Below are 279,292 nucleotides of genomic sequence, written 5' to 3' on the forward strand. Positions count from 1 at the left end.
TTGCGTCATAATGAGGCGTTATTAATCTTTGAGTCCCTTCATTTCAATTCAATTCAATTCAATTCAATTTTATTTGTAGAGCGCTTTTTACAATTGACATTGTCACAAAGCAGCTTTACACAACCAAAGAACAGTACATGAACAGTGTATGTGTATGAGTCATAATAATGTGATTGTCCCTGATGAGCAAGCCCAGGGCGACAGTGGCAAGGAAAAACTCCCTGAGAAGGCAACAGGAAGAAACCTTGAGAGGAACCAGACTCAACAGGGAACCCATCCTCATATGGGTGATTACATGCTGTGTAGGCAGCAGTCCAGTATAACAGTTAAAGTATTTTAAGTTAATATGGAGTCCAGTTAGTTCTTGCAGGCAGACTAGTTCCATTCCTTGACTATCGAGCGTTGAGTCGAGACCTCCAAGAAACAGCTTCCGACGTCCGCCGAGGCCGGGACCGACATCATAGTAGCTTGTGACCAATCCAGTCTCCAAACGCATCCCAAAGGGCAAACGGTGGATCCAGGCGACGAGATCTCCAGCCAGAAGTTGGGCATCAGGACGAGTCAGACAGGTCCAGAGGGCAAAGGGTGGAATGACGTGTAGCTCGACAGAGAGACAGGAAGAGGGAAAAGAGAGAGGGAGAGGGAAAGAGAGAGATGAGGAGAGATTGCAGTTAGTTGTATTCACAGTCAGATAAAGTTTGAGGTGAATGTATATTTAGTGTAGTGCAGCAGGGACTCCGGCAGGACTAATTATGACAGCCTAACTAAAAGGGTGGGTTCAGAAGAAAACACAGACATGAGGGCGCACTGGGATGTAGAGCAACCAAACATTTCCTTCTGCACCACATGCTCCAACCACTCGCTGACTCTTAGCATGTTGTTCGTTCCAAACCACATGAACACACCAATCATCGGAGCCATCAGTAATGTTTTATGAGGCTGTTTCTAATGGTTGTGAATGTGTCTCACACACACTTATCAAGTTAGTCTGTACATTTGTGAAATCCAATAAACTGTACAAACATGTTTCTGTGTATGAAAGTCAAGGCCACAGAGTGTCCACACCCATTTTCCAAAACATATACATCATCATTTATTGAAGGCTAAGCAACATTTTTCCAATTGTAGGGAATAAACAACCACACAAACAAACGGATAATGGTGCAATCTTCATTTTACACTGTTTGATTAAAAAATACAGTCAATTCAACAGTATTTATCATATTCAGAAAACCCCAAAACCACATGTAAATTAAAATCTTCATAGCACTTTAAAATGGACAGCCATGCTAGGGCATGTTAGCCCCAACATAAGCACCTTTTACATACTAATTACCCTTCATTAAAGTGTCATCTACCTAAAATACAAAACAAACATTTTTCTCACTTGCTTCTACAGGTAAGAAAACATTTTTCTTATTGCTCAGGACTCACTTTTCTATAGAAACCAGCTCCAACACAAACTGTTCACACTGAGGTATCTGGATTATCTTGCACACTATGCTTTGTTTTTGAAAAGACATGTTGCTGATGAGTTTAAATGATGTATGTGTATATTTCTAAGTGCACCAAATATAAAATGGATATTAATTTATCCCAATTACTGTAATGACACTTCTGAGTGAGATACAGGAAAGAATCTATCTCTATCACCAACAATCAACTGGTCAAGGCACAAATTAACATTAATGCAGAAATAGTACTTGATAGACACTTTGGTGTTGACTAGGAGGTGTAGCAATGAAGCCAAGTAGCAGCCAATAACAAACCCCCCCTCCCAGAGCACTTGAGTCCCTACTCTCTCACCTGCAGTGACATTATTGGTTAATAACAAACAGGAGCAGTCTTAGAGTGATGATGAGCTGCTCTGCTTGGTGGCGTCACGTCTTTTTTTATGGCAGGTTGGAGATGCCACTGACTGAAACAACTGCTGTTTTTCCTCCAGCTTCTCCTCAAGGCACTGAATGAGAATGGGGTCCACTTTGGTGTCAAACTTATTAGCAAACCAGTGGCCATAGTTGAGTAACCAACGCAGTTCTGCTGCACCATAAATACAAACACTGCGGACGTGTGTTCCTGTGCACTGTGGGTACAGGTTCTCCTCCAGGTACGACCACTTCACCAGCCTGGCCTTACTCATCAGGTCAGTGATGTCAGGCTGAGATCTGGGCACCTCCCCAGGTACACCGGGCAGTCGGACAACGGTGGCCCAGAAGTGTTCATCTGGGGAGTAGGTGTCCTCTGACCAAGCTAGAAAATCCTTCACTACAGCTGAGGAGTTCATGTAAACCACAAAGTCCCGCGACAGGACAAAATAGGCATTACCGATGAACATCTCAATGCCATGAGGGGGTGGGGACTTTTTCTCCTTCGTTCTCACGGGAAGTTTTTGATATTCAAAGCTGGCATCTTTTAGCTCGTGGTGAAAAGCAAACCTCTCCTTCTTAAGCTTACTGGGTCGGCTTGTCTCCAGCATGTTAGAGCCATTCAGCTTCTTGAGTTCTGACACCAGCTCAATGTTGGACCTGAGGGGAAAATCTTGGCCACAGAGGTTGATGACATACTTCCACTTCACGTCTGACTGCAAAAGGTCAGACAGACAGTTCAAATCAGCTTTCAATCGACTGATGCTTGCATAAATGACAAACTCCCGCTTGGAGGCGATGAAGACGTTGGGCAAACAGCGCGCCAAACCCTCCATGGCTGAGATGAACTGAGCTGAAGACTTCTGATCATAGTGGATGCAGTAGATGTTGCTGGGTGAGTACGTCGCTTTGAGGAGTCTCTCCACCATCCATGCATATTTATGCACAACCAGGGAGTAAGCAAGAGGAAAGTTCTTCTCCTCCTCTGAGACACAAACATCATTATAACCTCTGGACTGGAGGAATACTGGACAGTTTGAGGTGAGGTTGATCAGATTGTCATCGTCGTCCTCCACAACCTGTTTCTGTCTGATGTGAAGAGCTTTACCTGCCTCCACTGGGTCCAGGTCATAAATGGCTGAACAGTTTATATTGTACTTGTAAACCGTCTGAACGCCGTGTGAAAGTGCTGAAGAAGGTAAAGTTTGAGAGATGTAGATTAACTTGGTGACCAGCAGCAGGGTACACAAGGTCAGCACCGACAGGAAGCAGGGGACGCACTGCTTTCTTCTTAGACGTATGAGCATTTTCTGTTCATTCTGGGATGAGGAAGAAAAGTCATTTAAAAAGAGGAAGCTGAAACAAAAACCAGCCAAACGGAGGAAGCAAACGTGCAATTCATTGGTGTTAAATACGCACTCACCTGGATTTATGTGAGTATGCGCCTGAGTTTCCAGGCGCCGGACGCCTTAAGAACCGTTTGATCCAGTCGGACTCTGAAAGTTTCAGAAGCAAAAGACACGTTCAGGTGCAGTTTGTAGGAAATGTTTGTCTCTAGCTGCTAAGACAATACCACAGTAATCGGTCTTCTCCTGGAGACATGAGCAACTTACCGAAGACAGAAGACATCATTAGAGTAGAGAATTATCTCAAGTCTGATTCCAGATGTGGAAATAACGTCTCTCCATCACTTCCTGTGCGGCTTTTATTTAACCACATGGTTTCCCACAGTGTGAAGTGTATGAACTAGTAGCGGTCCGATGTGTTGAGAGTCTGTAGGTCTGTAGGGAAGCTGGGAAACTACAGCTCAGAAACAACCCGGAAAGAGGGCGGGTTCATGGAGGCGTACATGTCCTGTGACAGATAAACGCTGCAAAGCGGGTTTATTCTAGGATCAAAATGAAATGTGACCTTTTGAAAAGGAAACAAAGAGCACGAATAAAGAAGGCTGTGAAGAAGACTGTGCGTCCTGTCTGTCTGCACACGGATGTCCTACTTTTACCTGCAGCTCACTAAAGAGGCTGAATGAAAACCCCGTGGCTGGAGTCATCTGAACTCCAAAGGATGAGGAGTTCACGGAAACTGTCACCCAGGGGCTTTTCAATACGGGCATTGTTTGTGATCCCAGTACCTAAACCTGGTCTTATCTCTGGGTGGGACAAAAGGAAACTAAACTCTTGTAGCTTTTAAACAGAAAACCTGTTCGCATTTAGGTCGGTGCCACAAAACGGGTTTGAATGCACCAACCCCGTGTTTTTCAGCACTTATTGTGACCCAGTAACACATCAAGCTGTGGGGACACAGCTCAGCTCAGGCTGCTCCTGTTCCTCAGTCCTCCAACCACGGAACATTTAGTTTAATATTAACCTGAAATGAAGAATTAGAGTGGCTGTGATCGAGCTCGTTAAAGGTGCAGCTCGCTTAGTTTGCACCCTGAGTGTCCACGGTCTGTGTGGACTTCGGCTCAGTAAATAAACTCCTTCAATTTGTATCTGCACGTCCTAAAGCAGTAAAATGTTTCTAACGCACAGGGAGCAGATATCGAGCGACGGGCTTATCGGGGCTGGGAGGCGCCTGTGAGCAGGTCACAGGTAGATATCAGTGCTCCATGCGACCAGGTGGGTGCAGTCACACCTGGTTCCTGCAGGTGCAGCAAAACCTCCAGTGCACGGTCTCGTTTCTGTTACTTTAACTGTCATTAACATGTTAGTGTCCAGTCATACATGCAGCAGAGGTGTAGTGTGTGGCTTTACACACCTGTACAGGTGTAACCTTAGCTTGATTGGAATATACTTTTACCTTCTTCTTCGTTGAATCTACTTAGTTTATATTTCTTCTCTACTACAGCTACAGCTCTGTAGAGCTGAATAATCTATCCTACCAGAAACTGTACTTTCACTTTCAGACACCTGTGAACTACCTAATGTCAAATTATTCATGCATAACATTAATAGTTATTTGCTTCTAAAGTGAAACTGCTGAAGGGAATGTAAAGATTGAATAGTTTATACTAAGACTTTCCTGTTACTTTTATATGTATATGACGTGTACTTCACAAAATAAACGGAGAGTGTACTTGCTAATTTCAATAATACACTAATAAAGACTTCTTCATAGGTGTGATAAGTGCTGTTAAGACTAAAGCACACACACTTTTACAGATGTTTGATTGTGAAATAATCATTTTAATTTTAGAGTTGAAAAGCGTCTACTTTAAAAGTGAGTATTAAATTGTAAACATTTAAAATATTTAAATTCAGCGGTTAATTCTTAATATCTCATCACTAATACTCAGAATAACTTCGAGTTAAGTTTTAACTTTCATTTTCTAGTAAAACTCCTCAGTGTGACTAAGAAGACAGCTCCAGTGCATGTAATGATGAATTAGGATTAAGAGATGTAGTGTCCCTGCTTCTAGAAATATTTTTATTCACAGTCAATGACTCAGTCTCTGACTCTGCTGATGACCTTCAGCTCACTTTCAGGAACAGCCCCTGCAGGCCTGGGAAGAAGCGCTGCCTGCAAGACAAACTCTGGGAATGAATGAGTCCAGTGTGCTGGATCCACAGGCTGCAGCTCACACACCACAAATATGAAGCAAGTAAAACCCATCCAGCCAGGAGGGTTGATCAACGGAGGAGGAACAAGTACTCAACCTCAGTCAAGGGCGAATATTTGCATATGGCTGAGGACGTGTGCACTTTTTTTGTACAGCAGACATGTCCCTTCCGGATCTTTGGACACATTTATCCCCAGACTATCGACACATTAAACACTACTCTTTGTTTAATATGTAACAGCGTTTGCTTTTGGATCACCACCTCCCTAATCCAGCACCATTGTGTCATGTTAACAGAGCAAATATCCTTTCACCACCCACCTGTGCCACCCTGGACGTAAAATAAACGCACCCTTCGTGCTGGTGCTACAAAACCGTAGGAGCAGATATGGCAAGATATGATTTAAAGACAAACCACAAAGTAGGAATTCAGTTGTGATTCTATTTACATAATGGGTTTTGGAACCAATCCAGCGATGAGCTGTGTGGATTTATGGTTTAATGAAGTCTAAAAGAAGGTTTGGCCTGATAAATCTGAGGTCTTTCATATTGGCTGAAGGAGGGATGAGTGGAGATGTCTCGGATCAGTTAGTTAAAAAGTAAAAAGATTAGGAACTCATTTTAAGGCTCAAACACTGAGTACATACATTTAGTGCACACGCCAAAAGATGCCACAAGGGGGCATAAATTGTGCACGAATGAGCTCAATCACAGACTGAAGGAGGCAAAGAAACCGGGGTCCTGGTTAAGTCTCATGCTTCTCTCCACACATGTTCATTGGGGTTTAAGGCTGAGCTCTCACTGGGCCACTGGAGGACAAGCAGAGACTTGTCTTGAAACCACTCCAGCCGTCTCTTGGCTGTATGTTCTGGATCACTGCCATACTGAAAGATTAACCATCACCCTGGTCTCAGGTTGCCTGCACTCTGGAGCAAGTTTTCCTCAAGGACTCGTCTGTATTTAGCTGAATTCATCCTCCCCTCACGTCTGATCAGTCTCCCTGTCTCTGCAGTTGAGAAGAGCCCTATAGCAGGTAGCCGCCACCGCCATGCTTCACTGTGGGAATGGTGCTTGGAGTTGAACTTTGTGTCCTCAGACTACAGAGTCTCTGTCTTCTGAGTCCTTTAAATGCTGTTTGACAAATTGGATCTCACCTTAAACGTTCTACTGAGAATTCCCTACCTTCAATTCATCTCGTGTTTTTGGTCCTGACATGCCATGTGAGTGAAGGTGTGTGTGTGTGTGTGTGTGTGTGTGTGTGCCTTTCTAAACTATGTCCAATCGGTTCAACAGGCCAGAGGTGGACTCCAGTCTGGTTCTAGACTGATCTAAAGACAAGAAATGCAAACAAGTGCTACAGCAACGGTTAGAGTACTTATTGAAATGAAAGGTTTCCGTTTTTGCTGATAATAGCCGTTGATGTAGGCTCAACTACATTAAAAAGAGAGTGTGCCCAACCCTGGTTTTTGTTCTGTGGACAACAACCTTTGTTGCTTATCCCAGACCTCAAACATTCAGCAGCTATTTCATCAAAGTACTAATGGATGAAGATCAGTAACAAAGTATTACCAGCGAGACAAATAACGATTTGGGGCCTTTAACTCAGACTGTTATTGTTGGTGCCCATTGCATAGTGGGAACTGGGTTAACTGAAGAACTGTACAGCAGTACCCCACTCTGAGATCAGACCTACCACCACTGTCATCTGCGAACTTGATTATGTCGTATGATCCACAAACATGGAACAGGAACGCAGTCGTGCATAAAGAGGGAGTTCAGAAGGGGGCTCGGTGCACAGACTTGTAACAGCATATGATGCTGTAACAAACTGAACAAGTTATCATTAACACTTCGAAAGACGCAGGTTCCCGTTCAATCCAGCGACTACCTGATGCAGAACAATCCTGCCTCCTCTCACCGTGTGTCATAGGTGTCCACTCTCACAGCTTTTTCTGTCAGATCATTCTCAGTGTGCAGCAGAGCAGCGTTCGAGAATCTGTCCTGGGCCACTGATCTTCTGAGCCAGTGTTGGATTCTCCTCAAAGCCGAGGAGCTTCTCTGATGTTGCAGAGCTAATGGGAAAAGTGAGTACCAGCTGCACAAGGTGAAAATGAATCTCACTGCACACCTCCTGCCTGAGTTTCCAGGGGGTGATTGATGATGTGAGCATGGCCTTTAAAAGCCCCAATTTTAAGTATATTTGCTGCTATTTTTGCACATTTACACCTTTGTATTGCTGCTACTTGCTTTCAGTATGTATGTTTATATAAATCCACTCTAAGATGTGTCAGTCCTTCCTGATTATATGTAGCTGCTAAAGTGTAAGATGAACTGTTTCTAATAAAAAGATGTGTCATGTTACTTTTTCCCTGTGGGCTGAAAACAAGCTCACATTGTATTCATATTATTACAATGACTCTGATTACTGAAATACCAACCAACGTTTCCATGGACGTCCCTCAACTGCAATTAATTTTAGTAAGTTCCTTATTCCAAACCCCATAAATACACCATACACCTTTAACTCCTTCAGTAATGGATTGGGACATTGCCCCACATGCACGTCTCAATTGGGTATCTGTACGTTTGTGAAATCCAGTAAACTGTACAAACAAGTTTCTTTGTATAAAAGTCTAGGCCACAGTGTCCACACCTATTTTCCAAAACATATGAGCCTACATCAAAGGCTACAAAGGCTACACTATGTTTTTCTATTTTAGGCGATACTCAACCACACACACGGATACACAATAAAATCCTTTTTTTTTACATTATGTTGTTGTTATTTAGAAAACCTTAACTTCCCAATAGAAAACTCAGTTTAAATAAATAAACATCATTAATGGATAACATGACCAATATGTTACAGTTATTATTACTTCTATAATAATAAGGTTATCAAAAGAACTGGAGTCAGTGAAGATGATAAAACAAATGAACCGCTCATAAATGTCTAGTCCTGAAAAGCACCAGACCAGTTCAGTCTCGTCTCGTCCAACACAAACAGCTTGCTCCTTGTTCAGGACTTCTTGTTCAATCCTGAACAAGCTATGTGAAAGTATATTTCTGTGTACAAATTTGGTTGCATGACACTGATGTGGAAGTCTGCCCTTACAGCCAGCTCATTATGATAATAACCGAGTAATTTAATATGCTTCAATTTGATTAAACTGAGCTGCAGATTTAAATGTTCCAAGAGCAGAAAGTAGCTTATCTTATTGACTGTCTGCAGCGATGCAAACAATATGGAAATTCCACCTGATGAGGTGACACAATAGTCACAACACTGAAAGTGTTGACTGGAGTCAGGATCTGTACAATAATATCTGAGAACTGTTACAAAATGTTTTCCAAAAATTAAAAATAACCTTTGCACAGAGCGCTAAGTTGTTGAAAGGGATCTAAATGTCATTGGCTTTACTGCCCCTCCTGTTGTGAACAGCTGGAATAATGCTACACCTCTAGATGGAGATGCTTCCTGTGAATATTGGTGCATATTGTGCATATATAATGTAGTAATAGTGCCGACCGTTCTTAAATGCAACTGTTAAGTTTCTTACGTTTCGGCTTCACCTGAATGAACTCTGGTGCCTCAGTCAAAGAAATATGCTGTTGATTTTATTTTATCATAGAACAAAGATAACTTTCTAGCCAGACGAACCTGTTCAGCAGAGGGTAGGAAAAAAACATGCTCTTGGAAAAACCTGCCACCCTTCCTCTCTGAATGTCTTGTCACATTAAGAACAACACGTCATAATTTGAGTTTCTCTGTTCTATTATACTATTATGATTCATTATTTCCTATGACTTGACAGCTTTGAGATCATTATGATGTATAGTAATAAAATTACGATGTTAATGAATTACAATCCAACACTTCACACAGTTCAATAAATGTATTTAATAAATATATGTATAATTATAATTTATATAAATAATTTTCCACAACACCGTGCCAGAAATGTGCTCACTTAAAGATTAGTGTAAGGGCCCATAAATGTAGTATGTCAGTGTAAATAATTTATACATACACATGTATATATTTCTCAATTTTCTGCTTTTACTTGAGTAAAAGAATCTGAATACTTCTTTCAGCACTAGCTGCTGACAGACGTGCTTTCAGTGTGTGTTGGTAGCATGTGAAGTATGTGAACAATGACATTGTATGATTGCATAGAGGTACTGTACACGTTCGTTATACAATAAAACACGACATGGTGTGCAGTGCTTGAGTTTCAGAGATCAGTCACGGTGTTGTGCAACTGCAGCAGCTGAAAAGAGGAATCTGGTCTGTCAACTGTCAGTTACCTCGTATACCTCCTAAGCACGAAGAAGCTTTATCACACAAGGTATGGGAGTCCCTTGTTTTTTTTTACACCAGATGCTTCAACCGCACTCACAGACATGAATGCTGTATGCTGCACAACTCTGCATGTCAAGAGAAACCAGCGTGAGACGCATTAGTTAAGAGTGCTGCCTTATTCTCTGAGGCACATGAGCAAATAAACTCATGTATTGCACGTCATATTTGTCATACAATGCAGATTAGTGTAATTTTAACACCTCTGTAGATTGAAAAGTTATGGATCTTTACAGAGCTTGCTTCTATAATTACTTTGTTAAAATAATTGAAATTGAAAAACAGAATCACAAACAGATTTCTTGAGGTTAAGTAGGTTTTCACCAAATGTGTCAACACCAAAAGAGGAAACAATAAAAAATAAATATACCCACACTTAAGGTTCACAGAAACAGTGATATGTCACCCAGTTACTTAGGTTATTAAAGTTGCATTTACCCAAAAGTACAACAAATGTTTTCCTTCTAATTGCTGATGACTATCAGTTTCAATGAAAGTTCACTACAAATGAAGCTCCTCTCTCCTCCACTGACCTAAAGGTTTTCTGAATTCATTAATTATTAGAAACAAAGATAATAACATCAAATGTTTCGGTTTGTCTGACCAACACTTCTAAATCCAAAATAAAAAGCCAATTCTCTCACTAGAAGCCCGAACAAGCAAAGCTTTGGCATTGGTGGCACCTCTATAGTAAAAACTTAACTTAACTTAACTTAACCGTTACGGCAGTCTAGGGATGATACTGATTGGAAAATAATTTTTCTTTCCTCCAGTTTCTCCTCAAGGCACTGAACAGCAATGGGGTCCACTTTGGTGTCGAACTTGTTAGCAAACCAGTGGCCATAGTTGAGCAACCAACGTATATCACCTACACCATAAACACAAACACTGCGGACATGTTTTCCTGTGCAATATGGATATAATCTGCCCTCCAGGTATGACCACTTCACCAGCCTGGCCTTACTCATCAGGTCAGTGATATCGGGGTGAGATCTCGGCACCTCGCCAGGTGCCCCGGGCAGTCGTGCTATTGTGGCCCAGAAGTGTTCATCTGGGGAGTAGGTGTCTTTTGTCCATTCCAAAAAGTCTTTCACAACAACGGAGGAGTTCATGTACTCAATAAAGTCCCGTGACAGGACAAAGTAGGCACTGCCACAGAACATCTCAATACCATGTGGTGGTGGTTTTTTCCTGGAGAACCTTAAACTCTTAATCCTACTGGGTCGGCTTGTCTCCAGCATGTTAGAGCCATTCAGCTTCTTGAGTTCTGACACCAGCTCAATGTTGGGCCTGAGGGGAAAATCTTGGCCACAGAGGTTGATGACATACTTCCACTTCACGTCTGACTGCAAAAGGTCAGACAGACAGTTCAAATCAGCTTTCAATCGAGTAAAGCCAGCATAAATGACATACTCCTGCTGGGAAACGATGAAGACGTTGGGCAAACAGCGCGCCAAACCCTCCATGGCTGAGATGAACTGAGCTGAAGACTTCTGATCATAGTGGATGCAGTAGATGTTGCTGGGTGAGTACGTCGCTTTGAGGAGTCTCTCCACCATCCATGCATATTTATGCACAACCAGGGAGTAAGCAAGAGGAAAGTTCTTCTCCTCCTCTGAGGCACAAACATCATTATAACCTCTGGCCTGGAGGAATACTGGACAGTTTGAGGTGAGGTTGATCAGATTTTCATCGTCGTCCTCCACAACCTGTTTCTGTCTGATGAGAAGAGCTTTACCTGCCTCCACTGGGTCCAGGTCATAAATGGCTGAACAGTTTATATTGTACTTGTGCACTGGGTGAATATCATGAACAGGTGCTAAAGGTTCAGTGATGTAGCTGAACATGAGACAGATAAGCAGCAGGAAACTGAAGGTGAGCATCGACAGGAAGACGCTAAAGAACTTTCTTCTCAGTCTCAGTGTTGAACATTTATAAGTCATTCTGTGATGAGAAGAAACAGAATGAGACAAAGGAAAAAACAAAACCAACTGTAAAATCTATTAAAACTAAATATTCAGATTTGACTAATACATGATTAATATTCAAATAATATTCAATACACACGTTTTGTCCGCACACATGCGCCGAACACTTCCCAAAGGGTTGATCAGGTCGGACTCTAAAGGTTGTAGTGGTTTTAGAAACGAGGATGCATCCAGATAAATACTGTACAGACAATTAAACAATAATTGACTTATGTCTTCTAAAGATATGATCAACTTACCGTTGTCAGACGACATTATAAGAATATCCTTCCTCCCATTCAACTATTACGCACAACTAGTTCCACATCTAACAGCAACAACTTAAAGTTGTGTCGGTGTCCAGGTCGTAATTAAAGTTACAAAGGCAGTTGCTAGGGCCAGAATGCCAGGGCTGGGTGCCGTACAGTAGCGCTTTGTATTGTTCAATGTTCACTTTCACAAGGTAACATCCCTTGTCATTGCGACTATTATTATGCACATGGCACCGTGCCAGAGCGCAGAAGCGTCTCCTTCAACATCACAGCGTCTGCGCTCACACACCTTGGTCTTGAACAGAGCTGCTTCCAGACTCAGTTTCACTGTGATCAAACTAATGCAGAATGTTTCTCGGACAGGGAAAGTGCGGAACGTGCATAGATGTGGTAACTTCATTCATTATTTTAATAGTTATGCATAGCAAACAGGTGAAGGAAGTTGTGGCTGCTTTTATTTACATCATGTGTTTAAATGTTGTTTTTTCTAGTGAATCTTCTTTTATTTATCTTCTATTTCTAACTGAATGCTAGATTTGGTGTATAACCTATACAGTAATTCACTGCAGTTGCCCCAGACCTTTAATGTCTATCTAGAACCTTTAAGGCTTTTTGTCTTGTATAGTTGGGATGTTATGTTGAGTACAGTAGTACTAAAGAATGTCATTAAATCACATGTAGGCTAAAAAATATTTTGTGCTTTGTAAAATTGTCAGAAAAACTTTGGTGATGGTTCAGTGGAGTGAAACCCAGTGGTCTCGCCGCAGGCCTCTGGAATATTAGGAAAATCTAGAAGAAGATCAGTCACCTCAGTAACATTTAATCAGGCCTTTATGGTAGAGTTGGTAGACGGATCGCATAGCCTGTCAACCAGCATGGTTGTATGACAGCATTTAACTGACTTTGACAGGAAGAATATTTTCTTGTCTTGTGTCACACAATTAAATTATAAATATATTTGACCACTAGTCTAAATATTGTGTTGGCATAAACCACGCACCGCACCTGCCAAAACCATCACTGTTGTCAAATCCAGGTATGAGCAGCTTGCATAAACTTAAACCAGAAGGCTTAATAACTTAAGCATGTCAATCTAAGGACACGTGAATGCGATGTTTCAGATTTTGTCATTATGGTTGATTCCATTTAGATTTGTGGCAAAATGTTGTTTTTCAATTTAATTTAATTTCAAATTAACTTGATTAAAAAAAGGTGCACATATCAAATCAATATCATGGTGTGTACCACACTCAACATGGACCACAGAACACTAAAGAGAGAGTTGTTGCAGGGGATTAGAAAAAAGATGTTAAAGGTAAAGGCATCTCCAAGCAGCTCGATGTTCCTGTGAACACAGTTACACATAATATTCAGAAGTTAAAGGTCCACAGGACTGTAGCCAACCTTCCTGAATGAGGCCACAAGAGGAAAATCGATGACATAGAGAGATAATACGTATGATAATCAAAGAGCCCAGAACAACTTCCAAATTAGAAGGGAAATCAAAGGTCGAGGTACATCGGAGTCAGATCACACCATCAGTCACTGTTTGAGTCAAAATGGACGACTAGAGGACTCCCCTGTAGCAAATCATAACAAAACGGGAGAATGCATATTAACAAACCACAAAGCTTCTGGGAGAACGTCCTTTGGACAGATGAGACAAGACTGGACGTTTTCGACAAGTCACATCTGCTCTAGGTTCACAGATATAAAGAAAAGATGCATCTAGCACAGGGTGTCTTAAACCTGCGTCATGGTCCTCCAACAGAATAATCATTAATGATTTAATGTCATTAAATTATGATTGTTGGGGAGTGGGCTTTAATTCACATGAATATGTCCTCAGAAGTATTCACTGAAATGTGTGGCGTGCAGGTAAAGCAGGGATCAGTCTGTGTGTTCGTTTTTGTAGAAAGAGCAGGGGATTGTGGCACTTGTGTGAATGTGGTCATAACTCAACGAAGATCAAACCTACTGCTTAAACTCTGCTGTGGGAGGGGTACAGGCTACATGTAGTGTATTTAAAGGGTGCCCAAATTCAGCTGTTTCCAGAACATTATCCAGATGTGTCTCGGCATATCTTCTAGTCATATCTTTGTCTATTTTTATGAAGAACTTCAGAGAAGAGAATTTGACGGATTTGGTCTAAGATAGAGGTTGAAACTGTGACGCCACAATAACCCAAAGAACAGTTAAAAACACCCAAGAATGGCTAAGAACAAATCATTGGACTGTTCTGAAGTGGCCTTCTGAGTCCTCATCTAAATCATTTTAAACATGTGTGGAAAGAGCTGAAACATGCAGTTTTGTAATTGGTGCAGGCTGTTGAGCCTGTATCAGAGGAAAAGAAATACTTTTGGGACTGAATAACGCCCTCCTTTACGAAACAGTTCATATATGTCACTCGGGCGTTTTCCTTCTCTGAATAATGGGTACCACAAATGGTATTTTGTGTGATACTGTTAAGAGACCGCACTTGGTGCCAGTTCAGTTGGGCAGGGTTTTAAATTGATTAAGCTAAACCAAGAAAGGCTTCATGAATGTTCCATGACCTGGACAAAATGCAGAAGTTTACTGACGTTGCACAGTGAAATTAAACAGTCATGGTTTGCATAATTATGAAATATGAAAAATTCTGCTAGCAGCAACATGACAATTGTGGTAGTAAGAAAATGAGACTACTGTTGAATATTGTAAAAATAACTTAGTGACAACTTACAGTACCCTAAAATCTTTGGTATGTGCTGGCTTGAATGTGCTTATCTCAGTTAAGGAAGTACATGTTGTTGGTTATATTATGTATTATTATCATACGTCTGCAAAAAGTAACCTGTACCTAAAGTTATGGTACATACATATTTCCCTCTGAATTCAGGTGTAAAAGTGGTAATACTCCAAGTAAAAATACTCCAGTACTGCATCTAAAAGATGTACTTAAATATTGTACTAGGTTAAATATACTCAGGTATATACAGTACCACTTTATCTGCTGGTAAGTGCAAAGATAAGGTAGTCACCTGTCATAACCAGGTTAACCTGTTGGGTGGGATGGATGGGAAAAAACATGCTCTAGATTATTCTCTTTAAGTTTCCATTGGATACAGCATCTTTCTTTAAACAGAACAGCTGATCATGTGAATAAGAATATTTAAAAAAAATCAAATATTAATATTTTGACACAGCAACCTCCTACGAGACAGGATCACATAATAATACAGGACTTGTCATAGTAGTGACAAAATGTATATGTTGAACTGAGTGTACTTTTGTAAACCTAAAAAAAATCGCCAGGTAAGGTGAGGTAAGACTTTATTGTTTGAAATTCCGGTGCATCAGTAAATTAAAGTAAAATTAAATTAAACATCAGAATATGCAATACAAGAAGACACAATAGATGAGTAAATGTAGAAATAAAAATAATGAAACGTGATTAGGAAGGTGAGATATAGTTGGGTAACAGCGACACCAAGATGACAGTTGGCTCATAAGCTCTGCAATCAGGCTGCAGTTATCCCAGTCACTAGAAGCTGAAGTCTGACAGGAGCAGAAACAAACGAGCTGCAGCAGAAACAAACGAGCTGCATCACGCACAGAGGAGCTGCAGCAGAAACAAACGAGCTGCATGACGCACAGAGGAGCTGCAGCAGAAACAAACGAGCTGCAGCAGAAACAAACGAGCTGCATCACGCACAGAGGAGCTGCAGCAGAAACAAACGAGCTGCAGCAGAAACAAACGAGCTGCATCACGCACAGAGGAGCTGCAGCAGCTGCAGTCCAACAGGCGCCTTCTGGAACGATTTATAATGAGGAAATAGTACAGCTGACACTCAACACACACAGAACCCCCACAGAAACATGCTAAAATGTGTCTAATAAAGCCTAAAAATGTTTCTAAAACCTTAAACATAATTATATTTAACCCTGAAATAGGTATTGGTACCGTGGCCACGCCCCGCCGACGTCCGTTACGTTACGTTTCTTACGTCAGGGCTTCCGTAACGCCATGTTGGTTTCTTTACGTCAGGATGAAGGAGCTAGCTTAGTGATATCTAGAAGCAGCCTTCTATGGACATGCCACTCTGACCACGGAGAAACTTACTCACAAAGTACGTTATTTTTTACATTTTGTAAATAGACAGAAGCTGTGAAATGTCTGTAACGCCGGGAGACCGTTTGACCTTGGTGACGCACTGTGTAAGTTAGTCTGGGTGTGGTAGCTAATGCAGCTAATGCTAATGATAGCGTCTGACTCCAGGGTTAAATGCACGTTAGCTAATGCTAATAATCAGCAACAACGGTAGCTGTCGCCATTAAGCTATGAAGTATCACCCATCTTATAAAACACAGAAATTTTACTTAACTTAACGTTAAAGAGAATACTGGCCGCAAAATTAGAACCACGAGTGTATATTTCACGACAGCCGGTCACCAAAAACAAGCTAAACATAACGGATCAGCTAACCCACGGCAGCTACATATACCTGACAACTGGCTTGCATTTGCCTCACGTATTGCAAATCATGCGACAAAAATTGCGTCATTCTCTGACACAGGTGAGACTTCGACTCTAGGTACCAGGAAGGCATCCTGAGACCATGTTGGCACGTCTGTTCAGGCTCCATGGACTGCTGGTGGCCTCCCACCCGTGGGAGGTAATAGTGGGCACCCTCGCTCTCACCGTCTGCCTGGTGTCCATGAACAGTCTGACAGCCGGCAGCCAGATGTGCAGCTGGAATGAGTGTCCCAAAGTCGAGGAGGTGGGTGTGGGAGGTCATCCTACTAAATAATAAGCAAGGGAAAAGTATTACTCAGGTGGTGTTTAGATGCTCATAGTACTACATCCCTGTGTTTGTTTAATTGCAGAAGATCCACAGCAGCGACACAATCATTCTAACAGTCACACGCTGCATGGCCATCGTTTACATCTATTTCCAGTTCAAGAATCTCAGACAACTGGGATCCAAATATATACTGGGTGAGTATGATGAGAATCTGTGGAATTGTTGTACGTACTGTTGTTACACTGCTTCATATTTATGTATATTTAAACTTGTTTATTATTTTTTTCTTCTACAGGTATTGCAGGGTTATTTACTGTTTTTTCCAGCTTCGTTTTCAGTACAGTAGTCATCCACTTCTTTGGGAAAGAACTGACAGGCCTCAAGTAAGTGTTTCATACTCCCAGACATGTTGGTGTGTAGTCAGTTCTTTGAATAATTCATATAGGTCAGAAGCTCTGCATTTTTTATAGATCAATTATGAATAATCACTAAATTGTTCCAATGGAAGTTGAGCCTTATGGAAAAGTTTGTTCTCTTCTCTGCAGTGAAGCCCTGCCTTTCTTTCTCCTGCTTATTGACCTCTCCAAAGCCTGTGCATTGGCCAAATTTGCCCTCAGCTCAAACTCGCAGGTATTATCATACACACACACACACACACACACACTAAATGGGACCAGTAACTGAACTAAAATCAGTTTGTTCATATGTAAAATGTAGCCGAGGTATCACTGAGTTGTGACAGTTTTTCTATGGTCCTGTGTCTTTTGTGTAGGAAGAGGTGAGGGAGAATATCTCCCAGGGCATGGCCATCCTGGGCCCCACATTCACCCTGGATGCTCTGGTTGAGTGTCTGGTGATTGGAATTGGCACCATGTCAGGTAAGAAATGCTAATGTTCCCTCACATTGAAAACAGTCACAGTTTAGTTCTACGTAGTCACAGTGATGGTAAAGTGAACGGAGAATTAAATTAAATCTGTCTTTTCCAGGTGTGCCTCAACTAGAGATAATGTGTTGTTTTGGCTGCATGTCTGTCCTGGCCAATTACTTTGTCTTCATGACTTTCTTCCCTGCATGTGTCTCCCTGGTCCTGGAGGTAAGAAACATGAGTATTAAGTAATTTAGGAGAACACTAGTCTACTGGATGTGGATGTGCTTTCTTGCATGTGACAATGAATTTCTCTGTGCACTCATGCATGTTTATATGCATAGCTGTCCAGAGAAAGTCGTGAAGGCCGTCCTATCTGGCAGCTGAGCCACTTTGCCCGGGTGCTGGCTGAAGAAGAGGACAACAAGCCAAATCCTGTGACCCAAAGGGTTAAAATCATCATGGTGAGAAACTTCATCTATGTTAGTGAGATATTAAAACATCATACAGAGTACAAAAAGCATTAGCTGTAAAAGCTGGTCCTGTGCTAAGGAAGGCAGTGTTCAGACTTACGAGGATGCTTGATGCTTTCTTGCAGTCTCTAGGCCTGGCCTTGGTTCATGCCCACACTCGACTAGCAGCTGAGCATCCAAATCAGAATCGCTCGGTGGAGGGGCCCATAGCAAAGAAACTGGACTTTGGTGGTACGATGTGGCCTATGAGGCTGACCAGGTAAAAGCAGAACAGCATTCTTTGCATAAATATATCTGCATGTCACTGATACCAGTGGAATAACCCACATGTTTGACTTTGTCTCTCATCATCTCCTCCCAGTATGGGCCTGGAACAAGTGATAACCCTCAGTCTAGCCCTGCTCCTGGCTGTAAAGTACGTCTTCTTTGAGCAAACAGAGACCGAATCCTCCTTCTCCCTTAAGAGTCCCATTATTAGCTCCTCTCCGACCCAGAAACCCAAGGTTTCAGGGGAGTACTGCAGGGGGGACCCTGTAGCCCCGAAACCCCAGAAGATCATGAATGGTATCTCAGTAAACAACCCTACCTCCCCATCTGTCTCTGAACTCTCCCCTGAGGCTGACAGGACATTTAGAAATAAAGGTAAGACTTATAATCGACCCTGATTAAATAAATCTAAAGCTCTGTTGCTGCTTTGTGATTAAGTTGAGTCTCTTACCTGATTACTCTATAACAGAAGCGATGCAGCCTCCAGCATCCTCATTGGAGACCAGCCCCTGTGTTTCATGTTCTGTGGAATCTGTTGCTCAGACAACCTGTGTACCTCATTGTAGTTCTAATTCAGAGCACAGAACCCTGGATGAATGTATGGCCATCCTCTCTGACCCTCAGGTAGGTTACTAAATCAGATGAAAAGCACAATATATGATAGGTTTAGTGTTTTCTCTTAAGGTTTATTACATCACTGGTTTATTCATTTCAGAGAGGTGCTCGTTTCCTCAGTGATGCAGAGGTGATGAACCTTGTAACCTCACGTAACATCCTGAACTATAAGCTAGAAACTGTCCTGGAGACTCCAGAGAGAGGCGTAGCCATTAGGAGGGAAATCTTATCACCCAAACTGCCTGTTCCCTCTGCCTTGGGATGTCTGCCTTATAAGGACTATGACTATTCTAAGGTACAGACAACATGCATACAGTATTTGTAAAATGTGGTGTCCCATTTTATTTTTTATAGCTTTGACCATTGATGAAGAAATGTTGTTCACTGTGCAACTACTAAAATGTTCATGTTGCAGTAGCTGCTTGGATTTTATTCAGAGTGTATTTATGTTCTTTCTCTACAGGTGATGGGTACTTGTTGTGAGAATGTCATTGGCTACATGCCGTTGCCAGTAGGAGTGGCTGGTCCCCTTCTGTTGGATGAGAAGCAGTTTTACATTCCACTGGCGACCACAGAGGGCTGCCTGGTAGCCAGCACAAACAGAGGATGCAGGGCACTTTCTGTAAGTACGGAATATCTGTGTGGAAGTGGCTGGTTGTGTGTTTGTGTGTGTGTGTGTGTGTGTGCGCGCGCTGACTGTCATTGTTCCCGTTCAGCTGAGTGGTGGCTGCCGGAGCAGGATCCTAGCTGACAGCATGACCAGGGGTCCTGTGGTGAGGCTGCCGTCAGCATGTCGGGCAGCAGAGGTTAAAGTCTGGCTCGAGACCTCGGACGGATTCAGGCTGATCAAAGACGCCTTTGACCAGACCAGCAGGTCCGTGAAATGTGAAGTTCATTGAATAAACCCAGAATCCACATTTTTGGTCATGTATATGAAATGTTTTCAGGGTGTTGAGATTATAGACAAATATTTGTATTTTCTAGGTTTGCTCGTTTGGAGAAACTGTTGGTAGGTTTAGCAGGAAGAAACCTGTACATTCGCTTCCAGTCTCAGACAGGAGATGCCATGGGCATGAACATGCTCTCAAAGGTGAGAACAGATCTTTCGTAGAAAGTGTAAAAATATCTCTGAGAAACACTTTACACAGTTAAAACGATATGTGTGCTGCTTTCTGCAGGGGACTGAGCAAGCTCTGCACAGGCTCCAGCAGCAGCATCCTGACATGGAGGTCCTATCACTCAGTGGGAACTACTGCACTGACAAGAAGTCTGCTGCTATAAACTGGATTCTGGGCCGGGGAAAGTCTGCAGTGTGTGAAGCCACCATCCCAGCTAATGTGGTAAAGGAGGTAAAGACAGCTAAAGCTCCTGGAAGCTTTGCATTTTCTTCAGCTGATACAATTACAGCTCTCATTGGAGTTCTCCTCACATAAACAACCTGTCAATGTATCTGCAGGTGTTGAAGAGCACTACAACTGCTCTGGTGGAGCTGAACATCAACAAGAACTTCGTGGGCTCGGCGATGGCTGGCAGTGTCGGGGGATTTAACGCTCATGCTGCTAACATTGTAGCAGCCATCTACATTGCCTGTGGACAGGTAAGGGGTGATTTACCTAATCAGTTTTTTAGAGAACGGTTTCATTTGCTGTCAAGTAAATTTGGAGTCAAAGTCACAGATGAGCCTTGAGGACTATTATTATTGTGGAATTGTGTTTTAGGATCCAGCTCAGACAGTAGGGAGCTCCAACTGCATCACTCAGATGGAACCTGCTGGTCCCCAAGGGGAGGACCTGTACATCAGCTGCACTATGCCCTCCATAGAGCTGGGAACTGTCGGAGGAGGCACCAACCTGCCACCACAGCAGGCCTGTCTACAGGTAACATCATCCTCATTTTAGTTTAGTGCTTATGTTTCAAGTTTCATCCCGTCAGATGACATTGTATCACTGATTGATCTCTCATCATGTGGAAGGATAGACTGTAGCATGGCACAGGAAAGGGATCAGAATTAATCTTTCTGAATTATTGTCCAGAAGTTTTATGGGATTATCCAGTTTTCTGATGTGTTTCTATTTTAAAACCCTCACAATAAGCAGCTGCTTCTACTTTCTCTAGATGCTCGGCGTTCAGGGTACCAGTCAGACTCATCCGGGGGAGAATGCCCGACAGCTTGCCCGCATAGTCTGTGCCACCGTTCTGGCAGGGGAGCTCTCTCTGATGGCTGCTCTAGCTGCTGGACACCTAGTCAAGAGCCACATGACACACAACAGGTGGTGTATTTCACTCCTTTTCTGTTTTGGCAGTAAATGCAACTATTTCCTAAGCGAGTCCTGACGTTGTTCCGTTTCTTGCACTTAGATCTACAACAAACCTTTCAGTAGCTGCTTCTTCAGAATCAGAGACAGCTGCGTGACAGAGCGTTGAAGGTCCGTCTTCAGATTGAGCCAGTGAACGAGTGCTCTAGCAGAAAACGTCACTGTGAAACCTGAGTCTCCTAATGACGTGGTTCTGAAGGGAATGTTGTGGAAAATGTGACATTAAAGACTTAACAGACTAATAACCAGAGCCAACATGTGCTGAAGACCACACCCAATGTGTGCTTGCTTTGTGTGTGTTGCACAACTGATTGCAAACGGCCTTTTTGGGATGTTGCATTGTGGTTTCTTCTTTGTGCCATACAGTATGTCTGCATCTTCATGTTGAAGCAGTGTTTGGAAAATAGACACCGTGCATCGTCATGGTGTATGAATTAGCAAGATCCACTATGCTGCACAGAGTCTTTAAAGACCACATGCATCTGAAGAGCTGTAAAGCTAAACGTTTGTACCTGATGCAGAGAAACAGGACTACCGGTAAATTAAATGCATGAAGCGAGCTCTTCAGATTTCAGCTGTTTTCTTCAGAGGAACTGATCTTTGCACTTGCCAAAAGCTTGAGACAGCGCCGCTACTATAATGTGACATTTGTTAACGTTTAAAATGCCAACTTCCTGCCTGAATGTATGCTGTACTGAATCAGTGTTGGAGCGCATCACTTGCACAACTCTGGGTGAATTGAGGTGCTATTGTACACTGAATGACTGTGGCTGTTGGACTTTCTAAATAGAAAAAGCAGCTGACGCTATAACTGTTGGAGGCAGGTTGTTCTTTTTGTGATTACACCAATGAGGAAAACTGGAAAAATCAAAGCCATATTCTTTAATTTAGAAATTCTTATGGTTACGAGTGCTAAGCTAATGGAGCGTTTATGTAATAAGGCATCACAGACTGGAGAGCTGCAGGTTTATTCCAGAAAGCAGCGAAGCTCAGAAGTGTCCTTATGCACTGTAATAGGGAAGTTGGCACACGCTAGTTAGAATATTAAATTTTAAGCTATTAATGTAAAAAAGTTGTACAATGTTTTATTTAAAAATAAATAACACTATGTTCTCTCTTCACAATGTTTCTATCATCTTTCAGCAGCAAGAAAAAAAAAAAAAAAAAGAGTCCAAACATGGAAAAGTGGAGGATAAACATATTTATTTCACTTTTAAAACAGGGCAGATGAAGTGCCGTGTTGTCACAGTACATTTGTAAGTTGATCCCACAGCATTAGTATGAACAAATCATTTACAAAAATGTATTTCTAATTACATTCAATTAACAACCTGGTTATAACTAAACTCATTAGAAACATAAGCTTTTAGTGAAAGAGCTTCAGCCATCGTGTCTCATCTATCATCACTGAATGGTTGAGACAAAACATGTTGTGCTGTCCACTGGTGGAAACTACTCAAATGTACTCAGAGCTACTCACATTACTTCATGTAATTACTTACTTACATGAAGTAATGTCAGGACAAGTGAGATAATAGAAACTAGAAGCCAAACTCTGCTCTGTTGTGGTTCCATTTTAGCATCAACAACAGTGCAGAGTCCAGAGTCGGGGTCTAGGACCCTGCTCCTATGAAAATCAACTCAAGTACTTAAACAGAGCTGACCCTTGATAAAATCTGGACTCAACAGCCACGTGGCCGTTCACTAGTGATTTTATAGGTGCACTAACAGCAGCTTTTATCCCGTCTGAAGCTACACTTCCTGCAACACTAAGGCATTTGGGCTCGACTCAGTCACTCAGCGTTTCTTGTTCAGAGATACGCTAGTGATGCTATTTACAATTCGCTCAACATTCAAAATGCAGTCGTGTGCTATGACACGACATTAACAATAATCCAAATATAAAGCCAAGCAAATAATGTACATTAACTCTGTTTGGTACATTAAATATATGAAAGGTCTTCTCGACTTGTTCCTCCATCAGCACCACCAAGAGGTGTTTTCATGAGAGACTCAGTCAAAAAGGTCAAGTCTTATATCATAGGGGTCATGAGTCGATGACAGCCCTCTGGACTTAATATAAATAAGTTTGTGATCAGATGTGTAACTAGCAAAAGTTAGCAGCTTAAAAAGAAAGCTGGGACTAGGAAAAATATGAAAACTCAACAGGAACTAGAAACTAAATATTTCAGTCTATTAGCAAAGATCTGTTTATTTTATCTTTTTTACAGAACGTACATTTATATATTAATATAATCCCCACTGGTCTTCTGCACAATGACAAATCTCAATGCAACCACCAGAGGGCGCCACTGTAAGCCTTCCTCCATCACTAGGTCTAAGTTGTAACCTGGGAGGGAAAACAATCCCTTAGAGGAATTTGACTGGTCATGGTTCAGAGCTGTCGGTTTGAAGACAGTGGCTTCTCAAAGCTTCACACTGAGCTCTGTGCTTGTGTCTGAACACTGGAAAAATGGAAAACCTTGATGTTGTCATCTTGCAGATTTATCTACTACATAAACATTTCTATGAAGTCCGATGTGTAACCTCTGTGATTTGTTACCTGAGCTTTAAAATAAGATGGGTTTGCCAGCAGTTTTTTCTTGGACATAGGAGGTGAAGCGCTTGAGGAACTTGGGGTACTCTCTCTTAGCCACGGCCCGGAGCACGGAGGCAGGAGCCCAGCCTCCTGGATTCACTGCAAACACACACAGAGGATACCAACTTCACTGAAAACATCACTTAATATTACAATCTACACTAGGAAAAAATATTTAGGAGGAAGTGAACTCTGAGTCTGAGACACACACCATTTGCAACATAGGTGATTTTACACAAGATGTTGTCTCTGCTGATTTCTTTATCTCCCTCTGGTGGGCTGACGAGGGTCTGACAGATCATGGCGATGTTGATTTTAGCACGGACACACCTGTTTGTCGGCTGTGGAAGGAAATATAAAATTAATTAAACCAAAATATTATAAGAAAATACTCGCTGTGTCTGAAACCTAAATTGGATCTAATGGACTAATGCTCACCTGTGCATCATCATGATCCACAGAGAAATTACAGACGAGCCAGGTGTCCGGGTCATTCTCATTGGTGGCCAAAACCTTCCTCATGGCCGACAGGTACAGCACATCCCTCTGAGAGGCAGGCCACACCCGCTGTAACACCAGTTATTATTTCAGTTTTAATAAGTCCTATACATGAGGAGACATCGATTTCACTGTTCAACGCTCACTTCTGCACTTGTAGCTCTTACCTTGTGTGTTTGATAGACAATTGCTGCATTTTCTGACAACGTCTCCACGACATTGAAGTTTTCAATGGTGGCTAAAGGAAGCAGAGAACATGGAGGATTAAGGTGAGCAACATTTGCGTTAATAGCATTTTAACTGTGAATCGTTTTAAAACTAGCTCTGATGCACAGACTTACTCTCCCAGTCGTTACGGTAGGTGGTGTCCCAAAAGTAGTGGCAGACCTCGTGACCAGTCACCCCCCTCACACTATGGGTCGCCTTAAGAGGGTCCAAAACAATCCCGTTTTCTTCCACCTCTCTCCTGTACACCTGCACACATCAACCAGATTTAGGTGAAAAAAATACATTTTCTATTGAAATACTCAAAATAAATCAAGTAGGTTTGGTTCATAGATGCCGTCAAACACATAATTCTTCTACTGGTTAAAATAACTTCATAATAATAGAAACTGTTCTGATATCCAGCTCTGTAAGCTTTAATTTTTAATGTCCTAATCATACCTTCATTTCTCCTTCTTCTACGACCAGCTGCCAGTTGGCATCTCCACCAACATCCTGCAGGGAGTAGGTCATGTGATTCTGCACCATCTCCTCCACCTACAACACAAGGCCAGGGACAGAAAGTGACAGAAAGGGAATGTGAGAGAGATTTTGAAAAGGTCCTCATTCATGCAGATCACCTGAAGGACCAGTGATATTTTCTACAGCAAACACTGTCAAAAACTATTGAGAACCTAAAACAACATTAAACCTGAACAAAACCTATGACGAAGGGTTTTTACTGTTCTTATCAATTGAAATGATGCTGCTTAAACAAACCTCCTCCTCAGCTACTATAGCTGCATCTTTTATCGAATCATGTCACGACTCTTCTGGTAATATTATACTGTTACTTTCAGCGAGTGAGCAGCTTTGCTCGGACAGAATTTGGATTTATGAGCAGAGTTTCTTTTTTGTATTACTGAAGCACAAAAAGGCTGAAATGTCTATTAAACTAACCAAAGGGACCAAAAAATATCAAATTAAATGCCAATAGTAATGCAGAGCTAACACAAAACGTTGAGTCACACACAGCTGACATGTTAGCAATTATGACCTCACACAGATATAACAGGAGCTCATGCTACATGCTGCTCAGTGAGTTAGAGGGTGTTCTGGTAAGTTCTTGAATGAACAGTTTCTGGGGATTCAACAGTCATGCAAACATGGTGTTTTGGGTGAAGCGCAGAGGAAGGGTGACTGGCTAAGTCTCGGCATTCAGTTACCTCAGCACTGAATCTGTGGACATCGTGAGGAGGGGCCCTGACTATCACAGCGGGGGACGACTGACTATGAGGCTACAGGGAAGATGAGATGGATGTTTGATTAAAAAATACAAAGTTAAACTAGAGGATGTGAGGTTTAAAATGAAAGAAATGAGAAACGTAGGTGGAACAGGAGAAATCATAAAGTAGGAAGGTTTTACAAACCTTGTCAGTGAATCTGTGAGAACCAGCGCAGGAATAAACATCTCCAGGAGGAACAGGGCTGGATCTCTGTATCCGTGTCTTCTCAGTTTGAGACTAGACACAAACAAACAAATGAACAAATAAACAATGCGTTTAACATTACCAGAGGACATAGAAATCTTTAGGTAAATACTGTATCTGATCTATTGTTTACCTGTTCTTCTATTTTGTCCTGTCTGTCAAGAGCAGCTTCAACAGCATCAAAAAATTCATCCTCGTTAATGAGGCTGTTGGGACCCTCCTGTAAAACAAACAGAAACAGGATGGTAAAGGTTCTTGCACCACCCAGATTCATGTTGTATTATGGAAGGACTTTTCAGTGACCTCACCTCGTAGTCTGGACCTCCAAAGTGAGACTTTTTCTTCAACTCGTTGAGGGCAGATTTATAGCTTTCCTCTATTCTTCGTCTCTTTTCCATCTCCTACACATATAGAAATCCATAATGAATTAACAACCACAATGGTGGAGAGGAATGTACAGTATCCTGATCTGACATCAAATCCGGCAATAGCTTTCTCTCCCGTTACTCAATTTATTTTATTTTATTTTTTTACAGTTGGCTGCTTCTCTTCTTCTATAAATACTCATGAGTTGTTTAAGGCACTAAATGATCCCTACTGTAAAATGTATGTAATACAGTTGAATAGATGACACACTGTGGAAAATGCAGTGACTTCAATGTGACACACCTTATCCAGTCTCTTTTGCCAGCTGTCTTCTCTCTTCACCATGAGGTCGATACAATGGGACAGGGTGGCTAGGATCCCGGCTGTGGTGGCTTTGAATGTAATGGCTTCCCCCTTAAAGTCTATGCCATTGATTCCTTTGGGACTCAAGGACTGGAACACTGAAAAGAAGAGGAGCACAAGGGCTAAAGCTAATGCACTTTGTAATAAACTTTAAATCTGCACGGACTAGTGACATGTGTGACTTGAAAGTCAGCATCAGCATCCCTCCTTACAAAGTTAAGATGGCCACAACAGTTTTAAAGGTCATGAAAACTCTAAACTAAAACTTTAAACTACATTTTCCCAAGATTTTTGCATCACTTACATTTTTCTTTGCTGCCATTGTTGTTATGCAGAAACTCTCCATCTGGCCGGGTGTTGGGGAAGTCATCTTCATCATCCTCCACAACTACAAAACAGAGAGAAACATTTTAAATAGAAATACAAACAAAAAAACACCAGACAGGTCAGTTTCTTGTACGACTCTGCTTAAAGTTGCCCAGGGTTCCAAGGCAGAGATGTGCCTTTGGCCCATTCATAATTCAAGCTACAGTACAGCAAACCATCAGACTGACAGAACTCTGCTGTTCTGGACAACATGACAATGGTCTGGTTTCATCTTCAGAATAGAGAGAGGAAGAGAGTGAGCGAGGAGCAGAGGGAGGGAGTTGAGGAGAACAAAAGCAGGGTTTCATTCGCTGTGGTCACCCACAGGCGTCCTAATGCATGTGCTAATGTTCAGCCAGCCAAGACGAGGTGAGGAAAAGGGGGCTTGTAGAATAATTGCTTTCTGAGTCACAACAAATTCCTTACATTCAGTGCATGTTTCTTCTAAACTCAAAATATTTTCATAATCTATATATAGTGCATGTGGGCTAAAGAAACTAGATTACCATATACAGTCACTGCTAATGATATCCAATACAACAACTCTACCATCAATTCTATGAGATATTTCTATGATATATTTATTATTGATGTCATAATGGGAGGTGGAGTCGTACTGGAGTGCACCACATTCATTTCAAATGTTTTGGCTGTGTTTTACAATCAGTTAATATTTAGTTATTGTCAAAAATCCACTGCCACTGTTTTGATTCTTACTTTTGTCTCTCTGTAGCTCATCTTTGGACACGGCGTCTGCACAGCTATCAAAGTATTTCTGAAGTGTGTCCACCTGTCTGCACAAGATATCTCGAAAGGTCTCCATCTCTGCCAGCTTCTCTCTCAGGCTGTGACCCTTCTAAGGAAACGATAGAGAACGCAGCACAGTGATTAGACTTGGGTTCAGTCCATCCTCATATTGTTCATATTGTCATAGAACACAATGCACTGATTCCAGTGGACTTATGGCAATAAAATAGCTTGTGTGTGGCTACAAATATCAACAAATCCCATACGTGTGCAAAGACAAATGTGAACCCAGTGCCTTACTCAGCTAAGAGTAAACTCACCTTGAAGGAAGATGTGGAGGTGGCAGAGTAGCCGCTGGTGGCTGATGTAAGGGACAGCATGGAGCCATGTCTCCGCAGACTAGACTCTGACCCATATCCAGAATCAGCCTGTACAAGGAAAAACAGACAGGGCAAAAAGAAAACAAATGAGTGATGTCACAAAACAGCCTAACTTAATAAGATGTAAACCAGACATCTAATCAAAACATAAAACTGCACATGACAAAATGGCAGACAATTTACAACTAACACCAACTAAGCAAACCCAATTACAAGAGCTTAACCAATCTGTCTTATGCAAAGTTTAAAAACGCATTCTAAACCGCAGATTTTGACAGGATGCACTGACGTCAACAACAGCACAGCGTGACACTGACACAGTCACTATGGAAACAACTGGGTTTTCAGTTGACATCCTGAAAACCCAACGGTTCCTGTTCTCTCTTACATAACAGCCCTGATAACAGATGGCTGATGACAGACGTTGACAGTAGAAAAGGGAAGCACGTATACACATCCCTTCAAGACACATTTCCAATTTCAACCACACGGTGGCATAAAATGTAAATACACCAGTGGCATGTGCAAGAGCCCGGGGTAACTGTAGGTCAACGACCAGGAGTAACTGTGCCTGTGTTCACGTGGATTTAAGTCACTGCTGTTTGCCCTTTAGCTAACATACTGCTACCCCACTGACCTCGTCAGCACAGACAGCGCTCTCTACTCAGGCTGCCTAATCTGCTGCAAAAGTTCTGTTTCAGAGGTAGGATTTCATCTGACTCACAAAATATCAGCTGCTGGGGCTCCTGTTTGTGGAATATTTATACACATAAACATGTTTGTAAGCTGCATGCAGCAGGGAAACATAACAGATTTATCTGGCAATAAAAAACCCATCGCACAATGCACACACACCACTGAGAAGTGATAAAGCCTGGTTCTAATCACCAAACTGTTTTTAGTAATAAGTAAATGCACTAAGATTACTGCACACCTTCAACAACAAACATGACTTACTTTGAGAGATACATCAGTGGGTTTCGCAGAAATAAGGGTTTCTTTTCAAATTGAGAGGCTTCACTAAAGGGAGGCTGAGGTGTTTGGTGTGTTGTGTCTCCTTGGAGACGCTGGGTTGCTGAGTGCTTGAGTAATGTGTGTCAGGAAGGGAAATGGGAGCTTCTAAGAAAAATTGTTTTCAGTGGTGACTCATTGTGGGAGGGTTGATGGCCGGGTGTGTGTATATGGACAAGCCCTCCTGCTCTGTATGAGTCATGGTGCCTCCCTGGCGCTAGGATTCGTGAGTGAGTAGAGGAGGGGCAAGAGGGGGATTTCCCAAACTAAGGACCATGTATTTTAACAGACTGAAGTTGTGGTGGATGTCTCCTCATCTATGTCACAACTAAACTCCACTCTGGATTATGTGAGCATTGGATTAAGACTTTAGAACATACAGCTCAGTGTATAAATGTTAATAGTGTGCACTCTGACACATTCTGTGTCCAGAACGTGCACTAAACTGCCAGATGCTACACTGGATACTAAACATGAGTTACACACATTATGGCTGATTGGTGTGAAGACAGTAGTATAGGCAGTATGGACGACAACTTGCTTTTGTTTGTCCTTTGTATTATATGCAGTGGGCACATGTGTTTAGTATTTGGTTATGTCAAGTAGAAATAGATGGAGAGGTGATTTAGATTAGTCCTACCAAATGTGCATGAAAAGATCTTCTTAGATTATATGTTCAGGGTCTCTGCTGCAGCAGAATCCTCACAACGTGGTGCATAAACAAAATTCAACCCTAAATTGAACACAGCATGACAATTGTCTGTATTTTTTCACACAGTCTTCACAGCAAGTCTTGCAACACCTTGCAGACTTACGCACATGTTAAAAATCTATGTGAAAAAGGATTATGATAACATCTGAGGCAACTGCCAGTCAAAGGTTGCAGTAACTGTCAGCATAGCGTGCCTGTGTTAGAGGCCTGTAGTCATGCACTAATCGAGAACTAGCTAAGATTAAGCTACCAACTCAGCCCTCATGCTTGTGACAAGAACAAATAACAATGCGTGTGTGCAGACTGTATATGGTCTTTTATGGACTAACTTAACAAGCTGCACAGATTAACAAAAACACACACTTGCCACTGCAGTTTACGATAGCTTAAGACAAGTGAAGCACTACGTCAGTCCTAGAGCTCTAAAGACAAACAACAAACGCACCAGTGGTGGAGGGATGATTATTGTCCCCTGGACTCCTCCCCTCTCTCTCCTCCCCTCTCTGATACTCTAATGGAAACACATACATACACACACATACATATACAATAAAAAACAAACAAATCCAAGTTTGTTTTGATGTAATACTATGTATTAGAAAGACAATGTGACTTTTTTGATACTAGCAGTTCACTGTCTGCTGTGTTCAAAGTGTATATTTGACTTACCCTGTGCAGCTCAACAGATTCAATCCACTGCTGCCGATGATCTGAGTCTTGTGCTCTCAGGTACCAGACACTGTCATTTACACTTATGTCAAGCCGGCACTCATCAAATTCATGAGGCTAAAAAATAAACAGAAAAAGGACACAGGGGAGAAAGTTAGTCAGTGTGCATTCAAAATACACTGCTACTGATCCTATAAATATCACTCATTACATCCAAATCCCCTCTAATCAGATATTCGTGGATTCTGTGACACAAGGCCAGTTATAAGAGCCCAGCTACCTTGAAAACTACGATAGGCTGGGATACATTGCTTAGCCTGCAATCCTTCTTTTTATAGCAAGAGGAAAAGCAAATCTCTTTCCTGCTCAAGACAGGCTGACACATACTACATGCCACTATCTGCACTTCCCTGCTCGGGATGTACAGAGGGGGACATATGTGAGAGGTTGCAGTCCATGTAAATAGCTATTTAAATGACACTGAACAAGCAAACTGCTAATCGCTCTCTCTTGTGTGCGTGACATGGTGGGCGACAATCTGTTCCTGAGTTGCATCAGTAACTGGAGACATCTCAATCCACCACAGTCACAATGATGGGAACTGCATGCCTTTAATGTAGCCCTATCTCAAAGGGATCGAAGACAAGAGTGTTCCAGCAACACAGCAGCATCCATTTTCACACAGTGTCCCATAGGAGGAGAAGTAGCAGATAACTGGCCTTTTAAGGCAACTTGCAGGCTGGAGCATATTTCTAATAGCCCTCCATGAAAACTGCTGTGCTAGCATGGCCACCAACTAGAAACTTTGAGTATGTGTGTGTGTTTGGTGGGAGAGGGCAGAGACTGTGACAGCAATGGCATTTAACTGTGTGTACCTGTATTTACAAAATGCATCAGACATTCTTGAAGGACACAGTGATGCTAAAAGATCACTCTCAATGTCTATTAGCATTAAAAAAAAAAAAAAAAGGCTGATATATGGCTTGTTCAAGTGTAGCTGGGGACACCGCTAGAGAGGGTCTAAGAATTAGAAAGATTAATTGAGCAGTTAAAGTACTGGCAAAAGAAAAACGGACACAGGAGAAGGACAAACTCAGGGATCCATGTCTTAGTGGGTTTGCAATAAACACACAATAAATGCAATTTTTCACTACGGACAGGCAACAGTCTGCAATATTGCAAGAACTACTGCTGTCACTGATTTCACAGAGAAAGAACAAGTAATAGAAAACAACTGAATGACTAATTCATCTGCTTAGACAGTAAATCAATAGTGCTTTGAGGTTAATTATTAGAATTAGAATGATTGTTCGTCTCTGCCAAGTCTATTTAATGCGGGATTACCACACACACACACACACACACACAAAATATTTATTGACACAAGCTGTAATAAAACAGGCACATTTTAAAATTACAAGCTTGAATTCAGTATCACACACTGAATGTGCATGCCCAGAGACAGCCTAAACCCAAACCAACACTAATAATTATGTTACTTCAGTGAGTTGACTGGGTAATTAATAGACCACTATGGTGTCTCTAAAGTGAGGAGTGTGATTTGGCTACATTGTCCAACACCTGGATGATGCTGAAGGCAGATGCTCATTGTAAAGACAAGGGACCAGTGTCAACACCATCATTCTAAGCATTAAACTAACTTCTAAATAAAATCTCAACAACCCACCCAACAAAAAAAAAAAGCATGCATTTTCTTTCCTTTAACACACTTCTTAAGTCAAAAATCTGACATTTAAGAAAAAACAATACCAGGATTATAAAGCTGCTTCAACTGTTCCTGTATCTTGTAGGACAGAAGATTTTAGTGTCATTCAGTTGCTAGGAAAGTGAGAAAATTGGTTCCTCTTGATCACTTCTAGACTGTGGGGTCATGGATATATTGACTGTTAAGTGGAGTTGTGAAATGGCACCTTGCACTGGGTTTGAGAAGGCTACTGGGATCCAAGGCTACAGTAAACAATGATCCATCACTGGAAGGTCATTTTAGCAGCCTTGCACTTTACAAGACGACATGACATGCTGATAATGATCTCAGCCTGGGTCCTGTTTGAAAGGAAAGCAGTCTAAAAAAAACTTCATGGTGTGTTTAGTATGTATCTGTCAACTTGTGTTGGTTGAACAATGCTCTTCCCACTGAATCCTGCTCCTGTGGCCGTGCACATGACAAGCACATATTAAGAAACAGATGCACGTTTTAGATATGACAGCTGCAAAACAACTTTTCAATATTTACATAATCCTGGTTGGTTTAAGGTGACAATTAAATAAGGAACAAAATCAAAATGATATGAATTTTATCATGCTTGGAAGGCTGTGACCCATACTGCTAATTCACAGCAAAAAAAGAAAAAAAAAAACCTGGGACAAGAAGTAAATTCAAAGGGGAGCATGCTAAGTGCACTGTGTTATCCAACGTGTTTAACAATATTAGAACCACACAGTCAAGTGCAACAGTGGGAATGGCACAAATAGAAGTTTTTCCTCAGTGAGATACCAAAGCAGACACACAACAGAACAGTTGGTCTTTTTCCTGATGTCTGTCAAATGCCTCCCTTTTTGTGGGGCCCAGCAGTAGCTCGACCATAATTATACTCCACAAAGCTCTCATCAGTGTCAGTCTTTGGTTCTAGGGAATCATTTTTGTGGGCCATGTTTGTTTTGAATAGTTTTCAACTGTGTGGTCTTGTAAGGGAGAATTTTAAGTGGGAGAACAGAACAGAAAGTGGAGAAACATTACGAATGCCAAAATCAAAATGATGAGACAAAACAGCTTCACTCTGTCTTTAATCTCTTCGAATATAAACTTCCTAAGCAGCTTCAAAAGGACTCCCCTTCTATCCACTCCCTTCCAACCCCCTTTGGGCTGGTGTACGTGTCTGTAGTCACAATCTACAAAACTGAATGGATGAAAGTTCTCATAAAAAAAATAAATAAAAAAATCTTTTCATTACTTAAAAACTAGAAAAAGACTTTAACCAAAGCAAATACTGACAAAAGAGACTACATTGCAGCAAACTGGCTTTCATTACTTATAATGTGCCAGTTTAAACATCGTGCTGTCTGGAGAGACAATTTAGACAAGTAGTGTCATCTTTTTGCAACTAGGCCTGAAACAGGAACACCAGGAAACCAAAACAGGATCCCCGTTTAGTGGTGGAAACACTGACTCACCGAGTGGTCAGAGTGAAAGACAGGGAAAGAGAAAGCTAAACCCAGGGTGACAGAGCAACTTTCTGACATTGAAACACAAACAGACTAACAGACTAGCCCCTGTGTTCTTGACCCTCTTCATGACCCCCAGTTAGAGGAAGTCACATGCTATGAGGAAGAGTCTCATTTCCTGACTGAAGACACTTTGCTATTTCCACAAAGCTTCAAACTTAAAACAACGCAACCCCAGTAAAAAAAAAAAAAAAAAAAAAACCTCAGGAGAGCAAGCTAGATCTGGAGTTAATGCATGCTAAAAGGAAATACAATAGTGCACAAAATATTCAACTGGCAGCTCTCTCATTTTCTAGGCAGTTTTAACACCATTGCATTTAGTGGTCAAAGTGACAAAAGTCATAACTGCTCAGGGAAAGATAAGTAGATAACTAGTTAACATTATTTATCAGACAAGTGTTACCCCTCAGTCTATTTATGACCAACTGAAGTTCAACTGTGACACCAAGTCTGTGAGTTATTAGTATCGAGTATTCACCCAACAACACGGCTTTTACTAAAGCTGTCTCTGCAGTCACCGAGGTTCAGGACAAAAGACCTGTTGTTGTGCAACAAGCTGCAGGAGCCATAATTTTAACAAAAAAAACAAACAAAAAAACTGGATGCTCAACATCTGTGTCAAATTGTACATATCAAAAGCTGATCCTGTCAAAACTATACAATGTATGAGAGGAATGAAATGGAAGGAAATTACTTCCTCAACTTGTGACCGAACTGAAATCTGTGATGACTCAACTTATACCACAAGCTTATATCTGATCATATCTGATCAAAGTACATACTCTATATGCACACGTGTACACACAAAGATGACATCAGGTTACCCTTATAAAGGGTCTCTTTTCAAATTCACAATTCTATTTTTTTAAATGGTATGGCGAGAACGAAGCTAAAGGTTTCTTTAAAAAAAACAAAAAAAAAAAACGAACTGTGTGGATGACCATCACAAGTATTTATATAAATATTTATAGATTCCTGAGACATATTTCCATTTAAATGAGAAATGAGTACAGTCAAGAACCACATGGAGGGGTTAATATTTACATAGGCTGGGAATGGATAAAGCTGAATAAATATGGCTAATAGCAAAGCTTGCTTCATGCAGCTTGGGAACAGTAACTTATTCATTTCCCTTGTGACTGTCTGGAGAGGGACACACACTGAGCTCCAGTCAATGACTGACCTGGCTTGAAACGTGATTAAAGATGAAACAGTAGGAACATCCAGCATTAGATACTCTTGACACATTTGGATTCATTTTGGTCTTTCGAATCTTTGGTTTGGTCTCAGGTTATTATCAAAGTTTGACAAGCAGGATAACCCCTGCATCAATATACTCTGCTCTCTAATAAACAATTTTGATAATTTAAAATGATTTCACAAAATGAATGCAAATGTATCTGTTCTGTCCTGTAGGGTGATAACATGAGAAGAAGCTAGGAAAAAAGGGGGGGGGGGGGGGACAAACAGACATGTTGAACGACAACAATAAGTGACCATGAAAAGAGTCAGACAGCATAAATCTTACACTATGTCGGTTGAAGAGTGTCACACTATTGATTCAAAAACAAATGATTGTTTAGAAACACAACAAACCTTTATGTAGAACTTGAAACTCAAGTTAAAAAGCTAACCTGTGGCAAACTGTGTTTACATTCAGTGTAAATCATCAATAATCAGTGGGTATGAAGGTTAATATTCAGATATTGAGTTATCACTCAGGCCTAGTGTTATGATGAAAAAGTGCCAGTAAAGTATTACCACATAGCAACGTGTTTAGAAACAGGACATGACAGGTGAGCTATCCCCAAGCATAAATTGGGACACAATGAGGAGTCATTTGTACAGAAAAAGAAGAGTCATCACCTGGAGTTGAACAGAGTCTGAGAAACTCCAGGGTAAAGTTTCTCATCTGATTAGAGTTGTCAACAGTGACTCAAGGCCTTGGTATACACAGGGCTCCAGGAAAGAGCCGTGCCCCTCCTTCATGAATTTAACAGAAACATATGGTGAATGTGTAACATCTGTGTCAAATCTTATATATATCGAAAGCCAAAACTATGTGAGAGGTTTAGAGAAGAAGAGAGGGGGTGGGTAGAATGGCCATGGAAGCAGAAACATAAAAGTTTATCTTTGCTCCTCAGATTTCTTCACAAGAATAGCGTTTTCATTTTTATTACATTTTGCAGAGCTAAATCAAATTAGTTAATATTAAAAGGTTAAGACAGTACTACACTAACAGTTTTGTTGCTGAAATGTCAAATGCTCACAAGTTGTTTCCTCAGGTAATGGAGATGAATACTCCTTTTAACAAAATAAATTTTCAGCTTCTTCCAAGGTCAAGATTCTGCAGAAATGTAGTTTTGCTCATCTGTGAGTCATTTTTATTTTATCCAAAAGCAATGCTCCACACCATTTATAGGAAGTATAACCACCGTGGTTATAATAACCATAAAACCAAACTGTGCACCACACCACCTGGCTGTTTCCTTTTGAATGGAGGGTCAAAATAGAGCGCCACATAGGTAGCACACAACCATGTGAAGCTGGAGGTGAAGTAAGACAAAAAGAGTATTTTAAAGCAGTTTAAACAAACATTTACAGTACACTCTCAGGTCTGGCATAGGAGTGCAGGTGCATCACAGAAAGGTTTATTATTTGGTATTTGGCTTAAATACTAAGAGGGATAGTTTGTCTTTCTTAGCAAATGTAGTCCTCTTACACAATCAACATTTGTAAGAACAACATGTTCATTCTTGTAAGACATTGTGAAAAAGCCAATATTGCCCAAATGGTAACAGAAAGAAAGATTACAACTTCTAGGAAAGCAGTACTTACAGTAATAACAGCTTTGCTGAGGCAGAGGGAACCCCGACAGCCATACTCTGTCTCATCCTGAGACTTGTAGTAGCTCAGTGTGTTGTTTTTCAGCACCACCCAACGGTCCTGCCAGCCGTGGATGTAGTTTGTCCACTGAAAAATAAAAGAATGTATCAATACCACTATATGCTGAGTGTCAAGACAAATACAAACACCAGTAGAGGGTATGATATCTTTGCAATAAACACCACCTTGCTTAAAAAATTCACCTGCCATTGACACTACTACTTCAGTTCTTTGGATTTTGAATCAAATGGTATGTTGATAGGCTGTACTTTGTGGTGTTGTTGTATTGAAAGGTGCCAACCTCATATTGCCCCTTTAATTTACATAACAAGCACCTAATCTGATATGCATGCATGTCGTAGAACAACTAAGTTAGGATACTTGACATTTTACATAAAGTTTAGACCGATTAATCCTCCCAAGACTCATGACGTGTGTATATAGCTTAGTATGATTAAACAGGTGATGCAGATCTGTTTAATCTCACAATATGCTTAGTTAGCAGGTCAGCATGCAATCTGTTCAGAGATAACGTACTGCGAGATTAATAACATCAGTTTGGCAGCAGCTCAACTATAAAAACTGTGGTCAATTTGACCAAAACAGCCTCATGCACAAGTGAGCAGATGCATATGGCAATTAGGTTTGTTTGCCAAGAACAGAGCACATGATCAATAAACAAAAGTGTCTATTTACGTTGTGCTCAGCTAACTAGCATGGTTTACTTGTATTAGTATCTTGTTTTCCTGTAACTTGGATACTGTTGTCAAAACCGTTTCTCCACAAACCTGTGGATGTGTCCATGACACTTACATCATTGCTCAACCTACCTACACTGTTAACAGGTCTGTTTTAACCTTTGAAATGAGAACATCGGTCGTCAGCCATAAACTCAGCACAAAGTTAGTGCAATAAGTGAATTAAGGACTATTTAAAGAGCCCATATCGCACCATTCAAGTTCTGTGGGGGTTTTGCTTTTGCCTCAGCGGGGATTACCTCTCTAACGCTGAGGAGCAGCAGTGTGGAAATGTCGGTAGATCCTGGACAACACCTCTCAAATCAGGCATGTCATGATTTGTCCTAACAGGCACCTGGCACCGACACTGGATTGTAAAATTCCGGGGATAATGTTTGTTAAAACGCGACTTACCTTACTGAGGACCCCGCTGAACCCGCCGAACTCGCAGATACCAACAGGGTGTCCAGGCTCCTCTCTGGGTTCAAAGTCTTCCTCGGAACCGGAGGAGTTCCAGCTCTGGTTGTCCGACATTCCCTTAAGGCTATTTGGCTAACACCTTCTAAACAATATGAAGTCGGGTTATTAAACTGGCTGCATGAGCGAAGCTGTGGATCAAGTAAACCAAGAGCAACAGTTCACAGTTAATAGCTCTGTTTACCCAAAGGGATGAGCCCTGGTCCGGATGGACAGCTCGTTAGCCCCCACAGCTACTTAGCTACTAGCTCAATAGGTTGGCGCTCATCCGTGGTCACACAGTCCAGGTACGTGTTCGCCGAGCCCGTGAACCGTTCGCTGTCAACACACCTCTACCGCCCCTTCTCGTCAGCGTTACGTTACGTCCAGTCCCAGAAGAAGAAATGCTGACAAGTGTAGTCAGGCGGGATTCGGCAGTGACAGGTGATCCGTCGATGCCTCTCAGAGAAATGCTGCGGCAGTAACAGTAGCTGTAGTTCTCCTCTGTGCCCCGCTGACAGCTCCGCACCTCGGCGCCATGTTCCTCCAACGTCCGAGCTTCTTCTTGCTGCCTGAGTGAGCGCGAGCTCGAACTTGTGTGCTGCGCAGCGTGCGCAGGGGCGCTGGCCGCCGTGACGTCACCGGACCCACTCCTAATTTGGAATAAGGCTCCGCCCCCCGTGTAACGCTCTGAAAATAGACTGGAGGAGTACTGCAAAATAAACAGAGTACTACAACAAAAGACTGAGGAGTACTGCAATATAAACAGAGTACTACAATATAAACTGAGGAGTACTGCAATATAAACTGAGGAGTACTGCAAAATAAACAGAGGAGTACTGCAATATAAACAGAGTACTACAATATAAACTGAGGAGTACTGCAAAATAAACAGAGTACTACAATATAAACTGAGGAGTACTGCAATATAAACTGAGGAGTACTGCAAAATAAACAGAGGAGTACTGCAATATAAACAGAGTACTACAACAAAAGACTGAGGAGTACTGCAAAATAGACAGAGGAGTACTGCAATATAAACAGAGTACTACAATATAAACTGAGGAGTACTGCAATATAAACAGAGTACTACAATATAAACTGAGGAGTACTGCAAAATAAACAGAGTACTACAATATAAACTGAGGAGTACTGCAATATAAACAGAGTACTACAATATAAACTGAGGAGTACTGCAATATAAACAGAGTACTACAATATAAACTGAGGAGTACTGCAAAATAAACAGAGTACTACAATATAAACTGAGGAGTACTGCAATATAAACTGAGGAGTACTGCAAAATAAACAGAGGAGTACTGCAATATAAACAGAGTACTACAATATAAACTGAGGAGTACTGCAAAATAAACAGAGTACTACAATATAAACTGAGGAGTACTGCAATATAAACTGAGGAGTACTGCAAAATAAACAGAGGAGTACTGCAATATAAACAGAGTACTACAACAAAAGACTGAGGAGTACTGCAAAATAGACAGAGGAGTACTGCAATATAAACAGAGTACTACAATATAAACTGAGGAGTACTGCAATATAAACAGAGTACTACAATATAAACTGAGAAGTACTGCAAAATAAACAGAGTACTACAATATAAACTGAGGAGTACTGCAATATAAACAGAGTACTACAATATAAACTGAGGAGTACTGCAATATAAACAGAGTACTACAATATAAACTGAGGAGTACTGCAAAATAAACAGAGTACTACAATATAAACTGAGGAGTACTGCAATATAAACTGAGGAGTACTGCAAAATAAACAGAGGAGTACTGCAATATAAACAGAGTACTACAACAAAAGACTGAGGAGTACTGCAAAATAGACAGAGGAGTACTGCAATATAAACAGAGTACTACAATATAAACTGAGGAGTACTGCAAAATAAACAGAGTACTACAATATAAACTGAGGAGTACTGCAATATAAACTGAGGAGTACTGCAAAATAAACAGAGGAGTACTGCAATATAAACAGAGTACTACAACAAAAGACTGAGGAGTACTGCAAAATAAACAGAGGAGTACTGCAAAATAAACAGAGTACTACAAAATAAACAGAGTACTGCAAAATAAACAGAGTACTGCAAAATAAACAGAGTACTACAAAATAAACAGAGTACTGCAAAATAAACAGAGTACTGCAAAATAAACAGAGTACTACAAAATAAACAGAGTACTGCAAAATAAACAGAGTACTACAAAATAAACAGAGTACTACAACAAAAGACTGAGGAGTACTGCAAAATAAACAGAGTACTACAAAAAAGACTGAGGAGTACTGCAAAATAAACAGAGGAGTACTGCAAAATAAACAGAGGAGTACTGCAATATAAACAGAGGAGTACTGCAAAATAAACAGAGGAGTACTACAAAATAAACAGAGTACTACAACAAAAGACTGAGGAGTACTGCAAAATAAACAGAGGAGTACTGCAAAATAAACAGAGTACTACAAAATAAACAGAGGAGTACTGCAAAATAAACAGAGTACTACAACAAAAGACTGAGGAGTACTGCAAAATAAACAGAGTACTACAAAATAAACAGAGTACTACAAAAAAGACAGAGGAGTACTGCAAAATAAACAGAGGAGTACTGCAAAATAAACAGAGGAGTACTGCAAAATAAACAGAGTACTACAAAATAAACAGAGTACTGCAAAATAAACAGAGTACTACAAAATAAACAGAGGAGTACTGCAATATAAACAGAGTACTACAACAAAAGACTGAGGAGTACTGCAAAATAAACAGAGGAGTACTGCAAAATAAACAGAGTACTGCAAAATAAACAGAGTACTGCAATATAAACAGAGTACTACAACAAAAGACTGAGGAGTACTGCAATATAAACTGAGGAGTACTGCAAAATAAACTGAGGAGTACTGCAATATAAACAGAGTACTACAAAATAAACAGAGGAGTACTGCAAAATAAACTGAGGAGTACTGCAAAATAAACAGAGGAGTACTGCAAAATAAACAGAGGAGTACTGCAAAATAAACAGAGTACTACAACAAAAGACTGAGGAGTACTGCAAAAAAAACAGAGGAGTACTGCAAAATAACCTGAGGAGTACTGCAAAATAAACAGAGGAGTACTGCAAAAGAAACAGAGGAGTACTGCAAAATAAACAGAGTACTACAAAATAAACAGAGGAGTACTGCAAAATAAACTGAGGAGTACTGCAAAATAAACAGAGGAGTACTGCAAAATAAACAGAGGAGTACTGCAAAATAAACAGAGTACTACAACAAAAGACTGAGGAGTACTGCAAAATAAACAGAGGAGTACTGCAAAATAAACAGAGGAGTACTGCAAAATAAACAGAGGAGTACTGCAAAATAAACAGAGGAGTACTGCAAAATAAACAGAGTACTACAAAATAAACAGAGGAGTACTGCAAAATAAACAGAGGAGTACTGCAAAATAAACAGAGTACTACAAAATAAACAGAGGAGTACTGCAAAATAAACAGAGTACTACAAAATAAACAGAGGAGTACTGCAAAATAAACAGAGTACTACAAAATAAACAGAGGAGTACTGCAAAATAAACAGAGGAGTACTGCAAAATAAACAGAGTACTGCAATATAAACAGAGGAGTACTGCAAAATAAACAGAGGAGTACTGCAAAATAAACAGAGTACTACAAAAAAGACTGAGGAGTACTGCAAAATAAACAGAGGAGTACTGCAAAATAAACAAAGGAGTACTGCAAAATAAACAGAGTACTACAAAAAAGACTGAGGAGTACTGCAAAATAAACAGAGTACTACAAAAAAAGACTGAGGAGTACTGCAAAATAAACAGAGTACTACAAAAAAAGACAGAGGAGTACTGCAAAATAAACAGAGGAGTACTGCAAAATAAACAGAGGAGTACTGCAAAATAAACAGAGTACTACAAAAAAGACTGAGGAGTACTGCAAAATAAACAGAGGAGTACTGCAAAATAAACAGAGGAGTACTGCAAAATAAACAGAGTACTACAAAATAAACAGAGGAGTACTGCAAAATAAACAAAGGAGTACTGCAAAATAAACAGAGTACTACAACAAAAGACTGAGGAGTACTGCAAAATAAACAGAGTACTACAAAAAAAGACAGAGGAGTACTGCAAAATAAACAGAGGAGTACTGCAAAATAAACAGAGGAGTACTGCAAAATAAACAGAGGAGTACTGCAAAATAAACGGAGGAGTACTGCAAAGAAAGACTGGGGAGTACTGCAAAATAAACAGAGGAGTACTGCAAAATAAACAGGAGTACTGCAAAATAAACAGAGTACTACAAAAAAAGACTGAGGAGTACTGCAAAATAAACAGAGGAGTACTGCAAAATAAACAGAGTACTACAAAAAAAGACTGAGGAGTACTGCAAAATAAACAGAGGAGTACTGCAAAATAAACAAAGGATTACTGCAAAATAAACAGAGTACTACAAAATAAACAGAGTACTGCAAAATAAACAGAGTACTACAAAATAAACAGAGTACTACAATATAAACAGAGTACTACAAAATAAACAGAGTACTACAAAATAAACAGAGTACTACAACAAAAGACTGAGGAGTACTGCAAAATAAACAGAGTACTACAAAAAAGACTGAGGAGTACTGCAAAATAAACAGAGGAGTACTGCAAAATAAACAGAGGAGTACTGCAATATAAACTGAGGAGTACTGCAAAATAAACAGAGGAGTACTGCAATATAAACAGAGTACTACAACAAAAGACTGAGGAGTACTGCAAAATAAACAGAGGAGTACTGCAAAATAAACAGAGTACTACAAAATAAACTGAGGAGTACTGCAAAATAAACAGAGTACTACAACAAAAGACTGAGGAGTACTGCAAAATAAACAGAGGAGTACTGCAAAATAAACAGAGTACTACAAAATAAACAGAGGAGTACTGCAAAATAAACAGAGTACTACAACAAAAGACTGAGGAGTACTGCAAAATAAACAGAGTACTACAAAATAAACAGAGTACTACAAAATAAACAGAGTACTACAAAAAAGACAGAGGAGTACTGCAATATAAACAGAGGAGTACTGCAAAATAAACAGAGTACTGCAAAATAAACAGAGTACGGCAAAATAAACAGAGTACTACAAAATAAACAGAGGAGTACTGCAATATAAACAGAGTACTACAACAAAAGACTGAGGAGTACTGCAAAATAAACAGAGGAGTACTGCAAAATAAACAGAGTACTGCAAAATAAACAGAGTACTGCAATATAAACAGAGTACTACAACAAAAGACTGAGGAGTACTGCAATATAAACTGAGGAGTACTGCAAAATAAACTGAGGAGTACTGCAATATAAACAGAGTACTACAAAATAAACAGAGGAGTACTGCAAAATAAACTGAGGAGTACTGCAAAATAAACAGAGGAGTACTGCAAAATAAACAGAGTACTACAACAAAAGACTGAGGAGTACTGCAAAATAAACAGAGGAGTACTGCAAAATAAACAGAGGAGTACTGCAAAATAAACAGAGGAGTACTGCAAAATAAACAGAGTACTACAAAATAAACAGAGGAGTACTGCAAAATAAACAGAGGAGTACTGCAAAATAAACAGAGTACTACAAAATAAACAGAGGAGTACTGCAAAATAAACAGAGTACTACAAAATAAACAGAGGAGTACTGCAAAATAAACAGAGTACTACAAAATAAACAGAGGAGTACTGCAAAATAAACAGAGGAGTACTGCAAAATAAACAGAGTACTGCAAAATAAACAGAGGAGTACTGCAAAATAAACAGAGGAGTACTGCAAAATAAACAGAGTACTACAAAAAAGACTGAGGAGTACTGCAAAATAAACAGAGGAGTACTGCAAAATAAACAGAGGAGTACTGCAAAATAAACAGAGTACTACAAAAAAGACTGAGGAGTACTGCAAAATAAACAGAGTACTACAAAAAACGACTGAGGAGAACTACAAAAAACACAAGAGAGTACTGCAAAATATACTGGGTAGTACTGCAAAATAAACAGAGGAGTACTGCAAAAAAGACAGAATAGTATTGTAACAAAGACAGGATTAAAGATATATACTATATATTATGACCAGACTGTCTTTAGTGCAGTGCTTTCATGTCAGAAGAAACATATCAGGTACAATAGTAAGACATTTTAGTTTTTTTAAATACAAACTTGTATTTGTTTGTGTATTTGTAATTGACCACATAAGGCATTAAATACAACACATGGTGTGTTACATTTATCACAGTATGTGTCACACTTAAAAGTGTTAAGACAGTTGTTCAAATGAAAATGTTATGTGTAGTCTGTACCTCAAAGTTGTAACTATCTGAAGGCACAAGCATTAAAACAGAGAAAACACATACAGTACTGCAGTTTAAGAAGATATCATCTTTTTAGATGTCCTTCACACTTGATTGAACATTTATTGTTAATTAAATGATGGTGATGCTCTCTTGTGAATGTCTTTTTATAATAAGGGCCTCTAGAGCTGCAGCAGCCTCCCTGGGAGTCTCCAGAGTCACTCTAACAACCAGAAAAGGCTGCAGTCAGCATCAGCGCTCAGCGCAGACATTTGTCAGGCTTCTCCACTGGAACATAATTTATGTGAGGTCATATTATCAGAGGGTCTCGTGTTTGATGATAGCTGTACTCTGGGGCTTTAATCTACTTTCTTACATTACTTCTGGAAAATCTCAATTGAAATGCTCTCACATTTTAGAAAGAATGAACACTTTGCTTTAGTCCCCACAAACTGTACAAACACAAATTACAATACGACGTGACAAAACACATTCAGTCAAGAAGAATGTTCTCTCAATCTGCCTCCCTAATTGACATAAGCCTTGACATAAGCCTGTACCAGACCAGCCCCGCACTTGTGTTAGCCGTGAGTCATGTGATATTCAAGCAGCAGAGCAGTTTAACACATACAGATAAACACAGGCTCTCACACGAACACACACGCCTTTATACACCAGTGTTTAATTGGTTGCAGCAGAGGACGAGACAGGAGAAAAGAGGGGAGAGGAGAGCTTGTCATGGGTTTTGTGAGTGTGCTGCAGTCCCATGAAATCATGAGACCTGGAAATGAAGAAACCACAAGACTTCTATTAGCTGAACAATCCAACTCTTCTCTTCCAATAAATGGGAAAGTCTGAGTGTCATGAAGCAGAGGTTTCAGATGTTGCTCTGTTAACAGGCTTTTAAAAGCCTCACTATGATATGATAAATACACTGCACTAGAGAAGGAGGTACAGTATATGGGGAAGAAAAAACAAGACAAGGCCCTTATCTCTCACATTTTACCAGTGAAATCATCTCTGGTTTAGCCCTGGAGCCAATCCCTTCAAGTCATATTAAGTCCCTGGAAATCCTGACAGTTACTCAGCAACGTGGTGGGACTGCTGGAAAGGATTTCAGCAGCTGATTTAATCACGGTGAATTACAAATTGTCCCTGACTTGGTGGCTATGTGATTCATTTGGAGGCCAGGAGTCAAAGACCATGACTCAGGCAGGGCTGATCCAGCAGTAATGTGATTAAATCACATCCCTGTTCGAGACTTGAATATTCCACATGGGTCAGCAGCTCCAAGTGGGGAAACAGGAAGGAAGCAGCAGCCCACTAGAACGAGTTCATTTACCTCATGTTGGTGTCATGCTCATCCTCATAGACACACATACAGCTGCTCCATACTCTCTCATTAAGTTGCATGGCTATTGGCACCTGATGCGGTTAATATAAGTGTCAGAAGAGTGACTGACTGGTGGCTTTTGAGCAGCAGGATTATGGAGGACCATCTCAGAAAAGCTGTTTCACTAGAAATCTCAGTAAAGATCAGACCAGTGGCCTCATACACTGGCTGTGCCCTCTGCTGGTGGGAAGAGCTGTGAGACACAGATTGCAGACAACAACAAGGATCTGTGTGTGTGCATATGTGTGTGTAGGTGGGTGTATACAGCCTGTGTGTGGTTTTATCTCGTCATGGTGCAACAGCTGTGACACTAATCCTAGCACCATGACACCCTGTACTTGACGACTTGGAAAGAGTCTCTAGGAAACCAGGAGGACGTATTAAAATGTTTACAGGATGCATGTGTCTGCAAATGTCATGTGCATGTGTGGCTTAATTAGATGGGACCAAATGAGACCCAGTGTGACCACAAACCTCCTGTGTTACCGCTACAGCTAATAATGCATTTTAACAAGACATTTATTTTTACTTTATTCCATTTTCTAGATATTGTTAATGTTGAATTGACTTGTTGTTTACTGTGAGATAGCATCAGCATGGGTTTGAATTACTACAGAAGTAGTCTGCTATTTCATAAGTGAGATTGGAATCAAAGACCTGGGAATAAATTACATAAATATAAATACACCTAACAGTACAATTAATAAAGTAAGTAAAACCCCAGAGGTTTGCTGAGGATGTCTTCTAAAATGTTCATCCCACACTGCAGTTGTGTTAAACTCATAGTTACAGAAGGTCGAGGTGATAGCACCCTCTGTTGGCCAAGCCCAATCAATACAAAGCAATTTTCTGCTGCAATAATAAACCCATCCCACACATCTCGTACATTTCTAACCTTTATTTGGTATAAAGTGTCTGCATTTATTTTGAAAACCTATTGAAAACCTATTGTATTGAAACTGCATGTCTGTGCAGTTCTAAAACATATTTTTATAGACTGAGTGTAAATTTAGAGGTACAGATACAAACCCAAGCACACATACATGCACCAGAAGCATATTTACTGTGTGTATTCTCTCTGGGATGTCTGTGGGTCACATACAGAATGGGCAGATAAACCGTGTGTTTCCAGTCTGATACATCAGTCTGTCTGACCAGTGGTCGTCCTCGCTGTTCTTATATTTACACAGATGAGAAATATTTATCTAGAGTGGCTCCAGTTTCCTCCTCAGCAGCAGAATGGAAGCACTGGTGAACATGGTGTCAGTTGCCGCAGGTCAAGCACATATACAGTCCCCTCCAAAAGTATTGGAACAGTGAGGCCAGTTACTTTACTTTTGCCGTAGACTGAAAACTTGGCTTTGACATCAAACAATGAATATGAGACAAAATATCCACATTTCAGCTTTTATATCCAGGTTTTTACGTCTGGATCCAATACACAACTTAGAAAATAGCAGCTTTTGTTTGGAGTGTATGCACCTGCTCAACAACTTAAACTGAAGTACTTTAGATACTAAGTACTTCACCATGACTGAGATATGCTTTTTACAAGTACGATTGAGTATTACTGCCTATACAAAGTTTAAGGACACTTTGGGATGTTGATGGGAAGTTAAACACTGGGTGTGATATTGATAAATAGGACAGTGGTGTGACCCCATGAGTTACATCATACTGTAGTCTCATTGGGAATACAACTACAGAGCAGAGTATCACCAGTAGGAGGCGCTGTGGGTTTTTGCTTATGCAGGTAAATTCTGTAAGTTTATGTTAAGCCAGCAATGCCAACAATCTAAGTCAAACAGTGATGATTGAAAGTTTGTGGACCCTATTTCTCTATGTTTGCATAAAAATGGCTTCAAACATCATCTGATTTTCACACAAGTCCTAAAACTAGATAAAAGAAACTACACAGTTTCAGTGTTTTCCGATCAGTGGAGAACATCTCTGTTCCCCTCCCCAGGAACCAACAAAGAAGACCAAAACATGAATTTATCCAAGAGGTCCTAAGAAACCCCAGATGTACATCTAGGAAACTAAAGGCCTCTCTTGCACTGGTTAATTTCAGTGTTTAGGAGCGTGCATGGAAGAGTTATAAGGAGGAAGCCACTACATTTCAAAAAGAACATTACAGGCTGTTCTTCATCTGAAGGATTGGTCTAAAATCAGAGCTGACAATAAGAGGTTTAGAAGTTATTGCTTCTAATGGGGAGCACACCAGTCACTGAAGAAATGGGTCCACATACAGATATTTAAGACTGGATACAATAGTCTATTTATCTAGTTTTACATCAGTAAACTAGATTAAACTCACAGACTTATAAATAAAACTTATAAACATTTGTATGTATCATCTGTTGCAAATTGTTTGCCTGCATGTCTAGTCTGTCAAAAGTGTCTGTTATTAATATTGATGCATCACTGAAGAGCATGGGCACACATACACTCAGTCCTTAACACCTGCAGCCCCCCCATTAAATTACTTTGTCATGCTACACTTGCTAAGCTATTTCCATAATTGATTTACAGAATCAAACGTGTCTCCTGAAAGAGGATACACCGAGCCACTGAACTGTGTGAAGCTTCATAATGGAGAAACCCTTTCATAGCTGCCATAATAAGCCTGGCAGCATCACAGTCTTAACACTGATTCACTGGAGGAGTATATGATGACTCAATGTGAGCAGGAGACGCTTTTACCTCCCGTCATTTACCACTGGCACATACTGCCAGCTGTTTCAGAGTAATTTACCGTCAAGTGGCGAGCGTGAGAAGGTGCTAAATTCAAAAGGCGAAACTATACAGACTATATGACATATTTCCAGTCACTGGGTAAAAACACTAATGAATGTCATTGTGTCATGTTCAAATATTTTGGTACTAAAAGGATTTTACAGATCGAATCTCTCTCTATACAACTAAATGGAAACAGACAATAGACCTAGTGCGTGTTCGTTGAACAGCCTGACATTTTGAAATGCACTTATTCATGTTCTTGCCAAGCATTAAATAAGAAAATGTGATACTACTTGCACAACATTAGTATAAATATAAAGCTAAAGCCAACAGATGATTAATTTAGTTCAGCTCTCAGACTGAAATATTCTTCAGATAAAAACAAATGTTGTAAACTACAACATACTACTGTACTTTAATAAATCTGTTTAATTACTGTAAAACTAAAACACATCATTTCATTGAATGATGCTTCTGGATCTGAGGTTTAATAGGACATACAGCAACGTCTGCATTTTAAAATGTCTCCATAAACTTTATACTATATATAGTATATTGTTGGAGTGGTGGATACTGGGAGAGAAGAAAAGAACAGTTTCATTTTGTATGCCTGTGTGTCCTCTCCTCCCTCAACCCCTGCTTTAAAGACAACAGAGCAAAACGGCAGCGAGCGCCAGCCTAAAATACAGCTCATTTGTCAGTGACACAGGAATGCTTTGACCTTCGCAAGACAGGAAGGCTTTGCCAACTCAGCGATTCTCTTTCTAGCCGAATTACAGTCGTCATCCGCATGAGTGAGAATGGCTCCCCTCATATACAGTATGCAGCCGAGAAGCACACAGCAGGCAGTAAAACAATGATGAGCTGAGGCAAAGCAGGAGGTCTACTGTCTACGGCTGCAGCTGAGAAACAGACCTGTGAAAGAGAACAAGACTGGTTCCAAATATTGACTTATACTCACCAAAATCTGGTGTCACTGTAGATTAGGGAGGACTGAGGTAGACTTACTGTGACATGAGACCACCTTCAGACACCTTCAGACTTCAGAACAGCTTCAGTTGTCTTGAAGTGAGAGTAACAGAACCACTGGACCATTTTACTGATCTGTAGAAATGTGCATAACCTGTACCTGGCTCTGTGAAGTGACTGCATATTAAGGCTGCTACAGCTTAGGTACGTTACATTACAGATTCACCACTGTGCGCTGAAATTAGTCACTGAGTTCTGACGTGGTGTTTGTGCAAATGTGCAAAGTGTAGCTGGACCGACTGAAAGCCAGGGTTGAATAAATAATAGATGGCAGATGTGCAAAGTATATTAACTTTCTGTATCAGTAAAAAAAAAAGTGCTGTAAATTTTGTCAGACTCACTCATAAAATAACAATCATAATAATCGTTCTATATTTATGTCTATGGACATTATACTAATCTTTATTGGCATTAATATTACTCAAACAAACTAGAAAGAAATGCATGTTTACATGTCTTTAACCTGCCCTACAAAGTCATGCAAAAGACACAGCGTGCACACTTTGCCAGGTCCCTGCAGCTGGCAAACATAGATAGAGGCTTTTTCCAATGTCACATGTGAAAATGTCTAGATTTAGAAATATTAACATGCAGTTGTAAGAACGACATTAAACTATGCATGAATACATATCTATCTATACTGTTTCACGAATATAAAACCATTAGTCAGCCATTTTGAGTTTAGGAAATATTGTCTGTATGCTTTGTAACCACAGCCAGCAGGTGGTTCAAAATAAACGTTCACAACAGTGTATATTTATAATATATAGGTGTCCCCTGTCCCAATGTATATTCTGGTAGAAGTCTACCAAAGATTTTCTCAGGAAAACAAAATTGCTGAGTGACACAGGCAGTGAAAATTAATGTGTCACAAAACGAGCAGACAGCAGCTCACTGGTCTCGAGGACATTTTTGATAAATGCTGACTCACTGAAAAGAGGAACTGTCTGAAATTTATTCTAACTGTGATCTAAGTTTTATGTGCTTTCATTAGTCTTTCCCATCGTCGTTCACTGAGTCGTTCACACAAGGGTGTGTGCTCAAGATGCCTCTTAACCTTCAGAAGACTCCTGACAATTTAGAAGAGTAGAGGAGGACTTCTGAGTTGAAGCTGCTGAAATTAGTCTGCATTTACAGATGAGTGGAGTTCAAGTGGAAGGAAAAAGGAACAATTCCATGTTTTCTAGAATAATGTTGTCTTTTTGGAGTTTAAGGTCTGGGTGATAGGTTAGTAATGGGCACAGCTACAGCCTGTCTGGAATCCCATGTGATAAAACAGTGCACGAGCTAATGGGACTAAGCTGTGTCATCTTCTTGCCTTGCACAAACTAATGACTGCTTGTTATGGAAGTAATTAAGAGAGGGGTATATTTAACCTGTTTTAACTTGTCAGACTGTGTCGAGGATGCACTGTAGCAACCAGATTCGCAGTGAATTCCCAGCTCATCTGAGGGTTTATTATTGCATGAAACATGCAGGGGGAGGGGGAGAGAAAACCACCTTGAAGGAATCACTGATTCCCTTTTGAGGAATCCTCACTGTAATGCAAATCAAAACACAAAACTAAGACATCTCCCAATATTTCCTTCCCATGCATCTTTCTTCTGTCCCTCCACTTATGTTGCTGTGCATTTCTGAGTCATGTACAAGCAGCTACCAGCTCTGATTTCGTGCCTTCTTCTTTTTCTGGTGTAGGCAAACCTACTTTCCTCTGCAAAACTCTGCTGCACTTTGAAAATTTGAAGAGGTTCATGCTGACATTGGAACTGAATAAGAGAAGCCGACCTTTCAAAGTACTCTATTTCACATGTATTACACATAAGTGCATTTAAATTGCATGTCATATTTGATGATTCGTTTTAATGAATGCAGTCACAATCATGTTCAACACATTCTGTTTTCAGGGCTCTGGTGTTAGCACAAGCATCAGATGTACAGACTCTACCTCCTGTCAGCCGAAGATTGGTCAGTGAGAGTAGCAAACTATCACTGAAGATTGCTTTTCGCCTCTTGTTCCTCAAAGCAGGGGCCACATGACATCATCAGACTGTGAGGTTGATGGAGGACGGCTTGAATAGCATCTTAACGGGATTATCCTTGTCATATAAAGGTTTTTGTGCAATAGCTCTGCACTGTCAGTGATCCCCTGTGCCTCTTTTAAAATGTAATGGCTCAGAGCCACCCCCCCCCTCCGATGTTATATATTGCTCTGTTTTCAGCCCCCACTTTGTTTACCACCCTGCCATTGATCCCTCACCCCACAGGTTCTTTTACATCTCCCTTGGATGATATATCAAACTTGAATCCTTGTGACAGGTGGTCAATAATCCTGCTGTCATTCCGCCCTCCATATTTCACCCTGAGGTGCGCAGCGTTCTTGATCCAGCATTCCTTAATGATATTTACCCATAAAATGGATTAAATTGAATAGCAGAACAGGCTATTTAATGCGGAGTATTCATTTGAACTGAAGCTTTTGCAGTGAAGGGAGTACAGATACAGAATAACGTGGAGTGAAAGTCAAACTGAAATCTAACTAATTAATGTGCTTTGTGGGTTAAAATCTGAACATGAAATGTTCACATTTCAAATGTTTTATGAAATGTGAATGTCGCTGGGTGAAGAAGGGAAAGTCAGCTCAGGTGTATGTCATCTTCCTAACCCCAGGAAAGTGGCAGGCACCTTTCTCTTTAGAGTCTTTTCAGTGGGTTTAGAATCAGAAAGGGCTCCGTGCTTGTATGGTTCATCCTTTTCCACAAGCTCATCTACAGATTTATTCACAGGTTCATTCACTTTGACGACTGATGATTTGTCTTTGGGGAGGCTCATCCAGTGCTGACTTGCTTCCTCTTTAAGTGAAAACTGAAATATTTGAACATCTAGTCTTCACTTTAAACAGCGAATTTCGACAGTAAGATGACGTGTACTTTGAATTTAATGCTTTAAAGTTAGCGTTGAAGTGCAATCAGGTGTGTCTTGAACTGGGAGACAGGAACAATATGTTCTCTAGAGATTCAGGAAACTCACGATCAGTAATGAGACAATGTGATTATTGTCTATTACAACTGAAAGGACAGGCACAAGAAAGGAGCAGAGAGTGAGAGTGAATGTGTAAAATAGAAGAAATAGAGGAAGAGAAATAAGGAAGAAAGTGTGATGCACACTGAAATAGTCTCTGCAAGTTCTTTCTTTCTTTCTTTCTTTCTTTCTTTCTTTCTTTCTTTCTTTCTTTCCTCCCCTCTTATCATCCAACCTCTGGCTGACAAGGAGGGGGAAAACCAATTAGCATCACTGTCACTATCCATCTATTATCCTCCACCCTAATGGGTGATGACAAATTATGGGGTATGGTCTGTGTACATGTGAGTGTGTGTGAGAGACTGAGGTGGAGAGAGAGAGGTGGAGAGAGAGAGGTGGAGAGAGCTGTTTCCTCCAATCACCCTGAAACTGTACGGTCTCCCCAAACTCTCTCTACACTCCCTATATGATGCACGTACACTCTGTAGTTCTCTGTAGAGAACAGCACTTTAAGATTTTGGACACTTGCTCATCATATTCATATTGTGTCATCACTTTTAACTATTTGAGCTGTACTATGGCAGTGTTCTTATATCTGAAATGCGGTAGATTTGGTAGCTCCGGCTGTCACCTAATCTTCACCTTTGTTCCTGCTGTAATAAAAATGTTACTCCAGGAATTGTTCTTTTAAAGGTTTCAGCAGCACACGCTTCCTCAAACCTCTTAACCGAGGCTCTTTCCATGTTGCTCCCTCCACTCGTGGTCCAGCCTTTGGGTTCTTAATCTCCACATGCTGACATCCATGACTGGATTGCACCAGAGGGATAAACCGAGTCATTTCCTGTCTAATAAAAAGTTCCTCTACTTTACCTTAGGCACAGTGCAGAGCACAATAGCTGTTTCTGATCATAGAGATCGTCGACCTCCAGGCCCCCACCTCCTTCTCTCTTTCAGTTTTCCCCATGACTGCTCTACACTCTCCCAGAGAGTTTTAGGAATTACTGTTTTGCGTGTTCAGATCTGATCTCACACTCTCAAACTCCTGCTAGATTAAATCAACGCCCTGACAGTGATTACACGTTGCAGTGAATGACTTTCCTCGTTACACTGCCACCCACACTTCCTTCATTCCATGAAGTTTCACATGACAGCGCTCACGCATGCACCTGGAGGCATCTATACATCCATCTATCCACCTCCCCCACACACGCATCACTTGTTGTCTCTATAATTAGTAGACATGCAACGAGCTTCACAGATGGTATTTTACTCTTTTACTAACCTTCCATTTGTTGCTGTGATGGAAAATGAAAGTGAGAGAAAAGAAGAAGCCCTGAAGCATTTTCCAGCATCATCAGGTTTGCTCACAAAATCGACCATTTCTTTGTGATGTCCCTGAATAGAGAGGTAAATTATCAGGTGAATGATCATGTTTAAATATTAAGGCAAGGTGATAGTTGAAGTTGATTCTCACACAAATGCTAATCGCACTGCTTTTTATTCACAGATTTTCAGCTCCTCTCTGCAATAAAACCACAATATCAAGGCAATTAAAGAGCCCAGTGTCATAACACATCAATACTCTGAGTTGTAGCTTAAAAGCTCAACATGAAAGATGCAAATCATATAATGCTGATTAACTGGTTTTAAATGAGACTGTTATATAAAAACAAAATATCAAACTCGTGTTTCTGAATAAGCTTTTGCGTCATTATTTTCTCCACGGAGTAAAATGACTTGACATTTTGGCATTTGCCGAAGGTTTCGTGGACAAAAGTATCTGGTCTCAGTGGAGTTCGGAGATGTGGCACAAAAATATCACAGGGTGAAGGCACATCAGACTGTTGTCATGGAATTTTCCATGTTATGGTAAAAATAGCATTTCCACCAGCTCATCGAGGGTCTTTATTTTATCCTCTGTCACGATCGGTGCAGCTCAGGTGTGACTGCTGATTGAAAGCTGCACAGAAACACAACAAGACTGCTATTAATAAAAGCACAGGGACACATTTCCAGTAGAGCCACTGACAACGTTTTATTGAGCAAGAGGTTGCAAATTACTTTCAACACAGAGGAACTGTGATAAAACCCAACAGCATCATTAACAATAATAACGACTAATAATCAGCTGCTCCTCTGCCTCTGAACAGATTCCCTTCCTCTCATCCTCCTGCAGTCTCGTCCTCGTCTGCAACCCTTCACCCGTGTGTGTAAAAAAATGTAATTAACCTTGCTTTAACCTGCTGTTCCAGGGGCCATTTGTCTCAGAGACAAACATGCAGTACATCAACCCTCACAAGCTCGTTTATGTAGCTTCATGAGGGCGTGGAAACAAAACAGGGATGAGTCCACTGTCGTGTGTCAGACTGATGCAGCAGTTACATTCAGCAGAGGTAAAATGTGAAATGTCATCTATTAGAAATTAAAAATATGTCTGATATAGCTGATTTTTGTGAAGTTTAGTTACGTTAAACAGTTTGCCTATTACTTTGTGTGAGTCCAGTAAAACAATACTTACCTGCATCTCAAAGGTATCTGTGTGTGTGTGTGTGTGTGTGTGTGTGCAAAATATGAGCAATAAGATGAGTGGAGTGTGTAATTACATGGAAAACAAAACAGTGCATCCTAATGTATTCTGAAGCAGACCTTGCTAACAGCCCCCTTTGTTTTTTACGCATTAAATTATGTGCCCACCAGGGTGTATAATTAGAAATCAATTAAACTCTGTATCACACATCCAGCTAAATTGCTCAAAAACAATTTTGCTCAATATTATCTAAGTGTACTCCACCAAAGGCTGTAATATCGAGAGGTTTGGAGAAGATTGTATGTCAACAGTAATTCAGAACTATTGAACAGGATGTGAGAGCAGTTATGTGCATTTATTAGTGATTATAAAAATACGAGTTTGTAAAGTGTCACTCTATGTTTACAGTGATAGTGTGAGTGTTGAGATTGGCAAGGACCAAAGAAAGGAATTGTGTTTATATTGAATGATTTGCAGGCTTGTTTAATAGTCTTGCATGAATTTTGTCATGTTCTTCTAATCTAAGAAACAAGTGCCTGAGTATGTGAGGTCTGCAGGACTGTAGGACACCAGCATCAATCATAATAACACAACACTGTGCTTTTGTTGTTGTTGAATATTTTACAGGATTCTGCAAAATAACCAACATTTGAATTGTTCCCTGATGATGAGCTTGACCTCAGACGCTTTATGCCTGTTAAAATTTAATTTTACTTGAATTTCAGTTTTAAAATAGGATTTATTTTGCTGTCCCTTAATCGCCTGAGGCGTGTCAAGAAAGTTTCAAAAGAGGGCGCCAGAGCGGGGCACACACTGAAAGAAGGGGGATTTGGAAAATGGTTAAAAAGGTCATTTGCATGAGCTGGTTTTGGAAATGGTAAACTGATTAAACCATGTCTAAAGTGCAAGAAATGTCAAAGACACATCTTTATTCTTTATATGAACTGATGTGAAAAACAATAAACAACAAGCGGTTTTCATTTATAATGTAAATATCAACCTGACTTTTTAAACAGAGTTTAGTTTTCACAGACAGATTAATGCTCTTTAAGACAAGTAAACTGATTAAAGCAGGTGTTTATGCAAACAAAGAGTGAAGCGGTTGAGTTGTGACACACTGAGGAGGTGTGGTGCTCAGGATTACAGGTATTTTTAGTTATTTGCACCAAATTAATTTTATTCGCAGTGAGAACAACAGGTCTCAGGTAATTCATCAGTTTGCATGTTCACAGCATGATGTCTTAGAGCTCATGTTTTTACCAAATTAGTGTGAGTTGAGTATTTGTTTGGTTCATGTGCAGGCATGACCTGACATGAATGATGTGTGTGTTTGCATTTATTCATTCCAACCTTCAAATTAAACAACAGCTGCTTGATAGAAATGCAAATGCATCTGCATTTTTATTTGACGGAGAAAGAGGGACGTCCTTCCACGCTTCCTTCCTCACTACTTGAGATTTCTCCCCTAATGGTTATTTCGGAGAGCGGAGGAGAGGAGTGCTCATTCACTGGAGTTCATAATGGCCCTTCTCTAGCCATGCAGAATAGGATGGGCTTTTGGGCATTGCTTGCTCTCTGTGCCCAGACATCTGCATTGAATTCTTATAGCCTGAAACTTTCTTGGGAGTCATCTGGTGCTGACTAGACCTTCAAAAAGCATAAACACAGGGTGCAGACATGTGAAGAACCACACATTCACCGTGTCTGTCTCTTTGGTTGATTGGTGACCAGCACCTCCTACATGTCTTATATTTCTTTTATATTATTGGAATCATATTTTCATTTCAATAAGGAGCTGGTGACACTGAAACTCAAGCTATTAAACTCTTTTATTAAAAGAATAATGTTTTTGTTTTATGCTTTTGTGCCAAACAGGCTGATTTGTGGGATGTTTTCTGATCTAATCTAAACTCATAAAACCTTATTATGACCCATTAAGGTGACAGCCTGCTGCACTGCTCTGTGGCATTTGGAATAAATTCAATTGGGTTTTTGGCAGCATCAGTACTTCAGTGGTTTGAAGTCAGTCCCTCAGTTAACTTCTTCCCAGGAGCCTCATTTCAGTCGTGTCTCAGTTCGTCTTCTTTGTTCTCACTCAGACTCAGCAGTCTGCAGCACGACTCACGGAGTCTCCTCCAGTTACTGTGGCACTGGCTTTTACGCAAACGCTCAGTGTTGCTCGTACGTAGGAAACGGGCCCACTATTGATTTCAGTCAGTCTATTACTCCAGCTCCCTCTCCCCACCCTCCCGCCTGTCCTCTCCTCCTCCTCCTCCACCCCCAGCACACTCACGCTTCCCACACCTCCCCTCAGCCTCTCTCGTCTTACTGGGACTGCAGCAGAGAAACCGCTGCATCGAAGAAGACAAGAAACAAGAAATCTGGGAGAGATGCCCACTACCTCTGCTGCTGTGTAGAGGAGGAAACCAGGGAACGGACACTTGAGGCTCACCGAGCTCCCTACGATGCGTCTGGACCTCTTCACACTGTAAGTATTTATTTGTTCTTTTAAAATATCCAACTGTAACTTCATCTTCTTCTGCAGTCAGCTGCTAGATGGTATCAGTCTCCACATTTGGATCATTTAATATTCAAAATGGAAACAGAAGGTGTCGGATTCACCTGCTGATCAGGAATCGTTCTTATTCTTGGCAGTAAATTGGGAATAAATCCACTGTGCGCATGATTGACGGGAAAGTTGAGGAACTTTGAGAGAGTTGTCCAACAGGAGCATCACTGACACACGAAATAAACTATTGTTGATCTCAATACGTTTTAATGCTTCTTAATCAAAGCCTGTGTATTTGAAACATAACATAATTCATATTCGTTTACTCTTTTGGCAAAGTTTTATAGAAATCCACAATAAGGGAGCTGGTGCACGATCTATCCAGATGTGTAATGACTTTTCGGATCTGGTGTGTGCATGGTGGGGGTGGTGGGGGGGTGTTTCCGTGCTGACGTGATCAGTAGTGATAGAAAGATGAGTTAATAGACACGCACGGCGGAGGCAACCCCGAGCTTTCCCGTCAGCCGAGCGCGCACATGAGGGCAGAGTGAATCTGCAGTGAGCTGCGTATAGTGAGGGAGGGAGGACGCATCCATCCATTACTGAGGAAGCAGAGCTCGATGCAGTGCGGGAACAGATATCTAACTGAACCGTGCAGCCGCCTCTCAGAGCAGGATTGATGCTCGGCCAGCAGGACGGCCCCAAATTTAATTATTGGACGTGGCTTGCGTCAAAAGACGCGCTGGTGATTGATGTTCCTTCCTGTTCGTGATCTGTGGGCTGTGCGGTGCAGCCTGCAGTAGGAAACGCTGCAAGTGGAACAAAGAGCAGGAGTTTGGTATAAAACTGCTTCAAGTGGAAGTTTGATTGGATCAAACGTGTTCAAATTGTGACCCGGAGGCAGGTGTTTGCTTCAAGGCAGCTCCAGTTATAATGAAATGATATTTGTCATTAATGTTTGCCTTAGGCCAGCATACATCAGTGTTTGCTTTAGCTCAGGAGATAACAATGCAGGCATCCATTCAGTCCATTTACCCATTTACCCCTATTCTACTGCATCCTATCTCATCCTCATGTGTATTTGAGAACTAAACATGACCAGGTTGAGCATGTAGTGATCTGCACTTCTCAACTAAACATGATTCAGTTTTTCAAACCACACGATGGCTAAATGTGAAAGTGCTGTGCAGAAAAATGAAAAACTTGTTAAGAATAGTGTCTACATGTAACTCCTAATAAATCACAGTGATTGATTTAACACTGATTTTATATGAATTAAACAAACAGAAACAGTATAATGTGTTTATGTGCAGGTGGCACGATACATAGTTAATGCTTTGCATGCAAAGTAAATGATGCACTGAGACACAGTCACCCAGGGCGATGCAAAACAGAGGTGCCTGGCTTGAAACAGCTGGAACTTTATAATGTGTGCTCATCCCTGGGCTTTGTGAATCTACTTTACAAACATGCAGACACGAGAAGAAAGAGGAAAATGATGGAAGTTAACTGTGTTTTCAGAGAGCAGTCAATAAACGTTCTCCTGCAGTCGGTGTTGTACAAGTTCCCACTTCATAAAAGTCTAGTTCAGTTCACACAGTTAGATTCATTGTACGGCCCCTGAACGCCACACATATGCTGGACTGTTAAGCACTTGTGGTGCAGTGGCCAAACTGCATTACTGCAACTTTTGCATTGATCATATGAAGTACACTGACCGACTGGCAGAGCCGTAGGATTATTTTATTTTATCCCCATTTATGAGAGGAGGTGCAAATATTGTATGTTTCCAGTTCTCCTAATACTATCCCGGTAGGGACACAGTGAACAAAGCCCAAGCAGCTCACGTTCACCCTGCGTGCGATGGATGCTCATGTTCTTTAGTTGCTGAATTATATGTTCGGTGTGTGTTCAGTGAAAGGTGCTATTTTAATGCTTTCATGCACAACACTGCCAAAAGTCACTTTGGTTGAGCACACTTTAAGAGGTGTGATTTGATTTTTATTTGTGAAATAGGTTTAATTATGTTTGGACAGACCCAGATTTACAGTTACCAATGAAATAAAGGCAGCTCCAAAACGTTGAACTGTTCCTTTAAGTCCAAAAAAAGGTTTTATTTTATCAGTATAATTAATAATTACACTTGTCACACACACACTGCTTCCATCGAATCACGATTCGGGCAGTCGCTCAGGGACCCCACATCCGTTGGCTAAGCTCCAACAGTCAGTAAACCCTCCCAGGCAGCTGTGTGTGTGTGTGTGTGTGTGTGTGTGTGTGTGTGTGTGTGGATGCTGTATTGGTTGTTCCCTTTGCAGCAGTGGAAAGGTTCAGTGGATCTTTTCAGGCAGCTGCGTGACTTCAACACACTTTTGAAGCTGCATATTTAAAGTGCTGGTTTCCCAGTTTAGTAAAGCAGTGTGAATATTTCCACTGACTTTAATTAATTCCAATCAAGCTTTTCATCATAGAAATTCACTGGACTTTACTTGCAGGTGTTTGGTTGTTTGTAAAAAATGTCACTGTGTAAGCTGTACAGTTACATAGTAGTTAGTGGGCATTTAACAAGCTAAATGTATCTTACCCACATAAATAATATTGATGTTGGCAAAATAAAATGGGTTATATTAGATACAGATACAGAAAGGGGAAGATAATTCATTTCATTTGGCGTACTATTTGACTCTGCTATTCCTAAGCATATTTATAAAAAATAAACTCATGTTAATGATAAAGAAACTTGTGTTCTTATTCTTTTAACTATATATAGTTCAAGTTGTGACTTGCTTTCTCAGCCCTGACCACATTTCCACAATAGGATCGAATTCATTCCATATTTAGCTGGAAAATTTCACGGGTAAATCCTGCATTATTTCTGTCCAATCCTAAACCTCACTTACAGTATGTAGCATCTGCAGAAGTTGGCGTGTGGTTTTGTTCACATGATATGCATTAGCAAATGCTCACTGCAGCCATCTGTGGGCACTGCACAAAGCCTGTAGGGCTGCACACACATGATTTGCATTTACATATTATTAACATCATACAGAAACAGAATCTAAGTTCTCCAAAATAAAAAACCTTTTCTCCATTTCACCCTGCAGAATACGTCTCCCAGCGTTTAAGAGTAGACACCTCAAGTATGGCTATGTGTGTCTGTGTGCATCGGCTGCATGTGTGAGTGTGTTTGTGCGCTTGTGCGAGTGATTAATGAACGTAGCTGGATGGCGTCAGCAGGCCATGACAGCACGACTGCGAGGAAATCATTTCTTCTGACTGCTGATTCAGAGCTCATAGAAATTTTTGCTGATTGCTCAGATTACATCATAAGGGTGCTGTTATAACAACCCCAATCACAGCATCTCAGCAGAAGGTGGGGAGAGTTGTCATCAAAGCCGTCATGAGCGATATTAGCTTTCTTAGTTACTGGGGGATAGGCCAAGGTGGTGGGTTGTCATGTGGCAGCTTCATGTATAACCATACAGTATGTGCTTTTACACAAGCCATATGTGTTGTGTGAAAACACCATGTGTTGCTTCAGAAAGGACTGGACATTTGACTTTAAAGAATTATCTCTGAAGCTCCAACTGCATTGAAAGATCCTGAAATGTCAACATTAATGACCATTTGCATCAGGAGAAGAACAGTTTGCCTATCATGAATAGAGAAAATGTCAACAGAGGAGTGATATCTTTCATATTCTTCATTGCCATCAGTACAAAGACTTTGAAATTCTTGGTGAACGCACATGACAGAAATGAAAAAATGGTGAAAGCAGGAACAAAGAAAAGAGGAATGAAAGAGATTTGCCATTTGTAGAAAGAGGAAACCACCGATCAGCCTGGAGGAGGTGAACTACGACCAGGGCTTATGCACAAACCAAGCTGTCTGTTAAGTCATTACTCATTCTTCCTCTGTTATAAAATATTCTCTCAGCATTTCAGTGCTGAGTATTTTCTTCTTGGCCATTTGGTGCAGAAACTCTCAGCGCACATCATGAGGTTTATTGCGGAGTTCAACCTTTAGTCTCAGATGTCAAGTGCTCAGTGGGACGAGCTGTGTTGTGGGAAATTAGTTTGGGGAAGTCTGTAAGAAACGAGTGGGCTTAGATCCTCTGGTTATACAGAGAATAAAGTATCTACAGCTGTAAATAGATAACCAGTACTGCTGTGCACACATGAAAGGGTTAATCCATTCTGCACCGTCTTTGTATAAGTACCTACTTAAATGATAAAATGTGTTTGTCTTGTTGCTATGAAGTGCTTACACTACACACATTTGTGTGAAACCTTTAGAGAGAGCCAGGCTAGCTGCTAAGTTAAGATAATTGGCACCTTGTTCAATTCTTAATGCACAGACTTTAGGATGGCATCGATCTTTTCATCCAACTCTTGGCACAGGAGCCAGTCACACGATGGCGAGGCTTTGCTGCTCGGCCCCGTGTTCAGATGAGTCCGTAGCCACAGGGTGTTCGTATCTCATCACCTAGACATGCACAAAGTTAGTTAGAACACTTCTCTTACTTTGTGTCATTGCTGCATTGCACCAAAATCTCTAGGGCTGCTTTACATCGCTGTGGAGCTTCTGCACTTATGTTCAAATGACAGATCCCAACTGATGCTTTATCTAATGCCGCAGAGCAAAGGTGAGCAGAAACACCATACATCAACCTGCCATGATCCATTTGGGCACTTAACCCAGTCTCAGCGCCTCAGTGTATGCTTTCCACTCCAGGGACTGCAGATGCAAATAGAATAGCATGTTATTTTTTATTTTTATTTGCTGTTAGGCACAGTCACAACTACATTCAGGTATTTTACCACTATTAACATTAAATATTACTATAATCTCTATATTCCAAGGCTCATTATAGGAATATGAATACGTATGTTTCCTCTTTTGCTTATTGAAACCGTAGAAATGTATCCTGAGGATGCTGAGAGAGTGAGTCTTCTGTGAATGATTCACATATAATATCATTGCTGTTTCAGGTTGTTGGCAGTGGTGTTACTGTTTCAGATTAACAGAAGCCACTGACTGCTGTTCACCTTCAGGTCAACTTGAGATACACGTTTTTTGTTGCTACAATCAACGTCTTCCTTTATATGGAGCATTTTACATTAGTTAATATATTGTATTAATGCTAGTTATTAAGCAAAGACGACATAGAGTCTATTAGATAACTGTGTTCAAGTCAAACTAAAAACTGGCCTTGATAGTTCATGTGTTGTGCATGTGCAGTATATTTGTATTTGTGCAGCTGGTAATTATCCTGTCCATAACTGTGTAGCTAAAGGGCTCTGAAGTGTCCAAAGTAACTGCCATCAGTCACTGTGACTTTCTTTCTTGCACAAGTCAGAGATGCTTCAGGCCAGAGAGGTGATCAGTGATACTGTATGGAGCAGTCCACTGTGCTCCTGTTAATGAGCAGCGGTGATGGTCACAAACAGGTTCCTTTGTCTGACTGACACGCTACACTTCAAGGTGTTTCATGTTTCCCCCGAGGCTGTGGTTCCCCACTGCTGTCGTCAGCAAACTAATCACATGTCTGACTGCTCACTGGACAACTGTATATCACAGTTTGTTTGTAATAATCTGAGTGCTGCAGTCCTGGAAGTACTCCAGAAATACTTCAAGGACATGATGTGTAATTAAATGGACTGTTCTTGGGTTGTAGTTGTTGGTTTACAAGCTTCTGGCAGCTAACAGACCTATCACACATCACAATTACAATACATTACATTACCTAATCACAGCTTTCTTATTTTCAGTTTAACTGGATCATTAACATGCTGATAATATTTAGCTTCTATTGACACTCGATGGACTGTCAAATATGTATTAATTCTAGCATGTGAGATTGTGGTAACTTATGAATTCCCTTGTCTTATATTCATACATGTCTATAATGCTTCGCCTGAACCTGTTTATATCAGTAAAAGCAGTATTGAAATGAAACACTAGTGCAGTTATTCTTTATTCTAATCACAGTTTTCACTGTTTGTTTACTACATTGCAGTTTTTATCGGTTTCTGTGAGAAGTTTGGCTGCGTCAGTGTCAAAATGTTCATTTTTAGGTTCTTTTCATTGCCGAGAAACACTGCGCTCAACTGCTTGTGACAGACAGCTTTTAATCAAGCTAAACTTGTCTTTCTCTGTCTGTGCCCACAGGCTGATGATCTCTTCGACTGAGCTCTGACAGAACTGAGGACCTTTCAAATTCAAAACCAGCTGTCCCCATTTTCAGCACTATCCCAGCCAATGGAATTAGACATCATAAATTAATCATTAGTGTCCTGGCAGCTGACTGATTTTTCAGCATTGATAAACTGCCTTAAGTCTTGCTCTGTCTCGGAATACAAGACCAGAAAGACAAAAATAAAATAGGACGATCACATTTGCTACTGCACCTGGTGGAGTAAAAGCTCAATAGAGTTCAGTTGAGACTTTCAGTGCCAACTATCACTGTGCCAAGATGGATGATACACAAAACAACAGGACTTCCTTGGTCAAAGGTGCCAAGGACATCGCCAAGGAAGCAAAGAAGCAAGCTGCCAAAAATATTAGCAAAGCTGTAGATCGTGCCTCCGATGAATACTCCACTCATCGCAGCTACAATCGTTTCCAGAATGACGATGAGGAAGAGAACAACTACAACACTTACAGACAGCAAGATGATCACTACACTAACAACGCAGACAATGACGAGGACGGGGCCTCGAGTGACGCCACAGAGGGCCACGACGATGAAGATGAGATCTATGAGGGGGAGTACCAGGGCGTGCCTGCCTACAATGATGGGAAACCACGGGACGGTCAGGTGGCTCTGGGCCAGCCGGTTTCTGACAGCTTAAAGAGCCGCAAGGAGCTGGAAAACGAGAGACAGGCGGATGAGGAGGAGCTGGCCCAACAGTATGAGCTCATCATGCAGGAGTGTGGCCATGGGAGATTCCAGTGGCAGCTGTTCTTTGTGCTCGGCCTGGCGCTAATGTCAGACGGGGTGGAGGTGTTTGTAGTGGGCTTTGTCCTGCCCAGTGCTGAGACAGACATGTGTGTCCCCAACTCTGGTGCTGGATGGCTTGGTAAGTGTGAACCTCTCAAAACCCCTGTCACAACATTAACACCACAAGCTGCTTTTAATAAGAAGCACCTATGTTTTAAATAAGGTTTTCAGCAGCTTTAAGCGAGCATCACATTTAAAAACCTCACGTTTACAGGAAAATACCCACTTTACTTGGATTACAAAGTGCGTAAACTGACAGCCAAACACAAGATGATGGAGAACAGCAGTGTGTGTGTTCAGTGATGGAAAGAGGAAGCAGGTCAGAGCTAGTTTGGGAATTGATTTACTGAGTGGAAGCTGCCTTCATCAAACATGCTCTGAATCTCTGTGTCACGAGTCTGCAATTAGATTTAGTTTCATTTCCAACGACTATCACACAGTTACAAAGATCCTGGTACTTTGGACAGGTACGCTGTGAAATTCAGTTATAGAATAAACAGATTAGTAGATGTATTTCATTGTTGATGGATTGGATTTAGTTTTCCTACTTGCTACCTGCTAATTACGAGTGCTGTTTATGACATGCGGGGTTGTGCATGGAGACCAGTCGTGGGTGACACTGTAATCTCGTTAGGAGTGCCAGCAGGTTGTCATGGCACCAGGTATTTGGGTCCATGAGTGGGAGTTGTGTTAAACTAGATGGATCTCTCCCACACTAGGGTAAAGTTGTGTGCTTGTGTGCGTCTGTATGTTTACATGTGCTCTGTGTGCGATTTATCCTCATTATTTATCTCGCTAATATAAAAAGCAAGGTTAGAGTTACTTTTATTGTCTTCTCCCCTCAGAAGAGATTACTAAAACATCTACCAACCACATCACTCTTAACATACACACACATACAACATCAGGGCCTTGGTTATCTCAGTATCGTCCACCTCTCTGTGTCTGTCATCAAGAAGCCGCTCATTAATTAAAACATAGCTGCCAAGCACAGGTCATCTTTCTCAATACACTTGGTTGATGATCAGTACTACATGAAAGCATTATTCCCTTACGAACATGACAAGATTCATTTTTTTGTCTCTTCACAATATGATTGTGTGGTTGTATAACCAAAAAGAGAATGCTTAGCTTGTTTGTTTGGTGGAGCAGGATGGTTTATTATTCACCCAGATTTCATGCATATTCTGACTCATCTCTCAGTGGGAGACAGGAAGAGAATAGAAAGAATGAGTCATTGTACCAACTCACTCACACATTGCATAAATAAAGGATGTGAGTATATGCTCGGTTGTGGATGTGCGTTGAAAGATAACCCATACATAATAACTGACTGGATTTTTACCGCTGTTTCTCTGCGAGGGTGAGTGACTCGTTAAGTGGTCAATAAACGCCTCTTCAGAGGACGTATGTCTAGAAGGAGAGATTTAAAATGACGAAGAGAAATGCAGACGCATGCAGAAGGTTATTAGCATCATAATTAAATTGATAATTATTTAAAAAAATCATTATATGTGCATAGAAACACAATTAGCTGCATAAAGAGTGGTGCATCTAAAGTAGAAGATTGGTTAAAAACAACTTGAGCAACAATAGTGAAATAACCCTTATACAGAACTCAGTGACATTGGTATAAAGCTGGACCTCTTTTAAGATCCGACTGCCCATTTATGCTGAACTAAAAAGGAGGTCACATTAAAGGCATTCAATTTCACACAGGTACCAACGCCCCAATGGCAGCATGGCATCTAATGCATGTTTATGCACATTGGATATCCAACATTTTAACATCGACGATGGTGATTCTGCCAGTTTTTTACATTTAAACTTGAAACAAAGTTGATGCATGTTCATTTCAACATGCCCACAAATGCTTATGGTGCTGCGGCAACATGTGTTGTAAGTAGCATGTAAATATGGCCGTAATGAACACTAGCACATAATAAATATAAGACTAATAAAATGAACAAGATAGCAAATTAGTTAGCCCTAAGGCCGATGATCTTGTGCTGCCCAAGGCTGCAAATGACATAACAAGGAAACATGGATGTGAAATCTTAAATGTCACTCAAGTATGAGTGTGAGGACCAATTAGCTGGATTTACTGTAAGCCTGCGGTACTGTATGAATGAAATGAATGAAATAGGGCGTGCAAAGTGTCATCCAACTGCAAATTAAAGGCAATATTGTTCATAACGGTTCAAAAGAGCAACACTCAAAGGCAAGGCAAAAAGCCTTCAGTCATAGAGAGGGGCAGGGCATGGTGGTTGTTCATATGTGCACACTGTGTATTTAGTGAGTAGTAGTGAATAATGAAAAACTACAGTATCAGAGAGAAATTCAAAACCTGCTTCTTTCTCCTCTCCTCACAGTCGTTCTGTGTCATCGTTGTTATTACTGGATTGTTTTGGTAATTCTCAGACGCAACCCCTATTTCCAACATCAGAAAGGTGTGCATCTGCCAAGCACTGCGTTTGAAGCATACTGATGCCTCTAGTCTGAAAATGTCATTTTGTATAAGTCAGTGAGAAAACAAACAAAATGCACACCATCTAAAGAAGAATAAAAGATTATACATCCAAGAAAAATGCAAAGTGGAAATGCTAATTTGCCTTTTCAGAATAAACACAGTGGATGGTTTTATCTAATATCAAGGACGTTCTTAACATCTTCATTGTTCTGTGAATCTGTGAAGTGGTCATTTATTTTAATTCTCTTATGGTAAATGGTAAATAATCACCTTTAACCTTAAGTTAATAACTACTAAACACTAATGACAGTTTAACATGTTACCTGCATGATACAAAATAAAATAGATCCGTATGTTTAAAGGTTCACTCATGACAATTAAGGGAACATTTTAAACATTTTAATTTCCTAAAAATTAAAGAATTAAAACTAATTCATTAGCATAGATTTAGCCTAAAGAAGCAGCATGTTTCTCTCCTAATCCAGTAATCCCTAAGGGGTTTTCACCTCAGGTCGCTTTCCCTGTAATATACAGTAAGAAAAGATGTGGCGGCATTCAGATGTGGGGTGTCCCAGTTTTTTCTCCCTGCTCTTGTCTGTCCTCTCTGTTACCCTCCTGCTGTAATCCTTCTCTTACACCCTCTCACAGCCTCTCTGTGTCTCGTAGCCATGCAGGCGATCTGAAGATATGGGCTGGAGTTAATCTCTGCAGCATTGTGCTTCACTGCAGTTTAGCTATGGTAGACTGGCTCACGTACCTCCCCAGAGAAGGCGAGGGAGAGCGCGCTGCCTTCATAGACTTCCTCATCAATGCCTTCCCCTCCCTTTTCTCTTCCACTACATATGGCTTTAGTTTGTCTGCAGGTGTTTTTCTGCACCACAGTTGCATTTTAAGGATATTCAGTAAAATGTGCTCAGATTTTTTGCTTTTATAGTTGCTTTAGATGTATTATCACAGTGACAGATTGACAGATGAAGTAAATCAATTCAGTGCCATCATAAACAGGCTTTCATACAGCCTAAGGCTAGCTAATAAAAAAATCCTAGACAACATTTGTTACCTCTTCTTCACTCCATGTCTTTCTACAACAAAGCATCTCCAAAGGGCCTATTCACACTGTTCACAGTCCAGATAAAGAAGTCACTAATCAATGGGACTTTGCCCTAAAACCTAAATGACGGAACCACTGTGTGTTTCCTGTAGCGTGCAGGATTGATGAGTCAGGGACATGAACAAGCAGCTGGATTCTGGTACAGTTAAAATATGAAACAATATCAAATAAAGGAAAAGACACAGCACTAATATTAGACTTAATAAAAAACCAGCTAATAATAAACAAAATTATTATTAACACTGTGGATGTTACTATAATCAAACAAGTATTATATAGTGTTGATACTGGGATCACTTAATAGCTTTGTAGAAACATAAAGAAGAAATGTTCACTATTAACATAAACGTTTAGTCATCAATGTGTTGATTAAGAACATTTCAATTAAAGTTGCAGTGTGTAAGATTTAGTGATATCCAGTGGCAACGCTGCAGTGATCATCTCAAAGCATTTTGTGTTAACAAATCACCAGGTGGTGATGTTCAGTAATTAACACCAGAGGAATGTGTTTTATTTCTGGGGGAGCTCTCTTTCCTCCCGCCCTGCCTTCCCTTCTTATGCTCTCATCCCCTGCTGTAACCCACCTGCCAATCACACACAGTCCTCTGGGAATCCCCTCAAACCCGATGCTTGCACTTAATGTTCTGAATGTTCCCACTGAGGAAAATTAGAGCTTAATTCTTCTGGCTGCTGTCTGTCTGCCAGTGCTCTCCTCTCATCCATGCCAGGACACTGCAAGGCGGCGAGGAGAGGAAAAAACAGAGCAGAAAGGTGTCAACAGAGAATTACACTCACACATAAGAGCTAATTACTAAAGGAAAAAAAGGCAGCTTGCACGGAGACTGATGATGACAACTCAAGTGCAGGCGGAAATAATCCCTCCGGACGCAGAGACGAGCTGCACAGTGTACCGTTAAAGAGCGTAGACGCTTCCTGCTGGGAGCTCTTGGTTAAGAAACAGATTAACACAGCAGCTCACGTGGACGAGTTCATGTTGTTCTTACTTTGGTCCAGACTGAAGTAACTCGACATCTGTTGGACCAGTTGTCATGAAATACTGTACATTAGATAGATTACATAGAAACATTTGGGTATTTACCCACCAGGAAACTCGCTGATGAGGCATTTTCACCCTGAAATTATCCATTATGTCTTTTTCAGGTGTGAAAAATGGTGAACCTGCCCTTTAAGTGTCTTGACAACCTTTGGTAATTGTACAATTTAGTGCAGACAACTCTGTCTCAGGATAACTTCTAATCTCTTTGATCCAAAATCTGCAAAACTAATACTCTTCTTTTCAATTGCAGATTTACATTGTAATTACTCCTTGTTAGCAGATGTTAGCATAGCATAAAAATAGTTGGAAATGATTTGGAAAACAATAATAAAAACAGTGAATATACCTGAATGCAGGTTAGGCTGTGTAATAACTTCACTTGTGCTTTTTGTGCATTGTTGAGAGCTGAGGATTGAATGCGTGTTGTAGTGCTGCTGAAATGTGGGACCATACAGCAGAACTGGAGACTGTGGCTGCGGCCGTGGTGCTCTCATTACACAGTCTCGTGCTGCTTGTTGCCTGATGCTATTCAGACTATTTAGTTTAAAGTTGATGGAAATAAAACCTTTCAATTCAAATTAAAGCAGTGGAGCTACTGGTCCTGAGCTCCACTGCTTTTAACTGACCAGCACGCATTAACATAAAAGCCCTGCAGTCCTAAAGCAAGTGGAGGTTGTGACTTCTGACCTTAGTTTGAACCCTGCAGGAAATCAAATATTCATTCTCAGAAAGATTCAACCCCCTCCCCCTTTGTTATGGATACAGACCCACTGTGAGAGGGGCCATAAAACAAATGAGCTGGTGCTTGCAGATAGCATCTTCAGTACATGTATTCAGGTGCATTGTTTGTGTGTAGCTACACTATTTAAAAGATGTCACTACTTTGTGCACAATGCAGCAATTTTGATTTTCAGTTTGATATTTTGAAGCTGGCGGCAGTGTTGAGCTGTTCATATCTTGCTGCCTTTAGCAGAGTTGTTCCTGCAGTAGCAGTGCATAGATAGGTCCAGTGGCTGTCACCTGTAACGAATCGCTCGCTCTCAGCATCGTGTCTGCGCAGCTTGATAAGACCCTCTACGTTTGGCGTATCTGTCCCATCACCTCAAACACGGCGGGGAGGGAGGGGGAAAGAAAGAACGAGGGGAAAAGAGAAGGCTTCCTTTGCTCTGCAGGAGTTCTCTCTGGCAGTGTCTCATCAAACAATTGCATCTCACCCTCCACACGCATTAGCATTTTTATTAGCACATAGAGAGTAAAGTGGATTATTTACTGGCCTGGCAACCTCCACCCTTCTCCACCACTAACCCGTTTCCTTTATACTGCATGTGCCAGGGGACACGAAGAGAAATAACCCCGAAGCAGCAGCAAAATACAAATGCCCAGGCTTTAAAACCAGTCAAAGGAACTATTCCTCTGTTTCCCCTGCAGCCACTTCAAGAAATATCCGTACCTCACAGAGCCATTTCAGTCAGAGAGAATTAAGTGGCGTCAAATCTTAATTATCTCCCATGAGATATTTGATTTACAGAGAGCGGCTACTAAAGTAATTTAAAATTTCCATATTAAATACCAATGGATAAATTAAATATAATCGCATCCCCCATGTAAAAGAAGCCTCTGCCGAGGCACAAAGTGAGATTTCACAGCTGCTGTTATAACTTAATCCTTTTATGCCTCAGTTTTATCTTGTAATATGTTATCAAAAGAGCTTGTAATGGGATACTGATTGTGTCTGCCATGGTCTGGATCGACTTTCATAATTAGCATAAGGAAAATGTGAACTACATCATTCCAGGCACGACACAGTCGAGCTGATCTACAGCGGCCTCACTGTTCTCCAAACTATCGATCTGTTGATGCTGTTTATATAGACTCACATTTTATGTGATCTCTCAGCGTTCTGTCGATAGCTCGGAAATAAAAGAACCAATTTGAATCTGAGCTCTGTTACTCAACTGATGCACTTGGAAAGCACCACTTAATGCTGCAGCTGATGTTCAGCCGTTGTGTGCAACTCCATAACAAACCACTGATGTCTACAGTGTCAGAGTAACAGCATAGTGTACTGTGTAGTAATCTGGTGCTGCAGCTGGTGCAAGTATGTGTGAATTTGCAGATTCAGAATCACCACAATAATAAAATATATTAATTATTATGTGTTAAATTCTTTATTGTACATATTAACCGTACTTGTGAATTGTAGCTTTTCACAGCGTTCATTAGTGTTAGACTCCAGATGATTGTGATTATTCATATCCTTCTACCCTTTCCTCTATCCAGGCAGCATTGTGTATCTGGGGATGATGTTTGGAGCCTTTTTTTGGGGCGGCCTCTCAGACAAGGTGGGCCGTAAACAGTGCCTGTTGATATCCATGTCTGTCAACGGCTTCTTCGCCTTCCTCTCCTCTTTTGTCCAAGGCTACAGTATGTTCCTCCTCTGCCGCATGGTGTCCGGCTTTGGGTGAGTTGATTTAACGCTTTTTTCTGCTTACTGTACTTTTCACACTGTCTGCGGGAGAAACCGAAGCCTCTCTGGGGTCTTGTCCTTCTCCAGCCTGATCTGTCCTCCCACTGGTTCCTCTGCCATCTCTTCCTCCTCCACACTGAAAACACATGACATGAGCGTATTCTAGCTGCCTGGCACCAGCCCATCCTCATCCATGAGTGGGGGCAGAAGGAACAAAATAAAACACAAACGTTTGCAGAAACGAGCTGAGCACAGTAAACGAACAGCTGTGGGTTTTAGTGCTGGCGTGGTCCGCTTGGCTGCCCACACCCTTGATAAACGACACACCCTCCCATCACAGCGAGATGACATCCCTTCTCATACGGCACATGACCAATAAAGGTCAACTCGAGTTCAGCGATCGTGCATCTTACTATAAACCATACAAACCAATGGCTTTCTACCAGTTTATTCATCATGTTGCTTGAGTTACACTCAACTCGCTTGTGTTTAATTACAGTAAAAGTCTCATTATACAGGAAAACAGCTTCTACCTTAATGACTTTCTTTTAAATGTTTAATTAGTAGCTTTAGCTTTTCTTTTAATCCCTGATCTGTACACAGATACAAGTTTATGATGATGTGAGCAGCAGTAAGCAGATCGATGCCATACGTTCAGCGCTGTGGTGCTGTTTGTAAAGTCAGGTTTCTTTTTGTTCCAACCTCTGTCTGGGAGAATTACGCTCCGACGCTGAGTGTTGTTGCCAGATTGACTCGATTCTGCTTGTTTCATTAAGATTTTCTTTACCTCATTAACTGTGCAACAGTGAGCGTCTCAGCAAACAGCAACAGAGACAAAGGAGATTCAGTGTCAAATCACACAGATAAAGTTTCTATTAGCTTTCAGAAACATTACACTCTCTGTTTCTCTTTTCCTTATCTATATGCTTAGATTATGTTTTTAGAAACTAGAGCGAATTGGAATGAGTGTGCTAATGTTTTAGTACTTTTATTTAAGTAATGCACGGGCTTTACGAAGAGGGTATGTCCACCGTGTGGTACTGAAAACAACAAAGAGGTGTTTTACTTTAAAAACACTTTCACATCACATCTTTGTCATTTGCCACGGCACAACACTGATTCGCTTTTGCTGAATTTGCTCACATAAACAGGGTGACACATCATCAAGTAATAGCATTAGTAGGGGTCAATTGTATATAATGTAAGATATTCTCACTATAATGAAAATCCCTAATGGAACAAGGAAGTTTGAGGAAACGGAAAAGAGAAATTCAATTAAATCACTTGTAATATCCTGTGAGCTGAACAGTGCTTTTTCATTTTCTTTGGTCAGTATATAACAGCAGGTTTTTTTTTTTCCTGGCACAATGATACAAATTTTATTTATGTGCCAGATGAAGAGAAATTCAACTTTTTTCTTTAGTCATAAATCAGTTGTGCATGCTCATTATTGTTTGGCACCACACACATTAACATAAAGTAAATGAGGATTGGCTGCTGAAGCATACATTACTAATTACAACAACCCGTATTTGCAGGATTGGAGGAGCGGTACCAATAGTATTCTCGTACTTTGCGGAGGTATTGGCTCGGGAGAAGAGAGGAGAGCATCTTAGCTGGCTGTGCATGTTCTGGATGATTGGAGGAATTTACGCCTCAGCCATGGCCTGGGCCATCATCCCACACTATGGTGAGTCACAGTTGTTTGGATCTGATGTTATGTACCAGTCATTACAAAGACACTCTGGTGAGTGTCAAATCGCACCATTGAGTCATTAGTGACTTTTTTCTTATTAGCATTAGTTATCTGGACGTCATCTCGTGTACGTGTACGGCACTGAATTTTGTTAATAATAATAATGATAACTTTATTAATACTGTATATAGACTCCAATTCTTTTCATCCACTACATGATTTCTTCTTCTTTTCTAACCTGTTGTTTTTGAGTCCACCCAATTTAACAAGGCATGAACCTGTAGACAAGCTGAATGAAACATGACTGCACTAGTGCAATCACCTGAGCATTAAACGACAACATTACAGGCTTCTAGTTCAATAATCTAGATGCACAGTGCACCTGGACTAGATGTTGGACTGTTGCTGTAATGATGCAGCCAGTGGAACCAAGTAGGAGGGTAATTATAAGGATCCCCTGCTTGGACTCATTCAATTGTGGAACATTTGTGGACATTGGTGCTCTGTGAATTGAGATAAAATTTTAAAAAGAGTGGCTGTGGAACCAGCTGAGGCTGAAATAATATTAATAATAACTTTTATTCACTAGTACAGTATGTATCAAACAAACATGCTGGAGCCTACGTGTCCCATGACGAAGATGATCTTCAACGGATTAGGATTGTTTTTCTACTTATGAAAGCTCCCTCCAGAGTCTCAGGAGACTTTGTACAAGTTTTCAAAGACTCAGCAATAGTTGTGCAAAATACCCTGAACTTCACAAGCATTTATTTTTACAACTGATAAAAAGCATTTGCCTGGTATAAGGATCAATAAATGTAAAAACACAGTATAAGAAACGCTCCACGGCCAAGAAAAGATGGAATAGAAGCAGAAATAGACAATATACAAAACTGAAATTGTGTTGTGGAAGGTACAAGAAGTATAAAGTGACTTAATGTACATTTGCTTTCAGCTCCAGTGACCCCGGCTCCAAACTGGAGAAAGTTCCCCACTGTCAAGAATCAATTGGATCACTAGTTTAAACATTACTGCAAACAGAGACGACAATAAAGTTTGAGTTGACGACGTGGTTCTATTCTTTATGATGCTCCCTGGTGTAGTGCAGCACATACATTGCGATGTGATATATAACACACAGGGAACACTGCAAATACTTCCCTAGTCATGGTGCTTAATTTGGAAATCAAGACCCATGGGGGTGCACACAAGCACAGAGCAGGTGGCAGTGTAGGTGGAGGCTCTGACAACAGCAGCAGCAGAAAGAGAAACAAAGCATATGTCAGCCTACACGCTGAATGTGCACATAAAGGCTTTTTAGCCTAAACACTGAGATCCACAGGGGTGTGGCAGGCGAACTGTCAGCTGGCACAGCAAAGGACGATGAAACGTTGAGCTAAAACTGTCCATTTTCAGCCACTTCTTCACACCACCAAAACCTAACAGGAGGATTATAGTGTAATCTCCACGAAACTGCAGTTCACAGCACATAATGTTGTATATCAATAATTTTATTATCAGTATTTTTTGTAATTTCATTGATTTGTTCTTTTTGTGACAGTGTTTGAGGCAGTAAAGAAATAACAGGTCTGCAGCTATAACAAATCTCATAACGTGTAGTGAGGGAGAGGTGGAGAATAAAAGAGAGGAGAGGAGCTGTGTGTCGGAGGATAAGAATAAAATGAGCGAAATGAAATCAATCTGGTGCGGAGGGGAAAGAGGAGCAGAGAAAGAGATTAGGAGGACAAGGGGACAAGGGGGAAGGAAAGGTGGAGAGTGCACTTGATTTATGTGGCCTGTGTCGCGGATAATCGAAAGGTGAGGGGATACAGCAGAGGGATAAAGGGAGGCGGAGAGAGAAAACAAAGAGAAAGAGACAGAGTGGAAGAGCATTAAAGCAAAGGGCAAAACAAGGGATGTGTGAGGAACAAGAGTGTCTTTGTCTGCAGTTTTCAGAGGCACGTTAATCACATATAATGAAGTTTGCTCTCAGACCATCTTAGCCATCAAGACACGAGAGTGTGTCACTCTATAATGCGTCTTACGTTTCATGTCTTTATAGTTCATGTTCAAAAGATACAAGATTCAGTCTTAAACCTCTTCATCACAAACTTTCTCTTTGTGAGTGAGCGAGTATGAGAGTGCGGACAGAAGCTAATAATTGAGGTCAATTGATTAGACGCCAGTGTTTTAACACGTTCTTTTCTCCAAGATGCAGTGGTGTGTGGTTAATAGGTTCCGCCGCAGTGCTCTTTACATTGACTGGTGGACGGCTGTTGACACAGTGCAGACCTCCGAGCCTGCAGCAGCAGCAGTGGCAGTGTAACAGTATTATAAAAGTCTACCTGGAGATCCACCTCAGATGGTCTGACAGGCTGTCCACGCTGGGCAAATATAGTTCAACAGCACATACGTTTCCCTCAAGACCAAGAAAGTCGTTATCTGCATTAATGCATTCATTCTGTGCTCAGCACAGGCTGAGACCAAAGCCCCGTCTTTGACAGGCAGACGTTGGTTTACATCGGTTTTAAAGTAAGATTCAGTTCAGTCAGTATAAAATCTATGGTAAGTAGGCAAGGCAAGGTGTGTGTGTGTGTGTGTGTGTGTGTGTGTTAGTGTGAGTGAATGCCGCAGTGTAAGATGTAAGCGTGGTTTCTTCTTCCTTTACATGTATACGTGTGTGTGTGGGTTCGAGTTACTACACAGTGTCACAGTGTTGAGCGATGGCCAAGGACAATGTGCATATGTGTTTGTGTGAGTGTATTCAGTGTGTGTCTCAGTCACTGTAGAGGAGGGACATAAATCTTGAGGAGTATCTGAATCAGTCAGCCATCCCCTCCAGTCCATTATAGCTATAATCCCCCTAATGAGGTTTGTACTGGTACAGGCTGGAGCAGCCCCTCAGGCCTCACGCCTTAACACACATACACATGCAGTCACACACACTGTCGACACAAACACACGCTCCTGATGCCGATTCTCTGATACAGACGTGGCTGTACGCAGGAAATTCAGACTGGGTTTCCTTTAAACATGTTGTGAGAACGTGTTGATATTTGATGCTATAATTTTTGTTGACTTGTTAAAATAATAATAATAATAATAGAACCACCTTTTTGGGAGTATAGTATTATTCCTTTCTTACACCTTATAGTGTATTTCTTTCTTTTTTTATTACATTAGAAACATTTAAAAGAAACTTTAAAGGTAAAAATGTACAATATTCAATATAATCAGTGAATCCTGCAGCAGATTTTCCCGACTGCTTCCGGGCAGGTTATCTGGGAGCTAATGGCTCTGAGCTAATGGTGCACTCTGTCGTACAGACCACGTACTCAGACATCTTCCTATTTTTTTTTGTTGCAGTAATTTTAGTAAAACAAACTGCTGTTCAGAATCTATCAGCTCCAGCTCCAACATGATCTGCTCAGGTTCAGTTGCTGTTGTTTGTACTACACCAAAAATACACTTGGCACAGTGGTGAAGCTCAGTATTAATGTGCTGTGCTGCTTTGTTTAGATTCAGTACAGTAGCTTCACTGCAGCTTTAAAGGGCATCAGAGAAACCACTTGAAGATGTCTAAAAATGTAGTGTAACTCAATGCACTATCCCAAATATATAGCACACCTACCGCATGAAAAGAAAAAAGACAAGTGAGAGAGACAGCTGGTGTGAGAAATGAAGGTTTATTATGTGTCTACATGCCAAAGACTGTGCAGTGTGCAGAAAGTGGTTGACCTCCAGGTTAATTAATTTCATTAGGTTGTGGCAGAGAAACACCGTGTATGTTTGGTCACGAGTTTAAGAGACGAACGAGTCCAATCTTGAGGAAAAGACAGAAAAAAGCAGCTCAGCAGACGTTTCTGTGTTTTTCATCCGTGTGATTTCAACTAGGACTTGTCGCCGTGCCTCATTATTTCTAACTGTTTGCGTGTCCTTCTGCAGGCTGGAGTTTCAGCATGGGTTCTGCCTACCAGTTCCACAGCTGGAGAGTGTTTGTGGTTGTGTGCGCGCTGCCGTGTGTCTCTGCAGTGGTAGCTCTCACTTTTATGCCTGAGAGCCCCCGGTTCTACCTGGAGGTAAGACAGAGAGAGAATACAGTGACAGTGGCAGCAGCTTCATTTCTTTTAATCACAGTTATAATGATTCTCACAGATATCGGGGAATATCAACACCTTTGTTTTGTTTGTTTTCTCCTTAAGCTGTTTTATAACTCACAGGTATCAGGTTTTTACTTAATTTAAACACAATCATTGATGATTCTGCACATCCATGGAGACATTGCATATAAGAACTGGTGCTAACTAATTCAGGAGGCTTTGAATGGTGCTATAGGCCCTAAATCGCTGTTCCTAGGTAACTGAATCCATTGCAAACTTACTCTTCCTGTTTATAAACCCTCTTGAAGAGCTGCTGAATGAGGAAATCCAGTGTATGCATCTGAAGGCATAACATGTTAAACTTACCTGTCCTAGATGGGTAAGCATGACGAAGCGTGGATGGTGCTCAAACACATCCACGACACCAACATGCGCGCTCGCGGAGAGCCCGAGAGAGTGTTCACTGTGAGTACACGCCGGCCTCCACACTTCCATCCTTCTTACTGCTGCAGTGCTGTCAGCAGATAACAGATCAGGGTCTCCCCCTGCAGGTGAACAGGATAAAAATCCCCAAGCAGCTGGACGAGCTGGTGGAACTACAGAATGAGTCAGCCAACCCAGCGCTCAAGGTCCTCTTCAAGATCAAGGCTGAGCTCAGAGGAGTACGATGCTGTTTTAACTTTGTCCTGGTTTATTTTATACTGAATCTTTATGGTTATGGATTTAAAGCAAGTAAATATCTTTCTCCCTTTACAATAGATCTGGTCGACTTTTATGAGATGCTTCACCTACCCAGTGAAAGACAACACACTGAAGCTGGCTGCAGTCTGGTTTTCTCTGTCCTTTGGGTAAGAGATTCACCTCCAGCTCCGTTATGTTAAATGTTGCTGCACGTTGCCCTGGATGAAGTTGTGGTGTCACTACTTTCCAGCTTTAGTGTCAGTGAAGTACTTAGCACTGACGCAGATGCTCTCTCATTTATGTCCTCTTGATGAATGTTGACAGGTGAGATTAGAAAGAGAGAACCTATTTGAGAGAAGGTGCCATTTGGCTTTTTTTTTTCCCGCTGGCTGCTTTAATGAATTACAGTATGTACGTGCTGGAAGTGTTCAGAGCCCAGAACACTTTATAATTTTAAAGGCACAAAAGCAGGTTTTATGTTTTTATTTTATCTTAAATAGGTTTTTCGTTTGTCCCACATGATCTTACCTGCATTGTTTGAGTCTTCTCTATCGGCCACTGTCACAGCTTCAGGTCTCTTCTTAATCAACTAGCTCCACCTTTAACACCCCTGTGTTCTCTGCACCTACACCACAGCCCATGACACACATCCCTGCCCCATGTATTCCTCTTACTTCTCAATTACATGGACATATACACAGAAACTGATGAGTAACAGTAATGTCTTTCTATTGGTCATTTTTTGCAGTGCATTTAAACACTGGCTGTTTGGCATGATTTGGTGTTTAGCACCAGATAATTCATATATGTGTACTTTAAACAGATTTATCATCAGTGTTTTAATGTTTTCAGAAGGTTTTACATACATAGACAATAATAATAAAAACACTTTTACCACTGTAACTTGTTTCAGTGACACTTTACCATGATGTGTTCAGGTACTACGGGCTGTCTGTGTGGTTCCCGGATGTCATCAAGCACCTTCAGGCCGATGAGTACGCCTCCAGAGTGAAGATTCACACGAACGAACGCATTGAAGACTTCACCTTCAACTTCACTCTGGAGAACCAGATCCACAGAAACGGGGTCTTTCTGAACGACAGGTAAAAAGAACAGAAAAGCCCCACTTCCCACACTGTTTGTCACATTATAGTGTAGCAGTACTATTTGTCATTCCCGCAAACAACACACTGCAGCCGGTAATATTAATCCTGCCTCCTTTATCTCCCTCACCACCAGGAAATTAAAAGGCTTATCTCTCTCTCTTTCCTCCTTTCTCTCTCTTCCTCTCTCTCTTACTCACACACACATCTGTTTTTTCTCACTTACATGTTCACAAAAGCCACAGAGAAGACCCATCGATATTCTGTTTTTGTTCTTCTCCATCCTCGAACGCACATTTATTAAGAGATTAAATCCAGACCAATATCATGATGCTGCGTACTGCAGCATGCAACAGATATATAACAGATCAATAACAGACATATTAAATGGGTTTATCATCCAGCATGCTAAAGGACACAACGTCTTAAAGACATAGTTGAAGTTGAAGTAGTTTTTTTAATAGTTGCATCGATCAGTTAATCAGTTAATGCACATAGTTCATTTCTACCACTATCATTAGCAGATACTATCTCACTCAGCACGCATACTTGGCTACAGTATATTTAACTAATCCCTGGTAATCCTTCCTTACTGGTCGATTGATTTGATCTTTATTACACTAATTTCCTCCTGTCCACTTTCTTCTCTTCTCAGGTTCATTAGCATGAAGTTCAAAGCTGTCACATTCATCGACTCGTCTTTCCTCAATTGTTATTTTGAAGATGTCTCCTCAGTCGGATCCTTCTTCAAGAACTGCACCTTCGTAGATTCCTTCTTTTACAACACAGGTGAGTCTCTACCTGTTAAAGTCGCTCACGTTCAGAGTATTCCTTTACTGCTCTGTATTTCTTTCCACCCAGAAAGTCCTATAACATTGCAGGTGCCTTACTCAGTCTCTGCGTCTTTCTGACAGTTAATTTAAGGTCTAATGTCCAAGAAGAAAGAATGCGTTTAGCATTTAAGACTTCTCTTCATGCCACCATTTACTGCTTAACCTTTGTGTACTCACACATATTGGTTTTCTGAACGCAGGTGAATGTGGTTAACAAAGAAACTGAGCCATGCCAGCGCTGCAGGGCTCACTGAAATAGCTATTTGCAGCAACTCAAAGACCCTTGGAGTGATGCTTTTTATTGAACTTGTTATTTAGACACTTACAAAATATAAAGACAGTGAGATACTTGAATAGGATTTTAAAAAGACGTCTGCATCGGCATCCAAAACATCACATCACACCTTTAATAAATCCTGGCTACGTTATGAAAGTGCAATCCTAACATTTTGTGACTTAGAAAAGCACCAGCAGGAACAAATTGGAAAGGAAAGGGAGGCATTTTAAATGTTCTGAGAGAGCTGGAGCTGAATCAGACCTTGTGGGAGCTCAGGGTGGAAAGAAACCGTTCCCTCCAGCTCTCAGGAAAGCGCTGAACATAGAAACAGTACAGGAACGTCAGGTTGCTGGTAATGCCCCGTGAGACAGGAAGTATCTTAGCCCCCAGCAGTGTGTCTCTAGAGAGCAGAGGATGAAGAGAAATGAGGAGAGGCAGTAGGAGAGTGGGAGGGAGGAGTGTTTCATGAGAGCAAGGAGCATTTTACCAATTGCTGCAAAATCGTATTAATTGACCGTGTCTGCAGAGTATAAATAGGGTTTATATTAAAATGACAGGCAGCTGAGAAGGATCATGTTTATGAATCAAATAAAAAGATGTAAATATAGTAAACAACTAGTGCAACATTTAACCAAACTAGAAAGTCTTACCGAGACTTAAGGGGCAGTTTACACTTATTTGCATTCTTGCAGAGAATTTGATGTGAATATTTGTATCTGTCAGGTCTGTACATACTGTAAATGTCTTTATGCTAAGCTTGAAGCTTACTGGAGTTATACACAGGCCTGTTTCTTATCTGTGAGTGATTATAAAGTTAGACTAACTACGTTTTGAGCCAGTATCCAGTGTTTTATGTGGAGCTGCCTCCTGGTTCCAACTTTATAGTTATTGCACAACCATGATAGTGCTACTGATCTTCTCATCTGTCAGCAACAAAAACTATTCCTTTGAATGATGTTGCAAGAGGGTCCCTTTTCCCAAGTCAACATGACAGCTTAATTAAACACCCAGAGACTACTATAAACTAAAATAAAGAGAGAGAGAGAGCCCTTGAAAGCCATGGCAATATGAGAAGCTAATAATACAAGATCTGTGCTAAATGACTCCCACACTCCCAAGCTCACATCACATGCAGTGATGTGACACGTCAATATCTTACAAAGCCCCCAAACATCAGCAGTCAGAAGACAGAAACAAGGGAAAGTATGATTTAAGATCACAGGCAGCCATCTTTTGTATTTTAAATTGAACTGTAGAAGGTTTCAGGCCCATGTGAAAATCCTTCTCTCATCTCTCTCATTTCCAGATATCGACGATGCCAAGCTCACAAACTCCAAGGTGATCAACAGCTCCTTCCACCACAACAAGACAGGTTGTCAGATGACATATGACGATGATTACAGCGCCTACTGGGTCTATTTCGTTAGCTTCCTGGGAACACTGGCTGTGCTGCCTGGGAACATCGTCTCTGCTCTCCTAATGGACAAAATAGGACGTCTCAGCATGTTAGGTATGACATAACATTTACTCTGGACTTTGGGGGCCTGCTCTGACTTTTTGCTCATGCTATGAATAGCAGCCCGTTCTCCTGCAAAATGTCTCGGTCTCCTGTGTTCGTGGCCTTTACATCTGCAGTGACCTCTAGTGACGTAAATGAGGCTATTTTGTATTTAAAAAGTGAAAAATGTGTCATGCTGTGTCCTGCAGGAGGCTCCATGGTGCTGTCCGGCATCAGCTGCTTCTTCCTTTGGTTTGGCACCAGTGAGTCAATGATGATATTTATGCTCTGTCTCTACAACGGCCTCAGCATCTCCGCCTGGAACTCCCTGGATGTAGTCACCACTGAGCTGTACCCAACAGACAGGAGGTGAGAGCAGCACATTCAGTAATAATAATAATACAGGAGATAGGAAAGGCACGTCTGTTCTTAATGTCCTCAAGTTTGGGCACAGTGACGATTTCAAGTCATCCAGATTCTATCCTGTGGCTCTCTTTGTTTCCAGGGGCACAGGCTTTGGCTTCTGTAACGCCATGTGTAAGCTGGCAGCCGTGCTGGGCAACCTGATCTTTGGCTCGCTGGTTGGGATCACCAAGGCTATCCCCATCCTGCTGGCATCGTCTGTGCTGGTTTGCGGCGGCCTGGTTGGGCTCCGACTGCCCGACACTCGCGCCAATGTCCTCATGTAAACCTCAACACAAAACCAGTTTGATGTTTACCAGGTGTTTACTCAGTTCACTGAATAACGATTCGTTTATTTAGTGGAACATGTTGTTTTAATGTCACTAACGTCATGTCAAACAAGCATTGCTGCCATCGTTGTATTTATAATTGTATAGATGCTGTTGACTGTCCACCAACTCAAACAGTGAATGATTGTTATTCTGTCATTTCTGAGTAAAAGACCTGGTACATTAGAAAAACTAAATGCAGCTTTGCTTAATAGAGCTACAGATATAAAGAGTTTAAGGAGTTGAAGGTTATAAATCAGTGGCTGGTTATCAACAGATGAAAAGGCAGAATTATTACCCATTCATCCATTTTCAGCCACTAATACAAAGTCGAGTTGTGGCGTTAGCAGGTTCAGTGAGAATTTTAATGGCTTTAAAATTCTTTATATCGGCAGCTCGATATCAACCATGGGCTGTTCCACACGTGCAACCTAAAAATGCATGTGTCATAGCTGCAAAAGACTTGGACTTCTAACAAGCGTCCTCAAGACCTGCTCAGTCCTGCTTTGATTAAAGGAATAGTTTGACATTTGGAGAAAATGATTTGCTCCTAAATTTATTTTTCTAAGATTAGTTACTGGTTACTTACTGATTCAGAATAATAACACAAATGTACGCAAACCAATAAATCACTGCATGTTCCTGAGGGCAACTTCACAAGCTTCACAGCAGTACACGAAACAATTAACACCACCTCCGTCTTTACCAGCTGCATTAAACAATATTAAAGTGATGCACACTTCATTGCATCAGTAATTATGCAAAAATGGGCATTATGCATAATGAATACTTTAACTTTGCATACTTTTACTTCATTAAACATTTTAATGCAGAATTAAACCATAAAACCATAAAAAAATAAAACACAGCATAAAGTTTTTACCTGTAATTTAACACAGATTAAACAAAGGAGATTAACGATGGTGTTATTAAGGTAGCATTAGAGTAGGTGGGTTTTGGACAGCCTTTATGCTAAGCTAAGCTAACCAACTAATGACTGTAGCTTTATTTAATAATTTAATTCATTTAATTTTACTCTCAGTAAGAAAGAAGCATGTCAAACTACTCCTTTAAGTACACATTCATTTGTAATTGCTGTGTATTTTGTGTGAATCATGTGCTTATTTATTTCGATATCTATTTATTTTCTAATTTATATTTGTTATTTATGGTTTCGTTCAGCCTAGAAACTGAATTCTTCACTAATGGTCAATGAAGTTCAAGCTTTTTGCTGCAATTTGCAAGAATGACAAGGCCATAGGAAAAAAAAAGTCAATACTAATATAGTAGTTTAGTCAAAACAGGCAACTTCAGCAGCTACATTTCTAAAATGAAAGGAAGTTTACATTTTCTGCTTTTTACAGTAACAGACTTTTGAGATTGGAAACTTTTTGTCCTGAATGCTTCCTCTCTCCCTCTCTCGTGTCTGTGTTGTGTTTGTCTCGTGGCGCTGAGTTCACCATGAAGGGCTTTGCTCTCCATCGGAATCTGATCTGTCAAGAAGAATTTCTGCTGTAGGAGCTCTCTGCTGTTATAAACTTCTGCTCCTGTCCTGTTTTCTTTTTTCTTCTCTGATTATCTGTTTCACCATCTCGGTTTCTTCATGGTGTCTCTCGCAGCGTCTTGTCGTCCTTTATCTCCTCCTGCCTTGCTGCTGCACCCTCCAAAACTCAAAGGCCTTTCTCAAATGTCGTGCCTCTCTCTCTTCTGTCTACATTGAGCCCGTCTCTCCTTCCAGACCTGGCTGGAAGCCGTCCTGCTCTTTCCTCTTAATCACTGCAGTGCGCACTGGATGTACTGTATGTATGTGTGTGTATGTGTGTGTGTATGAGTGTGTGTCCAGACAAATCATTATAGGATAAAGCATCTCATATGTACACAGTAAAGTTTTTCTGTTTTTCTCTACATAAAGGAAGGCTGCAGGATTTGAATCACACACAGTGGAATTAAAAGCCATGTTTAAACAGTCAATTCACCCCCTCCTAAAAAGTAACAGCATATTTCCAAAGAAGAAATTAGTTTTTAATGCTTCAAACTTCATCTGAACAAGACTGAGCCTCAATATGGGAAAAACACTTCCCTCTTACTCATTTCAGAGTTAAAAGCAATTTTAATGTACAGTTTAAGTTGGTATTAATATAAAATTAATGTGCACAAATGTACATAAATGTACAAATATGTCATGCATTTGTGCATTTGAGACGTATTCCTACTCTGCACCTGGCATGTTGCTATCAGGGGAACAAAACTAACGTCTTAAACACTGGACACTGTAATTTTTAAATATACTGACTTGATTCGAGTGAGACTGTTCAAGTGGCCGTCATTTCTTATATTAGTAGTTCCATCTGACATCCAGGCTGAAAACATTCATTTTCACTGTGTAAAGAAGCCAAGACATATTTAAACATAGATTTATGCACATTAATTTTGCATTAACCAACTTGAAAAGAGAGGAGCAAGAGAACGGTGCAGCCTGTCATGAGGCTCTGCAGATTTATGACAGCACAGCCTGATACCCACTGTGGGGCCAAGTGATGGGTCAAAACATAATTTATCATGAAAACATAGAAATGTTCCACCTCTCTGTACTATCTGGGCTATATCTGGATGCCATGAAAGTCTGCAGGAAATGACATGGCACAAAATTAGCAACAGCAACACTGTTAGTGACACTTCTGCATTTTTTAAATTACAGTGAATTCATCTACTGAGTTATTTTCAAATCAGCCTCATGGTTATAATATTATATACATCATTTCACACCCTGGAAATAAAATGTATGCAGTGCGTTTAAGGTCACATGCCACTGTTTCAACATATGAAATGAGTGTGTTTGATGCTTTATCTGTCTGCTTGTCTGCATCGTCCCTTCTCTCCGAACAAAAGAAATCCTGCATGTTTGTAACTGAAGTCCCTCTGTTGTATGTGTGTGTGTTTTTATTTCTATGTTTTTTCTGTTTCGTTGTCTTCGCTGTTCCTCTGCGGGAGGAAACAGACATGTGATTCCCGGGTCAAAAGTGAATGTACCATTCTCGTGTGTTGTCCGATTTGTTGTGGACAGGTGTTCATCATGCTGAGCTGACTTCTAGGTCATTGTGAAAGGGCATGCTAGTGGTGAGATGATCTGTGTTACAAGACGTTGTCCAACAGGGGTGGTCAAACCTGAAAAGATTTGAAACCCTCTGCTGCCAAACAAACTGTGCTGTGTAAAATCTATTACCTGTCCTTGATATGATTTATTTTGATAAGAAAAGGCTCAAGTGAAGCGCAGTGTAAAGGTGGATTCCTCTGGTGTCTACATACTGAATAAAGAGTTTCATTTGAACTGTGTTCGGTGTCTAAATGTGGCGGTACCCAGTTCCACCATCAGGTGGCACTATACAAATAATCCAGGAGGGGCCTTTGAATTTCTATTTAGACATTTGTCAGATGCTTTAATTCAAAGCGACTCACAGTTGAGGTACAAGGTAAGCAAAGTAAAGGAGAAGAAAGTAAAGTGCAGTTTGTTTAGTCTTCTTTTATAACTGAGCTTTGCTACAGCTTCCTGCTGCTGTTTGTTTTCATGCCTTTTAACAAGTGAGACATCAAAACTTGTTCTGCTTTGTTCTGTTTCTTTGCTTTTTTTCTCTTTCAGTGCTGGAAATTCAAGAATATTTTTATTATGTTCCTGTAGGCACATTGATAGGAAACTATTTCACGTTTTTCCTGTGCAGATGTGAAACTGTGCATTCTGTCACACGCTAAACAGGAAGGATCACTTGAGGGAGAGAGGACTGATGGAGTTCAGATGACAACACGACCAAAGATAGATTCAGAAACACTAGGGATTTATCTAATATGACACAAAAGCCCAAAATAGTTTAGACAGTTAAATAAAAGTTTTAATCAACAGACACATGGTTCCACATAGTATCACAGCGAGTGTGCAGGAATACATCAAGACTTATTCTCCAAAGTCAGCCTGTCACTTTATCTACAGGGTAATAATACGATGATTTCAAGTTTTATTTTAAGCTAAAATGACAGAATGAAAAATGTTTATTAACATATTTACATGTGGTCTGCTCAATTGTGTCTGTAACAGACGAAACATGACGTTGTACTGCAGGAACACTTTATCACATTATATCACATACAATAAATACATATACAGTGTTCTTATATATACAAGCGAACTTTTGCTTTCTCTTTGGATTCCAGCCACAGAGAACATTTGACTCTTCATCTGTAACAAAACTGAAACCAGTTTTTTGGGTAACGTGTAGGTCTCTCAGATGGATATACTCAGGTGCTTGCCTTTAAAGGGTTTGCAAAATCTGGAACCTGCAGACTTGGACATGATGACAAAGAGAAAGGGGTCCAGACAGGCATGGAGGCAGCACAAACACACGGCCACATTAAAGTGCACATACAAACTCTCTGTTCCATATGCAAACAGTTGCACGTAATGGAGGAAGTGCAGGACTCCAGCAGGGGAGAAACATACGAGGAAGATGAAGGACACCAGAGAGCAGGCCTTGATGTACATCGCCCAGTTGAGTTGGGATTTGTTGAGCTCCCAGACAATCCGGATGTAGCACACAATCGTTACCCCCAGCGGCACAAAGAGGCCGAAGATGGTCAGGAGCAGGTTGTAGTAGAGCAGGTATTTATGGGAGTCTTTGTCCAGAGGTAGCACGTCATGGCAGGTGATGCTGCCCAGCCCACGGAGCCGATAGCTCTGCTGGATGAGGAGCTCTGGGATGACAGCAGCGGTAAACACCACCCACACAGCTATGGTCACCCAGGCGCTGCACATCCTCTTCGGGAGACGTTTGTACAAGAACGGGTGCGCTACAGCCAAGTAGCGCTTGATGCTGATGCAGGCCAGAGTCTGGGCTGCGCAGTAGAGGTTGCCATAGAAACAGGCCGTGACCGCTCGGCAGGCCGGTTCTCCCAGAGCCCAGTGGTTTCCATAGAGATGGTAGTGAGCCTTGAAGAACAGGGAGAGGAGGAGGAGGAGGTCGGAGACTGCCAGGCTGCAGTAGAGAATGGCTGAGGACACCTTCCTAATTTGTGAAACCAGCGTAAACAGGATGGCAGCGTTGGCCGGGACCCCGACAGTAATCACCAGTAAATAAATAACGGGGATGACTCGGGTGCTCAGGGACCCACGGAGATACAGTGCTGTGCTGTTGCTTTGTAACTGCAGTTCTGGGGGGGAAACGGGAGCCTGAGTCCCATTTGGGACAACTGAGTCTGTCGAGGGCTGACTTGTAACTCTGATGCCGAAAAACGTTCTGGGTATAGGAACAACTTTACTTTTATCTGCAACTAAAACAAGAAAACACAAACGTGAATGAGTCATCATCACTACGCGTTTACTGACAAAACAAAAATCATTCTGATTGTTAGTCATTTTATTCTTATTCTCTAATTTCTAGATTACTGAATTAATCGCTATGTAAATAAAATGTGATTTCAGTGAAGGAATGCCTTCACTTACAGAAAGATAACTGAGGAGGGGAACATGAAGACACTTCAATTACTTTGAGTTCTCAATAAAATATATAATTATACATAATAAAAATCATTAATAGAGTTATACATATATTATATTATACAGTATAATCATTAAATTAACCGGGTCTAATCCAGATAATGAACTTTCATCTGTTTATTGTAGTGAATTTATTATACAAATCTCACAAGAAGAGTTTCTCAGTGAATTTGTTGTAAATTAATAAAAGATATCTCAACATAAAAGGCTCCTCTTCAACTGAAATTATTAAACATGCCTTACCTGCTTGCTGAAGTCTACAAGTTACACAGAGAACACAGAGGAGTAGGAAGATGCAAAGTTTCCCCATGTTTTCTTCTTGCGCCGCAGCACTCTGTGTTTCACTCACTATTCTGTGTTTCACTTTTCATTGCCTTTTAGTGACATGTGTGAATCTCTGTGGGTGGGAGCAAGTTGAAAACACCTCCCTACTGTGTGAATAAAGGAACAAGAAATTAGGATGTCTTCACCAGAAAACCGGACTGTGGTGTTGGTTTTATTGTGAATCTAGTGTACAAGTCTCTGACATAGACCCTGCCTGTCTGTCTATACTATCAGACTGATGTAATGTGGCGTAACATATGGAAACTTTAGGGTCCTTTCCCTAGAAATTTGATACCTATAGCAAAATGTGGCATGAGGTCATACGCAGAAAGAGGCCACTAACTGAAAAAGGAAAAGTCTGTCTGAAGATGATAAGCTTGTCCAAACATGAGAGGTTTTGTTTAGTCCTCACTTCCTCTATTTAAAAAAAGCATTTGCTTCAGATAGCAAGAAGCAATCTGATGCTACATGTGGCAAAACAATGTAAAAACAAAAATATCACACAGCATTATCCAGCTGAGCACAGATGTGACCTGACAGTTCACCAGAGATGTTGAAAGACATGTTTTTTAATAGCAGCAGCATCTGTTATGTATGGTCTCTGTTAGACCCTAGATTCAACTTAGACAAACCCCAGTGGGTATGTGGCATCCTCTTCCTTTCCATGACGCATGTCATCACAGCTAGAAACAGATGACTCAGACCGAGAAGAAGCAACACGCGTCTGAGAACATGAGAATCTTTTCATGTTTGACAAAAGGCAGATAGGTGGTGTGTGCTGTGAGCTGCTAAAAGACACATCCTGCATCCGTCATGTGGCCATTAAAGCTCATTTTTCACCAGTAACAAACTGTATTCAGTAAGAATCAAACTTCTATTTCAGGTCTTTCTGAGAAGAAGTGCAATGCATCTTCTTCCTTTTATTCAAAGAGCAGCGATGAATCTGCAGCACACATCTGTTTCCTGTACTTTCACATTTATCATCCAGCTATAGATGAACAGTTATACTGTTTTCTGTTTCATTTTATCTGAGCAACAAATAAATTGGACTCCTGTTTAATTTGGAAAATTAATTTCTGACATAGGCAGAGATGCACAGTCAGAAAGTTAGTTAGTTTTTTTTTTTTTAGGTGAGTACAGTGAAATACTAGATATATATATATGATGAACTATAGTTTATGTTCCTGTCTAAACTAATGATCTCTGTTATCTGTAAGATGTCAGAGCTGCCAGTTTTCCCCACAAGAGGGGGACATATTCCTTCATTCAGACTCTTCATTAAGAAAAACCTTTGCTTTTATATATATATTATGTGTAGAAGTCACATAATCTAGCCACAGGGGTTGCAAGCCAGTGATTTCTGTGCCGGTCCCAAGCCCGGATAAATAGAGAGGGTTGCGTCAGGAAGGGCATCCGGCGTAAAAATTGCCAAAATAACCATGCGAATCATCCACAAGACTTTCATACCGGATCGGTCGAGGCCCGGGTTAACAACGACCACCACCGATGCTGTTAACCTACAGGGTGTCGGTGGAAATTTGACTACTGTTGGTCAAAGAAAGAGGGGAGGCAGAAGAGTTCGTGGTCAGAGAGAGAAGGGAAAAGGCAGGAACATAGATTTGAGAATAGGGACTCTTAACGTTGGTACGATGACAGGGAAAGGCAGAGAGCTGGCAGACATGATGGAGAGAAGAAAGGTAGATGTTCTGTGTGTACAGGAGACAAGGTGGAAGGGCAGCAAGGCACGTAGTATTGGAGGAGGATACAAACTGTTCTACCATGGTGTTGATAGGAAGAGAAACGGGGTAGGAGTGGTCTTGAAGGGGGAGTTTGTAAACAATGTTCTAGAGGTGAAAAGAGTCTCAGACAGGGTGATGAGCATAAAGCTAGAAATTGAAGGGGTGATGGTGAATGTAGTCAGTGGGTATGCGCCACAGGTTGGCTGTGAGTTAGAAGAGAAGGAGAGATTCTGGAGTGAGTTTGATGAGGTCATAGAGAGTATCCCCAGAGGAGAGAGAGTTGTTGGAGCAGGCTTCAATGGGCATGTTGGTGAGGGCAACAGAGGTGATGAGGAGGTGATGGGCAGGTTTGGTGTGAAGGAAAGGAATCTGGAAGGACAGATGGTGGTGGACTTTGCTAAGAGGATGGAAATGGCTGTAGTCAACACTTACTTCCAGAAGTGAGAGGAACATAGAGTGACATACAGAAGTGGAGGTAGGAGTACACAGGTGGACTACATCCTATGTAGACGAGGTCATTTGAGAGAGGTTAGTGACTGCAAAGTGGTGGTAGGAGAGAGTGTAGCCAGACAGCACCGCATGGTGGTGTGTAAGATGACTCTGGAGGTCAGGAAGAAGAAAAGAGGGAAGTCAGAGAAGAAGACCAAGTGGTGGAAGCTAAAGAATGAAGAAACCTGTGAGGAATTCAGACAGAAGTTGAGACAGGTTCTGGGTGGTCAGGATGAGCTTCCAGATGACTGGGAAACTACAGCAGAGATTATCAGGGAAACAGGTAGGAAGGTGCTAGGTGTGTCATCTGGAAAGAGGAAAGAAGGTAAAGACACTTGGTGGTGGAATGAGGAAGTACAGGAATGCATCCAGAGGAAGAGGTTGGCTAGAAGGAAGTGGGATGTAGAAAGGACTGAGGAAAGTAGACAGGAGTACAAGGAAGCGCAGCGTAGAGTGAAGAGGGAGGTGGCAAAGGCCAAACAGAAAGCTTACGATGAGCTGTATGACAGGTTAGACAGAAAGGAAGGAGAGAAGGACTTGTACAGGCTAGCCAGACAGAGAGATAGAGATGGGAAGGATGTGCAACAGGTAAGGGTGATTAAGGACAGAGATGGAAAGGTGCTAACAACACAGGAGAGTGTGCAGAAAAGATGGAAGGAGTATTTTGAGGAGCTGATGAACGAGGAAAATGACAGGGAAAGAAGGGAGGAAGATGTTGATGTTGTGGAGCAGGAAATAGAAGAGATTGGAAAGGATGAGGTTAGGAAGGCTTTGAAAAGGATGAAGAGTGGAAAGGGTGTTGGTCCTGATGACGTACCTGTGGAGGTGTGGAAGTGCTTAGGAGAGGCAGCAGTGGAGTTTCTAACCAGTTTGTTCAATAGGATTCTAGAGAGTGAGAAGATGCCTGAGGAATGGAGGAGAAGCGTTCTGGTTCCGATCTTTAAGAACAAGGGTGACACGCAGAACTGCAGCAACTATAGAGGAATAAAGTTGATGAGCCACACAATGAAGCTGTGGGAAAGAGTAGTGGAAGCCAGGCTTAGGAAGAAGGTGGAGATTTGTGAGCAGCAGTATGGTTTCATGCCCCATAAGAGCACCACTGACGCCATTTTTGCTTTGAGAGAGACTACACCAAGGATCAGCTTTGAGTCCCTTCTTGTTTGCTATGCTGATGGACAGGCTGACAGATGAGGTCAGACAGGAATCACCCTGGACAATGATGTTTGCGGATGATATTGTGATTTGCAGTTAGAGTAGAGAGCAGGTAGAGGAACAGCTGGAGAGGTGGAGGTTTGCTCTGGAAAGAAGAGGCATGAAGGTCAGTCGTAGTAAGAAAGAATACATGTGTCTGAACGAGAGGGATCAAGGTAGAAATGTTAGGTTACAGGGGGCTGAGGTGAAGAAGGTGCAGGAGTTTAAGTACTTGGGGTCAACAGTTCAGTGTGATGGGGAGTGTGGAAAAGAGGTGAAGAGGCGAGTGCAGGCAGGTTGGAGCGGGTGGAGGAAAGTGTCAGGAGTGTTGTGACAGAAGAGTGTCAGCAAGACTCAAAGGAAAGGTGTACAAGACAGTGGTGAGACCAGCTCTGCTCTATGGGTTAGAGACGGTAGCAGTGAGAAAGAGACAAGAGGCTGAGATGGAGGTAGCAGAGATGAAGATGTGGAGGTTCTCCTTAGGAGTGACCAGGTTAGACAGAATAAGGAACGAGTACATCAGAGGGACGGCTCACGTTGCCTGTGTTAGCGACAAAGTCAGAGAGGCCAGACTGAGATGGTTTGGACATGTTCAGAGGAGGGATAGTGAGTATATTGGTAGAAGGATGTTGGAGATGGAGCTGCCAGGCAGGAGGACAAGAGGACGACCAAAGAGGAGATATATGGATGTCTTAACAGAGGACATGAGGTTGGCTAGTGTTAGGGTAGAAGATGTTCATGATAGATTTAGGTGGAAAAGGATGATTCGCTGTGGCGACCCCTGATGGGAAAAGCCGAAAGAAGAAGAATTATGTGTAGAAGTCACATAATCTAATCATCACTCGGTCTCCTTCTTGTTCTCTTGCTCACAGTTTCCAGTTCTAGACTGGTATGGGGAAAAATAACCCTAACCCTAAAAATCTCTGTGCTCCCTTCAGACACAGTTGTCAGGGTCATTTCTGGTAGTTAGAGATGATCCCGATAAGTGTCCACTTTGGATGGTTTCCTGTAAAGTGTTTTTAATGCTGTCTTTAGTAATTAGCTACATAAACACCATTAAACCATGTGTAAATATGTCTTGCTTCTTTTCTGAAGTCAGGAATATTAAATCTGATTTCTTTAGAGGGTCACAGTGGATCAGATGATGTTGTATTAGTCATAGCAAAAAAAAAAAAACATGAACAACATAGCAGAGAAAATATTTAGTAATTAAAAAATAAGGAACAAAGTTCTGTGTTTCCATATACACATATACACATATACATATATACTGACATACAGTAGCACTACATTATTTATTAGTTCACAATATTTAAGTGTTAAATGATCAAAAAGAACACATTATTAAAAATTATTTTCAGAATGAAAAGTTTCTCATTATAATAAAATAGGTAAAAAGATGTGTTTAGAAAATAACAATGACTGCACGTGTAGACATGAGCTTGAGCGCATGTTGCCTCCCTGACTTGTCTCCATTCATTAACCTCAGTAACGTTTGTAACGTCGTCTTCTTTCTATTCTTTCTGTGTAAAGACATAAAACACGTAGTGACTGTAAATGATTGTAAGACGGCTTCAGTGTAATTGTTTAATGACGGGAAATGTGGTAATGTGATGAGTCATGTGGTGTACTGATATATCTGTTTGGCAGCTTTAGAGGACTGTCAGCGTGTGAGATGTAGGTTTCCTTGGACTTGACTGGCATAGTTTATATATATTTGAATTTGTGACCAGCCAAAAAGGACACACGTCACTCCACTCTTCAGATCTCTGACCTGGCTTCCTGTAGCTCCTCAAACCCCTAACGCTAGCATGGTCAACTCAACAGTACCTGCCTAGCTGAACTCCCTCATCCAGGTCTACAATCCATCCACAGCAATCACCCATTATTATGTGATGAATACTAGAAAACATACATACATGGTTAAATAGGTCACTTTTAATAGTTTATTGGTTTCTCCATCATTAACAGACATAAATTCCTTTATACGTCATGACTGGAATGTACTGAACAGATGGAAACACTCAGACTAAGAACCTCAGACATCACAAAGACCTGGAGGAAGAGGAGGAAAGCCGTGATGTAGTGTTGTCGCTGTGCGTGATACTTCAAATTTAGACAACGTGTTTTTAAAAAAACGTTGGGACAGGTTAAAAACTAGTTACAATACTAGTTAAGCTTCCAGTTCAAAAAGATTATTTCACAACAAACATTGGCTCTTTAGGTCTCTCACCATCTCCAAACCAAACCATCATACTTAAATTGAGAAATATGGCCACATTAGTTATTAGCACTCATTCATCTCGATAGTGTGGTGATAAGGGTTAAAATGGCAGGAAATAAAAGACCTGCACACACCTGCTAAAAACCTCACTTGTTCGACTGTAATCACGTGGAGCGGCTCAGGCTGTGGTTCTCTCATGAATGTAAATACTCTGTGGGTAAACAAAGAAGCCAAACTGTGGTTAACCACATCACAGTACCCATGGAGAGCTCACAGTGCTCATTGGAAATCTGTCTAATAGTCAAACAGTGAAAAGTTTTTACATTCAGTCTGTCTCATGAACAGTTGTTGTACAACACACCTTTCACTTTATGATGAACTAAAACACATAAAGTTCTTCTTTCAGTAGTGTTTTAATTCCAACTTAAACATTGGACAAGTGTCCAAACATTTATCAAACCTGGATCCAACGTCTGCTTTTAATTCTCACAGTCGCACATCTGAATCATAGCAGATCAGAAAGTCTGTTAGTCTGTGTGGGAGTCTGCCCTGTCTGCGTCTCCGTCGGCATATCTGACTACACCAACCACCGAGGCTGGTGTCTATATGATCTGAAGAATGAGTTAAAACAAAGGACAGGGGGTGGTTTGTGTTTGTGCGACTGAAAACCAACACAAAATACATGTTTGTCTGGTGCTTTTTCCAACATTTTAACTGATGTGTTGGTCTCTCCGGACTGGACGATGTCAAACGAACAATAATGTGCAGAGCAACAGGAATTAAAGTCGTTAAACTTGGCCTGGAACTGTGCCAGGGACTTGACCCTTGGTCCTAATCTCCCACAGTCCGTATCCTGCCTCCTTCTATGAGCAGGAATGTTAGCGAGTAACACCCAAACAGTAGGATGCAAGAACAACATGGCTTCCACAGTGCATAACTTGTCCAGCTGCACTTTCTCTCATGACAACATTTGAAGCTACAGTGAGTATTTCTACATCAACAACCATTAAGTGTTTATGTGAACGGGACAGAGAACTATTACCCAACTCTAAGACTGACCTCGTGTTAATTAAACCAGCAAGTGTTAATTAGTGAACCTCTGGTCAGAGTCAGACTCATTGTTTCTCTTAGTTTTTAGTCTTTATGCTAATATAAGATCAAGATGGTCTCTGTCTGTAACACACATGAACAAACATCAGCGAATGAGGCTTCAGCACGAAAGGATATTATGTCAGAAATGAGGTTTGTTTTAAAAATAAGAAACACATGATTATGACAAATATTTTTGCAAGGAAACAGGTTCAGTCCGGCTGGGAGCTCAGATATTGAGTCTGTTTGTCTGAGGACGGATGAGTCAGCCTGCTCCCACCCAATCCTGTCCCCATCATCGCAAATCCTCAGTGTCAGGACCTGACATAGAGAAAGCAATGAGCACATTTCTCTTCCTCCTAAAAAACACACTTTCCATGTTTTTAGTCAAGTCTACTGTCCTCTGCCCTCATTTCACTGTTTTATAACTACAGACCTCCAAGAAGCAAACACAAGGAAAACACTCCCACGAGAGCTACTAGAAGCAGTGGGAACCATCTTGGCACAGACAACAGAAAATAAATACCCACGCGATCTCCTGGAAAGAAGCGCCATTAGATGCTGAACAGTCAGTTTACACAAGCAAGTAAACAAAGCTTCATAATCAGGCTGAACATAAGTGATCTCTCCGGTCATTTTGATGTGGTTATAGATCCTGCAAACAGAGGAAGTACTTAAACGTCTCAGGGGACGTGTCAGTAAAACAAAAAACATCCTACTGTCATGTTGAAGAGCAACACTGTCAGTTTCTCTACGGTTTATTTTAGTAATGACGGCTGATGAATGAAGTTAAAGACAAATCATTTTAATTTTAATAGAAAACTATTCAAACAAAGACAGTTGTTATTGTACCTGTAGCTTCCTGAACCAAGGAGCTGCAACAGTTTGACTGGATGCAGCTTCACTTCCATCAAAAATTAAAACACAGACTGTGAATTTCAATGTAACAGTAGTTCTTATATTTTGTTATGTAAGAACCTCCTGAACTCTGAGAAGTGTAATGAAGTGCAAAGTCTAGCGAGCGTGCCAAGTGCTTTGCCTTAAAAGGAAGAGAGATTCAGCATGACTGGCCTTAAACATGTGTTACCCATTATCAAGATCACCCAGATCAAAGGGGAAGTATTTCACCACTCACTTCTCTGATCTGATATTTAGGTTTTAGGTTATTTTGTGCACTTTTGTTAATGTGTTTATTGTAAAATCTTCTGTAATATGTGTTAAACATTTTAAATTTAACTTGATCAAATTGAACAACACAAAAATAAAGTGATGAATAACTGAATTAATTAAATAATTAAATAATAGTTTGTTTTTAGGTGCAGATGGTAATAAAAGTCATGTAGTTAAGAGTTTTTCCCCAGAAGGGTGCGTATTTATTGTAAAAGAAGTTGTTGTTTGGTGCAGTCGACTGATAAGATCTGGCTGCTGCTGTGGGACGGGAAGGTGACATCAGACGTCAGGAATGTCTCCCTGCGTGCACTTTATTGGAGGACGGGGGCGTTTCGGACCGAGGGGACACTAGGCGGAAACTAAACACACTCACATTCATTTCCTGGAGGATCAGCAGCAGGACGAACCGTGCGTAAAGTTGGGAGAAAAGCGAAGAAGCCAGACGCGTTCGATCCAGCGCAGTTTCCACCTTTTCTGTTCTTGTGATTTCATTTTTTGCCACTAAGATGTTTTCTAAGACTTTGCTGCTGGTTCCGGTTCTGGTTCTGGTTTGTGCCTGTTGGTCCTCGGGTGCAGAGAAGAACGGTAAGAAAAGCGCACGTCCTTTTAAATGTAGTCCACATTTACTTTTTTATTTTTATTTATATTTATTTATATTTATTTATATTAATTTACGTTTCTTACTACAAATATTTAACCTTCTTAAACATCTTCTGCGCCACAATTTACTGTTTATTTACTAAAACTTAAAAATATCAGTTGATTATTCGACATTCAGCAACTGTGATGATGATAAATGAGTTTTTTAGGTTGAACTCAGCTAAAGTGGAAAATTTAAACATTGTCTGATTTTGACCAGTTTTACTTTCTCTTTTATTATTTCTGCAACATTCATCAGAGACTCACTTTACTAGATCAAACCTGAATTTAAGAGAAAAGGGGGGTTTTAAAGTCTAGAACACCCATCAAATGTATTTCTTTAATACTGTAAAAAACAGCTCACTTCTGCTGAAATAACTTAAAATGTCCAATATTGAAAGTGATTTTCGTTGTTTTTTTTCTTTTACACAATTAAAACCTGATCATATTTAGGACCTTGTAAGCTGTGAGACTACTAACAATAACCGCAAAGTGTTGAAGGAAATAGATCATTTAAAATGAAATTAATATTAAGCTCCTGATTTTCACTGTTGCTTCAATATGTGATTATATAAAAATGAGAAAAACTAAATATTGTTGCAGTGAATGAGCAGAAACATGCCACATTTTAGTTTTTGCTGTTAAAATAATTTAAGAACAATGAACTGATTATTAAAATAGCTGCTGAATCAATGAATTTGTTGTATGATTTAACAGTTAACTCATGTTTCAGCTGCTTTATATCATTATTTAAGCTGCATCATCACAACATGAATAACAATTTATATTTTTCTGTCCTCAGGCTCTGGACTGGGGAGGACTTTTGTCCTTTTTGATAATTCAGTCACAGACGAACCAATAGACCCAGAGTATCTTGATCCAAACTTTGATTTTAACACCTTCCGTCATAGAAGTGCTTGGATCCGTAATGAAACCACCACCAAGAGCAGCAACAGGCCAAACCTCTCAGAAGAGGCAGTGCTGTTTCTCACTGGTCCTGTGTCCACCATGCTCATCCCTTCCTTCTACACCCTGGTCTGTGTCATCAGTGTGCCGATTAACATCTTTGCCGTGGTGGCCTTCGTTCTGAGGATCCGTCCCAAGAAGCCGGCGGTGATCTATATGCTGAACCTGGCCATCGCCGACCTGCTCTTTGCTCTGCTGCTCCCCTTCAAGATCGCCTATCACTTTCTGGGCAACAATTGGATATTCGGCCCGACCATGTGCCGTGTAGTCACTGCAGCCTTTTACTGGAACATGTATTGCTCCGTTCTGCTCGTAGCTTGCATCAGTGTGGACCGGCTTCTTGCTGTGGTCTACCCCATCAACTCTCTGGCTTGGAGGACGCCGCAGAAGGCCATCCTAGCTTGTGCAGCCATGTGGGTGCTATCCTTTGCTGGCTCGGTGCCACTTGTTGTCCCCAATCAGACAGTTACCCTGGAACAACTGAACATCACTACCTGCCATGATGTCCAGTTATATCGTGCAATCTGGAACTATAAAGTCTACTTCCTCACCCTGTGCTGCGTCCTCTTCTTCCTGCCTCTGCTCGTCACAGTGGCGTCCTACACTAAGGTGATCTGGTCGCTGAGCAAGGTCCCACTCAAGTTACCGGGACGTTCGCGCAGAAGAACGAGAGCGGTGGTGATGGCTTTAACAGTGCTGGTGATGTTCATGCTGTGCTTCGCGCCCACAAACTGCCTGCTGCTGACACACTACCTGCAATTCAACAAAGCCACCGACACCGCTGATGGCTCCTACTCAGCCTATCTGGTGTTTTTGTGTTTGGGAAGTCTGAACTGCCTCCTGGATCCCCTGGTCTACTACTTTGGATCATCCCAGTGCCAGAGACAACTATCCAGAGCCCTGGGCTGTAAGAAGATAACAGGGGGCAGTAGCATCAGTCATTCATCTGACTCGTGCAGATCCAGCACCAGAACAACGCTGACGTCCAGCTCCAAAATAAGCGCTCCAATTGCCAAAATGGACAGTTTCCAAGCAAACCTCAACAGCCAATACAAGAAGCTGCTGGTTTGATAAACCGTCACACTGAGCAGATCAAACTGACTCTTACCTGATATTAAAGTGATTAAACAGTAGAAATAAAAATAAAACATGTGGGGCCACGCATCTGTTTCACAGGGGTTAGCCGGCTTTCTACAACTAGAATAAAGAAAGGGCAGCAGAACGTATCAAACCAACAGAAACAGCCACACAGGGCAGGAAGCTGAGATAAGAATAAGTTTCTAGAACATTTCAGTCCAACATATAATACTGCGAAATGCTTTTATTTTTGCACTGTATGTATCAGAGCTTATGAGTTTGTAAGCTGCACATTTATCTGTAGATGTTACATTTGAAGGACAGAAACCACTTCTTATTATGTCTATTTTTTCTGTATATATATTTTATTCTATATTTTTTCTATATTATTTTCACAGCACTTATGTTTCATCTGTGAAAAGTGACATTTCTTTCCTTTATGCCTTTTAGATGATATATATGAATATGTTTTTTAATAAATATGTTGGTCTATCATTGTGAGTTTCACAGATGACCAACAGAAACCAGTCTTCAGTGTAGTTTGTGTCATGCTCCCTCCTGCTGGTGGAAAGTCTACATTACTAAATCCTGTTAAAACCTTTCTATTACACCACAGCTTGAAATGATTGGTGTGAGTTATTTTGTAAATGCTACAGGGGCTAAACAGAGCTGCAAATATGAAGCATTTTCTCAATTAAGTCGGGTTATGAGACGTCACATAATAAAGTGAAAAGCTGCTCATCAAACATGAATTTATTTAATAATTCTATACTGATTAGTGAATATTTTCATCAGTAGTTTTCTACATTTAAAGTTGTGTTTAGGGACCTGCAGAACTCTTGGTTTCTTTAATATTTATTTTCAAATGGTGATATTTGAAGTCCAATACAGAAAATCATGCATTTGTTCTAGTTCAGTACAGTTAAATAACAGAGATATGTTAAGATTTCATATGTTAAACAGATATCTGCGTTGAACGCAGCACTGCTGCTGCTATATTTTTAATAAATCTGTTCTCTTATATGTTTTTTTCAGAAGAATTTGAACCTTTCTGTGATCTAAACATGAATTAAATCACCGTGTAGGATAGCATACTGTATTGATCAGTTCTTTAGGAATGTGTGTCAAGCAGTATATTTATTTATTACCAGATATCGGAGCTCTTCAATGTCTCCTTACTGAGTTTTAATAAAGGGGATATATACAACAAAGATTTCTGAGCATTAGGCCTTTGACATCCTAAACACATGCCAGTGGAGAAAGTGAAACTACATAATAACTAAAATAAAATGCTGTGGTTATTCTATAAATATTCATATATAATGTTTCATAACACTCCACAGGCGTCACAGCTGTTGATTGGCATTCTTACATATTAATGTAATGTTGACTAAAGCCTGCACCAGTTGATTCCTGGCATCCCAACAACGTCCTTTGACAACACTGTGGGTCAGGACGTGGGAAGTGTCGTTTGGTTACGATCCTCAACTCCTCCATCCGTCCATAACCTGAGGGCGCTCACGGTAGGGTGTGTGCCATCACCTGACCGGGTGACATCACACAGGTGTAAAAACCAAAGGTGTCTAAAGAGGGAATTGCAGTTAAACCAGCGACGAGGAGCAGCTACCCGGAGCCGCACCCGTGGACACAGGTTTGGACTTTAACATCGACAGTCATGGATTTCAGGGCGCGTTGGTTCCAGCTGTTCCTGCTTCTGTGTTACGCGCGGATTTGCCTGTCGGTGCAGATAGGTGAGGTCCCACCTGTTCGTCTTTATTGTTTGTGTTCTCTAGTCGGGACAAAGCTCAGCTCAGTGAGAAGAGAGCCCTAAAAAAACTTTACTAAACTCCTTAAATCGAACAACTTGGTTCGTGTGTTTGTTACTGATTGTGTTGTTAGTCTGTCAGAAGTAGACTGACCCCAATCAGGCGTCGTTGTGATGTAAATGAGTCATGAACAGACGTAACTACTGTAGGAAAGAGGTCAGAGCCCGCAGCTAGAAGGAACTGAAAGCAGTTTGACTTTCAGATGTGGCCAACTTTTGCTATTTCCCTGCACATAAACCTCTTGAATCTCTGTTGTACTTCTGCTTTCTAAATGTTTTCATTCTGACTTCCTAGAGGGAAAAGGCTTCACTGGCACGGAGACCAGTGAGGGGGTGACGCTCAACTCCCAGGCCAGCGAAATCCTGAGCAGCCGTCTTACAACAGTCTTCCTCCCGGTCATCTACATCATTGTGTTTGTTGTGGGGTTGCCCACCAATGCCATGGCCATCTGGGTGTTCCTCTTCAGGACCAAGAAGAAGCACCCTTCGTCGATCTTCATGGCCAACCTGGCCCTGGCCGACCTCCTCTTCGTCATCTGGGTCCCCTTAAAGATAGCGTACCACTTCAATGGCAACAACTGGATCTACGGAGAGGGGCTGTGCAAAGTGCTGGTTGCTTTCTTCTATGGGAACATGTACTGCTCCATCGCCTTCATCGCTTGTATAAGTGTTCAGCGTTACTGGGCTGTGGTCCACCCGCTCTCCCAGCAGAAGAAGAGCAACTGTAAGGCTGTGTCCATCTCCGTTGCAGTCTGGGTGGTGGTCTGGCTCATCACCATCCCTCTGTACCTGTACGACCAACAGGTCCGTGTAACAAACCTCAACATCCAAACCTGCCATGACGTCACCAGGCCCAGTCAGAAGAAGACAGCAGCAGGCTACTTCCTGACAATGGGAACTCTGGGATTTATTGTACCAACCGTCGTGTGCGTCGTATCCTACATCCTCATGCTCAAGGCTCTCAGGAACAGCATGGAGGATCCATCCATCACCAGGAAGCGACGAAAGGCTGTGGTCTTGATCATCACCGTCCTGATAATGTTCGTAGTGTGCTTTACCCCCAGTAACATTATGTTGCTGGTGCACTACACCCTCCTGCTCCAAAATACTACCAACAACCTGTACGGATTTTACATCACCACCCTGTGCTTGGCGAGTCTCAACAGCTGCATTGACCCTTTTGTTTACTACTTTATCTCGGAGGACTTCAGGGATCACGTGAAGAACACGTTCCTGTGCAGGAGTGAGAGGACAGTGGAGAGAATGAGGGTCTCCTTCAGTGCCCTGAAGTTCTCGAAGAAGAGCAACACGTATACGTCTGAGTCGGGGAACACACAGAACACTGACTGCTAGCAGTCTTCTTAAAATAGATTTAGTTTTTAATTCAGAAGAGTCATAATTAAAAGTGACCTCCTCGAAAACTCAGCACTAAGTTACTACTGTTTTATGTTTTGTATTGTTTTTATATCTTTAATATTAGACATTATTTGATGCAGACCTCTGCCGTTTATTTAATATTAATGATTACAACATATTCTCTTTGTTGAAATTTTATTGAGATGAACTCTGTCAGCCTCTCGACTTTGAGACCCAGCTCAAACAGATGCAGACTGCATCCTGTTGCATCACATTTTTACCTCTTGTATGCTTTGAAGCTCAATAATAAAAGTAGCGACGTCTACTCCTTTTATTTAAACATTACAGCACTGAGTTTTTTTTCTCCGTTAAATGTTTTACAGGCCAAGTGGCATTTGCTGCGTTTAAAGGCCTCTATTAATAATTACACAGAAACCAAGAGAAGTTGAATGTTGCTGTGGTTTGATGTGAAACATGCTGTACAGACTGTGCCATTTCGTGGATTCCACCATTAGAAAACTGTGGTCATGTCATTGTTGCACTTGCTCATTACGAAGAGTTGTTTTTGAAGATTTAACTGATCGTACATGACAATGGCAGACGGCGATGGGCAGAGAGAGATCAGATGCCCTGTAAACAAGCAGAGGCGTGTTTTTCACATAACTGTTATTGCCTAACAGGTATCGACAGTCATAAAAACTCAAAGAACAGCATTTTTCAAACTACTAGTACAAAACAGAGGACATGCAGTCCAATGAAATCCATACGTAGGTCAAATTAAACCTTTTTTTTATTCACATCCAATCAATGCGAGTTTGGTAATAAAGTTAATGAACGTCAAAATGACATCTGACATAAGTTCATGGACAGAAGCACAATTGTTTAAATAATAATGTCAAACTTCAGCTCAGCAAATATGAAAATTCACAGATTTTATTTAGGAACCAAAAACGTCTCCCACGATTCAAGCCGATAAACAACATGACACAAAGTTGTTTCCACAGAACTGTACAAGACAAAAACAGAAGTGAAGTCAGGTTTCCTCTGCTAGTCCTCCCAAATAAACAGTGTCACGCATGTTAATTCAAATCCTTTTCACACTTCCTTGTTTGCTGAGTTTCATGAACTCTGTGGTTAAAGTTTTTTTATCATCAAGAATAAAAACTGCAGAAATGTGTGATTAATACAAAGATTTATTTTAGTCTCTGCTGCTGTGAACTTTCACCCTTGGTATTTATTGCGTGGGGTTTTGTGTCGCCATGGAAACCTCTGGAGGTGTCCTACCTGAGCGGACCGGTAATGACGTCAGCGGACCGACAGGTAGTCTCGGGGTGTGTCCCGTCGGAGGAAAACGACATTTGTGAGTGTTCGTTCACAGACTGCAGCTCAGAGACGGTCGACGGCGCTCAGACATGGATTTTACTCGGTTATTGTCGCTCCTGGTGATTTTCTGCTGCTTTTCTGTCTCTAATGTTTCAGGTAAGTTCGCAGGTTGATGTCAGATTCTTGTTTTCGACTCGGTCACCTGCTGACGACACACGTCCAGCTTCACCTCAGGAGAGGAGTTAGTAGAAGAATGAAGTGTTAAAATCTATGTTTTAAAACCTATAAGAAGGATTAGAGCGACGTCTGACCGACTTTATGTCAAACCAGGTTAACACAGGACTGTCGGGAAATGTAGGCCATATGAGAAATAAGTTAATATATTTTAATATATTTACTTAAGAGAAATAAGTTAATATATTTTTAATACTGAAGTTTTATACATGACCAATAACTTTTACAATAGACGGGAAATATTTCTATTTCTATTTCAGTAAACTGCAATAATGGTTGAATTAGGATTATTGAACGTATACAGTCACTTCTGTTCAATGATCAATCTTTTAGATTTGATTCCTTTAAAGTTCCTAAATATAAATAAAATTAGCACAACAGGACATTTTTCAAGTAACTTCCTCTGTCGGACCAGCAGTCAGAAACTCACAGGTACTTTTTTAGAAAAGCTGTAAAAGCATTTAACTAAAATAAATGATAATAATCAAATGATGTTCTGTCTTTAACCAGTTGTTGTTTCAGCACTAATTTGTACTTTTTTTGTCATTTATTTCGATTTAGCTCAACGGGATAAGGGACGGGGGTTCATCGTGGTTGAGGACCCTAAAGAGTCAGGAAAATATATTGTGGATCCAACGACATCAGACGCGTTGAAGAGCACCCTCACCACAGTCTTCCTCCCCATCATCTACATCATCGTGTTCGTGGTGGGACTTCCTACCAACGCCATGGCCCTCTGGGTGTTTCTCATAAGGACCAAGAAGAAGCACCCCTCGTCCATCTACATGGCCAACCTGGCCCTGGCCGACCTGCTTTTTGTCATCTGGACGCCTCTAAAAGTTGCCTATCACCTAAACGGGAACAACTGGACCTACGGAGAGCCGCTGTGCAAGGTCCTCGTGAGCTTCTTCTACGGGAACATGTACTGTTCTGTTCTGTTCATCGCCTGCCTCAGCGTGCAGAGGTACTGGGTCGTGGCTCATCCTCTGTCCCACCACAGGAAGAACAACAAACTGGCTATCGGTGTCTGCGTAGCTGTCTGGGCTTTCATCTGGCTCACATCCACTCCTCTGTACCTGTACGAGCACACAGCCAAGCTCAGTGAGCTCAACATAACCACCTGCCACGATGTCAGCATCATACAAAACGTCAAAGATCCATTTCCCTCTGTCAAACTCCCCTTCTACTACTTCAACTTCATGGCTTTGTTTGTGTTCCTCGTCCCCTGTATTGTGATCATCGTGGCTTACGTCCTGTTGCTCAGGGCTCTGGGGAACAACATGGAGGAGAGTACGGCAAAGCAGAACCGACATAAAGCCGTGGCGTTGATCGTCACCGTCCTGGTGACGTTCTTAGTGTGTTTCATTCCCAGTAACATCATGCTGGTGGTGCACTACTTCCTTCTGAAGCAAGGGGAGGTAAACAATGCTTACGCCTTGTACATCTCCACGTTATGTCTGGCGAGTCTCAACAGCTGCCTGGACCCGTTCATCTACTACTTTGTGTCGGAGGACTTCAGGGACCAGGTCAAGAACACGTTGCTGTGCAGGAGCAGCAGGACTGTGGAGAGAATGAGAGTGTCTTTCAGTTCGATGAAGTACTCCAAGAAGAGCAAGTCATATGTGTCGGACAGTGGGAACACACAGAGCAGCACCTGTTAGTCAGGTAAAGGAGGTATCGAATGCTCTGACGTGCTGTTAACACGGGATCGTACAGACTCTTGTGGCACTGGGACACAGTAGATAGATCTGCAATAATTAACACAGCCCTGTTATGTCACCATCAGATGAATTGTAAATGTGAAGATGGCTGTGCTGCGATGACATTTTAAGATGTGTGTGACTTCATTGTGAGCTGTTACTAGTGTTAAATGTGAAACATAAATATATATTGTTACTGTTATTATATATAAACAGAGAGAATTCCTTTTTAAAACTGCCATTCAGTCCTCTTGGCTGCACAAAATGTCCTTCCTGTTTTCTTCCCCAACCTTTGGCTGACTGGGGAATATGACATGTACAGAAAGTCTATGTAGAAAAGCTAAACTTAATATCCAACCCTGTTTTGTTTTGCTTTTAAGATGTTTTTTAAACTTTTAAGAAAGAGCTGTTGTTACATAGTTTCCTAATTAAACTATACAATCAGGATGTGGTTTCTGTGAAACTCATTTCCACCATCATGTAAGCAGGTCAAGTCGTGTCTGCCGAATCACGTGGCTTCATTTGTCACCATACAGTCGGAAATAGACACAACACTCATCATCATCATCATCAAGGATCAATCTCTGTGATTTGTTAAGAATCTGTGGAATGTGTCACGGTGCCAATAAGTGTACAGTTTGTTTGATTTTAACAAATACTTCATGTTAATGTTCTCTTAGTTGTTAATGATTCTGCTCTCAGAAGATGAGGTCACACAGGAAAAAGAGTCAGAGCGGAGTTTCAGTAAAGAATGTGTAAGAGCGTGATGGGGCTTGTCTTGAGGGTGATCTAAATAGGTCACCATACAACAGGTTTCACTTTAAGTTCACTTTGCATGTAACTAAGACAGAGATCATTTGTGTTTATAGTAACTCCGGTGAGTTGTCCTCTGTTTGACTTCACTTCCTGATTGATAGTTAAACTTGCAGCTCTACTTTCTGTCTACTACAATGTGCTTCCTTCTAAAAGACAATTTAGTGACAACAAGGGCAACTGAACTGAATGGTGCTGACTTTTTATCACTAGATAAGAAGTAGGTGAGCTGCTTTGTTTCAAGCAATAACCCAGTTGTAAGAGCCATTACCCTCCCCCAGGTACAAACTCCCTCACTCACTCCCACAGACTGTGAATGGTGACGGCTTCCTGTTTAATCACGTGTTGAAGCTCCAGGCGGTTTAATGAGACGGTGTCGTTTTACCTTTTGTCAGCTCTCTGTAGTGGAATACCTGGTACTCTGAGCCACTCCCGAGCCACTTACATTTACACAGCTCCTGTCAAACGGGGCTTATAAAAGTGTTACGTAACGTCTGAGATAAAAACTTAATAAAATACCATCAGGATTATATCGAGAGGATGTGGATTTAACTTAATTCAAAATGAGAAACCATAACTATGTAGTTATATAAAGTATCAGTTATTTTTAAAGCAGTCAACTGAGACTGTGAGAGTTGTGATTTGCAAAAGTTGAGAAATCTACTGTTGCTTGAGAAGTTGGATCGTGATTTATAGAGTGACATTTCCTGTAGCGGTGCTAATAAGTATGAATAAGCATGTAGCAACGAAGGGCAGATAACTTCGTATGTGCACATTTTACAAACATGGAACGTTTCCTACACAGTCGACATTATTCTGCTTAACTTTGCTTTGAGAACCATGAGACGCAGTGTTGAGATGGAAAGAATGTTTGCTCTCATGATGAGCTTATGTGCTTTTCCAAGTTCTGCACTTAATCCAGTCGCCATAAAAAACTCCTTTTCATTTTGAATGTGGATAGAACAAACAGAAAGTGCTAAGCTAAGCTAACCAGCTGCAGGCATTAGCTTCATATTCAGCATACAGAGATGAAAGCATCAATCTTCTTATCGTCCCGTCAGTGAGGAAGCGATTAAGTGTTTTTTTCCCCAAAATGCGGAAATATTCTCTTAAATCCCCGATTAAAATCTGTTGATCTTATTTAGCTTCAGCAATGTTTAATAATTCAGTGTTTTTAAAATGCACATGGCTGTCGAGTTGCTTCTGCAGCTTCTCACACATTAAATGCCCATGATGAAATATTTATGGGATATCTACCATCCGTACCACAACACTCATGTATGGTCAAGTATAAGAATATGAGAAAATACTAAATACGTTCTTGATATTCTGCACTTATTAGACCAAGTTATTAATAGAAACTCAATAGGATTAAAGTGATTATTGGCAAATTCCTCAATTAGAGCTCACTAGTCAGTCACTAATGGTAAAAATACATGCACACTAATGATCCATGTCATTACCAGACCTGTTTATTTAAAGCAGGCCTATGATCCCAGTGATCGACCAGTTTAAACAGGCAGTTGTACTGAGGTGTATGAAGTCAGTGTTTCTATAATAAACATGACATGTTGCAACAGTCAGTCTTCTCGTGAACCAGAAACATGCAAAACCAGTTCTTGCTGCAGGTTTTATTTCGCATTGAGGAAAAACAAAGAGAGTAGTCACAGACAGTGCCAGTGTAAAGCACTGATCGGTTATGACTCATTGCATTTATAGTGTGATATAATTACATATGCCAGTTTACAAAAGGAAAAGTGTGGATCAATTTATCTGCTAGGGGTTAATCTGCTAAAATAAGCAGCTTTCTCTGCAGGAGATGAAGTGTTTGTATCCTTTGATGTGTTTTAGGTAGAAAAGTGACCTCTGCTGGTTGATTTGTGGACGCTGAAGTAATATCATATGTCAGTGAAAACCCTGGAAATTACGTTCCTGCACAGCTGAACTGTAACTACAGATACACTCGCCCTGAGTCAAAGAATCTGTTGGTCGTCTCTACTGTTCCAAAACAGTGAAGCATTTCAGAGAAGACCTGCTGCAGATATCCTCAAGACATTTAATTTTAGTTTTTGCAGCTATAGAGTGCGCTTCACAGATATTCTCTTTTAGGGCCTTTAATTAAGAGCTCTTCCAGTAAGAGCATTTTGCCTCAAAGAGAAGATGATAGATTAGTATTGCGCCCACGCATCATACTGGGATGCAGCTAAAAGACTTCTATTCATGCATGTGAGTGAGAGTGCTGAGCAGGGAGAGGGGGAGAATGTACGTGCTAACGTGTGGGTAATCGCCCTGACAGATCACACCACCTACCGTCAGCAAATACTCAATGAGAGCTACTTAGTGAAATATAGCAAAACAAATCGGGTGTTTTTGCTTTTATTTTTTTCAAGATAGGTCAAAACTTGTTATACATGTATTGAAATTGACCTGAGAACAGCATGGAGACGTCATAATAATGCATCAAGACATAAATGTACATAGTACACCAGTACAGGATAATCTATGCTATCATTGCACAAGAAAGAAACATAATTCTTCGCAACAACTTACCAGACAGTCAAGAAATGTTAGAGTGGCAATCAGCTCGTGAAGTGTGAAGAATGTCCATGTTCTGTTAGAGAGCAGTGGAAGAGTGAGTGAGTATAATAATATCAAAGAGAGAGGAAAGGCAGAGAGACAGCAGAGCAGAGAGAAAGAACAAGAGTGCTGGAATGAGAGCAGGTACAAAAGAGGCAGTTTAAGTAAAAGAGAGGCAGAGTCAATGAGAGATTAATTCAAGCTCTCTAGTCTTTTCTCCCTTTCATCTCCTCTGGCTCTCCTGCAGCAGCGTGGCTGGAGGGATTTGGCACTGTGTGGGTGCCTGCCAGCCAGTCCAAGTGAGAGAAGAATGGAGCAAAGTTAGTGCCGGGCCGCTGGTGGTGAGCGTCATGCTTGGGTGCACCACCCCAGAGGCCAAAGGGCACCAGGTTATGCATGGACCAGGGGAAGTCGTAGCCGCAGTGATCCTCGGTGGAGACGTAGACGTTGAAAACCATGAAGCCCCACGTTGTGAGGCAGTGGCACTGGAGCAGAATGGGATCTACTGTAGCCCAGAATCCCACGCTGAACAACTCCCAGCCAGACTGGTACTGCGTGACCAAGCTGAAAGTCTGGTTGTACTGGTGGTGCACTGCATGGAAGGTGCGGTACAGCCAGGGAACTCGGTGATGTATCAAGTGCCAGAGGTAATACTGGAAGTCAAAGACCACCATGCAGCCCAGGATGCCCAGGAAGAAGCTCAAGAGGGTTGGTGCCTCATGGGGAAGAGGGGTCGGTGGCATCCACAACCACTGGGCGACTGAGGCAGGGAAGATGTAAAGCAGGTGGTTGTAGATGGTGACACCCAGGGTAGTCCAGATGTTAGGCCAGGTGATGGGTCTATCAGGATGGAGCCTGAAGCGGTTGATGCAGGGCCAGGTGGGAGCCAGCAGGTCCAGCACAGTGTACCCACCAACCAGGAAGAAGTAGGTGGTGACAGAAAGGGCCACAGGGAAGAGAGGGCTCCTCAGGAGGTCGTAGTGGTTCTGGAGGAGGTAGTCCCAGGCAGGCTGCAGGAGCAAGTCCTGAGACTGGCCCCCAGTCACGTTGTCCACATCCGACATCCAGGATAAAGCCTCAGTTCTGAGTAACCTGTCTGTGCTCATCACTAACGTGGCGTTTCTCTTCTAAAAGAGGGCTGATCCAAGAGGATTATTTTCTAACGAGCCCCAGGACAGGATAAAGAGGGTCTAAATGAATGGAAAGATCCAATCAGCGTCCTCGTATAGGTTAAGCAACAGCAAATTGTCTGGTGATGTTGTGCCAAATTGGACTGGCGGACTGTCTTAGCCTCTTATGTATATTCAAGCCCCACCTCCACCCCTCCACCCTCTGCATTTTAAAAGAAAGCGCTGTGTAAAGGCCCTTTTTATGGGGACAAGGACCGCAGCCAGGATTCAGGAGCCGGGCCACAGCAGCTCTCATTTTTGACCCAAATCATGGAGCTAGAGCTTCCGTTTACTGCTGAATTTGACTTTGTTGGAAAACACAAAGTGTCTTCTAGCTGTGTAATATTGACAGAATAAACACTAGGTATGCTACAGCAGGTTATGTAATCGCTGCTACATGTTGGTAATCAGCCTGTGAATGTGTCTGCCTCCCTCAGATCATCAGACACATGCAAAATGCACACACACACACCAACACACACACTCATGCATACACAAATCACGAGCTCAGAAGAGTAATTAATCATAGAGATGCTGTCAAATGAGACATGAATTCAAAAGCATTTCCTCTCTGATGCTGGATTGTTGTTGGCAGTTTGAGTTTGTTTACAGAGACGATTTCATTTTTAAAAGCTGAACTAGGGCAGCTACCACAGCTCCTGTTTCCATGGTGCCACATGGAAATGCAGTAGAGAGGTTTTGATGAATATCATATGATACCCTGTGTTACATACTGTAGTCAGACATGAGCTAATTCTGCCATGGTCTGCATATTTATTTATTAATCAAATGCACTAAAACTATGAGAAATATGTCAGTTTTTAGAGTTTAACTCTCACAAAGCTTATTGAATGAATATGCCTGCTGCAGCTGAATAAATACACACATGTAGGTTTATCAGAGACATATTCAAAAATAGGTGTATCTGTCAAATCTGTTTGTAAACAAATAAACGTCACTATGTTATAGAAATACTAATAATGTATTAACTAATTAGCGTAACTCATTTAAAACTACACTAACTAGCTGTAGATACATGTTAAACAGACAAGAATGAGAATGTCATCAATCTTCTAATTTAATGCTCAGTAAGAAAACAAGTAATCATATTTTATATGTTTCCGTCAAATCTTTCCTTCGAGACAAAGTTTGTACTGTGAGAATAAGAAATTGCATAACGGATGTTTGTGTGTGTAGCGATTTGCAAAATGCAAATTTGCTTTTACTGGTGAATTCATGCAAACAGATTCTTAAACTGAACAGTGAATAACACTGGCTGTCCTTACTTCACTTCCTGTTTAAGATAATAGTCGTTATTTTCACTAAATTAAGCCATAAAAGAATGAAACATATTTCCCAGTTCCCAGACTATGAGAGAATACTTAAAAAATACTCACTGTGGTGCTCACTATAACACTTGAGACATACATTATTCTATAATTTACTGATCTTTTTAAAGGCAAAACCAAATGTCGCCATGTACATCATAGTGACACGTGCAACTAAACCAGTGTGGCGACACAAACCATAGAACTCTATGTATAAACACACACATTTTGAAGATTAGAGTGAGATTAAAGTAGATTAAAGTGAACTGCATTACTCATTAAACAGAGAGCAGAACAGATTAGAATTTGCTAGATGGTCAGAATATGTTCTAATAGCACAGATGAGCCAGTAGAGGGCAGTAAAAATCCATTCTTCACAGAAAACACTGCAGTCCAGTTGTGAATGTAACTGGATTTTGCAGGGTGAGTAAAATTAATCTGATGTGTCATTGTTTCTATAAGGGTTTAACATCTATGACTTGGAAAAGAAAACAGTTTAAATTTAGTAATAGGGGAAGGACATGAATGAGTGGGTGACGAGCAACAAGAATGGAGTATTACATCAACACTACGGCTTATACTGTGTAGAATCCAGTTTCAACTAGTAACACTGTGTACTCCAATATTTATCCGCACGAGTGGCTCATTCATAAAATATGTTGAGAGCCAGTGATTCAAAATGAAACCAGTGTGTGTAAATCCAGAGGTTGGTGACTCATTGACAACATGCAGTGAAACTGTACTGTCTGGAAACTCTTATTACAGTGATTGTGGGCCTAGTGTTTCCTGCGGGACCTTAATGTCAACTCCTCCTCGGAGTGAAAACTGTGAAAGTCACAGCAGTCAAATAACTACTAGCTTGCAGTAGAAGATCAGGCCACTGATTGTCTGACCTGTCAGATCCAGAAGTATCGACCCTTACAGGAAATATACTACAGCTGTTGGCACATTGTCCAAACTGATAAGAAGCATTAGCTTTAGCAGCACATAGAGACAAGCACAAAGCATCATGGGATCTGTGATACAGAGACGTGTTGGTAAAATAAATGAGATGCTCAGTATTTCACCACCTCACTAATGTGCACCACTAGGTGTCTGAGGAGACGATGACAAGGTGTCCACACTGTCCCTCTGGACAAACAAATCCACACTGCACATATGACCCAACCCACTTGATGACACACAATGTTTTATTCATTTTACTGGATATATTTAAGCTTTGGACAGTGTCTCAATAAAGCACCTTGACCACAAGGCTCAAACAAACAAAAACAAGAAACACAATAAAACAAATCAGTATTAACACACAACCACATTTGTGGGTACACTAGATAACAAAGACCACTGTCAAATCCTCATTTCTGAAAGGAACTAACTTAGTCAAAGTCAGTCACTGAAATACAGACAGTGAGAAATCCTCCAGCGGCTATTTACATTGATGCTGACAGTGAGAGTCACAGCTAGGGTAACACATTGGTCCAGGGGTTGGACGTCTTCTTCCTGAGTACAGTCCGCTCTCCGTATCCTCGCTGCTGAAGGTGTGACAGGGTGTCCTAGCTCCACTGGAAGCAAAAAATGTTGGAGTTACAATATGATTAGATTAGATTTACTCGGTTCATTCATTAAAACTAAATGTAAATATTTTAATTTCACTGAGCCACTTTCTCTGTGTTTAAGAAATACGCGTGAATGCTAAGACGTGAACCATATAGAGGCATGATGTCCTATTGTTTTACCAGTGACCTTGAAGACAGTGCAGAGGACCTGAGGGAACGCAAGTGGATATAAAACAATACATCACCTGTCGTGTAGGCAGGAGATGAGGTTTCCACCACATAAAAAACATGAGCAGGGCGATAAAAAGCCTCCTAAAAGACACAAGAGTCCAGTGCAGCACAGAATCTGTGTTTCTATTTTTGTCTCAGGATGTTTTTACATTCATCTTTTACAGAATCTGGTTTTCCATGAAAATGTTTGTTGTTGAAAATTATGTGAGATGTGAAGATCGGGAGTTGTGTTTGTGACGGCACTTTTTACTTTTTGTGTGGACTTTTATTTGGCAGGAAGTCATCATTGTCTTGGCTCCTCCTCTGGGCATATAAGGTGGTGGACTCAGCCATTTTGTCTGTCTCTTCCTGGGCACATGGTTTGTGAAGTTTTGTTTCATTTCACTTAATTTTACACGCTTTCAGTATGACAGATTAGTCCTCTTCTATTTGTCCTTCCTTTGAGCCAGGCTGTGACATGTGTGCACAGAAACCAAATCCAATGCAGAGATCTTAGGACAACCCAATAAGTTTTAGTTTCAGTTGTATGAAAGTGATTTCACCTGTCTGATGTGGTGTCAGTCTGCTGTGGGGGTTTTATGGGTCACCTCCCTGCACATCAACTACTATTCTCAGCTATGAGAGGAACCGTTTCATCACAAAAGTTGCAGGCACACCTAACGACCAACATCCCACAGGTGCTGTCTTTGGGGGCTGGGGGCTGAATCGAGTGTTATTCTCTGTGAATTCAGGCTCAGAGACGGGACAGTGGTGTATGAGAAGGACAAGAAATGACAAAGGATGAATACTGCTGCCGCTAAAAATAAACCCTGCAGTGTGACCATAAGGTGAAACTGAGAAGATGGCGACATGTCGGCTAGAAAAATAATAAAATACACCTGAGATTGGATGAGACAGAGGGGTCCAGGGTCGTATGATCATTTCTACAAAAAGGATGAAGATGAAAACAGATTATTAAAAGATGCACGAAGAATTGAAAAGGAGTGAACTGGAGTGCAACAGGACAATTAAATGCAGCTGAGATTGGCTCCTGTAACTCAGTTAAGATAATGAATAGATGGTGTCCCCAGAATATTAGGAAATGATGGTGATTTAGTTGAATACTGAAAGAAAAGTCACTTTAATCACTGAAATCCTAATCTTTTTAAGAGAAAGAGCTGTTTTTGTATAAATATAAATCTACATGGTTGTAAATTGTATTCAGATTTTGGTCTTAATCTTTCACCATCGTACTGAAAAAAGAATATATTAACAAAACAATTCATTATTTAGTATCACAAAAATGTAGGTTATCATTATTCTTTTTCATCTTATCAACAGATATACAAATATCTCTAAATTAAAAAGTACAATATCTTATATACTACTACACCACTGTGGATGACATCAATGTTTTCTGTACTCTCAAGTAAAAAACAAAATAGTGGAAATTTGTAGTATCCCCTGAGTAAAGTTCACCGAATTATATTTTTCCCTCGTGCTGCTTCTAATTAAGCATCAGGACATGACTGCACTAAATTTCCGTGACAGACGTCATAAGGATCCAATGTGCCATAGAAACCGAATGATGTTTCACTCGTGTATTGATGGCGCCACAATGTTTTCACGGGTCGTGGACATATATTTAGACATTCAAGGACAAAAGAAGGTGCAAAATGTGTTTAGCGCTGTGATGAAAACATTAAACTATTCTGTTCTTCCTACTACTACTCTAACGAGTAGAATTACTCCTCTGTCTGCAGAGTGCAGGAGTCACTTCAGGGATGTATTAAATGATACAGACACACGTGTGAAGGCCTACGAATGGCGCAGGGGGTGATGAAACCCATGGGTGCTGCAGGGTCACACTGGTACATGTTTTTCACTTAACAGCATTGATTAAAACCTGGAAAGGAAGACAGTTGCCATGGGTGTCTCACCTGTGGAATTAATTATCGCCACAGAGATAGAGGCTGGCCCACTTAGCTTCTCCTAATTTCTTAATAAACAAGCTGTGCCGCGTCAGATCATCCCATTTGTGCAGGACTCTAACCAGGTAGGAGCTCCTCTTTCCAGCTGACAAATACCAACTTTGTGTCTGATTGTTTGTGACTGATGTGGGTTTGGTTTACTTTAAGGTTTTCTTCTTCTTCAACGAGCTGCGAGAGTTTTTCATCCTTCCAGCAGAATGCCGAGCCAGCTCGAGGGTGCGATGGATGCACTGATAGCTGTTTTCTACAACTACTCTGGAAATGATGGAGACAAACTCAAGCTCAACAAGGGCGAGTTGAAGCAGCTCTTGAACAGCGAGCTCACCAACTTCCTCACGGTAAAGTAGACTTTTATTTAGTTTCCATTCCACCTTTGAATAGAGAGAGCACTTCCCAGGAGGAAGCCTGTCCAACCTTACTGTCAGTAGATTATAACTATTGGGAATGTGTTTGTTCACTGTGTGACCTTTGCACCTCCATGGATTTCCTTAATTGATCCACAACGGTACGTTCTGTGGATTTTGCTCATGTCTCAGTCTCTTAAAAGTTAGATTCAATAATGGGTTTAATATGTTCAATAATATTATTTGAGAAAGAGCACTCTGACCTTGTTCAGGGAAATTGTTTTTTCATTGATTGCTTTTGTGCTGTCAAAGTGTAACTGCTGGTGGTTCTCCCATCGTAGCACTGTGGGGAATAAAGGATGCGGAGAAGGAGATAGATAAGGTCATTTGAGATAAGCCTCAGCCCCTGAGTGTGTGTGATAGCAGTGTGTACAAGCTTGTGATTTCAAATGAGGCAGACCAGCATGTCAACAAAACAGACGAGGCCCGAGACCTCTGATGCCTTCAGATATGCTTTTTTTTTCTTCTTTTCACTTTTTGTTCTCCCTCACGCGGATGGGAAGCCTCAGGTGCTCACACATCATCATCAGTGGCCCATATCGTGTCCAAATATAGACACTCCCATGACGTCACAACATCCCCGCGGGCTGTAGTCACCTCTGAGAATAGACGCAGCCCCAGCGAGACCAGCATTCACCCTCGGTTTTCTCCAAAGGAAGCTTTAAGACTTGGCCCAGGCTTGATAAATTACACATTAGAAACTTCTCATTTTTATAATTTAAATTAGATAAACTTTTATTTTAGTGCTCGTGTATTTGTTATTTACATAGAAATAGCTAATGTGAAACAGTTTTACAAATATTATTTATATTTATTATATTCACAAACCTGGTTAGCTTCAAATTTGTAATTTAAAAAAGGAAATGATTGAAAATGTAATTATTTCTCTTTACAATTAGATTTATTTAAATTAAATTCCTCCATGTGACTGTGACACAGGGTTTTGTCCAGCCATCCACTTCAAAATAAAAAGATGCATTTCCAACAGTAAAACTTCCTGCTACTTTTCTTTCCACTCACTTAAATCCAGGAAGCGTCCCCGGGGAAGAAGTCACTCCAGTGATTTGCATTTCCATAGCAGGGACACAACCCAAGGAAGATGGCGTAAACTAGCTCCCCCTCTCATTCTCCACGTCTGCATTCAGGTTCAAATAGCATTTGCAGCTATAATTAATTAATTCTTTATTGTAGCAATGAAAACAAACGGGATGTTTGTTTTTCATATCTGACCAGTCAGCAACATTCAGCACTGCAGGCCCCCAATACGTCCTCAACCTTTAGCTTTAAAAATAAATAACAACAAATGTTTTAGAGATCTTTAGTGGAAAAGTAGAAGAATTGAGCTCCCCAGGAAAAGTTAAAAGAGCAGAAAACGTGCTCTTACTTTTCCTATTAGCAGTAATTTGTGTTTATTTATTTTTTTGTTAAGTCTATGTTGCTGTTGGACTGTTAAACAGAGTGGTACTAGGGAGGACAAACACATAAGTCAAATGTAACTTCACACAGATAAAATAAACAAGATATTTGTTGATTTTGTTTCCCCATTAGAAATATAAATCCATAATGTGGTGACATTTTCCTAATAAGAGAAATTCCATCTGAACTAGCCCATAGTGTGAACTGGATCTTAATGTGACAAGAGTGACACAACATAAAGATCAGTGTTGTCTCAGAGGTCGGGAGGTTCGATCCTGGAGGAAATGAGCAAAGTAAGAAATGCCGTGCATGATTAGCACAATCAAATGATGGTATACAGACGTATGTGGATCTGAAAGGTCACTCGTGCTGGTTTATAGATACTAAAAGCTCCATATATGTCAGAATTTCATCTGCAACTGTTGGATTAATAATCTCCTCCGTTCTGTTTTCAGTCTCAGAAGGATCCGATGTTGGTGGAGAAGATCATGAACGACCTGGACTCTAACAAAGACAACGAGGTGGATTTCAACGAGTTTGTTGTGTTGGTGGCCGCCTTGACGGTTGCTTGTAATGACTTCTTCCAACAGCAGAAGAAGACATCCAAGTAAAACAAAATGTAAACTGACTGTAAAAATCAACAGTTGAAGTATAAAGATGTCGTCACAGTAAATGTTCCAGCAGTTGAATGATTAATGACTATTTGTCGTGGTTTAGGATTGTAAATGTGATTTTTATGTAAGTAGACACTCACAGACACATAAAACACTTACTGTCAAGTCCCTTAGTGGCGTTTGCCTCCAAACACCTTTCTTCTTTTAAAATGAGTCTTCAAACCCTCTGTCATCATTTTCTTTTAGATTTTGTCCCAGCTGAGACTGATTTTAAATGTTTTATACTTTTGTGCTGTTCAGTCTTCTTATGCACTAAATAAACTGCACTCTGGAGCATGTTACTTTTCTTTGGTTGTTACCTGTTCGCTGCAGATTTTAGCATACGTGTTTCATAGTGCATGCTTTGGCATATATGTGGATGAAGTCCAGAGCAAAAATTGATTAAAAAGTTTAAAAAAAGTATATCTAAAGACAAAATTCAACCTTCCACGTTAGTCCCATTTTGTGACTATCTACCAAAGTTCTACCAAATAAACTTCCTTATGGTGTAAGTGGGAGCTACACGTGTCCAGGAGCCTGAAAACAAAGGAGCAGCATAAAAATGAAAATGCTCTATTGAAACAAAAGCACCTCAAAATAATTCTTAATTGCAGTGCAGAGTGAATTTACTTTAATACGTTTTTGTATGTGTGAATGAAAACCACTCGGTATTCTGAGGCTGTGTTTCTTGGAAATGACTGTGCACCGTGCCTCGATGACGCATGGCGATCCCAGTACGCATCGACCACCTGGGTCCTGCAGCATCAGCCAATCGCACTTAAACTTCTTCCCCTCAAGCAGAAATGCTGATGCTCTCACCTTGTGGAGGACAAAAGTGTCGACTGAAGCTGTATTTTCTAAGGGTTTTCCTCTGAACGACCGTTGTCCCAAAATACCAAAGCAGACAGTTAATTGGCAACTGACATTCTCAGCTGTGACATGGAGGAAAATTACTGAAACAGCAACTGAGATACAGTTGCAAGTGTGATGCTTTTATGCGCGCAGATGTTGCTTGCACAAGCCCGCACCATTACAATGCAATTTCTCTATGATTGGCTGTAATCGAGCGGGATAATCATCCTATCTCCCATGGGAAGATGCCATGCAGTAATTAGGTTTTTTGTTCAATTTTTAAAAGGTTGTAATCAATCATAAGAGTCATTTGATAATTTTTAAATGTGGATATTTATATTCTCACTCTTTGTGATGATTGCCCTCCACATTCTTCAAAATGTGTTCATTAACTTGTCTATTTCCTGAGAAAACCATATTCGGGAACTGGCTTTCAATAGTTTTCCTTCAGATTGTGAGGTTTGAGTCATCAGTCGTGACCATCTCTGATAGTTTCTGTGTCAGTGTAATCATCCACATCAAGTTCGGTCTGTGTGGGAGAAATTACTGGCAATTAAGAAACTTTTAAAACAAAAATGGTTGCACCTGAAGTGTACATGCAACTCTTTCAAACAACCACATGGTGGGAGAGACAAGGCTCTTATACAAGCAAACTAAGAATAACTTGTGTTTACAGGCACTGAAATCATAAGAAATAATTTATAAAGAACTTATTTATACATACACTTTAGTAAAACGTCACCCTCATGACTCAAGAAACACAGAGAGACAAAAGAAACTCAAGGTCAGAGTGTGACAAATAAAAGAAGATGTGGTTTTTATGTTTTTGATTAAGAAGATTAAGGATGTGATATTAAGGGAAACAAAAATCACTATAGTAATATCCTGAAGCTAAGAAGGCCACGACAGCGAGTTGTTTCATGGGATTTTATGATTATTTTTCCTACAGGTTCCGTTTGGACAGGACAGTTTATCCGTAAGTGTCACTTTTCCAAATGTTGCTGCTACCTGCAACGAATGTCTTTTAAAAAATGCCTCAGGGCCTCAATCTCCTACATGCTGTCAATTCCCCTGTTTCGTCACTTTGTGCGTCACTGTTTGTGTCACAACCCCTCATTAACGGTGGACTGTGCCCGTGTGTCATGGTTTCAGCCTTCGTACAGTCTCAGCTGATAATGGCGAAAGTGAAAATTGGAAGTGGTTAAGTTTTTGTTTTATTGGAAGCGCAGAGCACCAGTCTTCCTATAATTGCTGTACATGCAGGTAGAGGTGAGGGATTTGTTAGCTGGTGAAGGACGAATAGCATCCAGCACCTTACTGATGGGTGTCGCAGGGAGATCTAAAAAAATGTTTTGAAGACTTTTGAGCAACCTGCAAGAATAAATCTAGAGCTGTAGCATGGTATCAAAGAAAATAATGATTATTCTGAATGTATGATGATATATGTAATGTTATAGTTATAATAGTGCAAAGTAACACGTCAAGAGTGTTGCAAAGTGTATTAAACCTTTCAGTGCTATTAAAGTGTGTATGTCTAATTTTTAACAGCCATTAACATGTGGTTTGGATAGATTCAAGCTAATAATAAAAGCTGTATGTGCAGTAAACAGTCAAAACAACTAGATTTAAAATACACACTAACATACAACACAATGTGCCAATCTGTCTTTCCTCAAATTAAAGTTACAAGTCTTATGAAATTACAAGAAAATAAAAAGCTACAAAATGCATCAGTCATGCAGAAATAACTCTCTGGTTGGTTACGAATCATCAATACATGTCTGAACACCTCTGTAGCAACAGATGGAGGATGATCTTATTAAGAAGGGCAGCACGTGAGGAGACAGATTTTCCACAGCTTGCTTTAGTGTGGAAACTGTTGTGGTCATCCCTCTGGGGGAAGACAATGGGACACGATAGAAAAAACACCGGCCTGCAGCCCCTGTTGGGTATTTACTCTCCCACAGTGGAAAGAAAACAGTCGAAGACAGCAGATGGGCTTTGCATCACTAACAGTGTCTCAGGTGAATGTGATTCGCAACATCCTCACATTTGTCTCCGTGTGAGAAGATAAATTTCAATTAAGCAGTTTGGAAATATTTAATTTATTAATTAAGACGGTAAACTGACTCACATCACAGAACAATATGATCTTTATGTTCTTTGTCACTTCTTTGTCATTTACAAGCCGGCTAGTGGCTGTACTAAATCAAATACACAGTACTGTATAAAGTGTTAACTGCTTTTGAATGTTTTATATATTATAATTTACATAAATAATTGTATCAACCCTTATTGTGCAATCCACACAACAGACATGGTCGTAATCGTAATATGTTCGTCATGTGGTTGTAATAAGTCAGCAGAATGTCACAACTCTCATTTTTTCCCTGTTTGTATTTGTCTACTGACACTTTCCATTTACCTCTCCCAATCTCTGATCACCAGACCTGCCAAACCAGCCCGATTCCCCTGCTGTGTGTCCGTGTTTGGGTCCTCGGGCCTCTGTTTTGTGTCCTCTATTCAAAGGTTGTTGTATATTTCAGTCTAGACCATAGTGGTGAAGCAACCTACAAGCAAATCCATCAGCTAACAGACAGACATCGGCACACAGTCACGTTAAAAATAAATTTTTAACTTAGTCTGCAGTTTAAAAAAACTTAATGAGGAAATAACTTCACAAACACACACATATGCAGCCCAGGATATTATTAAAGCAACATCGTTATTGCTTAAAATGATGATGATGCTTTGAGAGGCACTCCACTCAAAATATTGAGTGTCTGTAGCCACTTTAAGCACCTGCTGTGTGATTGACAAATTATTGGTAATTTTCCTTCCCAGAAAGGGCAGATTAAAATGTCATGCTTGATTTTCTCACTCTGTAGAGTAATAGAGGGGTTCGATAGAACCATCATCATCATAATCAACCTGCCACTCCAACACGTACTTCCTATGAGCATCAACAGTTTGATGGTATAAAATAACGTGATGTGACTGCAGCACAGCCTGTGACAATTTATATATGAGACATGTGTTTGAAAAAGCTAGTGTCCAGCTTCAGCAGGAAAATAAAAGGGCATTTTTATATACATCCTAAATGTCTTCATTGGAAATTAGAGCTGTGATGGTCGTCGCCACACACTCGTTAATCTGTGGCTGCAGGTGTCTGTCAAAGATAATACACCCGCAGGTCTTTAATCACCAGTCCTCCTATTGGTTTTGCAGCAAAGTGCCCATCAATCAAACCATCATCTTCAGAGATATCGCCTTGTGTTCTCGCTGTAGTTACAGCGAGCAGAGGTAGTCGTCAGAGAAACTGACATCAGGCCACATCTGAGAGGATGACGCACGTGCTCCCCTGACAAGCTGAACGGCATCATGAGTGATATTAATGTTAACTGAAGAATATTAACTGATTCTACACAATCCCTGAATGAAAACTATTGTTACACATATTCATTTTCGTATGACCAAAGTTACTAGAAATTGAATCAAAAAAAGTGTGCGTCAAACTATTTTAGCCACTGCTGAAGAAACAAGCTGTGCTGTCTGGAAAGGTGGAGCAATAAACACCTCCCATATGTGTTCCTCCACTGAAACTAATGAATTGAAAGTAATTTAATGGATCAGTACACAGAAGAGCCAAGAATAGTTGCAGGAATGAGTGGTGAATAAAACCTGCATTTCATTATTTGACCACAAAAATGAATGTAAAACACATTAGATTGATTTTAATTTGTAGAATCTGTGTGCAACATCTCGTTAATGTGTTTTAATATGAGTGTTATGCTGCTGCACGGCTTTGTTTCTTACTGCAATAAGAACAAAACCACAGCTGAGTGCTTTGTCATGCAGTATAATTTTATTACAAAAACGTTTTGTACAAATTTACCTGCATAATGGCAAAAAACGTGTATTTATCCTACTGAACACTTCACCTATTACCCTCAATCATCACTGGCAGGAAATGACTTAGCGCACCATGGATCATCCAGCAACATAAATAGAAGGTAACATTCATTTAAGCACCATTTCCTTTCAAGAATGTTGACCATGAACCCACGCATGATGTCAGTATAATATTAATAAATGCACATGTTGTACACAAGGCAAAAATAAAAACAATAGCAGTTTCACCAAACACCAAAGGACACTTCATTAAGCTTTATTTAGCAACAACCAGAATGAATCAAAGATGAAAAAGAAACACAGAAAATCGTCCAGATTAAACATTATAATATTGCTGTGCCTTCATATATTTTTATGCACTTTAATGTTCACGTCTTTGGGTTTTCGACACTTCCTCTATGGTAGATTGATAGCCAGATGTGTTGGCTTAGTCGATGTGTTGCTTTAATAAAATCTGTTTTAAAATGTTTGCAGTCAAACAATACATTTGTCACTTTATGATCCTGCTCAGTTATTGAAACAGAAATCCTCGACGTTGTTGAGTTTGATTGTCTGTAGTTCCTGGCTGTCCAGTAGCCGGTAACTGAAAGACACTCGGCTGACAAACTTCCCACTGGACACCATCCTCACCACCGTGTTGTCACAGCCGATCTTCATGTGGGCTACAGGCGGAAGAGAAGGAAACACTAAGAATTAGATCAACGAGCTGGTTTGTTGAACAAAAAGGGACAGAAAGGAGATCAGTGTGTACTCACTGGGGCCAGTGAAAGAGATGCATAGATCTGTGATGGGCAGCAGCTTTGATGTGTCGATGCCATTTCCGCCCAGCAGCTGAACAAAATCTCCTGTTTCTACACATCCAGGCATGGACCTCTGTGGAAACAACACGAGGGTACGATCTTTCAGCTTATCACAGCGAATCCGTCATATGTACCAGCACAACGAAAAAAAAATATAAAAGCAAAATAATTAAAGTCTAAAATTATGGTTTGGATATAAAAAAGTAAAGAGTTGCACGGACAAGCAAACTCACACACTTGTGTAAATGGTGCTTATGTTCGTCAGATAATAACATGATTGCTCACTTGTTCCCAAAGCTGGATATGACTCATACTAATGATCACGAGGAAAATTCAGCTTAGCTTGACGTCGTTGGGAGACGACATTAACCACTTGGACCCTCTGATTTTCCTCTTAACTCAATCTTGACAAAACATGTTTCCATTATAGCAAATGAGCATTGGCCACTTGGGGGCAGCAAAACTGAGCTGTAGTCACACTGACATCCAATTTTCATTCACTCTCCTTTTAGCTCTGTATTTGTTCTCCACCAACTGCTCATGGAAACGTTTGGCTCTTTAGCTGTAAAATGATCTGAAGTCTCCTGCTCTCTAACAGAGAGCAGACCTGAGTTCTCAGTTTACCTTGGGAAAGTTGTTGTAGTGTCCGAGGCTGAACTCTGAGATGTCAATTGCCACTGGATAAATGATGGAGAAGCTGCAGTTTCTGTGTTGCTGAGGGATCACCATTGTGTAAGTGCCCTCTGGTGACTGGGACATAACATTACAGGCTGCAAGGAGATGAAAAAGAACGGAGCAGTAACAGGGAGATTAGTAAGAATAATAAAGAACATTTTAACAAACAAGCAGCTGTGAAAACAAACCATGTGATGCTTTATAAAAACTCTAGAAATTATGAACTAGTTAGAGTTTCCCTTGGGTTTCCATATCACAGCATTTGCGATGGGATTGTGGTCCAGGTCCAGAAACCCTGGAGGCGAACTGTCCCCTGTTGGTGAACTTGATGACTAAAGCACCCTGCTAGGCTTGTGTCAACACCCCAGACCCACACATTAATCACTGCATCACTCTGATCACACACAGACGTCCAAGAGTAAGCACAAAGCTGAAGCATTTCCATCTGCACACATTTCACTGGGTTCTTCTAAAGTCTACTCACGGAAAGGGTTGATATGTTTCCTGATCGTCAGGGTGAAGCTGCTGCCAGTGTTGTGAATGCGGAAGAAGACCATGGCCACATTCTGAGAGGAGCGCACGCTTCTCCTCAGTGACCCCGAGTCACAGTAATCCACATAGCGCTCGTACAGAGGCAGCGGGTGGTCCTGGGAGCTGGGGAACTTTTCTCCTTTCATCACCCAGCCGTCAAACACCTTTATGGGAAACCGAGAAGAAGCCGAGAGTGAGATTTTATTTTCAATTAAAGATGACTTCAGAGTTTTCTTTCAATTCTTTTAAAAGTAAAATTACTTCTATGATAAAATACTTGGAACTCTGAGCAGTTTTTGTGCATCTTAACTTGCACAAAATCTCAGATTAGACTATTTAACCTGTAGAGAGCATCAGCATGCAGTCTTAACGTAAGCAGTTTGTGCACAAGTGCCTTAAATGAGAGCTTTTATTTCATCAGGAGGTGTTTGTAAGCCTGTGTCCCAGTGGGCATGCAGAAGTGCACGGATTACTAAATAAGCACACTGTTGTACAGTAGATATGAGAATTAGCCTCCATGCAACAGGTGTCACTTATTTTACAATTAAAGTTCACTGTGTGGAAATAAAATCTGTTACTGTTCATGTTTTAGCTTCCTGATAATATTTAACACATGATGCAGGGACTTGTGGGGTTGTTTACATGTAAGGGTTCAGTTTACCGTGATGAAGTCTCCTCCCCTGCAGTCGATGTCCACACTGTCATAATCCACACTGAGCACTTCATTGGGCTCTGCCATGAAGAAAGCTGCGCAGCTGAGCTGAGGACGCTCTGCAGTGAAGGTGAACTGACCCTCCACTGCCACCATGTCCAAACAACCTGAGAAACACATGATTCACACAACAGATGGAGGCTTTATATGTGTAAGCTTTAGATGCTTTTTGATTTTGTTGAATTAATATCTTAATTAAAGTCATTAGTAATAAACTGTTTTAGTTCTAGTGTCTTTTTATGTCATGAATTTATATTTTTTATCCTTTTATAGATAAAAAACAACTAAAAATACGCATGGACTGAAGAAGCATTAAATTGTTATTGCATGATTCGTGACTTACGTAAAGGTCTGCGATACATCAACTCCTCTGCTGTTTCTCTCTTGAGTTCCGAATTGAAAAACGAATATAAATCATCTTTGGAGATCTCGTTGTTCTGCAGAAACAAATGCAAGTTTATAAAGTTTGACAGGTGCCCATGGACATTATAAGGAGAGAATCACATTGTATATGTTAAAGCATGTGCTAAAACTTACCTCGATATACCTGGAGTCTCCCTTGAGGACAAACAGACACAACACCAGAAAGAAGAGCTGCTCTCGGAAAGTGCGCTCCATAACGCGCATCTCTGTCTGCAAGGCGCACCTGAGCGGAGAAAGTCTGTGCTGCGCTTCTTCCAGTGCTGCTTTTTATAGGAGCAAGTCCTTTAACGAGCGACTGACAGGGTCGCTGTCACCCACCGTGGACCCCTCTCATCCCACCTCACCTCACCTCCCACATCCCCCCTTCTCCTCCCTTCCTCCATCAACTGCGTGGTTGTGACGAGAGCAAGGATGGACAAGCGTGACGAGAGATAGTCAAAGACAGAGACAGAGATGAGCAGCTGATGCCAAAACCACGCGTCATCTTCCTTGAAACTGTCTCATCTGTCTGGTCCACAGTGCTCATTAAACAACTGATCCACGACTGAAACTTGCTTTAATGTAGATCACTGCGCACTGGTTCGACGTTTCTCTGACACAGCACTGGTCAGATGATTGACTGAAATCATTGATTATGTGCATTTAATACTAACAATCATAAATATCTGGAATATCTGGAAGCATCAAATTAATGGAACAACACCTACTGTGGCTTCATGTGGCCAAATAATGCGCAAGATGATGAAGATCATGTGATACAATCTTACTCCTCATGAAGCTTAGTTTGTCACAAAAAAAATTAGATCACGAGTCAAATACTTAAATACATTTAATTTTTATTGCATTGGAGAAAATGAAAAAAAAAAAAACAAAACAAAAAAAACCTATCAACAACCACCATATTCAGCTCATACCAGGGCCAAACTGTGCTGCTGCTGTGGTCCATCACCAAAAATAAAAACATTTGGTAAGATTAACGCGGTTTGTACTAATCTCAAATTACAGTTATTAACAAGAGAAGCGTGGCAAACAGGAGTCAAAGGTCACGGTAGACCCCTCCCTCGGTACCCAGCAGCCTATAGAGTGAAGCGTAATTGTGTTTCCTCAGCGCACACAAAGATGGCGGGAGCGCGGAGACGCTGCGTTACAGGTGATCTAGACTGACGTGATGATGTTAACGTCTAACTTTAATAAAAAACAGCTCAACTGGACGGAAGGAAGTTCCACAATTACCAAAGTGAACCTCACACACGTAAGAAACAGTCAGTGCCTGGATTAAACTGGACCTGCGCTGTAAAACATGAACTGCTGTTGGGCCTCCTGTGTTGTGCGCCATGGCTCGGCCACGACCTGTCACCACACTTCACCACAGTCTCCACACATGCTGCTCCAGCGACACACGACAGGACTCCAGCTCTGAGCTCCAGTTAAAACCCGGAGGTGAGTGCTTGGAGATTTCTGTGGGCCTCCCAGACTTCACCTTTAGCCTGTTGGTTACAATAATAATACCCAGTTACTCTCCAGTGATGGTAACACACTCATTAAATGTCTTGTAAAATCTGCTTTAAGTGTAAAAGTCGTTCTTCTCCATCAGTCAACTGTGAGTCTGCTGCTGTTTTGATTGTCTGCCTTAAAATGAACAGCAGCTGCTTAATTAACATCTATGAAAATAAATTAAACAGATATTTATTTACAAATTAAAACATTTCAAAACACAGGGAGAGGTGGTTAAAGACAATGTTGGCATTACATCCCAATCCCTCCAAGTCTGTTCACAAGTTAGAGCAAAACTTTAGAGAAAGGGAACTGGACATTTGTCGTCAGGTCAAGATTTTGATTTGACAGCAATCAAACACCTAACAGGGAGAATAATGTCCACAGGCTAACGATGCAGTGTGTTAATGTTAACATTACACTGTCCAGTAGCATGAAGTGTGCAATGGATGTACCTCAAAGATCCAGGTTTAGTCTCTGTATTACTGATTATAGAGAACTGAGTCATTGCAGATTTACAGAAGGCTGAAACATCAGAAAAGATCTTTCTTCTAGGACTGAGAGACAGGATGGAGAACCAGAATTACAACATCGGACCGTTGGAGGTTTATATTCGCTCAACACCGATGTCTAACCCATGTAACAACCTGCTGTGATTTATCCAGCGCTCACTGTACACCCAGAGTATATTCCCTAAAGCTGCGTTCACGCCTGCCTTGTGTGACGTGGCCCCTAACAAACCCTGGAGGTGAGGAGACTCTGTGAAACCTGGGTCATCACCAAATAAGCAGTATCGAGTAGAGATTCAACAAAATTAGAAACAGCTGCTCGTTATGAACTAGACAATATCAAGAGGAATTTCTCTCATCATGTAAAATACATATTATGTTTGTGTCTCACATCTTGCTCTTCTTCTTTATCTACGTTTCATGATTTCCTCATTTATAGTCACAGAAAACTGAACTGAGGGTAAAAAACTTCATTGTTGAAAAGTTTGAAGTCGCTTGCACAGATTTTATTTAGAGTCAAGGACATGAGTACTTGTCTTGCACCTGTCTGAGCTGGGTCCCAGAGGTCTGCAGGTGCCGCAGGCTGTTGAAAAGGTCAGGCCATTCAAATGCAGATATTGGATTTGGTGTAATCCCCACTCTCAGTGACGAGCAGGACAAAACTGCATGTTTGCATTGCCATGATAAGCTACAAGTCCTAGTTTATATTTAAACTTAACAAATCAGGCCCTAGATAATGCGGTAAAATATCTGTATACAGTAGAAGGCAAACAGAAAAAGCAGAAACCAGTGCTTTGGGAGTTTTCTTTGGCCACTGGAGAGGTTCATTTAATCCTGAGACGTGTGATTAAACAGCAGAAATCATTAAGTGCTGGTGAAGAAGCTTCATTATACTCATCAAGTCAGATGCTCCCCATTGTATCCTCTGAAAGTCAAATACATTATATTTTAGTTTGAGTGTACTGGACATAATTAATGTCCACTTTATTACATAAGAAGCATTAAATCTGTATGAGTTGGAGCTTGTAGACAAACTATAATGGACCAACATAAGATGGAAAATCTGCTGCTGACGTTTCAACAGTCTTTTCTGTTTGTCCTCCACTCGAGTCTAAAACCTAATAAATGGATCTGAAAAACGATGAAACCCAAAATGCATCAGCTACTTTTAAGATGAATATGCTTTACTGTCAGAAGTTTATTAAAAATTGAACCAAATAAACCCCGACCACAGATAACAGCCCCACACACACCGATATAAACTCTGAACATGCTGCCTCACAGGGTCACGAGCCAAACACTGTGACTGAGATGGTGTGATGTGACTGAGATATTGCCTTGTATCTGCTCCCCCCTGACACTGATAAACTGGCCTCACATTCAACAGAAATTACATGTTAATGAAAACTTTCTGAAATCGTTGGTAAAATTTCAGTCCCCCTGTTTTCCCATGTTGTCAGTAATAAAACAAAGAATTGCATTTCTTATCTCACGACAAACTGCCGCGGCTCATTGACAGTCTGTCGCACGTTTTGATGCTCAGACTAATACAAATGGTGGCAGGGGTACGAGGTTTGATCTGAGCATGCTTACATGTGTCCTCCACTCCATTAGATTTCATTCATAGGCTGCAGACTACTAGACTGGCTCTGTTGGTGTTTGTGTACGGAGTAGCTGAGGGTCTCTGTTGTTCATCAAAGTCATGTCAGAGGCCTCATTTTCAGGATATTCCTCATCTTCTGAAGGGGACACTTCCTCCCAACTAGCCTGTCTGTTTTTTGTTAGTAGTAAAATCACTGTACCTGCATCTAAATAATGTTTAAAACAAACATTACAGTATCTTTAAAATAGGGAGGTTATCCTCCTCATCTTAATACAGACTCCTGGAGATCTGGATTCTGTGATGTCCTACGCTCCCTCAACCCCTCTTTCATAATTTTAGCCTGTTGAATCCTGGGATTGTCATCCCGGAATATATTAAAGACAAGTTGCAAGTTAAATTTATCAGCTGTCTGTGTGTGAACAATGTTTTTATGACAAACAGTTTCTCTGTAACGTCCTCACGTTTCTTTAGATTGTGGCCATTTCTCATTTGGAGATTTGTTGATGCTGTCGATAATAATCTCCTCTCGTATTGACTGGTTTTCAACATAGTCAATTTTGCCTGCTGTAGTCATGTGACTGTCTGAGTCAATGTCTGAAACTCATCTAAATCTTGCATGAGAGTTGTCAGAAGACTTGTGTAAGAAAGAAACATGAAGCAAGACTCAATCAAAAATTTTACTTTTTCTACATTTATGTTTTAGTTTTTTCCAAATAACTCAAAATTATAGTTCACATTTAGCTGCTGTAGTCTGACACTGCACTGACTGTGTGTGTGTGTGTGTGTGTGTGTGTGTGTGTGTGTGTGTGTGTGTGTGTGTGTGTGTGTGTGTGTGTGTGTGTGTGTGTGTGTGTGTGTGTGAGAGAAGGATTCAGTTCAGCCGTGCATAATTCAGATTTAGAGAAACAAAGGCCTGCTTATGTCATTGCAGGGTAAGCCACACAATCCTGCAAGTTGAGCAGAAGAGAATCAAATCCAGCTTCCTGGATGAGACGGGATGAGAGAACATTCAGCATCTTTAGCTTTTAGGCGTCTTTGAAAAAACAGTTGTTAAGTATTTTACATGTTGAAGAATGGACAGAAAATACATATAACTTTGATGATTACCATCCATCTGGGGTTGGTCTTATTTATGTTAATTTAGGTTGAGCTGTATTTAATCAGGGAGTGTTGTTGAGATCAAGACCGGTCGTCTCCAGTTCAGGGTGAGACTAAGGAACTATAACCGTGGCTTTTGTTTTATTACAGGTACATTATTGTCTTCTATGAAAATGTTGTCGTCTCATTAAGTCAACTGTATAATTTCTGACGTTCTCTTTTCTTTAGTTGTTCTCTTTCTGCTCTGAATCTGTGGAAACTGCTTCACTTTTGATTCAAGCTAATTTAATCTGTGTCACTTTGTTTTTTCCTTCTTGGCTTTTGATCATTACACAGAAAGAGGAAATTACAAGTTGCAAAGATGGAAGTGATCTTACCTACTGTACTTCTTATGCCCTCTGCTGGCCTCATGAGGAGAATGCACATGAACTACAAATTGAGCACCTCCTGTGTAGACTTTTCATACTTTGATTAAATATTAGAACTGATACACAGCTTCTGATTAAACAAAAGCCACGTCTGCTATGAAGGAGGCATGCAGCTAAAGAATAGTAATAGAATAACTGACCGAAGAATCTTCATACCAGCTTCAGCTAAACTTAAAACACATGAGTACAGAACAAACTTAAACTTAAACTTACATCACTTACATTGCAGTTTTTCTCATTGATTTAAACATTCGTCACATTTTTAAATCCGTTCACGCACAGACTGAAACAGAAGACGACCGGTAACAAACAGCATTTTTGTGGCCAAACTAAACATATAGTTTAACACATCTTTCTGGTTAAACAGTTTCAACCTTGTGTGCTGATACTTCACATACATGACACTTTTCTGCACAAGGCAAAGAAAAATAGCAAGCATGCCCATCACAGCATGAATTAGATTATTTTCTCTCAACCCCGCTGCTCTCTGAAAACACCTGCACTATTTTGACTTGACAGATTAGGACATTGAATGTGGCTAGTATAATTTAAAGACAGACTGGAGATTGTAAGTGGTGAATTCTGAGTATAAAAAGACCAAAGCTTAATAACAACAGTACACGTATAAACATAGAAGAGCTGCAACAGCTGAGAAACCATGTAAACTGGACATTGTTATTTTTAGTAACGATCAGTTTTGCACGTGTTGTGTGTACGCCGACGCGTCTCCTGCTAACTTGGTGTATTTACAGTATAAATACAGCACTGTGTCTAGTCCCAGACATCTGTCAGTGTGCACCTTCACTCAGTCACCACAGCGGGGAGTTGATGGATCTGATCTCACACAGTAATATGTTCTGTTGATAGCACCCTGCTGTTATGTGGTTGTGTTTCTCTGTCACACCACAGAACAGCAGAACCAGTGAATTTTTATCTCTTTTAACACTGATTAGATGCACATTCTTCATCTTTTGCACTATATCCACACCTCTGTGTGCTTTTGTATGTTTTTATGTTTGTTCATTGTTGTCTGTAAGCTGCAGGATGCCTGAAATGTGCCTGTGTATTAATTAAGTTCCTGCCTTTCTGCCTTTCTGTCCATGTCTGTTCAGTCTTTCCAAATACTGCACGGTCCATTATTGTTCACTTCAAGTCAGCTGCAGCATTATATGAAAGAAAAGCGAGGGAGCTGCTGCCTTTTAGTTCCACAAATGCGCAACATGCACAACTATAGTCACGATCAAGGTTCGGTTCAGTCTGCTCAGTAAGAGAGTAGAGGAGCTTCAAACAGTTTGAATAGCTCACACATTAAATAAAATTATATCTTTGATTTTGTTCTTTAGATTAGATCCAGGCAGCTGACAGCTTGTCCTGGTTGTCCTGTGCTTGCTCGTCATGCCTTGTGGGTGAATGATTCCCCCATTGTCCACATCTCCTCATCTTCTGTCCAGGTACATTCTTGTAGTGAGTCCTAGCAGTGGAGCCACTGGGTTGTAGTGTGGCTGTGAAACATCTGCTACGACTGGCGTGCTTCAGGAGGAAAGGCTGCACAGTGAAAACCTCTTTGTTGACAATGTGTCTTCATGTGCGTCTCATGAAAAGCTTCAAATGCAGCTTCTCAGCAATCGAGATATTTATAGCAGCCCTTCATCACCATACCACCACCCTGACTTCTACCAATGGGCACTAGTAACTAACCTCAACAAGGGTCTGTGAGAGAAGATGATGAGACTTAGGATCCTAAGACTTAGGATCCTAAGTGCACTCTGTGACGTGTCAGGTGAAAACTCTGCTGCTGGTCTTTACAGCCACACGATTATTTCATGTGCAGTTACATATCATGAAACAATAGATGTAGATGAACTGTTTGTCTCTACCTGTCAGAATTCAATCTTCAAGCAGTTGTAATCATGTTTTTACACATTTTTACTGTATGATGTACAATAATCACACAGAACTTTTTTATTAGAGAGTTATAATAACCATAAATATGTAAAAATGATGCAATGCTTATAAAACAATAACAGAAAAGACAAATGACTATACAAAATAAGCACAAATATCTCGCTCCACGATAGCTGGGAAAGCCTGTGTTAAATGATGAAGCAGTCAGGATAACGAATGGATGAAGGAGCAAAAAATGTTAAGAAAAAGACGATAAAGGCGCAGAATGACCAAAGAAGAATCAAAACAATCACAATGACACAGACAACTACAACAGAACTATGAAGTGCTGCCCTATATGTCGTCTTATAGGTGTAGGGGTGTGGGAAATGTTATCCGTCTTTACCCAGGGGCCGTTGTCTCACTCTTCAGCTCTGATGGTAATAATTTACCATCCATTCATGTTCAGTGGTGGAACTACTTTAGTCTCTTATTTATGTGAAGTAACTTAAAAATACTCATGTTGGTCAAATACATTAAAACATTAAAATTAATACACAGGTCATAGTAAATAAAAGTACTGCGTTTGAAAGAGGAGTGAAAATATAGCATGAATACTGAACTACTTGAGTATTGTTGACTGGTTGGTACAGTACTTGAGTAAATGTACTTAAAGTATGTGTTAACAATTAAAGTAAAATTAATTTGAATGCAGCTCTTCCAGTTACATCCCAGTGTTTTTACTTTACAGTGGTACTTGTGCTCAGTTAAAAATCTTTTTGCTGCTCCATCCACCGTGCGTCTCTTGTTGCTCCTGACGCACGGTGAGGACACTAGGGCCGCACGGACACCGAGCAGCCTGCCGGTGAAGTCTGAACCGAGGAGGTTGTAAAGTTCAGAGGCCGACACCGAACTATCCACCGCGCGTAAATCGGCAGCTACTCACTGGGCCATCAGATGCAGTATTACCCATGTATTTATACTGTGAACGGTGTAGTATTAGATCCCGCGTTATTTAGATTTTCCACTGAAGGACAAAGACATGAGTGGACTCTCAACACAGGAAAGTGCCTTATTTCCCAATGGACCACGGAAGGTAGGAGCTCAGTGCTGATTTAAAAGTGTATTTTAACCATTTAATGCATCGAATTATTTGAATGAGTCGCACATCTGGCTTTATATTAAAAATATTACTCATTAATGAGCCAAAAATGAAAGTAAACAAACAAATCGGCGACTTTTTATCTCTAAGAAAAGTTGTTCCACAGAATTTTCTTTTAATAGTTTTAATCTTTTATTTCTCAGGCCACTCGTCAACAGTCCTTCTCTCCAACCTCCAGCTCTTTACACTGAGACATATGTCGTTAAAAGTCCAAACTCTTAAGCAGGAGGTCTTTACACCTCGTCGTGCACCTTTTGGTTCATTCTAGTTGTTGACAGCATTTATTTATTTGACATTTTGCTGCCAGGTTTTAAAAATGACGCAGAAGCCTAAATATGCGCAGACTGTGGCGATAGATGCACATGTGGACATCAGGGTCACCTGATATTTGAGGAGTATAAACTTGCTGATTGCTGTGCTGTAATAAAGTGTTGATCTACTGTTAAACACTGTGTGAGGCCTGCCACCAGGGGGCGCTCTACATTCCCAACTGAACATCACTGACTAGTGCTGGGTCTGATGAGCAGGATCTGAGGTTGTACACAGGCAAACACAAAAGTTTAAAGTCTCCCTCCAGTCAAGAAGGTGTTGGTTCGTTGTATTTGACTTCACTGTGCTGCCCTCTGTTTTCTACTCAGTGATGTTTGAGTTTCACACTGAGCTCATCTTAAAACAAGAAGACGTGCATGTGTGAATTCGTGCTTTCTGGATTTACCTTAGAGACGTGTGATGGGCAGGTTTGTAACTTCCAGTAAAGTGAACGAGTGTCTCTGAGAAGGATCCAGAGAACGTTCGGTGATGTTCGAAAAGCAGGTTTACACACGAGAAGGTTTAGTATTACAGTAAATTTAAACGGTTTGATGCACGACACTTTATTAAAGGTAAAAATCCTGGATTGATAATATTGTTCACAGAAAACATATAAGCAGTATCAAAAGTACTTACTGAAGTGGTGGAATAAGTACTTGGATATCAATCAATATGTAGCAATGAATCCCACAATGAGATAAATACTCTCTTAAAAGTAAAAGAACTCTTTATTCAGATTGGCTCATTTCATATAATTATGCATTAAGTACTCTTTAACACACTGTACCACCTTCATGTGCCGTTCAGATGATCAGACGATGTGAATCTAATATTTATAATGTGAGTTACTTCATGTACTGCTGGGTAGTTCAGTCAAAGTCATGATGTGTGTTTTGAATCATTAATCCCATTCTGAAAAGTAACAAGACTTAGAATATAACTGATAATAAGGTTAACAAATACATGTAATGAAGTAAAAGTGTACTGCGCCTTTTAAACTGTATTCAAAGTATGAAGTAGCACAAAATGGATACACACAAAGTAGAAATACTTCAATTGTACTCTAGTACAGCAGTGAAGTACATGTACTTAAAGTACTAGTTACTTTTCACCGCTGGCAGAATGACTGCAGTCATGTACTGCACTACTTTTCTGCAGCATTTTAATGTTGTTGTTAATCTGAACTGTTGTTTAATCAGTAACAGTCACTTCTACTGTATCGACCAAGTTCATCTGTACAGAGACTCATACCCTCTGGACTCTAGCAGAGTAAAAGTACAAGTACTCTACCAAGAGTAACTCTCCTTTATTAGTGCAACACTTAATGCAGCTTTTCCTCTTTTACTTAGTAAATCGGTTATATACAGGCCCGACCTGCTCCCACTGTACATGCAGTGTAATCGTGCTCCTCTTTGCTGTGGAGATTGGATATTTAACTGTTTTCAGTATACATACTAGATAATTCACACATCATCTAAAGTCAGAACATACCAAACTTTATCCCTATTAAAGCTTTTTAAACACTGAAAACGGCTTCATAGATAAGTCAGGAGGGTAAATGTGTGTTGGTGGACGTTATATCCTAATAACCTTTATGTGCAGCTGTTTGTTTCAGGGTTACACTAAACAAAATTGGTGACAGCAGCAAGAAAAACACTAAACTACCCGCTGGGTGTTTTTCTTTAGCCTAATGAAGTTAATGAACAATAAAATAGTTAAATTTCTAGGTCTAAGTGCTGCTATTATGTGTTTGACCAAGATTATACACATTTATGTTGTTTATCTGTTAATTTATCATTAGTAGTGTTTTATTTGCCCATTACAGAGCCAAACTTGTTGATATAGGCCTATTTTATTTCTGTTTCTTATTTTTTTTATATGATTAAGTGATTTATTCCTGCATGTGCATCTACCTTCTTGATGCGACGTGGAAAAAAGAACGTTAAAGCATAAATACATTAATAAACTCATGCAAGCTGCAAATTTAAACTGATTTCTAGTATGTGGTACCAGGTACCTTTAGTTTACAGGACAATTCATCTGGTTGGTTGATTAATCGTTTAATTCATTCATTTTTCAACATTATTTGGTTTCAGATTCTCACTTGAGGATGTTTTTTATTATCTTAGTGTTTTGAACTAAAACAAATAATTAGTGACTATTTTCATCATTATAGTTCATATTCTCAGTGCTGTTGTCTCACTTCCATAGCATGATGCCAAAGGTCAGATGTCAAAGGTCAGCCTGAATCACTTTGTGAGCCTTCATGCCAACGCCTGAGAGCTGCACTGTATCATGAATGTAAATAACACATAAACAGAAGGAGAAGGTTGAGTCAGTAAGTGGTTTTTCATCAAGCCTCCATTACTTTGATGGCATCCTGTATAATTCAGCATAGTGAGGCTTTAACTGACCCCTGGAGTCAGGGCATGACCTCCGGGGAGAGGAGAGGGTCGAGGTGGAGAGATAGAAGTGATATAATGTCAGTGTGATGTAGAGAGAGAAAGGGGTGGGGGTGATGGGGGTGGACCACGGCCAATGATCGGCAAGCTAAATAACTAAAGTAGAGACAGAAGAGATTTCATGAAGCCAGTTTCTCTCCGTGGGCCTCGAACGCGAACATGTCGCCGAAGATGAGCGGAGATCCACGAAGCCGGATGTGAAGCAAGAGGTGATGAAGCGCAGCCAGGTGGTTTAGTCCATTTATTAATTGTATTCATTAGTCCGGGTCATTTCATACGTGCGTCAGCGGGTGGTACAGGCCATTAGCAGGGTTTAGATTATAGCCTCACGCACGCTGTGTCTAAATATGATGTCGAATTCAGGGATCCTTCAATAGCGGAGGCTGAGGACGAACCGGATTCATGGGACGCATGAATTATCGTCGATACCTCGCGTTTCCCTCCCTGGAAGTGCTCAAACGGAGGTGTGTGGAGGAGAGAGCGATCTGAGCCCGCAGCCGATGCCCGGAGAAAACAGCAGCCTGTGTGCAGGCAGCTGTGGACGACGGGAAGGTGGTACCCAAGTGCCGGTGTTTATTATCTGGGATCTGATTCCGGAGGCGCGTCGCTGAGGTATGGGCTGCGCTCCCAGTATCCACGTCTCTCAGAGCGGGGTGATCTACTGCCGAGACTCAGACGAATCCAACTCCCCCCACCAGACCACCACCATCTCTCAGGGCACCGCGGCCACGCTCCACGGGCTCTTCATCAAGACCGATGCGGCCGAGACCATCCCCTCCGTCATCACCTACCAGAGCCGGCACTCGCGCAACAACTCGCACCGGGATCGCAAAGAGAACAGCGGTGGACACATCTGCATCGAGGCCGAGACGCAGACCAGCCACACCAGCGTCAAGGTACAGTGCAGTGCAGTGGAGTGGAGCAAACTGAACGGCTAGCTCTACGTCCACCCCCCCTCTAGGTTTGAATCCCACTCCTTTCTGTATTTATGAGCGTCCAGCACAGACTGGGACACGATGCGCTGACTAGCTGGATGTTTAGCTCATGTGCCACAGAGGATGGTGTGTGCATGTGGCCGTGAATTATTTTATGATGACAGTAAAGAAACTTCCACATTTACATCCTGCTCTGTAGCCAGGGCGGGATCGGCGGCGGCTTTGCGCACGCACGATCCAGCTTGGACGCGGCGGTGTGGGTCTCCTCTCTGCTCCGACTGCAGCTGTGACACTGGCCGCCTGTCAGCGCTTCGGGACGGGGGAGGGGCTCAGGTAGCAGCCGCTGCTCGGTGGGGACAGTAACGTGAGAGAGTCTCCAAAACACCAGGAAAAGTCTCCAAGTGGTTTTGGAAAGTCGCCAAGTTGGCAACGCTGGGGCAAATGACAAGCAGCAGCAGCAGCAAACAGCATGTTTTAATGTTAGAAAAGATGACATACCTCTAGTCCTACTGCTTTTCTGAAAGCCACACCTGAGGGTCAGGGGGCCTTCTCACTATCACAGTATCAATGTGATAAACCGATACCTGAGATGCGCACTGACAAGTCGTCCCTCCCCCTCTTCCGCAGTGCACGGTGCAGGACAGGTTGAGGATCATGTCAATCAATTCATGAGACCCACTGGATAGGCCTGAAAAATATTACTTTTATTTTATTTATTTATTTATTTATTTATTGATGGCTTGCAGCAGCGCCCCCTTCAGCACTTGGCGCCCTAAGCGACCGCCTGTACGTGGATGGCCTTTGCCAGTTGCCTGCTCTGTGAGGAGGCCTTTTATTGTCAGTCTGTGTGTTATCAGAGGAGACGGTTAGATTATAACTCACTGTACAGTAGCTCAGTCAGCTTCCTCTCTTTCACTGTCTGTCAGCCCCTCCCTGCTGCAGAGATGATAAGTTAATGGAGCACAGTGGTTGAGTTGGTAAAAGACCTGATGCAGGCAGCATGTTACCTTGTTTTAAAAGGTGTATGTAATATAACAGGAGTGGTATCACACTCAGAGGTTCATTAATAAAAAGCAGCTGATCTGACGGGCTGAACAAAGTTGTTTATATCACTGTCATGTACGTGGAAGGACTTTTTAAAGTGTTTATTAGTGTTGCAATGTTACGAGTTGCAATAAATCTACCCAGCAGTACGTAAAGTAATTCAAATTATTAGACATATGATCATTAAAACAGCGTGTAACAAATGAACAAGCTCCATTGTTAAAGTGACAAACACAATATTGTACCAATAAATCAACTCAAATCCAATATCAACACATTCTTAGATTGTGAACAGAGAGCGCTCTCAGCCAGGCCGAGGATTCATATCATAAGTTTTTATTCTAATGATGCTTATTGGTTAAAACACCAGCTGGTTTCCACCACAACAGGTCTTCAACTCTGCAGAAAGTGTTAAAGAAAAGTAACTTTCTGAATGCAGGAGTTCCAGCTGTGCCGTACTTTTACTTCAGTAAATGATCTGAGTACTTCTTCCTGTAAAGTAAATGTTATAGTTTTGTGTCCAAGTGAAGTGTCACCATTAAAACGTGCTGTATGAATAACAGCTGCTCGTAGGGTTGTGACCCTTCTCCGTGCACCTTAGAGGTAGGTGAAGTTTTCCCAGAAATGCTTTGTTTGCATTTCTCTATCAGATCTCTCGAGAGTCAGTATAGCCTCTAGTCTGTGTGTTACAACAAAAGACTGTTTACAGTCTATTGTTTATTATCTCTAAGTTCAGTCCTGCAGTTCACCCTCAGACAAAGGTTTCCAGAAACACAATACGCTGTCAAATGAGCACAAATGTGCGGCCGGTCACTTAGTTGTTAAGCAACAGAACGTGTGCGTCAAGGTGCTAAAAGTTCAAGGATCATGTGATCATTTCGATGATGTCCCTCACACTGGATGGTGTTTATCACCGGCAGGTCTGCTGCTAATAAAGAGCAGCCACGATGCCTCCATAGGGCACTGAGGTTTGACAAACTCTGTTTTTCCAATTCAGTTGGATATTAATGTCTTTGTAGTCACAAAGTAGGCATTGAGTTACTTATTAAGGATCACTGGGCAGCTCATTACATTCACAGTGGGAGCTAGGACCTAAATTAATAAGCTAAAAAGCAAATAACTCGCTCACTGTGCTCTAACTTTTCTGCACCTCTCTGTCTTCCTCTGCAGAGCCTTCATAAGGAAGTTGGTGCCGACAGATATTCTATCACCGTGACAAAGAAAACACTCAAACCCACTTCGTTTTTATGTAATAGCTTATGACATTTCTCATTTCTTAAGTTAGTGAACCAAATGAGTGTGAAGAAGTTATGGCGTGAAAACATGAAGGCGACACAGACGCACTGTCTTGTTCAGCTGTTTTCAATCAACGTTTGGCAAATCCAAAATCCACCGTGAACATCGTAAACTTGTGGAGATGTGTACACGTCCTGTCGTATTTTATGTGTGCTTTTCACTTGTTGGTGGATTCCTCTCATGGGGGAGCATGTGAACAGATACTTTTTTATATTTATAATCGCACCCTAGAGGATATAACTTTGTTTTGTTAAGAAGTAGTGCAGCAGATGACTGTCTTCATACCCTCAGAACAGATTAACCCGCTCAGGCATGGAGGAGATTTTACAAACTAAAACTAGATTTATTCTAAAAGTTTTTTGTAACAGTGATATATAACATTTAAAGACTGTTAAAATAATATGGAAGAAAACGGGCTCGCTAAGAGTTGAATGAAAATAAGTAGTGATCCAAACGGGGTGATAATATTTCAGTCTCTAGTTTCATATCTTCTGTACATTTGTCTAATGGGTTTCGGTCGGTGCCGATAGTGTGTGTGTTGGTTTGTCAGCTGTTTCTTTCCTCTCCCTCGGTCCCCCTCTGTCTCTGAGGACTGAAGAGACGATCAATGATACCATTTATTATGAAAACCATCTGCCTTTCCCTGCAGGATTTTTTAATCTGTCATGGTGTGGATCACAGTCCCATGTGTGTTCGTGTGTGTGCATGTTTATATACACGAGTCATTTGTTTACCCCTCCAGTCAGTGCAGCAGCGGTGTGAACAGTCACATGTGAAGGAGCTGATGCTGCTGGCCTGTACAGAGATCTCTTCAGGGTGTCTCGCACAGTCACCGACTTAAGAATAGAAAGACGAGAGCCTGAATTAGCACTTTCTCAGCATTGTCAGTTCTGTGTTCTGAAAAAGAAATACTTTACCAGGTGCTCCACTTTAATCAGATACTACTAATACTAGAATGATAATGCAAGGAATGGTGATGATGGGCAGCACTGGGGAGCAGTAAAGTACATGTTTGAACTAGTAGTTTACCTTTTTTTTTTGCAGTAGTGTGCTGGTAGTAGATGTATATTTGCACAGTGATTAAAGTCACTTTTTAGTCATTTTTTGTGTAGTTAACATGTGTAGCTACAAACAGAGGTGGGGTTGTTTGGTTTAGGACAGGTTCGGGTCTCGGGTTTCCAGGAATTGTCAGCTCACCTGTGAAAAATAGTTTGAATCAGATGTTGTTGAATCGGAGTTTGTGAAACTAAAGAGGTGTCACTTTGGTCATACGTATTGATTATTGTTATTTATTAACAGCTGTTACAGATTAACAGATGTGTTCAGTTACGTACTGTTCCTAACTGGATGATCCCGCCTGGTGCAAAACCCCCACTTGGACTCTAGTTTCTGCCTGATGTTTGATGTGTACAATCCTGCACTTCTCCATGAACAGTGGGGTGTTTTTCTACTATGTTCAGTTATAGTTGTTTGTAATTTTGAACTACTACTACTCAGTTACCTAAACTAGATTTTGGGAGCTTGCAACGCTAGCTCAAAGTAGCCTCCACAACACTGTATGCATGAAAACATGAGGTTGCAAGTCAGCAACAAATAGCAACACAAAACACTGATGTTATGATGTGGACGTGTGACGTTCGTTGATCAAAGTCTGGGTTGTTTGTATCTCACAGGAAAACTGTACAGTGACAAACTCCTGAAGGAAACATGCTGATTCTAGCGCATATGTTTTGAAAGCAAAGATCTCAGATCTATGAGTTCTTGTTGTTTTACTCTTGAGGTTTGTTTTGCACATTTTAGTTTAAATAACTAATAAATGTACACTAACTAACTAACCTCAGTATTAAATACTCACTTGTTGCAGGTTTTTCCTGCAGAGTGTACATTCTGTAACTTTCTTTATGTGAACATAAGAAAATTAGCTTTTGGAAAATACCAGTATATGTTGCACAGACCTCATGAGCCCTGTACCTGTAGGATAAAGAAGGCACACAGTTTTCTGTTGTCTTTAAGCCCCTCTGTAGAAATCATTTCAAATGTCAGTGATGGTCAGAAGTGGGCAGCACCCAAACTCAATCTAACAAGGAACACCTGAACTGATAAGAGGCTGAGCTCAGGCCTTACACAGCCAGTTTGCAGATCTTCTCTTCCTTATGACTGTGAGGAGAAGCACTTTGTTGTTGTCTTCATTTTGTTTGTTATATTTGCATTTGAGTATATTTTTATGATTTTGTAAAGTTAGCAAAGTAAAGAGACGTGAAATCCCTGAATCCCAGTTCAAGCAGCTCATTAAACAGCATGAATTATGTTTTATTGGATGTTCAGTCCAGAGACTCTGCAGCCAGCAAAAAACTACTCACTTTCTTAAGCTCAGTTAAGCCAGACACAAAATACAGGTGTTATCATCATTGACAGTGTATTTTGTCAATCAACAACATTAAATAATGGTTTGGTCAACAGCTCATGCCCAGGAATACCAGTTAAACTGGTTCCCAGTGAAGCTGAAGTTGCAGTAGATGTCTAGAGTTTTGTTTGTTGACATGTCTGAGATATTGGTAAATGAGAACATGTGATTTGTGAGTTTCATTGAGACACATGGAGCACAGCAGTGGAAATCGTGGAGCTTTTATGTGTCGTGAGAGGTTTTTCTGCATCTATTTATGATTTCAGTGTGTACAGAGACCCTGACCTGAGAACACCAGTGAGGATGCATGTTGTTCTAAATACTGAGTGACTTCAGCCAACTTAGTGCGGACTTGGTATGAGCTTGAATGGAAGAGTGGGGGTGTGAGAGCAGGAATGTCATCCAGACTGCACAGTGAAAAATAGTTTGGATGTTGGACAGGGGCAAATGTTTACATGAGAAGAAGTTCCTGTAGGTGTGTGTTTACATTCATGTTGTCTCATTGAAACACAGACTGAATTTTTATCATGCTTGTCATGTTATGTTTCCATGCACTTCGGAAATCGGGGTACGTTCTGTGCCGTAGAGCCTGAATGAGACTAATCGGGATGTTGCAGAATTCCAGACGAGATTAATGCAGGACCACTGGGAAATGGCGGCCAGTAACAAACTGCATAGATGTATGGTCATTCAAAAAAAGAGAGTATGAGTCATAAGTGAATGAGCAAAAGCATCTCTCTGTTATACACAGACAACCAGAAGAGAATAAAGTGGGCAGGTCGGGACTTTATTGCATCTGAAACACACTGGTGTTCACGATTTTGTGCAATCGAGACTCTGCAGTCCATGTGATTAAATGCTGTGAGGTTGATGGCAGCAGTGCTTTGAGCTAAATGCTGAGGCTAAGATGCTGATGTTTACCTTGTTAGTCGTCTTAGTTTTAAGACTGAGTTTTAACATGGGAATTGGCACTAAAGTAGAAATGTACAAGACTGCAGGTATTTGATCACAAACCAAAGTATAGAACAAATCTGACCTGATTATGGAAACCAGATGAAAAGACAAGTTATTACAATTCATCCTGTACATAACATGAATGTCTAAACTGAATTTCAGTTGTTGATTCCATGCTAGAGGAAATGTCTGGGAGCCCCAGGGACGGATGAGTCATCTGGGGACCTTGAATGTTAGTTAAATTAGAAGAGGCACAGGAAGACGATTGTTCACAGAAGAGTGTCTTCCTGATTGAACTTTTGTTTAGCTTCATTACAGCATTTTGTAGCTGTATCTGTCAGGTAGTTGTTGTGACATTTTGACCTGTCAGTGGTGCTGGAGGAAAAGCTAGTGGTAGTAGATCACCATTCACAGTCAGTCGACTTGATCCACTAGAGACCATAAGTTCCTAGTTTACACAATTTCATAGCAATCCACTGAGTTCACTTGGACCAAATGACTGAATGACGGTGCTATTTCTAGATCCATTAAATTCTAACGATAAGAACTGCACATAATCTAATAAGGCACAATAGAAAGTGCTATTATTGGTAGCACGGTCATCAAATCTGAGCACTGCAGTGAAGAAGCTTGCACACATGACAAAGTAAAAATATCAGCTGATCAGTGAAGGTTTATCACGTCTAAGGGATAAGAAATATGATAACTGTAGCACTGTGCAGACTGATCCTGACCTCAAGTCCATCTAGGCTCTACAGAAGGCCACTGCAGCCTTGTGGCAAGGACTGTAATTCATATAAACACCAAGGCAGCGATGACTAATATCTGATACGAAAGCCAATTGCTTAGTATTTATCTGGCATTATCCACAATAAATCAAATAACTCTTTTCTGTTAGATGAGATATGGATGAAAGTGACATAATGCATAGGCATAAGATCAGCAGGAGATTTAGCAGTGCTCGGAAGTTCATAACGTCACTCTGTGTCATCTCTGATTCCTAAACAGTCTGCTGAGTTTCAGAGTAAGAGACGCACGCAAGGTCAAGTCGAGATGAGAAATACACCTCTCTTTGTCACTTACTCAAGATGATTAGACATTGGCCTGGAAGTGTAAACAACTCTTTCAGTTCTGCAGCCATAATGTAAACCGACTTGTCGTTTCCATAATCTGCAATTACTGGAAACAGTGAAAACACCTTCAAAAGATTACATTAAACATACTGTAACTTTGTTAAGTTAATTGCATTGTGAGGAATAAACTGCACTATTATATTTGCAGTGAAATGATGGTGCAGGCCTCCACGATGAAAACATGTTTAATCTCTGTCATAACAATGTGAATGCAGTATATGCAAAGACATGATGTACGTACCTGAGTCCCAGTAAGTAGGGATTTATTTATACAGCACCTTTCAAAGCCAACGTGTGCTTCACTAAAACAAAGACAATAGAATCAGCTGAAATGGCTCCAAGATGAAGGCGGCTCCAGAGCAGGAGAAGCTTTTAGCAAGTAAGTAATTAAAGATAGAAGTCGGGGGTGTGGAGGAATTTGAGATGAGGTACAGGGATAGTATAGCGTGAAGTGGAGAGGGGCAGTTGTATGGTTTTGGTTTTAAAATTGAGAAGTTCATTATTGTAGTTTGGTCCAACAAACCGTCAGCACGGTCCAGAGTTACAGCTGCAGCAGAGGCTGTGACGCACAGCTTGGTCAAATCGGAACATGCAGACAGATTTTTAGTTTCACTGAAACTTACACTTGCTAAGATATTCACTATTTCTGACGTACAAAGCAAATAAACATCTGTAAATCCGCCTAGAAGTCACACAAATGACTCCAGGTTTTAAATTCTATTCATTATTAAAGTGATCTTCTGACATTTGTCTCTACAACCATGAGTACTTTACAAACAGGAGCCTCTAAGATTTATTTTGGTTTTGCTTTAATGGTGGCACTTTCTTAAAATAGGAGTAAAACAGTTGGAGCTCAAGCTCAAAGCTAAACTACTACAAATGTACGACTTATTAGCAGCTTTTCTTTTAATCGTCCTCCATGATCCTAGTTTCCATTCAGTGATGGTTTTAGTTTTTAGTGACTGGTTAAAGTGGTACTTTATCTGGTTTGTGTGTGTTTGGTCTTTTTAATGATGAAGTATAATCTCAAAGGTGTTTCACTGCGGTTTAATGCTTATATTCTTTCTTTATTCTCTTCACTCTCTCCACTTGGCTCTGTCCTCTTTCTCCAAGATGACTGACTTCTGTCCACTTTATCTCTTTTACCTTCTCTGTTGTCGTTCCTCACCTTCCTCTTGTCTAAATCCTTATGAATAAACTGCTGTCTCGCCTCTCAAAGGCTCTTGTCTCTGTCTTTCCACGAGGATGTTGTCACTTACTGTAAGGAGACTAGTCCTTTGACAACTTCGCCCAGCACATCCTCCATCATCTTCTAACTCGACTGACTGATCTCTCTCCAAAATGTTTCCGCAGCAGTGATTCTTGAGAGAACCCATTTCTGCTGCCTTCCTTCCTGTTCTGTTTCACATCTGGCTGAGTCGTCCTCAAGTAAAACCAAATCATTCATTTTCTCATTAGGCCAACCCTTAACCCCACTGATGTATTTGGAGTCTGTGCTTCTTTTATCACTGGAGCAGCCTAAAATCTTACAGTCCCCAGACCCCCAAGCTGCACCCTGTAGATATCTACTTCAGTACTGGACTGACCTTTTTTTTTTTTTCGGACTTTACCATAATCAACACGAAAGTGACTCCAGCTCCTCTTTCCAAGAACCTCTTTATATGTATATATAAACAACTGTGTCCTGCAAATCTGTTCGTAAACAATCAGACTGATGTTATGCATCGTTCAGCTTCTTCATGGTTCTTAATTCCATGCACCCTCCCTGGTCCATGTGTCACCTGTTGTACACTATAATACATTTCTATGGCAGCTTCACACATTTAAATGAACCACAGGTCTTCCAAATTAAATGACACTATGCTATATGTAGTTTGGATTTGCTTTTATAGCTTGTATAAATATCTAACGATAAAGCACTGACAATGCATTTTCTCATTATGTCCTTGTGTCTCAGTGCTCAGGTTTTGTGTGTTTAGGTCAAAGTGTATTTGTTTTGGTTGTAATTCTTAGTTAGTTAATATCAGGGAATGATCTCCTTGTCAGTGTTTTGCTTTTTGACCCACACAACCACACCGACCTCCTTCCTCTGCAGGCTTTGTGGCTTGTGTGACTTGATCATAAACATGTTGTTTGTAGTCATTTGCTTGTTTTTAATCTTTAACTTTACCTATTTATGATAAGCGGTTAGGTCCTCCAGGTTTCTTCTGTTACTTCACAGTAAAGGAAACAATCACTTGTCTTCACTTTTACTCTAAAGCAGCTCCAGGAATTGTTTTGCTTGCATTAACACCATAAATGCCCTTCACACACCTGCTAAACTGTGCTCTCGTGATGCTTCAGCAGTGCTGTGGCTCCTTTATGGCTGTTATTTATGGCAGTAGAGGAAATTCAGGCAGACCTGTCTTTGTTTTGGATTGGCAGGAAAACCACACACCTCTGCACTAGAGATGAGTTATGCTGTTTTAATGGGTGCATCATGCAAAACTTATGGTCTTTTTATTATTTTTTTTCAGCCTATTGAAATTCGTAGTGTATCACCCTAAAGCTCTTGCTGACGCTAGCGGTTAGTTAGTGGTTGCCGGTGGCTAGTTGAGACTACCTGTGGGTTGCAGTGTGTCCACTTTTAAGCCTAATTACCACTGACAAATAATACTGTAATGATGGATGGTTGAGTCACAAAGTCCTGTTTACCTCCCTGCTTTAGTCATGCAGCTTCTCTATGACTGGGAGTAGAGTTTGTGTGTAGCATGCATTATTATGAGCTGTAATCCCCCTCCCCCTCTTTCTGTATCTCTCCTCTGTTTTTGTGGATACCTCACAGGTACTCCTCTTTAGCTGGAGAGATTTTAATCTGGAACATTCCCCTGCAGGTGATGAGTGTGTGTGTTTTTTCATTTTAACAAAAACATTTCAATTAAAAAAGTGACTCCAAATTTGCTCAAAAATAATTGATGGTTATTTTCTGGGCATGACACGCGCAGCTAATGCACAGTATGGTATGGTGCACAGCTGATTCACTGTGTATCTTCAGTGTGGTGTAAGCATGTGTGTTCCTGCATATGCTCAAAGGATGCACATGTAGCTGAGTTGCTTATTCACACCAGAATGACGCATGTGTTTAAGATGCCTGTTGAAGCTGCCCAGACTAGCTGCAAAAGCACACACATATAAAGCACAGTGTGTGTGATCCTCCTGCAGCAGGATTATGCAAGTAAACCTGTGAGTTCAATCTGTGGCTGGCTCCTAATACCTTCTAAAGAGGTTTGCAGCGGACAGTTCCATTATAGGGTGTTTATGCTACATGTAAATATCCAAGTCGAGAGTAGGAGAGGCGATCACACAATCTGAAGTAAAGAACTAAAATGCACGGATATTAGTTGTTGTAGGAGCCTGTATCTACCTAGTTTGTCTTTTTGCTCTATGGACTTTTAAAACTGTGCAAGGAAAACCAATATGCCAATATGCTTCTGGACATCAATGGTAAAATGGTAAGAAGTGTTCACAGCTCCTTTTGCTCTGTGTGTGTGTGTGTGTGTGTGTGTGTGATGTGCTCAGTTTGAAACAGTCATTCACACGTTCTCATCTGTTGCCTGCAGGTTTCAGCTACAGAAGAATGTGTCGGACCAATGAGACTGACTCAAGAGCCAATTCAGGTAAGAGTAAAACAGACTTTGTAACAGCTGGATTCACATCATTCACCAACAATGTTTCAGAGATTCACTGTTAAAAGGTTGCATCTTAAATAACAGAGGATTAGTAGCTTGCTCAAATGGGATTGTTGGGTTTTCTCTAATATTTTGTATAAATATTTTCTGTAAGGTCTTAAACCTTACACTGTAAAGTGCCTTGAGATAACTTCTGTTGTAAATTGGCGCTATACAAATAAAATTGAATTGAAAATTGAATAGTACAAGAAGCACCAGTTTATTTATTTATTTATTTAGTCTAACACCAAAAAGAATAGTTATCTTTACATAACTAATAAAAAATAACTGAGTTTTTACTTAGTCACAGTTGCGCTAATTCTCACTTATGCTGCCAAAACATCTGCTTACTCTATTACTACTAACATGTCGAGAGTATTAACAAATATAATGTGCCTAAAATGATGACACAATGTCTGTCATGTCTTTATTAAGAAAAACAATAAAAAACACACAGTGCGAGTGGAAAAAGTTAAAAAACAAAGGGTTACAAAGTGATGTCAAATACTTTAGAAATTCACCAGTCTACAGTTAAACAATCTACAGATGGAGACACTTGTGTGGCTACTCTACCAAGAAGTGGGTTCAGTCAAAATGACCCCAAGAGCAAAACAAACACCCATCAATGAGGTAAAGAAACAACAACAAATGAAGCCGCACACAACCACACAACACTGCATTTTTTTTTTTTTTTTGGCAAAAATTTCTTTAGACTAATGTGAGAACGTACGTCAGCTGAAACTCTGTAGACGTTGAGTGATGCAACAGGACATTGACCAGTTATCAATTCAGACTTTTTCCACTTGCACTATGAGGTTTTTATGGTTGTTATCAATAAAAACAGGAAAGATCTGATTTTTTTTTTTGTTTGTTTTTTCTATTATTTTTCACATTATTTTTGTTAATATTCTGGACTTAGATGACTCGAATCATGTTTTATGACAAATTCATGCAGAAAAGTATGAAGGGTTCACATACTTTTTCTTGCTACTGTAATTGAATAGTGTAGAATCTCTAGTGGTAACAGTACACTTGCAGTATGTTGGAAGGAACTATCTTACATATGTTCCACTACTTGTCTTGTATTAAAGGAGGATAAGCTACTTACGTAATCACTATGTTTCTGTTTCTGCGTTAAAATAAAAGTCACATGACTGAATGTTTATTTGCTGCAGTCATTTCTCATGTTTGAAGTGAAAAGGGGGAAAGAACAGTTTGAGTTCAACATTATTCTTTTGTACAATGAAATTGTGAACTTACCCTTTAAAGAAAACTTTACTTTAATTGTATAAAAACAGAATGTGGATGGATTTTCTAGGATCTATTTGCACATTTATCGCTTTAAGATGATCTTATATTTGCGTGAAGGTTAAGTGTCTGTGTCAAACTGTCTGCAGACACTTAGTCTTGCCTTTATCCTGTTGAGATCTCATCTTGCATGTGAAGAACCTGGGAATATTGCAAGGTGAGTTAGGGTTGACTCCTGGATTGTCTGCGCTCATCCTCCTCTGGTTGGGGATTAGGCCATGTGTTAGTCAGATTTGCCCTTATGTAACAAAGAGCTCCTGGAGGTTGTCAGCTGGTTGGGATGCAGGTACCACAAAGCATTCCTCTGTTCTGGCAGTTCTTACCTCAGGAATCAGCTGCTTTATTAGGTGCTTGTTTATTGCTTTGGTTTAATTTGCTTCGGTCTAAGTTGTGCGGGTTTGACCCATCTCCAGGGGTTTCTGAGTTCAGCTCAGTTCCCAGTCCAGTGCTGTGATGCGAGAGGCCTGGCATGCCACTCATGTTCGTGTTCAGCTACAGTATCCTCCTCTATCCCTTCACCCTGCTGCTTCTCGTCCTTATTCACTATGCCAAAGACCATCGCACCAGGACTCTCAGCAGGCAGGTGGAGGGACCTGAGGCTTTAATTAAAAGCCTTCTAAGACCTCATCTCATGCCCCATAAAACCCCTGAACAGCTCTCCCCAAAGCAGAGCACTAAAGTTTCAGCCTTCGTCTGGATCCATGACCTAACGCAACCCTCTCCTGCTTCACTCCTTCCACAGAAACGGAGAGATGAAAAGAGCGAGATAAAATGCTCGGCAGGAGAGAGTTATATATTGTGAGTTTTCCTTGACGTTTACTGTTATTGCCTCACAGTCCTGGAGAGTTTCAACCTCCTCCTTCAGCTTATCAAATGACTGATGTGTTTCACTTCTTCCAAAGATAAGTGAATGTACAACAGCACACATGTTGTATGTTATGTTTACCTGCACTGTATAAATCTCGTTGGATCTTCTACTTTAACCTTTTAGTACCCAGGAAAACAGCGGGTTTATATTTATACTGTGTAGAACCTTTGTGGTCAATCAGTACCAGAAGAATTACATCAATATGTGCTTTAATTTTAGAGAATTACCGATATTATCGCAGAAAATCAATTACAACATTCATATAATTGTTTAATAGCATGGTTTTATTTGTCACTCCGAGGTTTATTCTTACATATAAAATCACAGCAGATGCCATCTCACATGCTACTGTATTTGTTCCACTCCTTGAAGACACTGATAACTACTATTACATTTCTGCTTACAAAATGACCTGAGTATTGATTAATTAATAAATTACTAAAATAATTGATCATATACTCTATTCTGTTGATTAACTAATCAATACATCAACTGCATGTTGATGTAAACTGTAATGTTTTATCACAACTTATAATTGTGGATTGGAAACTTGAAAAGATCCTTCACACTGATCACGTGCCCTGACTTTATTTACAGCGTTTCAGTCCTCAGACCTCTGTAAATTGACTGTGTTACTCTCCCACACAGATAAAGTGCTCAGAGATAGTTAGCCTGATGACACCTCTCTGTGTTTGGGGAATCTCCTGACGTAAGATGGCATCTGACCTGGGTGTGCAAACATGCAGATTAACCTGTGAACTCTGAAAATGCGAGTCAGCTCACAGCAGAAGTCGGAGATAAGCCTCTGCTCCAGCTCAACTCCAACTGTGCATGATTTCATACAAACCATAAGCGTGGCCAATAAGTGAGCGTGTCGTTTGTGTAGTTAAATGTGTTAACATTTAAAATAGGTATTTACGTTAAGGACGGCACAACCAGGTAACAGTGTAAACATAAGTTCTTTTGTGTGTGTGTGTGTGTGTGTGTGTGTGTGTGTGTGTGTGTGTGTGTGTGTGTGTGTTTATGACAGCTATATCATAGTGAAGGAGTGCAGCCTTGTGTTTAAGTGTGTTTGACTGTGTGTACGTCACTCGGGGTATTAAGACCAATGGCGCCTCCTACCAGACTCCTCGCTTGTGACATATTTGGGTGGCAGGTCAGAGATGTGTGCGGTCGGCGTCGTCCCAGAGTCGACTCGATACTGTGTGTGTGGAATTTCACATGCTAGCACCATGGTTACACAAAGCAGCGCCATGGTTACACAAGCCAGCACGGGATCAAAGACTATGGACCTTTCACAGGCTCTCACCAATACCATCTCATTTTCTCCCTCTGTCCTCCTTTTTTTTTTGTTTTTCTCTTCTTCTGCCTTTCTCACCTGTCCATTTTCAATCTGCTCTATCTCCAGGTGCTGCACAGAGAGATGTCCCACTCCTCTTGTGGGGATTCATTACTTTAGTTGTCTTCTTCTCTTTCCCCCTCCACACTCCCTCTGTCACTCTATCCTTTGTTGTCCTCAGTGGGAGGTGATGCTATTGCGAGGAAGAGCTGAGTACTGTTGATTCTGGCTTCCGCCCACCTACCCATGTGTGTGTCTTTTAGTGTTGTATTTCCTCACCACTGTACCAAAGGTGGCTGGTGTGTTCATGGTCAAAACACGGTGTGGTATCATAAACATAAAGTCCACGCTCTGCAGGCTTCATATCTGTTGGTGTGAATTACAGAAATACTTTTAAACACTGAAGGAATAACAAACTGAGAGAAGACATTAGCAGGACATCAGTATGATCTACTACTCAGGATCATGGAGGGGGATGGAGCTTCGGCGTGCATCAAGCAAAAAGCCGAGGGGCACCCTGCACAAGATAGCAGCTTATCACAGGGAGGCCAAACAGAGAGAGGAACATACTCACAATTGTGTTCACTTGTAGCCTGAATTCTCCTGAGCCGTGTGTGTCTTGGGACTGTAGGAGGAAATCCCCAAATAATGAGAGCATTCAGAAAAAGCAGCTGGGCTGAGACTGAAAACCAGGACGTTCTTGCAATGAGATGAAAACTAACCACTTAGGCACCACTTCTTTAAAATGTTTAATATCGCATGACTTTCTTACTGAAGTGAGGTGGTTATAACATCATCAAGGCTCAATGAGCTCATCACTAATGTTCACTTTCTTCTTACAGAAATAACAATTGCACCAGTTCAGTCTCATGAATGTCTGTCACCTTGGTGTCAGTGATATATATGTATATATATATATTACAGCTGAAGTCTGGTTCTTGGAAGTCTGCTGCTCTGGAGAATGTCCTGTCTGAGTAGTAAATGTAGAGTAGACCTACTAACATAGATATTCTATAATTATCACAGTAGTAGCAGCACTGTCTCACCCTGGCATCTGTTCCCTCCGGTCTCCTCAGGTTCTGCTGGTGTTTGCCAAGGAAGACAGCCAAAGTGATGCCTTCTGGTGGGCCTGCGACCGCGCTGGGTTCAGGTGTAACATTGCAAGGACGCCGGAGTCTGCTGTTGAGTGCTTCCTGGACAAGCATCATGAGATTATAGTCATTGATGGACGTCACTCGCGCTACTTCGAGCCTGAAACAGTCTGCCGGTGAGCCTTGCTGTGGTTCTGTTTTAAAAGAAATGGGCATCTTGAAAAATGCATTTATGGATGAGAAGAATAACACTATGATGTCTGTACAGGAAAGATGACGCTACATGCAGCAACCTGTTGGTCAAGCTTAGCATAAAATCTTCAAATACATAAATAACTGACCAAGAAATTGTCTGACGCCTACGTGTGAAACCACAAGTTGTAATTTATACACTTTTGGTGCAGAGTAAGCAAAGCATGGTTTAGTTTGCAGCTGTTCTGTATTTCCATTAGCCACAATCAGGCTTCTTTTCTATTATTGGCTTTAGATCAACATGCATCAGCACTGAAAATTTTTGTCATTTTTATTTTAAAGAAAACAAAATCCTTTACTTAATGATCAACACTGAAATTAGGAGGTTTTGCCTTTAATCAGTAATGAAGTACAGAATCATCCACAGGTAATTGTATCTAAATGCTGTTGTTCTATTAATAGCATTGGGACACTGCAGTGAGGGGACTTGTTGGCGCCATCAGGTGTCCACTGGAAGAACAACAGGCTGTAGAGGTCGCTCAGTTTAGTGTTTTGAACGAGGCAGTGGATACTGGATGTTGCAGTTCATAAGAGGCTGTTGAAACGGAGCATGCACTTGAATGAGCCTGAACTACAGATTGAGTTTGTTTGACATGAAAGCTGGAAAGCGGCCCAGGGGAACCAAGAGTACTTAAGTTGTATAAGCTTGATTTTTGTTTTTTCTTGTCCATTTTCCACAGCAAAAGCCCCTGGCCACTTTTCAGAAACCATTTTGACTGTAGAATAACCTTATTTGCTCCCTGTTCTTGCCAGCTGTTAAGTTAATACTGGTTGCACTGGTTTCCACTTTTACTCTTTAGCCTGCGTGAACATGTGAAGATTCATTTTAGGATGACGTCCTATATTTTGTTGCTTTTCATGTCAGTTTGGTGGAATTTATTGTTAATCCTAAGATAATGTCCTACTGTACTTCATAGGGCTTTGCGTGGCTGTGTTATCACGTCTGTGAATATCTGTTAAGATCTTTAAATTTTCGAACACCTTCACTTCTCACTGCCTTTAGATTAAGTTGATAAAATCATCTACATGTCATGTCTTTATTATTTTTGGCCTGGACAAATGAATGCTAGTTCTGTGTTGACTTTGGTTAGGATTTCTGCAGACGTTTGGGCGGCAGATATTGTTAGATACAGCACTAAGCTAAACAAAGTTGTTGGGTACACTTAAAGCCACCACCATATTATTTGTAGAGTGATTTATTCAAAGTGTTTTATTATTTGCCCGCGAGCAGGAACTGATCCATGCGCCTCTGCTGTCTGCTGATAACCACAGTTTGACGTCTGATTTGTCCATTGCTCCCTTTCCTCATTCCTATTTTTTCTTGTTTTATCTCCCGCGAGGATCTCTGCCATCATGTGTTCCTCCTTTCCTTCTCCATCACTGTCTTCTTGTTCCTCCTCCAACCTCCGAGCCACTTTCCCGTACCTACTGCCAACACTGTGGCTTTGTGGTCGAACCTCTGAAGCAGATGTTGTGTTTGGTGTGTCTGTGTGAGGCACAGAAATGTTCTGCCTGTCTTCTGTGGCAATGACATCACCCCCAATCTGCCCACATGTTTATCCTGTACCTGAGTCCAAGCCACATCTCTTGAGCTCGTATGTAAGTATGGATAAAGTGAACTCCTACTGACACACTTAAATCTGCATTTGTTTTATTTCCAGGTTGATCCGTGCCACAAAACCCTCCGAAAACACAGTTATTCTAGCTGTTGTGCCACAAAAGTGAGTTAATGTTTTTCCTCCATATAAATGTGGACAGCTACGAGCATGTTAGTTAAAAATTAAGGTGGTAATAATTCTCTTCTGTCACCGTATAGGCCGCCTGACCAGGACGAGCCATCTGTGCTTCCTCTCCTCTGTGCTGGATTTAGCAGAGTAAGTCCAACAACTCGCTTTAGATGAAACTGTATTTCTAACTAGATGTAGGCCTACATGGTTTTTTGTTGCCAGAGGTGTTTGATGGTGTGAAAATGACAGTAGGAGGTTGCAAAACAAGTTGCTACTGAGTGAATCCTGACTCATTCAGTTTTCCACTCGTCTCTCTCCCCTTCCTTCAAACACCACTTAACCTTGTTTGGCCTCCAGAGGTTTGTGGAGAACAGCAGTGTGTCAGCCTGCTATAATGAGCTCATACAGATTGAACATGGGGAGGTGCGCTGTCAGTTCAAACTCAGGTACAGCAGAGTGAAAACACCTTCACCATGCATATACAATGCAGCTGTATACTGTACATGCACAAAAATACTGATCTATATTTACACACATACACAAGGTAGTGCTGGTACCGGAGTTATTGTGGCTTTATTCATCCACAGAGCTTGTCATGCTATCTTCACTGCTCTGGAGCAATGTCAAGAGGCAGTGGAGATCACGAGTGAGGATCACGTAATACAGGTAGGAATACACACAAACACATGCACATGCACCTTTCCTATAAAGCATTACAATTTTTATTTTTATTTTTATAAACAAATCGAATTAATTAACCAAAACCAAATGTGAGAGAACGTCCAGGTTTAACATGTAGAGACGTTTCAACATTAACCCAAATATGGAACATTTGGGTTGTCACCTATTAACGCATGTTTTGTTCCAGTATGTGAATCCAGCGTTCGAGCGAATGATGGGTTACCACAAGGGGGAGCTGATTGGGAAAGAACTGACTGAACTCCCCAAGAGTGACAGGAACAGAGCTGACCTGCTGGACACCATCAACACCTGTATCAAAAAAGGAAAGGTCAGTCAGCTTATCCATCCATCCACTTACCCATCTGTGAGATAACAGCTGTCTAACTGTTGTCATGTGTGTGTAAGGAGTGGCAGGGCATTTACTACGCCAGGAAGAAGTCGGGTGAAAGTATGCAGCAGCATGTGAAGATAACGCCTGTCACCGGCCAGGGAGGGTGAGATAACTTCAAACACCCCACAGTGAGTGAATTTCCAAAAAGTAAGAGATCGTTGACACATTTTTCTTTTGCTCTGTGCAGGAAAATTCGACATTTTGTTGCCATCAAGAGGCCTCACATCGACAACAACAATCAGGTGAATCAAACGATGGCTTTCTGTTCTTTGCTCAGTGAATCTAGAGGTTCTAGTAACAGGTCAAACAGCGTTTACATGGAGAATGGCAATAAAAATCTTGACTCATTCAGATAAAGACATTTTTTATTGAAACTATTCCAATTTACAACACTTTGAAACATGAAACCACTCTCTCCTACATCTCAAATGCTAATTTGTAGGCTCAGATGATAAACCTTTAACAAACCAGCCCACTGGCAGCTGTTTGGAGAAATAAACGCTTCCACCAAATTAAAAAAGTCCACTTTAGACAGTGAGCTGTTTTTCAAATGTCCGTCCAGCAGCAGTACAACTTGGCCCAATCAAGGCTGGTGAAGAAATGAGTGAGTCCAAACTGAACTCAGGATTGATCGTAAACCCTGTTGGCAGCAGGTTTATATAAAAACATCAAATGAACTGTAGCTACAGTGTCAGATTGAAATACTTCAGCAGGGCACGGAGCTCCACGGGCAGCCGGCCCTGCTGAGCAGCATCCACACTTACTGTGAAGTAGCTGTGCCGCTGCTCTCAGCTGGGTTCCAGGCCAATAACATCATGCTATGCTAAGCTACAGCTAAGCACCAGGATCCCCTGCTAAGGCCTGAGAGGGCTAGCAGCCAGGCGCCAGGGCTATTTATACCTCGGGTAAAGCTGCACAGGGGCTAGCTTTAGCTTGTTGCTCTCTTTCATCATGTGTGCCTAAGGTGAGTCAGCAGTTGGCACCTGGCTGCCAAAGCCAAGTGGCATCTACTCCTGCGGGTTAGGATTGGGAATCCTCACACACGGCAGCGACTGATCCCGTTCTCCAAATCGTGGAAGCCAACCGCCACATGCTGAATCGTGCAGTGTCAAACTGAATGGTATTAACGGGCTGTCCTCCTACCTTAACCTCATCCTCAGCACACATTATGACAAACTGATGCACTGATGCAGGAACAAACGTTTAGTCCATGACACTTTAAACTGCTGCATCTTTTTACCCACTGGACGTCTCCTAACTGCAGAGGTCTTTTCAGGATACCACTGATCTGATACTGTATCTTTACTTAGTACATTTTCCTTCGAGCACTCAAACCCCCACATTATTCCTCATCTTTTCCCACCCAGACGTTTGGCTGAAGACCACGGTTTCCATTTCATTGTGTTGTTTAGTTAGCAGCATTTGTGTAAGCACTACAGACTTGCAGCAGGTTTAGGGTCAGTTTTGCTTCTTTCCCTCTCAATCAGGGACCATCATAATCTCAACTATTTCCAAGCTTTAGTCAAGTTAATTCCAATTTTTTTAGATGTCTGTTTGTGCTTCGCAGCCCAAGAAGCCCATTAAGGAGCAGCCAGCTAAATCTGGCAACCTTGTATGTCATTAGGAGTGTTTATACTCTCTTAATCCTATTTACTCAGTACGGGACACACTGGAGACCTGAGAGCAAGTAGAATTTAGAAAGGATGGTTATAAAAAGAAAAATTGTGTGTGACTGACATGGATCTTAAAAATGAAATTTAATTGACAAACTCTTCTGGGACTCTCTTTCTTGTTTGCAAAACGCAACGCAGATAGGGATTTGTTGCATAACAATGAGTTATCTGTAATGTTTGGATGGACGCATTCATCATTGGATGAAAGTGCATCATGCACTGTCAGCAGTATGTAAAGGTGCAGTGAGTCACTGGGTGAGGACAATCTTGTGTAACCGGATTATAGGCTCTGCATATCTTCAATGTGACTATCAGGATGTACTGTACTGTAAAAATTGTCGCCTGCATGAAAATATGTTATAAACAAGGGAAAATGTGCCGTAAGGTTGAATTGTGGTAAGTGGAGCATAAACCAACGTCTTAACATGTGTTTTTTAGATTTTATTACATTTAAATATCTGTTATGTATTTTATCCATCCATGTAGGAGGTGAGGTTTATCTTGGTCTTATGTTTTTTATAAGCGCCTGCACATTTTATGTACTGTTTGCACACAAATTCTACATTTTTACGACATAGTGATTTTTATATTTGCTTACACAGATGCCAAAAAGTTGGATTCTTGTTTCAAGTCAACTTTGTCAAAACGTGTTGGCGCTGCATTTTGGCCTCGTAAAGTGCTGCTGTCGCTAGTGTTTCATTTAATTGGTTTCTGTGCTCAATTTATAATCATCTGTACTAGTTACAGCTTGTAACTTCTCAATATTTTGCCTTTAACTGGAGTTGCATAGATCCAGGTTATATGTAAAAGGACAATGAATTGTTGACAGTAGTAAGTCAAATCTGTGCCATGTGCAGTTTGAATTCCCAGTAATGAAATTATTGCAACGGGCTGTTGAGGTGAGATGAAAAGATCTTCGAGGTTTAAAGAACATCAAATCTCTGGCTCACATTAAGACTTGAATAAACAGACGTAATCTTGCCAGCGTGTTGCTGTCAATGATCAGGAAACTGACTTTAATCAACTCCTGCTGTCTACCAGGTCCACAAGTTTAACAAGGAAGAGCGATGCAGTGGGGAGCATTCACAGTCAGGTAACGTCATACATTTCATTTTTTTATATTTTGATGTAAAGAGGTGATTTTATCTGGGGCCAGTTTGTTACATTTGTGCACTAACATATGTTTGACTTTAAAAAATAATGCTTTGATATTTTATCTTTGTACTAAATTATCAAATTAGTCTGCAAAACAGTAACAAGTGTAATAATTGTTTTTTGTTTTTTTCTTTCAAAATGTTTTAATATTTTAAATTAAATTAAAAAACTGAGACCTGTCAGAATATAGTAAATCTGTGTCTCCGTCAACAACTGTACATTTAACGTCCTTTACCTCCCTGTGCCTCTCTACAGAGTGCAATTCTCTACATCACCGAGACAGGAGGAAAGACTCGATTGATGCCAGATCACTCAGTTCCCGTGGTAGTGATGGTAAGGTCTTTAAAAAGGTGTTATCTTTTTCCACTAAAGACGAATGGAGTTGATGATTGGAGATGGGAAATTGGGATGAGTCAGATGGTTATGCTAGGTACTAGAGATCGTAAAGAGCGCTGCCGTGGGCTGATGACAGTACGTACCTCCCTCCTCAGCTCACTTGGAATCAGCTGCTGCTATTTTCAGACATCTCAGCTGAGTGCTGCTTCTCCTCTTCTCTAATTAAACTGTTTTATTCTTTCTTACTACAGTACATACAGTGTCTATAAAATGTATTCACCCCCCTGGATGTTTTATGCTTTTATTGACATTATAAATCAACGACTACCTTTACTTTCTTAATTCCAGCTCCCAGTTTACAGAATCGAAGATATTCCTCCGTCGCCAGGATTCACTCCATGACTATCGAGGCTCCCATCACCAAGGTATCAGTCATTTTTCACACCTGATGCTGTCACCTAGGAAACAAAATATGGTGTTTTGTCATTTTGCCTATACTGTAGGTTTACACTCAGCAACTCATAATACAGTGTAAACATGCTTTTTAGAAATTCTTGGAAAGGAACAATCTCCCTTCCCCTGTAGCATGAAGCTACCACCACGCTTCAGCTGAGGGATGCCATTAGTAGGTGACAAACAAGCCAAACGTAGTGTTTGGAGTTCAGCTTAGAGAGTTACATTTCTGTGTCATCGGATCAAAGAGTTTTTTTTCTCATGCTCTCAGAGTCCTTTAAATGCTGTTTGTCAAACTCCCAGTGCGCCGTCATGTGGCTTTTACTCAAAGTGGCCTCCACTCGAGCATAAAGGCCTGACTGATGGAGTCCCTCTGAGATGGTTGTGCTTCAAGCAGGTTGATCCTTCTCTGCAGAGAACTTAACCGTAACCACGGGGTCGTCTCCTTGACCAAAACTCACTTTGGTGCTTGTTGTAGACACTGAAGGAAAAGTGGAGCAGAGTGTGACGTGAAATAATGAAAGGGTTAAAGAAACGAATATCTGCAGCAGCTTTCTTACAATGAACTACATGATACTGAATTTAAGTCGTCAGAAATCCCTCCACAGTCATCAGGCTTCACATGCTGCATTTCACCAAGACTTAAAGTTTGTTTACGGCTCCTTAAAAGCTTTTTTTCACATCAGCCAGTGTTTGATTGTTCATTACAGCGCCTTTATTTGGACACGAGATCTGTTTTGTTCCATTTTGTCGTCACTTTGAGTGTATTATTGCAGCGCCACAAAGCCATTCAGTGTCCAGTCATTAGAGTTGTCTTTTCTGCCTTAATGTTGTTTGACTGAGCCAACGACGGAGTGTTTTCCGTTTATGACTGTTAATACCCAGACATAACAGCTAATATGATACCCTGTTAGTGAGATGATGTGCCCACTGTCTGCTTCTCTTTTTCCATTTGTAATTTAAACAATGCTTTCTGGTGAAGTAACCAGACTTTATGGAAATCTATCCATACTTCAAATATTTTTAAGGAACTTGAAAGCAGACAGAAACAAAAACAAAACCCCCATCCAACCCCACTTTCAGACATTTGATTCTAGTGAGACACTCTCAATACTTCTCACAGTTTAATTTGTGAACACTTTAATTCTGAGTGACTGCAACATCGCGTCAACACATGATGTCCTGTCTAGAAGGAAATTAAGTAATTAGTAGAAAAATCTCATGTTTTCAGTGCATTCTAGGAAACGAGATTTCTTAGATTTGTTTACAGGGAAGATGATTTTTGTTGTGAAAGAGCCATGTCTGTGGATTCATTGTTCCACGCCCACTCTTTGCACTTACTGTAGTGTTGTCAACAGCAGCAGATGTGTTACTGTGTTTGCATTTGAGAACATTTAGTGGAAACATTCTCCTTGACTTTGACGTCATGATGTGATGCTCTTACAGGACTGGATGCTGTGAGGAACTTCAAGCTGTAGACTGGATCGTAGTTTGATAAGATACAGTATTCAGTGTCACATTGTCTCACTCTGGCTCCGGCTGTAGGTCCTGTGATGCTCTTGTGTTTTCCGCTGGAGAATCAACTTTATTTAACTTTTTTTTGCCACAGACTTCAGATTTCTCCAGCATCACCTGCATATCTCTATACACATGCACAAATAAAAGAGCACTAACTCAGTTTTGGCCTGTCTTGCAGAAGCCTCTTTTGTGGTTTTACTTGTATGTACTGTAGTGTTTAACAGCAGAACAGAAACCTTTCTTTTTCCTCTTCCTTAGGTAATAAACATCATCAATGCAGCTCAGGAGAGCAGTCCGGTAACAGTAGCTGAGGCTCTGGACCGCGTGCTGGAGATCCTGAGGACCACGGAGCTCTACTCTCCTCAGCTGGCCTCCAAAGAAGACGACCCTCACACCAACGACCTAGTTGGGGGTCTGATGAGTGTAAGAGGCAGTGTAGCTTCCTAGTAAATGCTTCTAAGCTTATTCATGAGGACAGATGCTTCAAATGCTTTATAAGGAAAAAGCTGGTGTTTAAATTGCTATAAAATATTCTTATCTCATGCGTATGAAATTGAACATGCATTCTTTTTCAACCAAGAAATGTTTTGGCTTCCAAACTCAAATCAAATCTGTATTTCTGGAGTGCCAACAGAGCCTTTGTTTATTTCTTTCCCCCTGATGTTGAATAAGCTCAATTATGAGGTGAGTCACTGCTCGCAGATGTTTGTCTATTGTGAAAGCAACTTTTCAGATCCATCAGCTGAGCGCAGCAACATCCAGTCTGAAGGTTTCAAACTATTCAAAAGATGAAGCTGCTGATATTTTTCTTTTTGTCTGCAAATCTCATGAAAGCCAAAAGCAACAATGACTTGATCCTACTCACATGGATTGTCTGTGTATACTGACATTTTACTCCTCTGTGCTCCAGAGTCTCACCTTTGGAGTGAGTGACCTGAGCTGTCACTGTCATTAAAACACACTGTAGTTTATTTTAAACCCCACATCTACCGTCATGCTGCCTGAAATACTTGCTAGAGCACCTAATGTGTGTTAATCCGCAGCTGAAAATAGTCCCGAACAAACTTCCTCCAGTTGAAAACAAATGTGCTGTGACAGTAAAGTACAGAATCGAGTGGTTGGTTGGTTTTTGTGTCTGTGTGAGACGTTTTAATGTAAAATATAAGTTTATACTTATAGTTAATATTTATTTTTGGCTGAAATATTTTATTCCATAAGCATTGGCGCTAACACACTTATCTTTGTAACGAATGAATGAATTAAACATTTAATTTTGTTTCTACAGGATGGATTGCGAAGACTGTCTGGAAATGAATATGTCTTCTGCAAAAGTAAGTTTAAAAAAATACTGCTACTGACTCAGGAAGTAAAATGATTTTATTTAGCATAGCATGATGTAGAAAATCTTAAATTAATAGTTTTGGGAAATGCACTCATTTGCTTTCATGCTGGGAGTTAAATACAACATTTCCTACCTGTTCATCAGTTAACTTGTAATTATTGTCAAATATGCAAATACAGTTGACTATATAATGAATGAGTTGTGAATTGTCTGATGGTGGAGAAACTATTCAGAAGATGTGAGTAAGATACAAACAAAAGATTAAAGAATGTCTGACTGATTCTGACAGAGAGGAGTAGTTAATCCTGAGCTGCTCACTTATATATTTATGATGTGAAATATTTAAGTGTGTGGATGTTTTTCCTGATAAAAGATCATCCTCATGTTCTGAGTTGCAGCAATAGGTGGAAAAAGCAACAATGCTGTAAAATCATCTTTGAGCAATTAAATTCCAGCGTTGTCATTATGTAGTTATTTAACAATAAACTCAGTTTAAAAACTAGCGTGAGTCATGAAACCCTAAAACAATTTGACTGATGTAGCCTATAAAACCATGCATCACACTTTTTTTTACTGTAAACTCTTTTGTCTGTCAGGATCCTGAAGAATTGACAATTCAGTAGGTTTGTGGATGCATATTGTTTTTTTTTCCTATGTTTTTAAGACTAATTACAGCAGTTGGACCACTAATGCATTGCCAGGATTCCTGGTATACGTTACTGAGCCCACCACAAAGCCACAGAAATGTTTTGTTGCTCTGATTCTTGAACTGAAATGGAAGCATCATCTTGTTACTGTCAAACAAGAAAGAGAAGTAGGAGGACACAATAGGGACTATTGTATACTGACATGGTTTGATTTCCCTTTTATGGCCACATGATCAGAGTATTTACAGAATAAAGGAAAAGTACTTTATACGCAGTGTCAACTGATGTGATATATTATCCAATAGAGTAATCACAGTATTCCTACATTTGCACCTAGTATTAATGAGCCTAGTGCGGTCGGATCTCAAGTGGACAACATCATCATTATCGGAGGTGCATCGTGTGCACGAGTATTTATATCCCAAAAATAAGTAATAGTAATAGTAAATGTGTCCCAGACTATGTGAGCAAGTGATTTGCAGGTTAGGATCAATCACAATCTGTCTTGGTGCTTGTTTACAGGTTTATTTAGTGCTGTTCACTTGTGATCCGACCGCTCACAATGCACCTTAATAGCAGGTGGAAACAGAGTCTTTAGGTAACAGGACAAAGCGCCTCCCAGAGGGCTAAAGTTAAAATAGGTGTGAGGTCAGATATTATTTTACCTGCCCTGTTGATGAGGCACTTGTGTACACCTAATCCTAATTAACAGGCATTTAGCCATTAGGCATAAGGATTCTTGGAAGATCTACTCCCATTGTGCTGCGGTGTGGGTTTGACTGTTCAGGTGCTTTAACAGGCAGATTACAAATGAAGTTAGGATACTTCTGTCTCTTCCCGTTTCTACAAACTGGAATTGACTCTTATTGACTTTCTTTATTTTATCTCCTTTGTCATATGTTTGGTGTTTTATAAAAGTCTAGTTTTCTGTCACCAGTAGATGATTTTAAGCACAGCAGTACCTGAAATCAGCACAAAATATTATATCTTTTAAACAGGCCAGATTTATTAGCAGTGCTCTGACTGTTCTTCACAGGATGACTAAGACGAGCCACACAGCATTTAGTTAATGTTAATGAGTTAAGAACTGGTACAAGTCTGTAGGAGTACAGACAATTTAGACTAATCACACAGATTATGGATCATCTGAGTGAACCACATGAATAAATATGAAATTGAAGGTGGTTATTGTCATAATAAAAGTGTCAAAAGGTTCTTTTAACTTCTTAAAATGTAAATTCTTCCATCTTAGTTTATTATATAACCTCATTCTAATAATTAGTCTCAAAAGCACTTAACTGACAGAGTGAGGAGTGTTTTCTGAGAAGCTGACATCACTTCAAGTTGAAAACTGTCCTTACTTCAGAGCTCAGCTCCATCAGCGCCTCTGCAAATCTTTAAACAATCTTATCACTCACCATCTTTCTACTGTAGCTTCAAAGGAGCAGATTTACAAAGTAAGACTCTTAGCCAGTATGTTTGCAGATGTATATACTGTAGATATAAGAGAGCCAATATCGGTACAGTCATTATTTATCAATCGAATCTCACACACTGTGTTTTTCCCCCTTTTATGGTCAAATCACCTTGAATTGTGGGTTTGCTTCTGTCTGTTTGTTAGATATGAGCCAGAGCCAGCTGGCCATCCCAATCACTCTGAATGACGTCCCTCCATCCATCGCCGAGATGCTGAATGACGAGGAGTGCTGGGAGTTCAACATCCTGGAGCTGGAGGCAGCTACGCACAAGAGGTACAAAGATGGTGGAAGACCAAATGAGTGGAGAGACCGATTAAAGCGACCTATATCTCATGTGAATCGTCCATTTTGATAAATGCACTCGTTTCCATTCATCCTGCAGACCTCTGACGTACCTCGGGTTGAAGATCTTCACGAGCTTTGGAGTGTGCGATTTCTTGAACTGCTCCGAGGCCACACTGCGCTCTTGGCTACAGCTCATGGAAGCCAGCTACCACTCCTCTAACTCCTACCACAACTCCACGCACGCTGCAGACGTCCTGCACGCTACTGCCTACTTCCTCCGCAAAGAGAGAGTCAAGGTTAGAGGAAAAGCAGGATGACATGAGGCACATGTTTGATATGGGCTTATATAAATGAGGTTGAATTTTCCTGCTCTGGATTGTTTTATCCAGTAAAATGTGTAAAACAATTATTATGCAAAAGAAATGCAAAAAGTTCAAATTCCACTTTGGACACTTGCTTGTTTGGACAACAGTAGAGAGACGTGGAATGCATTATGCTGATTATGTGCGAGCTCTCTGCGTGACAATCCACCATAGATTGATTTATATGTGTGCTGTACTGACATCACCTCCTGTTTTATTCAGAACAATCTGGACCAGCTGGATGAGGTGGCAGCGTTGATAGCAGCCACAGTGCACGATGTGGACCACCCGGGCAGGACCAACTCCTTCCTTTGTAACGCTGGTAGTGAACTGGCGATCCTGTACAACGACACAGCCGTGCTGGAGAGCCACCACGCAGCCCTCGCCTTCCAGCTCACTGTCCGGGACAGCAAGAGCAACATCTTCAAGAACATTGACAGGTCTGTGGTAGTGTTGTATTTTCTCTTTAGTTCTGTTTATCTGCACGTATCCACTCATGTGCCACTAATGTGCTGATCTAGATCTTTTCTATATCCTCTCAATCCTCCCCACTGTTGACAGAAATCAATTCCGGACCCTGCGACAGGCCATCATTGACATGGTGCTGGCCACAGAGATGACCAGACACTTTGAGCATGTCAGCAAGTTCGTCAACAGCATCAACAAGCCGATGGCTGCCATCGAAGAGACCAGCACAAGTGTGAGTGTCCGGGGGCTTCGTCACCACCATGTATGTATACTGTATATATTGTATCATGTATTCTGAATGTGTGTTTTGCGTCTTGCCTACAGAGCGTGAACAGTGACTGTGAGGGTCAGGCGAACAACAGGAACTCCCCAGAGAACCGTCTGCTGATAAAGAGGATGTTGATCAAGTGTGCCGATGTGGCCAACCCCTGCAGACCGCTCGAGCTGTGCATCGAGTGGGCCGGAAGGATCTCAGAGGAGTACTTTGCGCAGGTGTGTGGACGACACACGATGCAGCTCGGTTTAAATAGAACACCACCTTAACTGTTACGAGAGGCTAGCATATGTTTGTTTTGACTTTGAGATGATCTAATTTTGGCCTCCCGTCCTCCTTTAGTTGGAGTGTGCATTTATTTCTAATATTGTCACCTCATCGTGACCTCTCTGTGTATTTGTGTTTGTCCTGCAGACAGATGAGGAGAAGAGACAAGGGCTGCCGGTGGTGATGCCGGTGTTTGACAGGAACACCTGCAGTGTACCCAAATCTCAAATCTCCTTCATCGACTACTTCATCACTGATATGTTTGATGCCTGGGATGGTAAGATGATTTTTGTTCTGCTCTGCCACTTTCTGTTCTGTGTGTTTTTATTTGTAGTATGTTTAATCATTTTCCTTTCCACATCACTACCAAGTATGATGGCATGTTCTTAAAAAAGCTCTGGATATATTTACTATAGTATTTACTATGGAGTCTGATTGTGCTAGCAAAAGGTCAGGGTCACAAGTCACAGTTTACCAGTCAAACAGGTGCCAGCACGAATGTGCTGCTTTACAAACCTCAATATTTACATTTCAGTGAACTAAGTACCTGTAATTTGCTTCATGGAGGTTTCTCACCTGCTTTAATCTGCTCGCTGCCCTGGTGCATGTTTAAGGTCAAGTCAGCTTATCAAGTATTTGAAATCAGTCATTCAGTTTGAATTGTCTGAAGCTCACAAGCGGCCTCTTTGGAGTGAATAAATTAAATTTACTTGGGTCCAGAATAAGGTTCAGTTTCAAAGTTTATTCCTGATGATTCAGATTTGAATGTCACTTGTGATCCCCTGATGTTTCCTGTAGTGCTGCCGTGAGGTTGACATGTTTGGTTTAGAGTGCCCTGACAGCTCTTCCTGCACCCACTCTTATTCCGTTAAGTTTAAGCCACAACACAATTTTAACAATGCTCAACACATATTACAGCAGGTACCAAAATAACAGTAACACAAATGCTATCATCAGCTGATCACAATCACAATGAAAATACTAACATGCTGACGTTCAACGGGAAATCTGTGTGGGAGTTTACTGTCTCAGGTGAGCGTGTAAAAAAACAAGGTAAAGCTGGAGATGAGTGGTCCGGTACAGGAATTCATCACAATCCGATCAAAAGCTAGATTTAATTTGAGCTTTTTATTTGAGCAGGTACCGATTCCGGCCCCCCCGTAGACACACAAAACAACTTGTATTTTCCAGATAAGTAGAAACAGGACTGGCCTCTGAATCACTGCCCACATTTCCAATTTGTTCAGCGATTCACAAGGAATGACAGAAACAAAAATAGCAATTCAGTTAGGTTAGGATAAAACAGAATCTGTTACTCTCAGATCTTCACCTCTGCCCTCTATTACTGCCTTCAATGATTTCTTCATTTTTCTTGGCAGATTGCAGGATAGGAAATTACAGGAAGGGGAGGAGGAGGCAGCAGTGTTAAAAGAAGGGGGAAGGCGTAGTATGGTGCATATAGCTCCCCATTCCCACTGAATTTCCCTTTTCGTGTAGTCTCCCCAAGAGGAAACTTGTTTACTGTCAACAGCGCTCTGATGTCACGGAAAGATTCCAAATGTCAGTGGGACAAAGTGAAACCGTGAGGGCGTCAGGGGAGGGGAAGTTGGGAAAATAGTGGAAGGGATAGGGGTTTACGATCACTTGGTCTGGGGAGGGACGAGCAGTCGAGCGGAACTTCACTTGCACATAAACACAAAAACACACATGCAGAGCAATTTCAGTTCACCAGGATCGCTGTCGGGTCACTGCAGGGTCATTATTCGCTCCAGAGATGCAGCGTGGGCCATCAGCAAGCCGGAAGCAAGGATGTAAACAACATGGATTGAGTAGGGCATTCACTGAGAACACACAACGCAGACCAAAAGCTGTGTGTGTGTGTGTGTGTGTGTGTGTATGTGTGTGTGTGTGTGTAGAGAGAGATCTTTCAACCCCAGCAGTCCTTTTATGTGGGAGCTACAGTGCAGAGTGTACATTACATTAGCCAGTGGACATAACTAGACCACACACTCTTGCACGAACTCATACAAACACATCAATCTGCCTAATAGTTCACACAGAGTGATAACAGGCAGTGAATGAGGCATGTGTTGTCTCCAGTCGACATTTCCCTGTAGGCGTTTGTGTTTATCCTTAATTATTTTTTTTATATTTCAACATCTGTGCCCAAATACGAATCCCATTGTGCATTTTTGCATATGAGGCTTCAGCAGTCTGACTCTGATGATTTACATCTAGTCAATCAAAGCAACTTACAAGGATATAAGGTACAAGGCAGAGTAACTGTAAAGCCGGCGATGTTACCACTACAGTATCCAGCCAATCGAGGTTATTTTTCTAATTAATTGGTTGATTATTTAATTAATTATTCATTATCCCAGGAGGGACTTCCTGTTCTTCTCTGTTTGGTATTATTGCAAACTTAATAATTTATATTACATTGAACGATTTACATTGACATTTTTAAGGTGTCAGGTTTTCTTTGTATGATTCATTTAACTTGGCTGTCAGGCTGCTGAGACTTCATATTTAAAAAAACGTGCTCTAGTGATACTGGGAGTCATGGACACTGGAGGACAGTGGGTACAAGCTTTTTGTCAAAACACCTCAGGATTTTTTTAATTTTCATTATCTTTTTACTCAAGACTTGCATTATGACACAATCTCAGTATTACAGGTACCAACTTTGTCTTTTTTTTCATGTATTAGTAATCAGTAGTTATCAGGATTATTTTTTTTTTTACTCTCCACAATCTGTGTGTGCCTCCTTACAGCCTTCGCTAGTCTGCCTGGTCTCGTGGAGCACCTATCAGAGAACTACAAGTACTGGAAGAGGTTGGACGAGATGAAGTGTAAGAGCCTGCGTCCTCCCCCTCCTTCATGACCCAATCCTCGTTACCTCCTCTCATCTATTGCTCCGAGCAGGGTAAGCCAGCAAACGCAGCCCTGCAGTGGAACAAATAGTCTCTTCAGCTGTGATTGGATGAGTTCTGTGCCCTTGCTGGTACCCAGGACAGAACCTAAAGCTGGGTTATGGGGAACTCTGAGAGCAGACATCACTGACTGAACAGAGACACTGCTTCCATCTCAAATCACAGCCTCTTTTCTTGTGTGGTTCTACCTGAAGCTGGTGATCTGCCAGTGGAGAACAGGTTGTCATTTGAGGCCTCTTTGCCACTTTATGGCCCGGTTAAGTATTCCTGATAGCACCTCTATGAACTGTGTGGACCTCATGGCTCACCTGACAATCTGTACCATACAGTGTAACACACCAGAAACCTGCACTTTAGCTAATCAAGACATTTCCATTTTTCCTCCCTTTTGCTTTGCTTCACACTTTTATTTTCTGTTTTTATGTTCTTTACCAAAATGTTTTCATTCTGTTCTATTGCGCTAAAAGAAATGTGGTAAATAAGATAGCGATCAAAGACAATGAAAATAAGGGCCTTGAGAGATCTGTTCATGCTTGTCTGTAGAAGTGTGTGTACTCAGAAGTTCCTCTTTATATTGCAAACTCGTGAAGGTACTCAGCTAGAGTTATTAATCAGCAGAATGAGGCACACTTTGACTCGTCTAGGACCAAATTCAAACGTGTCGTATCTACATGGTTGGAAAGATTGAGCTCCAGAGACAGTTAGCAAGGTTTTCTAAATGTCCAGCCACATATACAAAGTGACATAAAAGAAGGGCTGTTTTTGTGGTCGTTGCTGGATTTAAAAGACTGTGTAGCATCATAACAGGTGGTGAAATATCTCTATTATGGTCATTTCCTCATAATATTGTGTACTATGAAAGCAGCCAGTGGAGATCTGCATCGTATCAAAGCTGTTTAAGTTTCTTTAAAAATTAAAAACATAAGATGTTCCGCACATAGCTTTGTGACACTAACTGTAGACATCCGCACCCAAAAATAGAGCAAACCAATCGGACTTGTGAGTATCTGATTAATATAGACGCTTTCTACGTAAAGCTAATCTGACTGTTGTCGTATGGTGCACAAATGTGTCTGAGGTAGAAACAGACATCACAGCAAATCCAGAAACAGTAGCTGCAGAACCAGCATCTGAACACTAATCGGCTCTGGTTCTCACATGGTTTTTGTTAACCCGATTTTTAATTCACCTTTTTGTGGAAGAAATCTGGTTGCACACCGTGTTTAGTTGATCCAGAGTTTCAGACAAAGGCCATAAGATCTTGGGATCTGTAGAATGTGTCTGCCCTCTGCTGGCTCAATGGGGGTGTTGCAGAAGTGATGCATTAACAAATAATGTGCAAAAGAAATTAGTTATTTCCCCACATTGATTGGGAATTTAAAAAAAAAAAAAAAGACAATTCATCAGCATTTAAAAACATTTATAAACTGAACAAGTACCAGTATTTTATTGAGTACTGTATTTTTCAGAGCACTTTTCATTTAAATGTTGATGGGACAGTACTGAAACATGCTTTTACCACAAAGAAACATTAGAAACCGGTTAATAAATGAAGAAAATGTAATCTTCCATCCATAGACTACCTAAGTTGGTGAAACTGTATTTTCACTATTGCCAGTTCTGGCCCCAAGGCTCAATTGAAATGGTTCCAAGTGAAGTAGGAGGACATATTGCTGTGCGTGTACAGCATGTGTGTTAATTCAGGAAATGCACATTACAGGATAAACCAAAGGCACAGAGAGTTTGTTACAGGTGCCTTATGCTTTGGTCGTCTTTACGGAAACAGAACTATTCTTTTGATTTGATTCTTTTAAGTAGCTCCTCCTTTGCTTCTGGAAAAAAGAAAAGCCATACGCATTTAAAAATCTGAATTTGGGTATTGTTGCATCGTTCTCTGTGCTGAAGCTTTGAGTTGAGTGTTAATAGTTCCATCACCACCGTCCCGACGTGTTGATCCTTCCTGTTTTGTAACTGAGATTTTTAAAGACAGAAACTGAATCAGATTATTTGTCAGTGATGGTTTCAGTTCCGGTCACATCCACGTTCAATGTATTCACGATTCTGTGTAATTATTTTATTAATGATCAAGGTCTTAATCGACGCCTTAATCTTGTCTCACTGTTGAGGTCTGCTACTGTTGCAATACACTGTAAACTACCTAATGTAACTGCTGTTCTTGTAAATACTCAGCCAATATATTATTTTTGCTTTGCATTTGACATATTTTGCCTACGTAGCTTTTGTTTGGCTCAAACTAAATTTTAGGTTTTGTTTTATTTTTTTAAACAGTGACTTGAAATGTGGCTCCACCGCTGAATGTTTCAGGACTGCAATCACTGATCAAGAGAAGATATTTTTGCTAGATTTCTATCCACACAAAAATTTAATATTTCATATTAATGTGTCAGACAAACATGCCTTTTCTGTGAGCAGCGATGACTGGAATGTGATATAAATTAGATCAAATGACAGCCTCATTGTGAGTCGACTGAGGCAGAACCAGATTGTATAACTGCTTGTTATGTAAAGATAAGCCTTCATCACTTTTCTGTTTCCTCTCTTGTTCATCTCCGACACTGATGGCCGTGGCTGCGACAACGTGCCAATTCTGTGTTTTGTATAATTTATTAACAGAACAATTACAAAGTGACAATGTTATATACAGTACAAATTATTTTTCAAAGACGTAAAATCGTCATTGGCCACGAGAACTGTAATGTGTGTTCTTGAAAGATTTTACTGCCTCATGCATAGTAGTGACAAAAGCTTTCCGTCTTAAAGCTTACCATGTTTGTTTGAAAAGTTTAATGTATTTTGCTCTTTCTGGATTATGTCTTATTTTGATGTTCTTTGTCAAACACTAATGTGTTGTGAGACAATTAAAGCATTCTTAAAATATGAAATTGTTCCATAAATGGCGAATAGCAAACTTAACTAAATGTTTAACACTTTAGGAAGTGCGCTTATTTGCTTTCTAGCAGAGAGTTATCACTCATTGCAGTGAATTAAGTGTGACATAAACACCGGAAATGGGGAAACGTCTATTCTAGTTCTGTCTGAATGTAATAAAAACCTCACGTACGTCTATGCAAGAGACCAAATAAGCGCATCTCCGAAAGTGTCAGAGTCTCTGAAACAGGCTAATACACAAAACGGTAAGAGGCACAACAATGAGGGCGACAGCAGCTAACAGCATATACACAGTGGACAGTTCCTTAAAGGGTGACTTCAGATTATCAACTTGCTTACTCTGGTTCTAGTTTAGAGAGTGTGGGATTATGAAAACAGCCTCTGCTTCCAGCTGAAACACTCCTACAGATGATGTTCAATGGAGGAGCAGGTTGGTCATAACTACAACAGAATGAGCAACAAGGTGACATAATCTGAACTGGAAAACTCCAGATGTCTTCTCAAGGACCTTTAGAGGGAACATTAATAAATAATGTCCTCCCCAAATTTTAACAATAGAAAGCAACATTAAGAACCAGTGAAGTTACCCTTTAACATATATAAACATGCCTATATTGTTCTAATTAGTTCACATTGTCATAGGTTTGATTCAGTTATGTTTCAGCACTAAACAGGTTGTTTCTCTGATATGAGGTATTTCCTGGGTTTTTCAAATTTAAGTTAAATACTTTTTTAGTCTGAAGTCTAGCAAACATAATCAGTACACGAAACAACAACTACAGTGAATTCCAGTAATCTGTGACACTGATCAACAAGCTCCCACCTCTCTCTCTTTTTTTTTTTTTTAAGGCAGTGGTTTGAGGTTTAAAGGTCAGAGTCCTCCATTCTCCTCCAGTTTCTGAAAAAGTGCCAGGCTGCGGAGGTGGGACTGTCTCTCTCCGTTCTTCCACAGAATCACTAGGTGATCTGTCGAGCATGTGATCAAACCATTCTCCTTTAAGCTCACAAACATCTAAAAAGAAGTGCAGAAAGGACAATTAAAGCACTATTGTGGCACAGATGTGAAGTAGAACAAAAGTTTGTACTGTGAAATCATACCTGGATTGCCCCCGAGTGCCCGATCAGATCACCTGTCAACTTCAGCGTCCTGACGTTGGGGACATCCATGACCTTCTTTGATGCAGGACCAGTCTGTTTGTTTGACCGGCCAAAAGTCCACATCCCAAAGAACCCTGGTTAAACAGATCCAGAGGAAAAAAATGTAAGATAAGATAAGAAAACCCTCTAATAAAGGTTTTCTTATCTTAGAATAAGAACATAAGCAATCAATGTGAGCTTATTCATACTGGTTCTGATCATCAGCCAGGGACAATTGTAATGGTTTAACATTAGTTGATTTTTTTAATCTGTTTTGTGATTCAGTGTTTTGCAGGTGTGCCCTGAACGCCTCCAGTTTTAAAAAACATCAATTCAGAGCAGAAGCACCCAATATTAAATGTGATTTTTACAAAGTCAAATCTGATTAATTGAGTAAACTGTGACTCATCCTAAAATAAGCCTTGAGGCAACAATGATCCAGGGGAAGCAAAGCTGCAAATGCAGATTGTGGTACCAAAACAAAGAGCTTAAAAATGCTAAAACGCTCAGGAGAACTGAAAAGTTGGGGTTTAATTCTCTGCGTGTTGCTCACAATCAATCCCCCCCGGGCATTACATTACTCTGATTTATGTTGTTTTGCAAAAGTTTCAACGAATCTCGACGATGGAGGTGGTAGATGTATGGTTAGCATGTCCAGGAGAGTCACAGGTTGAAATTTGCCATAGTTTTTCTTTGCAGGCACTGCAGTGTTGTCGTCAGAGCTCAGTACACTTTTCGGTCATATACCACATCTGAGCTGCATTACTGCACCTCCACGTTGTCCACTCATCAAAAACTCCAGCTACACACATACAAGGTCTTTAAGCTGATTCATACTTATCACTGGAAGCATCATAGTCCAGTTTTAAAGATGATATAACCACGCAGGGAACTGGAACGCCATCCTACTGACACGCCTGCATGTTTGTACAGAGTACATAAGGTATGTACTTACTGTTTCCTAGTGTTTGTTTGTGTGTGCACTTCACTTCACACCTGAAGATGCTGGTTCAGCAGGCAAAGGCAAGTCTTGGATCTCCCACATCCTCACACAGCCATCTTCAGAGCAGGACATCAGCTCACTGAAGCAGAAGCAGTGTCATAACCATTAGGAACTCTGTGCTCAATTCAAAAGTAATATTTTCTCAGTTGCAACTAGCAAAAATGTAAGTTCATGCTGGTGCACCAATGTCCAGTTTGGGGGTAGATAAATCAGAGGCTTTGCATGATGAGAAAAGCGGGGGGGGGGGGATCACAAGCCAAACCTATCTGCAGTAGTATAGGCAGGATAATTGTAAGAAAAATGTATTACCTGTCAGACAGCAGCACTGTGTGTAAGACATTAGAGTCATGGGCAACCTTCCTGTAGGCCATCACTGTTTTGGTCAGAACACTGTACACATACAGGCCGCTGCCCACAGCTGCAAGGATGAGCTACAAATCACACAGACATGAAGCATGTTACAGAACGCACTGACTAAACCTAAGCACAGTGTTTAATGATGTACAATAGCAGATACAGGCATCCTGTCCTTCTCACCTTTCCATTGGTGGACAGATGCTGAATGGACATTTCACTGGTTTTAGGAGCACCCAATCGGATTTCAGACTGGGCGGAGGATTCCTCCCACAGGATGTGCTCATAGGCCAGGATATTCCAATCAACAGAATCCCACAAGATCAACTCACCCGCATGGGAACCACTCACAAAGAGCCCATCTGACGAAAGAAACATCAACTTGGTTCATATGGATATATATAAACAATTCAATTCTAAGTCAAAATTCGAATACAGACACTTTGATTTTCACTGATAATTCACAACTTCATCAAGGAGACTGACCATTGACGCTGATAAGAGCACGAATCCGGTCCTGGTGGTCAGACAGACAGCGAATTTCAGCCACTGACACAGAGGAATCAGTAGAGACAGTCACCCTGTAGATGACTGAAAGAAGAACACAAAAAAGCACAACACGTTTTATCCCTGGGGGATAGCATAGGGGTAAGATCACTGCCCTCCATGCAGGACACCAGGGTTTGAATCCTATAGAGTCTTCTAAATCTAATATCAAAACAGCTTGTTCCATCTATAAGAGTAGAGATTGGTGAGGTACAACACAAGTGCTACAGCAAGGGGGAGCCAGGGAAGGGGGAGATATCATTCCAAGAATCTTATAAGAGGCTATAGTATCTAGTGTAGTGTTAAGGGAGACCAGGGTCCTTAAGCAAGATGGTATAAGCTTACCCTGCCTATATACCTAATAACTAAATATACTTGTCAAAAGTGGATTGTCATGTCTCTTACCTATCTCTTTATCCATAGCAGCTGCTATGCAGTTCTTAGGCAGCTTTATCAAAGCAGTTATTCCTGCAAAAGGCCAAAACACAATGATTAATCAGCTTCTTGTGCTAACTGCAATTACAATTTCCTTTAGTGCCTCCTCACCAGTGTCACTGTGGTTCTGTCTGTGACACTGCAGCTGAAAGTCTTTGTTCCACACACACAGCTCCTCACCACCAGAGACCCACAAACACAGCTGCTCCAGCACTAGCAAACACTGAGAGAGACACACAGCTGGATCAGAACATTAAATAAAAAGCTGATCTGAAGATGCTGCAGTGAACCTTCATTTATGAAGAAGTTGAAACAATTCAACTTTTTTTCTATTATGAAATTACAAGCTTATGTGTCAAACATTTTAATTAGTATAACTCATTTTGTCTACATGTATTTAACTACATTATGGAATAATGCAATAGTAATAGCAATATCCAAGAAAAACGATCGTGAAGGATCAAGACACTGCATATGTTCTTATATTTCATAGTTATAATAATGAAAATAAACAATAGATCATTAAAAACAAGAATCTGTGCCCTGTTAGTGTACAAGTCAAAGAGGATTGGTAGTAGATCAATAACCTTCACAGACGACTGAAGATCTGAAATGGTCTGAACTCTGTTCCCTGTATCAGGGTCCCATAACTGATAAATAAGATTAAGGAAAATCAAGTTTGGACTATAAACATAACAGTTAATGTGAATTTAAAGTGTTTGCTTTGTTTTTTGTTTTTTTTCTGGTATGAGGATACACTGAGACTCCTGTCGGAGGAGGCTGTGATGAGTGAAATATGCAGCGACAGTCCACTATTACAGTTAAAGGTGGTTATAGCCGTTATTTGCTGGGAATGGCCCCTCAGCTCCTGCAGCCTCTCTCCAGTCTTAAAAAGAAATTGCAATTAGTGCAACTATGTTCTGTGGAAATTCACAACGTGGAGAAATAACAGACTTGAAACATATTACCTCAATATTCCAAACCAAAACAAGGCCATCATCCCCTGCTGAGGCACATCTGTAAAAGATGAGATGAAAGGTTTGAGTTTGAGAACTATGTGTGGCAGAAATGCCTCAGTGGAGGTGTGTGAGCTTGTTAGAAGGTTGACTAGTCAAACACCCTCAGTCAATCACTATCTGTATGAGGAATCATTTCCCGTAGGTTAATCTGCCCTCGAGAAATTTAAAAAAACATCCGTCTTGGGGCTTACCAGCTTCACTTGCCCTTTGACCCTCAGCTATCCACAATGCCTGTTTCTAAAATCAACAGACAGGATGAGCAGACGAAAAAGAAAGAGCTAAAAACGAGAAGAGAGGAACTGTCCAGGATACATTTTCGGACTTCAAAAGCAATCTGGAGAGAATTTTCTGGCCTTTGCCCCCGACTCTGGTCCTGTGTACGGAGAGGACGAGACCCAGAGGAGGGGGTTATTACAGGAGCAGACCAGGCGTAACGCAACCCCCACCAGCTGACACACACACACTCACATATACACTTAGTTCTGTTATAAATCCCAATCTGACCACTTATGCAGACCCACTCTACCATGCGAGAGTGCAGCATGCTTCCACAAAACAGAGCAGAGAGCAGGTGCAAAACCTTTAAATGTGTGTGTGCAGGTGTGTACGGACAGCATTAAAAGGCCTTAGTTATGCTGTCCTGTGCACACACACACAATCACACAGCGGTGATGATTGGGTTCTTGTCATGCTCTGTAAGTTTGCTCTAGTTGAGGATCTCCTGTCAATCACAGAGGGATAGAGGCCGAGAGTAGAGAGGAGAGAGGTTAGAGAGAAAGTGGGAATAAAGGCAGTGGAGGGGGGTTGTGGTCCGCTTACCTGAAGTCATCAATCTGCACCAGAAATCGAACAATGTCAAAATGTCCTTTCAGCACCTGCAGCTCAGTGAACCAGTTTTTGGGCTGATCCTCTCCAATGCACAGCACTGAGTTTTTCTGCAGACATAAGAGGGAAAGTAGTGAGAAGCACAGGCAATGAGAGAGAGGAGGCCACGGAGTGTAAAGCATGGAAAAACTGTGATGGAAACATGAGTACTGTATATCAATTTCAGCTCCTTTAAACTTCTGCTCAACTACTTTGCCGAGGGATATACTTTTTACTGCAGTAGATTTATCTTTCAGCTAGTTTCCTATAAGATTTAGAGTTTTCAATGCTGCAACTTTACTGTTGCAGTTTGATCCACTGATTATTTTCTTATTATTTTTACTTTTGAAGTCTATTTGGCTAGTAACACTTCCATAATACTTTTACCTAAAGCTACAGTATGCAACTTTTTGCAATATTTTTTGTAAAAATCTGCTCTAAAAGCTGCAGAGGTGCTGCAAAGCTTGAGAAGTCTGATTCACAGAAAAAGCACCGGCGTTAGTGCAGATTATTTCAGTAATGTCTGCTGGATTAAAAAGCTTCGCAGACAGTAGAAGATTAACACAAAGGAGTATCGTCATCAATCATCGTATTACTATTTTTATTCCAGTAACGTATCTTCAACTATTGATTTGAAATATCTTATGTGCTATAGGGACAGTATGAGGTTTAAATGGATGTTAATCTGGCTAATAATGGTTTTAATAATAATACTTTTTTATGCTACAGACAATAAACATTTATGTCCTTAGTGATAAAAGAATCGAACATAACCGACACACACAACTGCAAAACAATGTTTACATACAAACATCTGGATCATAAACACTATTACTTCCTATTTCTCACTTTAGTCTTAATTTTGAATGAACTTAAACTCGCAATGGATCTATGGTTGTATTAGTATTAATACCTTAAAGAAGAATCTAAACACTTGTAGTGAATGAAGTAGTGTATATTGTAGTGTGTATTTATGCCTCTGAAATATTCTGAAGTAAAGGTGTTAAAGTACCGTTACAGTTACTGATGAAGCCATTGTTTCTGTGTTAAAGTACCGTTACAATTACAGTTACTGATGAAGCCATGTTTACTGTGTTAAAGTACCGTTACAATTACAGTTACCGATGAAGCCATGTTTACTGTGTTATAGTACCGTTACAGTTACTGATGAAGCCATGTTTACTGTGTTAAAGTACCGTTACAATTACAGTTACCGATGAAGCCATGTTTACTGTGTTATAGTACCGTTACAATTACAGTTACCGATTAAGCCATTTTACTGTGTTAAAGTACCGTTACAGTTACTGATGAAGCCATGTTTACTGTGTTAAAGTACCGTTACAGTTACTGATGAAGCCATGTTTACTGTGTTAAAGTACCGTTACAGTTACAGTTACTGATGAAGCCATATTTACTGTGTTAAAGTACCGTTACAGTTACTGATGAAGCCATGTTTACTGTGTTAAAGTACCGTTACAGTTACTGATGAAGCCATTTTACTGTGTTAAAGTACCGTTACAGTTACTGATGAAGCCATGTTTACTGTGTTAAAGTACCGTTACAGTTACTGATGAAGCCATGTTTACTGTGTTAAAGTACCGTTACAGTTACTGATGAAACCATGTTTACTGTGTTAAAGTACCGTTACAGTTACTGATGAAGCCATGTTTACTGTGTTAAAGTACCGTTACAGTTACTGATGAAGCCATGTTTACTGTGTTAAAGTACTGTTACAGTTACTGATGAAGCCATGTTTACTGTGTTAAAGTACCGTTACTGTTACTGATGAAGCCATGTTTACTGTGTTAAAGTACCGTTACAGTTACTGATGAAGTCATGTTTACTGTGTTAAAGTACCGTTACAGTTACTGATGAAGCCATGTTTACTGTGTTAAAGTACCGTTACAGTTACTGATGAAGTCATGTTTACTGTGTTAAAGTACAGTTACCGTTACTGATGAAGCCATGTTTACTGTGTTAAAGTACCGTTACAGTTACTGATGAAGCCATGTTTACTGTGTTAAAGTACCGTTACAGTTACTGATGAAGCCATGTTTACTGTGTTAAAGTACCGTTACAGTTACTGATGAAGCCATGTTTACTGTGTTAAAGTACCGTTACAGTTACTGATGAAGCCATGTTTACTGTGTTAAAGTACCGTTACAGTTACTGATGAAGCCATGTTTACTGTGTTAAAGTACCGTTACAGTTACTGATGAAGCCATGTTTACTGTGTTAAAGTACCGTTACAGTTACTGATGAAACCATGTTTACTGTGTTAAAGTACCGTTACTGTTACAGTTACTGATGAAGCCATGTTTACTGTGTTAAAGTACCGTTACAGTTACAGTTACTGATGAAGCCATGTTTACTGTGTTAAAGTACCGTTACAGTTACAGTTACAGTTACTGATGAAGCCATGTTTACTGTGTTAAAGTACAGTTACAGTTACTGATGAAGCCATGTTTACTGTGTTAAAGTACCGTTACTGTTACTGATGAAGTCATGTTTACTGTGTTAAAGTACAGTTACAGTTACCGATGAAGCCATGTTTACTGTGTTAAAGTACCGTTACAGTTACTGATGAAGCCATGTTTACTGTGTTAAAGTACCGTTACAGTTACTGATGAAGCCATGTTTACTGTGTTAAAGTACCGTTACAGTTACCGATGAAGTCATGTTTACTGTGTTAAAGTACCGTTACAGTTACCGATAAAGCCATGTTTACTGTGTTAAAGTACCGTTACAGTTACTGATGAAGCCATGTTTACTGTGTTAAAGTACCGTTACAGTTATAGTTACTGATGAAGCCATGTTTACTGTGTTAAAGTACCGTTACAGTTACTGATGAAGCCATGTTTACTGTGTTAAAGTACCGTTACAGTTACTGATGAAGCCATGTTTACTGTGTTAAAGTACCGTTACAGTTACTGATGAAGTCATGTTTACTGTGTTAAAGTACCGTTACAGTTACTGATGAAGTCATGTTTACTGTGTTAAAGTACTGTTACAGTTACTGATGAAGCCATGTTTACTGTGTTAAAGTACCGTTACAGTTACTGATGAAGTCATGTTTACTGTGTTAAAGTACCGTTACAGTTACTGATGAAGCCATGTTTACTGTGTTAAAGTACCGTTACAGTTACAGTTACTGATGAAGTCATGTTTACTGTGTTAAAGTACAGTTACAGTTACTGATGAAGTCATGTTTACTGTGTTAAAGTACAGTTACAGTTACTGATGAAGTCATGTTTACTGTGTTAAAGTACCGTTACAGTTACTGATGAAGCCATGTTTACTGTGTTAAAGTACCGTTACAGTTACAGTTACTGATGAAGCCATGTTTACTGTGTTAAAGTACCGTTACAGTTACTGATGAAGTCATGTTTACTGTGTTAAAGTACCGTTACAGTTACTGATGAAACCATGTTTACTGTGTTAAAGTACCGTTACAATTACAGTTACCGATGAAACCATGTTTACTGTGTTAAAGTACCGTTACAGTTACAGTTACTGATGAAGTCATGTTTACTGTGTTAAAGTACCGTTACAGTTACAGTTACTGATGAAGCCATGTTTACTGTGTTAAAGTACCGTTACAGTTACTGATGAAGCCATGTTTACTGTGTTAAAGTACCGTTACAGTTACAGTTACTGATGAAGTCATGTTTACTGTGTTAAAGTACCGTTACAGTTACAGTTACTGATGAAGTCATGTTTACTGTGTTAAAGTACCGTTACAGTTACTGATGAAGCCATGTTTACTGTGTTAAAGTACCGTTACAGTTACTGATGAAGCCATGTTTACTGTGTTAAAGTACCGTTACAGTTACTGATGAAACCATGTTTACTGTGTTAAAGTACCGTTACAGTTACAGTTACTGATGAAGTCATGTTTACTGTGTTAAAGTACCGTTACAGTTACTGATGAAACCATGTTTACTGTGTTAAAGTACCGTTACAGTTACTGATGAAGTCATGTTTACTGTGTTAAAGTACCGTTACAGTTACTGATGAAGCCATGTTTACTGTGTTAAAGTACCGTTACAGTTAATGATGAAGCCATGTTTACTGTGTTAAAGTACCGTTACAGTTACTGATGAAGCCATGTTTACTGTGTTAAAGTACCGTTACAGTTAATGATGAAGCCATGTTTACTGTGTTAAAGTACCGTTACAGTTAATGATGAAGCCATGTTTACTGTGTTAAAGTACCGTTACAGTTACAGTTACTGATGAAGTCATGTTTACTGTGTTAAAGTACCGTTACAGTTACTGATGAAACCATGTTTACTGTGTTAAAGTACCGTTACAGTTACTGATGAAGCCATGTTTACTGTGTTAAAGTACCGTTACAGTTACTGATGAAGCCATGTTTACTGTGTTAAAGTACCGTTACTGTTACTGATGAAGCCATGTTTACTGTGTTAAAGTACCGTTACTGTTACTGATGAAGCCATGTTTACTGTGTTAAAGTACAGTTACAGTTACTGATGAAGTCATGTTTACTGTGTTAAAGTACCGTTACAGTTACTGATGAAGCCATGTTTACTGTGTTAAAGTACCGTTACAGTTACTGATGAAGCCATGTTTACTGTGTTAAAGTACCGTTACTGTTACTGATGAAACCATGTTTACTGTGTTAAAGTACCGTTACTGTTACTGATGAAGCCATGTTTACTGTGTTAAAGTACCGTTACAGTTACTGATGAAGCCATGTTTACTGTGTTAAAGTACCGTTACAGTTACTGATGAAGCCATGTTTACTGTGTTAAAGTACCGTTACAGTTACTGATGAAGCCATGTTTACTGTGTTAAAGTACCGTTACAGTTACTGATGAAGCCATGTTTACTGTGTTAAAGTACCGTTACTGTTACTGATGAAACCATGTTTACTGTGTTAAAGTACCGTTACTGTTACTGATGAAACCATGTTTACTGTGTTAAAGTACCGTTACAGTTACTGATGAAGCCATGTTTACTGTGTTAAAGTACCGTTACTGTTACTGATGAAACCATGTTTACTGTGTTAAAGTACCGTTACTGTTACTGATGAAGCCATGTTTACTGTGTTAAAGTACCGTTACAGTTACTGATGAAGCCATGTTTACTGTGTTAAAGTACCGTTACAGTTACTGATGAAGCCATGTTTACTGTGTTAAAGTACCGTTACAGTTACAGTTACTGGTGAAGCCATGTTTACTGTGTTAAAGTACCGTTACAGTTACTGATGAAGCCATGTTTACTGTGTTAAAGTACCGTTACAGTTACAGTTACTGGTGAAGCCATGTTTACTGTGTTAAAGTACCGTTACAGTTACTGATGAAGCCATGTTTACTGTGTTAAAGTACAGTTACTGTTAGAGTTACTGATGAAGCCATGTTTACTGTGTTAAAGTACCGTTACAGTTACTGATGAAGCCATGTTTACTGTGTTAAAGTACCGTTACAGTTACTTCTTACCTCCACGGAGCTTTGAGCTTCTCGGCTTCCCAGTATCCAGCGGAACATGACTGATTTTCAGTGGCTAACGTTAGCTAGCAGGAGGAACAGAATGAATCTAATTTATCGGGACATTTCTGTGAGAATGACACCGTTTATTATGTTGTTAACACAAGCTAACAAAAAAACAAGCTAATTTCATTAGCGTCATTAGCGTAAACAGAGAAATCAGAAACGCTTCCGCTTACGGAATTATCATCGTATTTATCTCCCTTAGGCGACTGTTTTCTAATCCGTTATCTTATTGACCGGTTAATTTCATAAGAAATAACACCTGACGCGTTAATACAGTCGTATTTAAGCTACATATCTGAAGAACTGGTGATTTTCAGTCACGATCACAACAAACCATTCATGTGACTCAAACTACGGAAGCCTGCACCAGACACAGTTCATCCAGCTACGATTAATATCATGTTTGAGTTTTACTGTGGGACACAATTTATAAAATAATAAAATAATAAAATAATCTGATCAGGAGGTTCCTGTGGTGTAAGAAGATTTAATAAAGAGCCAATAAAAAGTTTTAAATTAACACATAACAAGTAAAAGGCCTGAATTCCAGCTAAAATCTACACTACTAATGTCACTCTGATGTAGAATATTGTAGTGATATGAAAGGATAAGTTAGTAGTCCTGTAAGAGAGTTCTCAACAGCACATTTTATACTAAAAAGGCAACTTAAAAAAAAGTACAAATCTCAAGAAAGAAAAAGAATATAAATAAATGTTATTATAGCCCAGACAGTTACTACAGCAACATGATAACAACAACTAATATAATTTAAACTTCACAATCATTGAATTACAATAAAATTGTAATTTAAAATCTTGACATGCAAAATAACAAAATCTGTAAAATGTAGTGAAGTAAAAAGTATCATAACAACTACTTCTCAACCCCATCTTCATCATTTATATAAACAGATAGAAGCCGAAATCTCCCTGAACTGTGATTTTAAAAATGGTCAATGGTCATAAATTCCAAGACTTTGTGTGTCAAGCCAAACAAACTGAACTCAGTCCCATGCCAGTATTAACCATACTTTTGAGAAGCAGGACAAGACCACTTTATTAGAAAATAGCAAACATAGTTTATTGGGACAAGCCGTACAACAAATATCTCAAAACACTGTGTTCTATCTAAATGTTTATGTACTCTGTGAAATAAAAAGTAGTACAGCTGAAAACTGACTAATATATTCAAAAATGTTTTGATGCTGTCTCAAAATCATTAATCACCATAAAACGAGACCTATGGTTAAGTGAGAATAACGCATCTTACTGCCCAAATGACCATATGCATCTATTCTTCTTACGCTGCACATGTATCATCCTGCAAAATACAACTGAAGTGACAACAACACTGAGTAGAGTGTGATTTTAATCATCTGTGTGTCTTTCACCTTCTCACAACTAGATGGCAGTATGTAACAATCCCATGAGATCAGAGGGTTCAAAACTCTATTAGCAGAGGAAATGTTTGCCATTTGTTTCACCTTGTGTTTTAGATTCTGATAAGACAGCACCCAATCGCTCATTTTCTTTTCTTTTATGTTTTTAGTGATCTCTGTTACCACATCATCTCGCATCCCCTTGTCTCTTTCCTGCCTTCCACATCTGCATCGATGTTGACCTGCTTTCCCTCCATATATTTTCCTCTACTCTCCATTCTTGAAGAGTAGAGGTTTCTCCTCTGTTACAACACCGACACACACACACACACCCCAGTCACATAGTCACACATCACCCTAACAGTGTCTACTCCTGCTCCCCCGATTGAGACGACACGCAGTGTAGGGCCTGTGACCTTCATGGTGGCTCAGATCTGCGGCTGGCACTGATTTCTGATTTAGTGTCGATCCGCTGCGCTTGTCAGGGGCTGCAAGGTGCTTTCCATGCGGTAATAGAAAAGCTCAAGGGCAGCTAGAGAAAGGAGGAGGGTTAGGGAGAGGGATTGGTTGTGGTGGAGTGAATGGGTTTTAGATGTGAGAGTGGGTGATGCTCTGTTTGTTTAACTACCTCTCAGTTATCTCAATGCATGGGTCAGATATGTAGACTGTAGATAAGTGTTGTGAGTCAGTATATAATTAAAGGTTTGAAGATCCAAGCACAGGTAGCGACACAAATCACAGTATTTGTCAAAATACAGATGTGTCCTGATGATGGTTCTAAATGAAAAATGAGGTGATCATTAAAGTTACTGCAGTCCATCCTGAGCAGGCCATGAATGTGTGTCCAAAACGGCACGTCAATCCATCAGAATAGTTGTTGAGATACTTCTGAACCTGAAGTGGACTTACACAGACTGACACTGCCATCCCTAGAGCCATGAAGTTAGCATGGCTAAAATGAAAGTACAAGAAATGTAAGGCCAGGATACAAGAAATGAGATCGGAAAACACATTATAGGGTGATGATGAGAGAAAAGATGAAGAGAATTTATAAAAACAACATGAGAGGAGCAAGGGAAGGAAACTGAAAGAAATGGTGGTAAGAAAGTGAGTGGGTCTTGAGTGCAGCGGCCTTGGTCTGGAGCAGACGAGATGTCAAATATGACCAATGGCAGGAATCAGCTAAGAGGTGAAGTCATGATGCGATGGTCACCAAAACACTCACAGGACTAAAGACCAAGAGAGAATCAGAGCAAAGAAAAAAAGAACACTCTGCCTGACCGTGCTCCTCTACTGTTGTGCAGGATCTCATCCTCCCATCTCCAGCCGTAAGGAAAACAAATGGTTATGATGATGAAAAAAGAATTAAGCTGTAATTTTACAATAGCTCAACAACAGTATTCAATAACAGGCTCCTTCCTTCACTGTTGAGAGGGGTCTTGTAGAAGAGAGAGGCTCATTCCTGACCAACACACTTCACTGTCCCTCTTCATCACACTTTCACTATGTTCTGCTTTACCCACTGCGTCCTCCACCTCCACATGGGCTCAGCTCTCAGACCTCAGTCCACAGCTAATGATAAACAGGAGCGACATCACCATGAGTTTAGGATGTTAAATATAGTTTAGAGCTCTTCTCCTTAATGCTTAATGCTGCCCAACTAAAGGATCAACAAGAATTTACTAATTCAATCTATGCAAATTATGATGTATTCAGTTCAGTTTAAAGTAGTTAAGTAGTTAATATTAATTTGAACATCTAACCATGGTTAGTAAAGAGACAAAAGTTATAGTGAAAGTAGAAATACAAACATTCATTTCACTTACTCCACAGGCTCTAATTAAAACAAAGATTGTATATCTGATCAGTAAAGATACCTATAGGCTTTATGGCACATAATCCAGTGGATCATGGTCTAAACCTGTGGGAAAGATGCCTCTGTCACTTTGATTTGTCACATGAGTATGACTGTAATTGCTGTGTTTCAGTCATCATAGGTTAATTATCAACCTTGACCTATTATATTCACACATACAGACACTCACACATTTGAAATAAGGCCGTGCAAATATTGCTTTTGCACGAACCTTAAAGTTTAAAACGAGACCAAAAGTACAGCGAGGTAATGCAAAGCTGCCAGTTCTCCTTTACTCTGTACCATCATCATCGCTGTCAGTCTCTCACCCCTCCTTCCCTTTTTCCTCCCCTCCTCATCGCTCTGTCATTTGGTGACCCACTAATGTTCTGTTCATTTTCTCTTATGAATAGATAATGGGCAAAAATCAAATCTCTTCATTTGCATGTAATACAATTAAGACCTTTTCAAACAATGACAAATGGAGGGAGCAGCGAGATGTCAGTCAGCTTCATCGTGAGCAGACAAAGTCGAAGCTCTTCCATTTTAACCAAAATTAATAAAAAACTTCAAATGGGATTTTCTCGCTGACGTGCGGAATAACAATCACAAAGACTCTGCTAGACTCTACCTGTCAAATAAAATTAAAGTTCTCATGAATTTGGATTCCTAACATGGATGTGAAGCTTCCAGCTCACTCCCAAAGCCCCAAACTGACTTCAGAGATCATTTTTCCTCATTGTCTTTTGGTGTTGGGAACATGTTCAGCTCTGGTTTTCAATGCTGAGACTTCTGGCTTAGTTCATTCACATAATATCAATTCCACAGTTCCGTAGGTGCAGGTTAGGGAAAGGTTGTAGTCTTGTTTAAAATTAAATAAACAGGTTGTGCCTGATGTCACTATTCAATAAATAAATGTCATTAATATTGTCTTTTACTTGAGCTTTACGTGGAAATTACAAAACAAAGGTCTTGCATCGCAACAGTAATAAATAACCAAACTGTAAACGTATTGGAACTTGCAGAAAGCTAATAGCTAATCTAGTTTAAGTCTCTAGTCTCGTTGACAGAGCCAACAGCCTCTATGAGCATAAATAATATAATATACACCTACAGCTCACTAATTAACAAGCTCTTTTTATATTTTAGTCTATAGGTTGAAAAACTGTACCATCAACCAGCTGTTGACCTCTGTTTCCACTCTTGATGCTAAGCTAATCTAGCTGCCTGCTGGTTGCTTCCTTGTTAACATGTAAGAAAGGTCAAACTAATATTGTTATTTCATTAAGGTAATTGTAAAATACAAGTACTCTCGTTGTTTTGGTTTCTAATACAGCTGCATAACGAATATTTACAAATCTAAAGTCACTTAATTTCATTCACACACACATTCATACACGAATATAAACATGTGGAGAGAAACACAGTAATCTCATATGCATGGACATAAACACACACATACAGTACATGCATACAACACACACACACACACACACACACACACACACACACACACACACACACACACACACACACACAGGAAAATTAATGAGCTCTCATTCATAATCCAAGATAGAGAGAGCCATATTCACCCTTGGATGGTTTATTGACTGATTTCATTTATTTGTGTGGAATAAATAGGAGGTAAACATTGGCCCGCTCCCACATTTTCCATGACACACTCGTTGCACAGCATTCTGGGAGAAATGATCCCACCAACAGCAGGGTCACTGATTGGCTACCTCGTCAGTGTGTGACAAATTACCCAATGAGAAGCAGGTTACCCATTTCCACAAACTAATTAGCCTGGGTGATAGTGAAACAAATTATTACATTTATGTAATATTATTTCACATCTGTCGCTAGACTACAAAAATCTTTATCCCCATGCTTCTCCAGCCCCTGATCATTTCTTCTTCATGTTTAGAAACACATTCAGACATCACCAAAGCTGCAGCACATGGTGGGTGGAGACGGCATCATTCCTGATGGATTTAAATGTATTTATTAAGACTTTAGAACAGTAGTTCTTAACATGGGTTAGGAAAAATCCATTCACGTTTAAGGTGTTTAATGCACTTTGTTAAAACATTACGCATAAGGTTAGAAGAGAAACATATCAAGACCAACGTGTCACATTAAAAAGAAAAGCAAATGCAGGATTGAACACAACGACTAGTACGTTGTCAGAAGTAGGGAATGTGAACACAGCTCTGTGACCACAAGCAGCACCCAGAGATGATTTACAGTCATTGACAGCACAACATCATCTGTCAGGAGCAAAAATGTGCAACTGGAGGAAACTGGTTGGAAAATCAAGCGAACGTCTCGTGACTTAATGTGCTGCAACGCTTGTTGGCAACAACTCAAACGACTGATGGGTGAGATTCTACGATTTCTACATGACAAGTGGGCAGAACAAGAGGAATACAAGGCCGACACATCTTCAGTTTACTTAGGGAGCACAGTAGAAAGCTTTCTACAGGTGTAATACAGTTTAACATGTTGTTTAACATCTACAGTTCATAAGCACTCACTTCCGCTTAGGACAAAAACACACATGCAGAGGTTTAACCAGTAAATCCACCCCAGGTAGAAATGTACACTTGCAACAGAATCAAGCCCACTGTTGATGTCAACTGTGTTTTCCACCTCTTCAGTTGCATCGGTGTAAATTAAAATGTGTGTATTTTTAAAAAAACAAAAATACACTCACCTTCAGCAGCTGGTGATGCCATCTGTGTTTTTACATGAGAAACAAATTCATCACAGGTAAATTAAACTTCAGCGTTTATATCATGGGACATCCAGGCTGCATCTGACTAAGAAGTAGACATACAGCTAATCTTCTAAAAACAAAACAATCCTGCTCATTCAGTCCTGATTCTGCACTTTTATCTCCTTTATGACTCAAGTTATTTGGCTTCTTTTTGAGATATATGAAGCTGCAAATGCAAATATAACACAACTAGGAAACTGGCGCTGGGTTAGACAAACGAATCATATCTACAGTCACAGTATTCCTCACTACTGTAAACAGTATAATTAACAAAATTATCTCAACTCTGGGGGTTGCACAACACCAAATGACTTTCTCATGTTGTTATATATTATTGTGGGGTTACTATTATGGATGTTTTCACATTAAGAAACATCACAATATCATAATATCGTATCTGACTGGGTCGGGGTTAATTTAGATTATTTCAGGTGTAGCTGTCAGAGAAGTAAAACATACAGATATACCTGAAGATAGGTAAGTTTAACTATTAAGCAGCAGAAAATACTGAAAGTACAAATAGAATATTTGCCAGAACTGTGATATAAAAGAAATAAATTGTATTTTTAAAGATTAAAAATAAAATATTCTTCACTTGTTTTTACTTTTTTGTTCAAATTTCATGTGATTTTTTATTTATATTGCATTTTCACCCTCTTCGCTGTGGAAGTCATCGTCACGTCTTGACTTATTGTAAGAGAACAGAAAATTAGAAGCTAAACATGAATCGCAGATACAGATTTGAAAATAATTTCTAAAGTCATTTAGTTTAAATTGTATTTTTACTGACTCACACTGGGTGCTGCATCACTGGACTGAATGAAAGCTGCAAACAAACTAGATCTAGTGTTTGATAAAGATTCAAAAATGAAGTGGATCTTAACAGTTAAAGCTAAATAAACTAGTTATAAAACAACTAGATTAGCTTGAAATCACAGAGCTGCACAACTGCTCCAAGAAAAGAAGTTTGATTCATGATGTGTCATAATTGAAAATGATTTTTATTTGACCATTTACATTTAATTGATATAAACATGTCCATGAAACAAAATGGTTCAAACATTTAAGAAAGTCATAGTTGATAATAAGCACAGACATAATCTTGGAAACATAAGTTATCACAAACTGACCAAATGGGAACAAGAGTGCTTCCGCTACACAAAACATCCTATATAACAGATTATAGTTAAGTCAGTTTCCATGTTTTCATTTATTGTATTTCCCTTATTTTTTGCCTTGGACAGCACATGCAGTCAAGTCCTTTTCCACGTAGTTCTGATTCACATCAGTTTCCTTCCCTCTGCCAGTGAATCCTTCATGTCTTTTAAACCTCCGGCACGTCCATGTGCATCCCTTTGGCCCTTCAGCGTTGTAAGCTGTGCAGCAGGTCTGAAAAAGGAACCGGTAACCTAGTTTTGTATTTCAAAGTATCCACAGAATTTGTCTTCAAAAACAGTCACTCATCAAGCAAATGCCACTGAAAGCCCTGCAACAACAAAGGTGAGGGCTGCGTGTGCCAAAGAAATAAATAGCCAACAAATGAATAAGTTAATTTAAATAGACAAATAAATAATTGTCATAGGTTAAGTGCGAAATAATATGTTATACTTTAAAACAGAACCAGCCCTATGCTTGATAAAGCCAACAGGCTCGATAAATAGCTTCAGTTTTCCCTCTTGTTTGAGATTTGGGACAAAAAAATGCCAGGTGCACAGCTCTGCACCTGTATCCTGGTTGTATTTTCCTGGACTGGATGAATACGAACTAAATGCAGAAGATCTCTTTGTGAGTGAAAGAAAAACACTTCACGCTGGCACTCATCACTAGGTGAAACTCATGGATACTGTGTGCTCCAGCGCTTTGCGCCGCAGCGAGGCGATGCTTGTCCCTCTCCAGACGTCACTGTCCGGGGAACTACAGAGCTGAGGCGAGCCGGTCACGTTGGTCGGGCCCGACAGGGACGCGGGTACCATCCCGGGGAAAGTGGGCTGGTAGAGGTGTGACTGTAAGCCGGATCCGTTCGACGACATGTTGGATAGACCCATGGAGTTGGGCGGCGGACCGGCGCCGAGGCTGCACTGAGACAAGGACTGCGCCATGGCCTGCTGGCGGCCCAGAGCCGGCGGAAGCTGCAGCTGAGACACGCCGGGCATCCCCGCCGTGGCCCAGCGGGTGTCGTTGGCGTGGAAAGAGCAGAGGCTGTCGCCCATCGCCGCCGCCGCTGCAGCCGCGGACGGGAACTGAGGCAGGCCGTGGTGCGTCGGCAGGAGCGTCCCCGGAGCCCGGAAGACATTGGTGGTCTTCTTGCGCTTCTTCCACTTGGCGCGTCGGTTCTGAAACCAGACCTGCAGAAAGAGACGAAGAGTTAGAGGGGAGCAGGTGTAATGAGTGCTGGAGCACAGACAGGCCAAACAACCAGGGCTGTAAACGCACATTAGAAGGTTCTAACATCATCATAATAACGGGAACAACCAACAATAAATCGGAATTCTGTTTTTCAGCTTCCACCAACTATTTACAGATTTATGAAAGACTATTAATAACGTGGTCACGGAGTTAGTTTGAGTGGGTTAGTAGACGAGCCTCCATTATTAACAAAGTCAAATGTGCAGAGATCTTTCAGCCTGTTGTGTGATAGAGGACACATCTCGATATCATTTGATTTATAATAAACGTGTGAGTGGGAAGTAGACACGTGAGGATTATCAGTTCATGAATTTGTGCCATTTAAATAAATAAAGTTCATAATAAATTCTACTACAAACATCAACATTATGATGTTTTTAATGTGCGACCGTTTTGTTTTTGTGCCAAATGCACATTTTTAAAAACATAATTTGACCCCAAAAGATTTTTTACGGCTTTGGAAGGAGCCATTGAAAACCACACACTCAGATAATAAAGATAATGTTATTGCTGTGACAAATAGGCTGCTGGCAGTCAGACTTTATTCCCGGAGTCCTTGAGCTTCTGTAGCTTTTGCTTGTAAGCGCGCGTCTATGATTAATGTGAAGATTTGGTTGAGAAAGTGAGACGCAGTAATAAGAACGGCGCAATCTCACTCTCCTCCCTCTCGCGTAGCCAGCCGTGAAATCCGGCCTGAAATGCATTACACTTCAAAGGAAAGAAAATGCAATTTCTCATTCCGTTTAAAAAAGACAGAGTGCAGTCTCAGCGAGCCCGGCATTAAGACGCAGGGCGCAGTGACAGGCCCGGCGCCAAACTGGAGCTGGAGCCGCTTCTTATTGCAGCAGATCAGCGTCATTTCACTAATTTGTATTTTATGGAAATATACATAGAGACTGAATTGACCCATGCAGTGATCATAATGATTATAGGCTGTGATTTCACATGTGAGCGACCCAGTTTGCCATTGCTATAGTTAATAAGGCGGTGACACTATTATTCCCTGTGTGCTTGATGGTTTATATTTTGTCGAGGGCAGCAGCACATCGAGAATCAAATACAGCAGCACAGAGTTTAGTGAAGCTGTGGACTGAAGGGATCAGTGTGGAGTCAGTTTAATCTGAGGAGGATTGAACCAGAATGGTCGAACTGTATCATCATTTGGTTCCTTATAGCTGTGATACAAGAGGTGCACACAAAATGTAAATATAATAATAAAATATAACATATTTATATTATAAAGTAACCTGCAAATATTTATCGTTCAATGTAAAACAGAGTAAAAAGATGAGTGGAGCAGGAAAATAATGCGAATAATCCACCTGTAATGACACCGTTCGTGCTGGAGTGTTGTTGTGCTCAGTGTGTGGGTGAAACACACGCACCTGAACGCATCATACAATCCTTAATCAGCTCCATATCTTACATCATCTGATTTAATAAAATAAAATAGGAAAAAGGCTTCATCAGGCGTGGGTCGTGTACAATTCTTATTTGTATTAGATGCAGAGAGTGAAGTTAATCAGTATAATTTAGATTTTATATTTTAATTGACGTGTTTTTTTTTTCAGCTGCACATTGAGTGTGAATAAAAACGATAAAACACTTTTCTTTCTTTCTTTCTTTCTTAAATAACAAGTCGATACCAGTTATTTTGGATGAAGAATTACTTCTCTCTGTGAATCAGGAAAAACAATTTACCTTTCATTGCTAGAGGGAATTTGCTCTTTGTGCGCGTTTCAAATATCAAAACGCAAATTAATTTGAATATAACTGTGGAGTTTAATTTCACTGAGTGCAGTTTTTAATTTGTTTATTTCAAGGCTACAGCAGGTTTGAATAGTTCTTATTTTTGACATGTATTTGTTATAATCACTTATAAAAACATGTTTCGTGGCGTTTTTTAAATCAAAGTTAAATGATTTTTTTTTATTCTTCTATATTTGTTGCTGCTTTCTACGTTTTCCAGCCCAGACTGTGTCCCTGTGTTCGGTTTTAACCATTTGATCCACAGCTGTTTAAGAACCCGGACAGCCCCAGTCGACCTACCTGCACTCTGGACTCCGTGAGACCGATCCTTAGAGCCAGCTCCTCCCGCATGAAGATGTCTGGGTAGTGCGTTTTGGCGAAGCTCCTCTCCAGCTCGTTGAGCTGCGCCGGGGTGAAGCGGGTCCGGTGCCGCTTCTGTTTCTGGGTCTGCTGCCCTCCAGACTGGTTCGGATTGTTGTTGTTGTTGTTGTTCTGCTGCTGCTGTTGCTGCTGCTTCTCTTGCTCTTTGCTGTTCACTTGCACCGGGTTGGATCCTCCGCCGCTGCTGATATCGTCACCGGGAAGCATCGTGGCCCCTTCGACACCATCCGGGCCCGGGCCGAGCTCCCCGGAGTGTCCTGGATCAGGTCCCCCACCGCCGAGTCTGCACTTCAAAGCCTCCCTGTGACCCAGGAGCTCCACCGCGGCATCTTTCATCCCTGCACAGACAACCACAGCTGGTGAGATTTGCACAGTAAACATGTTTTCTACAGGAGGGAAAAAGAACATGGTTAGAAAAAGACAGTGCGAGATTTAAAATCTGTACAAGCACAAGTGAAACATCATGCACAGTCGAAACATGATTTTCGCTGCAGTAGAAAACGATGAGAGAAAAGCTGCACATGCACTGAAGGAAAACACAAATGCAGAAATTAAAAAGCGGTGACTGCAGCTCTTTGACAGAGACAGCATGCACATTACAATCTGCTCCTTAAATACTCTTAATTCAATTCGAGCCCACTGATATCTTAGGAAATTGTTAAATCAAATTACGCAGTAATATAATAATAATAATTACTTTTCCAATGAATTAAGCCAGTTTGAGTCACTTCAGTCGCATTAAGATGATATAAGAAGCAAATTGACAATTTTCAGAGCTTGATTTAAGATTAGAAGTGCCTCCAGCTTACAGTAGAGTTGAAGACCGGAGTTTGGTGATGATAACTCACCGAGGCGAGCATCCAGGAGGTCGGCATGAGATAGCATTGCGCACCGCTCCAGGGCGAAATGCTATTCCAAAAAAATCTCTATGACTTTAACCTATTTAAGAAATATATATAGACTAAATGAAAGCAAATTCGGTTTGTGGTTAAAAGGGAGGTTCGTTGCATTATAATGTAGTTTAGAGAAATGGGGAGGCGCTTAACAACGGAATGAACCCATGAGCTTCTCCAAACGAGGACCAATCAGAGTTGAAGCCTGAGGTATGTCAGCTTTAGCCCGAGACCCCGGCACCTCTCCACCTCCTCCGCCCCTCCATCCTCTCACATCCACAAGTTCATTCCTCCTCATTCCTGTAATTGGCTTTGATTTCTCCTCCAAATTACATCCAATAAAATAACCTGATTTAATATCTGTGTGAAAGCTTCGACCCGCTCAAGAAATGTTGGATCACCACAATATTTGTTTAATTGCGCGTGCTGTTCTGCGCTCGTTTTCATAGCAAGTCGCTGGAACAAGAACTGGACTAGTTCATATGAGGAAGAACCACATGGCTGCGTAAACAGACGCCACGTTCAGTGGGTAATATGGTCAGAGACCGACTCGGGTCTAAAATATAAAACTACATTCATCGTTACTGCTCAGTGTTATTTTGAATCTCCTTGTGACACTAAATGCCTCTTGGACACCAACTGAACCTCTTCTAATATCTTTGATTTCCCAGTCAGCCAAACAACAAACTTTATACAATTCTAACCAGGCTAATTTTCAAGGCCATTAGGCTTTTATGTAATTAGAGATAAATCTATACGCCTTTACTGCAAATATCAGCGTAGGATCAGTATAAATTAGTGGTAATTTACTAGTATTTAGGCCCAACTGTCAAGAAGGGAGGGACTTGTTGTAAATGATGTGAGCAAATTAATTCGGCGGAAAGAGGAGGGAGTTTAACATGAGCTGTGGATGCTCGGTCCATACACACTGTGGGTAACATGACAGAATAAATAAACATTAATGTTTGGATGAGGCTCCGTTTTTATAATCTGCACAAATGAACGTTATTTATTTTCTATCAGACAAGAAAAAGTAAAAAAGAAAATCAAGCATAAATTAGACTCTTTGTGGGTGAATAAACCACCATTAGACTCAATTAGCACAACAGCTTTGTCACACACACACACACACACACACACACACACACACACACATACACACACACCAGTCTGCCAAATATTTAAGCACAAAAAAAATCAGACAGGCTTTAGACAGATGTCGGAGAGCTGATTTATTTATTGTGCGCTGAAAAAAAGTGGCACAAAGGAGGCGTCCGAGCGTGAAGCTGCTTTTCTTCATCCACCAGGCTTCAATTGCCTCTGCTCATCTTTTATTTGTCTGCAATCTGGTGGCACCGCGGACGGACCGACCGACCAGGAGGGAGGGATGGATGGATGGACCGGAGTGGTGTCCGGGAGTCTGTTGCGGACGCACCGGGATGCGGAGGAGGTTTCATCTTTGCGCTGATGTCTGCGTCTTTCTTCAGAGGAGGATCAGAAGAGGATGCGCAACTGGAGAAATGTGCCGCGTCCTCTTCTTTGCAGAGGCTCTACTGTTTTTGAGAACCGAACTTGAGAAACATCTCAGGAGGGTTTAGACTTGAACTGTAGCGTTGCTGATGCAGAGTATTCAGTATCTTGAGGTAAAGCCCAGCATGCGCTCACAGGCTTGTTTAATTTGACAGATTTATAAACAGATGTTTAACAATTTATACAATTGTTGCTACTTGGTTTAATAATCATGCGTAAAAGAGGTGGTATTTTATTACAGCTTCTTTCTTTGTACAGATTTTCGTGGCGCGCAGAGGCCGATGAGGATCATTTAAAAGCATCACATTGCGAGATGATGGATTGCGCCCTTCGTTTTATGGCTTTTCAATAGCTCTGAGTTTTTATAGCTGTACAAACAAAAGTGAATGACTCCTCTAGTAGCTGCAGGTCATATTTAACCCAAACATGAGAGCGGGGATGATGAGATGTCAGGCAGCATGAGATATTTGTTCCAGGAGGTCCAGAAACAGCAAAAAGAAATAATTGAATTTTAATATTTGGTTTAATCTGTGTCCTATTTATATATTTCTACATTTTATTTTAGCCAAATAAACACTTTTATTAGTGTGTTACTGCTGGATACACACACTTCCTGTAATACAATTAAATCTTAAATAGCCTAATAATTGATTCTTTTATATGAACTCATTTCCTGCTCTCCTTAAAGTGGCTGTTCTTATTACACGGAGTTTTTTAAATTCAGCTTTTTCATCGTTTCACTTGGAGCTTGTCGTTTTGCTGATTGGGGTAAACAAGGGCCAAACCACAGTTTGCTACACCTCTACCCAGATTCCACTAACGTGTTCACATCAATCTTTTCCATGATATGAATAAAAATAGACAAACAAATTCGCCTCCTGCGAGTTAATGCGGTGCATCTGACTGGAAAGTAGACATTTTCACGCGCTGTGGAGATGAGGAGTGACTTTTAATAATAAAACTGCAAAAAAATAAAAATATAATTCACCTGTAAACGGGCTGTTTTTGCCTCTTGTGTGTTTGTAAGTGATGGACGCACAGTTGGTGGCTGCCGGGGCTCGAACCCGTGACCTCCTGCGTCCAGTCCAGCCTCTCCAAACCACACGGCCCTCCTTGATCCCTCCTTTGCAGTCTGTTTTCGCTTAATTACAGATTTCTGAGGAGAAAAACAATCGATCTTCCAGCGCACAAGCCCCGAGTTTAACAAATGAGATTCTTGTTTCATGCAGCTGATTTGGTGACAGTCAGAGGGATTAGGAGTAATAAGTTACAGCGGCTGCCGCTGATGCTGCAACTCAGCTGCAAGCAGAGGACTCTGCTCTGCATCCAGGCAGCTGCACAAGTTGGACGTGGACAGAGTTTAGCAAAAAATCTGTGCACCTCTCTGTAATTTTTAAACTTATTTTTAAACTAATTCGATCTATTGTACAAGTAATTTAAGTAAAATACCAACAAGATCAGAGGGTAAGTTTGATTTGTTGCACTTAGTCTACTGTAAATGTGAAATACTGATGTAAATAAATGTTAGGCTCCTATTGATGATGCATAAACAGATGAATAAATACAGTTTGCCCATCATCTAAACACTAAGTTCCTGTACTACAATGTATTTCTTATTTTATTTTATTGTTGCCTAGAGCGCAACACCCCCTTTAAATAATGTGCAACCTGCAGGGAGGAAGAATGAACTATTAAAATATCCCCTCATATGTCATTAGACTGGAAATGGCCGGTCACCCTGCTCTTTGGCCATTTACAAGAGAGAATTCAGGTGATGTGTGAACTGAAGAGGTTCAATCAGTCAGTTAAATGTTTAAGAAATGAACAGTATGTAAAGTATTAACTGTGCCACTATATTCTGAACCACTTAATGAATACAGTGCTTCAGTAGTATTTCTATTTAATCCTCATACTGTACTTTTACACTTCACATTTAGATTTTTCAGAATAATAGGTCACAGTCTGCTGCCTGACAGCTGCTTTTATTTGGATAATTGATTTATAATTTGCTGACGCACAGCCTGACTTACAGGTAAAACGCAGGGCGCAGGGCTCAGAGGAGCGTATCTGCACACGGTTGTTCTCAGGATGTGAACACTTCTCATGCAGCAGCCTGCAGCAGCCTGCGCGGCTCCTGTGGTCACATCAACCCAGGTGCTGCGCCCCGCTGGCGCATCTCATGCCTCAATTAGCGCCGCTGCCCTCTGTACGGACTCGATTAGGCCGTGATTTATCCGAAAGAAATATAATTATAGCTCCAAATAAAATAATCAGCATTGAAGAGCGATTTCCTTAACGAGATGGAGCGGGGTAGATGTCACGGAGTAGCAGCGCCTCATTAGGGCGATAATGAGACTTTGGGGTGATCCCGATAATTATCGAAATCTGTAAAATAAGGATCAAGTCAAATGTAACCTTAATTTGTCTGCCAATTGAGTTCATTTATTAGTATGACTATTTAGGAAGGACTTTCTCAGCCTTAATGTGAGGTGTCGTTATTTTAAGGAGCAGATGAGGAGCAGGGACATGAGACAGGCCCGTGTTGTCATTCATGGCCAGAACCATCATCTGTCATTAGACTGACAGCGTTTCCCAGTGTGTAGGTATCAAGACACAATCCATGTTACTGCTGTTAACAGGAATACGACCAGGTGATTACACTGAAATTTAAAATGATCAGCAAATTAATCGACCACCTAATTCTTTTTGATAAATGTTTAACAAGCAATAATACCTGATTCACTACAGGTTCAGCTTCTTCAATGTGATATGTGCTGACTTCAGCTGTTTTAAACATTAGTATTTAATATGTAGTAAAATAAACTTTTTATAGATTAAAGAATAAACATATTAAAACCAGTTATATCTCACAGCTGTGACATTTATATCAAGTACAGAGTTATCTGTAGTTTAATAAATCAAACAGTGTTTAACTCCAGAAAAGACAAAAGACCAGAGTGTGTGTGTTTAATCATAAGTTTAAAGTGTGTGTTAGTATGACAAATAAAAACGTAAGAAAACCCCCCACTGCTCTACTGTAATAAACCAAATTCTTTTCTCATTCTTGTGGGATTTTACACACAGGAGGGGTATGATCAAATGTGGTGGCACGTTAACAGTAAACTGTAGAAATAATTACATCAAGAATGGAAACTGAGCTGAATGGATTCAGTTTTCCTCCATGGTTCCAAACAAGGCCTGACAAAAGGAATGGACATTAAAGCAAGTGAATCTCACAGTGAGAACAGACACACATCAGAAATTATCCTTCAAGCTTCACCGAGTCCAATACGTTTCTAGCCTCTTTGTACTCCTCTGATTCGGCCAATTCCTCTTCAGTTTCCTGGAAAGACACAAACACATACACTGTTTTTGGTCTTTTTGTAGCTGTGGAAAAACTCAAAACAAATTGCTGCCGACTTCTTTATAAATCCACCAACTTTCTTTGGTAACTTGTGTTTGATGTTCAGCGTCATTAGAAAACTTAATGTCTACGGTGACTTTTAAGTCCGGATCTACATTTAGCAGTTCAGGGTTGAGCTGAGGGATAACATCATCTTTAATGAGGTGTGTGAGTTCCTGTGGTGGTTGTTGCAGTGACAGCGCTGCTAAAGAAATGTGATGAGCATGTGCATATGGACGTCTATCTAAACCAAGAGGAAAAAGCATGAGAGATGGAGAAGGAGACATGTTGCTAATTCCAGGTTAGCTCCCCCTGCCTAACATCCAGCTCTCATGTGAGAGCTGCCTGCATTAATTGAGATAACCCTGAGACACGCATGCTTATGTTTGCTTCTCATCATACTGATGTAGCTCCTGAGGGGATTAGCAAACAGTGGCCGTACAAACCTGAACATAACAAAATGTTCAGCTCACAGAAATCACAAAAAAGCCATTTTCATACAGCTGGTGAGACTAGTTAAACTACAATCTGGAAAGTCAAGTTACATTTCTCCCAGTTTCGTGTTAGTTCATGACGATCTGGAGGTAAACAGCAGAAATAACGTGTTCACTTAAAGTGATTCACCAGGTGGACATTTATCACATAACTGACCAAAGCAACTTTTGCCCACTAACACGTTTCCCCACTAAATCACGGCCTTGTAATGTCAACATACTAAGATGCTAATGTTTACCATGTTCATTATCTTAGTTTGGGCTCTTAGCATGCTAACATTTGCTAATCAGCACTAAACATAAGGTTGACATTAGTATTTTACAGAATAAACTGATCTAAAGTTTATTTAAGTTTTGTCGTGTTGTGATTTTTCACACTTCCTGTTAACGGTGACTTGAAGTGAAACCTACCAGTAACTGAAGCAAATCTGCGTGTGCTACGGCCAGACGGCGGTGACAGTCTGGGATCATCATTCTGGACTCCTGCAACACCTCCATCTGAAACCACAACAGTGTTATCACCACCTTGATTATTTCAGAATCCCCCCACCACAGATGTGTTATTATTTTTTTTTTTATTACCCGTCGTCAGAAAAGAATCAACACATATTTTCCACAAGTACATGCACGTTCATTCACAGCATTTTGTTGTAGCCTTGTTGCCGACAATAATGTGCCAGGTGTCCCACAAATACTGTGCTGTGGTTGACATCTCCCAACAAGCCAGTGGTATGAAAAATGTTATTGAGTTATCGATCGCACGGGGAGTTGGGGCAGCAGGGGACCACCTCGATCTGCCTGCACACCTGGATGAATGAAGAAACCCTGAACCGAAGGCACCGTGATCAGGCGTAAAGAGGTATTACTACGCCTGGAGCGAAACGGTGTTGCAGCTTGGGGAACTTTCACAGCCATGGCTAATGTGGAATTCCCCCAGCTGGCACCCTAAAGAGCAGAGAAGTTGGCTAACACTGTCAGACACACTCACTCATGACAGATGCTTCCTCACCTAACACTTTGTCGAGCTGGAAAGCCGAAACGTGGACACAGTCACAGACATGTATGCCGCACAGCAACGCGCACCAACAGGCACTCGGGTGAACTCATACACAGGCAGACATATTGAAAGGCAGTAGACAACTAGTCGAGCTGGTTGGCATCTAGATGTGACAAGGTGAACCAGACTAAGCAGAGGAATGCTGAAACAGAGAAAAGTCACGGTGCCCTCCCAGTTCAGTGGAATGATCCCATCAGTGCTGGATAAAGACGACACTTACAGTGTATTGATTCCATTAAAATAAAAACCTCAAATCCATCCTGCCTCAGACCTCTCATCTCCAACCATAATCCATCTGGCCCCCCAATCTCCACATTTAACACCGGCCAAGCCTGCAGCTCAGCCCGAGCCGCCATACTTTGAATGAACAAACAAAACAAAACACACACAGAATTTTAATGTTATCAGTAAATATAATCAGACGTGGAGTCTGGGCTTCAGGTTGTGGGGATACAGTTGTGTATTTCATGTCAGTGACAGAAGGTTTTAGTGCTGTTGTGTGTTGTATGTTTGGGAACATGGAAGTATGTGGACCCAGCATGTTTACGTCAAATATAACACTTGTTTTGCTTGGTGGTTTTAGCATTGTTCTGAGTTTCTTTGCCTGTGTTAAACATTTTAAATCATCTCTGAAATGTGTCACACATGTTGAAGCGCCAACGTGCTCACAATTGCTAACATACAGATGTCTGGTAGGTGTAACATTTACGTTATGCTAGTTTAGCATTTTAGCATGCTAACATTTGTACATTAACAATTAGCACCATAAATAATGAGGCTGATGAATCTGTTAATATTTGCAGGTACTGGACAGACACACATTTCCGGATGATGACTATATATGAATTATAATTCATCCCGAGCAGCTAGGGGGGTCACGGTTCTGAAACTGAAACTAAAGCGACAACATGTTCCACGTTCTCTTGATGAAAAAAGAACCCCTGTCCCAAATTTCACGTCCCCATAACAATTGTGTAAAAAGTGTGCTGCAGGAATGAGTCGAGTGGATAAGTTGGTAGAGCAGTTGTCCACAAACATCGGGGTCACCGAGTCGATTTCTGGCTGCACATTAAACGTAGCAACTATCCAACCATCAGATTTGAAAACATTATATGTTTAGAAACTTGCAGAAACTTAAAAAGTCTCCACAATCAGATAAAGTTCGTCTTTAAGATGTCATTAATACATCAGCAGTGCTTAACATAAAAGTTCAAACCTTCACTTAAGAGCACTGCTGCAGGCGTGGTGAGAGAGAACAGAGAGCAGGATGTGGGCCAGTGATCCGTCGAGGACGCTAAATTACCAGCATGTGTCAGTGATCATCAAACTCCTCTAAAGTAACATAATTACATCTGCATCAAGCAAATTACAAAATCACTTATGATTCTCCTCTCAAAACTAATTCTTCATTATCACTGTGGACTGACCTCATTATGTGAACGAGAGGCTACTCAAGTCATCAAGATACAATTCACTTCCTAACAATGAGCGAGTAAAAACCCTTTACTTACTATGGGAACAGTTGGTGGACAACGCAAAGGTTTTCAAATTAACACATATAATTGCTGTAGAGAATCAAAGAAGGGAAACGCGGGGTCCACAAACCTGTTTTTTGATGACATAATCGTCACCTGCTTCTGCTTTCAGCTTCTCAACCTTCTCCTCCTGCTGCTTTGCCTCGGTTATGTAGGCAATCTCCTCCTTTGCCAGCCTGCAGAGAAGAGGAAGAAGGGGAATAAATAAAGTTTATAGTTGACGGCAGCGAAACAGTGTTGTTCCATCAAACATGAAACGTAAATGCACAGCCTCCCAGACAGATAATATAAGCTGAACCATTAAAGGCGGGCTGTGATGGTCACCTTATCCAGACAATGCCATCTGTCTTCATTCACTCTAACGTTTCTCTGACTGAGGGGACACAGCGAGATCATCTCCCGCAGGATGGCAAGATACACACCTCAACAACAACGACTGAACACATCATTCCTCGTCACTGCTGCAGGCATCACAGAATACTGGTACTCAAGTGGAGATCAGCCTTAAATCACATTTGAATATGAAATTCAACATTCATGTTTTGCTGCGATCTAAAAATCAACTTAGGAAAATTACTCACATGAAAAATGTTTAATAGTATTGATGCAGCAGCAGCAGCTTATCACTCTGTTCCACTCTATAGATGTAGATCGGCATAAAGAGCACTCTGTATCAGTAACACCCAGGATTTTATAATAATTATACTGTAAAAAGTCAACACAGAAATAGTAATTTAGCCTTGAATATAACTACTACTCCCCTCTCTGAATCTGGCTGAACTACCTTTTGTGACGTTGCGGCTAATTTGTGTTTTTCGAGGCGGTTTTACAATTAACTCAAAAAAAAAAAAATGGCTCCAAATGTTAATAAAGTGAACATATAAAAGTAGAAATATTTTTCTAAAGATCTAGATGCAGAAGAAGAAAGCTGTAAACACTCACACATTATCACTTCTCCAGGGACTGTGGTAAATTTTTTTATACATATTTACGACTTGGCGATACTCCATGAAGGCTCCTCCAGGCCAGATGTCAAATTATTACCAGTACTATTATAAAACAATATGATAAAAGAACTTCCACCAACTCCAATGCAAATAGTGAGTTCTTCAGCTGCTAAATGTTCCACTGTGATCACCACTTACCACCACTAATCTCACTACTGAAGGTGATGTACAGTGAATTTCTGGAAACCAGATTCATAATAATGTTTATATAACATAAAAAATAAAAAGAAATATATCTAGATGAGGAAAAAATCTAATTAAGCACAAGCGTATGACTAATTAATATGCAGAAGGTACTTTTGTTTGAATGCATCGGTTAGAAGTGTCGACTAGAAACCAGGAGTTTCCAGTATTTTCTTCTCTGAAAATACTACAATTCCTAAAACTTCACATTTTTACATAGGTTCAGATTTTTAAATTTGCAGTCGTATAAAACAGTTTAATAATTACTTGATATGTAAATTGATCAGAAACAACAAATAAAAAATTTAAATGGTTGGCGATTAATATTATAAGAATCCACTCAGTAAGTCGACTAATTGCTTCTGCAGTAATTTAATCTGATCTCCAATCCAACATATATTATGAAAACATGACCTATGACAATAATGAGCTTGAACGTATAAAAATGGTCACAGACTATTTTCCCTTCAAGATCCACAATTTCTTTGAGCTTGATTAATGTCATTAAGCACACTGCCTTCATTTTGATAGTGAAGCAAAACTAAATATTTAATTTACGCTAAGTTACAAATACACAAATGAAGAAAATTGAATATAACTTCCAACATCGTGCTCCCTTTAACAGTTTCTCCTGTGTTGTACAAACATGCAGCAGCCAGACAAAACCAAAACCTTTTGCTCGCTTATATTAGCTCCCATTCCTCCAACACACTCATGCACACACACACACACACACACACACACACACACACACACACACACACACACACACACACACACACACACACACACACACACACACACACACACACACACACACACACTACTAGTCCTTTTTAGAGATTAATTGATCATCAATTTAGCTCCTAATTTGGACCAAGTCAGGTGGTAAATGGGCCTCTTTTCCTTGATTGTTAGTGAAAATAGGCTTGAGTACATTGATAAATTTTGATTATTTATCAATTACAGGCCAAATGGAACTAAATCTATTAAACAGATTCCGACCCTGATTGGGATAATGGAGTTTGAAAATACAGCTATTGATAATGATTTCCCAACTAACAGTCTTTTTCCGTCTGTGCCTGCTTGTCAGAATGACAACACAAATTTTATTTTTCATAAAATCAGCTGCGTGTGCGTAAGTGAGTGATCCTTCATTAATCAGTCACATTACTGGAGACCCTTCCCTTCGTGTTCGCTGCTCCTTGCTTATCCAAGGAAGCCAACAGCACTCTGTCAAATTTTACATCAATTACCTCTCATTCTAATACAGTTCCATCAAGAAGCTTTTAAACAGCCACCATATGCAATCTCTGCTCCTGCCTTCCTCTCTCATGCTTGATGCAGAATGAGTGATGTCACCTGCTTAGAGTCAAAGAAGGTGGCAAAGAGAGGAGAAAAGATGGAGAAAGGAAGGCTGGAATAATTTGAATAAAACTGAAGGACAGTCTAATAACAAAATGTCCATTCCTCCCCTTCGAGTCCTGATGTTAATTTCTTATTTCTCACAGACTTGGAGCGCTGTGTGAATGAGGGGTGGGGTCGGGGCTGGTTTTAAATAGACCTGCCACCTCAGGCTTAATGGAAAAGGCAGCTCTCTGGAAAATAGAAAAAAAAGGGAATTAGAGCCAGCCGACACACACATTCGGCCGCCTCTTCTAGCACTGTATTTTTGAGCCACGATGTAGTCTGTGCTGGGACCGGAATGACAAAGGCAAATTACTGTTGTCATTTTATTAAGGGCATCCGCCTCGCTAGGGCAGAAAGGCACTGACTGGAATGTGCAAAAGCCACTGGAAATAGGCCTGGCTAAAAGAGCAGGCAGGTTTCCTCTAAACTCCAATATATAAAAGGGAGGAAGGAGTGAGGAGAGAAAAAGGGAGGTGGAAGGACACAGCAGAAAGACGGGGAGAGACGAGATTATGAAGAAACAGAAAGCAATGACAGCCTCTACATTTACACCTATCTCCTCTTCATGTTCAGAAAGTACACTGAAAAATACAAGTATATGTTTTGGAGGAGCACTGGCTGATAGAGTGCACTACTGGTACTTATAGACTGTTGTTTTCCTGCTGTGGACACTGTAACACAGATGGAAATCCAGCCTCTATCATTAGCACCTCAGGGAGCCTCTCAGTAATCTGACCCTCATCAAAACACAATCGATAACACATTACACAAACGCCATTGACAGGAGGGGATTAGAGGTCTCAGACTATCACACAGACTACTATTGTGATCCCATTATCTCAACACACCTAATAATATCTACAGTATTTTCTATTTCAGCACATGGGCCAGTGTATAAATTTAGATGTGAGCTCTGAATGGATGTTAAATCTATTAATAAGCTTGCTTGAATTTGATGAGAATCACAAAGATCCTACATCAAATGCCCTGTGTATCTAAATTTAGATGTAATGTTTCCCACACACAGAATTTATTTGGTTACATGTTTGACTTTTCTGTTTGCCATTTGTTTGCAGGAGAACTGCTCCATTTAACAGGAAAGTACTGTAAATTCAATGTCAAATGTCAAGTATTTTTCAAGAAAATCAAACTGCATTTCCTTTATCATATAATTGAAAATGTTTAAATTAACCAGGGTCATAGTTGGATTCCAGAATTGAAGGAGTGACAACTCTAACTAGACTTAGAAATCAGATAACAGCTCCCAATGTAAGTCAAAAAAATTAAAAGGACGTGTGGTTAAATGCGATAAAACTAGACTGGACTCATGAAATGATTGTGTTTGTGGTGCACACTTCATATGAGGACTGGTTTAATATGCAACACAGCAAGATGACATTTTTGGTAAGGTTATGCAGCCTGAGGTGACTCATGTTTGCCTCTAATTTTCTTTTGTTTCACCTCCAGATAAGACAATGTTGAAATCATCACGTAGGCTGTCAAAGGGTCTATAAAAATAAGATATTCAGTTTCCTCAAATGGAGGACTAAGAAAATCAGAAAATACACCACTGAAAGAAGCTGAAACAAGAGAATTTTGTTTTTTCTTTTAACAATCAAAATAATTATTATCAATGCCAATGAACTAATGAATTGCTGAATCTCTGGAGGTTGAGTGCCCATATAAAGGTCTGCAATTAATTCTTCACTTGATTTAAGAATAGTTTAGTAGTGCACGTGTGTTATTATGGTCATTATTCCAGGAAGACCATTGTCAACAGACTGGAAATATTTTTCTTTAAAAGGAGTTTTCAGCTACAAAAAGAGTTCTTCATGCCTGTTTCTGGGTGCTTTCTGGGGGATTACTGGGTTGCATCACACTGTATAGTTATACCTAATAAAGTGGAAAGGGAGCTCTAATCTCGACATTATATAAAGAGACAAAGGACACTGTGCCAGACGAAATCCACAGAAGATGCTGCAACAACCTATCTGCCAAGTATCGAGTAGTCAGTAGTCCCTTTAATTTTAGTGTCAACGACTTTTCAGATTCGTTGACACATGCAGTTGTGTCCATAGTGACAATAAACTTACAGACTTAGGTTCACACCCATGTTGTGACCTGCCATCTAACGTTAGGCCATATTAGCACTAACAATACAGTTCAAGGACATTCCCGTTGTTGTATGATGACTGCAGGTATTCACGACATCGCCACAAACGTCATCAATAAACCAGGTGGTAGAAAATCTTGTTGTATACAAACACAACCCCAGTTACACTGCTGTTTATCTGAAGTTAGCCAAAATACTGCTGTTGTCATTGTGAGCATCTCTGCAGCTAGTTTAGGTTTCTTTTAAATCTACAAACACTGAGTGAATATAATTTAATGTGCAGTTGTTAGCTGCTTATTTCTCTCATTACTATAAACGACATTTGGTGAACAATACAGCATGTGTTACTTTAAAGATGAGCTAAGAGGCAATTTGTTATTAGCTGCTAGCTAACGAGCAAACAGCCTCCAACGTCAACTAGCTATCGCTTAGCTTGGATGTCAACTACAGTGCGACGTCCCATGAGGGAACTTGTATTATTGAACCAGACGTTTTAGCCCGTCACTGCCAAACAACAGCGAACTGTAGCTTGTGCAAACAAAAGAAAACTGCCTGGATATCGAATCGATGGCCGCAGACAAACACGCTCCATGCGCGGTTTGGTTTAATGTCCACTCAGCTAAGCTAACTAGCTAGCTAGCTACGCTTAGCCTCACACAAACTTCACTGGCTTGGTAATATATCTGTTACTGAAACGAAAAGCCGTTCTTACCTTTTAACGATGCCTGTCTTTATCTTAATTTGCCGTATTCTTGGATCTGCCATGGTTGTAGTTATATAATTTGGACCACACTGTTGTGACTGAATGAGCTGAAGCTAACGTGTGCAGGTGGAAGTCAGGGATAACAAGCTGCTCGCAGATGAATCGATCTGTTGGAGTAGATTATCGAGTGCGTGGATCAGAATGACAGGTCCAGTAGGGAAAACAGTTCTGGGAATAAACTCGTCTGTTCTTTGCTCAGTATTTAATCACATTTATCCTGCACTTACCGTTGCACAGTGGTGGAAAAAACAAATACTGAGATATGTTATTTAAATAAAATAAATATTGCAATGTAAAAATAGTCTGTGCCAAAAAAAATTTACTGCACTGAAAATATTACACATGTAGGAAAAAGTTTATTGTCAACAAAAATGTAGCTCCTTATTGTATAAAACATGTAAGTACTCAATGTATTAAAAGTTGATAGTTGTAAATGTAGAGGCTGTCACTGATGAGGGTAAATGATTGTTTGTTTATGTTTATTTGGGTGTGTTGTATGTTTGTAATGTTCTGTTTCTCACCTTCCTAAATATCCCATAATAAAGTTACAGCACTGAATTTAAACCGTTGCTTGATGATGATCTGATCTAAAATATCTCCAAAGTGAGAGCCCAGTCTTTCAGCAGTCCCCACTAATGAAATATCTACTCTCTGGAATACACTTACATGTTGCTTATTAGATCACATTTAGATCTATCTGTAGGCCCCTGTTGTTTTAGTATTACTTTGCCTTTCACATTTAATTTCAACAAGCATTGAACTTCATAAACAGACAAATATTTGACACTCTGTTTAAGTTGATCCTTCACAAACCTCAGACTGAGCCCATTTCTTTATTTACACAGTATATCACTTAAGCTAAACAATTGACATGGCTGCATTACAAAGACAGCACGTTCAATAAAATTTGAATCTTTGTGCATCTGATATTGATTTATGTGATCTACCAAGAAAGACCAAATTTCATAGTATTCTTCAGGGCTTTTTGTGTGTAAAAAATACATTTTTATTATTATCAGCACTGTTTCTCCACATTTCTCCTGCTTCAGCAGAACTTTATGATATACAACCATCAATTAATTATTTACAGTATGTTAAAATACAACTTAAAATCTTAATAGCTCAGTATAACAGATCGTAACAGTTAAATCTACAAATTGTGGGCAGAGATGTTGATGTAAGAATGGTGAAAATGTACACCTGAAACTAAATCCTGTAGGATGCAAAGTTTTCCAAAGCGGAATTAGATTATACATAAAACTGGCAAACTGCTTGTAATTTTAAATACAACATCAGTGTCACAAATGAATTAAAACCTAAAGCTACGTATTGTGTATTTTGGTGTATTTCAAACTTAGTCAGAGGTCAGTAACCCTGGTCGAGATGCAGCCCTACTTGTTCTAACTATCCCAACATTAAAGTGCTGCTAACACATAGAACATAATACAGTGATCTGGAGCAGAGAATTACATGGAATTGAGCTAATGGTTTTCTACAGTAGCAACTTGATTTATACTGAAACTTCAATGAGAGATGTGATGTCATCATTTCAGTCTAGTTTTCTGATCAGAGCCTGATGTAAACACACAGTGGCGTGTCAGATCAGACTTCAGATATAGGTTACCTGCTGGTTCTGCCCATCCACACACAGAAGACACCATCAAACACTATACTATACTTATACTTCAGTACACTGCACGTCATCATGCACTCACTTATTCCATAAAGAACATTGAATTATATTAATCTTATAAGGATTTATTACCAAATACTCCTCAGTACTCCAACAATGAGTAGACCAGCTGGTAGAGTAAGGGGTTACATTTCTTACTAACATGCAATTATAGAGAGCTGCTATTAATTTATATTTTGCCAAGGACAGGTTAACATGGGAGGGTAGAAACCAGTCAATTCTCTCTACAATTTTAAAGAATTGACAATTGCAACATAGAATAATAATGTATTAAAACGATATCTGCTCTTCTAATAACTACATTTTTCTGCTCTCCTGCAGTGGAATATAAAGAGGTTTCTGTGGGCTGGATCCAGGCCTGCATGCAGTGCAGCAGCAGAGAAATCCTATATATTTGGCATGTGATTGCATCTGTGGTGGGAAAACCCTGGGCTCTTTCCCTGCAGCTTCATGGCCGTTGATTATTGGTATTTTCCGAGTTTTCCAAACTAATAAGTGGCACTATCAAGCATTTGGAAACGTCGGGAGACTACAGACGGGCTGCTAGGCTTAATTGATATTGAGCGAGGCACTGGTAGGCGCGGACGGGGCCGCTGCTGGGTAATTTGCAGTTTAATCAGCGTTTGTAATGAGAGCCGCTGATTAGCGCAGGGTGGAAATAAAAGAGAGTTACAAGGAACGTCTGTCAGAGTCCGGTGATAATTCACGACTAATTGTAATGATTAGAGCAAACTGGATGACTTTGGAGTTATAATGCGTTGCCTCGCCAGTGTGTGCGTGTGTACGTGTGCGCACTTGTGGTCTTTATGTGTGCGCTTGTGTGTTTACACGCCATTTATGTTGCTAAAAATCAGATATCAATTCACTTTGGCAATTTTCTCCATCAGAAATAGTGCAACGCATTGGCGCGCTCGTGTGTGCGTAATGGTGTGGGCGCGAGAGACACAGAGGCTGAAATTCACAGACATTTGATTATCAAACAAAACAGCTCGTTTATAACTGGGGAGGGGGGGAAATCATAGATGGACTCTGCAGTGGTGAGGGCGAGATGTATTCCTAGAGACGTGCCTCGGCCACTGCTGGAATAGCAAATGTGAAATTAGTGAGAAATGTGCGCATGAACGCCGCCGCTCAATTAGCGAGAAGAAGAGGAGGCGAGAAAATCAGCTGGTACTCTGAGCTGTAGATTTGCCAGGAGAGAGCACGCAGCAGCCTTCTGTCTTCTCTCTCTCTGTGAAGCTTTATGTGATTTCCTCTGAATTATAATAAAGTTGCGGAAATAACATGTTTGATGACAACGACAGAGAAGAGTTTTTAATATTAGATGTTTTTCTGGTTGTATTTCTTATACTTGGAGAGGCAGCACTGTGCCAGAGAAGATTATCAACAATTATTAACAATCCTGAATAGTCAGAGTGGAAAATATTTATATTTCTTTATTTGAAAGCAGTTCCAATGAAATTTTTTATTCAGACTCAGGTACACTTCTCCTGGAAACAGTGCTTCCTGCTGAAAAATTAAATTATGACTTTTTATTTTTAGTTGTCCTAAATGAACAAGTGGTGGAGGAAGAATTAGCATCCTTTACTTTAGTAGTGCAAGATAAAAACATTCTCAGTTACATGTGAATGAGTTAAATCAAAACATCTAGGTGTGTACTTAGTAGTAAAAGTACAAAGAACTGTAAAAAATAAGTATTATTAAATAAATTAATGAGTAAAATACTTTAGTATATTTTGTAATTGCTGCTGTAACAATGTGTAAGTATTATTTTATTGGTGTAGATGGTCACAGTGAAGCTAACTTATAGTATTTTATACAGTGCAGCATGAGATCAGTATTTATTTTTATACAATCTGATAACTGGAGCTCTCTGATTAACATTGTAACGTAAAAACTAGGGTATTTTCAATGAAATGTGATTAAGCAGAAATAAAAAGTACAATGGAAACGATAGAAGTACCTCAAAATCATTGGATGTACTTAGTTTCAATAATTTCCTTTACTGATCAAACAGGCAGGAGTTAAAAAGAAAACCAGTAGGAAATGCTGAGCTGAAATTTACAGGAATTCATGGATTACTAATGAAAGAAATCAAGAAAACAAGTTGGAATAAAAACACAGACTGTAGATTTTTATACATGAGGCTCCCAGACCTGTTTTGTGGTATTAAAATGCATAAGGGCTCCGCAGGCACAGCAACAGCAGCAGCACAGATCTGGTATCAGGTGTGATGTGCCACTAAAGTGACCTTCTTCATCTGATCTTCTGCTCTGTGACGCAGGGAGACGAAGCTGGACAGGCCAGCAGGACAGCCCGCGATCGATTCTCCAGTGAGAGGTTATCTATACGTGGTATTTTAATGTCGCAGAGTCAGGCCAAATTGATAGTGATAAATATTTGCCGGAAGATTAGGTGAGGGGAGTGTGTCGAGGGCGCTCTATATCAGACCTGTAACCCCCGACAGAGCTGTTCCTCTCTGTGTCGGATTAGCCCCATCCATCCAGTGTCAATGGCTGTCTTGTTGGAAAAATCAGTGAGTAAACACGTCTGACAGAGAGGGAGAGCAGAGTGTGTGCGTGGGGGGGGGGGGGTTAGGTAGTAGATAGCCAGCTGATTACTCATACAAATAGCCTCCAAACTCTACCTGGTCCCTCCAAAATACGTTTTCTCTCTGTTCTGTTCTGTTCAGCTCCTCTTCTCTACTTGCACATATTTACTCCCCCCTGCTGTCTCCAAGGATCCCCCCCCTCCTCATCCTGCTGTTCCCACTTTGTCCCCCATCAATCACTGCAGCATTGTGTCCTGGATGTTACACAGAGTGACTTAATATCCCCTCCTTCATCTCTATTCACTCCCAAAATCATTCGCCATGAGGGTCCAGTGCTGCAGCCATGTGGGTGAAAATGTGTGTCTCCAAAACATGCTAATGGGGAAGTAAACAAAAAATAAAACATGTGTTTCAGGAATTAACACTCTCTCTGCTTAAAGACGAGTTTGGACATTTGGAAAAATATTCTTTGCTGCTTTCTTGCTGAGAGTTAGATGAAACCAGGAGATGGTTAGCCTAGCATGCCGACAGGAAACAGCCAGTCTGGCTCTGTCTGACTGGACACGTTGGTCACTGTTTAGGTTATCAAGACAAATTGTGTCAGACTGTATTAAACATAACAATATCACTACAAGTAAAAGCACTTAATCTGCAGAATGTCTCATTTCATTATAATATACAGTGTGCAAATCACATTAATGTCTATGCTGATGGGTAGATTGTGAATTTCCCTCTGAGGCTCAACACAGTTTTATCTAAACCTCAAAACATACATCATAATTTAGTTGATGATTTAATTTTTATTATTACTAGAAAATTCAATAAAAGATTTTAGTTCAATCTTTCCATCTAAAATGTCTGAAGTAGCATATAATTTAAAAAAGTCTAATAAATTCTAATTAAAATAAAAATTCTCTCAGTGACACATCATAATGGGACGTGACTAAACTGCTCTGTTTTGTACACACATGTTTTTTACTTATCCAGTTTGGGGTCATTGTACAGATTGAAAAGCCTTCTGAGGAACTTGATTTATTGATTGTTTTGGGTTTTTTCTTAATTTGTATGTACTTTACTTTATTTTTGTAATTTGCTCTAAGATCTCTTGCAAAAGAGAGATTAAGAGATTTCCTGATTAAATAAACCTTAACTGACTATTGTACCTGTCCTCAGGTAAGTGTCCTTAATTATGATCTATCATCGTTAATTAGGGCTTCAATTTTTGGTGGCCAGGTTTTATTACCTATGCCAGTGAGCACTCTTTATGCTAAGCTAAGCTAACCATCTGCTCTAACCTGAAATTCATGTTAAAAGGTTTAAAAACTACATTTATGAAGATAAATAAATTCATATTAGCCACATTTAAACAACAAATAAAAAACAGTTTCTGGATGTAATCTAAGAAAAGTAAAAATTAGCTTCTAGATTTCTGCAGAACTAACATTTGCCTCTTTTAAATTTCTAGGAACAGCCTTTGAGCCTTTTTTTTTTTTTTGCCCTCTGTGTAAAATGAAGACATCACATCTCCAACACCGTCCCCGCTTTTTATGAAGGGTGCCTGACAAATAGGGCCTCCCCGCTACGCTTCGGTGGCCACCTTCATTCTGCACTGGGCTTGTTTACATAGCACTAGGACCATTTCCACGGATTAAACAAATCACTGCCCGAGGGGGACATCCATAATCCGCTAACGGGTCACCAGCGAGACAGTTATAAATGCCTGTGTCTAGTTTTAGGGGTAGAATAGATGTCCGTGTCCAAAGATGACCTTCCCTGAATGCAGCACCCACCACTGCCTGCAGTTTATTAGGGGAGGGGGAAAAACAGCAAGAACAAGAAGAAAGAAAGGCTTTTGTCAGCAAAATGTTTTATTAAATTGTTATTAAATGGCTCATTTGAACAAAAAAAAAGTGTATTTCTGGATTCAGCTCCACTGCAGAATGAGGACTGAAGCTTGGTGATGAGAGTCCATCACCTTCTATCAGTTTATATCACTCTCTGAAAGACTTTGTGACACCTGCAGTAATAGTGAGAGACGTTTTTTTTTTCTTCCTACAAATAGATAGGACAGTGAAGAAGATCAGTAAAATACTGTGTGGATCTTGGACCAATTTACTTCATCATTCCCTATTACAGACTTATGAATTGTTCAAATTTGATAACAAGCACTCAATTCACTTTATTATGTAAGTTAAATTAGACTTTGCAGAAAGAATAGTTGCTGTGGCATTCAGTGGCTCCTTGAATAATATGCAATTTGTGTGAGAATTTGTTGTATCTGTCACAAATATTCACAATTAGCGGCGGTAATTATTTGATAGTTTCTGCAATTATGGCTTAAACGGTTAAATTTGGAACTGTGTGGATCCCTAATTGGCCTAAATGCGATATTTTGCATATTTGCATAATGAGGAAATTGGTAGAAAATTGTGTTCATTCATTTGTGAAAAATCCTATGAATTTTATGAATTTGAAAGGTCTGTTCCTGCAGTCTGTGACTTTGCCGGCTGCTCCCTGAGGAGCACAGTGGAAAGTGGCACAGGCAGTGGGCCAAATGGAGGAGATTTGGAAGAGGGAGAGCGAGGGAAAGGTGCAAAGGTTTTGATAATTAGAAAACTTTATATTCATAGTCAGGGGCCAGTGAGAGTTTAAGTTGTGGAGCCTGATTTTTGTCATGATAACAGAAATGCTGTTAGATGTTAGTGAAAGATGCTTCAGATGATTTGAGGTTCAATTAAGCTGGTGTGACTCAGAGGTTAGTGAGAAATGTTGGTTGACTTGTGACATTAGCAGCAATAATAAAAGCATTTCCAGAAGTGGAACACCTGCAGACAAGAGCGACATATCTACTTAGATCTTAACTAAATTTAAACACCATTCACACCTTTAATTCGCTTAATACATGCCCCCAGGGATCAGGTAACAGCTTCCATGAAAGTACAGGAATCATATATTTAGTACTGCTTTTCTTTGTGTTTAACATATGTTTCTGGTGATATTCAATATTTTTCTTCTCAACAAATGTAATAAAAAAAGACTAAAACTAACAATAAATTGACGTTGAGAAAGATGATCGCCTGTGCAGCGTTACAGTATGAAAACAGAAGGTCAGAAACATTTCTGTACAATTTACAACTACTAAAACTTATTGTTCTTTAAATAATCTGCTGCCTGAAACTGTTCTTCCACCGTTGCAGTAATGATGTAGTGGCAGAATAACAGCGGTGACTACAAGATTAAATTCGTTGAGTGATTTCTCTTAAATATGTTCAGCTCATGTTTTAAATTCTTACAATTGAAAATACCAGAAACAATAATATGGAGATAGTAATAAACTATAATCTATTGTGCAATTAACAAACTTCATAAAAATGTTAAAACAAAGAAAACAAGCTGACTTAATTTCTCTGTATTTATCAAAGGTTAGATGTTATTATGATTTTTGCTGCTTTAATAAAAACACCTACACAAAAATGACATTTGAAGCCCAAGTTCAAAATACTTTGATTAAAAGTTTATTCTGTTCAGGTGAATTGTTCCAGATTTTAGTAGACGGAAGTGTTCTGTTGCTGTTAGAATGAGAGAAGCTGTCTGTCATCTGCAGTTTATAAAACCCCATTGTATTAAATGTTATCTTACAGGTACCAGCAGATTTGTTTACATACATTAAAATAAAAGCTGTTTATATTGTACAGAAAACCACAGCTGCTCATAAAGTCTCACTGTAAGTTTTTGTCGGTGTGCATCTTCGTTGTCATTGAGCCAAATTGCGAAAGAGCTGCTGATGGTTAAAAACTGAACTTTTATTATTATTTTCTGTTGTAGTGTGAGGGTGAGTAAAGGTTCCTGACAGACTGACAAAACCCAGAATATAAGAAAAAACAATTAAAGGAAACATCTTGTGCAGAAAATCTTGATCTATTTCACTGTCAAACCTATTAAATGCATGAGGGTGACTGAAAAATAAGATTAAAAATAAATCATAAACAGCAAAATAAAATGTGATCGAACATGCCAACGCCAGCTTCTTTGACTTTGCAACAAAATATGTTAGTGAGTTCACTTACTTACCTATTTTCTCCACAGCGGCAAGACAGACTGGGTTTCTTTTTACAATTTCCACTATAACAGAAATCTAATTTTGGCTGAAAAACACACTAATAAGAGAGTTTCCTCCTGCACAATGAGCATCTTCTGTGTTATAAGCAGATATGTTGATATTGAACGCGTATTTCTCTATAGGATGTGTGTATTTCAGTATTCTGTTCAGGATAATATCATGATACTGTCTCCTCTAACTTCGATTGGATTATTTTCATCTTAATGAGAATCTGGTTGTTTATGTTTTGTGTTTTGAGGATCATCCACATTAATTACAATTTGACAGATCCAATTAAAACTGTAGGCCCATAATGATGTGATGGGGTTGCCACCAGGGGAGCAGCCTCAAAACAAACAGCACTAGTTTAATGTAAAGGTTGAGGGGCTGGAGCACAGAGCCTTGAAGAGGAGGCACAAGCCTATTTTCCCATATAGTGGCTCCTCTCTGCCATTCCCCAGAACCTCATAAAGCTCATAGACAATAATGATCCTGCCATAGACTGTAATGATCCTGCCATTTCATGGGGTATTACACTATAATGATGATAGTCCTCGACATTTGCATCCCATCCAGCCTTTAGCTCTGAGCTGCACCTCCATCTTACCTGGCACGGGTAATTTATAGAGCAAAGGCGTGAATAAGCCGCTCTGGAATAATACAAGCCACACTTAGAGTCAACCGCAGAGATTTATTACAGGAGTGTAAACCCAAAAGGCAAATAGAATTGGCCTGCTCGGGAGTGTGTGTCCATGTGTGTTTGTGGTCGGTGTTCAAGAATGAAGACATCCATGAAAACCTGCCAATGACAGCACATAAAGGATGATGGGGAGGTGCGTGTGAGACCTGGGAGGGGAGGAGGCGGGACGTAGCTGTGGTTGAATCATAAAAATACCTCAAAAAAAAAGAGTGAGCGACAGAGAGAGGAGAGAGAGAATGGAAGGAAAAGCAAAAGTCCAACATAAATACATCCTTTGCTCGAGAAATCTTTCACCACTATTCTTTACAAACAGAGAGACACGTGCAACACAAAGACGACACACGGCGAAACACACACAATCACTGGAAGGAGGGGAAAAAAACAACAACCCCGTGCGTATTTTACTCTGAGAGTTAATGGGAATAAAATACCTTGGTGGATGAGTGCAGATGTGTTTGATACAAATAGTCATTTTCCTATTTGCTGCCTCATTGAGCATGATGAATGATGGGAGTCAGGGAGGCGGCGTGATGAATGGCAGCACCTTGGCTCCATTGCATGCCCTATTGATTCTCCTTCTTTATTACTCCTACAACCCAGCTGGCTGCTCCTGCCCTCCCTACACTCTCTCCTCTACACTGAGGGGAGAGGAGGGGGGTCTTCTTCCTACTGTAAGGCCACACCTCTTACAGGAAGGCTGCTGGTGTGTGTGTGTGTGTTAACATGCAAGTGTACATGCACAATGTGTGTGTGTGTGTGTGTGTGTGTGTGTGTGTGTGTGTGTGTGTGTGTGTGTGTGCTCACAGGCTGCTGGGATTTCATGGATAAGATAAAAATATAATTTCTAATTAGAGCCCAAAAGTCTCAGATGGGGACGTGTCTGGGAGCAGACAGAGGAGGCAACACGAGAAAGAAAGTGAGATTAAAAAGTGACTAGAGGGAACATACATGTGAACTTTCCACCGCTATACCAGGGGACTCAAATACAGGAGCAGTCGGAAAAGGACTGGATGTTATTTCCAATTAAAAGTGTATTTGTACTAAATTTTAAGTAATGACTGAAGCTTCATTACAGCCGTGCTTAAGTTCTTTTTATTTTCATTTCAGGAAAGATCAACTTCAAAAAACCTAAATTATTCTCATCTCATGAAAAACAACCAGTAGGAGGATTAGTTTTAGGTTTTATTTCTCATTATCTGACGACGTAAGAGCTGCACTTGACTTGTTTAAGAGCGTTTAGGAGCTGTGTCACATTTATTTGAAGAGTTTGAAGTAAAACAAATCAAACTAAGTGGATATGTGTATGTTTGATATATAATATATATTATTAATAATACACATAAGAGTAAAAAAGAGTATTCACACCTGTTTGAGTACATTCACTTGAATCCAGTTTGTCCAGAATTGTTGTTGGTTTTGTCTTTTTGGTTTGTTGACAAATAGAAATCTGGTTCTTTGGTAGGCGCTTCGTGAACTGTATATTTTCAGACACACCTGTGTGGGGTATTTTGTAGGTTTTTCTGAGTGAGAGGTAAAACACATAAAGCCATTCGAGTGTCAGCCACTCTGACTTGTGCTTTGAGAAGATCAGAAAACACATCATCATGCCAGAAACTGTAATCCCAGTCCCTGTGGCTCTGTCAAAACAAAGGCCTGTTCATCCATCCGTCCTCTCATCTGAGTCCACATCTGAGGGACTGGGCTACAGTCCTGTGAGGTAAGGATGTATGACTGTGTTGTCACTGGTCTGTCTCTATGACAAGAGCTCATTCCAGCTTAGCATGACATCACTGACCAATGGGATGACACATTAGAAGATTAGATAAAGGCCATGTCAGGAAGACACACTGTAGTTGTTCCAGTCCAGACTCTTTAGCATCCCGCTGAAGTCAAGCATGAAGAAGTCATGCTGATTTCATTAGGCACTGGTTGCAGAGCATGTGAAACTACTACTACTACTACGTATTTTTATATGCATCCATGCATCCTACTTTTAAGCAGGGTCAGTAAATCTAATCCCTGATTTGAAAAATAATCCCTATTGAAAATATTAGAAAATCTCTGATGAATTCAATTTCGATTTATTTCCTAAATGGACCAGGAAGAGATAAAACTGATCCCAACCAATAATATGCAAACACATATCACCCTCTGAGGCACACAGACACTGTCGCATCCACACATGGTTGCTCTCACACACACAGGACCATCTACACACAACCATCTTCCTCTCAGCATGGCCTGTGCGAAGCTTCCCAAACTAAATTACAAATGTTTCAGTGGATTGGAGTTGCAGGACATAATGAAGCAGTGCAGCACGCTGAGAGGTAATTACCCAGCAGCACTCCTGCCGTTCTGCAGCCCTTCTGAGGTGAGAGAGAAGATGAATAGCCAAAGTACAAAACCACTGACCCCTCAAAAGTTTAATTTACTATCTCCCCCTTCTATCTCCCTCCCCCTGGTTTTGGGGAGCTTGGAAGAGGTAATCATCTAGGGACAGTTTTGGTGGTTTGATGAATGGTGTGTGTGGCTTTGGTGCTCGTACACACATGCACACCTATTTATCTGCTCCGGCCTAAACCCAGCAGAGCAGGGCTAGAGATGTGCAGCATGCTGAGCCTTATTGAGTCACCAGGGCTAGCCGAACACCGAGACAGGCCAAAGGAGGAGGAGGATGAGGAGGGCGAGGTGGGGGTTTGGAGGGATGGAGCGATAGAAAGAGGACAGACTGCCTGGCTGGGAGACGTGGAGCCAATCAATTTTTCCCTCCAGCCTATCAGTCATGTCCTCTCACTCTGTCCGTTTCTGCTGATGACACACTTTCTCTGCCCATGGGCCCATTTCCAGGCCAAGAGCGAAAAATAAAGTCTAGGTGTGTGTATTTGTCTTGAACGCGCATGTTTGTGTGTGTGTCAGTCACAGACGGAGAGAGCGGAAGAGCACACACACACCTGGAGGTTGTCCAAGGGGAGCGGTATTGAAGACGGCGGCTTCTGTCAAAGTTTCCTCTCCCAGGAGTGCGAGCAAAGACTGAGGAGCAGGGAAGGGAAAGCAGAGCTGGGGCCCCCTCAGGTGAGCCCGACTCAGCCTCCTCTCCCAGGCGTGCCAGCGAAGGTGGCAGGATCCAAAGCCTTGTCAATGCATAATGCATTAGAGGCCTCCGTCTACTGACAGCCCCCTCTGCCGCCTTCCACTCCAACAGCCTGCCCACTAATCAAAAACGACACATCCCAATGTCCAGACATACACACACGCACACGCTTGCACACCCAAACAGACACGCACACAGGCAGAAATTTACTAATCAAAAAGTGTATTTCCTAGAGGCTGACTCCCAAGAGAAATCCAGCTGGAAGAAATTGGAATAATTTATTAGCTTACAAGTTTTCGTTGACAGTTAGCCCAAGGCTATTTATCTCAGTAATAGAGAACGTCTCCAATGTGGCAAAATTGACCAAATCAAACAGCTTTGATCAGAAAATGAATCTGGCAAGGCTGTCTGTCTCTGGGTGTCCCAGGAGGTGAGCGGGAAACAAACAAAACTGAGAGACACAGAGTGAGACTGAGAGAGAAAGAGAGAGATTATTTAACAAGTGACCACAGGAGGGGAAACAAAAGACGCAGTGAAGGATCGGTTCACATACTGCAAATGAAATCTCACTATAAATTATTATTAATCCAACAAACAGGGGCTGGTGAGATTTCTAATGCAGGATGTTGCTGGATAAATAATGTGACAACATCAAAGCATCAACAGTGTGTTGAATGTACAGTCTTTCTTCGTTGAGTTTGAGTTGTCCTGCTTTTTCATATTACTGCAATAGAACAGAATAACTAATTCAGTTTGTCAGCTACAAAAAAACAATGAAGTGGGAAAAACAAAGACAACCATCCGACGGAAAACGCTCCATCCACACTGTACATCAGAGCTGCTCCCCTGCTTTTATACGTATTTGGAAATGTTTCAATTCAGCTGCACAATTCCCATCTGCAATCTGTGAACTCCTGAAAGGATTTCTAAGCCAAATGTGATTCCACTCCTTCACAGTATATCTCTGTCACTCTGTCTCAGTGACAAAGACACTGAGGCGAGCTGTAAAACATGCTTTTGACATGATCCCCAGGCATGCCTCTCGCAGCGAGGGACACATTCATTTGTCGACAAGACTGACAGACAGTTCAAAGGGTCGTCAGGCTGACACCGAGAGGGGACAGTAAACACACCACAACCGTCTCAATTAGCAGCGGGGCCTTTGATTCACAGCCGTCACACAGAGATCCCGGAGATAGGTCTCATTATGTTAAATGCATGTCAATCACACACGCCTCAGGGCAACAACATGGAGGAAGAGGAGGAGGTGGAGTGATAGAGATGGTGGTAGAAAGCTACACCGTCATGTGTGAGCTTAAAAAAAGAAAAATCTGAGTTTGAAAAAAAAATAATCACATAAGTTTCAGTCAATAGAAAACTCAACTCGCAGTCTGTGTTCTGACCTCGCAGCCGAACGGAGAAGTTTATAGTACAACAACAAATTCTCTCCATCAGTGGAGAGCTGCACGGTAAAGAAACAATGATTGGATCACGGTGGGAAATTTCTCCATAGACTGGCATTAGCATTGACCCTCGTACCTCCCTCCCTCCTCTTCCTCCCCTCCACCTGTTCTGCTCCACACCTCCTCCCTCTCCTCGTCCTCTCCAATCTATCCGCCTAATGAATTTTTACCTGGCACAGACTGTTTTAAACTCCATTTGGACTTGTGCCTACAATTACCTCCTCAGAGTCTCCAAAGTAACTGCGCACAGCCTAATTAGTATGCATTATCAATTAACAAACTTAATAGCTGGCAGATTGATTGGGTCCTCTGTAGGGGGGGGCAGGGAGAGCTGAAGCGAAACACAAAATGAAAAATCATCTCCCTCTGCATTTCTCATTTCTCTTGCACACAGATTCCTGTTTGTATTTTAATATGGGAGCAGTTACATAACGTGAATGCAACATATGGTGATATTTGTGATGTGCATCTTTTATCGTCTTTAAAAAAAAGAATTATATTTTAATTAAATTAAAATACATGCTACATTTACATATTGATGTAATACAAACAGTATTGTAGAGTGGGAAGAAGTATTCAGATGTTGGGCTGGTATTAAAAACCCAATAATATAGGCGTGAACACTGGAGTGTCATCAGCAAAATATATTTACAGTATCAGAACTAACAGTATATAGGTGGAGTTCATTTTAACTACTTACAGTTTAAACTATAATTAAATGTAATATTTTGTGTGTGAAATCTTTGTCTACATATTGTCTAATAATATAAAATGACAGCTTCAAATGCAGTAAGTAGTATGAGCTTTACTGCAGTATAAAAAATTATCTATTACAAACAAGTCTTAAGTAAAGTCTTGCATTAAAAATAGTGTTATGTTTCCATGATGCATTCACTTGTCTGTGTTAAATTTCATCAGGGTCACTTTAAATACTTCAAATGATTTTTGTTAATTAATTAATATCATCTAAGGTTTAGTAAATAAAGGCATAATATAGACAATGTTTATTCCAAATAAAAGTAGAATGTAATGTAAAGAAAGAAAAATATAATAGTGAATATTAAACTGCTCTATTACAATTGCTAGTTTATAAAAGTAAAATATATTTTATTATTTATTAGTATATAAATATAGCTCATTCCACCTTTTCACACTGTATGTGCAGTATATGTATATCTATTATTCGTTATGTCCTTTCACACCACAAACACGAGACAGTAAAGAAAACTTCCAGTGATTCAGTGTTTGGAGCACTATAAGGAAGAAAGGCAGATGATGGAAGCCGCGGTACTGAAAAATGAAAAACAGACTCAGCTTCCCAGGAGGCGTAAGCAGCAGCCACGGGAGGCATGTTAGGCAAAAGAAAACCAATTTGTCAGGGAGATGAAAGTGATAGTTAAAGCAAGCATTCATTTTCTGGACATTGACGTTGCCATTAAATTGTGCTGTCTGACATAAAAGTCGCTGAATTGAGAGGAATGCCTGCATTTTTCTCTCTCCTCCTAACTAATGCCACCTGTTTCCTGTTTCACTAAAACCTTTTCTAAGATTGCTGTGAAGAAATTAAACTGATCACCTGCTGTGTTTTCTGGTCTGGACACATCTGGACCATTATGTTCATTTAATCTTATTATTCTGGTGCAATTTGGTGACATTATCCCGTTCATCCGTGTTAAAGTCCTTAACTTGAGAGCAGCTACTTAACACTCTACCAAGTCCACACTATTCCTCCAATGTGTGACTTATGAGAGAGAATAATCCACGTTAATGTTGCTCTTTATCTACAGCACTAATGCCTGAATAACGCTCATAAACACGTTACCAAAACATGTTTGACGGAGCCGTTTTAGATGCAAATTGGTCCATACATTCTCAGCTTTAAGTGCACTGTCCGTGGTGCTAAAGAAATGAACGCTGCACTGATTCTCCTCGTGCACATTGTAATGAATTTCACCTGATTCCACTGATTTGATTAGAAAAAACTTGCTTATTTACATAAATATCAATAAGAAGACATTAAGATAATTACTCGCCCTATTGGCCACAAACTTTATATGCTTGAAAATATACTTTATTTTCATTAGGACGCATGAAATGCAGTCATTAGTGCATTAATCAAGGCCACTACAAACAATTATCTGGGTTAGTTTCTCAGTTATCCTGTAATGGGTCATTGTTGTGATGGAATCAACACCGCAGTGAGACTAATTTCTACACAGGGCCACTTAGGGCAGAACAAAGGGCATGAATTCCTACAGCAAGAGAATGAACAAATAGAATAATGTTTGGTCTCTTATTGGGGGGGTTCTATGGTAGAAACGGTTTCTCAGCACATCAGTGGAGCCCAGAGGATAAAAAAAAAACAAAAAACAATCCATTACCTGCTGCAAACACCAGTTGTCCAGATAGTTCATAGCGCCGTAATACAGCAGCAGAAATGTGCTGTAAATGCGGGGAAGCAGCGAAATTGAGGAGTCACATACAATGAGCGTCACCTCGAGGGGGCCAGTGGCCTTAAGGTGGTGGAGGGGGGAGTTGAGGGGGAAAGTGCTGCAGCAACTTTGAAGAAATCCTGTAACTGCATCTATTTTGATCATTGATTCAACGCCTCAGTCAAGCAAACACTGGATTCTCGTCTGGTTTGTCTCTCAAACGTGAGGATCTGCTGACATTAACGTTAACAAGTTGGTAAATTATAAAAAGCCTTTTTTCAGCATATCAATGAAATAATGATTAATAATGAAACAGTCGTTCCTTCTTTACAAATCAAATATTTATTGTTATGGTGTATTATTGAGATCTGTATTATCACATCTCCTGCTCGGCCAAATCTTCTCTTATTATATTTAGTTGTCTTTGTTTGGTAGTTTCTAGTTTTAAAGCCCAGTAAAGACAACAAAACGCAGCAGTGGGAGAAGTATCGAGGGTAAAAGCAGCATCACCACACTGTGAATAGATTCTATTTGTAGTATAAATGTACTTCAGTCAACAGTCAGTACTCTTTAGGTAGTATAATGGCTCCTGTCAGTGTTTTACTGGATTAGTGATAGAATTGTTATATTCAGGTTTCACTGAAGTTACATTTAAATTGCATATTGATGCAATTTAATAAAGTATAGTAGAAGTACAGGTAGCTTTAATAATAATAAAAAAAGTGACTTGTTTATATAAATAAAAATATTTAACTATGATGAATCAGGAATGGTGTAAATCAGTCAGTCAAGGATGAACCCACAGGTCTCTGTCCAGTTTATCTCTTCAAGTTGTGTCTAGTCGACTGAGGATGTTTAAAAAGCTCCAGTGGGTCATTAGGATGTGATTTGAAGAACTAAATAATCATCTGATGGTTTCTGTAAAGGTTCATGAACAGCAGTAGTTTCTGCTACCAAACACAAACCTACAGTAAAAGAAGCAGAAGCAACATTTGACTATGAACAAACGTGAAGCATCAAAGCATCTGTCAGAGCCAGAGAGACTGGGGGGGGGGGGCAGATTACACACAAGGGCATGTGCTCCAGTCTTGTGGATGCATGAGGCTCCTTCATCGTCAGGTTCTCTCTCTCTCTCTTCTCTGCACTGATGTATATTTCGTTGTCCGCCGGCTTAATTTTGATTTATAGTCCGTCCATAAATTAGAAAAATATGTTTTAGAATTCCATCCCGCAGAAAAAGCGGCCCGTGATGTCAGGGGATTGGGTGATATTTAAGATGTCAGAAATACATATTGGATTAGTGCGCTTTGTTCCCCCGCAACAGCAGGTGTTTAATCACAGCTGATGGCTGCAGCGAAATGCGTTAGGACAGGCCGGGCACCAAAAAACTGGAGCTGCGTTCCCATTGCGATAAATCATACGGCCCAATGTTGTTCCACTCACACTCTGATCCCCCCCCCCCCCGCGCACGCAAACTTGCAGCCGTGTTTAGCACATCACGCGTTGGCCACGCGCTTCTCACACCTTTGCACCTGCGGGTTAAATCAATTGATCAGCAGTGTAATTGAAGCAATAGTCCATTATCGGAGCCTGATGAGATGACAGTGAAACAATTACGCACTAATATTAATTTAGACCCGATTATTTGGCCTAATCAGGATTTACACAACAACACGCTGCTTCATAATTTGCTTTATAAAACCTTTTTTTTTCTTTTGGTGGCAGTAATAAGTGAGGTATGCTGTCATTTCCTCATATTAGCACGGATGAGCAGTTGGGGACAAACTAGGGGTCTTTAAAGTCTGGATGACATAGATGAATGTGATCCATCATAAAGCTTCAAGAAAACACTAATAATCATTTATTTTTGTTGCTATTAGTGCTTGTTTTGGTTGTTACATGCGCGCACCTCTCCATGATTCCACTTTAAACCCATCACATCGCCGCCATCATGCGCATCTTTAACGTGATTACTGTACCGGGGTGTCCGTGGCCCAGCTGAAACCGGGATCCGCCGAAATGGATGAGAAGTGGGGGCCCACGGGGGCTACAGGGAGGGAGAGGGAGACGTTTAGGAGAGCAAACATTTTCAAGGTCACCCGGTGAACTGGAACCAGGGAGGAGAGATGCATGGAGAAAATAGTGCGTTTTGACACCAGCGCGCCTTTTGATTAAAAGGCAAAGTAATGGGTTTAAACACACGCACCCAGAATGCCGCCAGACTCTGTTGGCTTTTCCCCTGCAAATTACTTAACGGTGCAGTGATGGAAATAAGGTTGTAATGTTTGGTAATGGAAAAGAAAGCCTATATATTCTTTTTTCTGGTCTTCTTGTTTTCTGACATACACAAAATAAATTGCCCGAGCTAATAACCATGGCGCACGGGATTTTTTCCCCCTCTGTGTGGGAAGTGGAGCGCGTTCCTTTTTGCTTTTCATTTTAAATTCGTTACCATGAACAATAATGGTGAAAATGACGACACATCAATCTTGTAATGTAACAGTAAGAGTTGTGGCCTGGACTTGAAAGAGGGTTAAAGAAGAAAACAGCAGAAGAAAGAGAAGGACGAACAAGAAAAGTTGCAGCTCGTGTTCATGGGAGAGCTGCGTGTGTGTAAACCTGCAGAGTGGAGGAACCTGCAGAGCAGAACAGAGAGGAAGATGATTTAATGCTGGCTGCGTGGGGAGAACAACCTAAGCACATTAGCTTCCAGAGAAAAGTGCTAATCATGCATGCTCGCCAGTGGGAATACCGCCTGGTAAAACGAACCCGCTAAGTATAGGTTTTATTGGACATGGAAATTCAGTAATCAGAGCAGCTCGACAAAGAGAGCAGGGATCCAGCGAGGGCCCTCAGAGGCCCCTGGATGTCTCTGCGTCTTTCTGTCCGTCTGCGGTGGTTTATCCTGGAACCACCTCTTCAGTGAGTCTCTTAATTCCTCTCTAATTCCGCGTGTCAGGGCCGTGTGTCCCCGCTGTCCCGCCCAGTGGTCCTCGGGTCCTTTGTTGCCCCGTTTTCAACTCTCCCCAGCTTTACTCAGCTCAATGACACACGGCAAATTGCATTTAATAAATTAGCTTAATGGATTGGACGATCGGTTAGCGGGCACAGTGTTTCCTCCGGTTAAGCAAAACATTTATATCCCACAATCTCTCTCTGTCTCTCTCTCTGTCTCTCTCTCACACACACACACACACACACACACACTGCAGGGATGTAAACGTGTGCGTAACGGGATCATGTGCTGTAATTTTATTTTGCTGATTCTGATTCTGAAATCAGTCTAATTCAACAGCCTCCTTTAAACTCTGCGTCATTTTACCCCGTGCGTAAAGGTGATAGCACAACATTTTAGCCATAATTCCCCACCATCATCATCATCATCATCATCACCAGGAGAACCATCCTCCTATCTTGAAGCCAGACTGACTGCGCGCGGTTAAATGTCATGACATCTCCTCCCTCCCTCCCTCCCTCCCAGCCAGAGCAATCCTTTATGGCCTCTGCATGTTTGGTTGCGCAAAACAATCTCATCGGACATTATTGATGTTACAGATGTTATAGTAATCAAATTATCGGCCTGTGAAGGGCCCCTCTGTCACCGCGCCGTGTGATGAATTATAGTAAAGGTCAGAGCCTGCCGGTGCTTTATGGAGGGTTTGGACGGTAACGCTCAGGTGAGCGCCTCCAGGGCCGGCGGGGCTCACACACACATATTCGTGCAGGTTAAGGGGTTCTTGCACCACTGGGGAGGTAGGCTAGAGACGGGGGGGTCACTTTTTTCATAACACAACTTTGCCTTTTGCATTTACAGGTAGTGGGAGCTCAACTTCCCATGACGCTCAGCGAAAAGTGGAAGTGATAAAAGAGGCGCTCTGTGGTGCAATTAGAGCTAATTAGAACTATTTTTACTTACTGACTCCATTCAGCTGTTGATATAGATATAAATATTTCTATTTAAGTCAAGTTGCATTTGTCACTGAGCTTATTGTCAAACATTTATCTGCATTTGTTAAATGCCGCTGGTTGTATGGACACTGTAATGGAGGTTTTGCTGTTTTCTGACAATTCACTGATAAACTTTGATTTATTAATTGATAAATGTGTGAACAGACCAATAAAGGATGATAAAAAATATGTTAATCTCTTAACATTTCAGTGTTTTTCCATTTGTGATGAATTATAATCTCCATACGACACAACCCAGATTCTACACATGTGGCTCCAAAAGGAATTTTATGACCCACAAATCCCAAGATATTTAATAAATGACTTCAAATAATAGACTATACTCAGTTTGTCAGTTCTTCTAAACATGGCATAAGAACTGTTCTTTGACTTTTTTTTGTTCTTTGACTCTCTATTTTTCAGCCTGATGCTTACATCAGCTCCTTCATACATAAATAAAGTTTATTATATTATATGATGAACTGCATATCTCACCTTTGCAGAACAAAAACTGATCATACTCAGAGTATTTATCAGATTTATAATCCCAGGGGATTACAGTTGGTAACCATCCAGAGGCAAAGCAGCGATTAAATAAACATTTCACAAAGGATAGGTGTTATATTTGACCCCTCCACAGACTCACATGTGAGTGTTAGAAGCCTAAAGTGTGTCTAAATGAGTTCAGAGTTCTCCTGGATCCATGCTTTTTTACAAAGGATGGAAACTGGCTGCTTTGCTGTCAGTCCAGGACGCATTAATCCAGACGCAATTAGGTGTCAGAGCGCTGCTGCTCTCAGTTTGATGATAGCCTTGGGCTGAGCACGGCGGAGAGAGCCCTAATCAGGAGAGTAAACTCCGCTATATTTCAATTTGGGAGGGCGCTCTTCCGCTCCGGGGGGCTGTGGCACCGGTGATAAATAAAACGCCCATTTACTCCCCCGCTCGCCTACCACAGACATCCAAACTGCACTCGCCACCAGGCCCGTAATCATAGCCCGCATTTGGACGCCGCACATAAATCACACAATTGGAAACGCCATGATTAGAGATGCCAAACTCCAACAAATGCAGCGTGTAACCTTGTCAGACTGCGAGCTGATATGAAATCATCTTCAATGAGAAATTAAACTAAATGGAACAATTGACACTTATCCAAAATATTCACTCCTTTATGAAGTTAAAGCAGCATTACGAAACGGTTTATGTGAAGCAGAAACTCAAACAGTTGTAATCTTAAACTAACAAGATTACAGCCTCCTCTCGTGTAATCCCTCAGTATTATGACACATCTGTTATTAACACGGGGGACAAAGGTGACTGCACAAGTGGAGCGGCCTTTAAATTCCTTTCAAATGTTAACCAGCATGTTCCTGAAGCCGGTTAAAGTGTTAATTGGCTGATTGAGTCCATTTATCTAATCCCTCATTTCACCGCTGCCCTCAAACCCTTCACACCGCCAGTGGATTTGGGTGAAGTGCTGCACACGATCTCTATTCAAATATTTCCATATGACAACTGCTCACAGACCACTCCAATTAAAGGCCAGTCACTTTCTATTTAAGCTGCCTCAAAAGATCGCCGCCGTGTGCGTGGTGCAAACAAAAGGATCTTTCCAAAGCATTTAACTCCCCAAAAGTGACTCGGGCAGACCCGGGATCCGCCCCCTCAAAGGCCATCTCAGGGGATTAGATGCTGGATTTGGGAAGAAGAATTGGGGCTGCAACACTGGCTTCCCCCCGTTTCTTTTCTCTCTCGGCTAAAGAGGGTTCTGTCTGTGCGTGTTCAGCACCGTGGAAATGAGATGCGCATTTAAATCTGGGAGAGGGGTCCACCGCCTGTGGCCGTGCGCTGCCAGGAAACCTGCCCGCCCCGCCGGCCGGCCCGCGGTTAATTAAGCGGCCTTCAGAGCTGCGGGAGAAGGAGAGGCCGGGTCTGACGGTCTCTACATCTGTGGTTTCCAGAAAACTCATCCAGTCCCCCCAGAGCGCAAGGGAGGATTATAAATAGCAAATTAGCATTCAGATGAGTTCCCGGTGCGTCATGGCGCAGCGCTGCAGAGCGAGACAGAGCAAGAGTTAAAGATTATTTTAACAATTTAGTGTGTGGCAGTGGTATGCAGATCATCTACACAATTACCAACACTTCAAACAGTGTTAGCAACTCAAAGATTACTTAAGCAAAAGTATAAAAGTACTGAGAAAATGTTTCTGAAGCACCACAGGTGAGTTTATTCTACCTGTCACACAGAGTCTGTGAAATAACATTTTCTTCAAAGGTTTGAATGTTAAACATTAAAAACATGTCTTTGGCTCTGAACTTTACCTTCAGACATCTGTAATGTGTCAAGCTGAGCTTCACAAAACTAAAAGTTTGAAACAACATTACATTTTATTTCCCTGTGAACTTGGAAGTCATTGGAGCAGGGGTCAAATAAAAAGCAGCATAAAATGGGAATACCCAATTAAAGGACAGTAAGTGAGTAAATGTCTTTAATTACTCTTCACGGCTTGGTCTAAGGAAACCACTAATAAAAAACACTGCAACAGAGAAGTACAGTGGAGGGAGAATTATGATTTGGGCCTGCACAGCTTTGCCACATGATGGGGAATGAATTGCCAAGTTTATCAAGACGTGGAGCAGGATAAGGTCGGGGTGGCTGTCTTATTAGTTTAAGCACATTTTGACTTTGATGAAGATCATAATCATAATAATCAGTGCAGAAAAACAGTTAATCTCATATGTTTCACTTACTTTTTAAAAGCAGCTGCACTTTGCACAGCTCCAGGAGGGAAATGCTGCTGAAACACTGATGCACGAATGATGTCAGCTTTATCTGGAAACCACTTTTCTGCTGAACCAGCATTTCATCTTCTGATGCTGTGAAGTCCTATTTAAGTTGGAATTCAAGATGAATCCTGAATAAATGTGTCTGTAAGTGAAGGATCTGAGTTTGTGCAGTATGAAGACATTTAAATCCTGGAACCCACCAACGTTTAGTATTAAAGCTTGATAAGTGGCTTAATGACGATGAATTAACTCTGACTAACCAGCATCTCTAACATCACTAAATCCACTGTTTGACCTTTTGGTGACACTGTGTTTGAAATCTGAGCCGATTCTCCAAAGTGTGGATTTAAAAAATAAATGTTTCTAAATGTATTTATTATATAAAGTGTTTGTGTCACTGTGACCATCAAGCACTAAAAATATACACATTTGTGAATTAATTATTTTCTGTATTGGAAACATTCAATTTAAATCCTTTGAACTGACGAACAAGATGACTTTTCCACCTTTGATGACACTTAAAAATTACCTGAAAGATTCATTTTGAGAATTTGTTTATGAATCATTTGTCAGAAAACAGTGAAAAATCCTGATTTCTTATAATTAATGTCCTAAAGTGACGTCTTTCAGTGTCTCATTTCATCAACAGTCCAAAAGCAAACTTTACTTTCACATGTGATAAAGAAAACTAGCAAATATTCATAATTCTTATTATATAAAAAATGAATAAATCAATGATCCTGTTGATCAACTCCCTGCAGCTGCAGCTTAAAACTTGTCTCCTCAGTACAACTTAGAACAGTGACCATATGTAGCAGCACCCAACTCAAACCTACAACTAGATTTGACAGATTGAGCCCAAATTATCTATTATTATTATTATTGTTGTTACAGCAGAAATCTACAGTTCTGATCATCTGCGGATCACATTAACAGTTTGATCTATGTTAAAATGTTTTATTACAGTTTTACCAAGAGTCAGAGAAGGTGTCTTCAACATTGTGATGTTTAAGAGCTGGAATCATCACAATTTGGGAATTTTTATCTGTTATAAAACCTCTGTTGATTGCATAATCAGTTAATTGACTAATAACTGCAGCTGCAATTAGCATCAATCATTAGAGGAACATGAATGAAAAGAGACTCGTTCAAGCACAAAGTAGAAGCAGCACATCAGCAGATATGAAAAAGAAGAAGAAGGTAGATCCAATTTTCTAAAAGTAAATTCCTTGAATGAACAAAACATGCATTCAAAACATCAACACACAAACACGTAGAGGCACTTCTCTGATTTCCAGACTCCACTCTGGGCTTTTATAATGATTGAGAGGATGGAGGTTGATGCAGATGCAAAGTGTTTGCAGGCAGAGAGGCCTGGCAGGCACTCTGCTCTCTGCGCTTTATTGTGTGCTCGCTGTCACATACAGGTCTTCATTAGGAGCGTCTAGAGACTTGGTGAGGGGCTTTTGTGTGTGTGAATCACTGTGGTTTATGTGTCTTTTGCACCACTAATATGCCACAATGTCAGATGGAGTCTGTTTTAGAGCAAGCCTTTATGGGGGAAAATTGGTGGCAGATAGGACAGCGGAGCACTTTAACAGCACTCACCTTCTCCTCACCCCTTTTAACTTATTAACTTATATTAACTCATTTTAACCTGTCAACAGCCATGCATCTGTATCGCAAATAAATCAAAGCAGTGGCTGCAGAGGAGTGTGCATCTCGGTGCAAAATGTGTTTACCTCCGTGAATCCACATGCTCGCGCTTTTTACCTCCTTGTCACTATTAATGAAGCCAATCTCCATTTTGACTGTGTGATCACTTTTTAATGCATGTGAGTGGTTTTTAAAGTGCAATCAAATGCTAATTAAGGGCTGGTGAGTTTTTTTTTTTTTTCTTTAGCAGCTGACCATAAATGCTTTTTCCTTGTGTTTTCTTTTGTGCATGCTTTCACTTACAAGAAACATAAGCATGAGTCGATTGTTAAATGCACCTGCACGACGGCCCTCTGTGCCTTTTTTTTTTTTTAAAGGAAACAAAAATGGAAGGTAAACAATGTAATGAAAGCACAGCCTTTCAAAGAATCTGCACTGATTAGTTTTGCCTTGCTCTTTGAGTGACGGTGCAAACTAGATCACTGCATGAACCTACAGTGCAAAGTCAGCCATTTAAAGATATTTATGATGTTACTTTTAAAGTCATTTCAATATGAACTTTTGTCTCACATGAGATTGAAGGAACAATGTCCCACGATTCATAAAGTCTTGGTTTTTAGGTCTATATGAGCCAGAGAATAAAATAAAGGTGTGTTTTAGTAAGTACCCAGTAACCTGCCAGAAAGATCTCCTTCATCTCCTCTGGACTGTAGATTGATAAATGTGGGACACCAAAAAGGAAAGTGAAAAATCAAATCAGCAGAGCTGAATGTGTCTGTCCCCCTAATGAGTCACTGATTGAACATTTCAGCGGGGAAACATGTAGTCATTAGTCTCCATGCTCCAAAGAAGCATTTAAAAGAAAGTTCAGTAGAGGAAAAAAAATCTAATTACAATACAGGAGACACAGGAATAGCTGTGAAGCATCAATTTAAGTATAATCACCACAATTACTGCTCCCACGGGTCCGCTGGAGTTACACAGTGATTGTTTTGGGGGAAGAAATTATATTTGCGTGGATGTGACACCTTTTTCTTAGAAGTCATGTATCTTCCCATCATCGCCCAGGTCCTGGTTGTAACTAGTGTGTTTAGAAATTCAATGGTCCATCATGTTGTGTTCCCAGATTATTAACTGTGTTAGCAACTTGTGAAATGATCAGCTCAAGAAAAAGAAATAAAATTTGTCATCTATTTACGGAGCCTTTAACAATCACAGTGTGCCTGCAAGTGCAATGATGCATTACACATTTTCTTTAAACACTTTAAAAACAGCAAGTTCAATATTCAAATGTGTTTTTCCACTTATCCTCAAGTAGTTTGTAGTCATGAAGAGTAATGGAATAATTGTAATAATCTATTCAACAACATAATATTACTCATGAAATGAAAAGCAAAGACAAAGTGAGCAAAGAGTGAAATAAATCTGTTCCTGAAAAATGTTTTACAGCTGTTAACGGCTCCAATCAGACCTAGTTTATACTGGGGGGTAGTAGCTAAACTATCTTTATATCCATAGAGAGGTTGAAGGAGTCATTTAAGTAATTCAGGTGAATCATGTCAGTATAACCATTAGAACTTCACTGTGGTTAAAAGAAAAGAAGCTAATATAGTTAAACAGCTGTATGTAAATGTAGATTTAATATTATAATTATTACAGGATGAAATCCAGAACTTAACACAGACGCTTTGATCGTCTGTGGCTTCCTGTCAGATGAACGAGCGGCTGATCGGAGACGTGCTAGTTAATGAGAAGTTGCTCTCAGTGCTAAGGTCAGACAGGCGTTTCCTCAGCTGGGATCCTCTGCTGCACCGCCCCACCCCACCCCAACATCCCCTCCATCCACTCACTGCTCTCTTCAAACAGAGACCGTGATAAGACCAACCGAACAGGCCCATCATGTCACTGTGCTGCAGTTCAGAGAGGGAATGAAATCAAGCTGTCACTGCGCAGCAATGCTGAGGGAGAGGTGAAGGGGAAGAGAGGCAGCCCCCTGTTCTCTTCCTTCCCTCCCCAGAGTCCATTATAGCAGGTGCCAACACTGCAAGATGGATCACACCCACACACAGACACACACAGTCACAAACCCTTGTGAATCTATTAGAGAGAACACCTTATAAAAAAAGAATCCCACCCAATACTAGATTTATTTGAACTCTTCCCCAGGCCCTATAACGAATTCCACACAGCCTTCAGAGGACTAAAACAAACTTCTTTGAAACTTTCCCCTTCCTGTTTCTGCAGCTATGAATTCCTCCACAGTCGGACTCCTGTGCAAAGCTACCACGGGCTGAACTGTTTTATTTTCAGTGATTCAAAATGGCACAAAAAATGCAAATTGTGCAGCAGCTTTGGATCTTTTTTACTCTGTGCTCACCTTTAAAGCACCTTGCTAGCATGCTAACAGTGTAAATGTTGAGTGATATAAGCTCTTTTCTTCCTCAAATCCTGTATCAGCCTGAATGTAGGACTGGATGTGGACATAACCATGATTCTGCAAGACACCACCACACGATTCACGCTTACATTTTGACTGTGATTGCAGCTGTAAAACAGCAGCTCTGTCTGTTAATAACATTCACATTACGGTGATTGAAGTGAGATAAACGTTATTATACATCTATTTGTCTCTACGTTGTTAAATTAGTTGCTTCTTAGAGTAAAAAACTTAATGATTCTTTTAAAAGCTAATTAATCACAATCAGCAAACACGTGTTGAGGTCCCGTCACTCAAATATATTGATGCTCTTTTGCTTAGTTTATGCTCATAATTCTTTTATGGTACCACCATGTGGTATAGTTTGGGTACCATCAGCCTGCTAGTGGTAAAAGTAACATGCTATCGGCTTTGGGTTTCAGTATCCCACTGATATGTGCTGTTCTGTCTTCAATGTGAAGTAACTGCAAAATATGTGCAAATATGTCTGAAAAACTCAACGTCTGCGGTTCTCGATGACGTTTGGGGAAAAAAAAGCAAGAGAGGAGTGTGTGTCTGGCAGGCCTGATGCAGTGCTCGTGTGTGTGTAATGGGAACAGCTGGCTGAGGGAATGAGTACAGAGGGAGAGGTGATGGATGCGAGTGGAGCTCCTGTGACAGATGAGCTAACAGGTGTTCACCACAGCCCTCAGAGAGATGCTATTTATGAGCCGGAAAAGACAGCCAGATGCAAAGCACGCTACGCCACCGGCCTAGTCGGTGCTAAAACACATCACGTACATCTGCACAACTTTACTCAACAAGGAGCAGCTCAGAAGAACTGTCTTTAGGCAGCGGATCAAATTTAGTTTGCTAAAAGCATCTTCACTCACCAGTTGAGCAAAAGCTTTTTCATCACTCTGTCAGCACAATGTATTTTAATCCACAACATTAAAATACGTGTGCACAGCTAGAAAGCCCTGGATCCTGCCTCCTCAGTATCTCTTTGTAGTACTGTTAGCTGTGCAACCAAACAAACTGTTAAGACTGACTCTTTCTGAAAATTAATGGCATTAATAAAGACTCATTTGTTTAAAAATAATGATTTAAAATGGGGCCTAATATCTTCCCCCGTTAGTTGAGGTTAACGGCAGCTTAAGCTTCAGTTTGTGCCTCATGTCTTGTCTCATATTTTACTCAAATCAGTTCATTTGTTTAACAATATCCTGTAGCAACGGTGTAAAATCCAGATGCTTTAATTAACACTAAGATATTTTAAGAATCCTCAAAAACTTATATCTTAATGAAAAAATATTCTGTCAAATTTGAACCCACGCAGCCAAAACTAACAAAATGAAAACATGAATTAGTTGAAAGGATTTATTAGAATTAACGTGAGCCTAATGTTTACTCTGTTATCTACAGTAGATTTACATTTTCCTGTCAGGTGATGACGAGCTCATTATTTTAAGTTAGGACTACAAGTCAGGACAACTTGTTTATACATTTCACACTAAAAACAAAACATTTTTAACTGAAATAGCTTGAAAATATCAAACTAATATTAGCAGATGCAACTTAATTCTTCTGGCTCCATCCTCAACTATACGTCAGCAGGTGGAGTGACATATTTATCAAAATCATGATGTGATGAGTACATGGTGTGTGCCTCAGCCTGCCAATTAGCAGAACTCCTCATTAATGGCTGTGTTTCAGCTGTATTAGCATAAATCACAGCACAGAGATGTTGGAGTTGTCACTAAATACACCAAAATCAGAGTGTTAATATCAGCAACACACAAATAAAAAATAGGTTTGTTTTAATAGATTCTTTTTTTATTGTTCAGCCAAAGCGATACAGATGAAAAGACCTCGTCGATTCACGTCTAATCTAGATGTCCTGTTTTCTAATTAACGTTATTTTCAAATAGAAGGCACTTGAACAAATGTGATTTTGGGGCAGTTTAAATGTTGGAATGTAAAACGACGACAGGCACAGAGACTAGTCCGGTGTTAAGGTTTCTAATTTTAATCATTGTGTTTAGAGGAAGTGTGGAGAAATGATCCTCTTCTGCTTTTCTTGGCACTAATCAGTGGGAACACAGGCATCACTGGGAAATACAGTCGAGCTTGATGCTTTAAAATTCCTACTAGACTTATAAAAACACAGAAGCATAGAAAATTTGGCCTGTAGCACTGTGCATGGGGCAGCAGTGTCGTTTATCTCCCAAACATCTGTACGTAATAATCATTGGTAACTGTCACCACTAAGAGCAGTGACCAGTTTTCGTGATGGAGGTGTGTCATGTTTAAGATGCCACCTAAAGGACAAGGTGGAACGAACACAATCGGTTAAGGGCAGTGTGACAGGTACTATTACTTCTTCTGTGTGTTTTAAAGGGGATTGTTGCTGCATTCAAGACCTTCACAAAGTTATTCCCATGATTCAGGACAACCCTTTCCAAAGAAAATAAGAAACACTGCACGAGTGCTCGTCTATTGTTTCCAGTTCATTCTCTTCGACTACTGCATTTTGGATAAAAGTGCCACGTATCTGCAAGTACTACTCCACTTGTCCCAAACCAAAGAAATAAAATCAGTGAAATCTTTAATTAAGTGTTGCTCCCCTTTACCTTTACTAAAGGAAGTTCAGAGGAGAAGGAGGGGGGGGGCTCTATGCCTGTGTGAGGGCTTGTTTGAGGTCTCGCAGCAACATGGAGGCCACAACGCTCTTCTCTGTGTTGATGGTCAGAAGGGCAGTGGAGTCCTTCAACTCCAGCGATACCAAAACCAGGGCTCCGCTGCTAACTGTGCGCCCAGCAAACCTGCAAGAGAACAACAACAAATGGGTAAGTGTCACTAAACCACCACCACAGACCGGCAAAAAGCAGGGACCGGTCAAAAACAAGCACTCAGCTACACTAAAGGAGAAAGTTTAGAAAGGCTCGACCTTGTGTTAATATCATCTGATGGATAAAAAAAAAAAGAATGACGTGTGGAAACAAAGTGCTGAGGCTGCAGGCGAGTCTGGTGAAGGCTTTAACATGAGAACATCTGATGCTATTTGAAGACAAAAATTAATGCACACGATATTTTTCTTGCAGAAAAAGACTGATTTGCACATTGGGCCAGAACAATGTGATTATTTGTGCTCAATTGTAAGTTTACATTAGTATATTACATTTATGTCTGCAATAATATTGAAATAGTCGTTTGATAAAGGTTTTTAATTGTTACTACCAAACCAACAGACTTAAAGACTGCACTATATATAAAATAAGACAAATTTAAAGCTTAACTTAACATTTTTCTACCACCTTAAAAATGACACAGAGTTATTCACTTAACTCACATTACACCCTAAACCCATAAATCCTCACATTAGAAAATCCTCCAACACCTCAAACCTTGTAATTACCCTAAATTAATGAGTGAGACAAAGAAGCAAAATGATGTGACAGGAACTATAGAGAGCAGAGCAACAGACAGTCCATTATCCAGCTGACTAGAGGGTGAGACACGCCCTTCGTGCCAGTCAAACAGAATTTAGCCGGTGTTTATGGACTGTGGGTGTCTATGAGCGTGTGGGAGCACTGGGACCAGTATGGGGGGATGCCCCGGCCCCCAGCTCCCTCTGGGCCATCAGGAGGATTCACAGTCCCCTGTTTCCTTGGATACTGTCCCTGCAGACCTGGGGAAAATCTGGGCTCACATGGTTCCCATTGAGAGTGCTAACAAGAGGCAGAAAGGGGCTATGACCCAGTGTGACCCTCTTTGAGGGCGACAGAGCTGAGCTGGGCCCCCACTCCTGCTCCCCTCTCGCCTCTCTGCATCTCTGAGTCTAACTACCAGCCATCTGCCTCCATTTAGCACTACATCCCTGCAACAAAGACCACCCGTGGCAGCCCGCTTAGGCCTGACAAACAGCCTACAAAGAGCCCCACTTAGGCCTGACCGAAGCCTGTGAACAGCCCCCTCAGGACGGCCTGTGGACAGGCACCGTCACTGAAACCCTGCAACTTCGTACTGAGCAGCGGGAGCAACTAGCACGTCCACCAATTAGCACACGCACACTAAAGACGGGAAGGGAGCATGCATGCACAATGAAATGGTGTGTCTGGGTGTGTCTCTGGGGAGCTGCTAAATTACCATCAACAGAGGAGAGGGAGTTTATCAGAGAGCTCTCAGGGAGGAGAGAGAGAGTCCTCCTCAGGCTTAATTAAAATATTAGCTACTTCAGCAGGAAACACAAGCCATTCAAGGAGAGGATTAATTTCTGCCTAAAATACCAACCTCTTGCTTCGTTTCTCACTTCTTTAAATAATTCAGGGGACTATAGAATAAACCAAATTACTAATTGTGGGAATCCAGGATCTTGTTTACAGTCACACTCAATTCTAACCTTAAAAATAAACCATCAAAATAAATTATTTATGCAAAAAGATTTTTCTCACCCAATTCACAATCCCAAACATATGTAGATGCACATTCTTGTCCCTCATCCGGTTCCCTCCACCCTAGCCTTGCCCCCACTATCAGCAGCCTAAGGTGTCTATGTGGTCCCTGTGGCTTTGCTAATGGATTTAGGATATAAATCTATCATTTACTCAGCCAGTTAACACTACCCCGAGGCTGCTTTCATTTCGTCTCAGGAGACGCTGCCGTGGGCTTTTGTTTAAGTGAGGCAATGAGAGTGAGTGAAAGAAACAAGAGTGTGATTTGATTGTGTTTTTGCTTTGAATATTCTCACTTTGCCGTTTGTGCTTGTGTGCACATTCAGGTGCAAAGACCGGCTCTACGCCACATCCAGATCTAACACAATCAATGCATTTTTAAGGACGAGAAGGGAAAGATTAAGAACAAGCGGGCCTTAAACGGGTCATTGGTATTCTCCTGCACTCTTCACACACTGGGCTAAACACTGGATTAATTGCAGTGTATGGAAAGAAAAGAAAAGCATAACCCCTGGACTTAAAGCAGGCGGATTGGCATCGATCGGCAGGGCTGCAGCTAAGCATCACTCTCCAATTATCTGTGATTCTCCTCAGTGGAGAGAGCCTGTGTGTGCCATCTGCCTCCTCCTCCACCCTGCCACTGCAAACACAAAGTGGGCTTCACCTTTACATTCACCCTCATGCAGAGAAGACACAGGCTAAAGAGGAATCAGCTCAGCAACGAAAAATGCAGGATTTAAACCCACAGCGAGTCCACCACACCTTCTGTATCTTAAGCAAACATCCAACCATGTTTGATTCTCTGGTAAAAAGGTGGCTGGACATGAAAAATAAATGACTAAACTGCAGCACAAAGCCAACTGTGTGGTGGCTGCAGCTGGATGCTATTGTTTCTGGTTCTTGGCCAGGTGCACAAGTGGAGGAGTGTCCTTCAACTGAGTGGTCAGTGAGGCCAGGCCAGAGCCTAGCAAGCAGGCTCAGACCAGGCAGATGGCCAGAGCTATTAGCCCCAATTAGAACCAGAAACCCTCCACGCATCTCCTGAGCTCGGCCATACGGACACACCACAGCGCTGCCCTCGGAGGGCAGAGGGGCATGCTGGTGTAAAAGTGAGGAGAGGACAAACACAACAGAGAGTCTGTAGAAGAAGAAAACTGACAAGATGTGGAGAAGGGCGAAGAATTAAACTCAGCGAGGAATGAGTGTTACCTACACCGGAGTTAAACGTAGTCATATAAATGTGACTGCATGTATCTTCTTTGTTCCCCGCTATTAACAATCTCTGCATCAGTTCGATTGTAAACTTTGTATATATGTGAAGATAGATTAAACGCCACAGTGTCTGCTAAAGCAATCTATAATGCAGAGCCCAGACGTTTAATTAGTCAGGTTATAAATGATAGTCAATTATATTCTAAATGAAAACAAAAATTCAGCTTCACTGAAAAGGGGAAAATTTAGTGTTTAGAGAAACATAATTTAATTATATCAAATTGTAAAGTAAAGAAAAAACCATAGCTTATAAATCAAGGGGTTCAGTTTTTGTTTTTTTATTTTGAAAATTAGGCTCTAAGCAGAGGGATTGGCACCGCATGCAAAATTCGATCAAATTTGCTTTCAAACAGACTGAAAAATAGATCACATTTATTCTATTCCGCCTGTTTAGACATAAACAAGAACAGCATTTTCTACATTTGCTTTCCTGCTTGATTTATTGCTATCCTCCTTTCCAGCAATCAATTTCTGTGTTTCAGTGGCATCCCCCCTCTGCTCGGCCTTGACGCCTGTTTGGGAAAAGCAGTGCTGCACCCTGCTGATAAACAAAGGCAGTGCAGAGGTGCAGAGGGGGAAGGCAGGATGTTGCTTTGTTAAACACAAACTGTGTTAACTCAAAACTGCAGCTTGTGAGGTCAGTTTAAGGCTCATATCATACGTGTTTTGAACATTATGTTTCTGAGGCTGCATCATTTCTGCATTAAAGTCTCACTGTTGCAAAGTTAAAGACGCTTTTCACATTTAAAGCTGAGTAACCTCCACAATGAGCTCGCTGTGCAGGATCGACCGGTCTGCTCTGTGGCCATGTTATTCAGACGCACCGATGCGGTTACTGATATAATTATAAAATACTTAATAAATAAAATGCAGCTATTACAAGTGCTGAATCTGTTTCATATATATGTAAATGAAATATTCCAGTGCATCTGACATTTAAATATCATCACTGACGTTGGCGATTTATGATTCAAAATTTTATTTAGATTATGCATGATCATCGTGTAAATTGATTATGAAGAATAAGTTCCTAGTTCAAAAGGTCTGAGTTTGGATCCAATGGTATATGTTTTATTGACATGTGATAAAGTTAAGTAAAATAAAAAAATGACAAAAGACCGGACGACAACACAAATAAACCAAAGCAGCAGTGTGGTAGGAAAAATAATCGTCATTACTGATCAGTGTCTTGATTAATCAATTCATTGCTTGGTGTAGAGAATTTCAGCATATTGTTAAAAACGGAGACCATAATTTCCCAAAGCCCAGTGTGACAGAATCCTCTGTTCAGTTATGTCTGACCAATTATAAACCAAAAACTCAAATGTATTCAGTTTAGCATAAAACAGCAGCAAAAAAGCTAAAACATTTTTATATTCTAGAAGCTGAAATTAGCAATTTATCGTTTTAAAATAACTGAATGAAGCCAAGTTTCTCAATGAGTCAGATATCTGTTAATTCTGCCAGTTAAGTTTGAGCAGAATGAGGATTTTGGAAGCGAGGACCTGCATCCTCTCCAAGGACAGTGTGGAAGAGCTGGTCCTCAAAGGGAGGAGAGTGTCTTCATAATGATAAAATTACATGTTCACATTGGGAGGCTGGCGTCCTCTTTAGGCGTCACAGAAACAGGAGAGAGATTGATGGAACAGAGTCATTTGAGCTATTGGTTATTCTGAATGAAGTATGGGCTTATTGGATGCAGGACTCTCCCACTGGCTAACATTGATTTCCACTCACTCTTTCAGCTCTGTGCCCTTGTGCAAATGTGAAAATGCCTCCTGCTTAATTTTTTTCCCACTCTGACTTCCTTCACTGTCCCCTTGTGTTTTCCACATTGTTCCTCTATTCCAGTGCAAATCTATACAGAAATTGTTACCAACAGATGAGACAGAGACGTGGAGGTATGTCTGCATGAAGCGAGGTAACAAAAGGAGAGACAGACGGAGCTGAGCAGGAGGGGGACACAGCATGGTGCAGAGGGATGGAGTGAAAGACAAAGAGGAAGTGAAAGAGAGACAGAGGTGTGGAGGGAGAGACAGATGGGAGTGCAGGGATGAAATGAAAGAGAGACAGAGCAGGAAACAGAGGCAGAGAGGGAGGTGTAATTATCTATCAGGTGTTCGGGTGTGCGTGACAGAGGAGGAAGCTCATTAGCACACTCTGTGTACACCAATTACACAGCCAGGCTTCTCAGGGCATTCCCCTGGCATGTCTGTGTGAGGCTGAGCGGGGACACTTTCACTCCCTGATACCAACATAAACACCCCCTACAACTAGCCCACGTGAAACACAATTATAACCGGCACATGTAGCCTTTAAAGCTGGTCGTATCACTCCCAGACAGAAGAAACCGTCTCCAGTTTTAAATTTGCAACTGGACACTTGTCATTTATTGTTATCACACTCAAACCTGTAATATTTCTATACTGGAGCCCGTTTGGATCTTTTAAATACTGTTATTTTCAAACCACTACGTCAAAATGCAGAGTGGAAATTATAATTATTTATATTTAACTTGATTATTAGACCAGGAATAGTTTCCACAAATCACCCAACTTCAGGTTTTGGGGTGAGCTCAAACAAACTTTTATGAGCGGAGGTGGAAGTTACGTATCAGTCACCAGGCAGGTGTTCCCGTCCTGTAAAAACCATGAAGACGTCTGTTTTCCATAAATTAAGCGAAGCTTCAAACCAAAACATGCACTTTAATATTAAGAATCATTTGACCTGCGTGTATCTCTGAACGTCTCACCTGTGGAAGTCGTTTTGACTGGATGAAACCACTCCTACGTTGGCCACGGACAGGACCTGCTTTCTGATGGTCTGGCTGGACGTGTTCGCTGTTGCCATGGTAATGGTTGCCGAGGTCTCATTCATGCCCAGGAGTTTACCTGAGAGGATTTGATTCAACATATTTGTCCGGTTTAACTCAGAAGTAAGGATATTATTATCACCAGGAACACATTTACAATTTTAAAAAGTGTTTAACATCTATATATTTATGTGGAACGACTGATTCTGTTGTTCGATGTATTTTACTTAGCAGCAGCTGCATGTCACAGAAGAAAACCAAAATATGAGTAGAAACAGGACACAAAATGAAATTCTGCAGGACTTACTCGGAGCCAACAGGCCAGAAAACTCAGTGTCATTTTTGAGTTAGAGCTGGACTTCGGGGCTCATGTGAGGTTTGTCTCTTTATCATCCCAAAACTACAGCTAAAGTACCACTGCTCTTTCTGAGTGACACAGATGGACTTATCCACGCTCGACTACTGTAGTGCTCTTACTGCACCAAAAACAGTCAAAGCTACAAATAATTCACTATCTGCTGGTTTGAGTTCTTACTAGAAACAAGGACATTAACAGATAGCACCTGATTTACAGTCATTGCATTGGTTGCCTGTCAGTTTTAGTATTTATTTTAAATTCTTTTTATTCTTCATGATCTTGCACCAGCTGATTTGACTGACATGCTTCCAATATGAGAACAGCTTCAGCCTCTCAAGTCTTTTAGTAGCTTTTATTTCTGTTTATTCATTTTCATTTCTGTTTATCGTTTAGTTTCTCCCTCCAAGTGTTTTTCTCATAGTGTTTTTTTAGTGTTCTCGAGCCATTACGCAAAGTATTGGAACATTTTTCTGATCAGTATTAAAATCTTTGGAGTGGAGCATGTATACTGGACAATAGCTGTATGGTGTAGCTGTAATTTTGTTACGGCCTCATCTTTTAAAATGAATAAAGCTGTACAAAATGTGCCATATAAATAAGCTTTAATGGATTGATTGTTCAAAAATGTATTTAACCTGTTTTAGATGATGGATGGTGATGGAACAAGATTAAATAAATTCTGATTATCACTAAAAAAGGGGAGTAGCTCAACAATAAAACGGTGCCTCTTAATAATGCAAATAGAGTTGGAAGAAAAAAAGACTTGCTTGGAAGCAAAGGGTCAGTTCATGTGCACTTAGTACTGAGCAAGATTTGAAAAGAAAGAATGGAGATAAATATGCACGAGTTAGGTGAAATAAAAGATATGCAAATATAATGAAAACCTGTTAACTGGAAGAATTAACTTCACACAATCAAATAAAAGGAGCAATTTCCTAAAGAGAAAAATCAAGTTGTTCTACTCTGTTCAGTTCCCTTTTTATCTGAGTGCAAGGTGTTTTTTCAGCAAAGCTCAAAGCACAGTGAAACACAATAAATTAAGGCAGAAGTAGCATTTAGCAGGCACTTAAGAGCCCACTGTCAATGGCTTAGATATGCTCTCAGCTCTGATTGGCTGTCACAGCATGTAGCTCCACAAGTGTGTGTGGTTGGTCTTTGTATGTTTGTGTAAGAAATCCCACTAAGTGCTTTATAAGAGGCAGCGAGTTGCCTTAATTACAAAGGAGTGGAAGTGTTTATTAGACAGGCTACTAGGGGGTTATTTCATTTTATAAATATGATAACGCATGTATAATAAAGAATATTCTACTTTTTCACTAAGACCTGCAGTGAAATAGTTATTAGGTCGGTAAAAAGTGTTTAAGCTGCACCAATTTAACACCACTATCTGGCATTGTTAAAACTACATTTGTTGCATTGAACACAGGCACAACAGTTCATTATAAAGCTTAATTTATGTTTAGTGAGTCTAGGTGATGCAAGTGGCCTAAGCTAGTACATGTGTGCAGGTGTGATTGTGTTGAACTACAATACCAAACTGTTGTTTTTGTGTCCTATGGCACTGAATTTGACTTTAGATACTGAGCAGCAGTTACTTTTACTGACAACTACTGCGATGCTACAAAGTGGACAAAAGATTTACAACATCAGAAGGAACCTATGGGCTCTGGGCATGTGGAGAGCTGCAGACCTGGGGTGTAAGTTATAATAGACATTGTTTGTTTTCCATGGGACTTGCTGAAAATAATAAGAATATAAGCATCTTATCTTCTAATCATGTTTTCACTACTTGTTGACAGTCCATTGGGCAAATAACAAAAAATGATTTCTATCTGAGAACAATCGGAAACAGAAATGTTATTTACTCACAACAGAAAAGCTAATAAGTTTTCCACTGTTGCTGATCTGACTGTACACTAAATAAAAAGCAGTACTTTATTAGTCAAGCACTTACTGAAGATGTTACCTTTTATCAATTCTGCAATTGGTGGCTGCCATTTTCTGGCTAGTAAACCAACATGTTCAATCATGATAACACAAATTTGGCATAATCAAATTTGTATTTTCTGATGTTTACAATGATCTTCCTGTGGTTTAAGCTTCAAACATGAAGGAAAAGTGTCTCTTTTGCACTTAAGCTGATTCAACTCACTTTGCTCCTTGCAGAAGTCTGGCTCTGTCATGGTGCTGGGCATTAATAGCTCTCCTACAGCAGGCTGGATGGACACGTTGAATTGGTCCTCCTTGGTGCTGAAGAAGAAAACAATAGTATAGGAATAAGAATGACTTATTTGGTGGTATCTTGATTAGGATTTGTTGCAAGATAGAAATAAGACCAATCCCGACACCCTAATCTGAATGATTCTAACTATAGAGTGTTTTGCGCGCTTGTATGTATTTATGCTGAGTTTGTGTATTAAATGTTTTGTCTTGCAAACCACGCTCTGTGAATGGCATTTTGGGCCGGATTGATTCCCCCTTCCTGAACAGATTTTCTGATAAGGTTATTGATCGGGTGAGCAGCGGTGCCAATGGCATTCAGCAGGTTGATTTGGGCTGAGGCTGATTACTGGAGGAATAATTGTTATCCAAGTGAACTGGGATCAATTGTGGCTGATGTTTCACCTGGGAGGGCTGGCACAGAGCAGGTAGGAAAAGAAGAATTAACAAAGAACAGACGAGGGAGGAAAAAAGGTAAGACATGATGCAAATGAATGTTAGAGAATAAGACATAGGAGGGAGATGTAATGAGGCTGAAGACACAGAATGAGAGGAGTAGAAAAAATAAAAAGATGTACAGCTAAAGGTCTGAGGGGGGAAAAATACGCCCGACTTGATATGAGTGGATGTCAGGTTGTCTTACCACAACTGGAAGTTGGCTGCTTGTGTCGAGTCGCTGAAGTCAATACCCATGGAAACTGTCACCGAGGCCTCTGGCTCCAGCAGCTCTGAGAGTGGAAAAGGAGAAAAGGAAGAGTGAGTGACAAGGGCACAGTGTGCAGGGGGGGTGATGGAGCAAAGGGAGAGAAGGGGGAGGTGGAGGGGAGGACAGCAGCAGAGTGGAACAGACAAGCATCCACACCACTTGTGTTTTCACTTCACAAAGCAAGGCCACCGTGTGTGAGAAATCTATCCTTCAATCTCATTCCCCACACCTCTTCTAGCCTCGGAGAGGAAAAAAAAAAAAAAAACACATGAAGGACTAGCATATTTCCAAAACAACAGGCTTGTCAAAGAGAGCATCAGCATCAAGAGAGATGAGATGAGGGAGACCGACAGAGCAGGCGAAAAGGGAGCAAGAAACAGAGAGTTAAGCAAAGCCACAAAGGCTGAACAGAGAGCCTGGACAGCTGCACGAGAGGAGGAGGAGGAGCAGGGGGAGGTTAAGGATGAGAGGAACACAGACAGACAGAAACATCCTCCTCTCTTCCCCAGTCGGCCTGTTTCTCTCTCCGTGGAGCAGGGCTATTTTACTGTATAACTCTTTCCACAGACAGAAGAGCAGAGCGGAGGCTCCAGAGAAAACGCTGCTGCAAACAGAGCCATCATGAACTAACTTCCAATCCAGCTTTCACAGCTTCTCCAACAGCCTTTTTCTGGTGTTTACCTTCATTTCTTTTTCCCATCTCAGTTTTCCTCTCCTTAGTCTTCAGTTAACACAGGATTAACAATTTAGAAAGTGGTCAGACAATCCAACATGCTCACTTTAATCAGATTAGCTCCACCATTTGACCATTTGAGGTAAAACTAAAAGTGAGTGCACCAATATTTCCAGTAATAATTGTTGCATCATTTCTCAAAGGTGTGTGCACAATCACTGCAAATAAAAGTTAACAAGGCTTAGTTTCTAAGCTGGGCTGACCAAATCAGAAATATTCTATGAACTATATAAAACAAACTTTATTGTTGTTGTTTTTAAATAATAATTATTATTATATATTATAACAATTATTAAAGAAGAGAAATTCCACTACTAACATTTTTCTTAGCCAATTAGTTGTTGATTGATTTAGGATCACGTCAGTGGCCAATAACAAATACTCAGTTTAAACTGTTAAACTACAAAAATACACAACTGTTCACATGGAGACGAGCAGCAGTGGAAAGTAAAGTATCCTGTAGAGTCAACATGCAATAACTTTGATCAACCCTCCATGTATTTTCTATTTTCTATCACACATAAAACACCACCACATAAAGCTTTGTCTGTATTCATCCTCTGCAACTTATCCACATCCAACTCCAAACTCCCCCTCACGTCAGCCAGACTCAATCGATCCAAATTACCCACTGTTTGCCTGCTTGAGTTCCTTCAATGCCCAATCAATCCCATGCAATTGACAGTTTTAATGTGCTCCACTGCACATCACTTCTGTGTGTGTGGGTTTGTGCATGAAAAAGAAAATCTTGAGGGAGCTCTCTTTTCAGTCTATGTTATACTGAGTATAGCGATCATAGAACTGTGTGACAAGAAATATGGAGATAGTGGATGTTTGCGTGTCCTGATCAATACCAATCAACAGGGATTAGCTCAAGTAATATTGGCTGTTTTCATATTGGGGGAATGGGGCATGGCTATTTGCTGATGTGATAGCAGACAGGCTTAAAGGCTTTTGATAACATAATGATCATTTAATAGCTGCTGAAAAAACAATCATGGCATGAGTAGAACGGCCTAACTGCTAACATATTACAAACTTTGTCTGCATGCACAATTTAGTGGATGAATTCGTTGTTGGTTAGCACAACATGTGTGGCACTCATACTCACCAATGGTGTTAAAGCAGTGAATATTAAGGCTTGCAGGGTTTCGACCGCCTATGTGGATCTCCTCCAGGCTGTGGTCAGAGCTGTTGGTCAGTGTCACCTGTACCGCCACCATGCTGGGCTGGTACAAACATGGCTGCCGGGGGAAGTGGTATTTAGCTGAGAGACCTTTTCCTGTCATATGGTGCAGCAGCTCGTAGGTTTTCACGGGGCCGAAAGAGGGAGTGGTGACCTAGGACACACACACAAAAAAAAGGGGACAACCACTGATTGATGTTCAGTTGTGTGCAAACATTGCAAATAAGTCAGGCACAGGGGTTATAGAAAGAGAGAATTAGAGAAATAAACTGGTTGATCTATAAACATCTCAGCACTAAGAGCAGGAGAACAGAGGGAAAATAAGAAAAACAGGACATGATGAGGAGCTCAGAACTCTCTATATCAACACAACATCCAGGGACGCCTTGATTATTACAATGCAAATGCACCTACACAAGAGAGCAGACTAATACAAGAATCTCCGGTCCTGCCATCACCTATATTCATGCAATTCATTGTGTCCAATCAGCAGGCAGAATGCAGCACTTCTGAGTGGAGTGGGATCGAGGGTTGGCTAATAAACCCCACCACCACCACCACTCCCTTTATTAACTCTGTGGAGTAAAGAGGAGCCCATTTAAGAAACGTCCCAATCAGCCCAGCTAGATGGAAATGGGCTGCATGCTCAGTCAAAGCGGGCTGAATAAAAACAACCTCTAATGAATAGAAACACAAGTGGCTGCATGGGCCAAACCTGCGATTCGCAGACCTTTTAGAAGGAGCTTTTACCTTTGCAGACAGGAAATTGCATTACCTTTGAGAGATGTGGAAAAGAAAGGAGGTGGAGGTGGTGGTGTATTCTTTCCCCCTGAAAATTGTTACTTAGAGGAATATTGTTCACACTTGCTGGTGTTGAGTTTTTCACTTGATGGTGGCACCTGTCAGCTCTTGTCAAAAAGATAGGATGGCTGACATGCTAGATACACAGCACTGTCAAATGGGAGTATTTTCAAATAAAGCATGTGGACTTTAAACACACCTCTACTGCATCTATATCAACCATACACCATACTTAATGTCGTCACAACAGCAAAACAACTGTGAGTAGTTTCCTCAAACTTGCGTAAAACTCAAATGGGTCCCTCTTTCTTGAGCGATAACAGTATAATCGATAAAAACTAACAAATAAAACTCAAAGAAGAGAAATAAAGTGGAGGAGAAACGTTCTATAAGAAAAAAACAAGTAGTAGAAAAACAGATGCTGTAAATAAGATTCTTAAACGATTAAACAAGGTGTTCAAACTAATTAAGCTAATTGAATATGACTAAAAATATGATGCATAGAAACACAGTGGAAAACATGCAGGCGTGAGAGGTGTCGGTATAGATAGTTTTAGTGCTTGTGTGTTCTGACCCGGGAGAGAAACTTGAGAAACTTGTCGTGTAGCTTGTGAGGATGAAGAATTAGTTTGACATACAACAAGAACTGCTGAGATGGGTTTCGATGTGTTCACTTTAGAGAGCGAGACCGGTCAGCAGAAGTCAAACACTCACTGTACTGTCACTGCAATGTAGCAGCAAGACGTTAGTTAACTTATGTACAAGATTAGATATACTTAAACAGAAAAGACAAGTCCCTACAAATAATCATCATGATACAGTGGTCTTTTTCTCTGAGGCTATCTGATGTACAGTCTCACACAGTTCAGGAATCATATCTGCCAGTGTCACAAATCAGATTCAGACTAAACGTTTTGATCAACAACACCATCTTCCCCATGACAGACTAGCAGCGTCTCATGTGCCCCGACCGCCCCAAATGCCTGTAAAGGAGGTCAAGTAAACATTTGTTGCTGTGCTGTAACGCTACAAGCGCCCTCGCGAGCGCCCGTCACGCCACTGCCAGCCTGCAAATTTATTGGGCCACTTTTGAATGTGTCAGAGCAGTCGCTGTCGATAAAGCTGGCCGTAATGTTTGCCACCCCATCACAACGGAGATTTACCTCCCTGACACATCCTGCTTCAAGGTCCTCGGTGTCGCCTCAACCCCCCCAACGGGCGGCAGCGACAGAAAAGAGTAGTGGAGGCTGGACGGGGGCTTCAAACTGCTTATTATCACCAATTTGACACAGTGGACAGTTAAAGGCGGACACAAGTGCCCACACGAGCCCCTTCACCTTTCCATCCACTGTTGTCCATAACACCTCAAGTGTAAATAAGAGAAGGAGCAATGTAACCTTGACTTCTCTGTCAATCTCGGCCTCAGTGTTTTTTTTCTTTGGCTCTGACTCCTATTCTCCATCCTGGACAGGAAGGAGGGAGGTGACAATGAGGGAGGAAGTTGATTGAGAGGCTCCATTATGCATCAACTTAAAGGAAGCTCCTGTGATGGATGACACAGACACCAGTCACCTTCAGAGCCCGGACGCCACGCTCCCAACATCCTCTCTGGCAAATGACCTGAAAATCCCGCTGACATATTCAAAAGGGCTAAGCGGGGCCGGGCAGCCTCGTTCCGCGTGCAGAAGAAGACCAATTTAGAAGAAAAGGGCGTGGGGAGTACAGAGATGTATGGGCATATATTGAAAATCCATTTCTGTTTTTTTAGACACAATCTGCCTCCAAGACCAGGGACAGGATTTCATTATGCTCTACAAGAGTTGTGAGGATTAAGGTAAAGGGACATGTGTTTGACTTTAGGGCCTAATTGTTCTCTTCAGTCAGAAGATGACAATTAATTGAGGGGCGTCAGAAAGACCTTGACTTCAAATTGAATTAAATAAATCTTACTACAGCCGACTAAAACTACTATAATGTAGCAAGAAGTCTCTGCAGCGCATTTAAACAGAGGTTAGTTCATTTATGCCAATTTGTCAGTAAATTAGATTTTCTAAAATGATTTATTTTTTTTAACATTGCCAATAATAAGACCGTTATTCAGAAACAGTGTCCTTCATCAAGCTTCACAAAGTATTTCTAACAAACTGCCAACGCTATGTAAAGTAACTAGGGATGCAACTAACTATATATTTTTCAATTACTCTGCTGATTATTTTATCAATTAAGTGTTTGATCTATAACATATTAGAAGTACAGAGCAATCTGTGTTATCCTATTGTAAAACCCAAAGATATTCAAGTTACTATTGTCCAAATCCAGACTGACTCAATTAAATACTGTTACTGAACACACAAAATATTCATCTAATGCAAATTAGACCACAAATTATTTTAAGTTTTGATAAATATAACCAAACTTTTACATATGATTTACAGTATTTTGATCCTTGTTGTTCTTAAATCTCTACCTTTGCTGGAAAGCGGAGGTGGAGAAAGGTTCATGAACACAATAATAGCGACTCCACAGAAAAAAAACTAGTGTTTCAGTGGAAAACACTAAATGATTGAGTCCTACAATCTAATTTTCTCAAGCAAAGAAAAACAAAACTGTTTTGAATTTTACTAGAATCTTGATTATTTTCATGATTTTGTCTCATTTGAGACAAACTATCATGCTTATTACACAGAAAATTAAACAAGCTCATTCCTACTTCACAGACAGATTTGTTTTACTTTGCACTTTTAAAGAGGGAAACTACAACTCTGATGGAATTTGGACTTTTATTTTAGGTGCGATTTAATAGTTTTGTTTAGCAGAATCCTTTGGGCCCCCTCTCATTGGGATGAAACAAACTATAACAATGGCCATCTTTTCTGCTCAGGATAAAATTCCTATAGACAAATTATAGTAGAGACAGAAAAAAGTCACTCCCATATGTACTAAAACCAGTTAATGCTACAACAGCTGCATTAACACACAAATATTTCCCAAACTGCACACTGGATGCACACGCCACAGAAGTAACTGGCTATTTTCATGTGAGCATTTATTGCTATTTAAGAGGCAATCTCTGCAGTTTGAGTGGCAGCAGGAGGTTTGGAGGGCAGGAGCTTCTATATTCGTGGCGCTCTGGGTCCTTTTGCTGATTCATAATTAGACGTGAACCCAGAGCGCCCACTACGGGGAGGTCAGAGAGGTGAGGAGGGAGACGAGCGAGGAGGAGGGGGTGAGCTGGCGCCCGCCTGATGGACACCAAATGAACAAATTATGATGGCCCCCTCTGGGCGTGATGGGGTCAAATGCCCTGTGCCCCGCCGCTGACAGTTCAATTTCCCCCCAACGCAGCCCCATTCGCTGGCTGCTAATTATGAATGAAAAGTTATCAGCCTCAGCCACCCCGCCGCACACACGGACAGCAGTCGGAAGAGGTTTGGGATGGGGTGGAGGGGGTGGGGGATTTAAGAGGCATTTGTGAGAGATCCTAATGTCAAAATGTTATTAGAGAGAGCGGTAGCATGCAGAAACTGGGGAGAGGAGGAGGAGACAGAAGAGGAGGTGGGTCAAAGACAGTGACCAGGGTTAATCTAAATGTCTTTGATAACCATGCAGTAATTCTCTAAAAGGACCAGAGCGCTCAGCTGAGACAGACTCACTGCCTCTGTGGGCAGATTGCTGAGAAATAGAAATGACACAGGGGCCAGAGTGTGTGCGAGTGTGTGTGTGTGTGTGTGTATATGTGTGAGAGAGCTGATATGGAAGTGTGTGCATGCATTGGGAGGGGCGTGTGTGAATAAAGGTGAGGTTATTTACCCATGTCTATGAATCCTGATGCCCATCATGTATTTATGCATAGAATTGACTCTAAATCAGATGTTGATGTGCAAAAAGTTCCCTGTTCTAATCTGCATTTCTATTCTCCATTACTCGCTGGCCTTCACCTGAGGAGGAGAGTGACTAACAGGACTCGCGCTGCATAAATGCTGGCCTGAGAGCAGCTGTCAATCATACTGAGTGACAGGCGGCAGCACTGAAAGGCAGACTCAGAATATAGAGTAACACCACAAAGCTACGTATCACACCAGATCTAGGACAGTGTGAAAGATGCACATTCATCCACAAAGGTTTGTCATAGACAAGTTAAAACAAATAATTTTAATTAGCCACTACTGTGGTCCTACACTACTTTATACTCTGAATAAAGTTAAAATAAAATGCAACAGTGAAACAGTCTACTGGTGAAAAGCTATTTTGAATAATATAAATTAACTTCATGATGAAAGCAACACTTTATTTAATATCTTCCAACAGCAGGGTTGCTACAGATCTGCCTTTGAAACATAAAATATATACAGCAACAGCAGAAAAAATGGTCTGGACATTCATTTTCCTCCCGGGGGAAGAAAAGACAAGATACAAAATACACTGAACGTGCAGAGCTGCTCACATACTGAGGAGAGAAAGGAGCCGTCACACTAGGAAAGGTCAACCATCAGATATACACAACACAGAGACACAAGGGACGCAACATCTGACAGAGAGAGATGGAAGGTGACAGAGAGGAGGAGAGAGATAAGAGAGTGAGAGAGAGGGGAAAGAGAGGCGTGGGTGGACTTATAGATGAGACACAGAAATAGAGTTCAAGGGTGTGGAAGAGCAAAAGACAGCAAGGGTGAAAAAGACAGACTATGAGAGATACAGGAAACAGGGACAGCAGTTGCATAAAAGGTCAATAGTTGGCGTCTGGAGCAGAAATGTTCCACAAGGGAGAGATGCTCATTTCACCATCTCATATACTTCTCTGCTGTTCTGTCAGTGTCAGAGAGGAGCAATTGACTCTCAACCCACACTGATGAGGAAATGCCAAGGTGTGTGTCTCTAATGCAGACACACGCACAAGTGCACTAACCTGTATGGTGGAGGACACATTGGAGAGAGACAGGCCTTCAAGGTCGGACAGCAGGCTCGAGGAGAGGAAGGCAGGCTTTGGTGCACTCGTGGGTGCAGGAGTAACTAAAGTTAAAAGAAAAATGTAAGTTTATTAATGCCACAATCAAGCAGTGGAAGCATTACTTTATTTGTTGATATAGTTTCTGGGATTGCCACTGACTAAAAGACAGGTCACACACTGAAAACGCATTATTCTAGCACTACATATTGAGATGTAGCGGCCTTTACTCAAGGTAGCAAACAGTGTTGGAGGGCAACCTTCTCAACAGAACCAGTCCTGTTGGAACAGAGGGAAATTAAAGTATTATAACTGGATGATGAGGTAAACTCACAGTCATCTAGATCCAGCAGAGAAACTTCCTTCTTGGACTTCACTTCCACCTGAAAAACAAAACACAGCAACAAGGAAGAAGAGAATGTAAATAAAGAGGACCGGGCAGAAAAATGACAACTCGAAGCAAAAGTAGTGAAATTCTGTTTTTCAGCGTGTGAAATGTTTCAATTTCGCTGACGGTGGCTCATAACGTACGACACACACACACACATCTCAAAACACATACACTTTTATATGTAACATGTCTGGAATTTTCTGGAATGGCTACTCATGCTCACTGTCGTGTCACGGCCCATACACAGCAGCTCGCACATCTAAGTCTCGCTTGTCAGGTGTTGACTTGTGGGAATTACAACACGAGTACTTTTATCACCCTTTCTCCACAGCCTCCTAACCAACCAAGGCTCCATTCACATCACATAAGGAGCCATAAAATTTCACTCTGCATACTGCAGGCTGAGAAGATGGGAAAAAAACAACAGGACAGAGGAGACGGCGAGGAATGAGAGTGAAAACAAACAATAAAGTTAGAGGCCGTATCTTATCAGATCTTCTCTGATTGACGCTAGATGGTGGTAATAGAGACGGAAACCTTGTTAGTAAATGGAGGTCTGAAAGCGCACGAGAGAGAGAGAGAGAGAGAGAGAGAGAGAGAGAGAGAGAGAGAGAGAGGTGCATGGAAGGAGGGGGAGATAGAGATGCATAATTCATAGGCCATGCCCAAATGACAAACTGTATGAAATGAGAATTTCATAGTGCAGAAAAGAAAAGGGGAGAGCGAGAAATAATGTGATCAGCATAACAGGTAAGAAAAGGAAGGTGAGAGTCGGAGAAGGTGGCAAATCAAAAATAAAGCCAATAAGATGGAAGCTAAATTATATCCAACATTTTAACTTGTGATTTTTCTCACTGCATACTGTATGTACCTGAAGGACAGGTCTCTGAGAAGAAACGTGTTTATAAGGAGAGTTAAGAGAGTTAAAGAAAGCAGGGTCAAAACTACAGTTTCCTTACTGTCCAACTTACAATATCTAATTCTACACTGGCTTCATACAGCATAGATACACGACAGAGTTTCTTTAATAAGGATCAATGTTTTCTTTTGTTTGACCTATGATCAAACAGAGTGTGTGGGACACACTAAAATCATATCATTTGCTTTGATGTATGATATGATACGATAAAATCATTGATAAAAGGATGATATAGTCTTAATAATCTCCATGCCGTTAGGTCGGACAAATTGCACGAGCCATTAAAATAAAGTATAACATATGTAAAGATGCCTAAAGTAGTTTCTCCCATTAAGTCATTTGTTCATGCTACACACAACAAACCGTAATGTCACCTTGGGTTTGGACTTGACTTGGCTCTTCTTCTTCTTCTGCACTGTCGGGGAATCTGAGTCAGAGTCGTCCTCGGAGTCCGTCTCAGAGCCGGAGGAGCTTTCAACTGAAGAGCTGCTAGCCTGGGCTACAGGTCCGTTACCATTTTCATCGGAGTCGCTGAAACATATGAAGCAGCACAAAAGGGCCTCAGACATTAGATCAATGCAAGCAGTAGAATACATGTCTGAAACAACAGTACTACATGTGCTTCCATGTACTAATACTACACGCACTCTCAGGCAAAGCAAACTTAGTGAAAAGTGTTTTTCTTTTCCATTCAAACTGAAAGCTCGAGCTTGGCTCGGTCAGAACAACGAAGATCAATCTGTTTTTGTTTGTGAAGTTAATTCAATGTTGCAGTCACTCAAAAAGATTTTTTCCATCTTTCTCCCCTCTCTTTCACTTGCTCTGTCCCTCTTCAATTTGTCCTGATAATGAGTGTTTACTCCGCCTGCCTGGGATTTTCAGCCGTTAAATTAATGGGGGAATTGTGACGGTAACTGGCTTTTTAACTTGGGCGATGATGAAAAGCCAGTATTAATTTGGCCTACAGATTTCATTTGCTGCGAACAGGAAAAAGTGATATAAATCACTGTGGGCCTGATTAGGCCCTGCCTGAAATGACTGGGCCATAATGAGGGCATTATGCTGTGTTTGTTGTGGAAGCACTGGGGTGAGTTGCTCTAATTACTGTGTGTATGTGTGTGCGTGTGTGCACGTGTTTGCGTGTGTTTGAGCACTGGGGTGAGTTGCTCTAATTATACTCTCTAATGGAGAGAACAGGGTCAGCCGGCGGCCTGTCACACAGCGAAATCAGGTACGTTCTGTGTGAGCTTGTGTGTCTGTGAGCAAATGAAGTAGAGTGCATAAGAAACTAAATTTGCCGGCGCGTAAGAAAGTGTGCGTGAGCATATTCAGTAGTAATGACTCAAATCTCATTCACTGGTAACACCAGGCTGCTAAATGGCCAATCAAAAGTCATTATCCATTAGCCATGTAAATGTGGGTTACGCTACTGGAGGAAAATTCTCCTTGATTAGCTTGTTAATGGAACTCACACTAATGATATTCCAGCACCTCGGCCAGCCTCAGTGTGTGTATGTGTGTGTGAGAGAGAGAGACACTGGGGAACGTGTACCAGTATTTACAGTACACTGGAAAAGGTGTGCAATGCATTTAATGTTGTTACTCTAGGTTTCATAACCATTTGTATTGACCTTCATCTTGTTTTGGGGGAGTTTGTGAAGGTATCACAGGGTGTTCACATTCAACATTCTCTACAGTTTCATACTTTTCAGGGGAAACAGGTTTAAACTGGATGAAGTGAAAATGTTCAGGGAAGAACTGATCAAACTGAGCGGTGGGTGGTATCGTGCCAGCAGGTGGTTTGTCACACAGATTATAAAAATGACTTAAGTTCTGAACAGATGGAGGTTGATCTTATTGATGCAGCAACACTCTCATCACATTTGTTGTCGACTACAAGTCTGATGCTTCTCACAAACACACACCTGTGTAATTAGCCGAGCGAGAAAGAAAGAAAAAGGTGACATCTGGACAACAAATACTCGGAGAAGAAAAATGATGCTTTCAGAGTCTGACAGACGGGAGGGATTTCACTGTACCTGTCAGCAACAGTTGGCTTGTTTTTCTTCTGTGGCGCCTTCTTAGTCTTTTTCTTCTTTTTCTGTTCTGATTCAGATTCACTGGAGCTCTCTTCAGATTCACTTGAACTCTTTCCAGAATCACTAGAGGTCTTCTCCGACTCTTCACTGCTTTCCTCCTCGCTTTCACTGCCCGACTCTGCACAGAGATTCATTTAACATGTAAACACAACACTCATTAATTAAGGTTCTATATACTACAATATTTATATTTATATTTACTCCACATCTTCGGTGATCCCAATTCAGCAGATTTACATTCTGCAAATTACCGTTCGGTAGTTACTGACAAAGTCCTGCCAGTTCCAAACTGCTGACATTCACAGGAAACAATGCAGCATGCAAGTCAATGACACCGTTTGGCTGCACACCACCAACTCCTCAGTAAGGTAACTAACTCCTGTTTGTGTGCGTGTATGTCCAAACCTGCTCACACCACGTGCAGCACCATATCAGATTGTGGTTACTCCTTATTGGTGGTTAGTGTTGGTTGGTGTTAGTTTGTTTGGCTACACTGATAAACCAGTTGAACCTCTGTTAAACATCAGATAAGTAGGCACTCAACAAGTGTTAGCTTTTGTATTTACTTTCTTATACCACCAATAAGTGCAGGTGTTGCCAAATCCACCTGAGCTCAAATCTTTAAAAGGATTTTAACTTTAAACCATCGTAACCATGACACACATACAAACCTTCACCACTGCTGCTGCTGCTGCTGCTGCTGCTGCTGTCTTCACTGCCACTGTCAGATGCGTCCTCTTCTTTCTCATCTTCATCATCAGAGTAGAACTTTTCTGATTTTGGCTGCTTGGCTTTCCCAACTGATGGCACCCACTCTTTCACCTAAACAGACAGTGCAGAAGAATGAAGGCAAATTATGTCACAACAGTGAGGATTAAAAATTTTAGGAAGTTCTGTCTTAGTAATTATGTTATTTTATGCAAAAATATGCAAAGCCTGCATCTTATTATTTACTGGCTGCATGCAAATGCTGGCGGTCTTCATACATATGACACAAAGAGACGTGATGGCAGGACACAGCAACGCAACAGCAAAGTGTTGATTAAATTACTTCCTATGTAAACAAACACATGTAAACACAACGGGCAATATCGAGTCCGGCAAATGTCCATGTAATGCATGACAGGTCCATAAGGTATTTATCACAACAGTAGTTCTTTGTGAAGAAAACTCAAAATTCAGCAATTGTACTGTCAACAAAAACATATTTTTGGGACTAACCAGCCCTGTGTTAGCACCCACTGCAGATATACTGGAAATGAACACTCGCCTCTTTATCACTTTAGAAAGATGTTCTTGAATTAGTCAATTAAGCAAAACGGTACAGTAATTAATGAATTCTGCATTGTTTTGTTATCTTTTCTGTTAATTTAAGAATAAAGTTTGTTGACACAACTGCTTGTGTTAAGATTCAATTTTGTTTTATTAGAATACCCATTAGCTGCCACAAAGGAACAATGATAAAGTCTGAGCTGGTTGTGAGAAGAAAAAGGATCAATAACACTCACTGAAAACACTTATAACTCTTACAACAGGGCACAACAAAGTTCTAGTCTGGGAGCTGAATGGAATAGAGGGTGCATGTTAATTTCTCCAACATCAACGGATTCAACAAAACACAGCATTTATGCATCTAACAAACATGTCACTCAGTGAAAGCTTCACTTATCGACAGCAGTCAATTGTCTATTCACAGCTTGACTGTTGACGTATTAGAAGTAATAAAATAGTGCACCCTGTGTCATCACCAAATTACCGATCTGTCACTAGTCAAACGAAGAAGCAGGATTAACAGATGGTTATGTCAATTTATCCATATTTATTGTTATTAATTTGTTTTTAATGCTGTAACAACAGTATTTTTCCGTTGCTGCTCTATTGGACTCAGTATCCAGAGGCAGCTAAGGCCCTAAAGAGACATGAAAAGGTAATGGACACATATCACTCATGAATGTTTGCATCGTCTGCCTCCAGATGATCCTGCTACTTAATTTAGTTAGTAATGTTGAACAAGTGCTTGCGAGCGGTGACAGTCGTGACCCCTGATGTTATGTTGACAAGAATAAGCCTTTTAAAGGATGGTAATTTATTATAAACTCTTAGCACTTTGCCCTTTAACTCATTTAATATATCGGTATCTCTCAGTTAAGTTAGTCTCTGTAATGTAAACAACATCTAAAATATAATAAAAGCATCATAATGAGAGCTTCCTTATGGGAACATAACGCCATCAAAATCGCTTTATCGTGATTTATAATGAATTACTAAACTACAGCGGTGAATACCAATGAATTTCACCACTACAGACAACACATTTTCTGGATTTAAAGCATAGCATCACATCATAATGTCAGTTTTTATGTCTAAACGGTGAGGAAACCACAGCGTTGTGTTATTAATGTTTACAGAATGACACATTTCTCATTATATCTGACAGAGCTGGTGAAGTAAAGAGAAGACTAATTAATTAGAGGAAATTTGGTTTGTATAAAGCGTAACTAAAAGTGTGCGAGGAAGATAGAGTTCTTACTGGCTCAACGACCTCCACATTCCTCACACATGGGTCTGGGGCAACAACGGGCCAGTCCGAGAGCTCCTGGTATCCACCGACTTTAGTATTGAGACTGTGAGAGAGGGTCCCCAGTTGGTAACGGTCTCGATCTGAAAGTAGAGGAAAAGTAAGTGAAGCAAAATGTGATCAGAGTGATGAAAAGAAAAAGGGAGAAAAATCAAAGTGATGGAAAATAAAATAACAGATAAGGATCCTCTTCTCCATCACACATATACATTTGATACAGCTTCCTGTGTCTGAGTGCACACATATAGACTCAGTTGAAGATAATCAGTGTCAGTGCCGTAGGAGGCATGCTCTAAAAACTGTGCTTTGCTAGCAAAAAAAAAGAGAAAGACTTTATTTGTGAATATTAAGAATGATAAAGACTGTTAATGGTTTCCATAAACATCTAGTAGGTGCAAACTGGCTTTGAATTTTAATGTTGTAGGAGGGGGTTTTGTCCCTTTTGTCAAGGATGGAGTGAGAGAGAAGAGACAGTGAAATGAGGGAGATCCCCCCCCCCCATCTCTGTGTCTGAAAAAGGTTAGCATTAGCTCAATAATTTACCCATCTCATTTGTCCAAGGTAAAGGGATGTGACCTAACCGCCCTTCAGAGAGACAGACACACTAGAATAATAAAACTACTACCTGATTCCACTTTGCATACTACTGGAAATGGAGCCACAATATGTGATTTAAAGGTCCAGTTAGTATGTATTCAGTGATTCACTGATGAATATTATTATTTAGAGGATTTAATAGGTTTCAAAATATGGAGATAGGTTGATGTTATAAATGCATGAAGTACCTTTGAAGGCAGACTCAAGGACTGGGGCTGGTTTGGAAGCCAGTAAAATGCGTCTGGCATACTTGTTGAGGGACCCGCTCTTCTCACTGGGAACTATCAGCTGCCTTATGAAGCGAGTCCGGTCTCTGATATCATAGTTTTGGTCGTATTTGCCGAGGTTCAGGATATACTGGGTCAGAAGCTTGGTCTGGAGGCACAGAGACACATAAGGAACAAGAGAAACAACAAGTCAGTTTATAGTTCATAAAGGAAACGTTAGGCATTCTGAGAAATACCCTTATTTGTTTTATGCCGAGAGCTAGATGAGTAGGTCTCCACTGCTTCTGTTCTTCATCTTAACCTTCATCTTAACCTAAGCTAACCGCCCTCAGACTGATAAGTAAAAATTATTCCACTGGCACAAAAAAGGAAGAAACTGCACTTGCACTTTGCTGACAGGAGGGCAGAATTATAAACCGAATCCTCTACAGCACTGTCTTTGTCCATCTCTCTCGCCTTCTCCATGTTCCCCAACACACTACAAGGCGCAAGAGGTTTAACGATGTTCTCATTTGCAGAGGCTGCGTTTAGGCTCATAAACCCAGCTCAGAGGCCAAAATTACCCCATCTAAGTGAATGGGCCTGCAGACACCAAGCAGCATTAGGAGATGCACCATTACATTAGAGCCGTCTCATTCACATCTCCATATTTTAACTGGGCATTTAGCTCCAAGTTGCAGAAGAGTTCTATAGCATCAAGACAAAGCTTTGTCTTAGGAAATAAAAAGACTTTAAAACATGGCCTTGTACTGAAATAACTGGAGCCTGATTTACAGTAGCTCTTATTTAACATGTAATTTCAGAGAGCTATAGCTTCAATCCAGCACCACATTTGCCTTATGTTCAGGTAAACACAACAAAAGTGCCTTGGTATTATATTCACCACCTGTTTAGAGTTGGTCAGATAGAGTTTGGCTGCTAAGTTGACTATCTGCAGTTTGACAATGTCCTCCTCTGCTGTGAACGTCTTTGCCATCTTACGGAGAACATCAGGTGCAATCTTTGGCACCCTCTCGCAGTACTCGCCCATCAGCCACAGGATGCTAGCTCGAGCCATCGCGACCTGGGTGTTAAATTAAAAGAGTGTTGTCACATTGTTGTTATTCATGAGAGCAAATACAAATGAATCAACAGTGAAACATAATACAACAATGAATCGTACAGTAATGTTGTCGAAGATCTTGGCCATATGTTTGATGATTTCACTGTGCTCACTGGGCTGAGTCTGCAGCAGCTTCTTAATCACCACCACACTCTCAGCCACCACGGTCTCTGCAGACACAAAACAACAACTTCTCACAACACAGAAATGCAAAAGGGGACAAACAGAATGCATCATACAAGCATGCAAAAAGACATTTTACCGTCTCTGTTGGAAAGCAGCAGCACCAGACCATTGAGACAGGTGTCTGTCACCTCAGAGATGTTGGTGGCACATCTTCCGATGGCCTGAATTGTGGCTGCCGCAAACGCCTTGTCCTGACTTTTCACATACGTCTGAAGAAAGATAAGACAAAGAAAGAGTGAAGAGAACTGAAATAATCTTAATAATAAAAAGTAGAAACTAACTTTTGACTGGTGACGTCAACTACCGTGCTCATTAGGAAGCAAATCACAAACCTGAAATTCCCTCAGAATGGTGGAGATGTTGGCTTCGTTGGCGAGGTTGGTCAGGATCTCCAACTGCAAAAAGCAGGAGAAAGACTTTTAGTATCTAACAAATCAGTTAAGTAGGTAAGATTAGTATTTTGGCCCTACTGCCTCCTCTCTCCCACCATATTGTGGCACAGTAAGCACATGCTGGTGGTTACCTTCAGTGTCTTGATGTGTGTGGCATCTGTAGATCTGACATAGAAACTCTTCATGAATGGCTCAAACATCCCCTATTTGGAGACATCACATCTTATTAGACAACTTGCATCTACACAAAGCGCCATTGTTGTTCCTGTGTGCACAAGCAGCCTCACCTTTCTCTGAATGGACATTGTGGCGATGTTCTGAAGCACGACGTACTGCACCTCTCTGAGCAAAAGAGAAAGTCAGTGACATGTTCACAACACAAAGATGCAGTGAGCTCCATGTGAGAAATAAATGGGTATCTACAGCATAGCATATTTTTTGCATTTATGCACCTGTGACTTCTCAGTAGTCGAACCAGTGACTTGGTGACAATGCTGACTTCATGTTTAGGAGCCAGATGCCAGTAGAGTTGAGCAACAGACATCACCACCTAAAAACACAGAAGACACCCGATGGATCCAAATATCTACTGCATCTTGTTTATCTTGCTTTTTATTCTTTATTATCATTTGTTTTAATTTGAAAACACTTTACTGTACCACCTAACTCTGTTGCTTTTCAACATTTCAAAAAGCAATTTTAAACTTTTAAGTGCTTTATTATTACTACTATTACTACTATTACTACTATTATTACTATTATTACTATTATTATTATTACACCACCCACAGTATACTGCCATCTAAAATAAACACTCTCCTTCACATGCATTTCACAGTGTTTCACAAATGCATTCATGACATGACTCTGTAAAGGTAATTTTATAGTGGTGCTTTTAATAGCAGGACCATGTGTGTCCATCATTGCAGGCAGAATGAAAGGGTTCGGGTGTCTATGAAGATGAAGGATGCCACTGTGTTGTCACAAGTAAAACACAGCGTGTCACATTTTAATCAACACTTTCATTTGGGAGCATTTTTCCTCTCGCTGTTATACAGCGGCTGAGACCTTGAGGCTTCTGGGTGATGGAGATCTGCGCTCACTATATTTTATATCTTTTTTTTTTTTTTTTTCTATCTTGGAGCTGCAATATAGCAGGTGTGCATGTGTGTGTATTCTTGTGTCTTGTGTCGTGTGTCCAGGGGTGTACATTATGGCAGTGTAAGAAAATGTATCATGGGATGCATTATAGTTATCACAAGAATTTGAAGGTGTGCATACGTCTAATAAAGCAGCAACACTCGTTGTAGCTTTGATTCCAAAGACACAATCAGAGACCACACACACCTGGAATAACGTTTAGTTCTCAGGATGAAGATAGTTTTATATGTTTTATAAGTATGTTTGTAAGTGTCTGGGCTAACTCACGGCAGTGTTCCTGCTCTGCAGTAGAGGTTTAGTGTTCCTGAGCAGCAGTCTGTGATCTGGATCCATGATGTAAGGCTTGGACTCCATGTGGCCTTGTTTCTCCTCCGAGTCAGAATCATAAAAGGCCTTTTCATTGTTCTCATCAAACATAGCATCCTGAAACACAAACAGCATGTTTTCAAACTGATTCATCAAACATCCACCCAACAAAAGGAAAATCCCATAATGTCTTTAAATTCATTACTGTGAGCTACAATTGTTCAAACGTTGTCTCGACTACCTTTAAAAGAAAAGCTTTACACTGCTGAATCTAGTGGGTGCCTCACCTCCTGCCAGGGGCTGATGAACTGCGTCCTGGCATATCGTGTCAGCATGGAGATGATGACCACCTGCCCCCACTCTTCCACATCCACCAGCAGGTTACACAGCTTTCTGTAGTTCTTGTGGATCAGGTCAATGCGATCTGGACACACTTCCTCAAATGCCATTACCACACTCCCGGCCACCAGCTACAGAAAACAGTGAAGGGAAACAGAAGAGGACATGAAACTCGTAAGGAAAGTGGCCACAGACACACACACACACACAGACACACACAGACACACACACACACACACACAGACACACACAGACACACACAGACACACACAGACACACACAGACACACACACACACACACACACACACACACACACACACACACACACACAGACACACACACACACACACACAAAACCTTGCTGTGGACTGAACCATAGCACTGCTGTTCAGCAACAATCTAGCTGTATACTGGAGCCAGTTGTAAAAACAGTCAACTATGTACAGATAAAAACACTGCTTGAAATCTGTCAACCAACGGCGCCCTTTAAACAAGCTGTAATATACAGATTGTATGGTAATGAAACAATGGTTAACAGACATGACCCTAGTTACAATAAGTGCTTTTAAAAATACACTCACTAACCATTATTGGTTAGTTGATAATTCTAAGAAAAATCTTTGCCGACTTATTTTATACAATCTTTTGAAATAAATCCATCAATTGGGGCATTTCTCATATCTTCCCCATAAATTATATTTTTTCCTCAGTTACAAACCTCATTTTATGTTCAATTTACGGACAAGGAGGAAGCAGCGGCTGAGAGAGCCAATAATCAACTATATTATATTGGTAGGAGGAAAAAACCCATTTGGCTGTTGCATGCCCCCCCTCGCCACCGCCGCCGCCCACCCACACGAAATTCCCTGCTGGCTTGCTGACTGACTGAGAGGCTGAGTGAGTGACATGGAGGTGTATTAATATGCAAACACCATTATCACATGCAGGTGAGGGTGGAGAAGAAGAGAAGGGGAACAGAATTTGGTCTTCCCAATTAAAGCCTTCTGGCCCCTGGTGGCCCTGTGGGGACCCAGTGCATTTACCCATCAGCACTGTCATGAGCCTGCATTGATTGTGTTTGAGTGAAATTTGTATGTGCATGGCTGCTATGTGAGGGATGATTTGACTTTCTGATGTTAACTTTACCGATGCTGATGAACCTCTACATACTGCACAGTCATGTGATATTATAACATGTCACAATGAGTAAGAAGATCACACTGGTCTAAACCTAAATCTAACAGGTATTCTTAATCTAAATAATGTTTTAAGGAAAAATTTATGTATATGTGGAAAATGCACTACATAGAGTTTCTGTACATCTGTGGATCAATCTGAAAAAATTCAGCAGTAATTTTAACTTAAATTCAGTGGAAGAGAAAGTACAATGTGCTGACCCTCCTACAGGAAGTGACATATTCATCATATAAGATTAATTTATGAACATCAGAAATCAGTAGCTGCTTTTCCTTCTAGTAACATTACCCTGTTTCTTTGAATACTCCACTAAACGCTGTGCAAACTGCTTTTAGGGGAACATTAGGAAGTAATTTCCATTGAACTTCTCACTTTACTTACCCAACAAAAATGAGAAGCATTATTCTGATCAACAGTAGAAATAAAATGTGTAAACTAATAAACACATATACTCTGTGTTAGAGTAGCTTCACAGGAGCATAAATCACAACAGGGCGTCTCAGTTAACGTCTCTGCAAACATATTCTACTGTAGTTAAAACCTACTCAGGGCAGCCAATTAGCATATTTACAGTACATTCAGTGGGTATCTGTGTGTATTTTTGTGTTGCAGCGTCACTATCGCCAGCTGTTCTCCTCGGGCCTCTCTCGTCTCTGAGGCTATTACAAGCAGCGCTATTTCTGAGCATGTGAATCCTGCTGCAAGGCTTTGTGCATTCTCTACCAACTTCCCCCATTAGACACAGCTCCAAGGTAAACTACATGCACCATCAACAAAACTGACACCCCAATCTATGGAGTTCATACACGTCCTCCCCCTCCTTCTCCACCTCGACCATATTATCTACCCTGCGTGACAAGTCGGTAATGGAAAAATCACACTAAGCAAATGGTTCTTCTAATAACAATAAATTTCCTATAAAATTATGAAGGGCCCAAACCGTTTCCTTGCATCTATTTTGCTATGAATTCTAATTAGGGTGCCAGAGAGGCAGAGAGTGCTGGGTCATCACACCAGAGACAACGCGCGCCTTTTTGATTGATGGCCCAGTGTGGGGTCGGCCTATCCTCCCCGCGCTCGCTCTTCTTCTGCTCTCTTCCCTCTCCCTCCTCTTACTCTTAAATTAATGGGCGTCTCACCTAGCCCCTAATCATAGTACCCTCCGCCCCCTGCCCCTCCTTTCTGTTCTCATTTCAATTTTGCAGAAGGTGCAGGGGAGAGCATGGGAGGGATTGATCATTTATCTTGTAATGGCTGGATAATAGATCCATCACGGTAAAACAGCTGCACAAACTCTATGTTGTCTCTGTCATCAGGCCTTCCCATTTTCTCTTTAAACCATCCTGCCTAAGCAGCTCCCCACGTGTCACAGCCATTTAACCAAGCAGGCACATCTGTAAAGGTAAATGTCAGGAGGCCTGGACAACGCCACAGCCTGGAACAATAACCAAATGTTTCCTTCTTTAAGGAGCCACCACAGTGACAACAGCTAAATAACAGCTGAGGGAAGCTAAATTAATTCACTGATCTCTAGTTAAATTGCTCAATTAGCTAAATTTCTTAAAAGCAAGCTGCATTATGGAAAGAAAGTCAGGTGGCATACAAGCTTTTTTATAGCAAGACAAGTATTCCTACAATTTATAATCTCATTATTGTGTACTTAGGTGATCCAGTTTCAAGGACTTATTATTAGTATTAGCTATCACTGAAAGGATTCGCTTCACCTGTACTTTTCCTGCTATCACCACAGAACAGGTGAAGTATATCACATCAAAGGTTGACTAAGCATGCAAAATACCTGTACCATGAAACTAATACTTCTAAAAATATCTTTGATGAAATTTGAATAAAACAAAATAATAAGACTGAAAAACTGAATTATGTGAATTTATGATTGTTAGCATGTTTGTTAACATGAGATAAATGGTTTCATCAATGCGTACCCATGACCCATTAATGACAACCAATACCATTGAGATTATACTTTTTTTTTTTTTAAATCTCTGCTTGGTAAAGACCTGCATCTCTCAGACTGGTCTCAGATCTGCAACTTGAAATAGCCCTAATGGTTTCATCAGGAGTTATTCTGGCAGACTCAACACAGCATTTGCAGAGCTGCAGAAGACAGATTCCTCTCACATGACTTAGTAAACAAATATTTATGTGTAAAATCTGTGGAGTGGCCCTTTACGTTAAGCATCATGCGTTCCCTCCTCAGTAACATACCTGGAGCACCAGGAGAATCTGACAGCAGCAAATCAACCCTCACATAGTGCCACTCCCAGTCAATAAATGTACACATAAAATGTCAAGAGCAGCACCCATTAATATGGGAATTCAGCATAGAAATGCATTTGATAGCTATTGAGTATCCACAATGTTTGGGTTTTTCACCCTACATCACCAACTGATGGTGCTTGTGTGTCTGTGTGATGATAGTGCCCTCTCTCTGTCCCCATCCTCACAGTGTGGGCTCCAGCGGGGAGAAGTCATCTGTCTTCGTTAGCGCCTGGGGCTAAATATGCTATGCATCTGGTACTGGGCTTTCAATCCCCCCTTGGCCTAAGCTGCTTTGTTTTGTTTGTATAATAAAAGGTTTACGCTGTGAATACATAATTGCAACAAACTGTGCATGACTTGCACGTACAAACACAACACACAGCATCCAGTCGCCAGTGTCTACATATGTGAAAATCGCATTTAAACACCCTTAGTTGTCACTGTGACCTCCTCAAATGAATATGCTGCCTACTGATTTCTAATGGGTTTCCTGCATTGTGTCTGTGACTGGCCTAAACACAGAATTTGAGAATCCAACTCATTTACAGTCCATTTTGTGAAAAAAGAGAAGAAGTTGGCCTTTGAGAAAATTAAGCTGACACTAGCATCAGTGCAAAAAAATTCCTTCCAAATGGACACTTAACAAGGAGCATCTGAAGATGTGTGGGTTTAAGTGGGTGTTAACAAACCATGGCATTGCTGAATGAGCTGTGGGATGAGAGCTAAAAGGAGAATCGCTTGACTGGGGCGCCCTCCAGTGGTCGATGTTCTCCAACAGGACGCAGCTCAGTTTGTACTTACTGTGCTTTTGTCTTTCAACAGTTTCTCTATCACCTCGATCAGCTGCTCCTTCTGGTCTGGATCCAGGCTGAAGACAAAAGAGAGAGAGCTTTGAAATAAACTGGCAATAAAGGAATTATTCACATAACATGAAAACTTGATAAGCTTACAAATTAAATCATGTCCCCACTGTGTGCTTAGAATAGAGAGATGCTCATGTGCTTACAGCAGATTACACAACATAACAATAAGCTTGTTTTATTTTCTGACGTTATATGCATGTTGATACTCAAACCACTTCCAAAACCACGTGCCAGTTTGAAACAGTAAAATACTGATTATTTGCAGCCCTATAGTGGGGGCTACTAATTTTAAAGTGCATCATACAGTACATAAATTTCACAAGGAGAAGTCAGGCACTCAAATAATAAGTGACTTTTATTTAAACAGAGAAAGATCTCAGACACATCAACCATAAAAAGAAATATGCAACTGATCAGTTCAGATGCAGGTTTACTGCTTTGCTCATTGTCGCCCAGTCGTTCTTTGATTCACGCCTGTCTTAGAAAGACTTAACAGTGAGATAACTGCCAGGAAAACCCCTTTATACCAACATCAGTTTAATCAGGAGCCACTGAACCAGCTGCTCAGTCCTCTGTGAAGTTATGAAGTGGTAAAAAGAGTCAGTCAAGCCAACAAATGCAGCCACAAGCTACTGGCTTTACTCAGTGATTTATTACAGCCCCAAGGAACTGTACCTGAAGAGCTTCTGGATAGCATGGGCCGCAGTCTTCCTGACATACGGGGACAGGTCAGCTGCAGCCTCCTTGATGGCCAACATCATGATTGGGACAATTATGGGGACACGGATGCTGGACAAAACCCTCAGCGCACTGGCTCGGATAAACTGGTTTGGGTCCTACCACAAAGAGATGAAACCACCATGTGTCCATGTGTGAATAGCTAATAGCATATATAACAAAAATGAAATAGCATCTTAGTTAGCAATAAAAGAAAAAGATAAAAGGACTAATAATATGCTCAAAAAGAGTCTCACACACTGCATAATTATTCTTAGTGACTCAAGTCACTAATTAACTAGACAGAGACAAGACGTAGGAATGTTACCTTGAGGGCCCGTTGGAAGGTGCTGATGGAGAGCAGAGCCAAGTCCTGCTGCTCCTCTGCATATCTCACCAGGTAGACGTATACGAGCTTCTTAAGCTACAAAGGACAATTAAATCAAATGGTGATAAATTGAACCAGCTGTAAAGGGGAATGAATGCAGTACACGAGGCAAACAATCTAGCAAACCAGCTGTGAGCTCAAATCTAAGCAGGTAAACGTGAGAGTGTGAGTTTTAACAACCAAATAAAGACTGGAGCTATGAAAGAAAACAACTGAGCTCCGTTTTTCTGTAGGAAATTTGAGTTTATTTTTCCAATGGGTGGAAAAAAGCTGGTATAGAAGGTTTTCCTGTCTTGATAGATTCAATCTATTGTTGTTTGAGGCAGAGGAGCAAGGTTATGTATTTTTGTTCCTTTCTAAAATTGCCATTGGAATTATTTGCCCCCACCTCCCCACTTGTCTTGTGTTTTAGCTTCCAAACCTCCGCTTTTGTCTCAGGAAAGCCTGAGATAATATTTATCCTGCTTTGTGACATGTTCTACTCAAGGTCGAAGGTCGTTCCTCTGCTGATTCACATAAGCTATTCAGAGAGTGAAGAGGCTGAACAGAGCTTATTTCAACCTGCAAGACTGTGGATTTATATATAATGGAACAGGCCGAAAACCGGTTATGAAAAATAATGATTTAAGTGAGGAAGTATTTAGAATTTAATTTAAAAAAGCAAATCAAGGTCGAGGTCAGAGGTAAGGTTGCATTTTAGGCACAATCCCCAAGAATTTAATCCAGTAATCAGCTCCATGCTTCCTAATGCAGGGAGTATTGACTTGCAGCAGTGCACCACAGTTCTCAATCATCATTCTGGTCATTACTGCTGGAAGTAATGGCATTACTCACTATAAAAGGAGACACAACCCATCTGCCCTCAAGGATCGGGTTTCTATGGCCAATCAGTACTCCGCTGATTTCATTTTGAACAGTTAAGTAGACGATTAAAGGCTCAACAAGTGAAACTTGGTCAGCATCAAATGAGATTCACTTTAAATTTCTCCACTTGTTACGTGAGTCAAAAATAATGACACAGATGTGCATATGTGTTAAAATAAAGTACAGCTTCGATCAAAGAAAACAAAGAGCACTGATATTAAATCACGTAACACGGTCACTAATCGGCATGCTCTTGTGCTGTTTTCTAATTAGTGGGGATCAATGGCAGCCCACAGTGACAAGAAAAAAAGGATGAAGGGGGGAACAAGTGAAAAGGCCTTTTTAGTGAGACATACTGTATTGGAGAAGCTAGGAAAAAATCTGAGAGAAAATACAGACCAAGACCTCACACTACCTTAGCAGCTGGTGTGTATGAGGTGGGAGAGGAGAGACGTGACTGTGGGATCTTTTCTGCCAATTACATCCACCCACCTGCTCCCCTACCCTGCCATGAGTTGCTTCGGCTGCATGCCTTGCACACAGCGTTCGGCTCCAGGCCCCCCGCTCACATGCTGCCCCTCATGCTACCTGATTATTCTGCCGCTGCTAATCAATATTCACAGGCTCCGGGCATGGGAACCCCTCTTGAGCTGCTGCATATAGTTTTCACTAGAACGGTCTGTGCATGTGTCGGTCATGGCTCATACATGATATAGTGGAGTATTTTTCACACATGCAGAATTTCACAATATGTTTCTGCTGCTGCAGCACCACCTTATTATTAGCAATAATAAAACTAGTCATGTTACGAATGGGCAATAAAGGAAATCATTTAAAAATGTCCTTTCATTGGATCCAATACATTTAGGGGTATATTATTGTGATGTATTTGTCTCTCATTAAAACAAAAACTGTCCTTTAGTTTGTTGATGAAATAAATAAAGTAAAAAAATGTCAAATGAAGCTAATCCACATGAATCTATTATTTTGCTGTTAGGGGAAGTTTCCTCCGTTATGTCATGCAGATACATCACATGCTGTATTAAACAAGAATTCAATGATTCACATCAGCCAAAAATAGGAATAGGAATAATGATTTCTCAATACTGTGATGTCATACCTCGATGTTCTTACTCGCAACGTTCTTCACAACAGCAGGAAACAGCTCCGATGCATTTTTCCCTTTGGCAATCAGCTGAAAACCAAACAAAACAATTTTCTCTACCCATCTCATCACTAATATTAATCTCATTAGTCAAGAGGGCACTCATAATGTTTACAAAAAAAAAGAGAAAGCTTTTGTGACTTGTCTCTCACCCCAACGATCCTTTTCATGGCCTCCAGTTTGAGTGACTCCTTGTTGCTCTCCAACATCTCTTTAAGATCTTCATTCCTGAGCAAAGAAAATTGTTGTCATTATTATGGTCAACATCAGCTGAGGGGACTTCACTCATCAGTTTAAAAGGTAAAGATGCTGGGAAAGCTTCACGTCTACCGCATCTGGTCATGTTTAGATTAGAGGTCACACATGCAAAGGTCTCACGGGCTCCTGTGGCCGGCATCCAAACACAAAACAAGAATGTCATCTGTTCCAGCAACAAGAAACAAGAATTTCTGCTAGAATTGCTCCATACTCACATGATATGACAATGCTCATTCCTTAGTTACTGCTAATGCTAACACACACACACACACACACAGCATCATTGTCAAACGACACAGCAGGTTGTTTGTTCCACACAAGGGATAAACATTGAGAGAGGTAATTACCAGCTGGAAAACACAGTACCAACTACCACACGTCTGCCTGTGTGAGTTTATCTACTAGTTTGGTGAACTATTTTATGCAGTGCTATGTGCTATATAACACCATCATCTTTTCACATTTTCATTTGTACTAAAGACAGTGTCATTGTTAACACAGATGTTTTTACCTGTGTTCAACATCTGTACTGTGCTGTTCAGTACAAACTCAGAGCTGCTAGCTTGGCTGCAGATGTTTAGTCTAGGCATAATCAGGTTGTGGTATTTTTAGACATGATGACAATCTAACCTTGCACAGACCTAACACCAAATTAAAAAATTAATCTGTTAAATAAGTCTAAACATTATGCATCAGCTAAGAGTAATTTTACATAAGAAATACAACAAATAATTGATCAGTTTCTTTAAGTCTGTTACCTGTTGGACAAACAATGTAGTGGTGACACTGGTTCTAAATTATACTAGAAAGCATATTATTATGTTAAATTAAAAAACAGCCAATTACATTCCAAGTAAACATGCTCTATAGATCATATATTGCCCAATTATTGTTTCACAAATCGCACACTGCCTAGAAATATGTGGAAATACATTTAAAACTTATATTAGGGCAGTTTTTATTTTATAAAAAGAGTCAATAAGAAATCTGATAATAAAGAATCATCTAATCTACTTTCTGATATTGCAGATAGTGAAATACTGCAAACATAGGTATAAAGCTGATAACACTATGAATAAACCATACCCTAACCTGTGATGATGTGTCTAACTGAAAAAGTTTGTCTTCACAACAGCATTGTGAGCGATCTTACTACAGTACCCGGCCTTGTGTTCCTCCTTGGGGCTACTGTCGGTGTGTGTGAGGGCCTGTTCTTCCTGACTCAGCTCAGTCTTCAGAGTGAGCTGTAAGCTCTCGGCAGACACCAGCGCTGCCCTCATAGCTCCCACTGCCTCCGAGCGCAAGGAGAAACAAACATCCATACTCGCTGTCCACCACAGCAGCCCTCAAACACTTTCCACAACCAGTAGTCCTTCTGTTTGTGTGTGTGTGTGTGTGTGTGTGTGTGTGTTAGCGCTCAAAAGTCCACAACTGACTGTATTCCCAGTAACTCAAGTGAAACAGGGTAATTAGCCTCCTTCAGGCTGTGTGCCCTGTTCTCTTGGTTTTATTTACAGTCGTCTTCTCTCGTCTTATTCATAACTGTCAAAGCTGGAATAGTGGGAAAAACTGCACAGGCTCCACGGCTTTGTGCCTGTCATTTACTACTCCCTTCCTCTTCTCTTGGGCAAAAAAAAAGTCACAAGATGCCCCGTCAGCCCGCTAATGGCAAGTCATCCTTGTCTGCTGACTTGGGTAAGACCTCTCTCCAGCGGCTGTAGATCATATTCTTCCTGTAACTACCTGCCGGTCAGGTGTGGTCTACTCTTGTTGACTTGCTACTCCTTACACATGTAGAGTTTACTCTGGAAACTAGGCTGTCTCACCTGCTTTCTGACTGTGTGTGCGACTCTGTGTGTGTGACTGTGGTCACTTCCCTCTAGGGGAAAAAGGAGGGCCTTATCTAGACTGGTGGGTAAACACTGGGCTACTTTTCATCACCTCCATTGCACAATAATCCACTTCAGCTTGAAACCACTAAGAGCACACACGCTGCCAAGTTTGGCAAGCCTACATCAGCAGATAACAGTAACAAGCTGAATGTCAGGAAACACCTTTGAAAATTTGTTTGGCACAGGGGCCAGATTTGACCTCCTAGATTTTATTTGGGCTTCTATGACTGATTCGAGAGCTTAACTGAGCAATAACTTGCTTTCTCAAGCTGATAAACATATCTCACTATCAGTGTCGTGCCGTGTCTGATATGTGCAGATGGTACATTTTGGAAAAAGCAGGCCTCACACAGGAGGCTATTTTTAAGTTTCCCTATGTAGAGGGTTCATGGGTAAAACTGAAGACCTGGTCATAAATCACAATCCTTGAATGATGTCATCATAACTAACCTATAATGCAGTTGAGTCTGGTGTGGACAGATAAACTATTTATAAATTTACAAACTGCATAAAGGTAGATTAGTTTTACTGTTTAGACACATTTCTGTCAATAGTGACATCTAAAATAACATTCTGTAACATGCATGTTTTTCCTTTTCTGATGTATAATTTTTCTAAATCAACACCATACATGTAACATGTCCAAAAGCCTAATATCTGCATCACATCTGGCTGATAGTGATCTTTTTAAATGTGTTTCGCATCACTGGTAAGAGTGATGCATTAGCTGTGACAGTTTCCTAACACAAAATCATCAGAGTGGGTCACTCATTTAATGCTATGCTGCTGAATATACAGACAGAACATATGATGATATGGTCATGGTTCCTGCATCCCCGCGCAACTTGGGGATTTGAACAAACAAGTCAGATCTTATTACTGTTTTTTTTTGTTTATGTGCTGTCATCAACATGTTGTGTTGGAGTTTGAGTAAATCATTTGGTTGCAGAGATTAGTGTCTTCATGTGGCTGTGAGCTCCATGAGCCAGCAGTTGCTTTCAATTTCATCATAGTGCAGTATTTTATTACAGACTCCCAACACAGCCAGAGGCAGGAGATGCATTTTAGAACTGCATTTTATAAGGCTGTGTGGAAAGTCTCTATGAAGAGATTTCTTTATTTATTATTTTCTACTTTTAAGAAAACAAACTTCCATCTTCAGTGTTTTTCTTCAGTACAATGTTTCATCCATCCTTCTGCACTGACTGAATTTTATCACTGGAATTAATCTGTAGATCACTGCCCATAAACAATAGAGAAGAGGAAGTAGTTTTATAAAGTGGAGAATGTAGTCGGACCATTTCACTTTTCCTTCTTTCATTTCTTTTTCCATGTTTATAATGGATTACAAAATGTTCCTCCGGAGTTTGTCCAGTATTTCAACAGGTTGTTTTTTTACATTAATTAGCTTTTTAGAGCAAAAATAGACTTTTAGCTAGTAGAATATTAACCCAACCTCTACTCAAAGCTAAAGACAAAATCTTTAATGCAGCTAAAACAAAAGTGGTCATACAGCAAATCAATGCAAGTAAAGCACTGAAGCACAGAGAAATTTCTCTTTAGTCACAGATAACACATAAGTCACATGTCTCACTAGGGCCTGGCATAGAGCTCTCAGTCAGTAAGAAGAGACCTTCAAGGCTACAGAACATGTGCCTTCCACATGTGATAAACATCAGTAATTTCACATTACAAACATACTACTTGATTTCATTTTAGCAGAGCAGGCTCCTGATATGTCCTCGGCTGCAACCTTTAACAAATGCACAGCACACGCAAATGCCGGGGACACAGAATTGTATTGTCCCAATTTAAGATGCACATGTTAAACATTGTGGATTGTATCAGGCAAACATGTGCAAACAGAAGCATCATTCACGTCTTTGTCTTTTCTATCTGGTTTTACAGCTCAGCCATGAGTTAGGCAAACACATGACCTGGCAAGTTTAGATGTTCCCTTAAGCACCCAAAGCTACATTTTACACTGGGGTAAGTCGATCATTAAAACTACTTGAGAAACGCCAGTGTAAACCAGCATGTAACACGTAGCAAGCAGTATTCAACCCCAAGGTCTGCAGCTGTGCAGCGCTCATGTGGTGTGTAGCATCTCACACCGCTTTATCACTGACTGCACAGGAAATTACAAAATACAAAGGATGGTTAGTCTGATGATTGGCTGCCCTCTAGTGTCAGGTTTCTGAGTTAAAACTCTAAACACATGATCAAAACATGCTGACGACCTAGTTTCAGTTTTAGAACACTGAAATGTCAACTGGAGACGCTTAAGATGAAGCAACATGCAAGGTACAGCAACTGCCAGGTGGAGTTTATTATGTGGTTTTCTGCATGTGTACAAAAAGGTAGAAAAGTCGGCACATGTAACATCTTAACTTTACTGCTACGCTAAATAAACCCTCTAGGTCCAAATTAATCTGTTTGCTTACAGAATTTAACCACATGGCCATCAGCAAGTCTTTATACACAAACAGTCTCTTACATGTCTCTTTAAAGGGATTAATTTCCACAACTGAACAAACTGCAGTTTTGACACAAGAAGCATGAAAGAATTATTAATTATTACTCAAAAATCACTCATCCGCCTGATCACATGCAAACACAAACCCCCTATATAGCATGTTGTATTGAACACAAACTAACTACTGTTTTACCATCGGTCACAAGAAGAAACCTTCCTGTAGCTTACAGAACATCCAGATCACAGCAGTAGACAGTGCATGTAACTGCTACACAGGATTAAATGACTTCTCTGTAGTCAATCCAGCATTCATTTTATGTTCAGGATTTAATTTTGCTGATGCATTCTTCACTAAAGTCGCTGCTAAAAAATGAATTTTGTTCAGTTTGTTAAATCACAAGTTGTGTGTAACCTGTAAGCACATAGTGAAGGTGACACGAACAGATCTCTGCTTGCAGAGTAAAAACTAGATAATGTTGTTCTTGTTATTCTGTTTGAATTTGAGCACAGTGTCATAAGGCTTTTAGCTGACAATACAGTCCACATGTAGACTGAGAGGTGTGTGGTTGTGCCTGTATGACATGAACATAGACTCATTTTATACTAGTTTACTAAATAAATCCTGATGACAATGGCTGTTCAGTATTTTTAGGATTACTACTTTATATGTTCCAGGTTTATGCTTATTATTTTTCTTTAAATCATTTATGTTTCACTAATTAGTTTGAAAATGGCAAACTGAAATACAATATCAATGATGGTTTCTACTGCCTTCTATTTCTTATCATGAAAACAGCTCCCATATTAAAATCTTTAACAGGTTATGTGTGCTCGTTAGCTGTAAAATTGCATTTTATCTAATTGCTTTGCAATGTATTTTTGTGCATGCCTCATGTGATGTTCTACATAAAACTGCACGATGTACTACACTATTTACAACCCCCAAAAAAGTTGAGTTAGAATTGCAAATATTCACATTTGAAAAGCTGTTAGAACATTTCGGCAGCTTTGGTAACACAATTAATTATCTCTCAATTAGATCAATTAAACTCTAAATAATGAGTTGGTCTCTAGTTGTGTAAAGGAAATATCAAATTATAAAGTGTGCTGCAGTTATAGTGGGGTCAACAGGGGCCCAGGGAGTAGATCCAGGCCTGTCTTAGGCCTGTGAATACCGGCTTTCTATCAGGACATGTGTATGGAGTTGCTAATATGAGTCCAGTGTTGATAATAAGCTAACAGCACCATAATCACACCGCTGACCGTCATTCGCCATCACTGCCGAGCCTGTTGGAGCCGCAGGGTCCTGCTGGCCACTGGGTGTTAGCTACATAAGCTTCATAAGCTACATAAGCTAATATTACCCATTCTCACATTACACAGTACACATGCTCGGCTAACTTACTTTTTAAAATCAGCGCTGAAAAGTCCGAAGGCAGCTCCGGCGTTGGAGGAGGTCGAGCCGCTCTCCTGCCCAGCTTCCACCGCAGCCTCCGCTCCTCCTTGGTCATTGTACAAAGCGCTTGTCGACATGCTAAACCTCTGTTTTTAAATAAAGATTAAACGTGGTCTGCTCCTCCTTTCGAGCTCTCGGCTGTTCATAGAGTTGAGGATAAATCAGTGTACGGCAGCGTTTAAACTTCCTGCAAAACAAAACTTCCCCCCGAGCTTTCACCCAACTTTTCACACGCAGTCGCGGAAGTGTGAGCTGGACAAGTGGCTGTCACATGACAGGGCTTTGGCGGAAACGGGCCATAGATCTGTATAAACTAGAAAAGACGAGTTCACTGTAACCGGCGCTGAGGCCTCGTCTAGAATGTGCAGCTCTATGATAGAACCGCCCCGTACGTTGTGTTGTCAGGGAAACAACGTTACTACGGTTTTATACGCAGTATCCATCAAACGTCTTTACGTCAAATAAACTAACGCGCAGCGGTGGCGATTTACTTAGTTACGTTGAAGAAGGTGATTAATAAAAAATCAATATTAATATATTTTATCACAAAGGATAATGTGATAAAATATAACGTGAATTATTCTGAAAATGCTAATACTTTTACTTTTTCCTTAAATATATTTTGCTGAATAACTTTTACCTGTGAAAGAACACGTTGTTTAACGGTGAATGTATGGTTTGGAGTATAGTTCATCCACCACAGTGTTAAAGAATCCATATACAAAATCTACCAAAACAAAATATTCATGTTTGGGAAACATCTGTTTAAATCTGTTTAATGTGGTCGGAATCTGCTTATTAAAATATAGTATTCATTATACAACACATAGATTTATTGTTGCTTTGAAATTTTGTGCTAATATCTTTTACAAAAAGTGTGTTTACATTAAAATTTCTATCCAGAGCGACTTACAATGAGGTACAAGGCAAAAGCAGGCTTTAGGTGTTATTCTATTATGGCTTTGGAGTTCCTTCCTCAAACATGTTTGTGCATGCTATCTGTATTTGTTTTAGCACTGTAATGTCTTGTGTGCTGTGACTGAGTGGTTAAGGCGATGTACTACAAATCCATTGGGCTCTCCCCGTGCAGGTGTGGAGCCACGTATGTTCCTTAGCACCACCATCTCCAGCCATATTGTTCAGGCAGCTAAACAAACTTAACCAGCCACAGGCAGTGTTGACCTTAGCTGAGAATGGCTGCAAACACCCTCCCATTGATGAGGTGCACTCCTCCCAGGCCAACCAACATGAAATCAATCATCATTTTTGACCCATCCCACTGTGATGACTCAGTCTTTGAACTGCACCCTTCAGGAAAAAGACTGAGACCAATATAAAAACTCCACCAACAGATAAAGAAACTGTTGCCAACTGACCCATACCAGACCCTACGCTGTTCACTGCATCCCACATCCAAAATCATATTATCAATGGTCACCCTGACGTTTTTTTAATTCTTATCTCAATTTCCAGATTCCCTTTTTGTGCATTTAACATTATTTGGTCGGTTTTATTCTTTATTTCATTCATATATCTTGTGTCTGGGAGCTAACACAGAGACACTTTCT

General features: G+C 40.6%; 17 protein-coding genes across 29 annotated transcripts; 7 read left to right on the forward strand and 10 right to left on the reverse strand.

Moving 5' to 3' along the window:
• Nucleotides 1-1,068: 1,068 nt before the first annotated feature.
• Nucleotides 1,069-3,752, reverse strand: LOC113159610 (beta-1,3-galactosyl-O-glycosyl-glycoprotein beta-1,6-N-acetylglucosaminyltransferase 4-like). Its single transcript, XM_026356389.1, has 3 exons — nt 3,479-3,752; nt 3,289-3,361; nt 1,069-3,184 (listed from the first exon to the last, which is right to left on the reverse strand). Exon 3 carries the CDS (start codon nt 3,170-3,172, stop codon nt 1,847-1,849), a length of 1,326 nt encoding a protein of 441 aa, XP_026212174.1. The 5' UTR covers nt 3,173-3,184; nt 3,289-3,361; nt 3,479-3,752; the 3' UTR covers nt 1,069-1,846.
• Nucleotides 3,753-9,334: 5,582 nt separating this feature from the next.
• On the reverse strand, nt 9,335-12,267 carry LOC113159611 (beta-1,3-galactosyl-O-glycosyl-glycoprotein beta-1,6-N-acetylglucosaminyltransferase 4-like). Its single transcript, XM_026356390.1, has 3 exons — nt 12,012-12,267; nt 11,852-11,906; nt 9,335-11,728 (listed from the first exon to the last, which is right to left on the reverse strand). The coding sequence occupies exons 1-3, from the start codon at nt 12,025-12,027 to the stop codon at nt 10,498-10,500; spliced, it is 1,302 nt and encodes a 433-aa protein (XP_026212175.1). The 5' UTR covers nt 12,028-12,267; the 3' UTR covers nt 9,335-10,497.
• Nucleotides 12,268-12,346: 79 nt separating this feature from the next.
• LOC113159262 (3-hydroxy-3-methylglutaryl-coenzyme A reductase-like) lies at nt 12,347-22,195 on the forward strand. Of its 2 annotated transcripts, none has more exons than XM_026355869.1 (20): nt 12,347-12,413; nt 16,580-16,783; nt 16,890-17,001; nt 17,103-17,190; nt 17,353-17,437; nt 17,580-17,685; nt 17,795-17,901; nt 18,018-18,137; nt 18,272-18,405; nt 18,508-18,788; nt 18,883-19,037; nt 19,129-19,323; nt 19,492-19,650; nt 19,745-19,902; nt 20,013-20,118; nt 20,207-20,377; nt 20,485-20,625; nt 20,747-20,905; nt 21,144-21,298; nt 21,387-22,195. In XM_026355869.1, the coding sequence occupies exons 2-20, from the start codon at nt 16,622-16,624 to the stop codon at nt 21,439-21,441; spliced, it is 2,649 nt and encodes an 882-aa protein (XP_026211654.1). In that variant the 5' UTR covers nt 12,347-12,413; nt 16,580-16,621; the 3' UTR covers nt 21,442-22,195. The 2 variants fall into 2 exon arrangements, with proteins under 2 accessions (XP_026211654.1, XP_026211653.1); XM_026355868.1 differs by lacking the exon at nt 12,347-12,413 and adding an exon at nt 15,982-16,132.
• A 334-nt stretch (nt 22,196-22,529) lies between these two features.
• On the reverse strand, nt 22,530-38,702 carry LOC113158787 (ceramide transfer protein). 5 transcript variants are annotated; one of them, XM_026355009.1, is made up of 19 exons: nt 38,276-38,702; nt 38,029-38,176; nt 36,830-36,964; nt 30,749-30,865; nt 30,525-30,590; nt 28,297-28,404; nt 27,947-28,085; nt 27,168-27,251; nt 26,804-26,961; nt 26,443-26,535; nt 26,268-26,354; nt 26,075-26,167; nt 25,871-25,942; nt 25,107-25,202; nt 24,782-24,914; nt 24,608-24,678; nt 24,381-24,509; nt 24,154-24,283; nt 22,530-24,041 (listed from the first exon to the last, which is right to left on the reverse strand). In XM_026355009.1, exons 2-19 carry the CDS (start codon nt 38,146-38,148, stop codon nt 23,914-23,916), a joined length of 1,959 nt encoding a protein of 652 aa, XP_026210794.1. In that variant the 5' UTR covers nt 38,149-38,176; nt 38,276-38,702; the 3' UTR covers nt 22,530-23,913. The 5 variants fall into 5 exon arrangements, with proteins under 5 accessions (XP_026210794.1, XP_026210793.1, XP_026210795.1 ...); XM_026355008.1 differs by having other exon boundaries at nt 22,530-23,808; nt 23,907-24,041; nt 38,029-38,702; XM_026355010.1 differs by lacking the exon at nt 30,525-30,590 and having other exon boundaries at nt 38,029-38,702.
• An 18,770-nt stretch (nt 38,703-57,472) lies between these two features.
• On the forward strand, nt 57,473-85,908 carry LOC113158186 (synaptic vesicle glycoprotein 2C-like). 2 transcript variants are annotated; one of them, XM_026353913.1, is made up of 13 exons: nt 57,473-57,597; nt 63,790-64,700; nt 71,540-71,720; nt 73,265-73,416; nt 77,368-77,501; nt 77,898-77,987; nt 78,074-78,184; nt 78,282-78,370; nt 79,142-79,306; nt 79,962-80,095; nt 81,723-81,926; nt 82,124-82,283; nt 82,420-82,603. In XM_026353913.1, exons 2-13 carry the CDS (start codon nt 64,094-64,096, stop codon nt 82,601-82,603), a joined length of 2,211 nt encoding a protein of 736 aa, XP_026209698.1. In that variant the 5' UTR covers nt 57,473-57,597; nt 63,790-64,093. The 2 variants fall into 2 exon arrangements, with proteins under 2 accessions (XP_026209698.1, XP_026209699.1); XM_026353914.1 differs by lacking the exon at nt 57,473-57,597 and having other exon boundaries at nt 64,094-64,700; nt 82,420-85,908.
• Nucleotides 85,909-86,521: 613 nt separating this feature from the next.
• Nucleotides 86,522-88,555, reverse strand: LOC113158249 (proteinase-activated receptor 3). Its single transcript, XM_026354009.1, has 2 exons — nt 88,431-88,555; nt 86,522-87,961 (listed from the first exon to the last, which is right to left on the reverse strand). Exons 1-2 carry the CDS (start codon nt 88,495-88,497, stop codon nt 86,919-86,921), a joined length of 1,110 nt encoding a protein of 369 aa, XP_026209794.1. The 5' UTR covers nt 88,498-88,555; the 3' UTR covers nt 86,522-86,918.
• An 8,211-nt stretch (nt 88,556-96,766) lies between these two features.
• LOC113159874 (proteinase-activated receptor 1-like) lies at nt 96,767-99,624 on the forward strand. The gene is made up of 2 exons (XM_026356838.1): nt 96,767-96,998; nt 97,855-99,624. The coding sequence occupies exons 1-2, from the start codon at nt 96,920-96,922 to the stop codon at nt 99,087-99,089; spliced, it is 1,314 nt and encodes a 437-aa protein (XP_026212623.1). The 5' UTR covers nt 96,767-96,919; the 3' UTR covers nt 99,090-99,624.
• A 1,019-nt stretch (nt 99,625-100,643) lies between these two features.
• f2rl1.1 (coagulation factor II (thrombin) receptor-like 1, tandem duplicate 1) lies at nt 100,644-102,621 on the forward strand. Its single transcript, XM_026356201.1, has 2 exons — nt 100,644-100,846; nt 101,216-102,621. Exons 1-2 carry the CDS (start codon nt 100,771-100,773, stop codon nt 102,271-102,273), a joined length of 1,134 nt encoding a protein of 377 aa, XP_026211986.1. The 5' UTR covers nt 100,644-100,770; the 3' UTR covers nt 102,274-102,621.
• Nucleotides 102,622-103,598: 977 nt separating this feature from the next.
• Nucleotides 103,599-105,980, forward strand: f2rl1.2 (coagulation factor II (thrombin) receptor-like 1, tandem duplicate 2). The gene is made up of 2 exons (XM_026356202.1): nt 103,599-103,755; nt 104,395-105,980. The coding sequence occupies exons 1-2, from the start codon at nt 103,689-103,691 to the stop codon at nt 105,492-105,494; spliced, it is 1,167 nt and encodes a 388-aa protein (XP_026211987.1). The 5' UTR covers nt 103,599-103,688; the 3' UTR covers nt 105,495-105,980.
• A 3,149-nt stretch (nt 105,981-109,129) lies between these two features.
• ch25hl2 (cholesterol 25-hydroxylase like 2) lies at nt 109,130-110,041 on the reverse strand. Its single transcript, XM_026356297.1, has one exon. The coding sequence runs from the start codon at nt 110,027-110,029 to the stop codon at nt 109,130-109,132; it is 900 nt and encodes a 299-aa protein (XP_026212082.1). The 5' UTR covers nt 110,030-110,041.
• Nucleotides 110,042-114,888: 4,847 nt separating this feature from the next.
• On the forward strand, nt 114,889-117,930 carry s100z (S100 calcium binding protein Z). 2 transcript variants are annotated; one of them, XM_026355733.1, is made up of 4 exons: nt 114,889-115,057; nt 115,151-115,242; nt 115,325-115,515; nt 117,453-117,930. In XM_026355733.1, the coding sequence occupies exons 3-4, from the start codon at nt 115,375-115,377 to the stop codon at nt 117,606-117,608; spliced, it is 297 nt and encodes a 98-aa protein (XP_026211518.1). In that variant the 5' UTR covers nt 114,889-115,057; nt 115,151-115,242; nt 115,325-115,374; the 3' UTR covers nt 117,609-117,930. The 2 variants fall into 2 exon arrangements, with proteins under 2 accessions (XP_026211518.1, XP_026211519.1); XM_026355734.1 differs by having other exon boundaries at nt 114,889-115,242.
• A 4,512-nt stretch (nt 117,931-122,442) lies between these two features.
• crhbp (corticotropin releasing hormone binding protein) lies at nt 122,443-125,779 on the reverse strand. The gene is made up of 7 exons (XM_026355996.1): nt 125,670-125,779; nt 125,476-125,569; nt 125,082-125,239; nt 124,374-124,584; nt 123,839-123,984; nt 123,170-123,287; nt 122,443-123,076 (listed from the first exon to the last, which is right to left on the reverse strand). The coding sequence occupies exons 1-7, from the start codon at nt 125,757-125,759 to the stop codon at nt 122,922-122,924; spliced, it is 972 nt and encodes a 323-aa protein (XP_026211781.1). The 5' UTR covers nt 125,760-125,779; the 3' UTR covers nt 122,443-122,921.
• A 7,644-nt stretch (nt 125,780-133,423) lies between these two features.
• Nucleotides 133,424-171,723, forward strand: pde8b (phosphodiesterase 8B). Of its 4 annotated transcripts, XM_026353938.1 has the most exons (23): nt 135,936-136,731; nt 136,868-137,400; nt 147,870-147,926; nt 152,569-152,759; nt 154,497-154,556; nt 154,652-154,709; nt 154,920-155,008; nt 155,150-155,228; nt 155,431-155,571; nt 155,649-155,737; nt 155,822-155,876; nt 158,349-158,400; nt 158,718-158,795; nt 159,147-159,223; nt 161,028-161,192; nt 162,055-162,100; nt 164,380-164,509; nt 164,619-164,817; nt 165,106-165,323; nt 165,445-165,583; nt 165,676-165,843; nt 166,040-166,169; nt 168,667-168,776. In XM_026353938.1, the coding sequence occupies exons 2-23, from the start codon at nt 137,119-137,121 to the stop codon at nt 168,774-168,776; spliced, it is 2,613 nt and encodes an 870-aa protein (XP_026209723.1). In that variant the 5' UTR covers nt 135,936-136,731; nt 136,868-137,118. The 4 variants fall into 4 exon arrangements, with proteins under 4 accessions (XP_026209724.1, XP_026209723.1, XP_026209722.1 ...); XM_026353939.1 differs by lacking the exons at nt 135,936-136,731; nt 136,868-137,400 and adding an exon at nt 133,424-133,667; XM_026353937.1 differs by lacking the exon at nt 135,936-136,731 and having other exon boundaries at nt 137,119-137,400; nt 168,667-171,723.
• Nucleotides 170,645-182,959, reverse strand: wdr41 (WD repeat domain 41). 2 transcript variants are annotated; one of them, XM_026353941.1, is made up of 14 exons: nt 182,782-182,959; nt 182,555-182,628; nt 177,049-177,164; nt 176,179-176,227; nt 175,968-176,096; nt 175,798-175,860; nt 175,322-175,433; nt 175,181-175,243; nt 174,716-174,820; nt 174,413-174,591; nt 174,185-174,306; nt 173,869-173,954; nt 172,834-172,967; nt 172,607-172,747 (listed from the first exon to the last, which is right to left on the reverse strand). In XM_026353941.1, exons 2-14 carry the CDS (start codon nt 182,600-182,602, stop codon nt 172,607-172,609), a joined length of 1,347 nt encoding a protein of 448 aa, XP_026209726.1. In that variant the 5' UTR covers nt 182,603-182,628; nt 182,782-182,959. The 2 variants fall into 2 exon arrangements, with proteins under 2 accessions (XP_026209728.1, XP_026209726.1); XM_026353943.1 differs by lacking the exon at nt 182,782-182,959 and having other exon boundaries at nt 170,645-172,747; nt 182,555-182,602.
• A 7,484-nt stretch (nt 182,960-190,443) lies between these two features.
• On the reverse strand, nt 190,444-194,105 carry otpa (orthopedia homeobox a). Its single transcript, XM_026356207.1, has 3 exons — nt 194,005-194,105; nt 193,076-193,494; nt 190,444-190,965 (listed from the first exon to the last, which is right to left on the reverse strand). The coding sequence occupies exons 1-3, from the start codon at nt 194,039-194,041 to the stop codon at nt 190,444-190,446; spliced, it is 978 nt and encodes a 325-aa protein (XP_026211992.1). The 5' UTR covers nt 194,042-194,105.
• A 4,361-nt stretch (nt 194,106-198,466) lies between these two features.
• Nucleotides 198,467-207,650, reverse strand: tbca (tubulin cofactor a). The gene is made up of 4 exons (XM_026353730.1): nt 207,494-207,650; nt 202,139-202,244; nt 199,888-199,974; nt 198,467-198,922 (listed from the first exon to the last, which is right to left on the reverse strand). Exons 1-4 carry the CDS (start codon nt 207,544-207,546, stop codon nt 198,842-198,844), a joined length of 327 nt encoding a protein of 108 aa, XP_026209515.1. The 5' UTR covers nt 207,547-207,650; the 3' UTR covers nt 198,467-198,841.
• A 29,156-nt stretch (nt 207,651-236,806) lies between these two features.
• Nucleotides 236,807-277,970, reverse strand: ap3b1a (adaptor related protein complex 3 subunit beta 1a). Of its 2 annotated transcripts, none has more exons than XM_026354669.1 (27): nt 277,674-277,970; nt 271,795-271,870; nt 271,598-271,672; nt 269,554-269,649; nt 269,184-269,344; nt 268,447-268,513; nt 264,116-264,298; nt 263,790-263,945; nt 262,814-262,911; nt 262,649-262,703; nt 262,493-262,564; nt 262,302-262,364; nt 262,046-262,178; nt 261,844-261,953; nt 261,568-261,744; nt 260,643-260,829; nt 259,810-259,940; nt 257,951-258,101; nt 257,220-257,397; nt 255,555-255,711; nt 254,205-254,253; nt 253,832-253,935; nt 248,050-248,278; nt 246,143-246,227; nt 245,432-245,529; nt 242,862-243,000; nt 236,807-237,208 (listed from the first exon to the last, which is right to left on the reverse strand). In XM_026354669.1, the coding sequence occupies exons 1-27, from the start codon at nt 277,799-277,801 to the stop codon at nt 237,058-237,060; spliced, it is 3,309 nt and encodes a 1,102-aa protein (XP_026210454.1). In that variant the 5' UTR covers nt 277,802-277,970; the 3' UTR covers nt 236,807-237,057. The 2 variants fall into 2 exon arrangements, with proteins under 2 accessions (XP_026210454.1, XP_026210453.1); XM_026354668.1 differs by lacking the exon at nt 277,674-277,970 and adding an exon at nt 273,062-273,729.
• Nucleotides 277,971-279,292: the final 1,322 nt, after the last annotated feature.

Source organism: Anabas testudineus, chromosome 12 (genome assembly GCF_900324465.2).
Source record: "Anabas testudineus chromosome 12, fAnaTes1.2, whole genome shotgun sequence".
Classification (NCBI taxonomy): domain Eukaryota; kingdom Metazoa; phylum Chordata; class Actinopteri; order Anabantiformes; family Anabantidae; genus Anabas; species Anabas testudineus.

Bases quoted from the DNA above. Each gene is read 5' to 3' on its own strand.
- LOC113159610 (XM_026356389.1), bottom strand. From the start codon at position 3,172: ATGCTCATACGTCTAAGAAGAAAGCAGTGCGTCCCCTGCTTCCTGTCG.
- LOC113159611 (XM_026356390.1), bottom strand. The intron at 11,729-11,851 runs GTGTGTATTGAA...TTCTCATCACAG, and splicing joins CGCATGTGTGCGGACAAAAC to AATGACTTATAAATGTTCAA.
- LOC113159262 (XM_026355869.1), top strand. From the start codon at position 16,622: ATGTTGGCACGTCTGTTCAGGCTCCATGGACTGCTGGTGGCCTCCCAC. The intron at 17,902-18,017 runs GTAAGAAACATG...TTATATGCATAG, and splicing joins GTGTCTCCCTGGTCCTGGAG to CTGTCCAGAGAAAGTCGTGA. The intron at 18,138-18,271 runs GTGAGAAACTTC...GCTTTCTTGCAG, and splicing joins AAAGGGTTAAAATCATCATG to TCTCTAGGCCTGGCCTTGGT.
- LOC113158787 (XM_026355009.1), bottom strand. From the start codon at position 38,148: ATGTCGGACAACCAGAGCTGGAACTCCTCCGGTTCCGAGGAAGACTTT. The intron at 26,962-27,167 runs GTAAGTGATGCA...TCTTCTTTTCAG, and splicing joins CAATGGCAGCAAAGAAAAAT to TGTTCCAGTCCTTGAGTCCC. The intron at 26,536-26,803 runs GTGTGTCACATT...CTATATGTGTAG, and splicing joins GGCAAAAGAGACTGGATAAG to GAGATGGAAAAGAGACGAAG.
- LOC113158186 (XM_026353913.1), top strand. From the start codon at position 64,094: ATGGATGATACACAAAACAACAGGACTTCCTTGGTCAAAGGTGCCAAG. The intron at 79,307-79,961 runs GTAAAAAGAACA...TTCTCTTCTCAG, and splicing joins GGGGTCTTTCTGAACGACAG to GTTCATTAGCATGAAGTTCA. The intron at 82,284-82,419 runs GTGAGAGCAGCA...CTTTGTTTCCAG, and splicing joins CTGTACCCAACAGACAGGAG to GGGCACAGGCTTTGGCTTCT.
- LOC113158249 (XM_026354009.1), bottom strand. From the start codon at position 88,497: ATGGGGAAACTTTGCATCTTCCTACTCCTCTGTGTTCTCTGTGTAACT. The intron at 87,962-88,430 runs GTAAGGCATGTT...TTCTTGTTTTAG, and splicing joins TTGTAGACTTCAGCAAGCAG to TTGCAGATAAAAGTAAAGTT.
- LOC113159874 (XM_026356838.1), top strand. From the start codon at position 96,920: ATGTTTTCTAAGACTTTGCTGCTGGTTCCGGTTCTGGTTCTGGTTTGT. The intron at 96,999-97,854 runs GTAAGAAAAGCG...TTCTGTCCTCAG, and splicing joins CTCGGGTGCAGAGAAGAACG to GCTCTGGACTGGGGAGGACT.
- f2rl1.1 (XM_026356201.1), top strand. From the start codon at position 100,771: ATGGATTTCAGGGCGCGTTGGTTCCAGCTGTTCCTGCTTCTGTGTTAC. The intron at 100,847-101,215 runs GTGAGGTCCCAC...CTGACTTCCTAG, and splicing joins TTGCCTGTCGGTGCAGATAG to AGGGAAAAGGCTTCACTGGC.
- f2rl1.2 (XM_026356202.1), top strand. From the start codon at position 103,689: ATGGATTTTACTCGGTTATTGTCGCTCCTGGTGATTTTCTGCTGCTTT. The intron at 103,756-104,394 runs GTAAGTTCGCAG...ATTTCGATTTAG, and splicing joins TTCTGTCTCTAATGTTTCAG to CTCAACGGGATAAGGGACGG.
- ch25hl2 (XM_026356297.1), bottom strand. From the start codon at position 110,029: ATGAGCACAGACAGGTTACTCAGAACTGAGGCTTTATCCTGGATGTCG.
- s100z (XM_026355734.1), top strand. From the start codon at position 115,375: ATGCCGAGCCAGCTCGAGGGTGCGATGGATGCACTGATAGCTGTTTTC. The intron at 115,516-117,452 runs GTAAAGTAGACT...TTCTGTTTTCAG, and splicing joins AGCTCACCAACTTCCTCACG to TCTCAGAAGGATCCGATGTT.
- crhbp (XM_026355996.1), bottom strand. From the start codon at position 125,759: ATGCGCGTTATGGAGCGCACTTTCCGAGAGCAGCTCTTCTTTCTGGTG. The intron at 125,570-125,669 runs GTAAGTTTTAGC...TTGTTTCTGCAG, and splicing joins GAGACTCCAGGTATATCGAG to AACAACGAGATCTCCAAAGA. The intron at 124,585-125,081 runs GTAAACTGAACC...TTTCCCATAAAG, and splicing joins GGGGAGGAGACTTCATCACG to GTGTTTGACGGCTGGGTGAT.
- pde8b (XM_026353938.1), top strand. From the start codon at position 137,119: ATGGGCTGCGCTCCCAGTATCCACGTCTCTCAGAGCGGGGTGATCTAC. The intron at 152,760-154,496 runs GTGAGCCTTGCT...TTTTATTTCCAG, and splicing joins GAGCCTGAAACAGTCTGCCG to GTTGATCCGTGCCACAAAAC. The intron at 159,224-161,027 runs GTATCAGTCATT...CCTCTTCCTTAG, and splicing joins TCGAGGCTCCCATCACCAAG to GTAATAAACATCATCAATGC.
- wdr41 (XM_026353943.1), bottom strand. From the start codon at position 182,602: ATGTTCCGCTGGATACTGGGAAGCCGAGAAGCTCAAAGCTCCGTGGAG. The intron at 174,592-174,715 runs GTCAGTCTCCTT...TTCTTTCGTCAG, and splicing joins TGCTCTTATCAGCGTCAATG to ATGGGCTCTTTGTGAGTGGT. The intron at 172,968-173,868 runs GTGTGAAGTGAA...CTGTTTAACCAG, and splicing joins TGCTGAACCAGCATCTTCAG to GGTTCTTTGGGATGTGGACT.
- otpa (XM_026356207.1), bottom strand. From the start codon at position 194,041: ATGCTATCTCATGCCGACCTCCTGGATGCTCGCCTCG. The intron at 193,495-194,004 runs GTGAGTTATCAT...TTGTCTGTGCAG, and splicing joins CCTCCTGGATGCTCGCCTCG to GGATGAAAGATGCCGCGGTG. The intron at 190,966-193,075 runs GTAGGTCGACTG...CTCTTTCTGCAG, and splicing joins TCACGGAGTCCAGAGTGCAG to GTCTGGTTTCAGAACCGACG.
- tbca (XM_026353730.1), bottom strand. From the start codon at position 207,546: ATGGCAGATCCAAGAATACGGCAAATTAAGATAAAGACAGGCATCGTT. The intron at 202,245-207,493 runs GTAAGAACGGCT...TCTTCTCTGCAG, and splicing joins AAGACAGGCATCGTTAAAAG to GCTGGCAAAGGAGGAGATTG. The intron at 198,923-199,887 runs GTAGGTTTCACT...GTGTCTTTCCAG, and splicing joins CAGATTTGCTTCAGTTACTG to GAAACTGAAGAGGAATTGGC.
- ap3b1a (XM_026354668.1), bottom strand. From the start codon at position 273,222: ATGGATGTTTGTTTCTCCTTGCGCTCGGAGGCAGTGGGAGCTATGAGG. The intron at 258,102-259,809 runs GTAAGAACTCTA...CTGTCTGTTTAG, and splicing joins ATGTGGAGGTCGTTGAGCCA to GTGAAAGAGTGGGTGCCATC. The intron at 246,228-248,049 runs GTGAGTATGAGT...TTCCACTCTCAG, and splicing joins TCACTGCTTTAACACCATTG to AGCTGCTGGAGCCAGAGGCC.